General features: G+C 38.0%; 4 protein-coding genes and 1 non-coding gene across 10 annotated transcripts; 3 read left to right on the top strand and 2 right to left on the bottom strand.

Annotated features, from left to right (window-relative positions):
* Positions 1 to 29,052: 29,052 nt before the first annotated feature.
* LOC122708367 lies at positions 29,053 to 29,161 on the top strand. The gene has a single exon (XR_006345151.1). It is a non-coding gene; the product is annotated as a U6 spliceosomal RNA (small nuclear RNA).
* An 18,359-nt stretch (positions 29,162 to 47,520) lies between these two features.
* On the top strand, positions 47,521 to 87,736 carry RNF2 (ring finger protein 2). 2 transcript variants are annotated; one of them, XM_043923365.1, is made up of 7 exons: positions 47,521 to 47,646; positions 75,902 to 75,990; positions 78,630 to 78,790; positions 79,441 to 79,656; positions 81,851 to 82,123; positions 82,943 to 83,114; positions 83,389 to 87,736. In XM_043923365.1, exons 2-7 carry the CDS (start codon positions 75,904 to 75,906, stop codon positions 83,488 to 83,490), a joined length of 1,011 nt encoding a protein of 336 aa, XP_043779300.1. In that variant the 5' UTR covers positions 47,521 to 47,646; positions 75,902 to 75,903; the 3' UTR covers positions 83,491 to 87,736. The 2 variants fall into 2 exon arrangements, with proteins under 2 accessions (XP_043779300.1, XP_043779301.1); XM_043923366.1 differs by lacking the exon at positions 47,521 to 47,646 and adding an exon at positions 48,012 to 48,119.
* A 2,810-nt stretch (positions 87,737 to 90,546) lies between these two features.
* On the bottom strand, positions 90,547 to 125,330 carry TRMT1L (tRNA methyltransferase 1 like). Of its 2 annotated transcripts, none has more exons than XM_043923363.1 (15): positions 125,221 to 125,330; positions 120,031 to 120,141; positions 118,225 to 118,338; positions 114,991 to 115,055; positions 113,275 to 113,404; positions 111,749 to 111,872; positions 111,184 to 111,263; positions 106,624 to 106,873; positions 106,010 to 106,222; positions 104,465 to 104,655; positions 97,329 to 97,407; positions 95,224 to 95,390; positions 94,528 to 94,587; positions 91,847 to 91,973; positions 90,547 to 91,740 (listed from the first exon to the last, which is right to left on the bottom strand). In XM_043923363.1, the coding sequence occupies exons 1-15, from the start codon at positions 125,222 to 125,224 to the stop codon at positions 91,488 to 91,490; spliced, it is 1,968 nt and encodes a 655-aa protein (XP_043779298.1). In that variant the 5' UTR covers positions 125,225 to 125,330; the 3' UTR covers positions 90,547 to 91,487. The 2 variants fall into 2 exon arrangements, with proteins under 2 accessions (XP_043779298.1, XP_043779296.1); XM_043923361.1 differs by lacking the exon at positions 125,221 to 125,330 and adding an exon at positions 124,437 to 125,029.
* Positions 125,106 to 220,273, top strand: SWT1 (SWT1 RNA endoribonuclease homolog). Of its 4 annotated transcripts, XM_043923359.1 has the most exons (20): positions 125,106 to 125,262; positions 129,024 to 129,110; positions 131,161 to 131,244; positions 137,165 to 137,223; positions 139,482 to 140,220; positions 144,148 to 144,207; positions 145,563 to 145,701; positions 146,617 to 146,718; positions 147,117 to 147,305; positions 155,840 to 155,933; positions 164,301 to 164,446; positions 166,122 to 166,285; positions 167,473 to 167,611; positions 174,258 to 174,406; positions 178,040 to 178,227; positions 183,904 to 184,035; positions 209,076 to 209,142; positions 213,815 to 213,879; positions 215,484 to 215,538; positions 219,312 to 220,273. In XM_043923359.1, the coding sequence occupies exons 2-20, from the start codon at positions 129,033 to 129,035 to the stop codon at positions 219,345 to 219,347; spliced, it is 2,685 nt and encodes an 894-aa protein (XP_043779294.1). In that variant the 5' UTR covers positions 125,106 to 125,262; positions 129,024 to 129,032; the 3' UTR covers positions 219,348 to 220,273. The 4 variants fall into 4 exon arrangements, with proteins under 4 accessions (XP_043779294.1, XP_043779292.1, XP_043779295.1 ...); XM_043923357.1 differs by lacking the exon at positions 215,484 to 215,538; XM_043923358.1 differs by lacking the exon at positions 215,484 to 215,538 and having other exon boundaries at positions 125,211 to 125,985.
* A 4,688-nt stretch (positions 220,274 to 224,961) lies between these two features.
* Positions 224,962 to 245,612, bottom strand: LOC122707645 (influenza virus NS1A binding protein). The gene is made up of 15 exons (XM_043923364.1): positions 245,472 to 245,612; positions 238,657 to 238,878; positions 237,573 to 237,701; positions 237,184 to 237,353; positions 236,983 to 237,058; positions 235,460 to 235,633; positions 234,977 to 235,102; positions 233,485 to 233,592; positions 229,271 to 229,400; positions 228,809 to 229,033; positions 228,237 to 228,358; positions 228,012 to 228,138; positions 227,785 to 227,916; positions 227,493 to 227,666; positions 224,962 to 226,386 (listed from the first exon to the last, which is right to left on the bottom strand). Exons 3-15 carry the CDS (start codon positions 237,681 to 237,683, stop codon positions 226,133 to 226,135), a joined length of 1,929 nt encoding a protein of 642 aa, XP_043779299.1. The 5' UTR covers positions 237,684 to 237,701; positions 238,657 to 238,878; positions 245,472 to 245,612; the 3' UTR covers positions 224,962 to 226,132.
* Between the last annotated feature and the right edge of the window lie 42,746 nt (positions 245,613 to 288,358).

The following is a 288,358-nucleotide window of genomic DNA, read 5'->3' on the forward strand; positions in this document are numbered from 1 at the left end:
AGAGGCAGGACAAAAAGGTAGCAAGTTAAATGTGGCTTTCAGAAATTTTTCTGTTGAGTGGGGAAGAGAAATAGAATGGTGATTGGTGGGGGATGGAGGACAGAGAGAGAGATATTAGACTGCTAGAGGAAACGGTGCAGTAGAAAGAATTTGATGATAAATGAGAGCAATGGGATAACTGAAGATACACAACTGTGTGAAACAATTGGCCTTTGCCCTTGACTGGAGCAAGGATGCTTTTTCCACTATAACTCAAGGGAAACACAGATGCTGAGGTTCAGATGCCAGTGGGCTGCAGGATTTGGTAAGGAGTTGAAGCAGTTCTTGGCCAGTTCTATCAGAGTTGTATTCAATTTTCTCAAATCCCATTCTGGAGTGTAACCCCATAGCCTCCAATAGAAGATAATGTCATATTTCTTGTATTGGACACAATAGCTGAAACTGTTGATAGAGGTGATTCCTACTTCAGTTAATTTGCAGCATGAAAAATATTCTGCAAATCTGTTATGTTCAGTGGTACAAAAATGTCTTTTATCTAATTAAATGGAATTCTTGTAGCACTCAGCTTGGCTTGAGGACAATGTAGAAGAGACAAAGCCCTCAATTTTTTGTTTGAATAAAGGAGGAAGGTCAGTCAACACATGGAAAATGTGAAGGGAATCTGGGTCCTAGAAATCACATTGAACCACTGAAATCATCAATTCCGGAACAGCCCTACCTCAGATTTCTTGTTGTGTGAGCTGGTAAGTGTACTGACTGTTGCAGATGTTTTTTTAGTATTTTATTGGAGCAGCAGGTAGCCATCTGGAAAAAATAAAATAAAGCTCAAACTTAATGCAAAATCAATTTCAGATAAATGAAAATGTAATTTTAAAAGTACTGGACAAAGCATCAGACAGAGGAGCCTGGCCGGCTACAGTCCATAGGGTTGCAAAGAGTCAGACACAACTTAGTGACTAAACATGCATGAGCTCACATGGGACAGTTATGCCATAGAAAACTAGGCAAAGGTTAAAAGAGAAACAGAAAGCAATTTATGTTTAAAAAAAAAAAGGGAAAGATCTCTAGGATACATTTTTAAGGGGGAAAAGAAAGATATTAATGGACCAGCAGCTCTATGCCAATAAAATGGACAACTTGGATGAAATGGACAAATTCTTAGAAAAATATAACTTTCCAAAACTGAACCAGGAAGAAATAGAAGATCTTAACAGACCCATCACAAGCAAGGAAATCGAAACTGTCATCAAAAATCTTCCAGCAAACAAAAGCCCAGGACCAGATGGCTTCACAGCTGAATTCTACCAAAAATTTAGAGAAGAGCTAACACCTATCTTACTCAAACTCTTCCAGAAAATTGCAGATGAAGGTAAGCTTCCAAACTCATTCTATGAGGCCACCATCACCCTAATTCCAAAACCAGACAAAGATGCCACAAAAAAAGAAAACTACAGGCCAATATCACTGATGAACATAGATGCAAAAATCCTTAACAAAATTCTAGCAAACAGAATCCAACAACATATTAAAAAAATCATACACCATGACCAAGTGGGCTTTATCCCAGGAATGCAAGGATTCTTCAATATCCGCAAATCAATCAATGTAATACACCACATTAACAAATTGAAAGATAAAAACCATATGATTATCTCAATAGATGCAGAGAAAGCCTTTGACAAAATTCAACACTCATTTATGATTAAAACTCTCCAAAAAGCAGGAATAGAAGGAACATACCTCAACATAATAAAAGCTATATATGACAAACCCACAGCAAGCATCACCCTCAATGGTGAAAAATTGAAGGCATTTCCCCTGAAATCAGGAACAAGACAAGGGTGCCCACTCTCACCACTACTATTCAACATAGTGTTGGAAGTTCTGGCCACAGCAATCAGAGCAGAAAAAGAAGTAAAAGGAATCCAGATAGGAAAAGAAGAAGTAAAACTCTCACTGTTTGCAGATGACATGATCCTCTATATAGAAAACCCTAAAGACTCTACCAGAAAATTACTAGAGCTAATCAATGAATATAGTAAAGTTGCAGGATATAAAATTAACACACAGAAATCCCTTGCATTCCTATATACTAACAATGAAAAAACAGAAAGAGAAATTAAGGAAACAATACCATTCACCATTGCAACAAAAAGAATAAAATACTTAGGAGTATATCTACCTAAAGAAACAAAGGACCTATACATAGAAAACTATAAAACACTGATGAAAGAAATCAAAGAGGACACAAACAGATGGAGAAACATACCGTGTTCATGGATTGGAAGAATCAATATTGTCAAAATGGCTATTCTACCCAAAGCAGTCTATAGATTCAATGCAATCCCTATCAAGCTACCAACGGTATTTTTCACAGAACTAGACCAAAGAATTTCACAATTTGTATGGAAATACAAAAAACCCCGAAGAGCCAAAATAATCTTGAGAAAGAAGAATGGAACTGGAGGAATCAACCTGCCTGACTTCAGACTCTACTACAAAGCCACAGTCATCAAGACAGTGTGGTACTGGCACAAAGACAGAAATATAGATCAATGGAACAGAATAGAAAGCCCAGAGATAAATCCACGAACCTATAGACACCTTATCTTTGACAAAGGAGGCAAGGATATACAATGGAAAAAAGACAACCTCTTTAACAAGTGGTGCTGGGAAAACTGGTCAACCACTTGTAAAAGAATGAAACAAGAACACTTTCTAACACCATACACAAAAATAAACTCAAAATGGATTAAAGATCTAAATGTAAGACCAGAAACTATAAAACTCCTAGAGGAGAACATAGGCAAAACACTCTCCGACATAAAGAGACAGCAAGATCCTCTATGACCCACCTCCCAGAATATTGGAAATAAAAGCAAAACTAAACAAATGGGACCTAATGAAACTTAAAAGCTTTTGCACTACAAAGGAAACTATAAGTAAGGTGAAAAGACAGCCCTCAGATTGGGAGAAAATAATAGCAAATGAAGAAACAGACAAAGGATTAATCTCAAAAATATACAAGCAACTCCTGCAGCTCAATTCCAGAAAAATAAATGACCCAATCAAAAAATGGGCCAAAGAACTAAACAGACATTTCTCCAAAGAAGACATACAGATGGCTAACAAACACATGAAAAGATGCTCAACATCACTCATTATTAGAGAAATGCAAATCAAAACCACAATGAGGTACCATTACACGCCAGTCAGGATGGCTGCTATCCAAAAGTCTACAAGCAATAAATGCTGGAGAGGGTGTGGAGAAAAGGGAACCCTCTTACACTGTTGGTGGGAATGCAAACTAGTACAGCCGCTATGGAAAACAGTGTGGAGATTTCTTAAAAAACTGGAAATAGAACTGCCATATGACCCAGCAATCCCACTTCTGGGCATACACACTGAGGAAACCAGATCTGAAAGAGACACGTGCACCCCAATGTTCATCGCAGCACTGTTTATAATAGCCAGGACATGGAAGCAACCTAGATGCCCATCAGCAGATGAATGGATAAGGAAGCTGTGGTACATATACACCATGGATTATTACTCAGCCATTAAAAAGAATTCATTTGAACCAGTCCTAATGAGATGGATGAAACTGGAGCCCCTTATACAGAGTGAAGTAAGCCAGAAAGATAAAGAACATTACAGCATACTAACACATATATATGGAATTTAGAAAGGTGATAACGATAACCCTATATGCAAAACAGAAAAAGAGACACAGAAATACAGAACAGACTTTTGAACTTTGTGGGAGAATGTGAGGGTGGGATATTTCAAAAGAACAGCATGTATACTATCTATGGTGAAACAGATCACCAGCCCAGGTGGGATGCATGAGACAAGTGCTCAGGCCTGGTGCACTGGGAAGACCCAGAGGAATCGGGTGGAGAGGGAGGTGGGAGGGGGGATCGGGATTGGGAATACATGTAAATCCATGGCTGATTCATATCAATGTATGACAAAACCCACTGGAAAAAAAAATAATAATAATAAAAAAAATTTTAAAAAAAAAGAAAGATATTAATGGGTCACATAGTAGCCTACCATTTATGTAAAAAGAGAGAAAAACTAATATATACATGAAAGCTTATTGGTTGTGTTTCAGGGCAGGGGGAGTAGGTAGCTGGCACATGAGATCTGGAGAGAGTTTTTTTTTTACCACATATCCTTTTATGCCTGTAAAATTTTGAACCACGTAAGAACAGACTACTTTTTTAATAAAATAAAATATGACTCTATATACACTCATAGTAATGTCTCAGCATTTTAGGACTTTTTTTTTTTTAACTTCCTATAAGATAGGTAGTTCAGAGAGTTCTGAAGTCAGGCTTTCTGGGTTCAAACTCTGATTCCACCAGGGACCTTAAGTAATCTACTTAACTTCTCTCTGCCTTAGCTTTCCCGTTTTCCAAGATGGGGATCATAAAGTCATTTGAGAACTGAAGGACAGAATGCTTGCACAGCTTAGCACAATGCTGGACCCAGAGAAAGGCCACACCAAAGGGTAATGAGCATCATTTCTAATTTGCTGTGAATATCAAAGCAGCAGAAATTTTAAAGCAAAAGCTATTCTCCTAAGTCTTAATTTTGTTATTCTGTGATATGTAAGTAATTTAAACTGGTCCATTTAACAAATGGAACATGATGGATGGATAATAAAAATGCCAACACTAATAGCTGGCAAATATTTTGTCATTAAGACATTTTTTCATCATCTATTGTTCTCTTTTTCTCTCTTTCAGTATGTTGTGTTTTAAGCTTACAAAATGCTTCCTGACAACATCATTATCCTTTCCACAATAAATATGAAACTATCGGTAGAACCCTGAACCTACCTCTTTCCATTCTGTCTTTTGTATGTCAGCAGTTCTGGTCACCCTGTCATCTCCTGTGAGCCCCTGAAGAACAAAGACCACAGTAAGTGATCACTGTCATATCCCCGGTACCTGCCATGATGCCTGGAGCATGAGGGCATTCAGTAAAGAGCTGCTGGATGAATGGACAAATGAATGAATGCATACTTGCGTTTGTGAGAGAAAATGGAGGGAAAATAATCCTCTTTCTACTTCTGCAGCCTTGCACAGTCAAAGGAAAGAGAATGAGATGCTAAGGTTCATGGAAAGTTCAGCAACAAAGAAAGAGGTTTCGTCTTCTTATCCAGTTCATGAGCTCAATGAGTTCATGTTGCTTAGAGGTTCTCTCTGGTTGCAGTTCTGAAAACTATTGTAGGACAAGTGAAGAAAACATTTATGGGATACCTACTGTGTATGAGGCACTGTATTAGACACTTCAATACATTGTTTAAACCTCTCAACAATAATAAGAGGTAAATGTTATTCCTACTTTGTAGATAAGGAAGGGATTATCTTCTAAAGGAGGTATACAAACTATTCAATCATAGAAATTAGCCAATCCTAGAACATTCCATCTATAGCTCAATAGACTGAACTCTGCTTATCTAATTTCAAAATTAACTACAGTATCTTTCTCAAGCAAATGTTCTAACTTGGAAGCCAAACTGTAGGGTAAGATAAAAATAATACAGCAATACCTCTATACATATTTCTGATCACTTTTAAAATAAAAATATATAGCTCTAAGATAGCTGCTCAAAAGGTACTTGTAACAAAGTAGTCTGGAATTCTACTAGGTCTTAGCTTGGTAGATTTCTCTTTGACTTACTATCCAGACATTTTGTGGGGGAAATTAAGAGACACAATGAATGATTATACTATTGCTTTTGTCGTCCTATGCTGATGAATATAACCACTGGGGTAGCTGATGATTAAATTTTAAGTGTCAATTTGGCTAGGCTATGGTATCCAGCTGTTTGGTCAAATGGTCTAAATATTGCTGTGGAGGTATTCTGTAAATGTAATTAACATCTCTAATCAGTGCATGCATGCGTGTAAGTTGCTTCACTCGTGTCCAACTCTTTGTGACTCTCTGGACTGTAGCCCACCAGGCTTCCCTGTCCATGGGATTCTCCAGGCAAGAATACTGGAGTGGGTTGCATGCCCTCCTCCAGCAGAGCTTCCCCACCCAGGGGTAAAGTAAAGGACATTACCCTCAATGAAGTGGATGGGCCTCATTCAACTAACTAAAAGCCTTAACAGCAGAAATTAAGGATTTCTGGAAAGAAAGGAATTCTGAGTCAAGACTAACAGAAATCTTTTCAGGGTTACCAAGCTGCTGGCCTACCCTATGAGTTTTAGACATACCAGTCCCCACAAGCAATTCCTTAAAATTAAATCTCTTTATATGTATTTATATGTATGTAAAATAATTTGGGAGAAGAGCATTCATAATACTAAGCTGTTAGAATCAAAACATTCAAAAATGTGTTTATTTGCTTTTTTAGCAGCACCATGAGGCTTGCGGGATCTTAGTTCCCAACCAGAATTGAACCCTGGCCACGTAGTAAAAGCACCAAGTCCTAACTACTGGACAGCCAGGGAATTCCTAAATACTTTGTGTTTAATCAGAAGTTACACTGATATCTTTTAAGCTTTGGGAGTGAAATGTTAATATGGGGGCTGTGGCACTGGGAATTATAATAAGAAATATATATTTGGTCTTCATCCCCATTTCTGGTACAGAGTTCCTAAAACCCCTGAAATTTCATAAGTGTAAGAATGATAAAAATTGTCTTTTTTATGTTAATGAGTGACTTTTTGGAAAGCCCTAGGTTAATGAAGGAGAAGAGGGTGTGAGGCAAGGGGGTTGGTTGCAGGGAAAGCCAACCACAAGAGGAAAGGGGCTGGAGGTTGAACCAGTTGCCATTGGCCAACGATTTAATCAGTCATGCCTGATGTATAAAGTTTATGTGTAATGAAGTTTCCATGAAAACCCAAATAGACCAGGTTCAGAGAGTTTGCAGGGGCTGGAAGACTGGTGCTCCGACAGGGCATGGAAGATTTGTGCCCTTACCACATGCCTGCCTTCTGGATACTCCTGATTGGTATCCTTTTATCATGTTCCAATGATCTAGTAAGTAAATTGTTTCTGTGAGACACTCTTGCAAACTAATTCAACCCAAGAAGAGAGTAGAGGGAACTTTTGATTTTCATCCAGTTGGTCAGAAGTACAGGTAACAACCTAGACTTGAGATGGGCATCTAAACTAGGGGGTGGGGATGGACAGTCTTGTCAGACTGAGCCCCTAACCTGCAGAATCTGATTCTATCTCCAGGTAGATCAATTAAGTTCAGTTCAGTTCAGTTGCTCAGTCTTGTTCAACAATTTGAGACCCCATGGACTCACTGGGGGTCCATGGCTCCCTGTCCATCACCAACTCCTGGCGTTTACTCAAACCCATGTCCATAGAGTCAGTGATGCCATCCAGCCATCTCATCCTCTATTTTCCCCTTCTCCTCCTGCCTTCAATCTTTCCCAGTATCAGGGTCTTTTCCAATGAGTCAGTTCTTTGCATCAGGTGGCCAAAGTATTGGAGTTTCAGCTTCAACATCAGTCCTTCCAATGAATATTCAGGACTGATTTCCTTTAGGATTGGCTGGTTTGATCTCCTTGCAGTCCGATGGACTCTCAAAAGTCTTCAACACCACAGTTCAAAATCATCAGGTAGATAGTGTCAGAATTAAGTTGAACTGGAACTTCCCTGGTGTCCCAGTGGTTAAGACTGTGCTCCCAATGCAGGGGCATGGGTTTGATCCTTGGTGGGAGTACGAAGGTCCTGCATGATGTAGCCAAAAAAAGAAAGATAGCGTTAAGTTGAATTATAGGACACGCTGCTGGTGTCCTGCTCCCATTGAGATTGGGTCCCAGAGCACTCTTCAGGGACAATCAGAAATAACAGGCAGTGCTCCAACTATCTGGCACAAATATTTGGGAATTTTGGTCCTATATATCCTGACTCCTTTTGCTTCAATTACTTATTTCTCTTGGATTCACTCCTGTTGTCTTTCCAGTCTCAGCGCCTCTAAATGAAGCTGCCCTGCTCACACAAACCTTATGTAAATATACATATGGGTTCAGTTCAGTTCAGTTCAGTCGCTCATTCGTGTCCGACTCTTTGCGACCCCCTGGACCACAGCACGCCAGGCCTCCCTGTCCATCACCAACTCCCAGAGTTTACCCAAACTCATGTCCATTGAGTTGGTGATGCCATCCAACCATCTCATCCTCTGTCATCCCCTTTTCCTCCTGCACTCAATCTTTCCCAGCATCAGGTTCCAATGAGTCAAGTCAGCTCTTCACATCAGGTGGCCAAAGTATTGGAGTTTCAACTTCAACATCAGTCTTTTCAATGCATACTCAGGACTGATCTCCTTTAGGATGGACCCCCTTGCAGTCCAACAGACTCTCAAGAGTCTTCTCCAACCACAGTTCAAAAGCATCAATTCGGTGCTCAGCTTTCTTCATATTCCAACTTTCACATCCATACATGACTACTGGAAAAACATATGGATTAGTTCTAATATATATTTACAAGTTGTGTTTCTCTGGAGAACCGTGACCGATATAGAAGCTATGCTATTTGCAACAGATCAAAAATAAACTAGTATTAAGAAGACTGAAATAATGAAGAGTCTGAGTCTCTTACTGGATAACATTAATTCAGAAACGTTAATTCCAAATCTGCTTTGAAGTCTTACAGTCTCTAATTATAGTACAAAAAGACCCATCATTTTTAAAAAGTAAAATTAATTGCAGGTCATTATAATTTTTAAAACACATGTGATTTATTTAAACACTCTGAAGCGCTACTTTTAGGGATCCCATAGGATTTTTCTTTCACTCCTTAGGTTTTATCCAGGTTGTATTACAATATCCATCTTTAGATGTGCCCCTAACCTTTTAAACTTTACTAAGCTTAAAATCACTAAAATATGAAATAAGAACTATCAGGAAAGTATCTGGAGCAGCCACACACAGACACACACACAAAAAAATTGGAGGAAAATACCACAATGCTCTGAGCAATTAGGGGACAGTCACTTAGCAACATTGAACAGAAAAGAGAGAATAAAGCGCAAAGCAAACTGACTTTTCTGAAAAGTGTTTGAATCTGAAGTGTTAGAAACATGCCTATGGGACTTCCCTGGCAGTCCAGTGGTTGGGCCTTCATCTTTTGGTGTGGGGAATGTAGGTTCAATCCCCGGTTGGGGAGCTGTGGTCCTGTGTGCCTCAAAGCCAAGGAGTCAAGGCATGGGGTGAAGTGATGTTATGGCAAATCCAGTGGATGCTTTAAGAATGGTTCATATTGAAAGAATTTTTTTTTTAACAAAAGCTTATTGAAAAGTAAAAGAAAAAATGTCTAATTTTCTCAAGTTTATATAGGGAGACACTGTAGGTCTTTAAGGAGCACCTACCATGGACCAGGGTCCTGGCTGGGAGTTGGACACAGCACCCCCCTCGACAAAGATTAGAGTCTAGTGGAGGACACTGTCAGACATGTAAACAAACAATTGCCATGAATTGCAACATGCTTTGTAAAATGATTTCATTTACGCTGATTTGGGAGAAAACTTTCCCTAGGCAGGAGGGACGGAAGGATGACTGCGCTAAAGAAAGGGAGATTGCAAAGAGGAGGTAAGAGACAGCCTTCCAAAAAGGTGAACTTTCACCCGGGTCTTGGGGTAGACAGGGCAGGTCATTTGAGGGTGAAGAGAAAAAAAGATCAAATCTCTCCAGTCAGGAGATTTCCAAAGGCACAGAATTCAAGTTAGGGCCAGACTAGCAGCCTAACTTTGCTGTAGGGTATGTGCTGGGGCATTGCACAAGGTAAAGAAAGAAAGATAGGACTTAATGAGAGACTGGAAATGGGGGAAAGGGGAAAACACCTGAACGTTTGGTTTGGGAAACATGGCTGTAGAAAACAGAAGGCTAAAGACAGACAGAAGGATAAACTGCTTTGGGAGGAAGGAGATGAGCTGAGTAGGGGAATGATGAGATTGAAGAGCTATTGGAATATCCAGGCGGAAATTTTCGGTAATCACCAGGTCTGCCACGTCGAAGAGAGATTAGGCTAAAAATATAGGTTTAGTCCTCATTAGCAAACTAAATGAGATTCCCCAGAGGAAGAGGGCAGGACGATGAAAGGAGAGAGAGAACCAAGAACCAAAACTGCTGAATCCTAATGTTTAAGAGGCAGATGAAAAGGAAACAACCCTGGAGGATGCTGGAAAAGGTCAAGGAGCTATTATTGTGCTGTTTTGTTTTAATGTGGTAAATTATATATGACATGAAACACATCATTTTAACCACTGTTAAGTGCACAATTTAGTGGCATTAATTACATCTACCACACTGCACAAACCATTACAACTATTTCTGAAATTTTTCATTACTCCAAACAGAAACCCTATAACCTTTATGCAATAATTCTCCATTGCCCCTAACCCAAGCCCCTAGCAAGTTCTAAACGACTTTCTGTCTCTATGAATTTAACTGCTCTATGTACCACATACAAGTGGAATTATACAATATTGTCCCTTTGTGTCTGGTTTATTTCACTTAGCATTGTGTCTTCAAATTTCATTCATGCTTCATTCCTTTTTATATATTTTGAGTTTATATGCACACTTATGTCCGATTCTTTAGCCCACCAGGCTCCTCTGTCCATGGGATTTTCCATGCAAGAATACTGGAGTGGGTTGCCATTTCCTTCTCCAGGGGGTATTCCCGATCCAGGAATCAAACCCGAGTCTCCTGTGTCTCCTGCATCAGAGGAGCAGATTCTTTACCCACTGAGCCATTTTATATGTTGTGCCTTTTTAAAAACCAGGAAATAGAAGCAGAGAGAATAGTCATTAAGGGTATACTAGGATTATTATTAAGGCTCACCCACGGGGGCTTGCCAGAGGGAGAAAGATAGGAGATAAATCAGCTGAGAGGCCAGAACTGAAAGTCAAGTGCAAAAACCGTGATGAACTACGAACTCTGTGGTAGAGCAGACAGCCATCTGGGAGTTGGAGGTTGCTGGGGAAATCTTTATCCGAGAACCAGGAGCAGAGTGTATCTGGACTGATGCATGAACCCAACACAATATTCCCCTCTTCCGACGGGAAGGCCTGGTGGGAATTAGTTCTGTCTGAACAGTTCCACAGGCCCTGGGTGGAGGGGGTGAGGGGTGGGGTAGGGGCTGTGACTCACAGTTACTCTCTGAAGAAAAGTAAAGTATGTGAGTCAGAGAAGCACATCAAAAAAACAGGTAATCAAGCAAAGTTAGAGAGAGGAGCTGAAAAGGGCAGCTCAAGCCAGTTGAAAGAGGAATATGCAGATGGAATGAGTGACATACTAAGAAGCTAACATCAGAGGCTAAGTTCTATTAACAGAAGCTTTGTATGAGTAGGGCAGCTTCATTGAAAAGTGCTAAGACTGGAAAGACACAATGAGAGTGAATTCAAAAGAAATAAATAATTGGAGAAAAAAGAATCAGAGTGTACAGAGCCATATTCTCCAAATATCTATGCCAGATAATTGGGGCAACTGTGTATCACTCCTGGTTGCCCCCCCCCGTTAATATTTCTGCCCCCAAAGCTTAAAAGATAACAGTGCAATTTATAACCCTCCAAAAAAGTTATCCTGAATGCTTTTAATTCTTATAGATGAACATTATACATATTTCATTACTCATATTATTACATTATTGGTTGAGAAGTTAAATTTCTTCTTATATAACATTTATCTCAAATAACCTAACTTTGTCACATAGCAAATGAGATCACTGGGCTTCTGAATCCACAAATTTACCAATTTTGCTGGAAAATGAAGCCAAAGAATTATAGTAGACTATAGAAGGACTGACCCAGACTTGCCTGTGAGTGTCCGGGAATCTCCAGCGGAGGCGTGGGTCGGTGGTGGCCTGCTGCAGGGCTGGGGGCACTGAGTATAGCAGTACATGCATGGGATCTTTTGAAGGAGATCCATTATCCGCATTACCTCCACCATAGTTTGGCCTCAGGTAAATAGCAGGGAGGGAACACAGTTCCACCCATCAACAGAAAATTGAATTAAAAATTTACTGAACATGGCCCCACCCATCAGAACAAGACCCAGTTTCCCCCTCAGTCAGTGTCTCTCATCAGGAAGCTTCCATAAGACTGTTATCCTCCATCAGAGGGCACAGACTGAAAACCACGATCACAGAAAACTAACCAATCTGATCACATGGACCACAACCTTGTCTAACTCAATCAAACTATGAGCCATGCCATGTAGGGCCACCCAAGACAGATGGGTCATGGTGGAGAGGTCTGACAGAATGTGGTCCACTGGAGAAGGGAATGGCAAATCACTTCAGTATTCTTGCCTTGGGAACCCCATGAACAGTATGAAAAGGCAAAAAGACAGGACACTGAAAGATGAACTCCCCAGGTCAGTAGTTGCCCAATATGCTACTGGAGATCAGTGGAGAAATAACTCCAGAAAGAATGGAGAGATGGAGCTAAAGCAAAAACAACACCCAGTTGTGTATGTGACTGGTAATGAAAGCAAGGTCTGATGCTATAAAGAGCAATATTGCATAGGTACCTGGAATATTAGGTCCATGAATCAAGGCAAATTGAAAGTGGTCAAACAGGAGATGGCAAGAGTGAACATTGATATTTTAGGAATCAGTGAACTGAAAAGGACTAGAATGGGTGAATTTAACTCAGATAACCATTATATCTACTACTGTGGGCAAGAATCCCTTAGAAGAAATTGAGTAGCCATTGTAGTACACAAGAGTCTGAAATGCAGTACTTGGATGCAATCTCAAAAATGACAGAATGATCTCTGTTCATTTCCAAGGCAAACCATTCAATATCACGGGAATCTGTTTATGCCCTGACCAGTAATGCTGAAGAAGCTGAAGTTGAATGGTTCTATGAAGACCTACAAGACCTTCTAGAACTAACACTCAAAAAAGATGTCCTCTTCATTATAGGGGACTGGAATGCAAAAGTAGGAAGTCAAGAAACACCTGGAATAACAGGCAAATTTGGCCTTGGAGTACAGCATGAAGCAGGGCAAAAGCTAATAGACTTTTCCCAAGAGGATGTACTGATCATAGAAATCACCCTCTTCCAACAACACAAGAGAAGACCCTACACATGGACATCACCAGATGATCAACACCAAAATTAGACTGATTATATTCTTTGCAGTCAAAAGTGGAGATGCTCTATACAGTCAGCAAAAACAAGACCAGGAGCTGACTGTGGCTCAGATCATGAACTCCTTATTGCCAAATTCAGACTTAAATTGAAGAAAGTAGGGAAAACCACTAGAACATTCAGGTGTGACCTAAATCCAATCCCTTATGACTATACAGTGAAAGTGAGAAATATATTTAAGGGATTAGATCTGATAGACAGAGTGCCTGAAGAACTATGGATGGAGGTTCGTGACATTGTACAGGAGGCAGGGATCAAGACCATCCCCAAGAAAAAGAAATGCAAAGAGGAAAAATGGTTGTCTGAAAAGGCCTCACAAATAGCTGAGAAAAGAAGGGAAGCTAAAGGCAAAGGAGAAAAGGAAATGTATACTCATTTGAATGCAGAATTCCAAAGAATATCAAGGAGAGATAAGAAAGCATTCCCCTGTGATCAGTGCAAAGAAATAGAAGAAAACAATAGAATGGGAAAGACTAGAGATCTCTTCAAGAAATTTAGAGATACCAAGGGAACATTTCATGCAAAGATGGGCTCAATAAAGGACAGAAATGTTAGGAACCTAACAGAAGCAGAAGATATTAAAAAGAGGTAGCAAGAAGATCTTGACTACCCAGATAATCACGATGGTGTGATCACTCACCTAGAGCCAGACATCCTGGAATATGAAGTCAAGTGGGCCTTAGGAAACATCACTATGAACAAAGTTAGTGGAGGTGATGGAATTCCAGTTGAGCTATTTCAAATCTTAAAAGATGATGCTGTGAATGTGCTGCACTCAATATGCCAGCAAACTTGGAAATCTCAGCAGTGGCCACAGGACTGGAAAAGGTCAGTTTCATTCCAATCCCAAAGAAAGGCAATGACAAAGAATGCTCAAACTACCGCACAATTGCACTCATCTCACCCGCTAGCAAAGTAATGCTCAAAATTCTCCAAGTCAGGCTTCAACAATATGTGAATCATGAACTTCCAGATGTTCAAGCTGGGTTTAGAAAAGGCAGAGGAACCAGAGAGCAGAATTGCCAACATCTTTTGGATCATCGAAAAAGCAAGAGAGTTCCAGAAAAACATCTATTTTTGCTTTATTGACTATGCCAAAGCCTTTGACTGTGTGGATCACAACAAACTCCAGAAAATTCTTAAGGAGATGGGAATACCAGACCACCTGACCTGCCTCTTGAGAAACCTGTATACAGGTCAGGAAGCAACAGTTAGAACTGGACATGGAACAGCAGACTGGTTCCAAATCGGGAAAGGAGTACGTCAAGGCTGTATATTGTCGCCCTGATTATTTAACTTATATGCAGAGTATGTCATGTGAAATTCTGGGCTGGATGAAGCACAAGCTGGAATCAAGATTGCCAGGAGAAATATCAACAACCTCAGATATGCAGATGATACCACCCTTATGGCAGAAAGTGAAGAAGAACTAAAGAGCCTTTTGATGAAAATGAAAGAGAAGAGTTAAAAAGTTGGCTTAAAACAACATTCATAAAACTAAGATGATGGCATCTGGTCCCATCACTTCATGGCAAATAGATGAGGATACAGTGGAAACAGAGAGAGACTTTATTTTTGGGGGGGCTCCAAAATCACTGCAGATGGTGACGGCAGCCATGAAATTAAAAGATGTTTACTCCTTGGAAGAAAAGTTATGACCAACCTAGACAGCTTATTAAGAAGCAGAGACATTACTTTGCCAACCAAGGTCCGTCCAGTCAAGGCTATGGTTTTTCTAGTAGTCATGTTTGTATGTGACAGTTGGGCTATAAAGAAAGCTGAGTGCTGAAGAATTGATGCTTTTGAACTGTGGTGTTGGAGAAGACTCTTGAGAGACCCTTGGATGGCAAGGAGATACAACCCATCAATCTTAAAAGGAAATCAGTCCTGAATATTCACTGGAGGGACTAATGCTGAAGCTGAAACTCCAATACTTTGGCCAGCTGATGCGAAGAACTGACTCATTGGAAAAGACCCTGATGCTGGGAAAGATTGAAGGTAGGAGGAGAAGGTAACGACAGAGGATGAGATGGTTGGATGGCATCACCGACCCAATGGACATGAGTTTGAGTAAACTCCGGGAGTTGGTGATGGACAGGGAGGCCTGGCATGCTGCAGTCCGTAGGGTCCAAAGAGTTGGACACGACTGAACAGATGAACTGAACAAATGGAAGATCTGAATAACGTTAACAAACAAAATATAATCAACGTGCACAGAACACTGGACCCAACAACCATCGACTACATGTTATTGGGTTAGCCAAAAAGTGTGTTCGGGTTTTTCCATATGATGTTATGGGGAAAAACCTGAACACACTTTTAGGCTAACCCAATATTTTTGTAAGACACGAGAAACATTTACAAATATTCTCCATATACTGGGCCATAAAGCAAGTCATCATAAATTTCAAAAGACTGAAATATTATATGGCTATGCTAGAAATCAATAATTTAAAAATGATAACTAGCAATTAAGAAATATACTTCTAAATAACTCATGGGTCAAAAAAGAAATAGATATGGACATTTTTAAATGCCATGAATCAAAACTTAGAGGATACTTCTAAGTTTCCAAAAGAAAATTTACAGATTTAATTGCAAAAATTATAAAATTTAAATTGCTGAAAATGTATGAGCTAAGCAGATTTCTCAAGATGTTGGAAAAAATTACAGCAACATAAACCAAACAAGGAGAAGGGAAAAAATAACAAAGTTAATAATATGGAAAAAAAATAAGGAAATACAAAATAAAATTTAATAGTATCAACAAAGCCAGATATTTGTTTGAAAAAAATTAAAAATTGATACACATCTATTGATATGGGTTAAGAAAGAACAAATAAGCATATCGGATGGAAAAGCAGACACAATTATGGTTACTACAGACATTAGAAAGTTAATAAAATTATTTTACCAGAGCAAGGCAACAGATAATTCAGAAACTCACTTAGGTATAACATATATCCTGGCAAATGGGAAAATCCAAGTTCAGGCAATATAAGTGTACTCTTGGGACTTCCCTGGTGGTCCAAAGGTTAAGACTCTGCACTTCCAATGCAAGGATCCCACTTGCCACGACTAAAAGAACCCACAAGCTACAACGAAGACAGAAGATTCCACATGCCACAACTAAGACCCAGTGCAGCCAAATAAGTAAATAAGTAACTCAGGCTCTGGAACTAATACTTTTCTACCTTTACATTTCCTCAAAGTTAAAGAAGTAGCTTAAAGACATAATTTGTGCATTTGTCTATATTTTCTCTTTAAATAGCATCATACAGCAAAAATTGTATAAAAAACTCTTCTAAAGGATATAAATTTTGTGAGATAAAGGCCACTTGTGAATTTTAAATAATAAATATTAATAAGATAATATTATGAAGACCTTTATGCCAAAAATTTGAAAGTTTAGAAGACATGGGCAAATTCATATAATGTTGCAGAGAATTAAGGCAAAATTTAATTGTGTAAGCATACTAATTTAAGAGGATTCTTTCTCCTAATAACTCTTCAAATATGCTGAAGTGTTAACTATGAAGTTTAATCATTCTGTCATCCCCTTCTCCTCCTGCCTTCAATCTTTCCCAGCATCCAGGTCTTCTCCAATGAGTGGGCTCTTTTTTTTTACTTTTTTTTGTTTTCCATTTTTACAATGTTGTGATTTCTGCCATAGAGCATTTACTTTTTAAAAGGACTTGCAATTATAAATTCTTTCCCTGTCTCTTTGTAATTTGTCTTCTACACTCAAGAATGTGTTTTTCACAGACCTGGGAGCCATCTCTCTGAAATGTAGTCATCAGAAAAGATACAAACCCTATCTCTCAGTCTCTGGAGGGTAGGAGCCCAAGTTCAAAAAGCATCACTTAGCCAACAGATGACTTATCTTGGCAAGCCATCCTCTTGCCTTCCTCAGCCTCTCTCCTCCTGGCTTCTCTGGACATCATTCCTTTCCCATACTAAGCAGTATTGTACCTCTTTTGTTCTTATGTCTCCTCCTGACTCTCACGTTTTACCCTAAGCAGTTGATTGAAGGATTTCTTAAAGTAAGACAATTCCCTCCGTAAGATAAATTCAATTGCCACTTATAAAGAGAATTTTTTACCTGATACAGCTCATATAAATCTCCATATATATCTATTTGCATATCATTCTTGAATCCCTTATCACCATGCTTATAAAAGATGATTACCAGCAAGCAAATAAATATTCTCTGCCTTATCAAAGAGCAAAATCATCAACAGATAGGGGAGAGATTTCTCTAAATTAAGGACACTTACTATGGCAATTAAAAAGTCCATTACTTCACACATCAAAAAGCACTTAAATGGCGATTTATTTTGCTGCACAAAATATGTAAAAATAAAAATCATATAGCTATTTAACAGATTATGAGGCTATTAAAATACATTAAAGGGTTTAGTGGTAAACCGTGTCCACCCAAAGCACAAAATTCCCTGCCCATATCTAAATGTCAACCTTGAAACAATTAATTTCCTCAAAATTCTCTAAAAGTTATTTTTTATTCTACTGCCTTCACCTTTAGTCTCCGTTTTCTTTTTTCTTCTCAGGAGACTAGCTTGTATTACTATTAGCTGAAAACCACAAACTACAGATTGTTTACTTCACACCTAATAGTATCCTCAGTGAGAATGACAACTTGTTGTAAGTAAGCAAATTATGATGAGTCTGGAATGATGAGTCCATCTATCAGGAACATGCTGGATGATAAAGTAGGTAACACTTATTAGCTATGTATTATGTCTAGTCATTTTAGATGCATATTTTCCTTTAATTCTTATGCTCTGGTGGCAGGTGAATATAAGCATCCCTATTTTATAATTTAGGAAATGACACTGAAGGAGGTTAAGCAACTGCCCCCTCAACCTCAAATTAAATAGCTAGGAAGTGACAGAACTTGTTATAAATTCAATATTTTTTTCTAACTCAAAACTAACTATGCCCTTAATATAATAAAATTTTGTCATGTGCTACTAGTTTTCACATTCTACACACATTTGTTCTATGGGTATTTTTATCCAAAATTAGAAATTCAGGTAGCTCTCTCGTAGATTCTGTGCCTCAGTGTGTTGAACAGATACAGTTAAGGTAGCATTGCACTATGTACCAAAAAACTGCCACTAGTTTCAAGTAATTTTAATACATCCAAGAAGCGTTTAAATTGCTTTTCACCTAATAAACTTACTTCTTTATTATGAGCTATACATATTTTCTAGACATTATTTACTAAATCCTGGCAGGTTTTTATTTCTCCGAAACCATAAATAAATACACAAAATATTTTTTAAAATTTTATTTATTAACAATTATTACTAAGAAAAATCACTTTTTGGGAAGTATAGTGGATTTGCAATTTTTTGCTGAATTGCTTTGCCGTATACCTAAAACACTGTTTACCAGAGGCAGGGGGTGGGGGGGAGGGGAGATTGGCAGAAGGTGGTCAAAGGGTAAAAACTCCTGTTCATAAGATAAATAAGTACTAGGGATGTGATGTACAACATGACCATGACAACTATCGCAGCACTGCTGTATGTTATGAAGGAACATTGTCAAGAGAGTAATTCTATGAATTCTCGTCACAAGGAGAAACTCTTTTTCCTTTTCATTTTTTCCCGTCTTTCTTTCCTTTTTATTGTATCTGTATGAGAAGATGAATGTTAGCTGACTCTGTTGTGGTTATTATCTCATTATATGTATAAACAGAACTATCCTGCTGAATGCCTTAGACTTATACAGTGATGTATGTCAATGATTTCTCAATAAAACTGGGGAAAAAAGAATTTTAAATATGTAAGAGAGTCAGTTTACATTAAAAACTTCCATGTACAGTCTCATCAAAAAGAATAAAATACCTAGGAATAAATCTAACTGAAAAGGTAAAAAACCTGTATTCTAAAACCTATAAGACACTCAGGAAGGAAATGTAAGATGAAGCAAATAGATGGAAAGAATATTTCCATGCTTTTGGATTAAAAGAACTAATATTGTTAAAAAGACCATATTACCTAAAGAAATCTATAGGTTCAATGCAAAATCTATCAAAACACCAATGAAGCTTTTCACAGAACTAGAACAAATAATTCTAAAATTTGTATGGAAACACAAAAGACCTGAATAGCCAAAACAAACAAGAAAGGAGAACAAAGCTGGAGGTATCATGCTTCTTTATAACAAGCTATAGTACAAAGCTAGTCACCAAAACAGTATGATATTGTCACAAAAACAGACACATAGATCAGTGGAACAGGTAGAGAGCCCAGAAATATACCCACATTTATATGGGCAATTTATAACAAAGGGGGCAAGAATATAGAGTATGGAAAAGACAGTCTCTTCAATAAATAGTGTTGGGAAAACTTGACAGCTATATGCAAAAGAATCAAAGTGGACTACTCTCTCACACCATGCACAGAAATAAATTCAAATGGATTAAAGACTTAAATGTAAGAACTTAAATCATAAAACTCCTAAAATAAAAAATAGTACAATCTCTGATATTGGTCTTAATATCTTAATAATATTTGGGGGGAAAATATTTGGGGGGATATGTCTCCTTAGGCAAGAAAAACAAAAGCAAAAATAAACAAATGGGATTACATCAAACTAAAAGGCTTTTGCACAGCAAAAAGAAACTGTCAACAAAATGGAAAGGCCATCTACTGAATGGGAGAAGATATTTGCAAATAATATATCTGATATGGGATTAATTTCCAAAATATACAAAGAATCATACAACTCAACATCAGGAAAACAAACAGCCCCATTAAAAGGAGGCAGAGCTATATGGGAAAAGAATATTAAGAACAGTGGATATATGTATATATATAATTGATTCACTTTGCTCTACAGCTATAACTAACACAATATCATAAATCAACTCTGATAAATTTTTTTAAATAAATGAAAGTGATATATCATTGCTTTAAAAAAAGCAAGCAGAAGATGTGAATAGACATTTTTCCAAAAGAAGACACACAAACGGCCAACAGGCACATGAAAAAATGCTCCACATCACTAACCATCAGAAAGATGCAGATCAAAACCATGGTGAGATGCTCCCTCTCATGTGCCAGAATGGCTATTATCAAAGAGTAATAAATAAATTAAAAGTGTTGGCAAGAAGGGGAACAAAGGGGAACCCTGGTGCATTGTTGGTGTGCCTGTAATTGGTGCAGCCACTGTGGAAAACAATACAGTTTCCTCAAAAAATTAAAAATAGAACTACCATAAAATCCAACAGTTCTGCTCCTAGGTTTTTATCCAAAGAAAATGAAAACACTAATTCAAAAAGATATCTGCATCCTTATATTATTACAGCCTTATTTACCACAGCCAAGATGTGGAAGCAACCCAAGTGCCCATAGTAGATGAATGGATAAAGAAGACGTGGTAATATACACATACAGTGGAATACTATGGATGCCTGCATGCTCAGTTGCTTCAGTTGTGTGTGAGTGACTTTGCGACCCCATCGTCTGTAGCCAGTCAGGCTCCTCTATCCATGGGATTCTCCAGGCAAGAATACTGGCCTGGGTTGCCATGCGCTTCTCCACGGAATCTCCCCTACTCAGGAACAGAACTCGCGTCTCCCGCGTCTCATGCATTGCAGGCAGATTCTTTACCCACTGAGCCACCTGGGAAGCCTATGATGGAATATTATTCAACCATAAATAAAATAATGAAATGTTGCCATTTGAGACAACATGGATGGACCTAGGGGCTTCCTTGGTAGCTCAGCTGGTAAAGATTCTGCCTGCAACGCAGGAGGCCCCAGTTCGATTCCTGGGTTGGGAAGAATCCCTGGAGAAGAGATAGGCTACCCACTCCAGTATTCTTGGGCTTCCCTGGTGGCTCAGATGGTAAAGAATCTGCCTGCAGTGCAGGAAACCTGGGTTCGATCTCCTGGCTTCAGGGTCGCAAAGTGTCGGACACAGCTGAGGCAACTTAGCACTGCACGCATTGAAGTTTAAAAAGGAATTTATTTATTCACTGATGGCACATTAGCAGTAGGAAAGGCAGTATAATATGCTGGTTAGAGGGTAGGTTTTCAGATCGGTCATACTAAGATTTGATGGTGACTCAAGCAGATACTTGCTGTGTGAATTTTATATCTTCGAGCCTCATGTTTTTCATCTGTTAAGTGGTGATAAAGTGGGTTTACCTGGTGGCTCAGACAGTAAAGAATCTGCCCACAATGCAGGAAACCTGGGTTCGGTCCCTGGGTTGGGAAGATTCACTGGAGGAAGACATGGTAACCCACTCCAGTATTCTTGCCTGGAGAATGCCCATGGACAGAGGAGCCTGGTGGGCTACAGTCCATGGGGTCACAAAGAGCTGGACATGACCGAGGGACTAAGCGCAGCACATGTAGATATAAAAAATAAATGAAAGACTGTATGCTTCTAAACAGCACATTATCTAACACTTGAGAAATATTTTTTCTGTCCATTACAAATGATATTTAAAGTGTTATTTCAGAATATGGCAAAATGCTTACAACATAATTTTAAAATTTGAACTATGTGCAGAATATGATTGCAGTTGTACTGTAACCTAAATATTGCCATAATCTACTGATATGCTATATTAATGTGCAACTTTTTTTCTCACCAGCCCCTCTCTAGGCAAGACCTCAGCTCTGTCTCACCAGTCTTTCTCGGGATTTCTCAGAAGCTTCAGGGTATATCACATGTACATTACATTCCCACAACATACAGGCTACTTTCGGTGTAATCTATTCCAAAGCAACTGGGCTGGAATTTCTTCAGCTTCCAAGGCCAGTTTAGTAATTAAATGTGATCTGAAATTCTCTGCACTTCCTGGCTTTGGTACCTGAACCTAAACTGAAATATTATTTAACTGTCCATGAAGAATTAATGCTGCCTGACTTCTACTAACTTTTCTAGTAATTATTCTCTCCTTTCGTATTTTTTTGTCATTTGCACCTCTAAATCAATCTTATTATATGCTGTCCTATCTTTATTTCTAAAATATTTTAGTGAAAGATTCTTTAAATTCTAGAGTGTTTTCCAATCTTCAAAAGTTTCATACATATGATTTCATTTAATACCATAATAACCCTTTTTAAAAAAGTCCTCCAGTCCCATATTGACCTCCTCTTTCTCTTTCCCCTGCTTCCCTCTCCCCGCTGGTTATCACTAGTTTGCTCTCTATATCTCTGAGTCTTATGTTGACCTATCTGAAAATTGTCTTTCTTTCATAGGTATAGTTTTGCCCTTTATCGAGCTGACTTTTTTTTTTACTGATAGTAATTTAACCTCCTAGATTATAAATTCCTTATAAGAAGAGACTAGAATTTCTTTTTCTTTAGCATCCCCCCATAATACCCACTATAATATCCACTATAATTCTACCTTAGACATAAAGTATGAACTTAGAAAATTTTAATTAATGCAGTCCCAAAGATACACTAGGGAATAAATTATGTAATAGGCAACTATAACTCAGCATGAAATCCCTCTGTGCTAAGAGAGTGGACCTTTACTTGTTAACTTCTCCCAACACTCCTCATATCACCACAGTTCAACCCAACCTAAAACAGTGGAGAGGTAGCAAATCTCTGTCCTGGGCTCTTCTGACCTGGCAAATTCCTCCCCGACTCGGGCTGCCGAGACATGAGCTGAATGTGAGACTTGTTTCCATAAGGAACAAGGCAGGTGGAAGCACTGGCATTCCAGTATGCTACCCTGTATTCTTGATCAATTTCAAGTGTATCCTTTTTTCTGCTTCTTCGTTGGTTACAGGTGAAAATGAAAATAATCTCAACCCAGTCTTCATTCAAACCAAACTTTAAACCCGAATCAGCCTGTGTGGTCTGACCTGCCTCTTCAGGTACAATTGTAAATCCTTTACATACATTATCTCAGCTAATCCTCACAAAACAGGGTGATGTGGCAAAGACAGTGCTCACCAATGATTCCATAGCCTTTGCATTTCCCATCCTCCCTTGCAGATAGTTTAGGGCCATGTGACTAGTTCTGGCCAATGCACTAAGTAGAAAAAGCATATGTCTCTTTAGGGCCAAGGAAGTTAAAAGCCAATATGCCTCCTCCATTCCTCTTCTGCTATAAAATCCTTGGATTGAAAGCTGTTAGTCACAAGAGGGAGGGCTGCCACATCCATACTGGAATCAATGAGAGCAAAAAATATAATTTAATTGTGTAAAATCACTTAGATTTAAAAACTTGTAGCTGCAGCATAGTTTTTCCTGTCCTGACTAACATAGATGACATTCAGAGTATTTAATAACTAATTAAATATTAGTACAGAATGGGCCCTGACTATCAGAATGAATATAATGACCAATCAGAACAGACATTGGCTATACACAGCTGGTATGGCTACATGAGTCCATACCAGATGAACAGCCCAGAAAATAACTCTACAAACTTATTCCAATTTCATAGTTGCTTAAATTGATAAAGTTCAAAGAAGGTCAAGTGGCCTGCCCAAAATCAATGACTTCTATCCAGGCCATCTTCATACAAAGTCTGTCTTCTTTCTGTTTCAACATTCTGCTTCCGACTTGTTGAATGATGTGTAAATTACTTCAGCAACTCATGAAAAGTGGTTTTTGATGCTGCAATAGAACCGTCCAAATAGTTTGTTTATCTAAACCGTAGTGTTCATGTGCTCAGTTGTCCAACTCTTTGCAACACTATGGACTATAGCCTCTATACTCCTCTGTCCATGGGACTTTCTAAGCAAGAATACTGGAATGGGTTGCCATTTTCTCCTCCAGGGGATCTTCCTGACCCAGGGATCAAAACCACATCTTCTGGGTCTCATGCATTGGCAGGATTCTTTACCACCTGGGAAGCCCAATAGTATATGCTTATTATTTCAAGTTTTCTTTAACTTGAACACCTTCTAGCCTCTGTGTAAAGTGTCAGCATTATATTTTGCCTTTCTTTTAAATTTTCCTTCTGTCATTATTCATAATTAATCCTGAAACTGTAGTATTTAAGTCGATACATCCAACTTTATGATATACATTTAAAAGGCAAGAGAAAATTAAATTGGATGAAATGCTAGCTTTTGGCATAGTTCTTTTGCTCCTGCTGCTCGTTCTTCATTTAAATTCATAAGTCTCTTTTCTCCATGACAGGATAATCATCTCCACAGCAACTAACTATAATACCACAAAGGAAGATGCCTGTGAGTGAGAACTGATCAGCAGGAGCTGAGCAACACTTAGGCAACAGAGATTCTATTTTCACACAAATATCTCTAATTATAATAAGCTAAGGAGGAACTATATCATTCCCTCCATCCCCCCCAAACACAAGCTGAGCTGTTGCTACATAGTTTCCCACAAAAAGATGGTACTTTCAACAACAGAGAACTTTAATAAGAGCATATGCCAATGAAGAGATGATATCATCCATTATTGTGAGGTAAACGTGTATCTAAACCGAAAAGCAGGTACTGGTTAAATTAAAATCACATTACAGCATGATTCAAGAGTCAAAATTAAATCAGGGTCTGTTTCACAGATTGTTAATAATATTCAAACAACAAGCCAAAACCTACTTAAAGGTGAAAGAAAAGGTACAGAAATGGTTACTGACCAAGTAATAATAATTACCAGAGCTTCTCTTTCTAAAGAGGAAATTTGGAATGGGACTGGTGGTGGTCAGGAGATTGTAGGGGTGTAATCACAGCAATGATAACATGTGTTACATTTGAAATGTGTCTGAATACTTGACAACACAATTTCAAGACAGCAGTTTGGCTGACAGGTAGAATTCTCTAGGGAATCCAAAACCATACTACATACTCATGATGGACTTCTCTGGTGGTCCAGTGGATGAAACTATGTGCTTCCACTGCAGTGGGCTTTTCTGGTCGGGATCTATGACCCCACATGCCAAGACCCCACATATCAAGTAGCGCGGGTCAAAAAAAAAAACCACCTACTGGTGATAGAACCACGAAAACGATGGTTGATCGCTAGATGCTGCCTGTTACCCACCATTTTTACTTTGGTTTGATAGAATTTTAAGTCAAATCAATCATCTACAATCTTACAAGTGACGTGCATTGTTTGAAGAGTATCAATCTCTTCTCTCCCACTAGATGATAAGCATCTTGAGGGCTGGCGCCATATCATATGATTATGTTATTTCCTATAATGCTTAAGACAATCCACGATAAAGAGGTTCTGTCTCAATATAATACTGAAATGGCAAGGTCCTCATCTGTGTTACAGCAAGAAAAGTATAGGCTTAGGTCTATCACAGATGATTAATGTAGAACCATTTTCTGAACCCTTTCTTGCAGTGATGGGTAGTCTTCTATCTGCCCATTTTCTTCCAACCTAGTAAGTAGACAGAAAACAGAACTAAATCAGAAAGGAAACTAGAAAAAGAAATAGAGATTGGAAAGTCCTGGTCAGACACGGAGAGTTAGAGTTGCTGAAGATCCCAGCAGACAGAGAATATGTCTTCAGACACTTTTTTCTTTTAAGCAAGCAATCTATTTTGCAACCTTAGTTGTTACTGTGACCTGGTAAGAATCTCCTTCCTGCCTAATTAAATTCTATACTGTTTTTTTGTTTTCCTTTTGGCCTCCCTTTAGACAAACCCTTCAAACTTAAGAAAAAGTTTAACCAATATAGATTGTCATCTTCTTTTTTTGGAAACTGTTTCCCTTGCTTTCAGGAGGCTACATGCATGTGTGCTAAGTTGCTTCAGTCCTGTCCGACCCTTTGCTAGCCTGTGGACCGTAGCCCACCAGGTTTCTCTGTCCATGGGACTCTCCAGGCAAGAATACTGGAATGCGTTGCCATGCCCTTCTCCAGGGGATCTTCCCAAACAGGGATCGAACCCACAGTCTCCTAGATTTTCCTTCATCTACCTTCACCTCCTCTTTTGCTCTTGGATCCGTTCACTCTTCCTTCCTCTCTGCACTGCATGAAAGTGACCAAGCTTCAGCTTACAGAGCAGACCCCTCTGGCTCTCACCATATCCATTCTTCATTGGAACCTTTAGCAACTTTAACTCTCAGCTCTTGACCAGGGCTATCTATCTGTACCTCTATTGCCAATTTCCATTTTGAGCTCAGATCTGTGTTTTTTACCTACTCCTGGAAATTTGCACCTAGATTTCTTGCCTTTAATTCACACTCAACTCATCTGAGATAAAATTCTTTATCTTTTTCACAGATTAGTAACCCCTCTGACCTTCACTTTTTGATACTAATATTCCTCCAGGCTGAAGACGTGAAAAATGGTAGCCTTATAAAAAAAAGAGAATTGGTGATTTTAAGGAGAAAATCAACATATCTAGAGTAGAATCTTCTGGGGGAACAAAACTAAATACTAGGGCTCCCAAGGGGTGCTATGGGTAAAGAACCGGCCTGCCAATGCAGAAAGCAGAAGAGATACGCATTTGATCCCTAGTTTGGGAAAATCCCCTGGAGTAGGAAATGGCTACCCACTCCAGTATTCTTGCTTGGAAAATTCCATAGACAGTGGAGTCTGGCAGGCTACAGTCCATGGGGCCACAAGAGTCGTACATGACTGAGTGCTCACACACAGAACTTAAGGGTTACATTCCCAATTCAAGTCAAATTTATGGCTATGCGTCTTGCTCAGTTTAATTGCTATGGAAGAGGGTTGCCCCAGACCAAGTTCAAACTTTACAACTCCATCTGTTGAGGAAAGACAAGCTTCCTGGTGGATTAAATATTTCCCCATTTCCCCACTAGTTCTTTTTTTTTTTTTTAAGCTGTTTTAATAAAACAGAGCTCAACAGATTTTCTTTTCAGAAGCATCCAAGTGAATCCAATGACTTCAGGACCACAGCTCTTCCTGAACTTTGAAGATTCAGTTGTACTCAAGCATCCTAGAGAATTTTTGGACTCCTTTCTCTCACTCTCATGTTCAGTTTGACACTAACACAGGTTTTCTTTCTTTAATAACTCTCTCAAATGTCTGTATTCTTTTCCACTCCCTTTATTACCACCAGGTCCAGGTTCTTATTACCTTACTCCTAAAGTACTTCTTGTCGCTCTTTGCTATCTCCTTGCCTTTCTCTCTCCAGTGATCATGTTCTGTGATCAGAAAGCACCTTGGAGTAAGCTAGTCCAAAGTCCATATAATCACTCTTGAATCACTTCTTCAGAATCTCTTAGTGCTCCTCTAATCTAGGATAATTAACCCATCTCAAGCACAATGATGAAGTTGAGTACCATATCACTTCTTGTTTTTCAAAACCTTCCAATGGGTTTCCAAAGTAAAAATTGAACTCTGGAGCTAATATTCAAGTAAGATTCACAGGCTATAATAATCATCTATCTCTTCAGCCTCCCATCTCACCATACAGCCTCTCCACCACTCATAGTAAACACTTAAGAGTTCCTTGGGCTTCCACTGTGGCTCAGCTGGTAAAAAATCTGCCTGCAATGTGGGAGACCTGAGTTCAATCCTTGGGTTGGGAAGATGCCCTGTAGAAGGGAATGGCTAACCCACTTCAGTATTCTGGCCTGGAGAATTCCATAGACTGTATATTCCATGGGGTTGCAAAGAGTCGGACACGACTGAATGGCTTTCACTTTCACAGAGTTCCTCAAATACACTGTGTAGTTGAACTGGGCTTATTTCGGCTTATCCTAGAGTGTGTCATCTTCTGCTAACTAAAATCCTGCTTCTTCTTCAAGATCTAAGACTCAAACACTCCTTGTTTGAAACTGTCTTCTCCTCTCTTCTCCCACAGCATTTCATGTGTATTAAAGAGAATGGCTTTACCAATAGCTGTGAATATGTTTCTCTTTCAGAAAACTGTGAGCTCCTTGAGTACATGTATTATGGAATATTTTTGTTTTCTTGAGGAGTTCTCGAGAAATGGAAAATTCCCTATTCTCACTTTCTGCTTTTCAGACAGTTTGGTTGGTCTTAAATGTGACAAAGTGTTTTTACATAATTATTGATGAAACATTCAACCTCTCATTCTGTACTAGCAGTACAGGGGCTGCAAGATTGAATTCTTGGCACAAATAATACACTGGGGCTAATGACTAGAGCAATAGCAGGATAACTGCTTTCCTAACATAGAATTCCAGCGGGGTAAACTGTAACTTCTAGGGCTTAGTGGTGGCAATATTTTCCTCATTAGACCTGCTCATGGAATGTGGTTTTGGGCATTCTTCCTAAAAGTTTAGCCTTGAGTCTAATGTTCCAACCATTCCAACCATTCTGTGAACTACCTCATACCTTTTCATAAAACTCCTTTTCCACTCAGTCAGCCAAAGTCAGCTTCTGTTGCTTGCAACCAGGAACTCTGACCAATAAAGACATTTTCCTTCATTCCCCATAGACCAACTAAGTCAGAATCTCAATATTTAAAAGACGTTACTGAAGGGTCAGGAATATCATGAGGAAAATAACTGTACTAAAAGTAACCTATCACAGGCTACTAGAAAACTGATGCTTTCAGGGGCTGCAAGCCCAGCCTGTGCTCACAGAGAAATTTCATAGGTCTCTGTGGTTCATTCCTGGCATGGCTACAGGTGCTAGCTTTATCCCCACCACAGCCAATTATTCTCAGGCACAGTACACAGTGCCCAAGGCCCACAATGCTTTTATGGACCCATTAAAATGTTTTGTTTCAGTGTTTTTTTTAATTGAATTTTAAAATTGGATATAATTATAATAAAAATATAATAATAAATTCAGCCTGGATTACACAACACAGTCATAAAATGTGTGTGTGTGTGTGTGTGTGTGTAAAACAGTATAGTGAAATAAAAAATAGACCCACACATATATGTTTAATTGAATATTAACTATGGTGCCAAGTCAATTCAATGGGATAGGAAAGTTTGTTAAACAAATAGTGTTGCAACACTTGGAAAAAATGTATGGAAAAAAAAGAAATCTTGAGCACTCATTTCAGCATCTTGTATACTGAAATTAAAATGATACAGAGAAGACTAGCACAGCCTTTGCACAAGGATAATGTGCAAATTCAAGAAACAGTCCATATTTTTAAGACAGTTGCTTTTAAGTATTCCTACCACTCACACAAAAACAGTATGTGATAGATGTTGATTAGCTTGATAGTGTTAATTTATTAACAATGTGTACATACATATACCAAATTCTTTAATTAGAACAATCTAATGAAATAATGGACAAAAACCTAAACTGACAACTACCTCATCCAAGAAGATATACACATGGCAAATAAGGATATGAAAAATATGATCAATATTATACATCATTCAGTTCAGTTCAGTTGCTCAGTCACATCCAACTCTTTGTGACTCCATGGACTGCAGCATACCAGGCCTCCCTGTCCATCACCAACTTCTGGAGTATACATCATTAGCCGACTACAAATTAAAATAAGAGATATCGCCTCACACCCATTAAATGGCCCAAAAAACCACCACAACTTTGTAAAGCAATTATCTTCCAATTAAAAAAAAAATAAAAGAATGGCCCAAACACAACACACTAACAGCAACCAAAGGCTGGTGAGCATGTGGAGCGACAGAAACTCATTCATTGTTGGTGGGAATACAAAATGACGCAGACTTTGGAAGACAGTTTGGCAGTTTCTCATGAAACTAAACATATCTTCTCAGATGGCTCAGGACTAAAGAATCTGCCTGCCAATGCTGGAGACACAAAACATGTGGGTTCAAACCCTGGGTCAGGAAGATCCTGAAGGGGGAAATGGCAACCCACTCCAGTATTCTTGCCTGGAAAATTCCATGGACTTGGAGCCTGATGGGCTGCAGCCTATAGTGTTGCAAAGAGCTGGATAAGACTGGACATGCAAGTACCCACCAAACATATTTTTATTGTGTGATCCAACAATTGCACTCCTTGGTGTTCACCCAAATGTGTTGAAAAGTTCTGTATATGGATGTATATGGATATTTATAGAAGCTTTATTCATAATTGCCAAAACTTGAAAGCAACCAAGATGTCCTTTGGTAGAAGAATGGATAAACTGTGCAGTATTAGTCAGCACTAAAAATATGAGCTATCAAGCCATGAAAAGACACAGAGGAATCTTAAATGCATATTACTAAGTGAAAGTAGCCAATCTGAAAAGGCTACATATACTAAATGATTCCAACTATATGACATTCTGGAAAAGCCAAAACTACAAGAACAGTAGAAAGATCAGTGGCTGTCGGGGTTCAGGGGAGAGAGGGATGAATAGGCAGAACACAGAGGAGTTTTAGGGCTTTGAAACTACTCTGTAAGACATTATAGCGGTGGCTGCATGTCTAAACCCACTGAATGTACAACATCAAGAGAAAACCCTAATGTAAACCATGGACTTGGGGTGCAGAATGTTGATAAGGAGGGAGGGTGTGCGTGTGTGGCAACATGAGGTATAATTCTCTGTATTTTCTGCTCAGTTTTGCTTCTAATCTAAACTGTTCTAAAAAATAAAGTCTATTAAAAATTCAAGCCATAAACTGAGAGATAAAATTCTTATATCCAATAAAGAAATTATACCATTATATGTAAAGGCCTCCTACAAACAAAAAATAAAAGGATTTTAAAACCTAATTTAAAATGGGCAAATGACTTGAACAGACATTTCACAAAAGTAGGCAATAAGCTTGTGAAAAGATACCTAATATCATTAATCATCAGGGAAATATTAATTAAAATTACATTGAAATTTTACATCACACCCACTAAAACAGCTAAAACTAAAGACTGACAACACCAACTGTTGGCAAGTGTGTGGTAGAAGTGTCTATGCTACTCACAGGAGTATAAAGTGATACAGCTTCTTTGGAAAACTGTTTGGGATCTTATAAGATTGTACACTTACCTAATGACCCAGCAATTCCAACCTTAGTTTACCCAAGAGAAGGATATTATTAATTCACAAAAACCTGACCAAGAGTGTTAAGAGTAGCTTTATTCCAAAAACTGAAAGCATATACAAATGTCCATCAACAGGATTATGAAGTTTTGAAAAAATATTGTATATTGGTATACAGGAGTATTATTCAGTAATAAAATGGAAATGAACTGCTAACAACAACATGGATAAATCTCTAAAACACTGCACAGAGTAAAAGAATCAGTGAAGTGAAATGAAAGTCGCTTAGTCGTGTCCGACTTTTGCAACCCCATGGACTGAATTCTCCGGGCCAGATTACTGGAGTGGGTAGCCATTCTCTTCTCCAGGGGATCGTCCCAATCCAGGGATCGAACCCAGATGTCCCGAATTGCAGGCGGATTCTTTATCAGCTGAGCCACCAGGGACGCCCCAAAAGAATACATATTGTACAATTCTTTAGTTTTAGTGGGTGTGAGGTGTAATTCCATTTCTGTGACTTTAAGAGCAGACAAACTAACCCACGGTGATAGAAAGGAGAATGCTGCTGCTGCTAAGTCTCTTCAGTTGTGTCCGACTCTGTGCGACCCCATAGACGGCAGCCCACCAGGCTCCTCCGTCCACAGGATTCTCTAGGCAAGAATACTGGAGTGAGCTGCCATTTCCTTCTCCAAGAAGTGAGGTTATGATTGCTTATTTGGGAAGGGAAATTGACTGAAGGAGGACATAAAGGAACTTTCTAGGGGCAATGAAATTGTCTTATAACTTGATTTGAGTATTGGTTAAGCTCCCTCATAAGTCAGATGGTAAAGAATCTGTATGCAATGCAGGAGACCTGGGTTCGATTCCTGGGTCGGGAAGATCCCCTGGAGAAAGAAATGGCAACCCACTCCAATACTCTTGCCTGGAGAGTCCCGTGGGCAGCAGAGTCTGGCGGGCTACAGTCCATAGGGTTGCAAGAGTTGGACATGTTCAGTTCAATGCAGTCACTCAGTCGTGTCCGACTCTTTGTGACCCCATGAACTGCAGCACACCAGGCCTCCCTGTCCATCACCAACTCCCGGAGTTTACTCAAACTCATGTCCATTGAGTTGGTGATGCCATCCAACCATCTCATCCTTTGTCGTCCCCTTCTCCTCCCGCCTTCAATCTTTCCCAGCATCAGGGTCTTTCCAAATGAGTCAGCTCTTCGTGGCCAAAGTATTGGAGTTTCAGCTTCAACACCAGTCTCTCCAATGAACGCCCAGGACTGATCTCCTTTAGGATGGACTGGTTGAATCTCCTTGCAGTCCAAGGGACTCTCAACAGTCTTCTCCAACACCACAGTTCAAAAGCATCAATTCTTCTGTGCTCAGCTTTCTTTATAGACTTAGCAACTAGACCACTACCTCCACCTGCATGAGTATATACATTTGTTAAAACTCATCCAGTTGTACACTTAACGGATATTGCATTTCATTGCCTGTCACGTTTACCTCCTTAAGAAAGAAACGTGACCTTAAGCTTGTTAAGCAAGACATATCATATACACATCTTTTTCATTTTCTTTCCCCTTGAAGAGTGTACAGAACACAGTGAGGGCTCAGTACACATGTGAGGAAAGTTAAATGAAGAAATTGTTTTAAAAGTTTATAGCCATGCAATTAGACATTCAAGTAGCTTCTTCTAGGCATGTGTCTGGTTTCCTACCATAACTCTTTACAGAGAGAGGGACCTTCCTTCTCTGCTTTTCTTCAGCTCTCAATGAGCACTCTAACTTTGAGCAAATTAACTCTCGGTGGTGGTCTATATACATGTATGAGTGCATGTGCGGATGTCTTCACAGTAAGATCAATTGTCTTGAGTTTTTCTCCTGTGATAGAAACTAAATTCTAAATTGATTAATTGCTTTTAAAACTTTTATCTGATCACCTAAACGAATAGTAAAAATAAACTGATAACTCAATAACAAGTATTTTTGAGACAAGCACCTTTGCTTAACTAATGATTTTCAAGATAATTTCCCCTCAAACTAGAGCAATGACTACAAAATTATTTTCTATGAAGTATTTTTTTGTTCTGAGACTGTTTCCAAACTCAAACACTTATTATGAGAAATCTTTCCTTCATTAATAATTTTAAAGTTTTGAAAAATACAAAGATTGTATAACTGTTTAAATATGTTACGCTAATGTAGAAAATAATCTTTTTTCCTTAGATACAGATCCTTAAAATGAAATTACTTTCAGTACTTAAATGTGACTTGAAAGAATAGACTTTTTTTATAACTTCAGTTAAAAAAAGCAGATGTCAGATAAAGATGAGTTATTGAATTCTAGCTATTGAAATGTGATATCTGAAATTCAAGATGGAAAAAGAGACAATGGGGATCAGTAAATATTCATATTTACATACCAGAGCTCTATTTTTCAAGGATGTTTTGCTTTAGATTAAGTAAAAGTTACTCAGAAAATCTTAGATCTTTGAAATATTTTTCAAATATAATTGCATTTCAATGAAAATAACTGCATTTCAAAAGCCAGAAGTTTCAACAACTTCCAGATTAAGAAGTGAAGTCCCAGTTAATTTGAAAAGATGATTGGAGAGCTTTTATTCTATTATATGACTAGCATAAAAGGAAACTTATGAATCACCTATAAGTTTTGATTCTTTACTTTTAAGCTGAGGTCACATTCCTCTCCCCTGTCTGTCATGGGATGGCCTCCTCCAAGAAGTACACATCTGGTTTAAATTCCTGCCATATGTGATAAATCAATGCCTAACAGATAATAAATTTGGAAGATTGTATTCCCATAGGGCTTTGACTTCTATTCTCTTAGCCTTTGCAAGTCTGATGATTTTTCCATTCTTAGCTCATACAGAATGTGCTTTAGAACTAAGAACTTGTCTCCAAATGCAATCAGTGGAAAACTTGAAATGAGACATCATTGCTGCTGCTGTGTCTTTATGAGCTTTGAAAAACTGAACCCACCCTTTCACAACTTCCTATGCTCTAGTCCTTTTTATCCAATAACATTTAGTAATTCAGGATTACTACTAAAGAGTAATGGATATTCACTATTTGGATTATTCATGCATCCATTCTCTTATTTTAATACAAATATTTTTTTAAGGTATCCCCATTTTTATCACTTAAAGCAGGACTACCAATTGTGACAGGGCAGTTTAAAATAGTGGTTAAGGGCATGAATTTGCCCACCGTATTGCTTAAGATGACTTAGGCAAGTATTATAATGCTTTAAACTTCTTTTTTTTTTCTTTTTTGCCATGCTGTGTCATTTGCAGGATCTTAGTTCCTTGACCAAGGACTGAACCTGGGCCATGGCGGTGCAAGTCTGGAACCTAAGCCACCAGAGAACTTCTTAAATGTCTATTTTCTAATCCACAAAATGTAGTAATTATGGGAGGAACTTCTTCATAGGGTTGTTGTAAAGATTAACTGAGATGATGCTTATAAAATGCTTAGCACAGTGCATGCATGCTAAATCACCTCAGTTGTATCGGACTCTTTGTGACCCCATGGACTGTAGCTCCCCAGACTCCTCGACCATGGGATTCTCCAGGCAAGAATACTGGAGTGGGTTGCCATACCCTCTTCCAGGGGAATCTTCCAGACCCAGCTATCAAGCCTCTGACTCCTCATTGCAGGAGGATTCTTTAGTGCTGAGCCACCTTACTTAGCACAGTATCTATTATTATTATATGTTCAGTTGCATCCAACTCTTTGAAGCCCCATGGACTGTGGCCCGCTAGGCTCCTCTTTCCATAGAATTTTCCAGGCAAGAATATTGGAGTGGGTTGCCACTTTCTACTTCAGGAGATCTTCCCGACCCAGGGATTGAACTCGCATCTCTTGCCTTTCCTGTATTGGCAGGTGGGATTCTTTACCACTGGAGCCACCTGGGAAACCCTAGTGTGTCTGAGTGTGAAAGTCGCTCAGTTGTGTCTGACTCTTTGCGACCCCATGGACTATACAGTCCATGGAATCCTCCAGGCCAGAAGACTGTTGTGGGTAGCCTTTCCCTTCTCCAGGGGATCTTCCCAACCCAGGGATCAAACCCAGGTGTCCCGCATTACAGGCGAATTCTTTACCAGCTGAGCCACAAGGGAAGCCCTAGCATGGTATCTAACATGTACAAATTTCATGAGGTTTTTGTATATTAGCACAGTTGTGACTTTACCTACACGTCTTCTAATTTCTAGAACTAAAGCTAACATTGCCAAGAGTGGAGCCTTATGAGAGATGCTGTTCCATAGTGTGTAATTAATGATGACTGTCAGGGAAGAATTTTTCTGTGGCTTTCATCAGTCTCACCACGTTTGGTATGTGTCCATCTCCCCCACTAGATGCTGGGTTCTTTGACGATAGGATCTATGTCTCATGTCTCTTAGAATTACTGAGTCTGGTTAACTGTAGGCTATTGCTAAGGGAATGTATAAATGAACATGTGTGTACATATACTGGAAACATTCATTTTAAATTGAGTTATTTAGATGATTTTAAGTAACTAGAAAGAAGAATTTCTTTTAACTGAGCCTAGTAGAGCAATATAGACATTACAGCTACAAAAAAAAAAGGACAGTTAACAATCACATGTTTTTCTTTGTTTACAATTTCACAGATGAAGTCACAGTTCAGATGTTTTATATTTGGATGACCATTAGACATCCAAGTGGAGAGGCTGAAGTGGGGACGGGGTGGACATAAACTTGGAGAGGTTCCTTAATTTCTGGAAACTTACAGAAATTTATAAGTTTGGAGAAAACTGGGAGTTGTCAGTATGGGTAGTACTTAGAGTAACATGACTGAATAGGAATCACCCAGCGGGGAGAGACAAATTAACAGGAAACAAGGTCCTAAGACTAAAGCCTGGGACATTCCAAAACTTAGTTTGGGGCGATGATTAGAAGCCACAAGAAAGACTGATCTAGAGAGGGTCAGAACACAGAGAAAATCAATCGTCATATGCTCAGCTCTCATTGTCCCTGACTCTTTTCAACTCACTCTCTGATTCTTCTCATCTATCTCATGAGGTTTTTCCAATTTCAGTGCACTGTTTGGATCCACATGTCTAAATTTCCTAACCGCCCCTCTGCTTCTCATGACCCTTACTCTGTTTTGCATGTGTCTTCAGAGGCCCACTTTCAACTTGAGGACATGGGGTCAGGGTGTCCCCTTTGCAGCCTCAGTCTCATGTAAGTCATGTTGTACCCTGCCTTTATTCCTCACCTCGCTTGTCATCTTCTCCACTGAAAAAGACAAAGAGATAGCTATTTCTTGACGTTCTTGAATTCAGACCGTGTGATTCAACTTTCAGATAGGTGCCTTGCACCCCTTAAAACTTATCCTAAGCCCTCCTTTCCTGGACTTCTTCCTTCTTGAGTACTATACGCTTGCTCCAGTTCTGGGCATTCAGCCACTTTAGAGAAACAACCTGTAATTTCCAGTCTGTCTCTGAGTCCTTCTGTTTCTGTACAACCTCATCTCCATTTTACCCAACTTCAGTGGCTAGAATCTTTGCTATGACCTCTTGGGTCATCTGAGCCATAGTTGGAGGAAGGTCAAGTCTCCTGAACCCGCCCTAACATACTGCCCAAACTTTTAATATAGGGTGATCTTACAGAGCCTGAGGGAGAAGGAAACGGCAACCCACTCCAGTATTCTTGCCTGGAGAATCCTACAAACCAAGGAGTTTTGCGGGCTATGGTCCATGGGGTCACAAAGAGTCAGACATGACCGAAGCAATTTAGCACAGCACAAAGAGTTTGGGGGGAATTTTTCCCAGAATAGAGATGCACAGAATGGAAAATTGAAGTATTTGATTTTCAGCTTATAATCTGTAATTGCTTCCTGAAATCACATGCTAAATCAGTAGGAATTTCTTAAGGGGGCACTATGGAGTCTAATTAGCAAACAACACCTGATATTTACCCTAGAGACCGTGGGATATAATTTAGTAGGAGGAGAAGAGAATCCCAAGATAATCAGGTCCTAGAACTCTTTTAAAGAGTTGCTATTTGAGGGCTCTATAAGCATTGATTGGTCTCTGTTTAGCTTAAATTATTACCAGGAAGGGTTAGGCATGTTTAAGGAACTAGAGACTGAGGTGTAGTAACAAGCCGTTTGAAACCCTGAGTTTCGAGGCCACTGTACTACTAGATGGGGCTTCCCAGGTGGCAGAGAGATAAAGAATCTGTCTGCCAATGCAGGAGACGCAGGTTTGATCCCTGGGTGGGGAAGATCCCCTGGAGAAGGAAATGGCAACTCACTCCAGTTTTCTTGCTTGGGGAATCCATGGACAGAGGAGGCTAGTGGGCTACAGTCCATAGGGGTCGCAAAGAATCAGTCATGATTGAGATTGATACTACTAGATCTCTAGAAATAAAGTAAAGAATTTCCAAGTTCTGTTTTCCTGTTTGTTTGTCGATGATGCCTGGTCTAGAGCAATTATTTTCTTTACCTCATTGCATCCTGGTGGGTCAAATGGTAAAGAATCTGGCAGCAATGCAGGAGTGAGTGAGTGAGTGAGTGAGTGTTGCTCAGTCATGTCCAACTCTTTGCGATCCCATGGACTGTAGCCAGCCAGGTTCCTCTGTCCATGGGATTCTCCTAGGCAAGAATACTGGAGTGGGTTGCCATTTCCTTATTCTGGGAGAAGGAAATGCAGGATATCAGGGTTCAATCCCTGGGTTGGGAAGATCCCCTGGAGATAAAACAATGGCTGCACACTCCAGTATTCTTGCCTGGAGAATCCCATGGACAGAGGAGGCTGGAGGGTTACAGTCCACGGTGTCACAAAGAGTTGGACACAACTGAGTGACGGGCATGAGCACAATATATATATTCCAGTGTCAAGTGTGAATAATGACTGGTGCTGAACGATGAATAATGACATCTTGCCCTCCTGGTACTTTCACTCTGCAGTGTGGGAGAGGACATATGTGCACATGACTAATCTAGGCAAGTAAATGGGAGAAAGAGACACTAAATGTGGTTTGAGCACTACTCAGACTTCACAAACTTCCAATACTTTGGCCACCTGATGTGAAGAGCCAACTCATTGGAAAAGACCCTGATGCTGGGAAAGATTGAGGGCAGGAGAAGAGGATGACAGAGGATGAGATGGTTGGATGGCATCACTGACTCAATGGACTTGAATTTGAGCAAACTCTGGGAGATAGTGAAGGACAGGGAAGCCTGGTGTGCTGCAGTCTATGGAGTTGCAAAGAGTTGGACATGACTTAGCGACTGAATAGAACAGCAAACTTCATGTTCCAGTGGGAATTTAGGATTAAAATATAGCATTTTAAACTTTTACTCCTAGTATGAACTGTTACTGTGTTTTGACAAGACTTTAAAATCTACATCCTAATGCAGTTTGACTTGAAAGGCCACCAATAACAAGCTTTCCTGTTGGCCATAATTTTTCTTTGGGTTGTTGCAATAACGTCATATGACATTCCTACTCAAGATCATTCCTGGAGTATTCAGTTCCAAAGATAGAAAATTCACTGCTTCTCCATTCTTTTCCACTAAAGAGTTCTCCATGTTCTGTATCTATTGGCAGAGATGGCCTTTTCTCCATACTATGAATGACATGGTGTCTATAGGCTATATTTGTGACATCTTCCTGTAATGTCATTTGTATTCAGTATGTGTCAAGCCACATGCTAAAGGCTGTGATAAGAATATGGCCAAGTCTAATTAAAGAGACAAGTCAAGAAATGAATAGGCTGACATATAGCTAGGAACTAGATCATGTAAAAGAAAGGACAGCTATGTTGAGCTCAGGCCCAGAGTAGTCTTTCAAATTTTAGGAAATGGAGAGTTAAATCGGGGAAGCTAATGTGATAGAGTCCGAAAGTGAAACAGTGGTCCAGTGGTTAAGAATCGTCCTGCCTGTCTTCCCCTGTGGCTCAGATGGTAAAGAATCATCCTGCCGATGCGTGGGACACAGGTTCGGTCCCTGGTCCAGGAAGATCCCATATGCCACAGGACAACTAAGCCTGTGTGCCATAACAGTGAGAAGCCAAAAACCACAATGAGAAGCCCATGCACCACAACCAGAGAGTAGCCCCTGCCTGTCACACCTAGAGAAAGCCCGTGTGCAGCGGTGAAGACCCAGCACAGTCAAAGCTAAATAAATAAACCAAAACACAGTGTTGAGTGAAAAAGTAAAAAACAAAAGAGGACCTATAGGATAATACCATTAAAAAAAAAAAAGTGAAATGGGAGACTAAGGATGTGCAGGAGTCAAGAGGTCAAGGAATTAGAAACCTACTAACTTGGAACATCAATACTGTTCTAGAATAAAACATAATTAGATCAGAGGATGAATGAGTATTGGAGAGAGACAGAACCAGGTGAGTTAGGCTACTCATATGTTCTTTACAAGATACTATAACAAGAAGCTTCATTTGCAGCTACCTTTATTTTATCTTACCCTATATGTGGCAGAACTTAAAATTCTTAAGAAATCACAGTCAAAAAAAAAAAAAAAAAGAAATCACAGTCAAAAAAAAAAGAAATCACAGTCAATTCTGATCTTATAAGCATGACTTATGAAGTGTGTCTATTTAAAAATGATGAAACAATATACACAATTGAATATTAGCCATAAAAAAGATGAAATATTGCTATTTGCAACAACACGGATGGACCTGGAAGGTGTTATGCTTAGTGAAATAAGTCAGACAAAGAAAAACAAATACTGTGTATTTTCCTTTCAGTTCAGTTCAGTTCAATTGCTCAGTCGTGTCTGATTCTTTGTGACCCCATGAATCACAGCACGCCAGGCCTCCCTGTCCATCGCCAACTCCTGGAGTTTACTCAAACTCATGTCCATTGAGTCAGTGATGCCATCCAACCATCTCATCCTCTGTCGTCCCCTTCTCCTCCTGCCTTCAATCCTTCCCAGCTTCAGGGTCTTTTCAAATGAGTCAGTTCTTTGCATCAGGTGGCCAAAGTATTGGGTTTCAGCTTCAACATCAGTCCTTCCAATGAATATTCAGGACTGATCTCTTTTAGGATGGACTGGTTGGATCTCCTTGCAGTCTAAGGGACTCTCAAGAGTCTTCTCCAACATGACAGTTCAAAAGCATCAATTCTTCAGTGCTCAGCTTTCTTTATAGTCCAACTCTCACATCCATACATGACTACTGGAAAAATCATAGCCTTGACTAGATGAGCCTTTGTTGACAAAGTAATGTCTCTGCTTTTGAATATGCTGTCTAGGTTGGTCATAGCTTTTCTTCCAAGGAGTAAGCATCTTTTAATTTCAAGGCTGCAGTCACCATCTGCAGTGATTTTGGAGCCCAACAAAATAAAGTCTCTCACTGTTTCCACTGTTACCACATCTATTTGCCATGAAGTGATGGGACTGGATGCCATGATCTTAGTTTTCTGAATGTTGAATTTTAAGCCAATTTTTTCACTCTCCTCTTTCACTTTCATCAAGAGGCTCTTTAGTTCTTCTTCGCTTTCTGCCATAAGGAATGTGTCATCTGCATATCTGAGGTCATTGATATTTCTCCTGGCAATCTTGATTCCAGCTTGTGCTTCATCCAGCCCAGCTCATGATGTACTCTGCATATAAGTTAAATAATCAGGGTGACAATATACAGCCTTGACATACTCCTTTTCCTATTTGGAACCAGTCTGTTGTTCCACATCCAGTTCTAACTGTTGCTTCCTGACCTGCATACAGATTTCTCAAGAGGTAGGTCAGGTGGTCTAGTATTCCCATGTCTTTAAGAATTTTCCAGAGTTTGTTGTGGCCCACACAGTCAAAGGCTTTGCTATAGTCAATAAAGCAGAAGTAGATGTTTTTCTGGAACTCTCTTGCTTTCTCAATGATCCAGTGGATGTTGGCAATTTGATCTCTGGTTCCTCTGCGAACCTAATAAACAAAACAAGCTAACAAATATAATAAAATAGAAACAGATTCACAGATAGAGCAAACTAGGGGATTCCAGAGAGGTGGGGGTGGGGAATGGGCAGAACAAGTAAAAGAATTAAGAGGTACAAACTAGTAGTTATAAACATAACTAAGTCACAGAGATGCATTGTACAACACAGGGAATACAGTCAATATTTTATAATATTTATGGTATGCAGTCTATAAAAACATCAAAACACCATGTTGTACACCTGAAATGAAAATAATACTATAAGTTAATGATTCTTCAATACACTGTTTAAAAAACATAAAACAAAAATTTTTCTACAGACAAAAATCTTTAGAAAATATCTCTTCCTGGATGTAACGCATAAAACCTTGGTATTCTTGGTTGACCGGAATGGTTTTCATATTTACCTGAATTATAACCTACTTCAGTATCTTCTTTGATGCATATGTAAATGGTTTACTTTTGTGGAGTATAAAATGCTAATGATTCAGCAGATGGATACTGCAGAGTTTTCTACATCTTGATGTAGTCTAAAATAAAAAGACATTTTCTTTGTCTGCTTGGGATTTAGCAGTTCTTTTAAATTCTTTACTAAAAACATTTCCAAGAAATGTGTTAGATAAGAGGGGTCTTTACCCTCCACTCTCTCACCCCACAAAAACTATTCTTCTGTAGCTTGTTTTAAGTGGGAAAAATTAAAATGTCCACAAGGGCAGTTTGAGCAAGCTGTAACTTGATTTAAATATTTTGCACTTTTCATCTGTACCTCCCCCCTGGGCTCTTTCAGCCCTCTTTTCCAGAGAAATCTCCATTTTAGTTCTAAGTTTTAATCTTAATTATCTATTCCTTGTTAGTTTCCAGGATTATTCTTGGTGTTCCTAGATCAATGCCAAGGCACAGTTCTCACCACTTGCAGTAAACATTTTGAAAGGAAAAAAACCTACAAAGGTTGTTTGAATAGAATAAACTTACTTCATATTAGAAAACTAAAGCCAGTAATTATTAAATCACACTTTATTTATACATCAAGTTGGATATCACAATAATGCCCTCCATTATTAACTACAAAGAAACAGTTGGCTAGTCAGGCTGCATCAGAATGAAAACTTTTACTCATTCTTTTGACTTTTCAAACACATGCTAGTTCATTATTTTAATAAAATGCACTAACAGATGTTAGGCAGAATGTGGCCACATCTGGGACATATAAAATACCATTCCAAGTCTCCATAGGAGGGAAATAGCAATAGTATTTAGTTCTCCCCCAAAGCTTAACTAGCCCATCTCATTTAATCTGTTTAACTCTAAGCTGAACAGTTAAGAGTAGCACCAATTATTTTGATTGTCTTGGGAATATAAAAAGGAACAATGAACTAAAACACCAAGGGAAGTGTCACAAAAAGAAATGCACTATGTTGAAATACAAATAAAACTTCACTAAAGCTTGTGGCTAGAGCTATATTTTTTCAGCTGAAGAGGTAGTAAATCTCAAGTTGCCTGCTTCCTGAAGCCACCTTGAATTATAGGTCTCTTTAGGCCTTCCTACAACATTCCTACTTAATTTCACCCTTTCAAAGAAAGCACAACAAATCTAAAAGATGACAAATAAAGATGCTGGTAGATGTAGTTTGACAATTATGGTGGTGGTGGTGGTGGTTTAGTCACTAAACTCGTGTCTGACTCTTGTGACCCCATGGACTGTAGTCCACCAGGTTCCTGTGTCAGGGGTTTCTCAGCCAAGAATACTAGAGTGCGTTACCATTTCCTTCTCCAGGGGATGCAACCAACTCAGGGACTGAACAGGCATCTCGTGCATTGGCAGGCGAATTCTTCACTTCTAAGCCACCAGGGAATCCCTTGAAAATTATATTATGTATGTGCATGTGTATGTGTATGTGTGTGCGTCCTGGGTGTTCATTGGAAGGACTGATGCTGAAGCTGAAACTCCAGTACTTTGGCCACCTCATGCGAAGAGTTGACTCATTGGAAAAGACCCTGATGCTGGGAGGAATTGCGGGTAGGAGGAGAAGGGGACGACAGAGGATGAGATGGCTGGATGGCATCACTGACTCAATGGACATGGGTTTGGGTAGACTCTGAGAGTTGGTGATGGACAGGGAGGCCTGGCGTGCTGTGATTCATGGGGTTGCAAAGAGTCAGACACGACTCAGCGACTGAACTGAACTGAACTGAATGTGTGTGCCCTCAGTTGCTCAGTTGTGTCTGAGTCTTTGTGGCCCCATGGACTGTTGCCGGGAGAAGGAAATGGAACCCACTCTAGTATTCTTGCCAGGAGAATCCCATGGATGGAGGAGCCTGGTAGGCTATAGTCCATGGGGTCGTGAAGAGTTGGACATGACTGAGCAACTTACACTTTCATGCACTGGAAAAGGAAATGGCAACACTCCAGTATTCTTGCCTGGCGAATCCCAGCGACAGGGGAGCCTGGTGGGCTGCCGTCTATGGGGTTGCACAGAGTTGGACACGACTGAAGTGACTTAGCAGCAGCAGCAGCAGTAGGACTGTTGCTGCCAGGCTCCTCTGTCATGGGATTCTTCAGGTAAGAATACTGGAGTGGGTTGCCATGCCCTCCTCCAGGGGATCTTCCTGACCCAGGGATCCAACCAGCATCTCTTGGATCTCCTGCACTGGCAGGCAGATTCAGGTTTTGCTTTTGTTTTTTTATAGTGATTAAATCCCAATATATTCCAGTCCTTCAACCTCCCTTTCAGTTCTGGTTTGTTTTCTTATGTAACTTTTCTAAGAAAACAAAAACAAAAAACCCTTATGGTTTCCTGTCAACAGGTCTGGTTCATATACTATTATATATAGCATTGTCTTTAGCTTCTTTAAAATGAACCATACTGATGATTAAACACTAGGAATAAACACTAGTGTTGAGAGCATGTCATGGAGGTGTTTGTCTCAACCTGCTTACCCATTAGAAAGAAGAAAAATGCTGGAGCTGTGTATGCACACAAAGAGGGAAGGCATAGGTGGCATCATGGAGTGCAGCTTGGACTTGGAGTCAGATGCCCAGCTGGGAGTCTCAGCTCTGCTGCTTATGAGCTCAATGTTTGGGAGAGTTAGTTCATCACAGAAGAGACATTTTCATCTTGGAGGAATTCTTGGAGAATCGTTCTGAAGAGTCAGTGAAATGATGACTGTAAAAGTGCAATCAAGCACATATTTTTAAAAAAACATCTATTCATCTGGATGCATTAGGTCTTTGTTATACCATGTGGGATCTCTGTTGCATTCAGACCCTAGTTGTGGCACCTGGGCTCAGTATCACAGCTCAGGGGCTCAGTTGCTCTGCGGCATGTGGAATCTTAGTTCCCTGACCAGGGATTGAACCCACGTCTCCTGCAATGCAAGGTGTATTCTTAAACACTGGACCGCCAGGGAAGTCCCTAAAGCTTCTTATTAACAAAATGCTGATGGACTGCACTCTTCCACCCAAGTACTAACCAGGCCCGACCCTGCTTAGCTTCCGAGATCAGATGAGATCGGGCACGTTCAGGGTGGTATGGCCATAGACTGGACTGCACTCTTCATCTCAGATAAGGAGGTAACAATTCGATATCTGGAGCACAGCTGAAAAGAAGTCCATGGGGTGGATATAGAATAGGCAGGTGTGAATCTCCATTTAAGACAAACTGTCTAAGTAGAGAAAGCCTCTAGGGGACTAAATGCAATTCTGATAAAAATATCTGCTCTTATGCAGTAAAGTGAGACATACCAAGATCATATGAACTATTCTACTTCATATACACGCTGGGATCAAAGATTCCCAGTCTTTCACTCTCTTAATGCCTATTTATTCAGCATTTACTATATGCCAAACATCGTGCTAGGTATACACTTTTTTCCATGTAAATAAGATTTCTGCTCCCAAGGAACTTGTATCCTAGTTATATTAATATCTTTATTTCAAGCACTTGGCAAAGTGTCAGCACATAGTAGATGCTCACCAAAAGTTGACCAAGCTGAACTAATCTCATTTGTAGTATCACCATAACAGAAAACCAGGAAAGAGGTGATTTTTGTGATCAGAGATGTCTACCCAATTCACCATGTGATTAAAAGGGTAGGTACTACTTTTGAAGTTTTGAGGGAAAAGAAACTTTCTAATTAGAGGTCATCTAGTCATCCACCTAAAATACTTGTATTATACAGTATTAATTTAGTCTCTTCCTGGTTAAAACATAATTACTACTTTAACAAGACGGTAGAGTGTTAACAGAAAATGTTTTAGAGGGTGGTGACCCTCATGTCAGGTCAAAAAACAGCAAAAAGAATGTAGGCTGGATATGTCAAATCACTATTGATAGACTGACTATGGACTTGACATTGATTTAATGTACAATACAATTTAAAAAGGGGGAAGAAAGATGAAAAGTGCATTCTGTTTATGTGATAGTCAACTTTTAAAAAGTACAGTGAGGTTTTTTGTTTTGTTTTTTTGAAAACATACCTTTCTTGAAGGCATTCAAGATAGCCAGTGTTATGAAATAAAACTTGAGAGCTTTTTCATAATATCTAGAAACTAACTGGTGGGTTCAGGGTGACTGACATTAGTATTGTTCATCAATATCACCACCTCTCCTGAACTCGGTTCAGTGTTCTGGGTGAGCCCTCTGCCAATCTGGTTCCTAGAGTGACTGGAATAGAATAAGTCCGTTTCACAAGAAGCATGAACAGGCAATAAACTTTTGGTGTGCTAGGCACGAAGATTTGGGAGATGATATGTCTGCTACTGTACCGTAACATAGCCTTTCCTGATGAATGTAGTCAGGGGACATCCATAACACTCTCAGTCCAAGTTTTTGAGAAAGAGATAAAATAGATAATACCAGCTCCATTAATGTGTCAGCAGTGTCTTTCAAATTAAGGATGCTAGCCTGAGGTCTAGCTTATTAATCGCATTTAATCCAGATATCCCATAACTTTTTCATTTTTCTACTAACTCTCTTGTCAATCTTTTAAAAGTACTATTTTAGCTTTTATCCATAAAATTCCTGTTTTTTTTTACAAATAGTTTTTTCTCAAAATCATAACCTCATATGCATTTTCACTAGAGTAAAACGTTCTGAATTATGAACAGCATTAATGCGATGACACATGCAGTTGTGAACAAAGAAGGGAGACACTTCTGCAACTGAATTCTCTGTAGAAAGTGAACCCTTACAGGAAGGGAGAAGCAGGAGCATTCCTGATTTTCTTTTCTTTTTTTTTTGTTCCACATTGGAAAAACAGCTTAACCTTGAAGGGCTTATAGCGTCTGAGAATTGTCATTTCTTATTTAAAGCCTTAGATAGTAAGGGAAAGTTTTAAGTCCCTGGTTTTGCTCTTGCTGATCTTAATGGATTGTTAGGTAGGGCAAATGATGTGTTGTCTTAAATATTTTAACGCCTGTCTTCTTTCTACCTATCCAAAGCTATCCCTCACAGTCCTACTCAACTCTGAGCTCCTCAGGAAATCTCCGCTAACACACCAGCTAGAATCGAGCCTTTTCTCTCCCAAAATCTTACGTAACTTCATATCATTTACTTGGCATTGCTTGTAGAGTTTAGAGAGTTCAAAAGATAGAAAGGATCTAAGAATCATTCAACACACTCCTCTCATTCTGCAAATGAGGAAAGTAAAGTCCAGGACAATTATGTACTTTAGTTAAGTCACACAGTTAGAGGCACATTGGAGGCTATAAACCTAGTTTGCCCAATTCTCAGTGCGTTCCCTTTGTGTCCCAAATGCCTTCCGTTTGCTACCTGAAATTGTTGGTTATTTTTCAAGAGAACAGATCATCTCACCAATAGTACATCTTGTGATCAGGAACTCTTTCAGTTACTTCAGCTTGTAGCTTAATGTATTCACATTTCATATACTTGGTGGTAGACTGTGTTTTAGGTAACGACTACATCTATTACATCTACCACTTATTCTCAAACTCAGAAGCTAATACTGGGAGGGGCGGAGGAAGGATTGCAACAGCCGCAAGGTAAGTAAACCGATGAGAACCAGGAGTACGCTTACAGACGTCCAAGAATATACGCTTAGCACTGAAGGTCGTTTTCCTTGGAACTGGGTCTTGCTGGTTCACTCCGCAAGGACGGAAAGTGTGTGTGAGCGTTGCCGTGGGGTGGGGGGAGGCCGAGTGCCGAAGTTCAGGTGAACTTCTAGAGGTGAAAGCCTGACGAGGCGTCTACCGGGTGGATGGGTGGCAGTCGCGGGCGAGAGCAGGAGTCCGACCGCGAACCCCAGCAGCGGGCCAGGGAGGCGCGGTGAGGGGCGCACGCAGGGGCAGGAGAGCTCAGCAGACAGAACGGCGAGGACGAGGTGGCGCCGCCGTCATCCGGGCGTTGCCCGGGGGCCGCGTCGCCCCGCGGAGGGCGCCGGGGGGCGGAGCCGGGCGGCCCGGGGCGGGGCGGCGGCTCGGGCCCTCCCGGCAGCACGCGGCGGCGCCCCCTCCCCTCGCGCCGCGGGCCTCCCCGCGCCGTGCACGTCCCCGTCCCGCGCCTCCGCCCCCTCGCCCGCCCGCCCGCCCGCTCGCTCCTTCCCGCCCTCCCCGCCGCGCCGGCCAAGCCGGCTTCCCCTCGGTCTCTCATGAATATTGAGCGGCCCCTGTTGTATTTCCCGAGCTCCATTGCGGAAGCCGAGGCTCGCCATATTGTGCGGCGGCGCCGGCGGCTTGTGCCCGAGTCTCGCTCCGGACGCGGCCCGCGGAGCCCCGGGGTGGGGCAGGAGCCGGTGAGGCGAGGGACGCGCGAGGAGGAGAGGGGGCGCGGGCGCGGCGGGCTCGGCCGTGCGTCAGCTCGGCGGGGCTGCGGGCCGCTGACGGCCGCGCCGGGGCTGGAGCTGAGGGGGGGCGGGTGTGTGTATCCGCGGGGGTGTGAGCGGAGATGGCGCCGCCGCCCCCGGCCGCTCTCGGGGCGGGGACGGCGGGGGAAGGCGGCTTCTCATTGTTCCCGTTTCTTCGAGGGTCTTGGCGGGGGTGGGAGTCCGGCTTAAGGAGGACCCCCCGTGGGCGAAGCTCGGGGATTCCTTCCTTCGTGCGAGCCGCTCGCGCTGCGCGGAGGCCGGGGCTGCGCTGCGGCGCCCCGTCGCCTCCCCGAGCCGGGGGGCCCCCCAGCCTCTCCGCGGCCCCTCTCCGGAGACGAACCGCGTGGAATGCAGGGTTTTCCCCCTCGGGCTTCCCCCCTCGCGCCCCGGGGGTGTGTGTGGTGTGTGTGTCCGCGCTGTGAGGGTGGGGTAGGGGCGCTTTGTGCGCCTAGTCCGCTCTCCCCCCCGGGGTGCTGGAGTCGGGGTTGGCTTGTCGAGGCGCTCCTTGGCGTCGGGGTTCCCTGTAGGCGGCGGGGAGACCCCTCCTGGTGAAAACATTCCTGGAGTGCCGCTTGCCCGCTAGGAGTATCTGTTGCTGCGCTCTCAAACCCGCGGGGGTGCCCCGGAGGAGTCGTGGGGGGAGGGGGCGTCTGGGTTTGTTCCTGATGGAAGCTTCGCATTTTTGAACCCCGTCGCGTACGCCGAGGGCTTTGGCCCCGAGTCCCGCCGGGGAGCCCTCGTTCGGGTTGTCAGGATCGTTTCCCTCCTAGGGAAGTCGTCTCCCTGCGCCCAGAGCCACTGTTAGTGAAAAAAATTGATCTAAAACTTTGAGGTTCCTTCCGATTATTTTGGGGGGACCCGAAGACCAGTTACAGGCTTATCTCCTTGAAAGCTTTTTTGGGTTTCTGCTGCCTGACTCTCCGAAGTTTTAGAGAATGTATGCCTTTAACATGGTTAAATGGTTTGGGAATGTCAGGTTCCTCGGAGGTGTGTAAAGATTGGTTTGCTGTGAACAGGGTAGGTTTGCATTCGGCCTTCTCGTAATATGCTTTCTTTTAAAAATTAAAAAAAAAAATTGAGACATGATTTCAGTGTTTTAGACTGAGAATTATGTTGAAAACTAATTATGTGTGATTTGCATTGCATAATCTACTTTTGGTAGTTCCACGATGATCAGCTAGAATACTTAGTGTAATTGGCAGACTCTACTTTCCTCACTTGCAAAAGAGTGTAGTTTTTGAATATTTTAATAACTCAGGTTGGTAGTAGAACTTGTGTTTTTAAAGTGGCTATTTCATCCTTCGATTTATCAAGAATTTAAATGGCAGCAATATGACTCTTAGTTATTCCCTTTTCCCCCTAAAATTTCTACTTGTCACCATCAACAGGTATTTTAAAAAAATCTTATTTGTACGTTTAACGTAATTTTAAATAAAACAATGGGTATGTAAGACTTCATTTTCCAAGGCTAGCACAGCAAATATGGCCCCTTACTTTTTTCTAAGGATTGGTGATATTTCTTTCAGGTACCTTTGTGGAATACACATTTGAGGTTAATCATAGTAGGTGTGAGAGTGAAATGGAGAATTTATGGACAACTGCCAGAGTAGGCTAGTGGGCTTGAGTATTAGAAAAATATGCTGATGGTTCTCAAATGTGCTGCATAGAAAAATTTTAAATTAGAACCATTAACATAATGTAGACAATGCAGACATTCAACAGACTGAGAATTTTGAGTTTTTCCTCTGCCTGTGTGGAACTCTCAAGACTGCTAGCTCCCAGGTTTGTGAGGAGAGAAATACGGAGCAGATCAGCAAACGTCTTTGGAATTTCATTTGTCTATTACTGACCTTCAGCATGTGGTGTCAGGTCTATCTCTTTAATTTGATTTATTCGTGGTTTGTGTTTATATTATGCAGTCTTTGGAGTAAAGGTGATATATGTCTAATGAATAATATATAACCAGATGTTTCAGTGACAGTTTCATTTCTATACATTAGCACAGAAGCATAATTCCTTCCAGCGAGAGAAGTGAGCTAACATTAAAAAGCACTTTATTAAAATCATGGCTGCGTTTCTGGTATGACTTAAAGCATTCAGAATTTTGTATCCACTTGCTTGTTAAATCTGGGGAAACTAGACAGTGCATCACAGTTTACAGTTTTTAAAAAAGGAAAAACACTGTAAGATTATATAGACTGCCGGTGGACAGATCTACACTTGATTTTTAATTAGTGTTGTTTGTTATACATGTTGTGGAAGACAGACATTGTTGTCAGACACTAGTTATTTAATTTCCTGTTTTTTTTCCATCTCTGAAAGCTTACATCAATAAGTTATTATAGTAACGTATTGAATGATTATTTGCTTTGAAATGAGTAGAGCCTGATATAATTTGAGTACAGAGGTACACTAAAATTTACCGTCTGTTCTCTGTAGGTTGAGATATCCTGTCTGTTCCCCTGTCAGATTTTTCATTTTTTCTACCTAATGGTTCAAACAGATCCTCTGGTGTCCCTTGTTAGGCGTAGAGCTTGGTTGATTTTACATAGATACACTGACTGTGGTAACAAAACTTTTGGCAGTTACGTAGCAACTAGTGTTATGTCCATAGGCAGGAGCTAGGTGATGAGTCCCCGATTTTATAGGTCCTAAGGGGGCGGGTGGCCCACTCTCCATTTTTATGCTGTGTGGAGGAATTCCGGTGGAGATTTCAAGTTTAAATTTTTTTTCATTTCTCTTTTGTCTTATGGTTATTAGGCAGCCGAAGTGGACTAATATATCTGGGCCTAGTGATACTTTTTTTGGATGCTCAGGGGCTATGTAAATACATTACCAAGAATTCTGAGAAAGATTCTTATGCTTGAATTTGCCTTTTCTCTACTATCTGCCATTTTGTCGTAATTTTAAAAATTCAGTTTATTAAGTACAATAATGAAAAGTTATCTTTGAAATTAACCTCAGATTAAATTGTCTAGTGAGGACATCTTATTAAATGAAGTAACAAACCATATAAAACTATCAAAGCATTTTGGTCATTTGTTTTCAACAGTTGTATTGATTTGGGGCTCTCCTGCAGGAGGTATTTCTTTCTGTGTCTCTGCTGTAAGCATGGAGTTGTATTTTATGAAGTTTGCTTCTAAAGTCATTATAAATCACATATAATAAAAAATTATACTTGAAATCTCTCAGGATGGGAAGAACATACCAGTAAGTTCAGTTCAGCTTTAGTGTTAGAACAGATTGCTGTTTCTTTTGTTGAACACTAGATGAAGTAGTCAGCCTGCACTATGGGCCATGTTGAACACAGCAAAAAAAAAAAAAAACAAATTTAAGAATCACATTCAGCATGTTGTCATGCTCATACTAGGAGAGGCTTGTGGGAACTGAGACCACTGAGGAGTCGCAGATCAGCTGTACTCTCATTTTTTTCCAGGATGCTTGTGCTCTACTGAGAGAACAGTAGTTTAAATTGCAAAAGTTAAGTGATATTTGTGTTGCAGTGTAACACACAAATTTAAAGGGTTTGGCATTATTCTTTCTAAAATATATTTTATGTGTAGGAATAATTTCAAAGTTCCTTTACTTTCCCCTTTAATAAAGCAGCAAGATATCTCAGAGGAGAGCAGTTAGAAGAACAGGGTATTAGTGTCCAATAGATAAAATAGAAAGTTCAATAGGAATTTGAACAGAAGGCATTTAATACAGGGAGATGGTTAGATGAATATAAGAGCAGAAAGAGAACATTATAATAATCAGTCAGAGAGCTCAGAGAAGAGATTCTGTTGGCCTAGTTCTGAACTTTTGAGGTCAGCCTTGTTGAGCTGCTGATTAGGCTAGTTCTGGGGAATACCGAAAGAAGCTGGAGGCTGGAACCAACTGTTGCTGCCAGTGACTAGAAGGAGGTCCCCTCAGCCCTTTTACTGCTTTCTTACCTCCATTGGCAAAGCCTAACACTGACCTCCCCTGGCAGAAGAGTTGGTGAAATACAGTTGCATAGTCTCAGCCCAGCACCACAGAGCAGTCTAGAGTGGTGATTTTGGAGTTGAGAGACAAGGAGTAAATGACCTGGACAAGTAATATAGAGTAAAATAATTTAGATAGAGAATCCTGTCCTTACCTCGCCTGTTTAAAAAACATTTATTGATTATCTTCTGTGTGCCAGATCCTCTGCTAGGGATTAGAAATATAAAAGTGAGTTGAATAAGGTCTCTGTCCTTGAGGAATTTACAATCTAAGCGGGCATGACAAACTACTGTACAGAGTGTTAAATGCAATAATACGTAAATGGTGCTTTGGGAATCCAAAGGACAAGCAACCTACTTTCCTCTTTTCCCAGCTAAACCTAATGACTACTGTTTTTGTTTGGTGTCTTGATCAAACCCAAGTTCATTCTGTTTGATGTCCTATGAAAGCAAATTCTCTGAGACACCTTAATTTTATCATGCAGTTATTGTCTTTAGTTAAGTATTTCTCTTTGCTTTATTTTTTTAGATTATAAAGACCGTCACACCTAGAAGATGTTTGAGAAATAGTTATTTTTGCAGTGGATAATGGGGATTAGAGTATTGCTCATCACCTTTGTAGGCATTGTTTCCTCCTTCCAAGGTCATGAGCAAATAGTTTGCCTATAGTGTTATGATTTTATAGGTGTGAGAATTGAAAGCTTAAAATAATTGGTTCATATAAGCTGTGTACTACCAGTAACTGAACTAGAAATAGGACTTTGGATTTTGGATGTGTTATATTCCAGAGCCAGCCATTTTGGTAGGGATTTCGTTTGATGGCTATTAAATAAAATCCTCTTCTACTTCTCTTACTATTTTATAGCCTAATATATGTTCTAAAATTTCCATTATTTCGGGATGGCGGGAGGAAGAAAAGACAAGCCCCTCATTTTATTTCCTAAAAATAAAAGCATCGTGCAGTTTCTTTTTACATTATTCTTTTTAGTTGTCCACTGTTTTCTTTTTTCTACTCCTCGTGTTGATTATGCTGCCTCTGCTAGCTGTTGTAAAACGTGCAGATTTGCATATTTCATTTTGACTTGTTTTTAGAAGTATTCTACTTGTTTCCCCCACCATACACAGGCTATGTTGATTTAACTTAAAACCAACTGATTTTTTACTTATAAAAAGATGTATGCCTCTATGCCAGTAATTGCATTAAACCCTCACTATTTATACTATTTACTATATAGAGTCTAATTCAGCCTGGGACCGCTGTCTTGGAAGCCAGCCAAATGTTTTATGGAAGGCTTTCCTGTATTACAGAGGGGTAGTGTTGTGCATGGAAGAAGGCGCTTCAGAATTGAAAGCAAGAGACTTGGTTTCTAGGCCTGGTTCCACTACTAGCAAGCTTCTTGGCCTGTCTATTTTCTTTTCTATAAAAAAAAAATAATAAAAAAGCTGCAACCCCATTGAACTTGGAGGTTATTTGTAAAGATATAAGAGGTAGTGTAGGTAAAAAGGGGTAAACAGCAAAGAGCGTCGTAAATATAAGAGGATGTATGTAAAGAAAGAGAGATTGATCTGTGGCATGGATCTTGAAAGAGAGAGAGAGTGATCTGTGACATGGATCTTGGAAATAGTTGTGTGTCTACTTTCAAGTTTTTGAGTCTCCATGTTTATTTTTATTTTTTATTTTTTGAGTCTCCATATTTAAAAGAACGTTGTTAGAGTGAAAATATGGGGTGTAGGAGGAGTTGTGGATGTCCTGTAACATTACTTTCCCCAAGTCTGGTCAATTGTGTGGTATTCTCAATCTCCTCAAGTAGCTGTCTGTCAAGGTCAATGTGCTCCATTAATTTCTTTTCACCAGGACTAAATATCTTATGAGACGATACCTGAAATTTATACACCTAGGACCAAAACTACCACTCCACAGATTGTTTAAATGACAGGGGCCTGAGGGAATAGAAGAAATAGATGCTATTACTATTTTTACTGGAAACTACCTATTTTTGTTTTATTTATGTTGTTTTATAATATCATTTAGAGAAAAATCTCTGTACTTTTAAAAATACATTTAGCAGGATTAGAAATTATATCTGTTGTTTAGTTTTAAGGAACTTATCCTCTTATCCTTGATCTTCAAAGTTTTAATTGACATTTGTGAAGAAAACATGCCTTGGTGAATTAGTGGAAAGTTTTTTTTTTTTAATAGCTTTTTTATTTTTTGTGAGGTACTGTCCTCTAGGAATATTTCCTCTTCTAAATTGTAAAGTAACGGTAACATGTTGAAGATTCTAGGATATTGATAGTTGAGTATTGTCTATTAAGACTAGATTTCTCCGTTACTAGTGATGCTTTTGAACTGTGGTGTTGGAGAAGACTCTTGAGAGTCCCTTGGACTGCAAGGAGATCCAACCAGTCCATCCTAAAGGAGATCAGTCCTGCGTGTTCATTGGAGGGACTGATGCTGAAGCTGAAACTCCAGTACTTTGGCCACCTCACGCGAAGAGTTGACTCATTTGAAAAGACCCTGATGCTGGGAGGGATTGGGGGCAGGAGGAGAAGGGGACGACAGAGGAGGAGATGGCTGGATGGCATCACCGACTCGATGGGCATGAGTTTGAGTAATCTCCGGGAGTTGGTGATGGAAAGGGAGGCCTGGCGTGTTGCGATTCATGGGGTTGCAAAGAGTCGGACACGACCGAGCGACTGAACTAACTGACTGACTGAATTTTGTAATCGATTATGTTTGTCTTCAGATGTGGGTCTCATTTACTAATTTGAGTTAACCAGTCATAATTTATCATGGTTTAAAAAACAGTGAAGTCGCTCATTCGTGTCTGACTTTTTGCGATCCCATGACTGTAGCCCACCAGGCCCCTCTGTCCATGGGATTTTTCAGGCAAGAGTACTGGAGTGGGTTGCCATTTCCTTCTCCAGGTGATCTTCCTAACCCAGGGATTGAACCTGGGTCGCCTGCATTGCAAGCAGACGCTTTACCATCTGAGACACCATGGAAACCATAGTTTAGTCTCCTGAAATATTTTTTCCCCAGAAGTCTCTATAACTTTTGAAAAACTAATGTTACAGTTTTGTATAATTTAAGTAACATGATTATTAATGTCAATTAATTTTATTCTGAAACCTTTGAAGTTTCGCAGAGTTCATAAGCTGTCATTCACTTCTTAAATGGATTGTTTTTAGTTTTAATTCCTATGTGCAATATGTTGCTCAGTCCTTTTAAAAGTAATTAAGAGCTAAGAATGGGGAAAAATCGATGTTATTAAGTTGTCTTTTTAACCAGTATAATAATTTTCATTTGTCAGTTTATTTAAAAAATTTTTTAATATTGGAAAATTTAAGAACTGGAAAAATCATGTTTTCAGTATTCAATTTTAATTGCTGTTAAATTTCGATGTATTTCCCTTTGGAAATAAATTTTATCTTTGGGCTTTTTAAAACTTTTTTAACTGTTTTAACTGTTGTTTTTTATATAAGTCTAAATTTATGTGTATTTTAAAGTCTGACTTTAGATATAACTAACATTTTCTAATCCATAATCAACTTGGTAACATTTTTGATGATTGATATTTCAAGTGGATGTACCGTGGTGTATTTATCCATTTCCTTGTGGTTGGATTCTAAGGTTCCTTTTAGCTTTGTACTGATGTTGATGGTAGGGAAGTACACCCTTCATTGTGGCAGCCAGATGGAAGTATTTAACAAGTGGCACGTGTTGTCTCCATAGTTTATGTTTGTAAGAACAAACCTGTTTTTAAAAAAAAAAAAAATTGTAGTTGATTAAGGGCTTTCCTGGTAGTGCAGTGGTAAAGAATTTGCCTGCCAGTGCAGGAGACCCAGGAGACACAGGTTTGATCCCTGGGTCAGGAAGATCCCCTGGAGTAGGAAATTCGAACCCGCTCCAGCATACTTGCTTGAAAAATCCCATGGACAGAGGAGCCTGGCCGCTGTAGTCCGTGGGTCCGCCAAACAGCGGACACGACTGAGCGACTGCGGACAGCGCCCAGCAGCGCGTGGTCGACTCGCAGTGTCCTGTTGTCTTCTGCTGCACAGCGCGGCGTTTCAGTCATGGGCATGCACACATTCGTACCATGCGGCTTGTCACGGGATAGTGAATAGAGTTCCCTGTGCTATGCAGTAGGACCTCCTTGTTTATCCATGCTGTGTATACTAGTTTGCATGTGCTAATCCCAAGTTCCTAGTCGTCCCCTCCCTTATACCGCCCCCCCCTTGGCAACCACAGGTCTCTTCGTCACATCTGTTTCTGTATTATCGATAGGTGCATTTGTGTTGTATTGCAGATTACAGATATAAGGGATATTATATGGATCCGTCCTTCTCTTTCTGACTTGACTTCATTTAGTACGAGTCTCTGGGTCTGTCTGTTGCTGCACGTGGCGTTACTGAAGTCCTTTTTGGGGTTGAGTTGTATTCACCTGTATACATGACCGCATCTTCTTTATCCGTCCATCTGTCAGAGACACTTGGTTTGCTTCTGTGTCTTGGCTGTTGTAAGCAATGCTGCTGTGAATTTAGGGGTGCATGTATCTTTTCAAATTATAGTTTTGTCTGGATATGTGCCCAGGATGGGATTGCTGGATCATATGGCAACTCAATTTTAAGTCTTTTGAGGAACTGCCATACTGTTCTCCATAATGGCTGCACCAGCTTGCATTCTCACCAAGAGTGTAGGAACGTTCCCTTTGCTCTACATCCTCTTCAACATTTGTTGTTTACTTTGATCATGGCCATTCTGGCTGGAGTAAGACAGTGCCTTATATAGTTTGATTTGCGTTTCTTCTAATAATTAGTGATGTTGACTATCTTTTTATATGGTTGTTGGCCGTCTGTATGTCTTCTTTGGAGAAATGTCTATTTCAGTAATTTGCCTGTTTTTCAATTGGGTTGTTTGGTTTTTGTTTTTTTGTTGTTGTGGTTGAGCTGGATGAGCTATTTGTATGTTTTGGTAAGTATCAGTCACATCATTTGGAAATACTTTCTGCCATTCCATAGATTGTCTTTTCATTTTGTTTATGGTTTCTTTTGTGGTGCAAAAGCGTGTAAGTTTGATTAGGTCCTGTTTGTCTATTTTTGCTTAGAATAAATGCATCATTGTTGGCAACAGCTTATTGTGTAGTACAGCTGAAGAGAGCTGAGAAAAAGAGAAGGTAACCTGTTTCTTTGTTTCAGATTTGAAACTCTTAGACAGTGTGGGGCAAGTGTTCTTGGCCTCCAGTCCAGATATCTCTTAAGGATCGTGAATACTCTGAGATTTTGTATGTGTGTTCTTTTGTATTTTTTATCTTTGTATTTTCTCCCCCAAGATAAGAATTCCTAGCTTTCATCAGATTCTCAAGGGGCGTGTAGACTCAGAAAAATTAAGCAAGGGCCATGGACTTACAGGATTTTGTTTAAAAAGTAGAGGTAGAGGGAAAGCTATTTTTAAAAAGTGCCCCAAAACAGTGTTGTATCAAATTAATGTTAGTTTTGCTTTCCACTTATTGTTTAATATAGAATAAATTTTCCTTAGGAGACAATGAGTTTTGCTGCTTTAGTTATTTAATTATTCTTTATTATAGTATTCTTATGGTTTTCTCTTCTTAATATTGGTTATTTGAAGAACCCACATAAAGATTTTTGAAGGCTAATTGCTAATAAGTAGCTTTACCCTAGTAGACATATATGTATTTATACTTTTATACCTTTTTAATATATACACATTTTAATATATTTTTAGTTGCTAATAAGGAACTCTGCCCTAATGCACATTGAAAATAAGTATGTATTTCCTAAAACATGCTCATTTTATAGATAAAGAGATTAAAAGCTGTATATTGACTTGCTCAAAGTCATGTAGATTTCTAGTACATTTGAGCTATGCCAAATTTTTGCTTCTTTCATGAATCTAGAGATTATGCTAATCTTTAGATGTATTAGAGCTGTAACACATCTTTCTGTCCTTAAAGTTTCTGGTTTCTTTTTTCTTCTAAGACTCCAGCCTTTGAAACTGCAGGCTCTGCTTTTTACCAGTTTTAAACTTTTTTTTGATGCAAGTTGCAGAAACCAGGAGATAAGGGCAGAAGAGAAATCAGTTTACATTTTGAAATTGAATCAGGAACCCACAATGAGAATTGAGGTTTCCTAAATCCCAGTCTGGCTGCTACTGTTTTCCATAGTAGTTGCTTTTCTGCAGGAGAAGATCTACCCTGTGTGCCAAAGCAACACCAGAAACACATTCTTTACTCCTCTGATCTATTGTTTTAAAACTGTTCAAACCAGTGCCTGTTGTATTTTGGTCATAATAGTAGTAGGAGTTGGAAAATGGAGGGAAACCCTCTCCACAGGCTCCTGACAACTCCATGCTGCCTTCTACAATGTTAGCGTTTACGTAGCTGTAATTATAGCACAGGTCTTCCCTGATGGCGCAGTAGTAAAGAACCTGCCTGCCAATACCGGAGATGCAGGAGACCTGGGTTCCATCCTTGGATTGGGAAGGTCCCCTGGAGAAGGAAATGGCAACCCACTCCAGTATTGTTGCCTGGAAAATTCCATGGACAGAGAAGCCTGGCGGGCTACAGTCTGTGGGGTTGCAGAAAAGTCAGACAGTACTGATTGACCAAACAACAACAAATTGTAGCACAACTACAAGTTAGTGGTCTCTTTCATCTCTTTGCTTTATAAGTATTACTAATCATTGCATATAGTATGACTAATTGTTATTTTTAATGATTGAAGAAATTTCCCATTGTTGATGATGCAGCAGATGTGTCTGTGCTGATGGCAGTTTTACTGTTGTAGTAGGAATAATAATTGGTGTGATAGTTAAGGGCATGGCCTTCTTTGTCAAGCAGACCTGAGTTTTGAGTCTTTACTCTGACACTGTGAACTTTAAGCTAGTTGCTTGCTTATTTAGTTATTTGTATTTCAGCTTGACTTATTAAATGAGGGCAATTAATAGTACATGTTTCATTGGGTTGTTAGGATAATCATATAAAGTGATAAATGTTACCTGTTATTATTAATAGTGTTATTTCCTAGGACTGGGATGACTGGGTGAAAGAATATGAATGTTTTGTGTCTCTGGAAATGAATTGCCTAGCTGTTTTCTGAAAGGGTTATTCCAGTTGCTGTTGGGAGAATGTGGAGGCATCGGCCTTCAGCTTTCTCTCTTATTTTTCCCAATGTGATTTTTTATTTTCTGTGTCAGTCCCTTTCTACAGCTTATTTTTTCAATGAAGTATGCCCTTGTGAGAAATGTAGACCCTGTTGGTCTATTTTCTGTGATGTAGGGACTGTTGCTCTTATCTCGTGTGTTTTCACTTGCTGAAGTGTGTTCAGCAGCATCTCTGCTCCTTCTGGCAGGAATCTGCACTTGATGGGCATTTCTCCTCCCAAGAAAGGGAGGTGTACCACTTTTCAGAAGTTGTTAAACATCTCTTCTGGCTTGTGGGGTTTTGGACCAAAAGTCATTAGTTGTTAGAAGTCTCTTTTTAGCTTTGGCATTATTGATAAACATATGTAAATTGTAAATGTTCAAGCTTTGCTTCATGCTTTCCTTGTGTTCACATCTCCTTCTCAAGAGATAGAAGTACTGATCTGTTTCTGCCATTAAATCTGCAGATTTTTATTGGGAGCCAACCATGTATGCTGATGACATAGAGCAATAGTCCACAGTCAGTAGTAAGCTCTTTACACACATCAATAATGTTGCCCTGTTTACAGTTTCCTGGAATCTAGGTAGGGATGTGAAATGAAGTTAGTAGCTCCTCTTGCTCAATTTAAGAACTCAGAATTTTTCTGCTCTGCTCAGGAAATTAACAGTGTACATTTTGTCTCTTAATCTTGAAGCATGGGGAGGATGAAAATTAATCCTTCTCTAAGAATGTGGTTAGTTTGTGGTAGAGTTGGTGCATGTTCGGGGCTGAGAACATAGATTGTGCCCAAGTTTGAGAGCTTAGTAAATCAGTAGTTTGGCAGTAGTTCACTAGATTCAAAAAATTGGATGAAGCAGCTGACTGGGAACCCCTTAGGCAAGCAGAGGTCGATATAATTTTAGAAGGGTTACAAAATCTAGACCGGCAGATGAGAACCAGGAGCTGAAGTGCAGGTGCAGGCAATGTCTTGTCAGAGGGCCAGACAACTAAGAATTCAGGAAATCAACAAATTGGAAGGTTCTGACCAAACGGAGCAAGGAAGAAAAAAAAATAATACAAGGGAAAAGGCAAAGAAACCCCTCCAGATGTACAGCTTCTGGCACAAGGATACCAGTTCAGAGAAAAATCTATAGCTCATTGTTTAAAACATGTGTGCAAGCGTGCCATTTGGATGTGGAGAAGTATCCATGAGGAAGTGCAGAAAGCCTTGTATGGGACCTGGAATGCTAGATCTGTGTGAACTTTAATACACAATACACCTCTTTTTGATTAGCTTTGAAAAAAAGATCGGAGGAAATGACCGGTGTTGGTTGGTGAAGTTTTCAAGTTGAAAGAAGTTGCTGGAAGTAGAATACCTTCTTAGCCCAAGAGGACGGACTTGGTTGCTCAGTCGAGTCTGACTCCTTGCGACCCTTTGGACTGCAGCCTGCCAAGCTTCTCTGTCCATGGGATTTCCTAGGCGAGAACACTGGATGGATTGCCATTTCCTCCTCCAGGGGATCTTCCTGACTCAGAGATCGAACCTGCATCTCCTGTGTCTCCTGCATAGGCAGGCAGATTCTTTACTGCTGAGCCATTGGGGAAATGACACTGAGGAAAGCCTTTTGATCTATAAAATATTAGAGCTAAGGGGGCTCTTGGTATTACTTAATATAAATTCTTAAATTTACAAGTAAGGAAACTGGATCCTCAGTTAAAATGACTAGCCTTGGTTTACCCCAAAATTGAAAGCAGACCTTCTTTACTATTTGTGTATATTTGTAGAAAATTTGTGGCTACTCTGGTTTCAGTAACCAATCTTCCTATTATGAAATTGTCTCCACCTAGTGGCAACAAGTATATTGCAAGAAGGAGTCCAACCACAGGACAACCGCTGGGGGCCTTTATCCCTCAGGGCTTGTGAGGGAGTCAGCCTGGTGACAGTTGGGTTGCTTTGGAGAGGGGAAGGGGAGAGACGCAACCGTTACTCTGAAGTGAAAGCTTCTGACACTTTTTACATCGTCAGCAGTAAATATAATGCCTGACTCAGGTATAAAGAGTTTACAGATTCCCATAAGGTTATGGAAAATGAAAGTAATGTTGACTATGTAAAAAGTGTGTTAAGCTTTTACTTCAGAGTTTTTCATGTACAACCACATACATATTACATAAGGATATATGTTGTGTGTGTGTGTATATACACACACACACATATATATATTTTTTTCCCTTTTCCTATCTTTGTTGTAAGTTAAAAGCATGATAACTTCCATCAGTGGAGAAGAGATGGACTAAACAGTAAATGATATTGGGACAATTAGGGGTGGGTGGAGGGGAAAAGGTCCCAACCTTTGTAAAATGTGAAATTATGGAAGTAGAATTAAGTATGGGTGTATGGTTGATGTTGTTTATAATCTTAGAGTATGGATTAGCTTTCCAAAGAAGCCATAGAGGGAAAGATGAATACATTAAAGATATATAAAAAATAAAATCTGTGGCTTAAAGAAGCCGAAGGCAAAAGGCAACAAACTGGGGGAAATATTTAACAGTCATGACAGGTAAAAGGTTGATTTCCTTAGCAGAAAAGATTCTTACAGATTACCTTTTAAAAAACTAATAGAAATGAATATGAATAAGTAATTGACAGGTCCCCCAAAATGGCCAATAAAGCTATGAAAATGTACTCAGTTTCAGTCATGGTTGAAGCTTGCAAATGAAAACAACAATGAAATATTATTTTCCACCTATCAAACTGGGCAGGCTTTTTAACAAAGTTGCTGATTCTTAATTGGTAGAAGGGTACAGTGGTCTAGCAATTTAGCAGTGTTTGTCTGAATAAAAAAAGTTACCTGCCGTTTGAGCCAGTAATTTTGCCTTTAGGAATTTGCCTAGGCAACTTCTTACTGTCAAATATAAAGTCAACAAAACATATATTTAATGAATGGTGAACCATATCTTCATGGGGGGCAGTTTCAGGAACTTGTACCGTTTGGAAATCCCAGAAGTTTCCTTGGATCGCTTAATACTAATCTTTAGGTAGAACAGTGGGCTCTCCACCCTGGCTGTGCCTAAAAACCTTCTGGTTGTCTTTCTACCATACCAAGAGCCCCATAGATGATAATTCATTTAATCTGAAATGGAACCTTGGTATCAGAATTGTGTTAAAGCTCTCTTTGGTTCCTGTATGCACCAAATTTGAGAACTACATCTCTAGATTAAGATTATTTTTCCTGTGAGTGCATCACTTTTCTTCTGGTAGAAGATAAGACTATTGGACAGGTTAACTGAAATTCATATTTTTTTCACTTTGTCCCACTCTCCCTTTGGCCTCCTCTTGATAATTTGGGTTCAGGTGGTATATTAGTTTCCTATTGCTGTGATGATAAGTTACCACAATATGGTGGCTCAAAAAATAACACAACTTTGTCATTTTACAGTTCTGACAGTCAGAAGTTCACAGTGGGTCTTGTGGAATCAAGGTGTTGGCAGGGCTCTGTTCCTTCTGGAGGCTCTAGGGGAGAACTCATATTCCTGTTCTTCTTTAGCTTCTAGAAGCTGCTACACCTGCAGCCCTTGGGCTCACAAATTCTTCCTCCGTTGTCAAGCCAGCAGTATAGCATCTTCAGATTTCTTCCTTTGGTTTATATCTCTGCCTCCATCACATTGCCGTCTCTTTTTTTAAGGACCCTTCGGATTCTTGTTTAGTTGCTCAGTTGTGTCTCACTTTTTTATGACCCCATGGACTGTAGCCCACCAGGCTCTTCTGTCCATGGGATTTCCCAGGCAAGAATACTGGAGTGGGTTGCCGTTTCCTTCTCCAGGGGATCTTCCTGACTTAGGGATCGAATCTGTGTCTCTTGCATTGGCAGGTGGACTCTTTACTGCTGAGTCCCCTGGGAAGCCCACCCCTGTGATTAGTTCAGTTCAGTTGCTGAGTCATGTCCGATTCTTTGTGACCCCATGGACTGCAGCATGCCAGGCTTCCCTGTCCATCACCAACTCCTGGAACTTACTCAGACTCCTGTCCATGGAGTCAGTGATGCCATCCAACCATCTGATCTGTCGTCCCCTTCTCCTGCCTTCAGTCTTTCCTAGCATCAGCATCTTTTCCAATGAATTGGCTGTTTGCATCAGGTGGCCAGAATATTGGAGCTTCAGCATCAGTCCTTCCAATGAATATTCAGGGTTGAATATTTAGAATTAACTCCTTGGTCTCCTTGCTGTTCATGGGACTCCCAGGTGTCTTCTCCAGCATTGCAGCTCGAAACATCTCAGATGGATACACAAAGTGACGGAATGAGAACAAGGCTGCTGCTCATATAACTGGTGTTGGCTGATAATAACCCTTAGTAGATGCATTCTGAAGTCTTGGGGAAAGACTGACTGGGGCAATTTGAAAGTATCTGTAGGGGCTGGGGGACTGAAGAAGTAATGTTGCTGCTGCTGCTAAGTCACTTCAGTCGTGTCCGACTCTGTGTGACCCCATAGACGGCAGCCCACCAGGCTCCCCCATCCCTGGGATTCTCCAGGCAAGAACACTGGAGTGGGTTGCCATTTCCTTCTCCAGCGCATGAAAGTGAAAAGTGAAAGTGAAGTCGCCCAGTCATGTCCAACTCTTAGTGACCCCATGGACTGCAGCCTACCAGGCTCCTCCGTCCATGGGGTTTTCCAGGCAAGAGTACTGGAGTGGGATGCCATTGCCCTCTCCGAGGAGTAATGTTAGAAGAGGTGAAATAGTAATGACAAGTATTGTATAAGAGGGCACAGATTACGCTAAATTATCTAGATCTGCATTTTAAATGCTTTAAAAATATCTTAAAGCATTTATTTTTCCTGTGACAATAACTTAATTTTATATAGAGACCAAAAAATGTTAAGTCTGTTACCAACAGTACTCAGAAACTTAATTAAGACTGGATAATGAAGGTTTGGTAAATCACCGTTGAAAGGTTCCTGCTGTATGTTCCATAGTGTGAAAAGATATAATCCAAATAGGAATTGATTATTTTTTCTTTATAAATAAAGCTGTTGGGTTACTGAAAGTAATTTAGCTTTCTATTCCAGATGTTGAATCCAAAAACAACTTTTCCAATAAAGAACACTTTCTTTGCATTTTTAGAAGCTTACAGAAATCAGTCTCTGTCTTACAGCTGTAGCTTTAGATTAAACTGCTGTGAGTGGTTTTTATGAGGTGATGCTTACTGCAGGCAGTGTTATGATGGCAGTTGGATTGCTTACTCAGAATTTATTATTGCTCCGTAGTTTGCCTAGTCTTGAATACATTTCTAAACTCTTTTAACACCTGTATCCTGTGAGCAAGCAGTGTTTTAATTAAGGAACAAATTGTTTGCTTGTTTGCATGTTGTATAATGAAATGCATGAGGAAAAGAAAATTGCTAAAGATTGGGAGAGTTAATTTTGATGTGACCTTTATTTACTTTATGTTCGAAGATAGCAATAACCATGGAAGAAAAAGATAAGTTTCTTAATATAGGGGGAAAAAAAGAGTTTCATAGTTTTGTTTCATAGTGGTAGGGATCTCAAGCAAATGAAGAAAGATGCTTTCTAGGAAAATGGGATAATCTAAGTACTTTAAAAGTGATTGTGTTTTCTGATATATGGCTCACAGTTTTTTAAAAAACCTTAACTCATATACAGAATAAAGACGTAAATGTTGGCTGTGAGGGGTTGATTATATAGTTAACTTTTACCTTTGGCAGTCTTGGTAGGCTAAAAAATGGACCCCTGTTCTCCGCCTCCCATCCCCCCCCAAAGATATCCACATCCAAACCCCTGAAATCTGTGATGTTACTTTTTTAGAGGGGAGGAGTCTTTGTAGATGTTGTTAAGTTAAAGATTTTGATACCAGGAGATTACCCTGGGTTGTCTGGGTGGGTTCTAAATGTTAATTACATGTGTCTTTCTAAGGGAGCGACAGAAAGAGTTTACATTTAGAAGAGGAGGCAGTATGACCACAGAGGCAAAGATTGAAATGATGTGGCCACAGGTCAAGAAACGCCAACAGTTACTCCAAGCTAGAAGAGGCAAGGAACAGAATGTTTCATAAAATCTCTGGAAGAGGCGCAGCCTGCCAACACCTTGATTTTGGCCCTGTGATACCAGTTTAGGATTTGTGGCCTCCAGGACTGAGAGAGAGAAATTTCTGTTGTTGTAAACCACCAAATATGTGATAATTTGTTACAGCAGTCACAGGAAACTAATACATCAATCATTCTTCAGCGTATAAATGGACTCCCTATACATATAAATATAAAGTATATGGAGTATAAATAACTCCATATACTTTAACTCTTCATCCTTTTGGGGGGGTGGGTATAGTTACAGCTCAAACTCCTTAGACTAGTTCTATTTCAGATACTCTGAAAAGACCAGGCGATTTATATGATTAAAGCAACTGATAAGCATTTTTAGGCACAGGACTCTGAGGTTTAGCTCAGAATATGTTATATTTGAAGCTCCTTTTGGGGAGAAGAGTTTTTATTCATTCTGGAATCTCCCTGGTGGCTGTTCTATAACTCCACTTTGGTAAGAATACACTTTAGACTCTTAAAATTTTACAACACAATGTCAGCCCCTTTGCCTGTGCATCTGCTATTTAATAGGAATTTTTCTTTCACCCAGACTACAGAAATGTGCACTTGAGACTCTTATTGAGAATGGAGTTAGGAGTTTTTATGACCCAGCTTGTGCCAGGGCATCTTTGAGACTTGAGACTGGTTTACTGGGAGTCTGCCCAAGCTTAAGGATTGTGTAGGTTCTCTACACTTTAGCCCTATATCATTAATGATCAGACAGCAGTGTACCTGGCCTGTAGTATCTTCACCTTCTCAAAGGTTATATATGTGTTTGGGGAAAGAGAAGGATAATTTAGGAAACATGGATTTGAATGTCTGTATATGTTATTCAAAGCTGTGGTTTAAGATGCTGTTTTTTTAATGCCATCTAGTGCCCCCTTTTATAAAAAAATCCACAAGTTTCTAGTGGGATTTGAGCCAAAAATGTTTCTAATAACTCCCTTTTTTCCGTTAAGCTTCCAGAAACTACTCTTAGTATCCATCTACATACAGGTTACTGGCAATAGACAACGACACATCTGCCCTTTTCGGTAACTTTTGTTTGTTATAGAAAAGGCCTTAAATTCTTGAGAGCAAATAAGCCTGTCAGTTTGATTAAAATAATTTTTTTTTAAATCACACAAGGCATACGCTGAAGCATTCTTATATTCCTTTGTTGTTGTTGTTCAGTTGCTAAGTTGTGTCCGACTCTTTGTGACCCTGTGGACTGCAGAACGCCAGGCTCCCCTGTCCTTCACTGTCTTCCGGAGTTTGCTCAAAATTCATGTCCATTGAATCAGTGATGCTATCTAATCATCTCATCCTCTGCCATCACCTTCTTGTTTGCCTTCTAGCTTTCCCAGCATCCAGGTCTTTTCCAATAAGATAGCTCTTTGCATCAGGTGGCCAAAGTATTGGAGCTTCAGCATCAGTCCTTCCAATGAATATTCAAGGTTGATTGATTTCTTTTGGGATTGACTGGTTTGATCTCCTCGCAGTCCGAAGGGACTCAGTAGTCTTCTCTGGCACCACAGTTCAAAAGCATCAGTTCTTTGGTGCTCAGCCTTTTTTATGGCCCAGCTCTCATATTTGTACCTGACTACTAGAAAAACCATAGCTTTGACTCTGTGTACCTTTGTCAGCAAAGTGACATCTCTGCTTCTTAATACACTGTCTAGGTTAGTCATAGCTTTCCTTCCAAGGAGCGTCTTTTAATTTCGTGGCTGCAGTCACCATCCACAGTGATTTTGGAGCCCAAGAAAATAAAATCTATCACTGCTTCTGCTTTTTCCCTTTCTATTTGCCATGACGTGATGGGAATGAGAACCCCATGAAAATGTCTTTTCGAAAATAATAAAATTATTATTTTTAAAAGGGAGTTATGTAAAATTTTTGATTTTTTAATGTTAGTGTCTAAATCATTTTTTACCCTTGTACTTCACCTATTGGGAGCCTAAGAAATAATAGTTCCTATTTATTGAAACAAAGAAAATTATATCTTTTCAGTTTTATGGCTTATCATTTATAAAATGCCACACATTTTATATGACCATCTCATTCAGCTTTACCAATGACCCTGAAAAGATTTGTCACTTTGCAGATTAAAAGATAAAGCCCTGAGTGTTTGCGCATGGATCCATAGCCAGTAACTGCCAGCGTTAGGATGGAAACTCAAACTGATCCAGTTCCAAAGAACACTGTGCTTTCTAGGTGTCTCATTTATTTTACTATAACAAGGATATCCCTAAAATATGAAGTTCGCTGACTTTATGCTTGAGGAATTTTTGGTTTAGTGGATTTGTCTTTCCTTCTAGGGAAGCCAGAGAATGATCTTGGGAGCAAATATATAGCCTCGTCAAGGAATTTGAGGGTTTTGGAGGTCTCAGAGTTGAATGGAACCTGCATTAGTATTGTCCTCCATTTTTTTCATATGAAACCTGCTCTTTGCCACATTTAACGTCTATAGGGGCTTCCCAGGTGGCTTAGTGGTAAAGAATCCACCTGCATTGCAGGGGATGCAGGGACTGTGGGTAGAGTCCCTGGGTCAGGAAGATCCTCTGAGGGAGAAAAATGGCAACCCACTCCAGTACTTCTCGCCTAGGAAATCCCATGCACAGCGAACCTGGCAGGCTACAGTCCATGGGCCATGAAAGAGTCGGAAATGACTCAGCGACTGAACAACAGTAACAGTGTCTATATGGTTTTTTAATACTCCCCTCAACCAATTTGAGGGTTATAGATTGGGGTGGAATAAAAAGACACTTTGGGGAGCCTTTATATTACTTTGTTTGCCAGGAACTACTAAGTGAATATTTATGTGCAGCCATGTTATGTGTGTTTGTGTGTATTTAGTTGCTCAAGTCATGTCTGACTTTTTGCAACCCCATGGACTGTAGCCTGCCAGGCTCCTCTGTCCATGGGATTTCCCAGGCAAGAATATTGGAGTGGCTTGCTGTTTCCTCCTCCAGGGGATCTTCCTGACCCAGGGATCGAACCCGCATCTCCTGCATTGCAGGTGGATTCTTTACTATGGAGCTACCAGGGAAACCCAACGATGTTATAATTAGCGTCTCAATTCCCTAGATGAATCTCTGAAAGATGAATCCATAATGTAATTGAATTAGTACACAAGTACACATTTTCCAGTAATACAGACACATAACTTAAGTATAATATATTTTTAATGGAAAAAACTTAAAGTAATTTTAATTTCTAAGTTGGGGATTAATGTACTTTTGTCCTGAAGATTAATTTTTGTATTCATTAAAAAAAATTGTCACTTTTCCTAAAGCGTGAATTGCAGGACATGTTTTAGCAACCAAATTCTTTGTGTTAGAATGATAAAAATTTAATAGCCAGATTGTTCCATCCCCGAAACCATGCCACTGCACACTTCCAGTGATTTGAGAATTCCTGTTTCTGTACACCCTTTCTAACAGTATTATCAGTCATCTTAATTTTTGTCAGCATCACAGCCAAAAAATAGAGCATATATAGATAACATTGTCTTGATTTGCAGTTTAGTGATTCGTAGTGAAGTTAAGCATGATTTAATTTTGCTGGCCACTAGTAATTATCGTTAATTACCCATTCATCATTTTGCCTATGTTGAGTTGTCTTTTAAATTGACTTAGGGCAGGATCTGTTATGTATTATGGATTTTGACCTTTGTTGCAAATATTTTCTCTTTGTCAGTTGGCTTATCTTTTGAATTTTCTTATGTCTGTCTTTTCTGGTCTGCTAATTCTAGTATCCCTGCCATGTCTGGTTCTGATGTTTTGTTTCTCAGATTATGTTTTTGTCATTTGGTATGCCTTGTAATTTTTTCTATTGCCAACATGTACTGGGTAAAAGCAACTGTTGCACAAAGGCTTTTAGTAGTGTGGTGGTGAGGTGTTGGGGAAAAGTGACATTTCTGTACTCTTATAATTGGTCTCAGAATGTATTCCTCTGGACTGTGAACTTCACTAGTGGCTGTTAGTTTTTTTTTTTTGTTTGTTTTTTTTAACCCCTTTTAGGTGGGACAGGATGACTAGAATGGACTGGAGTTGGTTATTTCCCTTCCCCATGTCACTTAGGTTCTGATAATATCCCAACAGGTTAGGTTCTGGTTACCTAGTTTTTTCTGAGGGCAGGCTTTGTTAAGAAATAGAGTGCTCTGGCATATTTTAAAATGGTTTTCTTTCCCTCTCTGCTGGAAGCATGAAGGGATTTTTCTCTGATAATTGCTGTGGGAATCTGTTTGGGGTTCTGGAGGTAAATGTGACAGTATTTTGTGGGCTCCCCTCCCTGTGACTGGGTCCTCCTGGAGTTTTAACTCTCATACTTGTCCACGCTCAGCATACTCCAAGACTTTTTCAAGTACAGTTTCCTACCTGACACTGGTTCCTCCTACAATTGAGGTGTTGAGATTCCCAATATTCTGTCTCTCCAGTTTTGGGACAGTCGGTATCCTTCTGTCCTCCCCTCACTTATGGATCCTGGAAGAGTAGTTGATTTTTCAGTCTGTTCACCTTTACATGCAGAACTAGAAATGAAAGTCTTAACCTTTTTTCTTATTTTTTTTTTGAAAAGAGAAAGATAAGCTAGTAAACCTCTTTCTGTAGAATGCATAGCAGTTTCCTTTTTTTCCCCCTTTTCTACCCTTTTCTTTATGGGTAGTCACTTGATGCAAAAAGGCATTTAGTAGTGGCCTCTGAGAAAAACTACTTTTAGTAGTAGTGTTGAGAAAAACTCAACATGCAAAAAAACTAAGATCACGGCATCTGGTCCCATCAGTTCATGGCAAATAGATGGGGAAACAATGGAAACAGTGACAGACTTTATTTGCTTGGGTGCCAAAATCGCTGCAGATGGTGGCTGCAGCCATGAAATTAAAGACGCTTGCTCCTTGGAAGAAAAGCTATGACCAACCTAGACAGCATATTAAAAAGCAGAGATGTTACTGACAAAGGTCCATCTAGTCAAAGCAATGGTTTTTCCAGTAGTTGTGTATGGATGTGAGAGTTGGACTGTACAGAAAGCTGAGCACTAAAGAATTGATGCTTTTGAACTTTGGTGTTGGAGAAGACTCTTGAGAGGCCCTTGGACTACAAGGAGATCCAACCAGTCCATCCTAAAGGAAATCAGTCCTATATATTAATTGGAAGGACTGATGCTGAAGTTGAAACTCCCAATACTTGGGCCACCTGATGTGAAGAACTGACTCATTTGAAAGATCCCGATGCTGGGAAAGATTGAAGGCAGGAGGAGAAGGGGACGACAGAGAAATAGATGGTTGGATGGCATCACCGACCTGATGGATGTGAGTTTGAGCAAGCTCCAGGACTTGGTGAAGGACAGGGAAGCCTGGTGTGCTTCAGTCCATGGGGTCACAAAGAGTTGGACATGACTGAGCGACTGAACTGAACTGAATCACTTGTTGAGTGGTGATGGTCAGTTGTTCAGTCGCTGAAGTCATGTCCAGCTCTTTGCGACCCCGTGGACTGCAGCACACCAGGTTCCCTGTCCTCCATCTGCCAGAGTTTGCTCAGATTCATGTGCGTGGAGCTGGTGATGCCATCCAGTTACCTTGAGGTGGTTGTATTGAAAAAGCTTTTGAAACCGCATTGAGGGTCCACAGAAGGACTTTGTGATCTGCCATATGTGACAGTGTGGAAAGTCAGCATGAAAGCCAGGTATTTATGGTCCTTCCAAGAACATTTTGAATATACTATTGATATTTTCCCTTTGGTTATTGAAGCTATGAACTCTCAGCATATAACTGTGACCAGATCTTTTCTCAGGATTTGTTTTGTCTCTGTCACTGCTCCTAAAATTACTTCGTCTGAACTGTAATGCTAATAATTGCTTCACAACTTGGTGTGTCTGCTTTGTGCAAGAAACATTTCTGTTTTGTTGGGTATCCCTTTTCTTATTCAGAAGTGTCATTTGGGTGGGGTTGGCCCATGGGTAGACTTAGATCTTCTATTTTGTGGCAGGGATCTTCAGGCAGTAGTCAGCTCCTATTGACTGCAAAGAATCTACTTTGTCCGACACCTCATTTCCCTCCTTCACTGGCTTCAGCTGTACTTCCCAGCCTTTCAGATTGTAGTTATTATCTAGGCCATGCATTCTTACTCCTTTTCTCTTTCTTTGATCTATGTATATGTCAGTAGTATGAATATCTAGACGACTCCCAAATACGAGTCATCAAAGTCACAATTCACTCTCACCTGAAAAACAGAAGCTAAATGTGTTTCATGTTCCTGACTTGGGCAAGAATTAGCTGCAGACAGAAATGCAGCTTGTCACTAAATCAAAGAAGGGGAAAGTTTGTATATGATTTGGGGGAAGGGTAGAATTGAGGTTAAATTTAAGTGAAAAATTATATATTGACTTAAAAGCAAAGAGGAACTAGTCCTGGGGAGCTTATCTGTTGGTAACTGCCAGAAGTGGAAATCTGAGCTTCCTGAGTACATGTAGTTCGTGTGCTTTAGGCCAAAGTAGAATTTATAGCTCCCTCTGTGTATGTGGATTGTCACATATACAGAAAATGGAAGTTTTCATCTCAGATCCCCTTTTGACCCTCCTTGGACAGATCACAGGAGATGTTACTAAATATTGTTGATATCTTCACTGCTGACATGTTCTTAAAAATTGAGACACACCCTCTGTGTTCTCGTAGACTTCTAACTTTACTGAGGCTTTCAGTGGCGAAGTCAAAGATCTCTCTTGGTAAATGTCACACTGCACTTGAAAATATGTGGGTTATTTTCAAATATCTTTCGATACTGATTTCTAACATAATTCCACAATGATAAGAGAACAGATTCTATTTCAGTATCTTTAGACCATTAAATTTTTGCACTTTGTTTTATGTTAGTGGATATCTTCTAATGTCTCCTGGTTTATTGTCTGGGAACTTGAATAGAACTTGTATCCCACTGTTGTGTGAAAACTGTAGAAATCTTAATTATGTTGAATTGGTTCTCATAGTGATTTTCAGGTCTACTATTATCCTTCTACTTCTCGATATATTCATTCTGTTAATTTTGAGAGTTTGATATTGAAACTCCAACTAAAAAATCTAAATCTACTTAAAAAATAATTTAATATATAGTGGAACTATATTTAACCTTGTTCTGGATTTTCCAAATCTCCTGTAATTGTGTTATCATACTTTCATAATTTAAAAAGAAAAAAGAAAAAAAACGAGGTAGTGGTTTTGGTAGTCAGCAAGATTGTATCCTTTTCTTTTTCTTTCTTTCTTTTTTTTTTTTGTAACACCTGCTGTGTTATCTGATGGCATTCATGCGGTAGCATTTAAGACTAGGTACCAGGGAACTTATGATTGATTGTAATACAGATTCAAACAGAAAGACTGGAAAATTTTCAGAGGTCATATTGGTCCTGGTTTTCCAAATGATACTGCGATGTTTTGGAACTGTGGCTAGCTTGTGGTTTACTTCCTAAATCTTAGTTGCCACAGGTATACAAATATCCAAATCAGATAAAATTTGGCTATTTTCAGTGGAACTGATATCTCTAGAAACAAGGCTTTAGGAGAATATTTTATTTGACAGTTTCTATTAGTTTGCTGGCGGAGCGTTTTACAGACAGATGAAAGGAGTGTTCTGTTTATAGTTGACCCCAGGGTAACAGTGTTGGGACATGGGTTAGGATTTAGAGTTCTGAGAAATTCCTCCTGTCTTAGTAGTTTTAGTTCTCTGATGGATGCATTTTGTTATTATAGAGTTTATGGTAGAAAAGTGGCACGTGTGTTTACAGGGAAGCTGTATTTAAAGGTAGTTTACTTTGAGTTGAGTGAATTCCAGAGTCATCTTCAGAGCTGCATCCTTGGTAGGTTTGAGGCCATTGTTCTTTACATACACACATCCCACCCGACCCCACCCCACATATACCCTTTATTTGCTAATATGGAGCAGTGCCTCTTCCACTTATTTTTTCTGATTGCTGTATCTATCAGTATCTTTACAAATAGGTCCTTGAAACTTAAGAGGCTAAAGGATCTTTGTTTTTTTTTTTTATCTGAAGTATCATATGTTTGTTTTAGTTTGTACTTTGTCAGTTTTCTAAAGGTCTCACATTTTCAACTGCTGTGTTGGAAATTATCCAAAGTTGCAAATTTCCGTTCCTTTTTTTTTTTTTTTTCAATCCTGTATTTTAGATGTCAGCCTGTTAAGAAAAAGAAGGGCAGGTTCCTTTTACATTGTCTGCTGGGCCTGTCCCACAATACAGGTTGTACACTTTGATGCCCGTTTCTTATGTTTCCTATTTATTGTTCCATTCCTTGCTCACAACCTTGAATTTTAGTCTGACTTGAAAGGCATCAGAAAAGGCTTGTGTATCACTCATGTTTTCTTGCTTTTTCTAGTCCCTTGCATTCCCTAGTCTCCAGTGGAATGTTTTGTACTTTCTTTTTTTCTGTTTTTCCAGCCAGTTTTCAACACTTTATTCATTCGAGAGGCTACAAGTAAATGGAGTCATTAATATAAGCCTGGGATTCCTGGACACAGTGTCTTAACAGAATGAAATCCAATTGCAGCCCTTAGTCTCTCTGCCTTATAGTTTTGGAAAGTTTTTTATTATGACTGTTAACCCTAGACTGTACCTTCCTTTAGTTTCCATTGGTTTATCTACCATTGTAGCAGTCTTAAGTGGGTATGGGTCATTGGTTCTTTTCCTGGGAAAGACCTTGAGGAAAAGGTAGTTCATTTGGAATTTCAGGGGAGACAGTAAAGGGGAACAGAGAATATAAAAGGTGGTGATGCCAAAACATAATGTTGGGTGTATAAGGAGGGCAGGTTTCAGATAATCTGCTTTTTTTCTTTGCTAGAGTCTTTAAAGACATGCTGCTTTGAAGTCCAAGTTTAATTTTAAGGCTTCAGCATACCAGTCAGAAAGACTGGCCATCGTGTATTTGGTACTTTTTCTCCTCTTCTCTAGAGCTTGTTTTGGTTGCGTTGATGACATGCTGCATACAGTAGGATCAAGCAGTGCTCATAAAGTGGTGGCTTCTTGTTGTTTAGTTGCTAAGTTGTGTCCCACTCTTGTGCGACCCCGTGGACTGTAGCCCACCAGGCCTCTCTATCCATGGGACTTCCCAGGCAAGAATACCGGAGTGGGCCGCTGTTTTTCTCCAGAGGATCTTCCCAACTCAGGGAACAAACCTGTGTCTCTTGCGTTGACAAGCGGATTCTTTACCACTGAGCCGCCTGGGAAGCCCATAAAGTGGTGGCTAGAAACCATGATTTAGTCCCTAAAGTACAGAAATGTTAACCTTAGTCCCTGAGTACAGAAATGAAGAACGGCCTCCTCCATTAAACAAAGTGATGTCTCTTTTAGATATCTCCTTGTGAACGTTTTTAGAGAGACTTATGGCAAAGTTTGTTGCTCCAGAGAGCAGACACTGGTCTCTTGGGTCTCTTGTATCCGTTGGCTGCTAAAGTTTAACTACATAGCAGTTAGTAGAGCCTGTGCCATCATTTGATCCTCTGAAGATTGAATGATACAGAAAAGAGTATTTCATCAAGGAGAAGTTTCTTTCACAAAATTCTTTCAATTTATGATTCTCAGAGAATGGAGTTAAAGCATTCAGGGAGATACTCAAAGAACCACAGGATACTAATCATAGAATTAACAAACTCAGCTAGTCTAGTGCCTGTGCAGCTCGGCTATAATAGCTGAGAAAAGTTGCTCAGATTCCAGATTACTGTAGGGGACACTGATCAGGGATCATACAGGGCTGAATGACAATTTTAGTTCAAGGACAAAAGGCTTAAGGAATGTTTGCTTGTTTGGGAGTCCACTAGTTCCAATAAGCAAAATGAACAAGTCTTTAGGGTAGACTCAGTGGACAGCCTCAAAATTATAAACAAAATGCATGATTCACTCAAATTTGAAAAATTTGAACATTTCACATTTTTACTTGGACAAAGGCAAAACTTCATGTGGAAATGTAGCTTTCTGTCCACGAGACAATGTGAATTGAATTTTAGAGGGGACTAGAATTTAGGTTAAAGTTCAGTGAAGTGCTTTTACTTATAAAAGCAAAGTTGAGTTAATTGCTCATTAGGTGGAGTCGAGCAGATATTTTTAAATGGTATCTGGTAAAAGTGGGAAATTCAGCATCCTGGATACAGATAGATCATGTCCTTCGTTGTTTATGTGCCAGTGTAGAGAATATATGACGTACTGTGATGATGCAAATTGTGTCTTTAGGCAAGTGTGATATTTTTCCTTCTCACTGTCTACTGGACCACTTTCCCTCCCTTAGTGCTCCGTTAAATAACTAGAACTCAAGGAGACCTTGAGATTGTATCAGATGGTGAGCAGTAGGAGGAACTAGGACATTCAGCCAGAAGTAAAGAAAAATCAGGTGGGATATGATAACAGTGTCCAAATATTTGCAAGACTGTTGTGTAGCAAAATGGTTCGACTTAATCAGCTTGCCTCCAGAGGGCAAGCTGTAGCGGGGATGGGTAGCAGTTTTGGACTCACCATTAGGAGGAGCTTTCTGAATTAGAAGCTGACTTTAGTAGATGGGAGTCTCCGTGAGTGGAGCTGTGAAAGTAGAGGCAGGATGACCGGTGGCTTAAAGTGCTCAGAAGGTGGATTCTGTGTCTCTGGGAAAAATTGAACCTGGTGACCATGCTGAGAAGTCTGACATTTTCCTGACTTAGTTCTGAGTTCCATGACCACTAGTTTCAGAAAGACACGTGTTATTTTGGGTGAAGAGGATTTTCTATACGTTAGTAATAGTGAAGCATTCTCTGTATGTGGACTGTTAGGTGTTCAGAGATCAGTGATAGCCTCTTGCTGTCAAGTAGCTTGTATTTATAAATGGAAATATTCTCGATCTTTTCTTCATTTCCATTCTTGAACTAGTGTGTACTTTTTTTAAATTATAATTCTCAGGATTTACAGTGTCTAAAAATTAGTTTTGAGATTTACTTCCCTTTCAGATACTAAAGTGTTTTTCTCTCGTCTTTATTCCTAGCAATGTCTCAGGCTGTGCAGACAAATGGAACTCAACCATTAAGCAAAACATGGGAACTCAGTTTATATGAACTACAACGAACACCTCAGGTAATGTAGACCAAGATAATTTAGGGAAAGTATGAGACATATGTAAATTGGAATATATTTTTAGAAAATGAAAATTTGAAAGAACATAACTGTAATAATACATTTATATACAAAATAGTCCTAATTTTTGGGTATGTTGGTTGACCATTCATTGAAGAGATAATTTGAGGTCCTAAACTAGGGACTAGTGTAAAGTGGTGAATAAAACAGATGTGGGATCATCTCAGGGAGTTTAGGCATCAAGCAGGTAAATTACACATATGAGAAGTTGTATATAGGAAAGTTGCTCGATGCTGTAGTAATAACAGGGTAACTAGGGAAGACTATTTTGAGAAGGTGAAGATGGGAAAGACTGGGAGAGGAACAAGGTTGAAGGAGATAAACATCCTTAAAACTGAAGTCTGAAAGTTTGAAATGCCTGTAAGACAAGCAGAAATGCTACCTAGGTGTTTGGGCTAAATATAAAGTTTTACGACATGTCTGTGCATTTTGACCACAGGAATGCCAGATTGCCTAGAGAGAGATGAGCAGAAGGCTCAGAACTTCATCCAGAGGAGCTTCAGCATTTAGAAATTAAGTAATGGGAAAGGAGACTGAGAAGGAACAGCCAGAGAAATGGGAGGAAAAATGGGAGATGAGGAGAGGAGATAAAAAAAGAGGACAGAGTGTTTCAAGGAGGATGCAGCTACTGTGTTCACTACTACTGAGAGGATGAGTAAGATGAGGATTACAAAGTGAACACTCGAGTTGACAGTATATAGTTGGTAACCCTTGAGAAGAATAGATTCACTTGAGTAGGCTGTGCTGTGTTAAAGAGGGAGGAGGGGAGGTGAAGATGAATAGGTAATGTTTTAGAAAAGTTTGGCTGTGCAGAGGAGCCGAAATGAGTGAAAACTTGAGGGGAGCGTAGAATAAGGAAGTTTTGAATTTCGTTAATGAGAAGTGGAGCTACTCTCAGCCCAGCTCCCTCTGCACACAGCTCTAAGGTTCACGTTTCCCTGCCACAACCCTGTTAATCCAGGTTGATGTAGTGAGGAGGGAGAGATTGCTGAAGTCTGAGAGCAGACAGAATAACTGAAAGGGGAGTATGCTTGAGAAGGTTGCGTACATTTGATAGGAAGTGGTGTACTTTCTCCTTGTGATAAGAACGAGGAAGATGCTTTATAAAGATCAGGTAGAGAGAAAATGAGAGCTCCCTTTTAATGAATTTGAGGTAAGGTAATCTGTTTAACATTTACATGATAGTAGGTCTGCAGATAGAAGAAAAGGTGTGAAAAACAGTGTAGTGAAAAGAAAAGTGAGTTTTTACTGATACCAGTCTGGTTATGTGATTCCTCCCCTTTTCCCCTCTGCAGTGCTACACAGATAAGGTGCAGACATGCAAACCTGGATGGATGGTTTATCCAGGCTTGGGATTTTGCTAGGCAAGTTTTCAAGAGGCCAAGGGGGACAGGCTTGATTACTAGCTGGGTCATCATCATACCCTGTGTGATTCATAAAATGGAGGTTATAATTCCTAAGTCAAAAGTTTGTGTACATATTAAACTAAGTAAAATACAGAAAGTGCTTTATATAGAAAGGTTGAAATATGAGAGAGACTTGATAAGGGACAAGTATCTACAGTTTCATTGTCTTTTCTTGTGGAGTCATCAATCTTTGACCCTAGAGAAAACACAAACGTGATGGAGAGCCAGTGGAAATAGGAAGTGTCAGTAACCCAGTTGGAAGCCCTTATTTCTACCTGCATCTTCCTTTTCAGTGGCCACTAACTAGACCTCTTTCCTCAATCCATAGGAGCCTGTATCCGTGCCTTCGTTCTCAGTACTGCCTTGTGGGAAGGGTCAGTAGTGGTAGTGATGGAGAAAGTAGGAGTCACTAATCTGTGCCTTTGGAAGATGTGGCCTGAATTCTACATTGGAACTCCAAATGCGTTTCTCACTGACAACAATTTTAGTCATGACAATTAGAGATACTAATACTTTTTACTTGAGACAGATGTGCTATAGTTTAAATCAGTTTGTAGGTTAGCCTGAGAACCTGACCACTTGGTAGAAAACTGCTCTGTGGATCAAGATTTTTTAAGGTTCAAAAAGTGATTTTAAAACAAAATCCTGTTAAACTGTGCATACAGAATATTTAAATTCACATTTTAAAATCTTTTAATGGATGGCATGAAATATATAGTTTATTATCAAAATGTTGCACTTTTGCAGATGGAAGAACTTTTAGGGTTCCTGTAGCCTTAACTTCCTCATTTTGCAGGTAAGAAGACAGTGTTAAAAGTTTTAGAGTTGCAGAGCTAGTTGTTGAACTAGAACCTAAGCCATCTGACTCCATATTCAGTGCTGTTTTAAAATTATACCAGACTAATTTACCATTAGTTGTCTTTTAAATATATGATATGCTATCTTTACAATTATGATAACAGATTTATATAATACTTTGGTGCTGGGGCTTAGGGAAGTTGAAGGAGATTACAGATAAAACAAGATTGGTTGTGAATTGACAGTGATGGCGACTGGATGATGGCTACACAGGTGTTCATTTTTGTCTCTTCTGTATTCTTGTAGATTTGAACTTGTCCATAACTTAAAAAAAAAAATTAGGTAGCGTGTAATTTTAAAGTGATGTCTTTACAGGAGGCAATAACAGATGGCTTAGAAATTGTGGTTTCACCTCGAAGCCTACACAGTGAATTAATGTGCCCAATTTGTTTGGATATGTTGAAGAACACCATGACTACAAAAGAGTGCTTACATCGTTTTTGTGCAGACTGCATTATCACAGCCCTCAGAAGTGGGTATGTTAAAATGAATGATACCTAGGTATTTAAATTATGTGAGGACAGTATTCTAGTGCTCTGTGGGTTTTAAGAAATACATATTCATTTGAGAATTGGAAATTTATCTAAAGTCTAGGTTGTAATTGTTGGAGAATCTTTGTTTTGAAACAGTTGGTTTTATATAATTTTAGAAGCTTTTCAAAATGAGTTTTTATTTTGAGGAAACTACAAAGCTTGAAACCATGGTTTTTCCACTTCTTACGTATGTAAAATAATATGATGATGAAAGCTATTTTAATAAAATAATTGATAACATGAATATATATTAGTGGATAGTTTTTCCTTGTATGGCATGGATATCAGAAAGGGGAACTTAAAATTAGGAAAGATTAGATTTTCATTTCTAAAATGGTTATATATAAATTATCATAGGGAAGTATTTAGATTTTTCTCTATTGGCAAGTAGTAGAGAGTATCTCAGGTTTCAGAGATCGTGCTTATAGCCACTAGAAAGATATTCATGAAAAGTCAGGTTAATCAGTTTAAATTTCTGTGACTTAGTAAAGGTATTGGGAAAAGGATGATAATAATCTGGAAGCTGACTATTTTTGTCTTCAGCCCAAAGATACTGGCGTAACTTACATTTTCTTTTCCCTCTCTTTATTTAGCAATAAAGAATGCCCTACCTGTCGGAAAAAGCTAGTTTCCAAAAGATCACTGAGACCAGACCCAAACTTTGATGCACTCATCAGCAAAATTTATCCAAGTCGTGATGAGTATGAAGCTCATCAAGAAAGAGTATTAGCCAGGATCAACAAGCACAATAATCAGCAAGCACTCAGTCACAGCATTGAGGAAGGACTGAAGATACAGGCTATGAACAGGTACGTGGGCAAGAAGGCCAGATGGGGTGGCCATTTTTCTGAATATTTTATTACATACTGAATTTACTTAACACCTTCCATTTTGAAAGAGATAAAATGCAGTAACCAACAGTAGTTCTGTGTAATTAGTTTTTCATGCAGGTATAATATATGTCTCCTGGGATAATAGGGGATTCCTTCTAAAGTGATAGAATCTTCAAAACAAAACCAAACCTCACCTCTCATATACCCACTTCTCTCTCCACTCACCACTGTACTTCTCTTCTTCTCTTCTTAAGAGTTGTCTGTGCTCACCAGCTCCAGTTTCTTCCCATTTTGAACACCCCCAGTCAGGCTTTACCCCCACCCCTCATATCACCCTTGTCAAAGTTACCATTGACCTCCATGTGGAAAAATCTAGTCGCTGATTCTGAGATCTCGTCTTACTTAATATTTTACACAGTTAATTTCTCTTTGATTGGTTTTCTTTCCCTGGCTTTCAAGAGATCATATTCTCCTGGTTCCCTTTGTATGTCGTTAGCTGTTTCTCTTCTGCAAACTTAACATGTTCAGTACTAAATTGTCAGTTTTTGCCTCCTACTTCTCGTCTTTCTTGCTATTTCAGTTGATGGAAATATCATCATCACACTTGCTTTAGCCAAAAATTTTGGAGTTACTGTTAATCTCTCTCTTTTTTTCCCAGTCTGTATACCAGTCTGTGAGTAAATATATTTTTAGCTTTTCCAATAATATATCCAAGTTGGTATAAGCAGCGACTGTCTTTCGTTTGAAGTATTGAAGTAGCCTCCTGATTGGTCTTTCTACTTTCCATGCTTACCACCACACCATCTGTTCTCAGCACAACAGCCAGAATGATAAGGTGAAAGTCAGGTCCAAGTTCTCCTTTGCTTTGAGACCTCTAATAGCTTCTCTTCACATTCAAGCTAAAAGACCTTAATGGTAGCTTCCAAAGCCCTGTATAATCTGAGCACTTTCCTCACCTCCATTCTTTTTTCTGCTCTGACATCTCCTTATATGTTTAGGCCTCAGGGAGAGTCAGGACTTTCCAAAGCCACATCCCAGTCTAGTGGTTTTCACCTTGGCTGAACATCAGAATCACTTGGGAAGTTTTTGAATCCTAGAGCCTCAAAGTTATCACTCCAGGCTAAGTAAATAAAAATCTTTGATCGGGGAACAGGCATTCATATTTAAAGGTTCTAGAAGTGATTCTGAAATGCAGACTTTCAGTCTTCTACCCGGAGAAAGAATCCCCTTTGTGAAATCCTTTATAGATAGACTTTTGATTTTGCTTGAACATTTCTAGTGGTGAGAGTATGTGATAGAAGCTTCGTTCAGTTGCTAGCAATATTAAAGCTTCTTCGGTGTTTTTCAGACTTCAGCAAGATTGTTTCTGCCTTGACACCTTTATACTTACTGTTCTGTCTTTCAGGAACCTCTTCTAGATAATCTGCATGGCACACACTGTTTCTTCAGCTGTCTGCCAAGTTCCCATCTTCCACCCCAATTATAAAATGATGGTATTAACTGCCTTGACGGTTGTTTTAATGAATAAATAAGATGTGTACACAAAGCACCTTGCCCAGTTAACCGGTTTGTAGTATTTGAGCTTGTTAGAGAGATGCTTCTGTATTCATGCTCTATATTTATATATCTCATCTTTTGCATTGAAATAATTTTGCATTGTATTAGCCGGCTTTGGGTGAGGTCAGCAGGCAGAGAGTGCTTAACATATCTGAATTATACCTTTCTTTCAATTTAAAATCTCATAAGAAAAGTATCCAAATGTAAATAAGTATTTGCCAGTAGTCCCTATAATCAAAAAAGAAAAATTTTCAATGAATGTAAGTATTTGTTAAATTTGTTCACATGTTTGCCTGTGTGTGTTTCCCTAAACTTGCCAGGGACATGTGGGAAATAGATGGCCGTTATTCAACTTGGAGCAAATTCAGTTACTAAGATGTTTTTAGAATTTAGGTCTTTTTTTTTTTGGTCCACACAAGTGGCTTCAAGATCTCAATTCCCCGACCAAGGATTGAACCCACGCCACAGCAATAAAAGTCTGGAACCCTAACCTCTAGGCTACCAGGGAACTTAGAATTTAATAACTTCAATAAATGTACTTCAAACTTGATGCATTTAGAGTCTACATGTAAATTCCATGCAACCTGTTTTGTGTTATTTTCCTCTTAACTAGATTACAGCGAGGTAAGAAACAACAGATTGAAAACGGTAGCGGAGCAGAAGACAATGGAGACAGTTCTCACTGCAGTAACGCATCCACGCACAGCAATCAGGAAGCAGGACCTAGTAACAAACGGACCAAAACATCTGATGATTCCGGGCTTGAGCTTGATAATAATAATGCAACAGTGGCAATTGACCCAGTAATGGATGGCGCTAGTGAAATTGAATTAGTATTCAGGCCTCATCCCACACTTATGGAAAAAGATGATAGTGCACAGACAAGGTAAATGTGGGTTAGTTTCAGATTATCTGAATTTAGAATGTTTCCTTTGGAATTAAAAAGCAATTTCAGGGAAGAACTAAGGGTGATACTTGTCATCCCATTGTTTGCCAGAGTCAGTTGGATATTTTAGCTGCCTGCATTGTTGTTTTCTTTATTCCTGATTGTGCTTGCCATCTGCAGTTGCATATCTGAAAGGAATGACCCTCCTCGGTAGAGGAGGAGAAAGGTCATTTAAATTTCTTAATAATGCTCTAAAATTTTCTGCTGGCCAGGATGTCTGCTTTATCATATCTCTCCAGAGAGCACACTACCTGCCATTAAGCGCAGATACACATCAGGTTGAGTGAGTGAGTGAATGATATACCATGCTTTAAAAAAACCCTGAAAATTAGCACTTAATGCGCATTCTGAAAAACCTAAAATTAATTAATTCTTAGACAAGAAGAAATTTGCTTATATGCTTAGTAGTATTCTTGCTGCTGTAGATTCAGAACTGATCGTTGGGGTTGAGTGGTATGTTCTTTCTTTCCTCTCAGTGCAGTATGTATTTCTATTTGATTTTTGTTATTTTATGTCATATATTATGGATGGTAAGGTAGGTAGCGCTTTCATGGCCTGGTGGATGTGACCTTGACCTTTTCTCTCTTCCTGTACCTTTCAATAAGAAATTTTTAGATAATAGAGGAATAAATTTGATATTATTTTGTCAATAATTGGGACATTTGCATTTTGTATGGCTTTTGGGAAATGTGTTTTATAATTTACATATATTTTTATCATTAATCTACAAATAAAGGTTTTAATGATTTGTTTTTCCAGATACATAAAGACTTCAGGTAATGCCACTGTTGATCACTTATCCAAGTACCTGGCTGTGAGGCTAGCTTTAGAAGAACTTCGAAGCAAAGGAGAATCAAACCAGATGAACCTTGATACGGCCAGTGAGAAGCAGTATACCATTTACATAGCAACAGCCAGTGGCCAGTTCACTGTAAGTTTTTAAAACAATACGCTGTTGATATTGGGGGCACGTTGAACATCTGAGGGTGGCAAGTTGTGGGGTGGAGCCTAATAAAATGGTGCATACACTGAAGAGAAATTGCAGCAGAGTAGTTAACTTGATATATCTGTTTTTCTTTCATGAATGGTATAAGTGACAAGAAGTTCATCCTAAGTTTTTTTTTTTTAAGATGGACTTTAATGTAGTTCCATCTGACTATACTGTGCTTTGAGTAGTTTTCATAATTGTTTCTTTTTTGTTTTAGGTGTTAAATGGCTCTTTTTCTTTGGAATTGGTCAGTGAGAAATACTGGAAGGTGAACAAACCCATGGAACTTTATTATGCACCCACAAAGGAGCACAAATGAGATTTTACTAAAACCAGTTCTGAGAATGAACTTTTTTATAGCCTATTTCTTTAATATTAAAGATGTACCGTCATTACTTTTATGGACAGAACATTGGATATGTTATTCAGTTTTCTTTCTGAGCCAGATTCGTTTACACTATTAGAATCTTTTCCCCTTAATTTAAGATCTCCTTTTTGGAAGGAACTGCAATTATTCAGTACTTTTTCTTTCCTTTAAAAAGTATATCTAAATTGTATGTTTTCACAAAGTGTGGTTCCGTTTGGAGCATCTTGGAACTTTTGACCCAGGAATTTTTCATAGTTCTGTATTCTTGAGTGAAGATTCAGTTGGCCATCTTTCTCCCTCCCTTCAAAAGTTTTTTAGGCCTACAGAATGTTAAATAATACGTATTCTGACTTTTTTTCCTGGAGTCTTGTATATTTATAGTTTTCTATATAAGCTGTAGTATCTTCATGAAGACCAAGGCTCAAATTTACTGTGCTTAAAAAACAATTCTCATAGGATTATTATTTTCATGGTATTTTCTTCCATAATATCTCATTTTTAAAGAAAAGTTCTTTATGAACTTAGTGTCCCATTGTCATGCAATGTTATTTTCTTCCATTTTTGTCCCTCTAAATTTGGAATTTCTGATCCTGGGAAAGAGAACCAAACAAGATCTCAAGTTCTGTGAGAACTTGGTTCATTCACAGATTTCACTGAAAAAAGAAAAATTAAATTGTTCTTATGTAGTCTTCAAGTGTGTATTTTAAAGTCTTTTTCTTTGTATTTTATTGTCACCTCATTTCCTTTATTATGTGTATGTTTTTTCCTATTAAAATGCCAGAGACATGGAGATATTTTGCACTTTAGCCTTGATGAAAAGTACAAGATATGTTCAAAGCTTCCCTAATTCTTTTCTTATTGGTAGCTGCATAAGTTTCAAAAATAACATGGCACATAGAACTAACAATAGGGAAAATTTGCTTCTGTTTGGAAAGTGTGTTTAGCATTTTGGGTTGCCATATCAGTTTATAAATTTGGTGCTCTGCTAATTACACTGTATCTAGAGAAGCAAGCTAATGGAGCTTGAACCCTGCCTTGATGTGTAGTGAAAGATAATTCTGTAGAAGAATGTCAGCCAGAATGTTAAAGTCATTCTATTCTTCTTAATTTAGTTTTATAATGAAGGACAGTGTGTGGTGTTTGGACCCAAAAGGCTTTATGATTACAGGTCAGAAGTAAGATTGACTTGTGTTGTTATTTTTTGTCTCTGTCCTGATTTCAGGTATGTTTCCAAGTTTATATTATCACAGTATTTATGAAAACATGTTTGCATTGGGAAATTAACCATAAAAGGTTTTTACCAGGGGAAAGTTACCCTCCAGTACCATTGTAACTGAAAGCCTGTCTAGTCATTGTAAATATTTACCTGTCATTTTTGACAGACTGGGGCCAGCTTGATGTTTTAAATATTCACCCCAATATGAAAACTTAACGGCTTGTTCAATTTTTTACCATTTTATTGAAAATATTTAAAATCTGTTTTTACAATTTTTTTCTTTTTGGGTAATCTGTGCCATGAAGTTTGAAAACCACCAAATATCAAGGAAAATTTTGTATTCAGTTCCTTTTCTGGTGTAATGTTAAATTGTATAGATTATTAATGCATGTCCGCTGAATATAACCCTGGTTTTGTGATATAACTGCTTAGATTTTATTGGTGACATTAGATTAGTGGTTGCATTAAACAACTAAATTTCCATTGTGATTATTAATTGACATTTGTCTTTAAGCAAAAAGTTATTTGTGAATATAAGCTTTGTGCTTAGAGAATGTATGTGTTTTTATCCATCAGTATGGGAGGACATAAATTCTTTGCATCATTAGTGAATTTACTGGATGTGTAATCCTTTGCAAAATATAATTACAGGTATTTGATAGAGCACTGAGTGTATAGTGTTGTGTGTGTGTGTGTGTGTGTATATGTTTGTGTGTGTTGGAGGGTGGGTACTGTTAAACATAGTATTAACTATGAGTGTTTCATCAAGTATTATCCAAGTAACTTCTATAATCACCTTCTCAACTGAGGAATGAAAGATTCACTCAATAGGGCCTTTGGCTAATACATTATCATTTTAAAATTTATGATTATGGTAAAATATATATAACCTAATTTATCAGTTTAACCATACAATTGAATGACATTAAGATACATTCACAGTGTTGTTTAACCATCACCACTATTTCTGGAACTATCATCCCAATCAGAAATTGTACCTGATAAGTGATACATTCCAGATAAACTCTATTTTTCTTTGAATTTGACTATTTTAGGCACGTATATATGTGGAATCATGCTTCGTCCTTTGTGTGTTAATGTCTCTTAGCATAATGGTTTTAAGGTCCATCCAAGTTGTAGCATATATCAGAATTCCATTCCTTTTTATGGCTGAACAATATTCCACTGTATCCATTCATCTGTTGATGGGTACTTAGATTGATGGAAACTTTTTGCTATTGTAAATAATACTGCTGTGACCATTTTTGTACAAGTATCTGTTTTGAGTTCTTTAAATTCTTTTGGATATACACTTAGGAGTGAAGTTGCTGAATCACATGTTAATTCTATATTTAATTTTTTGAGGAACTTCAGACTTTTCCACAATGGCTGCACCATTTTACAATCCCATCAGTAATACAGGATTCCACTCTCTCCACTTCTTCACTAACACTTATTGTTTTTGTTTTCAGTAGCTGTACTTATGGGTATACAGTGTTATTTCATTGTGATTTTGAGTTGCATTTCCCTAATGGCTTGTGATGCTAAGCATACTTTCATGTGCTTACTGGCCATTTGTATATCTTCTGTGGAGAAATACCCATTTAAGTCTTTTGACCATTTTTAATTGGATTGTTTGTGTGTGTTATAGAAGTTCTTAATATATTCTGGATATTAATCTGTCATCTGATATATGATTTAATCATATATTTCTCCCATTCTATGGGCTGGCTTTTCACTCTTTCAGAAGTGTCCTGTGATATACAAAAGTTTTTAATTTTGATAAGTTCCAATTTTTCTATTTGTTGCCTGTGCTTCTGGTGTCATGTCCAAGAATGCATTTCCAAATCTAATATTATAAAGATTTTCCTCCAAGAGTTTAGGTCTTTTTTTCCAACTTGAGTTTTGTATATGGCAAAAGATAAGAAATCAGCTTTGTTTGCATTTGGATATGAAGTTTCCCCAGCACCATTTGTTGAAAAGATTGCCCTTTCTCCACTGAATTGTCTTGGCAGCCTAATTTTCAGTTAATGAAAATCAATTGACCATATATATATCATGGTTTATTTATGGGCTTGTATTCCATTGGTCTGTATGACTTTTCTTTTGCCAGTACCACTCTGTTTTGATTATTATACCTTTGTAATTAGTTTTACATTATCATTTTAAATCTTCTGAACACTGGGAAGGACAATATTTCACTTGTACCTTTGAGAAAATTGAGTCTTAGGACTCTTAACTTGGAGAACTAAACATGAAATAATTGAAATGCCAAATGAGGAAAGATCTCTTTTAAATTCCCATCACATTTCTACTTAGAAATATTTGGTTTACTAAGTCTTAGAAACATAATAGAAAGGAAAAGTAATTAAGTGTTCCATTGTTGTAACTATAAAAATGGCTTCTTTGACAACTTTTCTGAATTAATGGAGTAAGGAAGGACCTCTGAAAATCTGTTATTCCATAAAAACAATGAAAGTTCCATAAAAACACTAAAAGTTGTCAAAATCAACTTTGTCAGAACTCTAAAAAAATAACTAAAAGCTTCCAGTTGTCTAAAAAGCATTTATTTGACAGAAACTGTAACAACATGGTTTGTAACATTTTAAATTTCCCTGACCATCTTTCCTCAGTTCCAGGTCAGCCTTGAAAAGGAGCAGCCTCGCAACCGTGCCCGCTGTTAAAACCAGCAGCCTAGTAGCCACTGGAGGGAACTTGAAGCTCCACAGAAAGCCCACGCAGCCTAGTAGCCACTGGAGGGAACTTGAAGCTCCACAGAAAGCCCACTCTAGAGAACTGTCACTATTTGACCTGTCCGGTAGCTCACTGAAAAGCTGTGTTCTTGAGTTTTGTCTTTATTTGACCTCACTCTACTCACTCTGTGCAAACATCTCTATCTTTAGTCTGTTTACCATAGAAGCTGCTTGAGGCTGTGATAACAGCTGAGGCTAAACAGATGCTGACCAAAAAAACAAAACAAAAATGTCATGTCTGTAGAGGGCTTTGAAAAGTTCCAGCATATTCCTGGGAATCTAGAAGGCTGCATGTATAAGATGTATGCATACCCAAAAGAAAAATGAAGGCATTAATCTAACCTGTGACAGAACTTGAGGCTCTGTAAGTAGGAAGTGAAAGCTAAGGCAGAGTTGTAAACTGCATGTTGAAGTGTTGAAGGCATAGCCCAACAGTTTCAAAGAGCACTTCTTCAAGATTAGGAGTTAACTGTTTAAAGGCATTAAAGGACATTTCTGTCCAATCATTAGCTAACCTCTAAGCTAACAAAATGGAGAAGGAAATGGCAACCACTCCAGTTTTCTTGCCTGGAGAATTTCATGAACAGAGGAGCCTGGCAAAAAGGACGCTCTTTGTCCTTGGGGTCGCAAAGAGTTGGACACGACTGAGCAAATATCACTCACATTTAAGCTAGCAAAACAGAATATGATGGTCACACACAGCAAAAAAATTGCAGACTTTACAGAATCAGTCCAAGAAGTTCTAACACAGCTACACCTGAGGAGGGGAAGGGATTCTGTGTTCAGAGTTGGCATGTTATATTATTTTAAATGTTTAGTTCTCAACAAAAATTTACAAGACTTGCAAAGAAAGTGTCTGGGACAAAGCCCAGGTGTTGAACTTATTAAGCAAAAATTTTGTTAGCCTTTAAAAGCTTGTTTGGAGAACTAGAAGAAACCATGTCTTAAAAGCTAGATTTGAGAATAATCTTTCTCCAAATAGAGAATAACAATAAAGAGAAATTATGATAAAAGAAGCAAATAGAAATCCTGGATTGGAAAACTATAACAGGTGAAATAAATTCAGTAGAGTCCCTCAAAAGCAGATTTGAACTGCTAGAAATATTCAACAAATTTGAACGAGAGGTTATCACTTGAGAGTAGCCTAATCAGAAAAAAAGAAATAGAAACACAGTATTGTAAATCAGCTATATTGCAATATGAAATAAAACTTAAAGGAATGAAGGGGAAAAACTGCAGAGATGTGTGGGACACTATCAAGTGTAATAGCATAATGGGGGTCCTAGAAGGAGAGAAGAGGTTACAGTATATTTGGAGAAATAATTGCCTCAAACTTCAGGATTTTCCAAAAAAGAATATGCACATCTGAGAAGCCTAACTAGTGCTAAATAAGACAGGCTTTGAGAAACAGCAAGAGAAAAGTGGTCACATGTGAGGAATCTTTAATAAGATTAACAGCTTGCTTCTCATAGGAAGTCATGGAGGCCCAGAGGCTCTGCAAGAAAAACTCAACCTAGAATTCTATATGCAGCAAAATTACTCCTCAAAAATGAAAGAAATTAAGATGCACAGAGCAAATTTGTCAGTAGCAGACCTGCCTACCTTATAGGAAATACTGAAGACTCCTTCATGCAGAAATGAAAGGACGTTAGATAGTAAGTTGAATCCACACAAAAATTAGCACTGGTAAAGTTAACTACGTAATGAAACATAAAGGGTGGTAGGGACTTTTCGATTGTCCAGTGGCTAAGACTCCACGTTCCCAATGCAGGGGGCTCAGGTTTGATCACTGCTCAGGGTTGATTTCCTTTTAAGATTGACTGGTTTGAGCTCCTTGCTGTCCAAGGGATTCTCAAGAGCCTTCTCCAGCACCGCAGTTTGAAAGCATTAATTCTTCCATCTCTGCCTGCCTTATGGTCCAGCCCTCACATCTGTACATGACTGCTGGAAAGACCGCATAGCCTTGACTACACGGATCTTTGTCGGCAAAGTGATGCCTTTGTTTTGTAACACACTGTCTAGGTTTGTCCTAGCTTTTCTGCCAAGAAGCAATCATCTCTAATTTCATGGTTTCAGTTACCATCTGCAATGATTTTAGAGCCTAAGAGGAAATCTGTCACTGCTTTCACCTTTTCCCTTCTATTTGCCATGAAGTGATAGGACTGAATGCCATGATCTTAGTTTTTTTAAATATTGAGTATTAAGCCAGCTTTTTCACTCTCCTCCTTCACCCTTATCAAGAGGTTCTTTAGTTCCTCTTTGCTTTCTGACATTACAGTGATATATCATCACCCTTCAGGGATCACTGCCTTGTCATGGTGAAATTACAGCTATTGATGTTTATATTTACAAAGATCTTAAAAACCTAATCTTCCATCTTGAGAATCTGTTGACATTAATTACTGATAGGTATGTACTTACTGCCACTTTATTACTTGTTTTTGTCTTACTTTGTGGTTCTTCCCTGTCCCTTTTCTTGTTTCTTCCATTGTGGTTTGATGATTCTCCTTTGTGGTGTACTTGTGGTCTGTCCTTGTTGTTGTGTTACCTGTTGTGTTTTGTGGTTACCGTGGGGTTCCACGGTTCTGTATTGATTTGTTTTAAATGGATAGTCCTTTAGGTTCAAACACATTCTAAAGCACCTATGTTTTTACTACCTTTTCCTCTACTTGGTATTTCTTGTTATATTTTACATCTTCATGTTTATTCTTTTAGAAAGTGAAAGTCACTCAGACATTAATTCGAGACAAGAAAAAGCATCCTTCTGGGATTATGCTGTAATAACGAGTTTTTCTTTTATTCTAAATTAATACTCTATGGTGATGCAACCCCAACTCCCTAAATTTCTGTGTATGTCATGGGAGCGGTTTTTTTTTACATGATATATTTAAACCTTTCAGTCATTTGTCTTCCTCCATTTCCCAAGCTTAATGCTTGTAAAAAAGTTACTTTTTCTAAGAAACACTTAGATAAATGTGTATTAAATTCTTGAGACAGAAATCTAAATTTTTGGTATACCTTTTCATACAAACTCTTAGATGAAGCAAGAACCATATTTATTAATGGAAACAAGATTTTTTTTTCCAACTAATTTTCGTAGTCATGTTAGCCTGGGCTACTTGTACAAAAAATTAGCACATACACAAATCAAAAAAACAAGCAAAACAACAACCAAAAAAACCCACCCCAAAAAGCAAGAAAATCCTCACTTCATAAATTCATAAGGTGACAAGTTTTACTCCTGAGAGGTAGCATAACCAAGCGAATGAATATTGTACGTGCATTAACTGAGGCACTTGAGATCACCCAGTTTGTTTAATTCATAACAAAATCTCTCCTCAGAATTTCGTGCTTGTAAACAGTTAGAACAGTAGTCTCAATTTAACAAAATCTTACTCTAAAGTGTAATCATTCGGACTTTAAACTTAGAAGAAAATGTATGTCTGTCTCCGGTAAGTATTTAGTTGGAGAGATAAGATTTCCTGAAATTGGGAATATATTTTAGCTTGTATTTGTGAAATAATACATTAGTAATCAGAAAGGGCACTATTCCTCCTGTTTAGGGTCACTTTAATAAAAGGATTCTGGATTCATCTTACACAATACAAACAGAAAAGATAAACATCATGAATCACTTTAAATAGAGCTGAGATTAAGTAATGTGTTATTTTCATAACATATAAAATTCCAAACACTCTGCATGTAAAAATTTTCTGAGTTATTAAACAGTAGGGTGATCTCAGTCACAAATCTGGCTTCATATGAAATGTTTTCATTAAAATTTAAGTTTTCTTTAAAATAAGAAAAACTTGGAAAGCATAGCTCCCAAACCAGCTAAATTAGAAACTGCTAGTTTTTTGAATGAAAAGAGCACTGTTTTGTATTTTTACACAACTGAATTAAAATAGAAAAAGCACTACAGTTGTTATAGAGAACTATAGGGCCACCAACACAGATATCTGAGTAACCTTCCTTTACATTTACCATCTTCTGCAACCACCTGCTTCTGCTTTGTCCTTCACTGACATTTCAACCCTGTCAGCTACTGTATCTTCGGATGCTGGTTGGACATGGCCCTCTGACTGTCCTCCAGTGTAAGTGGGGGTGCTGTACTTTAAAAGGATGGATTTAAACTGCATTAGAGGTGCATCTGTACGAACTCCCATTGGGTCAAAATGAGTTCGGCTTACTCGAAAGCCTGCTTGAGAAAGATAGCACAAAAACTTTTTTAACCTGCAACAAGGAAAGGCAAAAAAAAAAAAAAAATGAGGTTCTTGTTTTAAATCATAATGTCATTAAAATATTAAATACATACACTTTGTCATTCACTGTCTCTTACTTTGGCATATTCATTCCTTTAATGCTGTGTCTGTGGATGTTGTAATAAAAGGGAGGATGTTCAGTATTGACATCAGTTTTTTGCCTCTTGACTAAATTTGCAGTTGTTTCATTACTTTTTCTCTTTCCTGAAACGTACAGATATAAACACAGAAAGTTAGCATTCTCTTAAAAATTACAAGCCAAATACTAACATACTGTCTTCAAGTCTAAATCCTTTGACACAACACTTCGACCTATCCAATCTTAATTCTTACAATAACATAGCTCTTATTGTAATATTTATATTTTCACTATCCTTTATTCATGTAATTTTACTGTTTAACTGTTTGCTGAATCAGAACTTTTCTACCTTCTTCAGTTTTAAGCCTCAACCCTACCTCCATCTTCTGTAGAAAGCCATTTTTGAAATCTGGACCAGTCGTTCCACAGATTTCACTGCTTTCAATACAACACTACTCAGAGTCTGATTAAGTTCTGTCATTATATGTTTTCTTGTTTCATGTATTTAGGTCTTTAATAATGTGTATAAATCCTTTCTCCCCAAATCATATTGTAAGTTCCTGGAGAACAAGGTCCTTTATTTCTGTACTTGTATTCTATACTATTTCTATACTTGGGTTCACAAGAATTGACCCTTGTGAACAATGCGGGTTTGAATTGTGTGGGTCTACTTCAACATGGATATTTTTCAACAGGAAGAAACTATAGTAACACATGGTTCACAGTTAGTTGAATCTGTGGATTGACTTTAAGTTACACATGGATTAATCCCGGGGCTGTTCAAGGGGCAACTGTGTTTGATATACAGTAGGTCTTCAATGAACACAAAACAAAGTCAGTCTCAGGGGCTTGGATACAGGAATTATGAGTACACTGTGTGATCTCTGCCTGCTTCTTACCACAGTACTTAGCCTTTACATTTTCAGTGAAAGGAAGCTAGCAAGTAAGTTTCTAGCAGTGTATCCGTCCAAAAGTTAGCTGAATCTGTGGATTGACTTTAAGTTACACATGGATTAATCCCGGGGCTGTTCAAGGGGCAACTGTGTTTGATATACAGTAGGTCTTCAATGAACACAAAACAAAGTCAGTCTCAGGGGCTTGGATACAGGAATTATGAGTACACTGTGTGATCTCTGCCTGCTTCTTACCACAGTACTTAGCCTTTACATTTTCAGTGAAAGGAAGCTAGCAAGTAAGTTTCTAGCAGTATATGCGTCCAAAAATCACAAAAAGAAGACAACTAAGATATCCAAGTTACCATATGGAGATTTTTTTCTGAATGTTCAACTCTTTATTTCTACATGGATGTTATTATGGCCAAATTTAAAATTTTCATGAACATTCACTTAAGCAAAAGTATTCAGAAGACAAATTTGATGCATGAAAATGAATGATAAACTGCATTCAAAGATAAATATTGTTGAAGTATTGACTCATGGCTCCCCCATTAAATCAGATACTTAAAACCTAATTATACTGTCACATTAAATCTAAAAAGGCATATGTACCCCAAGAGTTAGGAAAGGCTGAGACTAAAAATCCAGTACCTTCTAATTGCTATCATCAGCAGTACATAGATTTCTTTTGCCTGATATTTTCTATCATGTAAGATTTTATATGTTCTACTAGTTTAGGACAATCATAATTTTAGAGCTATAAAAGAACCCATAGAGATTAGTCTAATTCCCATAATTTATACATGAGAAAGGCTCAGAGATTTTAAATATCTTCAAAACTTAGTTTTTACCTTATTCTAAAAAGGTTTTATGACAAGTCAAAGGTGGGGGCCTGGCTGAGGTTATGTAACAAAAGGACACAAACATGTAAATCCATGGCTGATTCATGTCAATGTATGGCAAAAATCACTACAATATTGTAAAGTAATTAGCCTCCAACTAATAAAAATAAATGAAAATAAAAGTAGAATGATACTCTTAAATTTAATGTATTTTACAGTATACTGGAATGCCTTTCTCTTCCCTCCAACAGAGAAATTAAGGAGAATAAATCATTTTTAAGTGATTTGAATCCTAACAAATTAACTGAAGATGCTAAATGAATATGACTGTTGGGAACAGTATGTAGTTATTAACCATAAGCTATTAGCAGGAGTTGAAATTTTCTTCTCTTTGAAGATCAACACTAAAATGTTGAGCAACTAATACAAAATTACAGCTTGTAACTATAGTCCTTGGTTCTTTCAATCTCAACATTGTTTTTGCCCATATACAAAAACAGATTTAGAATCTAAATGTTGCCTTCTAAAGACCTTAGACATTAAGCATCGCCATTACAAATCTTAACATTCTTTGATATGAATTTACAATGCCTAATACAAGTATATTTTAAAGTATGTATACATCTCAAATTATAAGAAAAGCTATGTAATAAAATTCTTATGGCCAGAGTATAGGGTCTTCTGGTAAAGAAATTTCTTTTAACATCTTGTATAGCTCTTGCAAGGGGATCACCATATACCACAGATGCGAAGAAAGTACATGTTAATAGAAGTTTTGAACTATGCAAATGCCAAATAAGGTTTACTGTAATTTGGTTGCTGGTATAATAAGATGAAAATGAATTTTGAAGTAGGCTACCAAAGCAATCTCTTCTCTTCCAATTATCCTTCTGCTATATGCTCTTTTACACGGATGCATTTATACACACACACACACATACCTTGTGCACTGTAATTATCTGTTGTATCATCTGTAGTTTTAATAAATACACCACATTCTTCTAAAATTAGAACAAATGGAAACAAAATATTTTATAGGATGATATTAAGCAACAATTTGAAGTTTACATCAAAGCTTACTAAATCTATGCACTGCTTTTATGACTATATGAGATTCTGTGACCAACACAGGTTCCAGGAATTCATTTTTTGACCCTCTAAGACACCTAACAGGCCCATCCTTCTATCAGTAGCCAGGTAAAACTACAAAAGCCTGTTTATACTAAAGAGAAAACAAAGGAAAAATACTTAACTTTGCTGAGTGGTAAGTGTAAACCTAGCTTCCATGTCTCAATGGATATTACAAAATTTGGCCACACTGTTCTCAGAATAACCTACAGTTTCTCTTTCCAGAAAGCAGATACAGGGCAGTAAAATCAGAACAGACTTTTAGTTCTTTCAATCTACTAAAGTTTAAAAAATACATCTATAAAACAAAATCATTCCTTTCAGGCCCCTAATATAAACTTGAAGACAATGCAATTAAAAAAAGCTAACTGGATTACTGATGAGACTCATTAGAGAATTTACTTAAAGCATACTACTTAAAGTGCTTTTAATTAAAACATCAAATATAAAGATGGAGTATTTTTGATAAACAATTTGTAACATAGTAAATTAGTGTTCAGTTAGGTCACCTTGCTTGTTGAGATTTGAAGGTGCATGAACTGAAAACTGACTTTGAGGAGTACACTCTGACTCAAAGATTAATGTCTTTATTAGGGTCTGAATGTCATCTAAACCATGGTGAAAAGATTCAGATAGCATTCTTTTGAGGAATCCAGTATTGAAAAGGGAACTTGACCTGAAAAAAGAATACAGAATTAGATTCAAGAAGTGTTTTCTTTAATAAGTCTTCATAATTAAACAACCACCAAGATAATTTGCCCATTTTATCATGTCAGTTCTCTAAGCTAGTGGGATTAGTAAAGGAAATTTTATTCACAGTAGGTCAACTTATTGAGCCCTCACAAGGTGTACAGTCCTGTCGTACAGAGGTGTAAAATATAGTGAAGTATAAAATTCACTGTTTACCCTATGAAAGCCTATAAATGTAGACAGAATCTAGAATGGGACACAATAATGCAGAAGTTTTCACAATGCATATTCCTATCAGTAACAGTAATCCTTAGTTCCAGGGCATATATGGTGGGGCAGGGTGACATCCATAAGAATTACATGTGCTGGTGGTGATGTAGTTAAAAAGTGGCCCAGGGCTTAGTCTGATATGTTTCCCATTTAATTTGAGAATCACAAGTATAATGGACAGAATATGAATTCCAGGTCAGACAAACCTTTCCACCACTTATTAGCTATGTAATCTTGAGTAACTACTATTTTGAGTCTCACATTCCTTATCATAACATGGAAAATAAAACATCTCACAGACTTATGGGAATTAAATGAGATAATACACCTACAATCCCTAGTACAAGGTATATCCTCAAGGAACAGTAGCTGTTATTACTAGGGTTAGCAAATATATATGAAAGGATATGTGATTTTAAGTGTCAAAAGAGTGACCAATGTAAGATTTACTAAAAGACAATTCAAAGATTATTTTGGATTTAAGCACTAAGGAGTGACACTTCAAAAAGGATGCAGAATTTCAACTAGAGGAAGGGAAAGGAGAAGAGACTCTGGATGAGCTTAAAGACATGAACAATGGCTTTAAGTGAGAAAACCTTAAGTTCTTTGTTTAGAACTCAGTCTTGAAGGTCAAAAAAAAAAATGAGTTCTGGCTCTCTGTGTGCGACTAACTAAATCCTGAGGGATCAGTTTCATCCAACACTTAAATACACTGTGCCATCATTTTCTCATCTGGTAAAATAAGGGAGGAGGTGGGCTAGGAGATCTTTCTGGATCTAGCTGTTACTCTTAACTGTTACTCTTAACTTTCCCAGTTCCAAGAGTGAGTAGGGTCAACATACTGCTGGTGATTGAGAGTACTAGAAGGTAAGGCTGGCCAGGTCATTCTTAATCTAAAAGTATTTACCTGAAGATAAAATAATGGGCATCAGCACAAATATGTTTACTATTAAGTTAATTTTTAGACTTAGTAATGACTAAACCTTGGCCTTATAAAGTAACGAGGCTGAAGTTTGCAATGATTCTTATTACAATGCTATTAGCAATCTCAAATTTCTCCAAGAATCTCTAGTAACAAACAGCTTATGGGAAGGATTGAGAGTAAAAGCAATTCAACTTTCAAACATGAAAAACACAATAACTAGTTACCAAGGATGCAAAAAGCACACACAACATTAAATATTTGCAGCTGTGTCACATATAAACAGCTTTACCTAATACAAAAGCAGACATTTACTTTAACATGCCATTCTTCCTTAAAATTAATTCCTCAAAGAACTTTTACATTAGTTGACTGGTCTATAAAAAGTTATAGTGATCATTTCAAGATCATACCCTAGGTTCTATAATTATCAGCTGAAAAAAGCCTCATCCTTACTATGCAGGAATGAATTATTTAGTTTGCAGATTAGTTTGGCTTCTCTTTGATCTGACTGCATCTTAGCTCTGTCACAAACTTGGAAGAATAATGGTATAGAAAAATGTGCAAAGAAAACACCTCAGGTTCATTGGGGAAAAGAATTGTATTTATTTGCCTATATTTTTTAAAAGATTGAACCTAAATTTCTTTGTCTTCTACCACAGTAATCAAAAGTCAGCAATCAGATCAACACATGCATAAACTCTGAATACATTACTGTGCTTAGGCACATACCATAGAGGTCCAAGTTCGATTGCTGTCTTTCCAGGCATGCTTCCATGACAATTACAGGGTAGCTGTCTATATGGGTTTTCTGTGAAAAGGTAATAAAAAGAAATCAAAGGAGAAATGACAATGTAAACAGTAGTAACTGTTATATAAACAATAATTTGCAGCTACAATATACTGAGGATCTACTATGTGCCAGGTATTGTGCATTCATATGCATTAAAAAAATTTAATCCTTAAAACTCTCTGAAGCAGGTATTAAGATCTCAGTTATGTAGATCAGATGATTAAAGCTTAAGAAAGATACAGAAATCCATGTCAAAATTAGAGGCATAGTTTTTAGTCACTATACTACCTGAAATAATTTCAGCAGGAGAAAGCCTTATAAATTTCACAAGCTATCCATATTTTAAAATCAACTGATTGGGGTATAATTTACATACAGTAAAATGTATACATTTTATGTGAAAAGGTTGATGAGCTTTAACAAATGTACATACCCATATAACCAACATTCATCAAAATAAAGACATTTCCCATAAGTTAATTCTTCTGTAATTGGGATGAGAAAATGAATTACTCTATTCCCTAGGCTTGATGCATATTCAGTCCCAGACATGTAGGCTAGAAGAAACTAATTCTGTTTAAAGAGCAGTGAGGGCTCTGATGTAATCATAAGGTGACTGGGGAGGTACAAGACTATTCTCAGTTTCCAAAATGGCACGATATTCTACCATGGACTTTCCTGTTCACTTAAGACTCAGAATAGTCATTTTAAATCAGATTCTCTCCAACTGAGTTCCCCCAGGTCATTTCTGGGTTGATCATTCATTTTCTTGGAACGGCCTGATCTGATCAATGGGTCCTAGATATATCCAGAACTCAGGATTATGGTAGTAGGGGCATGGGCCTAGAGCCTCTTGCTATCTGATATCACTCTGTGATTCAATGCAATTAAGTGGCATAATTCACAGCTGTATCTATACTTAACGGCCTCCTTCTTTGTTTGCTCCTAGGTCTACCTTTCAGCCTTAAAAGAAGGTGTGGTTATCATTGACCTTAGCTTTGTTGAGAATGATGCTCCGCAAATGTTATACAAACATATTCAAGACATCTTCCCTGAAACCATTAAATAATTAAATTATATGTACTACAGGCAGAATTACCCAAAGTAGGGTGATTTATATTTATGGTTCTGTCAGTTGTACCAACTTACCACAGGCAGCACACAAATATTTTTCAGTTTATTTCCTGATGTATTTTGCAAAATGATCCCATCATATAAACCTATGTCTCTTTTGAAGACCCTTGCCTAGGATTTCTTAGTGCCTGATGAGCATCAGCATCTCCAGGGATCAGGGTTATCATTTCAAGTTACAGAGTAGAAAAAAATGATGGTGTGAAGAAAGAAAGAACTACTATTTCTATGTCATTGGTAAATAAGCCACGAAGGTAATTCCAGATGAGGAATTCAAACTATTTAGAGACTTTAAATGAAATGGACTGAACACATACTTTAATCTCTTCTGTTTCTTAAAGCATTATTAAGATGAGAACAAAGGAATAAAATTCAAACCCCAAAGATAAATAAAATGTGAGAAGAGACAGCAAGATGATGAGAAATGTCAGTAAAATTTTAGAAATGGGAAGCAGATACACAAGGAGGTAATGGATTTAGCAGGTCAGAGAAAGCTAAAGCCCGAGCCTGAAATGGATAGACAGGCTACCAATAAACAGCAAGCCCACTGGCATTGTGGGACCTGAAAAGGCTTGAGAATTCAAAGTACTGACTGTCTCTGAAGATGGAAATAGGGTGGTAATGCAAAACAAAAAAACACAAAAAAAGAGACTTCATTTTAAAATTTTAAGACTTGTAGATCTTCTCTAAGATCAACAGTTAGGCTTCTGTGTCTTCTCCATCCAAAAGAGGAAGTTAATCTTGGGTCAGGCTGAACCACAGAGGATCTGGTTCTGCCAGGGGCACTAGTCACAGTTAAGAGTGAGGAGATATATGAAAAGAAAGGGACTAAGTAAAAGTCTGCACAAATGCCAAGACCTTCCAGTCTCCTTCCCCAACATGGTTCCTAGAAAGTTGATAAAAGACTGCAAGATTCCTCTGCAGAAGTACTTACCAATCCAGGAGAAGAGACACATACAGAGTGAGTGACTATCTTTTGGGAGTTCTTATAGTAAAAAAGCAGGCTGCCTTCTCAATACAGTAAAACCTATCAGTTTATAAGCCCTGCCCCAAGAACTTCAACATAACTGTCAGCATGGAAAACTACTAGACATTTGAGATATACTATGACAAGAACAGAATTGCAAACCAGAAACAGTTAGGAAAGAATAACTAAAACAACAAAATAATAGCAACAATATAAAAATAAGCAAAATGAAAAACCTATCCTCCCCTAAATATACCCAACTATATCAATAGTATAACAGAGGTAAGATTAGATTTCACATCTCTGAGACAAGAATAGGATACTATTAAAAGGGGAACAATAAAAATATGAAATAACTCTTGGAAATGAACAAAGTATGACAAATTTAAGCAGGAAAGTTGGAAAATGAAACTCAAGGAAATTTATAAAGAACTGCTAAAGAAATAGAGATGTAAAAAAATTAGAGGATTAATCAAGAAGATCCATCATATAACTAAAATTGAGTTCTGGGAAGAGAGAAATAATTTGAGAGAAAAAATTATCAAAGAGAAAATAGAAAAAATTTATCAGAACTGAAGAACTCAAGTTTAAGGGCTCACAGACTGCAGCACAATGAATTAAAAACGATGAATTCATAAACATCCTGAAGTTATTTTAGAATAGTGGGTTAAGAAGAGATATTTTAAGAGCACTCAGAGGAAAAAACATAAAGGACTATTCATAAGAACAGCAGCAGACTTGTCAATATTGAAGGCTAAAAGACAAAGGAATAACATCTTAAACATTCTGAAGAAGAACAACTTCTAACCTAGACTTCTATACTTGCCCATGCAATCCTTCTAAGGAAATCCTTCTAAGGGAAAAAGTGTAGCTTCAAAAGGAGAAAGTAAAGAAGGAAAGGTGAAAAATACGTAAGATTTAAGATATAGGAAGTACATCACAAGGAGAAAGCCAAAGAAAATTTCCATTATGAGTCTAAAAAGACCTAGGGCAACAGCTTTTCAAACCACCCAAACTAGAGGAGGAGGACTATCTCCAGCAGAATTAAATGAAACCCAAAGGTTATTTGTTTTTAACCAAAATCACAGGAGCACTGAAACTGTATTATGGATTGTGAAAAGTATATACACACCCAAAAGGTGACAAATATATAGTAACAATTAACTTGGTAATTGAACAGTAAAAAAGTTATTACAGCAGTGTAACTGGTTCATCTCTGTGGAGCAGCCTTCTAAGAAAGGCAGCAATGATCCCTGTATCCTGGTATTCATGCCCTTCTATAATCTCCACCTCTTGCACTCGAGATCACTGGATCTGGAGACTCATTTCTAGTGACTAGAATACAGCAATATTCTCTTTTTCTCTCTCCCTTTCTCTCTCTGGTTCTTTCCAATGAAGTGAGCTGCTATTCTGTGAGGAGGACTACTTGACAAGGAGCTGAGAACACCTCTTAGCAGCCAACAAGCGCTCAGGTCTGCAGTCTAACAACCTACATCCAGGTCATAACCATGTGAATGAGCTTGTGAACAGGTCCTTCCCCCAGTCAGGCCTTGATGATCGCAGCCCTAGCCAACACCTTGACGGCAGCCTTGTGAGCGACCCTTAGCTAGTGGACCCAGCTGAGCTATGCCCAGATTCTTGACTCAAGAGAAACTGAGAAAATAAACGCTGTTTTAAGCCACTAAGTTTTGAGGTAATTTGTTACACACAGATAGATAACTAATACAACTTGTAAACAATGTTTTTATATTTATAAAAATATGAACACTGAATATTGATTAAGCCAACACTGGAGAGAAGTACATGCATGTGACTGAGCTGGTCTGAGATGCTGAATAGTCGTCTTCATGAAAGGAAGTTATAGGCAATATAGCTTAGAAATAGGGAAGATACCAAACATTAAAGACTTTAAACATTAGCAGAAAGAGCTGTGAGATTTTTATTAATAGCTGGTTACTTTAGGGAGTGGAGCATATATCATTACTTTATTAACAAAATGCAGAACTATTTGACTTTTTAAATTATATACTACAAATTGATAAACATAAAAAATTCTAAGTGATCTGACTTTTTGGAAAGAAACACTCATTTATACTCTGTAAGTCCTATATGATTACAAACAATGCAGAAAACAATTCATATTGCTTAATAGTAATTTATTAAGTCAAAAATCCTTTAAAATGTTTGATTAAAGAAACACTCTAGTGACAAATTCCATATAATACCAGTTATATGTGGAATCTAAAATATGGCACGAATGAACCTATCTACAAAACAGAAACAGACTCACAGATATCGAGACTTGTGGCAGGAGAGGGATGAATTGGAAGTTTGGGTTAGTAGATGTAAACTATTACATTTAGAATGGACAGAAAACAAGGTCCTACTGTTTAGCACAAGGACCTATATCAAGCCTCCTGGGACAAACCACAATGGAAAAGAATATGAAGAAAAGTGTATATACATGTATAACTGAGCCACTTTGCTGTACAACAGAAATTAACAGTGTAAATCAAATATTCTTCAATTTTAAAACAATTTAAAAAACCCACTGTAGTAACAGTCCAAAATTATAAAGCAACATGAAGGACTCCTAAAGGAGAAGGAAAGATGTTAAGTTTTTACAGATTCAGGATCAAATTTGAGCAGAGTGTATCTGAGTTCAGTTACTCACGGATATTGTAAAACACTCATGGTGAGATATGAAAGGATAAAAATCTCCATGTAAGAAAGAACTGGTTCATAATTTTAAAGGTAGGAATACCATCAGTAACACTGGGGTTCAAGGTGAAAAGAAACACTGAGTTTTTTTTTTTAATTGAGGTGAAACTCACATTAGTGATATCCTTTTAAACACTGATGATAAGATGTGTATTATTTCTTACATAAAAAAAATTAAATTAGGAAAAAATAGATAAGAAACCACTGTACCATTTATCTAGGAGGACCAAAACTTTCACAAGTTTCATCAAAGATATTTATGAAATTCATATTTTAAAAAGCCAGAGTGGATTCTATAACCTTTCTGACTCTGTTGCATTTAAACCAAGGTTAGGATGGTGGACTGGGCATTTAGAGTTGGCTTCTCTTATTCTAAATCTTTAGAAATGACAGAAAAATATATTTTTGTGAATAATTCCTAAATATTGCTAGAAAATAAGAAGATACGTCATCATATGTTCCAATCATTCAGTACTTGCTGAAAGCTTATAAGCTGAGAGAGTACTACTGGAAAAAAACCACACTGGAGGGAATAGATATTAAAGGCAGAAATAGCCTAGGGGCTATATGAACCTAAAAAGCAAAGATGAATGCTACTGGAGTAGCTCTAGGACAACTGTTAAAGGGATTGGTTAGAAAACTGTACTTGAAACAGCTGATTACACAACTCCTTTAATCCATGATTAGCAGGTTACAGAAGATATCTGTATCCAGTTTGAAGTGATAAAGGTTTAGGTTGGAGAAGAAAATAGTGCCCCAAATTTGATTAAAAACAAAAAACAAAAAACAGTTACCTCTGGCCCTAAGAAGCTCTGAATTCCAAAGAGGATAAACACAAAGAGACCCACTCAGACATATTATAACCAAACTGCTGAAAGCTGCAAAAAGAATCCTGAAAACACTAAGTATCAAGTACAAGGGAAAAACAATACAACTAATGGCTAACTTTTAACCAGAAATAATAGAAGCCAGAAGGCACTGTAATGATACAGGCAAAGTGCTGACTGGGTAATAAATGATAGGCATCTCAGCTTCATGCACAAATCAGAAAGCACCAGAGAGAACCCAAACAAAGGGTGATGACAGGATGCCCCATCCTACCATCAATCTACACTGTAGCAGAAGCGCCTGGACAGAGGAAAAGCATAGTGGGCTCTTAGGAAGCTTCAAAACCACATCTCCTCCTCAATGCAATGTGGTCAAGATAAACTACCAACTGGTTTATTTATTTATCTTTCATTAAGCAAAAAAAGGATCCAATAACGGAACACTCTGAAAATAGAGCTCTGAGAAGTGACTGCCTTAACAGATATTAAACAACACTAAAAGGAGTAGAAGTGAATGAATGCATGAACATCCAACCACTGGAACAGAACAGAAAATCTAAAAACAAATTCAAATCCAGGTGGGTTTTTAGTATAAGATAGATATGGTATTCTCAAATAAGTGCACAAGAGGTGACCTAGTCAACAAAACATAACCTTCTCTGAATAATTTAGGATTGGAAAGCTTTTTCCAACTACAGACAAAATGCAGAATCTATTAAGCGTCTGATTAACTTTACAACAGAAACAATGAAAATGTCTGCATGAAAGAATAAAAAAAGATGCAAACACAAGTGACAAAATGAGAAAAAATATCTGTAACTATCGTATCATACCACGAAGGTTAAATTCTACTATATAAAGAGTTTTTAAAAATCCGCATTTCAAAAATGCTAAGAAGCTAACAGAAAACAACGGGCAATTGTTTCTATGTCCCAGAAAAGCAAAACAGAAACAGCCTGATGAGGGCACATGCCACATCTTTTTCCCTTGATTCCCCAGGCCTGGCATATAGTAGAGGCTCAATAAATATTTACTGGATGAGTTTTATAACTGATGGTTTTTATATTCAGTCAGAAACATGACCATTATTTTTATAAAATTAATGATTTGAAACATCCTAAAGAAAGAAGTAATCGGACTTAATGTTCCTAAAATTAGTGACAGTGGAAACTAAGTTATTTCTAGACATTTCAACAGAAGGCATGGCTAGAGAGCATAAATTATAATGAGTAAATGACTTTAATGAACTCACACGAATGTCTTGTCTGTTGATGAAAGGAAATCCAGTATAGGAAATAAAGTTAGCACTGTAATCTTTAAAATCAAAGGACAACAATATGTATAAATTAGGGATGTGATAAAGGCTTATTCATTGGAGGCTTACACATAAATTCAACACAATATTCAGTCAAAAGAAACTTGCATTTACCTTCTACCATATTACCATCTTTCTGAAAAATTCTCTCTTCACACCACTGACAATGGATTAGGTATTGAATCTTCTTGGCTGTTTCATCTGCAGAAGTTGGCCCCCTCAAAACTCTCACAACAACCAACACAAAATGTTCCAAAGCCACTGCAAACAGTACTTCTATGCCTTTGTTACATCGGGCTGCAGCTCTGGAAAAAAATGTTTATGTTATTTTGGGAGCTTATCATTTTCCTTTGTTTGGCGTTATATTGACCATATCAACTTGGACAGTCATACACTACGGAAGGGTTATGGGAAAATAAGAAAAATTTAACTCTTAGTAGCAGTGGTTTTAAAAGATATAAAAAAAGTGGCTATAAAAGATATTTACTATAACTTTTACACAAACTGAAACACAAGAAATTATAGGATGCTTGGCAGGCTTTTAGTAATTACACATTTTCCTTTATGATATCTTCTCAATATTCTTTGGCTTCTAATGTCACCTTTGTTTCTTGTCATCACAACCATCTTTCTTTCTTTTTACCTACTTTTTTATTTAATAAAAGCTTGTTCCAAACAATGCATGCTTACTGAGTACTAAATATGCAGGGAAGTATGCTAGCTGCTGAAGAGCTAGTAAAAAATGAATAAGCAAAGTCCCTGCCATTACTACATTTATATACTTTTGTATTAAATTCTACTTGATACACCATTTATGTACTCAGTTTTCCCTCTACAGTTGTACACTAACTTAGTCTGTATGTACTGCTTTGAATTTGCTATTACATTATAAACATTTTAAAGTATGTACAGTAGTAGGTCCTTGGCATGTACCAAGTGAACATCAGAGGTTTTAGTTATTTAGGAATAATCCTAAAGGTCTATGAAGTCTAATAATCTGTATTTTTGCTGAGGTAAGAATTTTCAATCTAAATGCTGTGAAACTGGTGCTGGGGTTAAATGACAGAGTTAGCTGTAATGATCTGTAATCTTAAAATTCATTGAGATTATATTATTACTATTCCTCTAGCATAACTTTATGCATAAAATGGGTGCTCAAAAGTCTTCCTTTCTTCAATTGTTTAGAAAGTCTGATGAGAAACAGAACTTTTTGTTTTACAAGTGAGATCATTTCACAGAATCAAATTTATAAGCCATCATTTCTTTCAAACTACATAAAGAAGATAAGATGAAATAGACATTAAATAATGATAATTTCTAAACCTAAGATCAATTTTTGCTTTCCTTTTTTGTGGTGCTATCACCCTATATCTACTCTATGTTTGTTGAAACAAAATGATTTGAAATTAACTTTCATTTTTTCTTTCTACTTTATTTAAATAACATTTTAAAGTGGAGAGTAAACGTTTTTAGACACAAGCTTTTAAATAAAATTCTAACATACAATGTAAGATTTCAAAAGAAAATCAAGATCACATATACAAAACACAGAATCTGTATTTTGTGCATATTTTGAAGAATGAACTGAGCACTCTTGCAGTATTCTTTCTTTCTATCATACACTCAGACATACAAAGGACACCGCTGGCCATTTGGTACCTTGCCACTGCAGCTACAACAATTCTTGCAGCTAGCTCCTTGTAATATTCAGTTCGGACAATATTACAGCCGTAGTGACGCCGGGCAACGTGTTGTGCCTTGGCATATAAAGAACTGATATCTGTAGAAGTCACTGATACTATGCCAAGGTTTCTTATATTTCTGAATGCAGAATCAAGATAGTTCACAGATGTTCCAAAAGGATCTAGGTGTCTAAAATCAGAAACAATATGGACATATTTAAAATCATACTAGTATCCAAAATCATACCATTGCCATATTTCTAATGATAAAGTTCCATGGATTCAAAAGTACTTCATAAATCTATTTTAAAAACATAATTATGTTTTTAAAGTAAGCAATGAAAGGATCATATGATATCTCAGACACATGAGAGTAAAACATGCTTAGAGAAAAGCTGTCATCCCCAGGCATTTTACTTCAAATGCTATAAAATGCTCTTAGGCATTCCTTAAGCCAATGCCAAAATATTGTATTAATTTAAATAAATAAATAATAACAAACTATCTTAATTTTTAACGGCCCCCTCTCTACCCCGCCTCCCTTAAAATCCAAATCAGTTTAGAAAGTGACAGAAAAAATTTTTCACTTACATGAAATCAAAAGATCTCAAATGCATTAGTACATTGGCATCCATTTTGGTCACCTTAATATTACCAAGGTTTTCCTCTCCTTCTTCCAGAATATCGTCCCTTTCTTCCTTTTCCTTACTGTCTACAACCACTTTCAATTTGTTTAAATGGCAGTTCTCCTGAATCAACGTCACAGAGTTTTCATTCAAATCATTAATTGTAACCTTGACTGCATTTCCGAGATGTTTTGCCCACTGTAATCCCATTATCCCTTAGGAGAAATTGGGAGAAAAATGGGTTTTTAAATTACGAAGAGTAAAAACAGTATAATAAAAATAAAGAATATAATTTTGTAAATAACAGAAATAAATGTTTCAAAATCTTAGTATTTTCAAAAGTAATTCTTATTCTACTTTCTCACCAAAATGCCTCTTAAGAAGATTTACCACAAGAAAATGTATCCTGCAGATTTCCATTAATAGTTATTAAAAAAACTGTTCTATAATCCATGTTAAAATAAAATACCCATGTATGTTCTTTTTGGGGGGTTTAATAGGATTTTTTTTCCTTTCTTCTTACAATGGAATACTTTTTTTTCAAACAAAATCTTACAGAGAAATCCAATATACAATATGAGTAACAGTGGGGTTACTCTACTTGAAAGGAAGATGGGAAGCTGGAATTCATCCTGCTGAAGCTTTAATACACCAAAATATGAAAACAACGTTCCTGGACCAATGCTTTTCAAATACTGCACGACAGCATCACTGTGAGTGAAAAACAACTTTATATGTGCAAGCAAATGATCAACAGGAATCGAAACCAAGAGGGCCCTCTCACAGGTTTTCTATCCCTATTGGATTTGAGTCATAAGGGACATTCACTGCAAAATGGGAGATGGTGACACAAGCCTAGCCAATACAGAGTAGAAAACCCCCGATTTACTGAAGTATTGACCACCTCCATACATATGCCTCATTAATGTAAAAAATTAACATCTATTATGTGCCATTGTCTTTACATTTATTTTCCTATTCTTAAGATAAGCTTGTGAAATAAGTTATAATATTTACATTTTAGAGATGGGGAAACAAGAAAAATGACTGCTATGAGTTTTATTTAAGTTTACAAAGGCACATTAAAAAGGAGGGATGAAAAGATCTTCCTAAACAATAATTTTAATGTTTCAGGTAAAAAAAGAGGATTAGTTCATTGCAGTATTATTTATAAGAGCCAAGACACGGGCACAAACGAAGTACACATCAATGGATGAATGAATAAAGAACATGGGGTATATATACACCCAACAGAATACCATTCAGCCATAAACAGAAGGCAGTCTTGCCACTTCAGACAACACAGATGGACCTTGGAAGTATTGCACTAAGTGAAATAAGTCAGAGAAAGACAAATACTGTATGATTTAAATTACACATGGAATCTAAAAAAAAACAACCCAAATCACAGAAATGGAGATCATATTTGAGGCTGCCAGAGGAGACTAGAGGCATGGGAGAATTGAGTGAATGTAGTCAAAGGGGACAAACTTGCCGTTATAACAGAAATATGTTCTGGGGATAAAATGTACTGCAGGGAAATTATTGTTAATAATACTATTTATTTGAAACTGACTAAGTGAGCAGATCTCATCAAAAAGGGGAAAATATCTATAACTATGTGAAGAGATGGATTTAAATTTTGATCATTTCACAATACATGCATATAGCTAATCATTATGTTGTATACCTAAAACATATGCAATGTTATACATGTTGATTATATCTCAACAAAACTAGAGGGGGAAAAAAAGAAAATAAAATGACTCCACTGTTATGAAATATATATAGTATCCAGTGTAGGTATGCTGCTGCCTGTTAAGTCACTTCAGTCATGTCTGACTCCATGAGACCCTATGGACTGTAGCCCACCAGGCTCCTCTGTCCACAGGATTTTCCAGGCAAGAATACTGGAGTGGGTTCAAAGCTCTCCTCCAAGGGATCTTCCTAACCCAGGAATTGAACCTGCATCTCTTATATCTCTTGCACTGGCAGGTGGGTTCTTTACCACTAAAACCACCTGGGATAGACATTTAATAAATGTTACTGAATGTAAAACACAAGGGTGGGGGAAGATTGTGTGAGGGAAAATGGTGGGAAATAAATCTGGAAAAGTAGATTGTGATCAGATTATAGAGGATATTAAATTGCAATCTGAGAAGCTGAATGCTAGGCAATTAAGATGCATGACTTTTCTGACTGAAGAGTAACATTATCAATTCAGTGTTTCAGAGGAAAGGCTGTTTGGCAACAGCATGCAAAACAGATTAGACAGATGTAACTGCTAAAAATCACTCTATTGGTGGATATGGAATGAAAAACAGTATGAGTCACAATATAAATGAAAAATTAGAACAGATCCATAGTGGATTGTGTGGAGATAGTGGTGGGAAAAGGAGTAATAAAAAAATGATTCATATTTAAAATCTGACCGACTCAAGAGGATGTGATCACCTTAAAATCGCTACTTCATCACTTTTACCATTTCTACACTGACACATTACTAATGATGATGATAGTAGTAGTCGTAATAATACAATAATGACGATACTGAATACTTTTATTACATTTGCTATATACCAGACACTGTTCTAATTTCTTTACATGTATTAATTTCCTTAATCTTTACATTATTTTAAGGTAGGTACCTTCTTTTGGATAGATAAGCAAATTAAAGCATAATTTCCTGTGGTTAGACAGCTGGCACATTATAAAGCTGGGGTTTGAATGCAGTCAGTCTGACTCCACCGTCCATGCTTCCAACCACTACTTCTCTCTGAGGTGAGGAACTTAAGCAGAGCTAAGTCACACTTTCATCCTACTGGTACAAACTTCCCAAGAATACACTCCTATAACTTTTAAAAAGAAAAACTTGGATAGGGTACAAGTGGCTTTTTAGAAATTTTCTACATTTTCCAATCTTTTCTATATTGTTATGTCCTTTTGGGAAAAATGTTCTCAGTCTTTAAAATTTCACCATAATATCTCATTGCCTAATATGTAGGCAATGTTTACTGCATCTCACACACACACACACACCAACCAAACACCAAGTGCTTACTGACTGCTGCGAACAAGTATTCTTGCAAAAAAAAAAAAAAATCCTGTCTGAATTTGACCAAACCTGAACATCCAACTACCAATTTACAGAAATAGAGGAATATGTTATATGAACCACGATGATACAAACAGCAAAAATCTACTGTGGGAAACTCTACAGGACAAATGACCTCTTATATCAACAAATAATTATCACACACACACACAAAATGATGAGAAGGAATATAGATTAAAAAGAGACTTGAGACCTATCAAACAACTGAAATATATAGTCTTTGGATTCTGACTTAAATTTTTTAAAAATTATGAAATAATTAAGTCTATCAAAACATTTGATGACATTAAAGAATTATTTTTAATTTTTTAGGTGTGATATGGTATATGGGTTTTAATTTTGAAAAGTCCTTATCTTTTACAGGCTTCCCTCATAGCTCAGTTGGTAAACAATCTGACTGCAATGCAGGAGACCCCAGTTTGATTCCTGGGTTAGGAAGATCTGCTGGAGAAGGGATAGGTTACCCATTCCAGTATTCTTGGGTTTCCCTTGTGGCTCAGCTGGTAAAGAATCTGCCCGCAATGTGGGAGACCTGGGTTCTACCCCTGGGTTGGGAAGATCCCCTGGAAAAGAGAATGGCTACCCACTCTAGTATTCTGGCCTGGAGAATCCCATGGACTCAGTCCATGGGCTCACAAAGAGTTGGACACAACTGAGTGACTTTCACTTCACTATCTTACAGATCCCATGGAAATATTTACAGATGAAATGACGTATCTGTTATTTATAGATATGCTTCAAAATAAAGGGGATAGAGTACAGGGCAATGAATTATGAGGGAAAGTGCACAGGAATACAGATATAAGACTGAGTGATGGATATAAAGGAATTCACTTATTATACACTCTAGTTTTGTATATATTTGAAAATTTTCCACAATAAAAAATTTGCCTTTCTTTTTTTATATAAAAATACTTTGCTTGATGTGATATCCATATACATTTCCTAAGAAAATATATTGTACAGCAAGTCCAGCAACTATGTACAAACTTCCAATTATAAGATAAATAAGTACTAGGGATGAAATGTACAACATGATGATTAAATATAGGTAACACTTGTATAGAGGAAAGTAGAGGATAAATTCTAAGAGTTCTCATCACAAGGAGAAACTTTTTTTTCTTCTTATGTATCTATATGAGATGATGGATGTTAGCTGAACCTATTGTATATGTAAACCAAACCATCATGCTCTACATCTTAATTAAACTTGTACACCCATATAGTAATGTATGCCAATTCTTTCTCAATAAAACTGGGGAAAAAAAAAAATCTCTTCAGGTTCACATGATAAAAACAAACCCTTAGTTCTCAAAATGGCTAAACAACAACAAGGAAAACATAAAGGGAAAGAAAAGATACTGTACAGATTTGATAAAGTGAGGTTCCAAAAAAAGCGTTATCACTTACCAGTTGCTCCAAAGGCATCTAGACATTCCAAAGGTTTTCGCTCCTTAGCCAGAGCAGCCAGTGTACAGAATATCAGCTGCCTAGAAGGATAATAATCTGAAATAATTTTACTGTACCATGGTTTCATCATCGAGGATTTTATTTTAAGAACAGTGAGAAAGTGTTCCTATTTACTGTGCAAACTACTTTGAAAAGAGACCTAATAACATACTCCTTACTTAAGAGTACAAGAACTAAAAACCTGTGAAATTAAACTATTAGTCAAATTGGGTTCTCTTAACAAGTATTTACTTTGAACAATGATTTTATAAATAAAACTTGCCACAGGCCCATCAGTCTGTTCCTTTAATTTTATATAAAGTTAGACCTACTTTACTTCAAGAAAAAAATTGGTTTGGCAGAAAAATAAAACAATTATTCTGAGAAAATGCTAAAATAAATGATTTTCATTCTATATCTACTTTTAAATTTCAATATACTAGAACAAAAAGATTAAGAGAAGGTACATTTGTAATGAATTGAAGCACTTGAGGCATTCCATAACCCTTTTTTAAATTTATCTTACCGATTCAGTTTCATTTTGGGATTAAAATAAGAATCTGTTTTCTGAGGTACAGAATAGTTAGGACAAACTTGTACATCTGTGTCTGCCTCTTTCAAAATTTCTTTAGGTGGTTTAGCAGCAGAAGCTAAAATTAAAAAAAAAAAAAAAAAAAGATTTCCAGTGAAATAGAAAATAATTATAAATATCAAGAACAACATAAAAAATAACCTTCCTTTATAAGAGTTTCATGATAATGAAATGAGTAGATGTCAAAAAAATCACCCAAAATTGATCTAATAGCACTGTCTATGGAAAAGAGCAGCATTCCGCATTAAGTATTTGGTGAATTAAAGTTTATCAGCTTAAAATTTTAACTGTCTAGCACATCAATGTATCTGTATACCTAATTAAGGACAATTACCCTAAGATTGCGCCAAATCCTAAAATAACCTTTATTCATCAAACACTACATTGTGTTTATAGAGGCTGGTTACTAAACACATATTTTATTATGGTTTCAATGTTAGAAAATTAACCTGTGTGGTTACGTTCCATTAGCTAGCATGGATGACTAAGAGTCACTCTATTTCCTGAACATGCTTGACTTCAGAATATTTTTGTGATTTTAAATCACAAATAATATGCCAACAGCTATAAGCTAATATACAAAACCAATTATTCTACTTTCAATATACAATATAATCATTCTCCTATAAACTCAAATGAAATATTGATATATTTGTATGAATATATTTTAATTATTTAAGAGAAGAGATATAATAATATGTGGAGGGGAATAATTGAGATTATTTATGTTTGGATTTCTTGATCAAATTATAATCAGAATGTTAACTAAATGAGAACCATATTTCTCTTTCTACAATGCCACATAAAAGTAATCTTTCCTACTGTTATGTTACATCTCTTTCTATAGTCACCCAGGTGTCAAGTCACATATCTCACAAGATTAGCCTTTCTCAAACCAGGTTCTGTGAGAAAATTAAGCCCTTCAAATAATTATTTCACTACTTTTTTCAATACTTAAAAGAATGGTCCAGAGTACCATTCTAGATGTATTCATTACATATAATGGATGCCTTAGGGCAGAAGGGCTTAATTCTTGAGAGGGAACTGCCTCAGTATAACAAGCTACTAATAACTTGGTATCACTCAGGACTATAAATAGTCTTTATGTATCACTCTACCTCCTTTTTCCAGTGTTTTTCAACAACAAGCATAACACACTTACTGGTACAGAAGCCATCAGTAATAAAATCCTATTATCTTTCATTAAGATATCTATATTTACTGGGCATTAGCTGCTTTTTTCTACTCATGTATCAAATACATCTGTTAAATTGAGAACAGTTTATACTGTTTATACTCTTGGGAGTCTCACAGAAAGAAAACAACACCGGATGGATTAGCAGTTAACTAAATGATTTGGTTAACTCACAGTATTCTATCTGTCTGATGTCTAAAAATAATAATTAGACCACTGTTTAAGGATTTACTTATTAACATGTTAATGAGATTGCTCAACTTACCAGCAATATACCTGGATTTAGTCTCTCCTTTGTTCATATGGCGCCTGACATGTCCTAGCATATCTGTCCTTCTGGTGATTGTTGCTGAACAAATGATACAATGATAATGGGCGCCCATTTTACTGGATATCTATCAAACAGAGTATTTAATTTAAATACATAAAAAAGTTACTAAGACAATGAAATAAAAGTCTATTTAAGGTTGTGAATTTAAGTATGTTAGAAGATAGGATTCATTTTGCCATGTGACTCTGAAAGTATCTTTATTTCCTTACCTATATTACATCTGCTTTTTAATGTTACTTTACAACAGGTCACAAGTTTAATTTTTTAGTTTTTTCCCACTCATTCTAATCAACAATAACTGTATTCTTACCTTCTATTAGCAACACTTGTAAGTGGTATGATACTAGCAGCAGTGTGTTGGCAGACGTTTAACTGTCTCTCCAGCAAAATAAGTCCCTCATTTGCAGTGTCTGCAGGTCTGTGATCTAAACACTCTACCACGGCCAATGTCAAGCTCCAACTGTGACATTTCAAGCTACCCATGTGACATCACTGAGTGTGAATTAGGGAAGAGATGTGCAGTATCACAGCAGAGAACACTGCCGCTATGCAGATACAGTATATACATATATAAATGACACCAAGAGCACAGAGGTAGTAAAATAACTGGGAAGCAGTGAGTCGTGAGTATTCATTACTTTTGTTTTTAATATAATTTATTTACTTGTAAGTTCACATATTTTAATTTTTGATGATGGCCACGTTTAACAACCGGCTCTCCAGATTTCTGGAAATCTGAGCTAGTGCTAGCACACTCCTAAGTGTTAGAGACATAATAAAAAGTCTGTTTTTCCAAGTAAAACGTTCTCACTTTTTAGTTCCTTATGTAGTTAAGCACAAGAAGACTTCCAATAGCTCTTTCCTGCTTCTGATGCCTTCTTCCTCTTAACTCGCAATCACAGGGCAAGGACAGAACAGTCAAGAACATTCCACAATTTACGGCATTGTGGTTATCATACTCAAAATAGCTTAGATAGGGTTAATGGACCAAGCATTATCCTGACAAAGTAACTTAAGAAATGTTTTTCTCCCCCAATACTTTACTTTTTTTGTGTGGCCTGAAAGGAAAATTTACTAATAATGATTTATTAAGCTAATACGCGTTCAGGATAGTGTCACCATAAAATATTTTATAATTTGAATTCCCCAAAGGTTAAATGTATCCTAATACAAACACATGTACTTTTTAAAGTTATTGAGATTTCAGAAGTGTCTTCATTCTGTCCTTTGACAAATTAAGAGGAAGACCATAGGGAGGATGAGTATGAATCAACACTTATTAAGACACTTACTAAACCACAGAAATTAAAAGCTCTTATTCCATGACCAAAATTTATTTTGAAAGAAAAGAAGTGCTTTCTACTTAAATTCTCCATTTCAAAATTAGTATGTGGGTTAATTTTCCTTTTGAACATATGATAGCAGGTGATCTGACTGAAATTAAAAACTATAAAATGAAAAGTTCAACACAGCAACAATTTTCATACATTCTTATTTTTCCTACTACGGTAATCTGAAAACCCTTGAAAACAAAATCTTAAAAGTAAATCTCATTGCTGAATATACACATTTTAGTCTTAAAGCAAGTAAAAATCGTACCTCCTTTAGAGATAGCTAAATCTAAAAATAACAAATCTAACATGTGATTACCTGTTCTCCAATAATGTTTGGTTTCACTGGTCGACAAGGTAAGTGACAGATGCACATCCGGTAACCTAGAATGAAGAATTGCTGCTTGTCTTATCACTGCTCATCAAAAACTCAATTATTATTAAAATTACTACCAAATTTTATAAAAATAATGGGGATTATTCTTATATTTGTAATGTCATAATTTATCTGAACGAGACCGCCTTGGTTTTATACACTTGTTATATATGACACGGTATAAAAACATACACAAGAGATCTAGGTTCAGAATCTGGTTCTTCCAAAAACATCTGTTATCTTGGATTAGTTATGTAGCTTCTTTGGGACTCAGTTTTATCGTCTACTTTTTGCCATCTTGACTTTTTCTCAGGTTCATCTTTTTGCCTTATGCTGCGTTTACTATTACACAGCCTCTTCATCAATGATACGGCACTTAGTTCTCTTCGCATCCTTCCTATTTAATCTTTACAGATCCTCTTCCCTCTCTCATACTCTAAAATGGTAGATTTTCTGTATGATGGATCTGCTACATAAATTTTTCTCACTTCCTGACTAACTTGAATGCCTTTCATGATTGCAACTATCTCCCCTATGAGAAGGAATCCCAAATTATCAACTCTATTATCAACTCATTCCTGAGGGCCAGATCTCTACTTCCAATTGCCTACTCAAGACATGTGACTGGTTATTTCAAAACCTATTGTCAAGGACTTCCCTGCTGATGCAAAGGATAAGAATCTGCCTGCCAATGCAAGGGAAATGGGTTCAATCCCTGGTCCAGTAAGATTTCACATGCTGTGGAGCAACTAAGTCTGTGCACCACAATTTCTTAGCCTGAGCTCTAGAGCCCAGGTGCCCCAACTCCTGAAACCCATATGCTTCTAGACCCTGGGCTCCACAACAAGAGAAGCCATGGAACGGCAACAAGAAGCCCACACTTTGCAACAAAGAGTAGCCTGGAGCACAGCAATGAAGACCCAGTATAACCAAAAAATATTAAAAAACAAAACAAAACCTATTGTCAAGGACTAAACTTTTCACTTGACACTTGGACCAGCTTTCTTTTTTCACTTTTTTAATGAATAATAAAGCCTTCCAGTTGCTCCTAACTCAAAAACTGTAAACCTATCTCTAACTTCCTTCTTCTCATACTTGTAGTTCAGTTCACTTTACATCCAATCATTTTTCTTAGCTATATATGTTAAAGTGTCTCAGGACTCAGACCTTGGACCATTTCCTTTTCTACCTATATGTACTTTTAAGGTCATTCCATCCAGACTTTCAGCTTTAAATACCATCTATATTCTGACAACTCCCAAATATGTATCTCTAGCCCAAACCTTTCCAGGTTTATGTGCCCTCCAGGCTACCTCCACTAGATGCATCTCAACATCTCTATGGCTAAATCTGCAGACTTGTTCTTCTTTCCCACATCTAAAGCGGTCTTCTCCAGCTAGGTAAAGCATTCTTATTTTGTCCTTTATCTCATTTCTATTCCTTCAGCAGATCTTATTCAAAATATTTGCCAACTACTTTGAAGCTTGTTCACAAAGACAAAAACGATCATATTCCCCATCTACCAGATCACCATCACATGAAAGAATGCAACAACCTAAAGAACATGACAGTAAAGAAATACCATGAACCATCAAACAGAAGAGAATAACTTGGAGGAGAGACCAAAGATTGAACAATGGCTTAAATAAAGAAATTACTTAATTACCTTTGTAATTAAAATGAGATCTTTTTTGTTAAGAAGTCAATATGGTTTACTATACATTCTTATAAATAATTAAACATAAGATAGTATGGCTTCTGAATTAGTCTCTAATTCACTTTTTCTCTAAGTAATTAGTGATAACCTTTTATCAATACTATAACACTAAGAAAATAGTTCTGGTCTAGTTCTGGCTTCTTTTTGGGGTATCTTATAATGACTGTTTCATTCAGTCTGGTTGAAACTCCAGATAACCACATTTCACAGTAAGTATACTTGCATAATCATATACAAATTTAAGTATATACATGTTTAGGGTTTTTTTTGGGGGAGGGGAGTATTTTCGTTTTTATCATATATATTGCTATTTCCATAGTTTACCATGAAAATCCTTCCAAGCAAGCCGGTATAGATCTAAAACACTCTTCTCAATGGCCGCATAATATTTCATGGTCTGTACCATAATTTATTCAATCATCTTTGATTTTATTTCCAAGATTTTGTTTCTAAGCACATGCTGCAATGAACATTCTTGTACATCTTTGTCTATTGCTTCCTTTACTCTTAGCAGAGGGAGTGCCTGGTGGAAAAATATTTTAAATTTTTTAAATGTTGCCAAATTTCTTTCTAAAAAAAGGCTGTAATATATCATCCATTGGAGAAGGAAATGGCAACCCACTCCAGTATTCTTGCCTGGGAAATCCCATGGACCGAGGAGCCTGGTGGGCTACAGTCCATGGGGTTGCAAAGAGTCGGACATGACTGAGTAACTAAACACATATAATCCATAATTCACTACCTCAGAATCTAACAATAAATCACTCTCCCTAGGCAGTCTTATAACTTGGTAAAATTGTGTTTTTTTGTCCTTTAACTTCATTCATTTCTTCACTTGAATCCTCTTGTTAAACTACTCCCTCAAATTGTGCCATTTCTGTCACTGTTGTAACTGTTTTTTCCCTCATTTCCATTTATCCAGAGTAGAGAAAGGCTCTGATTTTGATTTTGAATATTTATCTTTTATCTCACCATTATTCCAAAAACTCTCATTAACTCTGTTTAAGTCAGCAGCAGGGAAAAAAAGAGATGTTATCTTCTCTTTTCCAGTATTCATACCAGTTATTTTCTTGTTTAATTACATTTATTATACCTTCAAAACTATTACTGGAGTTAATCATAGTTAATAAAAACTGTAGTTGCTCTAATAAAAAAAGGAAAAGTAAAACTTATGAAAACATGGTTCAGTAAGTAATGTGGACCTTCAGGACCAAGCCAAGTACCCAGCACAGAACAGATGCTTAATAATTGTTTTTCAAACTAAACTACAGGTGTCATAAATATCTACTGCCTAGAGAACTATGTGGTCTTTTATTAATAAATACATTAAAAGAGGGGCATTAAATCCTTCATAATTTTAAACTGAAGATACTTGATTATGTTGTCAGTAAAATTCCAAAACTAGTACCAAATCCTGAATTTCATTTACATCACTTTTTAGTAAACACAAAAATACAAACCTTCAAATTCCACGGAGACTTTCCAGTGTAAATTCTGAAGGTGACGATGAAGCTTATGACTATTACAAGCTCTGAATTTCTCCTTGGGGCACAGTGGACAAGCCTGTTTGTTTCCTGTTAATGAAAAAAGAACCAATAAAGCAGAGAATATACCAGCTATTCATGCTTAAATTTGGCTACAAAAGAAGTTAACAGGGGACACTTTCTCACCCTTGCCTCTCAAAACACATACATACATGCATACACACACATACACACACACCCCTTAGATAACATCTTTCTTAACATTTATTAAAGTGAAGTCATTCTTGCCTCAGCAGGTACTTAACAGTAATTGTTTTAGGACATGGTCGGTGACTGATTTTTACCCCAAAACTCTCCTCTTTGTGTAGAGCTGATATCTCTGTTGCTACTGGGTATGGAGAGGATGAGGAAATGATAAACTACATGACATCCCCCCAGGCAAAATGCCTTCCAGAAAGAATGTCATTCTGCACTTTGGGCAGGGGAAAAGGCAGTTGTCACACTTGCAGAGGGATAGGAGCTAGACAGACAAAAGTATCAGCTCTGGTATTCTACTCTAGCAGCAACAAAAACGGTTAACATGTGGAATTAGAAAAATGAAAAGAAGGAAGGGGTAGATTGGATGTGATATTGTTGCTATTCTGAGACTGGAGTCAGGATTACAACCTCTGTATCCTATTACAGTGGCTTTGGGTTTCCCTGGTGGCTTAGACGGTGAAGAACCACCTGCAATGTGGGAGATGTGGGTTTGATCCTTGGGTCGGGAAGATTCCCTGGAGGAGGGCCTGGCAACCCATTCCAGTATTCTAGCCTAGAGAATCCCATGGACAGAGGAGCCTGGCAGGCTCCAGTCCATGGGATCACAAAAAGTCGTACATGACTGACTAAGCACACAGCACACATCCTATTACTGAATTTGTTAATTCTTCCTTCTTTATTAACATATTCTTAAAAAGATTATGGATCATCAAAATAGAAGTTTCATTTAATTAGAAATGTAATGTATCTAATAAAAACTTTAATAGTACTAAAAAAAAAAATCTCAAATCCAGGTTTAAATCAATAAAATATACAGAAATAGTAACTCAATTTTTAAAAAAAAATTTTGACTGTGCCAGGGTGTTTTTGTTTTGATCATCCTGTGTGGCATGTGGGATCTTAGTTCCCTGACCAGGAATCCAACCCATGCCCCCCTGCATTAGAAACATGAAGTGTTAGCCACTGGACCACCAGGGAAGTCCCAATAACTCAATTTTTAATCCAGCAAATATCTTTCACATATAGCACACTGCAAGTATAAGCACAATTTTTAAAATATAGTCTCTACTTCAAAAAACCATGAGGAGATCTTGAGGATGGAATCCAAGCACTAAGGATGGTAAAGCAGAATGACAGGAGCTCAGGGCACTAACAACATCGTGAAACTGTACCAGCTCTACTTTGCCAGTCTTGAGATTTCTTTCTTATGAGAGAATAAAAGCCTCCATACGATTTTTTGGATTTCTGTTACTCATAGTAAAATGTTAATTCCTATCAAAGCCCTTATATATCCATGAGACTGTAATTTCCTTGAGGGGCTGTGAAATAACTTATCTCACAGTGCCCTTACATATAGAAGGGTACCATTTCCTAAGTTAAAAAACATTATCTTACTTCTGCCCTAGTTTGGTGGAAATAAACAAGTTCATGCTTACCAAAATTTTCATGAGTAGAAAGGTGACAAATCATTAGAAACTGACCAAAAAAACCAAAAAACCAGAAACCCTCCAAAGACAGAAATACCTGCATCAAGATTATCTGAGTTCAGTGAATTGGCAGAGTCACAATCCCCTTCAGTTACGAAAGCTAACTTCTCTAAATCAGCAAGCTGCCTTTGAATTGAGATGTGTCTCTCTGAAAGTAAAGTTTAAGAGTTAGAAAATTATGCTTTAACAATACGTATTCCATCTTCAGTTTCATTTTATCACATCACACAGAATTTTACACTTTCATTTCCTATAGCACAGTGCCTTAGTACCTAGGCAGAAAACTCAGTTTATAAAATGACAAGTGTGTCTCAGAAGTCAAAGAGTTGCCACTGTATAACCTCACAGCTTTCAAATTTTATCTTATTATTCAATATGGTGTTACAGAAAATGTTTCTAGTCTGTATAAAACACTGAAGCCAGGTTTCCTGTTTTCAAACAATTTTCAATCGGGTGAGAGATAAACACGTTAACTACTAACGGTAATACAAGACAAGATGAATGAACACTTAGGGGTAAAGGTAAATATGATGTGGGTATACAGAGGAAGGAATAACTCATTCCAACAAGTGCCTCTAAGAAGCCTTCACTGAAGCGGCGTTTGATCAAGACTTAAGATATAAACAGATTTTCAGTAAGTAGAGATTTGGTGTCTGGCCTTATAAACTGAAATAACCTTATAACTGAAATAAACAGGCATGTGGTGTAAAAACATACAGCCACTTCTCTACCACTCCTGGCTGGAAAGTAGTATGTTTGGGGGATAGGGCTGGTGGAAAGACAATGAAGCCAAAAATGTAGTACAGATCATGGGAGGCATAAGTTGTATATAAGTTAGTTTGGACTATACTCTTTAGGTAATGTTAAGTCTTTTCAGGTTTTTGAGTAAATAAATGATATGATTTAAATGCATTTCAGAATCTCTAGTTGTAGTACCAACGATCAATAATTTAGGTGAGAAATTAGTAATGGAAAGGTACTAGAAAAAGAAGGTAAAAAAAAGCAGCAGAGGACTTGGGATGTGAAAGGGTGAAGATTAAAGAAAAATTGAGATTTTGATACAAGCACTATTAACCAATAAAAAGGAAGCAGAAAACAGTTTTGGCAGAAAGGAAGAGGAAAGAGAATGGGAATTTAGTTTTTTACACAGTGTGTTTGATTACTACTGGAATTAGGTACTCAAATCCAGTAGGCAGTTGAATCGTGGTGGAAGGTCAGGAGGGATTCTGAATAGATGTAACTCATAAATACGCATGTTAGGTGAAACTAAGAGCATCAGTAAGAAAGCCTAGGGGGAAATGTTTTGAAACCGAGGATAAAAAAGCCAAAACTCAGTCCCAATAACACATTTTCGGGTTATTCAAATATTACACTATTCTTCAAATTACGTATTTGTAAATTTTGGAATAAATGAATAAATCATTCCAAAATATATTTAACATATTCTTGATTAGTAGTATGTGGGATGCATTCCCCAATGCTGCTTAACCCACTACTGATTAACAAAAATGGATACAATTTTGAAGTGAGGTATGGAGGGATGAATATATGTATAGGAGACGTTGAGGAAAAGGAATCAAGAGGGTAGCTTCAAAAAGAAAAAATGGTATGGAGAATCAAGATAATGCAGAAGCCAGGAGAGAAGGGACTGTAAAAGAGCAGTGCCTAACAGTAAATATCACAAATAGTTGTAGAGATCAAAAGACTACTGGATTTAGTATTTAGTAAGTTTCTAGTGACCTTTAAGAAGGTTCAATGAGGTGTTTTTAGAGTACAAACCGAACTGGAAAGAGAAATGAAGTCCAGAAAATCAGCATAGATTATTTTCAAGAAGTCTGCTAGTATTAAAAAAAAAAAGAGAGATGGGATTTTAACTTGCTTCTTTCTTTTTAAGGATAGAGACACCTGAACATTGTAGCCCTATGGAAAGAAATGTTAACAAAGTAGAATTCTGAATATATAAGACTCAAGAGATGGTAACTGATAGGAAAAGATCTTCAGTGAGTTAGGAGTCAATGGGATAAACCACAGGACTCTTTAATATTACATAATTGGATTACATAATTTCTCCACGCTGCTGTCTTCCTGCCTATTCCTCTCCAAGCTTCACTCCCAGTTGCTTTCCCTTCTATACAATTTACATTCTTGTTTGTCTCATCTACAAATAAGCAGTAAGAAGTCAAGGGCTACATCTTTATTCATCTCTGTAATGGCTAAATGCCTAGTGCAGTAACTTGCACACAGCAGGCACTAGTTTTAAATTAAATTAAAAAAAAATCACTAGTCTCTTTGGGTGCAGTAGCACACGGAGTCAAAATTTTGGAATTCAATTCAGCCCTTATCAGACATTCCTGTTAAAATTTGTTAAAATATATTTTTACCTAATTCCAAAATGAGAAACACAAACAGCAACAAATGCTATTGGTTAATTTCTTATATCAGGTATTGTTCAAATGACTTACAACGAGACAGTTTCTATAAACAGATAAACTGTTTTCCCATTTGATCAAAAATCTTTAATTACTGGGTCAGACAGTAAGATTCAGGCAATGATGAGTCTGTATGTACAAACCAACCTATTTAATTTGAAATCATTGGCTTCCATACTTCAAAGGTCTGTGTGTGTGAAACAAAATACATGGTACTACTAACGATGTGTTTATTGCAATCATTCTAACTACTAATAGTACAGAGTAAGTAAAAGGGGCCCGGTAAGATAGAAAGCTGAAAATCCTGTAGTCCACTACTGAAGAAAACTCTAAAGATCTGTCCAACAGATTCATGAAAATGCCTATGTACATCTCTAAAGTCACTTTCTGGTTCAAGACAGTAGATATCAATCTGTACTTAAAATCACTCAATCTTTTTGTAACACACTAGTAATCTAGAAGTCAACAGGCAAACCTCTTATTAAATCAGATGATTCCAAGATGCTAGGCGGTTCTTTTAAAACTTCTTTTTCTTCCTCAATTTTCAATTCTACTTCAGATATGCCATCTTCATCTTGCCTATATGAGACTGATTTCAAAGGGCTAACTAGACCATCTAAAAATAATTTTTAAAATGTGATTAATACGTTTCTAATGCATTTCCAATTTCTTAATCACTATTTGTTCCAGAAATGCATTTTCAGGTTTTTCAAACATCACACATTCTTCAAATTAAATACTCATAAATTTTGGAATATATGAATAAATCTTCCCAAACTATGTTTAATGTATTCATGATGGCAGGGAGGTGGAGAAAGCATACATCCCCTAAAGCTGCTCAATCACATCCGATTAACATAAAAAGACCACATCTAGAGGTGAGTTAAGGAGGATACCTTACTCTGGAGTGTACCTGTTCTTCCCCCATTGCAGTTGCAGAAGAAACAACTGGCCTTATTTAGCACTTACTAGCTTTGATCTCCTGTGATGAGGAGAGGCCTACAAGAGGCATTCTGACCTTTGTCTTTTCTGTGACCCACCCTACTATTTATTATAGCAATCTGTATGTTGTTTAAAAATTACAGAAGTAATTCTATTATATTATAACTATCCAAATGTTTTTTAAACATTAACCTCAAAACTGGCTTAGAAGTAGGAAAGACAACATATTAAGATTTTTTGTTGTTGTTGTTATGATTCAGAAAAAGCATAAAGGTCAATTTGGGGACAAAATTTCTAAAGAAAAGTTTCTCAGAGCTTACGCTTAAAAATGTTCAGACTATTCTTAATAAAGTGTTACTTATCAATCTTTTAAATTCCTTTATGGTCCAATAAACCATCACTTATAAAACATGCAAGCACAGTTAATACAGGCTATTAATTTTCGACAGCCGACTTGGAGAAACGTACAAAACTCGATGGGTATTTACGTCTGAGGGAAAACATCTATAATTTAGTCACTATCTCAAAACTACTCGTCAGCCTCAAATTCTTTTTGGAGGCAAGCTGCTAAAGAAAAAATGAGAAAAACCCCATCTCGTGTCTATTTCTAGACATAAAACCTAACTGACAGCAACGGTTTCTAAATCTTGGCAGTTAGCATCTACTACAGTAAACTCGGTTACTCTATCATATTTTAAAGGGCACAGGGAAATATGGCAGACGGGGCTGAGAGGGAAACTACCAAATGAGGTGTAACTTCTAATTTCTGTAACAGAAAAAGCCCCCCTTTAACGAAGACGTTCACGATCCCATTATTTCCTTCCACCTGCAGCACCACTGGCCTCCACAGATCCTTCCCTGTGAGATCCCCGAGGTTTGTGGAGATGCCGTCCCCCCACCCTGTACCCGTTTTTACCGCTATACGGGTCCCTCATTCCTCCCCCCATCTCGCTAAAACTGCCTTCTCCCCCTTAAAAACCATCCCAGTGAAGAAGGGCCTCCCCTACTCCCCAGCAAGGAGCATTTTCTTGCTTCTCCTGCGGCAGAAAGATCTGGGCCTCCCTGCACTTACTGCTTTCAGCCTCATCAGGGGCAGAGGCTAGGGACGGGGACAGGGCCGGAGCCTGGGCCAGGGCAGGGGCTGGGACTGGAGCCGAGGCCGGAGTCGGAGCCGAGGCAGGGGCCGGGGTCGAGGCCGAGACCGGAGCCGAATCCGGGGCCGGAGCTGGGACCCGAGCCGAGTCCGGGGTCGGGGTCGGGACCGGGACCTGGGCCACCTCCACCTTCTCCTGGGGCAGCAGCTCCTCCTCCGCCATATTCTCCATAGTTACCGCCTCCTTGCCAGGCCCGCCCGGGGACCAGCAGGGGCTCACGGCGGAGTGAGAGAACTGGCGTGTAAGCCCAGAGGGCCGGATCCGAGAAGTGGGGAAGCAAATGGGGAGGGCGAGATGCGTGCAACAGACAAAAGATGAAGAATCAGTGACCAAATCCAGTCAGCAGAAAAATTAAAAGCCACAGGCAGCGATTCGCGGCCCCGTCCGCTTCCTTTTCCCCGAGGCGTTACGACGCCAGCCCCGACTGCGCAGGAGCATGCTGGGGCACGGCGTCCAATGAGGTCAGAGAGTTCCGTTTCCACGGCGCGTCTCCGTTCTAGCCGTCAACCACCGAACCCAACCAAAACTACAACACCCAGCGTGCACTGCGCCGCCCAGGGCGGAGCGGGGCAGGGGGTGGTCCCAAGGCCTCGGAGGAAGTAAAGGCAAAGCTAAACAAACGCTCCAGAGCTTTCGAGCGCTAGCTGCCATCGGAGCGCAGGACTACATTTCCCAGCGGGCATCGCGCTCGGGGTCCCTTACCCATGGTTTGGGTGTCCCAAATCGCAACCGGCGCGGGCTCTGGTAAGTAACGTAGGGAAGCCGAGGGGTTAGTTGACGTTTTGGTGGATACTCTCCCTGCCTCACTCCGGGACCGAAAGAGGGCAGCCGGCGGGACGGACGGAGGATTCGGGGCCTCTCGAGCCTGGGCGGGGCGACTCTGTGGGCGGACCCGGGGTTTAGCCTGCTCTGTGAAGGGTGTGGTTCTGGCCGGCTCTGCCTTCCGGGCTGCCTCTCGCCCCGGGTTGGGTGCGGTGTATTTCTACCTGAGTCCGCGGTTTCTGGGCCGCCTGTCAGTCAGCTGGACCTCGAGATGGGGGTCTGCTCTTCGTTTCGCGCCTTCACCCACACCATGATCTGAACACTCTTTTCCTTTTAATTTAGTTTTAACCTACGTATTCCCCATAGCAGCGCCGCGCTGTGGCTGTAAGATTCCTGTGGATGGTGAATTGCGGGGGCCCAGGAGTCGGGAGAAGACTATGCTTATATTTAGGCTTTTAATATCCAAAGCTCCTGAATGTGTGGCGCTTCAGGGCACTTGACTGATGCGATTCAGGTTCCTCAAGGCGTCTGTTAAGTTTGCAGGCCTCCGTACTTCCCGTTATTCTCCGAGCCTGCTTGAGTTTAAGCGCGCTCCTTCAAGCCCACTGCGGGAGGCAAGAGGAATAAAACCTTGTTTTCTGACTGCTCTGCCTACACTGGTCCGAATGTTACAGGAAGGGAGAGCGAATCTTCTTTTAGTCTCAGGTATTCGCACTTTACGTTCGGTTTTCCTAGTTAATAAAGGCGATACTTAATGGTTTTCTTCTTGGTCTGTTTATTTTGTTTGTTTTCAGTACCCAGGGGAGAGCGAGTGTGAATTTTTTAGCACTTCGAAACTCAAAACAGAAATGTGGTCCTCCCTCCCAGTACTTAGAAAGTATATGTGGAGGGGTTTTCCCCTCCTCTCCTCCCCAGTTAAACAATTTATCCCATGGACGTTTTTGTGAATTGTGATTCTAAAGCCCTCTTAGTGGCCCCATCCACAACTTCTAACTAGTATTCCTGGATGTATATACTGCCTCACTGGTCTTAACAGTTAATTAAAAATGGGATAATAACATTATAGTTTGCAGGCATGAGTAGTGGATATTTATGCATCATCTAGGAACCAGTGATGTTTTAATTTGTGAAAGAATGGTTGGTTAATTGAAAGCTTGATTTAGGGTGTCAATTTCATTTATACTAGCTGAAAACCAGAAGATGAAAAGGGTTAGATTTTTAGTCTGTGTATTCTGTGGAAATTTTAATCAGAATTCCCAAGCACAGTCCCTGCTCTTGAGCCATCCTAAAGAAGGCATCTTCAAAGTTTGAAAAATTATATTGAGTATATTACTCATCTATTGCTGCGTAAGTTGTTCAAAACTTTATGGCTTAAGACAACCAATACACTTCTTACCCCACAGTGGATATGGGTCAGGAATTCAGAAATGGCTTTCTGGGTGTATCTGTCTTTGGGTGTCTCATAACATTGCAGTGAGATATTTGCAAGAGATGCTGCCTAGTGGATACTTCATTAAGGCTGCAGGATCAGCTTCAAGGGTGGCCCACTCACATGCCTATAAGTCCATTCATTTTTGGCAAAAGGTTTCAGCTCTTCCTTGGTGGGCTTTTCCTAGGGTTACTTGAATGTCTTCGTGATATGATGGCTGGCTTTTTCTAAGGTGAACAATTCAAGACAGAGAAAGGCGGAAGCCGCACTGTGTTATTTGACCTAGCCACATATTATATAAATATATCCTGTTGGTTACACAGGTCATCTCTACTTACTGTGAAAGGGAACTTCATAAGAGATGGTGGCAGCAGAGATCAGGAGCCAATTGGGAAGCAGGCCAGCACAGGAAATCTCCACTCATTTAGTTTATATTTTGATTTCCATAAAATTGATATGAATGGTACACTAATATAAAACATTTGTCACAGTACATATATAGGTGTTTTTCTTTTGATAGTCTACTCTCTGCAGTGTTTTTTTTTTTTTTTTTCTGATTGTCTTAGGGATAATAGATTCAAATTGGTTTTGTGTCTGTGTGTGTTCAAAGCACAACATGAAAGGGTTTAAATTGTAAAAGGTAAAATAACCAGCCCATTGCCTCTAAGCAATTTATTTCATGAAAGTTATTGTTTTTCCTTATACCTTTCTCCCCATGGAATGGGATCCTTGGAACAAGAAAGAAAAATGAAGATTATTCCTGTAATCTGGAAGCTTAACTGTGAATTTAATTGTTGCCATGAATTATCTTAAAAGGCAAAATTTCTGGGTAATTTAGAATCTGCCCTTAGAAGTATATGTTGACTGTTTTATTAATTTTTATTTATTATTATTAGATTTCTGGTCTCAGTATTTTCCTTCTTCCGTATTCTTCAAAACATTCTACAAGTTTGATTTAGTGTAATTGATCATTCTTTTATAGAACTTCACTTACTGTGATCATGTTTGACCAAGAGTACTTGTAATTGCTTGGTTTCTAGTCTTTGTTATGTTCTTAGCATCAATACTTAGCACTCTGTGTGTGTGTGGTGTGTGTGTGTTAGTTGTTCAGTCGTGTCTGACTCTTTGTGACCCCATGGACTGTAGCCTGCCAGACTCCTCTTTCCATGGGATTATCAGGCAAGAATACTAGAGTGAGTTGCCATTCCCTCTCCAGGGGATCCTCCTGACCCAGGGATCGAACTCTGGTCTCCTGCATCGCAGGCTCATTCTTTACCATCTCTGTGTCACATGGAAGTGCTATACATATCACTAGCAGCAATAAACTCTCCTTTGGACTTTGCTTGTGGACGGACCCCTTTATATCTTCTTGCCCCAGGAAATCTGGTGATGTTCCCAATCTCTGGCCTCTGTGTTCCAGTACAGGCTGATTATATATACTATCTTTGAAGTGCTTATGACCACTGGGGATGACTGTGTGTAGTTTTCTTTCTTTCTTTTTCTTTTTGTCAGTAACAGCAGTACAGACTTGATCCAGACCCGGGCTAGAAAAGGGAGACTGGGATCAGAAATGGACAGAGGGACTGCAATGAGCAAGAGTTGGAAGTGACTCAGAATGAACAATCACTATTCTGGGAAAGAAAAATTCACCTACTCATTTACTCAGAAGGCATTTATGAACACCTCCTAAATTTTCAATACAGTGTGCTCTTCAAGAAGCTCAGTGTCTAGCAGAAAGACAGTTGCTGAAGCCAGTATTTTTTTAGACTCTACTGTGTACTATCTTGTACAAGGTGCTTTTACATCCATAGTTTCATTTGAGTGTTTAAGAAACCCTCTCGGATGAGTTATCTCTATTTTACACATAGTGGAGCTAGGACTCAGAAAATGTGTATGTTTTGCAGAGCGTCTCACTCAGTGAGATGTGGAGGGTGTGTTAAGAAAAGGAAGACTTAATCACTAATTGGTTTTGAGGTGTGGGTGGGGCAAAGTATAATAGTCCTGCAGGCAATTGAAAATGGGAATGTGATGCTAGAAAGGGAAGTTTGCCTTAAAGGCATACTTTTGAGAGTCTTTCTTAAAAGGTCACCATCCCCAGACTGATGGAAGGGAACAGATCATGAGGCAGAATATAAGTAAAATGGAACAATGAGATAATCCTATCATGTTGAGAATGGGTAAAATACAAAAATTATTTTATAAAACTCCAATCTTTAAGAAACTGAAAAAGTATGATTTCTAATGTTTTTGTTGTAGCAATGGTTAAAAAAAAAAAGAACCCACACACATAATGTGTTTTTGATGTTTATTTTAGCTTTGCAAAATGTCCACCAAAGAATCTTGTGGAAAAAAGGAGAAGTCTCGGAGAAAAGGCACCACCCCATCATCCAATATTGATGAAGTAAGAATTTTGACTTATTGACCTAAAGATACCCTGTTTTGCAGTTTTATTTTTGTATGATGAAAAAAATACTCCTCAGTTTTAAAACAAATTATGTAAATATTTTGTTCTTCTGACGGAGAAAGAGTCAGAAGGGACTTTACTTACATTTGTTTTTCTTTACTTACGTTATTTTATTTATTCCTCTCAACTCTATGAGGTAGGTACTATTATTATCCCAATTATACAAATGAAGAAACTGAGGCTTGGCAGTATCCTTTTTGGCTTTTTCTCCTCTTAAACTATACTCTTGTAAGTGCCCAGCCTCAGTTTTCTTAATGTGGTAAATTGCAGTTACATTCTTTAAGTTGCTTGGACCAAAACCCTGGTCATCATGCTCTGCCTGCATCCCATCTATCAGCAAATTCTGTCAGCTGAGTGTGACTGCCACTCCCACTGCTATCACCATGATCCAGGCAAACAGCTTGCTTCCTACCTTTGCCTTCTTGTGTTCTCAACATAACAGGCAGAGTGATCCTATTAAAATGTTAAATCATGTCACTCTTCTGCTCAATATTTTCTTGTGATTTTCCATTTTAGAGAAAAAGCTAATGTCCTTGCTGGGACAGGAAACACATTACTGTCACCATCTCATCTCCATCTCATTCTCCCTTTGCTTTCTCCACTCCTTGGCTTCCTTATTGTTGCTCCAGTAAGCCAGGCACATTCCTGCTTTGTGCTTGCTGTTACTCCCTTTAACTTGAAAACTTTCCCTAGATACTCACAGGGTTTGTTCCTTCGTTTCATTAGGTCTCCACTCATGTCAAATTACCAGTGGGGACCCATTTTGACTACTTTGTTTAAAATTGCAACAGCCTCACCCTTGCCTCCCAGCCCTTCCTGACCCCTTTCTCTGCTCTATTATTATTATTTTTTTAATAGCATCCATCATCTGACACACTAAGTATATTACGTACTTATTTGTAAGTTAAACCTGCAGTAGGTGTAACCTCTATGACAGCAGGGACTTGTATTGTTTTTTCATTAACCTGTTTTCACTGTCTAGAAAAATGTCTTTGATACACAGTAGGTACTTGAAGTACATTTGTCCTGGGTCTGTTGAATTCAGGATCCACTGAAAAAATAAGTGGGTATATGGTTTTGCTTTGTAGAAGACTAAGTATCACTATGGCAGTACCACTTCCCAGTGGCCTTATGTGAGCTGTCTGTAACTTTCTGCTATATTACCTCTATCCCAAGTGAAAGTGAAAAAGTGAAAGTATTAGTCACTTAGTCACGTCTGACTCTTGCAGCTCCATGGACTATAGCCCGCCAGCCTCCTCTGTCTGTGTAATTCTCCAGGCAAGAATACTGGAGTTGGTAGCCATTCCCTTCTTCAAGGGATCTTCCTGACTCAGGAATTGAACCCAGGTCTCCTGCATTGCAAGCAGATTCTTTAACGTGTGAGCTACCAGAGAAGCCCACTTCTATCCCATCTCATTCCTAGAGCACTTAGATCTTCTGATTTCTAGTTAAGTCTCCTTTCCTCTTACCAATGTTTGTATGCCTTTAAACATTGTTCCGGACTTGCCCGGTGGTACGGTGGATAAGAACCCAACTGCCAGTGGAGGGGACACGGTTCCGATCCCTGGTTCGGGAAGATTCAACATGCCAAAGAGCAACTAAGCCTGTAAGCTGCAGCTACTGATCCCACTTGCTCCAGAGCCTGAGAGCCGTAACTGCTGCCTGTGCACCACAGCTGCTGGGCCTGGGTGTTGCAGCTACTGAAGCCCTCACACCTAGAGCCTGTTCTCTGCAACAGGAGAAGCCACTGCATGAGAAGGCTCTACCGCAACTAGAGAATATCCCTGCTCTCCGCAACTAGAGAAAGCCTATGCGCAGCAACAAAGACCCAATGCAGCTAAATAAGTAAATAAACAGTGTTCTCCTCTGAAACTTCTTATTAATGCAGAAGCAATCTTGATTTATAAAAACATTGATAAAAGAATGCTGTCTTACACTGTACTTTATTTTGTGCTTTTCTTTCCTTTTTTCCAAATGACATTCTTAGGATAAGAGAGAGAAAAAACCATCAGTAAGTTCTACTAGTTCAACTTGCTCTATAAGATCAGTGTCGTCAGAGAAGAGAAAACTGGTGAGTATTTAGATACTGTAACTAACTCTAAAAATGATATTAAAGTTTTAATGTACAATTAAAAGCTTTATGAGATAAACTCCCCTACTACTTTTCCATTAATTTTTTCTTGATATTATACTTACTTTTTGATAGCCGATAGATGGAAAACCAACTTTTTCCTGCTACTCACCAAAAAGCATTTATCAAATTCTTTCTTTGTGCATGGGATTAGATCCTATTGTGGGATTAAACAACATGAATATAAATTTAGACAATTTTTAAGTCTTTTCCTGTATATGGTTAAATTTGTCTCTACAATTTCATTTTGAAGTCACCAGGGCAGAGATAGTGTTTGCATTTTCAGATTCAGAAATTGAGATCCAGAAAGTTAAGTGACTTGTGAAAGGACACAAAATTGTTTGCAGCAGCAAAGTGAAGTCCAGATTTTTTTCCACTGTCTGCCAAATAATATGAAACAGTGACAGCAGACTAAACACATCAGCCTGGTACATGGATGGTTGCGAGGTGCTCACCATGTTCAAGTGAAGAGTTAGGAGTATATGAAGATTGCTGCACAGTTGTTGTAGGTAACAAGAGAAAATAGTTGTGAAAGTTCCATGAAAGCAGATTTTGGTTTTTAAGAGTTTGTTTTCACATAATGGAACTGCTGTTGCAATTCTCGCTGTATTAACCTTCTTAAAACACTGATTTCACCATATTTCTCCTCTGTTGAAAAATCTTCACTTACTTTTTTAGTTTATCATTTGGGTTTCCCTGGTGACTCAGCTGGTAAGAATCTGCCTGCAATGCGGGAGACCAGAGTTTGATCCCTGGTTTGGGAAGATCCCCTGGAAAAAGGAACACCTACCCACTCCAGTATTCTGGCTTGGAGAATTCCATGGACTGTATAGCCCATGGGGTCACGAAGAGTCAAGACCCTTTTAAATTTGGTCATACCTTAAGTATCCAGTTTTCATTTTTCTTTTTCCTCAAAACAGCCCTTCTAGGTAGGCTGGTTTATTTTCTCTCTGCTGAATTTACACCAGTCATCTCCAGCTTCTTAGACTGCCTAAGCATTTTTAGTGAAGAATGCCTTTTTCTTTTACCCATTCATCTTTATTCAATATATGCTCAATCTTTAGCATATTTTTGGCCTACTTTTTTTCCTTGGTATATCCAACTTTTGGGTTTTGATCCTTTAAACTCTTTTACAACTTACTGTTTATTGTTCTGCTTTATTTTATTGTTTATTCTATATATCCTTCTACTTCTTCCTACTTTAGCCTTTTGCTTTACTCTGGGTTCTTTAGGACAGAGACTGCTTTACTCTGAGTTCTTCAGGACAGGGACTATCCTCTTTCTCTGTTATTTTTATTGTGTCTAGCCCTCTGCCCCTAGAGAGAGAGGGTGGTAGAATAGAAAGAGAAATCTGGTTTCAGATCATGGCTCTGCGACTAACTTGCTCTGTAATGTTGAGGATATTTTGCTCTATTTGAGCCTTGGGTGCTTTGTCTGTAAAATGAGATACTAATAATATCTGTCTCACGAGATTATTGCGAGGATTAAGAAAATTATTGTGTCAACCTGATACCGACCAGAGTTCTTGGCCTGCCCATAGTCAATAGAAAGTGATCAGATGCCAGATAAGAAGTTCAGGTAAGATTTCATTGGGGTGCCTGCTGCAATGGGGAGAGTGAGATCAAGGAACAGTTTCCTTTGCTTTCTCACTCACTGAGGTGGGAGCTGCCTTGTTTCTTTTTTAAATATATTTTTTAAAAATTGGAGTAAAATTGCTTTACAATGTTGTATTAGTTTCTGCTGTATAACAACATGAATCAGGTATATGTATACATATATCCCCTCCGTCTTTAGCCTCCCTCCCACCCCACCCCCAATCCCACCCCTCTAGGTCATCACAGAGCATCCATGGAGTTGAGTTCCCTGTACTATATAGCAGCCTCCCACTAGATATCTGTTTTATATATGGCTCAGTTCAATTCAGTTCAGTCACTCAGTCGTGTCCGACTCTTTGCGACCCCATGAATCGCAGCACACCAGGCCTCCCTGTCCGTCACTAACTTCCGGAGTTTACTTAGACTCATATCTATTGAGTTGGTGATGCCATCCAACCATTTCATCCTCTCTCATCCCCTTCTCCCCCTGCCTTCAATCTTTCCCAGTATTTTCAAGTGAGTCAGCTCTTCACATCAGGTGGCCAAAGTATTGGAGTTTTAGCTTCAATGTCAGTCCTTCCAATGAACATTCAGGACTGATCTCCTTTAGGATGGACTGGTTGGATCTCCTTGCAGTCCAAGGGACTCTCAAGAGTCTTCTCCAATACCACAGTTCAAAAGCAGCAATTCTTCGGTGCTCAGCCTTCTTCACAGTCCAACTCTCACATCCATACATGACCACTGGAAAAACCATAGCCTTGATTAAACGGACGTTTGTTGGCAAAGTAATGTCTCTGCTTTTTAATATGCTGTCTAGGTTGGTCATAACTTTTCTTCCAAGGAGTAAGTGTCTTTTTACTGCATGGCTGCAGTCACCATCTGCAGTGATTTTGGAGCCCAAAAAAATAAAGTCAGCCACTGTTTCCACTGTTTCCCCATCTATTCACCATGAAGTGATGCGACCAGATGCCGTGATCTTAGTTTTCTGAATGCTGAGCTTTAAGCCAACTTTCTCACTCTCCTCTTTCACTTTCATCAAGAGGCTCTTTAGTTCTTCTTCACTTTCTGCCATTACATATGGTAGTGTGTATATACATCAGTGTTACTCTCTCAGTGTGCCCCACCCTGTCCTTCCCCACTGTGTCCTTAAGTCCGTGCTCTGCGTCTGCATCTCTATTCCTGCCCTGCAGATAGGTTCATCAGTACCATTTTTCTAGATTCCATATATATGCATTGGTGTACGATATTTGTTTTTCTCTTTCTGATTTACTTTACCATGTTTGACAGACTCTAGGTTCATCCATATCACTGCATATGACTCAATCTAATTCCATTCTATGGCTGAGTAATATTCCATTGTGTATATGTACCACGTCTTCTTTATCTGTTCCTCTGTTGATGGACGTCTGGGTTGCTTCTGTGTCCTGGCTGTTGTAAATGGTGCTGTGCTGTGCTTAGGTGCTCAGTCCTATGTGACTCTTTGCGACCTCATAGACTGTAGCCCACCAGGCTCCTCTGTTCATGGGGATTCTCCAGGCAAGAATGCTGGAGTGGGTAGCAGTTGTTTTGGGTTTGCTTTTGTGGGTCGTCTTCTCTTTTGTTTCCTGCCTAGGGAATTGCCTTTAGCATCTTTTGTAGGCTGGCTTTGTTTAGTCCCTAAGTTGAGTCCGACTCTTGTGACCCCATGGATTGTAGCCTGCCAGGCTCCACTCTCTGTGGTATTTCCCAGGCAAGAATACTGGAGTAGGTTGCCATTTCCTTCTCCAGGGGATCTTCCTGACCCAGGGATTGAACCTGCATCTCTTGCATTGGCAGGCAGATTCTTTACCATTGAGCCAAGGACACTAACTTAATCAGAAGGCTAAAATCCTTGAGTAAGTAAGGCTGGCTTAGTGGTGCTGAATTCTCTTAGCTTTTGCTTGTCTATGAAGCTTTTAATTTCTCCATCGAATCTGAATGAGATCCTTGCTGGCTGTAATCTTGGTTGTAGATTTTTTTTTTTTCATCACTGTAACAGTATCCTGCCACTTCGACCTGGCCTGGAGAGTTTCTGCTGAAAAATCAACTGAGAGCCTTATGGGAATTCCCTTGTATGTCATTTTTTTTCTGTTTTTAGTATTTTTTTTCCATTTTGTTTTTAATATTTTTTTTCTTTGTGTTTGATCTTTGTGTTTGATTTTGTGGTTAATATGTGTCTTGGTGTGTTTCTCTTAGGGTTTATCCTGCATGGGTCTCTTTATACTTCCCAGACTTGGGTAGCTATCTCCTTTCCCATGTTAGGAAAGTTTCTGACTATAGTCTCTTCGAATATTTTCTCAGACCATTTCTTTTCCCTTCTTCTTCTAGGACTCAGTATTTCGAATGTTAGTGTATTTAGTGTTGTTGCAGAGTTCTCTGGGTCTGTCTTTAATTTTTTTCATTCTTTTTTTTTTTTTTTTTAATCCTGTTCCTTGGCCGTTATTTCCACATTCTGTCTTCCATTTCACTTTTTCATTCTTCTGCCTTAGTTATTCTGCTATTGATTCCTTCTAGTGTATTTTTCATTTCAGCTATTGTGTTCATCTCTGTTTGCTTGTTCTTTAGTTCTTCTTAGTCTTTGTTAAACATTTTTTATATTTTCTTGACCAGTGCCTCCATTCTATTTCTGAGTTTTTGGATCATTTTTACTATCATAAGTTTTTTTTTCAGGTAAGTTGTCTATTTCCTCTTCATTTGTTTGGTCTTGTAGGTTTTTATTGTGCTTCTTTGTTTGTAACTTGGGTCACATATTTTTGGTGGGTGGGACTGCGCTTCTGTCTTCCTAGTTGTTTGACCTGAGATTTGGGCTTCCCTGGTGGTTCAGAGGTAAAGAATCTGCCAACAATGGAAGAGACCCAGGTTTGATCCCTGGGTTGGGAAGATCCCTGAAGAAGGGAATGGCTACCCACTCCAGTATTCTTGTCTGGAGAATCCCATGGAGCCTGGTGGGCTACAGTCCATGGAGTCACAAAGAGTTGGACATGACTGAGCGACTTTCACTTCACTTCCAGCACTGGAGTTTGCAGGCAGTTAGGTAGAGCTACGTCTTGGTGTTGAAATGTGGACTTCCAAGAGACTTTACTCAAATTAATATTCCCTGGAGTCTGAGGTTCTCTGTTAGTTTGGTGGTTCAGACTCAGCCCTCCTACCATAGGAGCTCAGGCCCGTCCTCTGGCCCATGAACCAAGATCCTACAAGCCACACAGAGTAAGAACAACAACAAAAAGTGAAATTTTAAAAACTAAAACATATATTAGAAAAAAATAAAAATAGAAGTGAAACAACCACTAGAAGGTAAAACAGAACTGCAATAGGAAAAAAAAAAGAGAAGAGAACAAAAGCTGGAAAAAGTCTTGGCTGTTGGCGGGCAGGGCTTAGGTGGGGGTGGGCCCTATGCTCAGGGCCCATGCTGCAGATAAAGGTCCTGGATGGGGGTGGGGTGCAGATTGCCTAAGCTTAGCCTGGCCTGGAGGGGCTCTGGAATGCCTCTGGCCCCAGAGTACAGAGGATCAGGCCCCTGGCCTCAGCAAGCTCCCCAGGGTTGAGTAGGTTCCAGGTGTGTTCACCTGATCTTCTGACCTCCGAAGGTCTCTCCCCGTCCCCGCTGATCCCCTTGAGGTAAGTGTGCCTCTCAAGGCCTGGGAACCCCTCCTCTCCCCCAGCTTCTCCTCAAGGGCACCGGTCCCGTCCAGCCTCTCCTTCTTCCCCCTCGCTCCCCACTGTGTTCCACCCCATTGCTCGGGGGTTCCTCCTGTCTGCCTGGGTGTCATGGTCCCCACCAGCAGCTGGTAAGTGCACTGTTTGTGGCACCTTCCCTCTCTGCCATCTTGGCTCTAGCTTGTTATATGGGGTGAAGTTAGGGGTGTGCACAGGCTTAGGGCTGGAAGGGTGAGGTGTTTTGCCCACCCTCTGGTGGTGGTGACTGCAGGGGGCATGCTCAGTACCCTGCTTTTTGCTCCTGGCTCTTCATGAGTAGCAGTTTTTTGGTCTTTTTGTATCTGTTGTCCATAATTTGCCCCAACTGAGCATGCACACAGTTACTTTTAGTCTCATATATAGTTTCTTTGTATTTTGTTGCTGGAGGAGAGGTGTGTACAGGTCCAAGCGTTGCAGCAGTTACAGTACAGGGTCCCAGGTCCCAGGCTGTCTCTAATGTATTCACTAACATATAGGTGTGGAAAAATACTGTCTCCCAACATCTTTCCTCAGTTCACAATTTATATTTCCTAATGCCTTTTTTCTTTCAGAAGTCAGATCCTGCAGATATTCTGTGCTGTAATATGAAAAGAAAACAAGAACTGAAAAGGTAAATTTTCCCTTTTTCTTGGTATATTTTTTAGCTTTGAATTGTGAGACTGAATATTTAGATTTGCAGAATCCTTTATTTTGTTTAATACTGTTTTGTAGGCACATATTTATAGCTAAATCACAGATATGATTTTCTTAATATTTGTATAAATTTAAGAAAAAGTTGAGTGAAATAAAAAACCTTATCAGAGTTCTATACTTTGTAAATAGTACTTTCAACTAAAATGTTAATTTGCATCTCAAATAATTTGATTTTGACACACCCTTACAAGATACATAACTTCATTACATATAGTAATAGAAGAGGTTATGAGGTTGATTTAATAATTTTGGATAAATTATTTTGCATATTACCCATGAAGAGAATATGTAGCTTATTGAATTGATATGGCTCTAAAACCATGTTAATTTAACAGATTGTGGCTTGGGAAAATAGTAGGAATAATTAAAGGTATTATAATGCTGAGTTTCCATTAGTTAATGACCATATGGACCATGGTGCATAGATTGTTATGGAATATGCCACACAGGACTGTTGTGAAGAACAAATAGGAATTTTAAAATGCTCAGAAAACTGGAGGGTCCTATTAAAATTTTCTTTCGTTTGTTGTTTTCCTGATTTTTCTTTACTACAGTTAATATCTTATATGATATGCTAATAAGTGCCAAACAGGGCCCTACTAAAGTTTTATCTTATTGCTATTTATTAACAGGTAAATAATGATAGGCAATCTTTTTGTAGAAAGAGCAAAGAAAATAAAACCAGGTGAAGACTCAGGTGAAACTCCTATGGAAACTCTGAGATGTTTATAGTTTGCTCTTGCCATAATTAATTCTTTGAGAAGTCACTTATTTCCAGTCTCTGTCTCCTGCTGGATGGTAAATTAGTGAGGGGTAAGACTATATTTGATGTGTCCTCCACTGCCTCCCAGTGTCCGGCAGAATGACAGGCACTTAAAAGGCATTCAGGAGTTTCCTGATATAAATTAATAGGTTGTGGCTCATCAAAATTTTCCCCCTTTCTTTCTGACTACAGAGTAATATCTAGTTTTGTTGTGCAAGAAAATGTTATCACCTCTAGCTATTGTTGCTGCTAGCATTCTAGCACTTTTTTTCTGACTTGTTTACTATAATTATTTAAACCGTTGGGATGATCTTATGTATACAGATTTATGCCATGCTTGTTTTCTGCTTAATAGTATACCAGTATATTTTGTATGTCTTTGAAAATTTTGCATAAACATCCTTCGAAATGACTATGATAGTGTATTGTATTCGGTAGAATGACATGTTTCTTATTCATTTCCAAAATTTTAGCATTTACCTTGTACCTGACTTTTTGCTCTTATAGATAATCCTGAATTGAATATCTTATTATTTTCAGTCTATTTTTAGCTTTTTTCTCCTTAGATTTCTAAAGTGGGAATTGCTAAGAAGTTAAAAGATAAGAACATTTTTAGAATTCTTAATTATATTATCAAATTCCTTTGTGGAACTGTTATATCATTTTGCATTTCCACTGGCAACATATGAGAGGGTCCATTTAACAACCTCTTGCCAGTATTTAGTGTTATTTAACAATCTTGACTAATTTGATAGAAGAAAATGGTACATCGCAATTAGCACGTCTGTGACTACTAGGGAAGTCAAACATTTCTCCCAAAAATGTCTATTAACTGTTCCCTTTTTCTAAATTCTTTGGTTTTCTGTTCATGTCTTATTCTAGAGCCTTAGTACTTTTTGATGAGATTTTTATTTACTGAAGCTAATAAGCTGTCACATTTGTAGCATATGCCATTTCCCAGTTCTTTTAATTTTATTATTTTTTAATATACTACTGTAGTCATTTATATTTACTGTTTTCCTTTGTGATATTTTTCCCATTGCTGTTAAGTTTAGGAAGTTCTTTATTAAGAAATCTGATAAATATTCCCTTTTTCTTCTATGGTTTTTAAGTATTTAATATGAAGTATAGCAGAAAGAATAATTATTTTGCACTTGAATGTTTAATCTGTTTGGGGTTATATCATCTGATGTTATATAAATCTGTAAATTTTTTTTTCCAAATAACAAATCAGTTATTCCAACACCATTTATTGAGTAATCCTTTCCACTTTATTAATACTGTAGTTATTTCTTACTTTTAATGAAGTTCATATCAGGCCAGTTCTTTCATTTCCTAACTAAAATGATATAGTGCAATATTATGTGTTATGTTTAATTGTAATGTACCTAATTTTCTGTGCTGCTTTACAGACCGAATATAGAAACTGACCCTCCAAGAAAGAGACCAAAAATTGGTTCTTCATCCCAAGGACTTGTTACACTCCAGGAAACATCATATTCAAATAATAATCAGATTATTTCACAGAGTTCTTCTTCAAATGGAATTAAAAAAGATATAAGTAAATGTGTAGATTTTCAAGTTAAAGATACTAAATTGGCAAATGTTAAGAGTAAGCTGGACCATGGAATTGAAAACTTTAGCTGTCCTAAGGTGGCCAGAGATGAGAAACCAAAATCTGAGGGCCAGGCAAGTGAAGAAAAAGGGCCTCATTTACTTGCTCAGAGGGAGAAGATGAAGGAATTCAAGAAAGAGAGGGACAATAAATTTAGAGACAGTTCTGAAAAATGTGCTTCGGAGAAATGCAAGAAAATCCAACTTTCTCAGGATTGTAATTCCAACAAGATAATTAAGGAACCCCTTGAATCTAGAAGGAGAAGGATTAACTTCAAAATCCCAGTAAAATCCCGCAATACCCTCCAGAATCTTGTACAAGAAAATGTGTTCACTTTAGGTTCTAACAAGTTAAAGACTAAACAGGAGAAAAAAGAATGCCCAGAAGGCTCCCAGTTTTCATTAAAGTTTACAAGACACAGAAGTGAATATTTATTTTCAGATTCCACAAATAAGCAGACCGTCCATGAGTGGGAAGGAGAATATCATGAGCATCAAGAAATTAATGATTTAAGTTCTGGTGAAAACCTAACCCAGGTAAGATAGTGCAAAATGAATACAGACCTTAGTAAAGAGTTTAAACATAGTTAGGTTCGAGTTGTTTCTGTTATAGATAATGATCGTAAAAGGCAGATTCTGTTTAGCAGGAAGATATGTTGGTTCTTTTATTTTACTTTGTAAATTCCAACTTCCTTAAGAAACTATCCTGGCAACTATCAGGGACCCAAAATAGAAGGGATTGTGTAAAAATACAGAAGCAGCAGTTATAGATAGTCCTATCAGAAAAGTACTATGACAGTTTTCTCTAACTCCAGGTACGACAATTCCGGGGCTAATATTCCAAATAGCTGTTCCTCTAATAAATTATTCTTTTGAGTGCCCTGTATGCCAGGTACCACAATCACAGTCATCGTTTTCAAAGACTTTCTTATATGAGGAGGTACAGAAACAGCCACCTCAAGTCTGACAAATACTTAATCACCTTATATGGGAACACATAGCGTGGGATTAACATGGCCTTGGATGGATTAATTCAGTAAGATTTACTGGAGGGGATAACATGTAAACTGAGAACTAAAGATTGAATAGGAGTTATTCAGGTGAAGACAAGGTAGAGTGAGATGGGAGAAGCAGGAATGTTCCAGACAGAGGGAACTATGTGTACAGAGATCTTGGCTAGAAAGCTTGGCACATCTATTTTTGCTTCTAAATTATGTAGTAAATCAGCATTTGTGGACTAATTTGAAAACCTAATTGCAATAGCCTTGTTTCTATCTCAAATAAAATTATCTTTAGGAGAACTTTTAGAACTTTGGAACTTTAGAAGCTCTGAAATTTAGAGACTGCTTATAAACAGCAGTGGTGGAGCTTACCTCTTTTTAGGAATCAAGACTATACAGTGTTGTATAAGATACTTCCTTTGAAAAATGGAGGGATTGTAACTAGGGGGGCCAGAAGAGCTTGAGAAAGAGTACTCTTTTTTTTTTTTTTAAGAGTACTCTTTTTCACTGAACTTGAAGGGGTCCAAAGAAGGAAAGAATTGAGTTTGTTCTTTTTATTGCTTTCTTAAAGGAAAGCTTCACTTTTCTTCTTGTGCTGTATAACCAGTTCTCTAGAATGCAAGAAAAGAATCTGAGTTTTCCAGTTTGTTCACTGAACATCTTTGTATCATGGTTTGGTATTCCCCTGGTGCTATATCTCTAAGGAACAGTATGAGATGTATCTTACACACTTTTTTGCTCTCTGTTTAGAATTATTACAAAAACCAAACGAGGTACGTAGCATGTAGTTGTAGGGGAAGCAGTTTTTGCATGATTACTTTTCAATTATTGGAATTAAAACTCTTTATATTCCTTTGATAGCAGTTTTGTCTGACTGAAAGTCATTTAGACGCAGGAGCAGCAAGTAAATATTGTTCTTATCTTGAATATGTTATTAGCATTATTAGTGACAGTAGCTAATCATCTTAATATTATATTTGTTTTCCTCATAAATTCCTCAATGGATAATTGTCTTCCTAAAATAGTGAGTTTACAAAGAAGTAATTGTATTTTTTTGTATTCAGTGATCCTGTTATGCTTTCCTAGGAGAAAGTGACTTCTTTTTTCCCTAGGCTTACAGTTCTTTGTTATAGACTCTTTTCAATTTGCATTCTCCCCTCACCATTGTGAACTAAGATTCTAGAGATTTACTGTTTATAGGCCACTTATAAATGGTATCCAACTTAATTCTTACCAGTCTCTGGGGTAGAAATTCATCAGTTTATCTAAACGTTAATTAAAGGTACCTATTATTTTTTAGGCATTTAGAGTTTGAATAAGACACTTTTACCTTCAAGAAGTTCCCAGAGAGGTAGATTAGTAAACAAATACAATTGCAGATGCAGTGAAGAAAATATTAGCGCCCTGGGAATTTGGCTGGTGTTAGTATAAATTTGGAAGTGAGTTAAGGAAGGGCTCATTAAGAGATTCTTAAGAGATTCTCTTAAGCTTGGAGATTCTTAAGCTTGGTGTTGAAAAATGTGTAGAGCAAAGAATAGAAGTGTTGTCCTGCCAGGGGAAATGATCAGTTGTGTAGTGGCCCAGAGTTGTGAGATTGCATGGCACAGGCATACGTGAACATTTACGTTGTTCAGTTTGACTTGAGATGTGTTGAGAATCTATGTGAGAGGAAGTTGGAGAGGAAGCCAGGGTCTAGGCAATGGATTCCTTTATCTCTCCTGGGAAAGACTGTTTTTTTATCTTGTAGATAGGACAGAGCCACTAAGAATAATCAGGCTTTTAGTTTGGAATCACTCCAGCAAATAAAGCCATTGTTGTTACTCTCTTTTATCATCTCCAGGGAAGCTTTATCCCAATCCATGGACTTAATAAAACATAGAAGGGGGAAGGCAAAGTTAAATGCCCTCTAAGACTTTCTTTTATAATAAGGATTTGAAGTTGATAGAAGGTTTTTTGAAATCACTGAAAGTGACTTATAGTCAAAGAGAGTGAAGGGTAGTAGTGACCTAAGTAAAAGAATGAAAAGACTTCGAATGTCAGAAGTTGCAGGAGGTTCTATAATAATCTCTAGCTTGGTTGGCACTCCTTAGCTGAAGAGAATCTAAAGTTCTAGTGAGATTTAAAGTCAGGTGGAGAAGGCATTATAGAACCCAGGGTCATGGGAGAGTATAGCTGTAACGGGCCTATGTGTGTGATGTGTGTGGTATTCTATTGTGTGAAGATTGATACTGGAAATTTAGGGTAGAAGCTCAATTCCCAACAAAGCAACATAGGATACACTTTTTTAAAGAGAGTCTGCAGTTTATATCCAGCTTCTTCTAAAATACATGTGTGTTTGGTGAATTCTTGGAGAATTCTTAGAAGATGATTTGGTTTAGTAGAGGCTTAGTTAAGTTCCTTGTCACCTGTATGTAGGATTGGGTAAATCTTAGCCACTCACCGAAAGTGCCAGTGAAAAACTGAAATTAGAGAAATCTTCAGTCTTTGCTGGAAGACAAAAAATAAAACACCCGTACATTTTCAGTCTTCTCCCTCAGCCATATAATAATCTTCTGAGTTTCTTTTGTTGTTTTGTCATGTCACTTTTAGAAATGGTTCATTTACTCATGGATGAAAATTTCCCACCACCAAGGCCCAGTATTCTTTTTATCTTTGCCGTGGTTATTTCTGTTTCTTAAGGTGGCATGTTTTGTTCTTAGAATATGAGTATTTTTAGGGAGGCATATATATGAATGAGTAAATCTTAAAGAATTTCTACTATATTTCATGACTTAATAGAATGAAGCTTTTCTATTCTAGGGACAGTTTTTCATTTGGGGGCAATATTGTCTCTTAGTGGGTTGGCAACTGATTTGATGGAGACCTTTTTTTTTTTTTTCCTGTTCATTGTTTTTCTTTTTATTGCATTTATGGAAGCATGCACCCCCAAACAGCATAGTTTACTGGAATGAAAACTGAAGTATAGATAATTTTCTCTTCAGCTCTATTTACATCAAATTCTGTCTCTGTTACAACACTGAAATTGCTTGGGCAAAGGGATGGAGGCGTTTTTGATTGTCGAGGATGGGAGGAGGGTAGGTATCTAGTGGGTAGAGGGAAGAGATACTTCTAAACATCCTACAATGCATAGAACAACCCCAAACGCTTTGTGTTTTTCTATTTAAAGAAGACTTTAAAACCATGTTGATTGCTTTTTATTTGTGACAGTCATTTATACTTTTGTGTCTTCTGAGTCAGTGCCCCTTGATAAAAGAAAGGTTTCTCAGCTCTGCTCTAAAGTTAGATTCTACTTTAATTTCTTTACATTATAATATATCAGGGAACTACTTACCTGAAGTGAGAAGAGTATTAACCCCCAAAACAAAGAATCATCTGATCCCGAATGTCAGTAGTGCCACAGCTGAAAAACCTTATTCTAGGTGTATGCTTCTTAACTAATTAATAAAATTACTTTTCATTTCAGACTTTTGAAGCACCATGTTCTTCAGTGTCACTTGAAAGTATTCAAGATACAGATCAAGAGGTTACTAATATATTTGTTTACTTTGAATATTTTTAATGAAATTAAGATGGGGGTTCCTATTTTAATAAAAAATAATGATTATAAAAACTTTTATAGTATGAAAATAACAGTGATATCTCTACTTAATTCAGTATGTAAATATTTATGAAGCCCTGAAAAATCCTTTGGAAAAGTATTTCCATTTACTCAATCACCTTTTGGCCTTTTTTTTTTTAATAAGCTCTAGTTTGTTTTGAATAAAAAGCGTGGAGCCTATGCTCACAATGTTAATTTTAATTTAATGTTATGTTTTTGCATACTTATGCCTCAGCTTACCAAAATACAGTATGATATTAATGTTTTTGCCTCATTTTTATAATTAGCAATAAGAGGAAAATATTCAATGAAAATGAAAACACATAATATTTATTTTTTACCTGTTGCTTCATTTCTCAGCTAGAATCTCCTGGTCAAACCTAATAGAAGTAGTGCATGTAATTTTATGTTCCCTACTTCTAAATTAAAATTAGATTCACAGAACACTTTGTATTTTTCTACTTAAAGGAGACTTTAAAACCATGTTGATTGCTTTTTATTTGTGACAGTCAGCTATATTTTTATGTCTTCTGGGTCAGTGCCCCTTGATAGAAGAAAGATTTCTCACCTCTGCTCTAAAATTAGATTATACTTTAATTTCTTTACATTATAATACATGAGGGAACTACTTCCCTGAAATGAAAAAAGTATAAAGATCTGGATTTCAGTTTTTGATAGTTAATTAACAATCTTAGAAATCTTGGGAAGAGTGCTGATCATCCAGATATTTGGCTCCTAAAGTACTTTGAAGTGAGAGTGGAAATGAGAATTAACTTATTTTGGAAGTCTCTTATGTATTAGACCCTATGTGAGGTTTTTCATGTTATTTCACTTAATCCTTACAAAAAGTACTAAAAGGATATAGATATTTACCATTCCTATTGTGTAGATAAACTGAGACCCATGGTGTTTAAATAATTTGCCTAAGGTTGTAATAAGAATAAGAGAAGAGCCATTTTATTTATTTTTTATTTTTTTTAAAGACCTTAAAAAATTTTTTTTGACTATGGTTGATTTGCAGTGTTACATTAGTTTCAGGTGTACAGCAAAGTTGATTCAGTTATAGATACACATATATCTGTTCTGTTTCAAATTCTTTACTGTAAACCCTGTATGTGTTTATAAATCTGTGGTTTTTTACCATAGGCTTACATATTTTTGTAAAATTTTTACTTTCCACAGACTATCTCATATTAAGTGAATTAAGAATTAACTGCTTTCTTATTAATCTGCAGAGAAAATAATTCAAAATATTTTTTTGTGGGTCTTTTGCAATTTAGATGCAGATAGTAGAAGAGCTTCATGCTGCTCGTGTGGGAAAAAGTGTGGATTTACCTGTGGTTCCACCTTCAGGAGAGTTAATGAGTATGGAAATTGACATGGTAGAAGATGATACACGTTCCTCTGCTGGTATACCCTGTATGTATATGACTGTGTTTGTGACCCCTATGTTTTCTCTGTTTAGTTTTTATAATATTTAGGTTGAAAGTGTTAAAATGCGCTCATTTGAAATAATAAAATATGGTATATTTCTTTCAGCTGTAGGAATCAGGTCTACGATTTGTGTTATCATTTGCGTTATATATCTCACATTATTAGGCAGTTAGAAATATTTTCCTTCTTTTTTTTTCCTAAAGGCAGTAATCAGAATTATGAGTAGTCTGTTATTCTTGCTCTTAATCATAACTTTTACCGGTTTCAAGTTTGTAAAGCCCTGATCAGAAACAGTGCAATTTTCTCAAAGGTATTCCTGAATTTCTTATTTATATAATAAAACTGTAATTATTCTTACTCCTGAGAGGAGAAAATGACAGATGTCCTCCAGAGTATGCTACTATACAGTTTTGAATTGCATTTATAAAAATAGTAACCCTGCTACATTATATTCATGTTGCATTTTCCAAATTTATTGTTTATCTGTGAATCAACTCACCTGTTCCTATTATGACCCTAAGAAGAAATAATACTAGTATTACTAGTTTTCTTTCTTTTATACATAGTTATCTTTTCAGTGTTATTTCACAATGTATTAAAATTAGCTTATGATTCCTAACTGGATAACCACCAGTGATAAGAGTACAGGGTTTGACAACATAATTACTGCTGTCATAAGTTAGTTTATGATTTAAAAATCCACCCATAAGTAATATGCAGCATTCTACTGGTGGATAATTAAACACTGACTACTGTTCTTTCTCTTAAGAACTGGAGTAAATGCATTTTTGTTGTTTAAAGGATTGCCTTAAGAATGCTATCAGAGTTCTGTGATAACAAAGTTTTAGTTATTGTACAAGTGTGTTACAAATGTGAATTCTCACTGTTTTTTTTCCCTAGCAAATACTGCTTCAGACAAAAAGCTTCTAATTGTTATTGACACAAATATTCTAATGAATCATCTCAAATTTGTTAGACTTTTGATGACAACAGAAATCCCAGGTATTTATAAAACAAACTGATTCTGATTTTCTTATTTGAGTTAATACTTTATATTAATAGTAATGTGAGTTTTTTACTCCCTGTAAACTTACTTTCATTTGGATATGTTGTTAAGCGCAAGCGTACACAGCACAATCAGCTTAAGTAAAAAGGGGGGGAAAGAGCCTTTACTGGTTAATCTAGCTTCTAAACTTACTCTTCTTTGATCTCTGGTAGTATTAATATTTATTTTTGTAATGTTCTCTTGACACTTGTATCTGTTTTTAGTTCCTGTTTTTATGTATTATCTCTTCATTTAGATTATGAATGTCTTTAAAACTTTTAATTCTCCTACAGCAGTTCGATTTAGTAGCTTAATATATATTTGTTGACTTATAAGAAATCTTTTTATTTTTTAGGCTTTGACAGACTTGTGTTAATAATTCCCTGGGTGGTTGTACAAGAGCTGGATCGTATGAAGGCAGGAAAATTACTGAAACATGCCCAGCACAAAGCTGTACCTGCAGTTCATTTCATCAATGACAGTCTCAGAAATCAAGACAGAAAGCTGTGGGGTCAGTCAATACAACTTGCATCTCAAAAACTTTGTAAGTGTTGTCCTCTCAGGGTGTTTCCTGATTAAGATTTGTTTAGATGCTGACTCATTGTTGCAGGGAAATGGTGCAAAACTTAATACTATAAGTATTGCATTATGAAATGGTAGGACACAGTGATGCTTTGGAGTGTTCCATTAGGCTTGTTTTGGAGGTCTTTGATAATTTGTTTTCTGTTTCTCCTACACCTTATTAGGAAGGTCTGTGATTTCACAGATAGTGACTATATAGTTCTGTATGCCTAGTTGTCTGTATTACTGTACTTGGGTTGTTTTTTTAAATACCTTGCTGAGTGATGAGGCCCGTAAGTGATCTGTGTTACTAATCATCTGCGTGCTTAGCTGCTTCAGTCGTGTCTGACTCCGTGCGAGCCTGTGAACTGTAGCCTGCCCTGGGATTCTCCAGGCAAGAATACTGGAGTCAGTTGCCATGCCCTCCTCCAGGGGATCTTCCCAACCCAGGAATTGAACCTGTGTCTCCTGCCTTGCTGGAGAAGGCAATGGCACCCCACTCCAGTACTCTTGCCTGGAAAATCCCATGGATGGAGGAGCCTGGTGGGCTGCAGTCCATGGGGTCGCACAGAGTCAGACACGACTGAAGCGACTTAGCAGCAGCAGCTCCTCCTGCCTTGCAGGTGGATTCGTTTAACTGCTGAGCTACCAGGGAAGCTGCTAATCACCACTACATGCAGTTAATATAATACAGAGATAGGTGTTGTTTCCTCTTGTTTGTCAGAACCTATAATAAGGAGGTCGGAGAAGGCAATGGCATCCCACTCCAGTACTCTTGCCTGGAAAATCCCATGGACGGAGGAGCCTGGTAGGCTGCAGTCCACGGGGTCACTAAGAGTTGGACACGACTGAGCAACTTCACTTTCACTTTTCACTTTCATACATTGGAGAAGGAAGTGGCAACCCACTCTGGTGTTCTAGGAAGTGGCAACCCACTCTGGTGTTCTTGCCTGGAGAATCCTAGGGACGGGGGAGCCCGATGGGCTGCCGTCTCTGGGGTTGCACAGAGTCGGACACAACTGAAGTGACTTAGCAGCATAATAAGGAGGTATTTTTATAATAGAGATCTATAGATTTTCTCCTGATTTTTAGCATATTGGTTTTTCTGGGGTTTTTTTAGACGTTTAAAAATTAGTCTTAGAACCAAAGTGTGTATGTCATGTTTTGTATAACTATTTGGTAAAAAATCTTCATAAAGCAACTCAGTTGCCTCTGCAGAGTTTATATTTACATGTAGAGGATATATTTCATTCTTTTAAAATTTGTTTATTCCCAACTCAGAATTATTTGTATATGTAGATTTGTATTATTTTAAATATCATGAATTTATGTTGTTTGCTGTATCCATATTCACCATAAGATATGAAAGAATTTATCCTAAGATAAGTCTAATTATGATACTAAACCTGAGAAGGCTTTTGGCACAGCTGCTTAGTCTTAAATCTTTGAAGAAAAAGGGCCTCTACCATTAATTCCCTTATTTATTCCCTTTACAAATAATTATTAGCTTAGTATATTCCAGTACAATGCTTATGCATTTTGAGTAGGAACATCATGTGAAGTTTAAGAGCTTTTAAAGAAAACTACTTTAAAAAAAATCACTTATTAGAGTTAAGAAAATACTAAAATGTTTTAATGCATTATATTAAATTGAATGTTTTGGTTTTTGTTTTTTTTTTACTTTCTATTATGAAAACTTTCAAATACAGAAGTAGGTAGAATAAGACAATGAATCCCTGTGTGCTTTTCGCTCATTTTCAATGATTCTCAACATTTTGGTGAGAATTTCTTTCAGTCTCTCATTTCCTTTTCACCTTCTCTCCCAACTCCTGAAACTCCTGTAGTACTTTGGTATATAATGCTAACAGATAGGACTTTTTAAAAAAACAACCACACAATTAACAAAACCTCTGTCTAAGCCATCATTTCAGTAAACCTCCAATCCTTAAGAAGAGGTGAGAATTTTTTTTACTCATAATTTTGTTCCTTCTTAGTTGATAAAAATTATATTTTAGTGTATAATTGTACAGATGATGATAGTAATAGACAACACTGGTATGGCCGTTATTCTCCAGACCCTTTTCTAAGTGCTTTACAGCTAGCATCTCATTCAAAACTTATAGTACTTGTGGAAGACCTATTCTGCTGATGAGGAAATTGAGACATAGAGATGTTAAGAACTTGTCCTAGATGGAATATCTGTTCCTTCAACAGATTGACTTTGAGACTTATTTTAGAAGAACTAATAGATATTTTGGCCACATTTATTATTTATAGATACTTGATATGTGTCTTTTGACTTTTCAGTTTTTATGTGCTTTTTTTGATGCTTTTACTTCTTCAGTCTATGCTTTTAGGATTATTAAGGAGGATAAATCATAGTAGTGGTCTCAAACTTCTGTGCTGCTTCAGTTTCTGGGCCTTGCTGGAAAGCCATACTTCCCTTTAATGCTTCAGTTTTATATTATTTGGTCTTAATTTTGCTAAATTGTGCTTTTAGTTACAAGGTTATAGATTAGTCTTTTATATATATATATATATATATATATATATATGTAATTTGTGTAATTGTGTAATTGTCATTGTCAGATAAATCCTTTATATATCATTGTTATCTGTCAAACTGATTGTTTGAAACATTGTTTATATAAAATCTAGTGCACTTAATATATTTATTCTGTTGATAATGATTTTATGATCTCCTTTAGAAATATCCCTAGTCATTTTTATTATAGTAAAATTATATTTTACATTCTAATGATAAATTGAAAATTATAAAAAATTTAATTCAGGACTTTTGAATAAAATTAAAATACTTGTTTGGAGAAAAGCAGGAACAAAACAGTCTTTAATTATGCTTTATATCTGTTGAGCACATTTGCCACTAACTCTAAAAATTGCTTATGTAGATGTATTATTTTGTTTTATGTAATCATTGACTATTATAACTGTATTTTTTTTTAGACAGGCATTTTCCATTAAAAAAAGAAAAATGCCACAAATTGAATAAAAATAGTCTTTATTAATAAATAGACTTAGTTGAACATAATTTTAGTGTTGTTCTTACTCTTTTCAAAATTGTACTTATTTGATGCAGTATGCATTATGATGAGAATAGGATTTGAAATCTGATTGACCTGAACTTTTTGAGCTGACCTGGAGAAAGTTAAAGGTGAGGAAACTGAATAAATAAAACGGGGGGAAATGACCTCCGACTGAAAATATGGTTCTGAAGATTGGTTGAGCTAATTGTATTAAAGTGCTTAATGGTTTAATGTTTGAAATAGGTGATAATTCTTTTGTGTCCTCTTATGTGAGAAAGTTATACAGATGGATTAGAAAAACTAAATTTCCCTAAATGGATAAAGATTATTAATAGGTAATTCACAAAAGAAGAAATAACATTTAGTCAGCCTTTTTTGTTCAAGGTAAATATTTTCCCATTTGCCGTTTTAAATATTGTTAACTTCTTATGTGTAAAAATTTTTAGTTTATATTTTTTGCATTTTCCTTTTTTATTTTTATTGCTCCTAAGTTTAGAAAGATACTTCTTCCCAGCACTTGATAGGAACACAGCACTCAGTGCATAGGGAATATGAATTAGTAACTTTTCAGGAGAGCAATTTATCAGTGTGTATTACGAAGCCTGGAGAGATGATTTGTCTTTCTTGCAATTATTCTAAAGAAATAATCAGAGTTACAGTGATTTATATAATTAATGTTCGTCACAGCATGATTTATACAGCAAAAAATTGGAAACAGTCTGACAGTTGGAGATGTTACATATAATGCTATAGCCAAATGAGAGAATACTAATTTTGAAAAATGTTAATGATGTGATATTAAACAGAATAGTATAAAAGAATATAAACTACAATCCTAAATTTCTTAGATTAATTCAGGCAAGAAAGACAAATATCATGTGTCACTTATATATGGAATCTAAAAAGTAATACCAAAAAAACCACCCAGAAATTTGTCTCACAATTCTGAAGACTGGAAGTCTAAAATCAGGATGTCAGCAGGATTATCTCCTTCTGACATCTATGAGAGAAACATCTGTTCCAGACTGCCTTCTTGGCTTGTAAATGTCCATCTTCTCCTTATGTCTCTTCATATCCTCTTCTCCCTCCCCATATCCTGTTCCAAATTTCCCCTTTTTAGTTAGAATATCAGTCTTTTTGGGTTAGTCCAGTTCAGTCGCTCAGTCATGTCCAACTCTTTGTGACCCCATGAACCTCAGCACGCCAGGCCTCCTTGTCCATCACCAACTCCTGGAATCCACCCAAACCCATGTCCATTGAGTCGGTGATGCCATCCAACCATCTCATCTTCTGTCATCCCCTTCTCCTCCTGCCCTCAATCTTTCCCAGCATCAGGGTCTTTTCAAAGGAGTCACTCTTCGTGGCCAAAGTATTGAAGTTTCAGCTTCAACATCAGTCCTACCAATGAACACCCAGGACTGATCTCCTTTAGGATGGACTGGTTGGATCTTCTTGTAGTCCACGGGACTCTTTAAAAAAGGGTCTTCTTCAACACCACAGTTCAAAAGCATCAATTCTTCGGCGCTCAGCTTTCTTTATAGTCCAAATCTCACATCCATACACGACCACTGGAAAAACCATAGCCTTGACTAGATGGACCTTTGTTGACAGCTTAATGTCTCTGCTTTTTAATATGCTATCTAGGTTGGTCATAACTTTCCTTCCAAGGAGTAAGCGTCTTTTAATTTCATGGCTGCAATCACTATGTGCAGTGATTTTGGAGCCCAGAAAAATAAAGTCAGCCACTGTTTCCACTGTATCCCCATTTATTTGCCATGAAGTGATGGGACCGGATGCCATGATATTAGTTTTCTGAATGTTGAGCCTTAAGCCAACTTTTTCACTCTCCTGTTTCACTTTCATCAAGAGGCTTTTTAGTTCCTCTTCACTCTCTGCCAAAAGGGTGGTGTCATCTGCATATCTGAGGTTATTGACATTTCTCCCGGCAATCTTGATTCCAGCTTGTGCTTCCTCCAGCCCAGTGTTTCTCATGATGTACTCTTCGTATAAGTTAAATAAGCAGTGTGACAATATACAGTCCTGACGTACTCCTTTTCCTATTTAGAACCAGTCTGTTGTTCCATGTCCAGTTCTAACTGTTGCTTCCTGACCTGCCTACAGGTTTCTCAAGAGGCAGGTCAGGTGGTCTGGTATTCCCATCTCTTGAAGAATTTCCCTCAGTTTATTGTGATCCACACAGCCAAAGGCTTTGGCATAGTCAATAAAGCAGAAATAGATGTTTTTCTGGAACTCTCTGGCTTTTTCAATGATCCATCGGATGTTGGCAGTTTGATCTCTGGTTCTTCTGCCTTTTCTAAAACCAGCTTGAACATCTGGAAGTTCACGGTTCTCGTATTGCTGAAGCCTGGCTTGGAGAATTTTAAGCATCACTTTACTAGTGTGTGAGATGAGTGCAATTGTGTGTTAGTTTGAGCATTCTTTGGCATTGTCTTTCTTTGGGATTGAAATGAAAACTGATCTGTTCCAGTCCTGTGGCCACTGCTGAGTTTTCCAAATTTGCTGGCATATTGAGTGCAGAACTTTCTTAGCATCATCTTTCAGGATTTGAAATAGCTCACCTGGAATTCCATCACCTCCACTAGCTTTTTTGTCATGATGCTTCTTCCTAAGGCCCACTCGACTTGACATTCCAGGATGTCTGGCTCTAGGTGAGCGATCACACCATCATGATTATCTGGGTCATGAAGATCTTTTTTGTACAGTTCTTCTGTGTATTCTTGCCACCTCTTCTTAATATCTTCTGCTTCTGTTAGGTCCCTACCATTTCTGTCCTTTTTTGTGCCCATCTTTGCATGAAATGTTCCCTTGGTATCTCTAATTTTCTTGAAGCAATCTCTAGTCTTTCCCACCCTCTTGTTTTCCTCTATTTCTTTGCATTGATCGCTGACAGTAATGAACTCATTTTATCTTGCAAAAAACCAAAAATAGGATTTCAAAGAATATAGATTACAATCCCAAGTTCCTTAGATTGTGCATATATACTTAGAGATGTATTGAGCTGATGAAATTATGACATATTTTAGTTTTCTTTATATTTTTGGAATTTTTCAGATTTTCTATAATTATTTTATTTTTATAATTAGGTAAAAATAACACCTGCTACACCAGACATTTGTTCCATCATTTTTATATTTTCTTTTATTACATTTTTGTTGAATCATTTACTTGCAAGATTTTTGTACTAGACACTGTTCTAACTGTCGAGGCTGCAGCAGTGAATGAGGCATACAAAGCCTGCTGTTGAGAAGCTTTAATTCTATTAATATGCTAAATATCATATTAACTATAATTTATACAGTAGTTATTTTGGTGTCAAATGTGAATAGAGGTCATTGCTGTTGAGATGCAGTTAAGCTGAGTCTTTAGTAATCAACATATTACTTAAGCACTTGATATCACCATATATTGGGCCAAGTGTTTTATATAAATTTTCTCATTTAATCTTCCTTCTTATGCAATTTGCCCATTATTTCATGTCCAGTAAATGAGAAAGCAAGAATTCAAACCCACATCATCTGTTTCCAGAGTCTTTGTTCATTTTTTAACAGTTCCTGAGCAAGTGCTCAAAAATATTTGTTGATAAAAATATTTCATGAATATTCTTATAAGTTTAGGTATACCTTCTGGGCCTGTGTATTCTAGAAAAAAGTGACAGAACAAGTAATCATGAACTTTGATACCTTTAGAACAATCTACTTACTGTATGCTCTAAACCTCCTTTGGTTGGTCAAATTGAGTTCCTAAAGTTAACCATTGATTTTGAGCTGCCCATTTTGCATTATTGTGGTATTTACTTTGTAAGCTAAAAGCAGGAAAATTGGCTGCTGTAAAATATGTCTGTCTGGCTTACTGGTTGTCTGGTTAAAGAACTGAATCATATGTCTCTCAGGTTCATGCTATGAGATCAGTTGAGTTTTGTCTAGACTTCGCCATGAGATTGTGAGACCCCAAAGAACTTGTCTTTTGACAAGCATAGGGACCTGGTGCTGCTTAGACCTTAGAAAAATGTTTATTGCATGCTTGAATGAGTTTTCTAATTTGAAAGTTTAGAAGACTCAGTGATATAGGCCAAAAGTTGAGGGGAGAAAAAGGTTATAATCTGGGGGAAAAGTTAAGGCTCACTGGCCAGCATATCTTGACTTTTAGTGTGTAAGAGACTTGCCAAGGTCTTAAATCAATCTTTGGATCCAGGCTTCAAAGATTCTTATCCATAAATGGGTCTGGGGTGTAGTCCTTATTCTATATTATTAATAACTACCCCAGGGAATTCTGAGGCAGGTAGTGTAAGGACTTCTAAAAATGCTCTCTTTGGTCCTCGTTCTACATATTACATTCTTTTCACACACACACATACACACACACGATTTATTACATGCTTTAAGACTTGGAGAATACCAGAGGACACTATATCAGCTACATACTAACATTTGTTAGAAATTACTTTTTGTATTCTCTGCCTAGCGCCCATGTTGTCTTCTTCTGTACATCTCTCTCTCTAATTGTTATTGCTTCAGTTCAGTTTAGTTCAGTCGCTCAGTTGTGTCCGAGTCTTTGCGACCCCATGAATCGCAGCACGCCAGGCCTCCCTGTCCATCACCAACTCCCAGAGATTACTCAAACTCATGCCCATCGAGTCGGTGATGCCATCCAGCCATCTCATCCTCTGTCGTCCCCTTCTCCTCCTGCCCCCAGTCCCTCCCAACATCAGGGTCTTTTCCAATGAGTCAACTCTTCGCAAGAGGTGGCCAAAGTATTGGAGTTTCAGCTTCAGCATCAGTCCGTCCAGTGAACACCCAGGACTGATCTCCTTCAGGATGGACTGGTTGGATCTCCTTGCAGTCCAAGGGACTCTCAAGAGTCTTCTCCAACACTACAGTTCAAAAGCATCAATTTTTCGGCACTCAGCTTTCTTCACAGTCCAACTCTCACATGACCACTGGAAAAACCATAGCCTTGACCAGACAGACCTTTGTTGGTTATTGCTTAGAGGTTAAGAAAAAGCAGACACATGAAAGTGGTTCTGTTGCTGGTAGAACAATTGCTCATTATTTTGCTGACCTCTTTTAAGTTAATATGAAACAAAATATAATCATATAATTTGCTTATAATCTCTTAAGTGACTGAACTGAGACTAGAATTCATAGCTTTTGGTTTCTAGTATGGCATTTTAACCTACTGATCACATTTCTTTCCTTTGGGTTTATTAATAGGCATATTCTCTTCTGTTTTAGTAAACTATCAATTTAATAAACTGTTAATTAAACCCATAAACATATGAATTCTAGATCCAGAATTTTCAGATCATTGTTTTTGTTGTGTTTCATCTTCCTCTTCTTATTTAAAAAGTTTTCTTTGTTTTAGATGATTCAATTTGTAAATATGGCCTAAATTGTTTATACAGTTCCCAGATTTTAAGTGTGCTTATTGCTTGTTGCTTTTGCTAAATTCACAGATGGATTGAGTGATGAGAACAATGATGATCGTGTATTAAAATGCTGTCTTCAGTACCAAGAACTATTCCCTTGTTCTCTTGTTATTTTGTGCACGTGAGTTTCATAATCATTTTACTCGTTTTTTAAAAATAGCAGTTTCTATTAAAGAATTTTAAAAAATCATACTGTAATGACCATACCAGGGATCAAAAACATACATAATATTCTAAATCTCCCAGTAAATGTATTCAGTTATATTTCACATTCTTATAATGTGCAGATTGTAGAGGGATGAGATTTGAATCTCATGAAGTTTCATTTCAACTTAAGTTATATGATATTCAGAAAACTTTTGAAAAAGCAAGGGAGAGTCAATTTAATATCCCAATAAAATAGTTAGAAATGAAAATCTACATTTTGGTCATGAGGCAAGAGGGTTAATTAATTAATTTGTTGGGAAAGGCTAATGTATGTTGCAGTTATATCCTGAGTGCCTGTAACAGAGTTAGAGTTGGAATTCTGGGTCTACCACTTACCAGCTTTGTGAACTTGGAAAGTTGCTTAATGTTTCCTTCTGTGTGAAGCATAGGGAGAATAGTAATACCTGCATTTATGAGGATATTGTAAGTATTTAATCAGAAAAAGTATGCATGTATGACTTGGAAGAGTGCCTCATACATAAAATTATCTCAGTAAGAGTTTTTCCTCCTTCTCTTGTCTTCATTCCATTCCTCCATTCCCAACTAATATATTCATAAGTTAGTTCTAGGGTAAAAGTAGCATAATGTTAAGCCAAATTGTATTTATCATGTATGAGAAAAGGCTCTATAGGAACTGATAAGAGCAATTTTAATTTGTAGCATTAGTCTGAATTGTATTCACTTCAGAATGGAGTTTTTATAGTTTCATGATCATGGCTAAATTCTCTGAAATGGAGTGATTATGGAAATGAATAGTTCTTAGATTTTTCTTGTAAGAGGGTTGCCAATTATCATTTTAGCTGTGTTCAAAGATAAAATTATTTTTTTTATTTTAAAAGAAACAGATTTCTATCTCTACTTTCAAATTATTTATTAATCTAGCACATAATATATCATCCTGGAGTTTGTTGAAAGCTGAAATAGATTTAGTAATATGTTAATCATTTTGTATTTGAGATAAGATAAATTGAGAGAGAATTGTTATTTTTTTAGTTCCACTTAGAATGAAAATTAAATTGGTGAGATTTAATCCTCCATTATTTCTGCAGTCACTGTTTTGGAATAAACAGATGTAACAGTTTTTAATGAAATGAAAGTTTGTGGTCAAACTTTACTTTTACCTCTGGCGTTGTCATGTTCCAGACAAGCCTTTTTTTGTTGTTTATGTTAAGTGTGATAAGCATACTTACTGTGTAAATCAAACATACTTAATGTGAGGATACATTTTTACTACTTTAAGGGATGATGAGATGATAGTTAACATTAATATTAATAATGGCAGTGATAGGAGAAACCTTCTATAAATCATACATACTATATCTCATTCTAAGTGCTTTACTCACATTTTTAATCTTAAGTATGGGCCAGCAACCTCCAGTTAGTATTTCCAGCCCACATCTCTCTTCTAAACTCTAGACTAATATATTTATCTATTTATTTGGTACCTGTTTGGATGTCTCATAGACATCTGAAACCTGCCGTCTCCAAAAATGAACTCATAATCTTTCCTTCTAAACTGTTCTCCTTTTGAATAAAAAAGGCCATCTTCTACCCATTTTGCTAAAGCCAGAAACCTCAGAGACATTTTTTATTTCTGCCTTTCCTTCATAATCGCTAGTCAGGCAAAAACAGGTCTTGTGTGGTCTTCTTTTCTTTACCTACTCTGCCACCTTCCTATGTCAAGTGATATTATTTTTCCTCTTCCTTTTCTTCTCTAAGACCCATTATGCTCTCTACTTCCATATTCTCCTTCATTTATTTTTCAGAAAAAATAATGCATTTTTAATTTTTAAAAAGTTTTGTTATGAAGAATTTCAACAACTTTCAAAGTGAAGAAGAATTAATAAACTCCTAAGTACCCAGCTACAATAATTATCAAGTTTCTACAGTTCTGTTACCTTATATTTCCATCTACTCCCTGTCCTACGATATGGTAATTTTTATACAGTTCTTTTTATATTGAGGGAAACTGTATAATGTTAAAATGCCCAAATCTTAACTATACAGTGTGACAATGGATACCCTGGTTGTAGCCCCACGTCCCTCTTGATACATAGAACACTTCCATTATCCCAGAAAATGTGCTTTTGCCTGTTTTGTGCCCTTTTTCTAGTTTCTTAAGGTGGAAGCTAAGATAATTTATTTGAGACTTCTGTAAATTTCCCTTTAAGCACTGTCTTAGCTGCATTTCACAAATTTTGATACATTATTTTTTAAAAATTCAATTTAATATGCTTTATAATTTGAATTCCTGGTGGTCTGGTCTAGTGGTTAAGACTCAGTGCTTTCCCTGTTGGGGCTGGGGTTTGATCCCTGGTAGGGGAGCTAATCCTGCAAGCCATGTGGTGCAGCCAAAAAATAAATTAAAGAAAATAATGTTTTATAATTTCCCCCATGACCCATTTCCTTTTGACCCACAGGCTTTTTAGATATTTGGTGCACTTAGCTCCAAATATTTGGAAATTTTCCAGTTATTTTCTTGTTATTGATTATACTTTAATTCTGTTATATGACTGGAGAACATAATTTATATGATTTCTGTTCCTTTAGATTTGTTAAACTTGGTTTTATGCCCATGAATAAAGTCTAAACTTGGTGAATGTTTTATGGTCTCTTAAGAAGAATTTATTCTGCTCTTGTGGGTCGAGTATTCTATAAATTTCATATAGGTCAAGTTTGTTGATAGTGTTGTTTAGTGTTGGGGTCCTTTAATGGACCGGAACCTTGTGGTGCGGAGTCGACGATAAGAAAATGAAAGAGAGAAAGAGAGAGAGAGAAAGAGAGAGAGAGAGACAAAAAAGACCCGGGGACCTAAGCTCTGATGGAGCAAAGGTGCTTTAATGATTTTTCTATGAGTATATATAGGCTGCAGTACAAGAGACTTCTTTCGGGAATGATAGAGATCAGAAAACCAAATGTACAGCAAACGTTACCAAGGAAACATGGGCTAAAAGTAGTCACAAGGTCAGAAGACAATCTCTATCTCAAGAAAGGGGAAGGAGACTAAGCTGTTTTGTCCTAAGGAGAATGTTTACTAAAGGAGACTCATGCTTGCCTCACACAATGACCTCAGTCCCTGGGAGCAGCGTGCTGTTCCGCTTGAAGAGGGACAAAGGACTCATGAGAGACAGCACGTAGGAATCCTCCCGTCAAACATTCCCTGACAGTTTAGGTCTTCTATAACCTTAGTATTAATAATTATCTGTCTGCTTATTTTATAATTACTGAGAAAGGAGTCTTAAATTTCCCAACTCTAATTTATTGATTTGTTTGCTTCTCATTTCCATTCTGTTTGTTTTACTTCATGAATTATGAAGCTCTGTTGTCAGAGGCATGCACATTTAGGATAGTCTTGGAGAACTGACACCTTTCTCATTATCTAATCGCAGTCTTTGTTCCTGATAATATTCCTGATTCTGAAGTTTCCTTTGTTTAATATTAATATTACTATTCCAGTGTTGTTTGCTTTGTATTTATAATAAATATCTTTTTCATCCATTTACTTTTAACATATCTATATCTTTATATTAAAGTATTTTATAGATAGCATATAATTGATGCTTTTCTTTTTTCCATTCTGACAATTTCTGTCTAACTGATGAGTTTCTACTATTTACATTTAATTGGCTGGATCAGAATCTACCATTTTGCTAATTATTTTTTATTTGTTCAGCTATTCTTTTCTTCCTTTTCCTGTTTTTCCCCCCTTGGATTAACTGTGGTGCCATTTTATCTCCATTATTGACTTTGTACCTTTTTGAAAAAAAACTTTATAATGGTTGCCTTAGTGTTTATAATATACATCTTTACTTGATCAAAGTCTGTCTTTAAATAACACTATATTGCTTCATGTGTAGTATAAGTATTTTAATATGCTTTGAATTTCTCCCCCCATCCATTTTGCTATCATTATTACATATTTTACTTTTACAGAAACAATAGCACAGTACTTTATAATAGTTTTGCTTCACCCATTTGCCTTTTAAAGGAATTAAAAATAAGAAAGTGAATGATTTTATCTTGCATTCCATTTTTAGCATTCTTTATTTCTTTTTTTGAATCCAAGTTTCTGTCTTGTGCCAGATTTCTGGTCATATTCCTTTTGCCTAAACAACTTCGACATGTGTAAGTATGTTGGCCGTGAATTTTCTTGTTTTGTTTGTCTGATAGTGTGTTTATTTCTCATTTATTTCTGAAGGATATTTTTACTGGATATGCAATTCTGGGTTGATTTGTTTTTTCTGTTTCTTTGAGTATTTTAAAGGTATCACTCCATTTTCTTCTAACTTGTTTGATTTCTGGTGAGAAGTATGCTATAAATATTTTCTTCCTCTGTGTGTAATGTTCTTTTGGTCTTTTTTTTCCCCTCTCATTGCTTTCAAGATTTTTTGTCTTTATTTAGCAGTTTGTTTTTAGAAGTCTTTAGCAGATGTACCCACTCCAGTGTTCTTGCCTGGAGACTCCCAGGGACGGGGGAGCCTGGTGGGCTGCCGTCTGTGGGGTTGCACAGAGTCGGACACGACTGAGCGACTTAGCAGCAGCAGCAGATGTACCACGTGTTTGTGTGTATGTTTGTGATCCAAGCATGCATGCTCAGTTACTCAGACATGTCCAACCCTTCGTGACACCGTGGATTGTAGCCTGCCTGGTTCCTCTGTCCATGGGATTTTCCAGGCAAGAATACTGGAGTGAGTTGCCATTTCCTCCTCCAGGGTATCTTCCCAACCCAGGGATTGAACCTGTGTCTCCTGCATTGACAGGTGGATTCTTTACCACTGAGCCACCTGGGAAACCTGTATGCTTGTGGTAGAGGAGAGGAAATTATCCTGCTTGATGTTCTCTGAGCTTCTTGGATCTATGGTTTGGTGTTCATTTTTTAGTTTTGAAAAATTCTCAGTCATTATTTCTTTAAATATTTAATATGTCTTCTGCCCCATTCCCTCTTTTCTCCTTCTGGTAATACATTGTAGTAGTCAGCCTCCAAGATGATTCCAGTGATTCCTTGCCTCTTGGTATCTTTTTGTTTTTGTTTCCATGGCTGTGCTGTTCCACTTGCAGGATCTTCGTTACCAATCAGAAATCAAACCCAGGCCCTCTGCAGTGGAAGTGCAGAGTCTTAACCACTGGACCACCAGGGGATTCCTGTGCCTCTTAGTATTAATTCCCTTGTGTAGTCCTCTCCTACATTGTACCAGGGTTGGTCGTCAGTATGACAGATAGCATGCATCAGAAGTGATGGTATGTCACTTCTAAGATTAGTTTATGAAAGACTGGCAGTTCCTTTTTGGGCACACTCTTGTTTCTTTCTCTTGGATCACTTGTTCTGGGGAAGCAAACTCCATGCTCTGAATAGCTCTATGGAGATGCCCACCTGGTGAGAAACTGAAGCCTCAAGCCAAAAGCCAGTGAAGGGCTAAGCCCTACCAATAGCTACATGAATGAGCGCCAATTAAATCATGAGGTGACTGTAACACTGGGGACTGGTATGCTTCAACTTTGTGAGATACCCTGAGCCAGAACCATTCAGTCGAGCTGCTCACAGATCCCTCACTTTTAGGAACTGTGTGAGATAATAAATGTTTTTTTCACACTGCTAAGTTTTGGGGATAAACTGTTACACACCCAATAGACAACTAATACATGCCTATATATTTGACTATTTGATATTGTCCAACAGCTCTTATATATATATATTTTAACATTTTCTTCTCTTTTGTTTGTTTGGATAATTTCTTTTGACCTGTGTTAATGTTTGGTCTTTCCTCACCTGTGTTGAGTCTACTGAGGAACTTGTTGAAGGCATTTTTAATTTCTGTCTGGTTTTACATGCTATTCACCTTTTCTGTTGAGCTTTCCAGGTGGCGCTAGTGGTAAAGAACCCGCTTGCCAAAGCAGGAGCTGTAAGAGATGTGGGTTGGATCCCTGGGTGGGGAAGATCCCTTGAAGGAGGGCTTGGCAACCTGCTCCAGTATTCTTGCCTGGAGAGTCCCATGGACAGAGGAACTGGTGGGCTACAATGCCTAAGGTGACAAAGAGTCAGACACAACTGAAGAGACTTAGCACACATGCACCTTTTTGATTAGAACCTTTGACACATTAATCAAAATTCTTTAAAATTTCCTGTCAGATAGCTTCAACGTCTGTGTCATATCTGAGTCTGGTTCTATTGATTGCTTTGTCTCTTGGAAGTATATTGCTCTTTTTCTGGGTTGAATTGATATCCAGATTTTAAGGCTCAACTCTGTGATTTCCTCCCTTCCTCAGTTTCCCCTTAACTGTCTATATGTTTTGGCCTGTGCTACCTAACATTGCCTTCTGACATTTCAAGCCACAAAGGCTCTGACTTTCTGTCCTAAAGCATTGATGAGTTGGGGAATGCCCTCAGGCAAAAAGAAAAGTGTGCTCTTAACCTTTGCAGTGTCTGTGTCTTGAGTGTAGATTCCCCTCCACCTTCTACCTTCATTTTATTGCTCTTTAGTGCCTTCAAATAGGTTTTGCCTTTTTTGTTGTTTTTGGTCTAGATTTTCTAATTCTCTCTATGGGAAATTAATCTGATCAAGCTACTCTGCCATTAACAGAAGCTGGAAGCCTACTAGTCTCAAGAACAACAGTTTGGTAAACACAGATCTGATGTCATTTCTGCATTGAAGCCCTTAAATCTCTTTCCATTTATTAATGTCCTTGACTTTTTCTGTAGCTACGTAAACTGGTCTTATCCTATATCTAATCATCCTGGCTTCTTTCAGCATATGGCAAATTCACATCATTTATCTTCAGTCATCAGTTCAATCACTCAGTTGTGTCCAACTCTTTGTGACCCCATGAACCACAGCATGCCAGGCCTCCCTGTCCATCCCCAACTCCTGGAGTCCACCCAAACCCATGTCCATTGAGTGGGTGATGCCTTCCCACCATCTCATCCTCTGTCATCCCCTTCTCCTCCTGCTCTCAATCTTTCCCAGCATTAGGGTCTTTTCAAATGAGTCAGCTCTTCACATCAGGTGGCCCAAGTATTGGAGTTTCAGCTTCAACATCAGTCCTTCCAATGAATACCCAGGACTGATCTCCTTTAGGATGGACTGGCTGAATTTCCTTGCAGTCCAAGGGACTCTCAAGAGTCTTCTCCAACACCACAGTTCAAAAGCATCAATTCTTTGGCACTCAGCTTTCTTTACAGTCCAACTCTCACATCCATACATGACCACTGGAAAAACCATAGCCTTGACTAGACGGACCTTTGTTGACAAAGTAATGTCTCTGCTTTTTAATATGCTTTCTAGGTTGGTCATAACTTTCCTTCCAAGGAGTAAGCGTCTTTTAATTTCATGGCTGCAATCACCATCTGCAATGATTTTGGAGCCCAGAAAAATAAAATCAGCCACTGTTTCCACTGTTTCCCCATCTATTTGCCATGAAGTGATGGGACCAGATGCAGTGATCTTAGTTTTCTGAATGTTGAGCTTTAAGCCAACTTTTTCACTCTCTTCTTTCATTTTCATCAAGAGGCTCTTTAGTTCTTCTTCACTTTTTGCCAAAAGGGTGGTGTCATCTGCATATCTGAGGTTATTGACATTTCTCCCAGCAATCTTGATTCCAGCTTGTGCTTCCTTCAGCCCAGCATTTCTCATGATGTTCTCTGCATGTAAGTTAAATAAGCAGGGTGACAATATACAGCCCTGATGTACTCCTTTTCCTATTTGGAACCAGTCTGTTGTTTCATGTCCAGTTCTAGCTGTTGCTTCCTGACCTGCATACAGATTTCTCAAGAGGCAGTTCATTTGCCTTAGGCCCAGTCTAAATAAATTTGTAATTGCCTACCCTGTGTAAATCGTTTATTTTATTATGGCTCTTAATGTTTATTTTTCTTGGAATGATCATATTCTTGTGTTCAAATCCACCTCCCACTTACCGGGTGTAACTTTGGATAAGTTACTTAACCTTTTTATACTTCAGTTTCTTATGTGTGAAATGGGGATAAAAATTAGTACCACTCCTACCTAAGAAGTTTGTTGTGAGAATTAAATGGATTGATATATATAAAGTGCTTAGCTTAGTTCCTGATACCAGGAAAACATTCTATATATAACAATAATAATTATTCTCAAAATCTAAGGTGATATGACTCTGGTGTATGATAATCTATCTTCTGCATTAAAAAATTATCCTTTGTTAATATATGTACTGAGAATCACCAGCCTCTGATTAGATTCCATGTGATTTTAGTTGCCATGCGATTTGTCTCATAAAAAATAAAATATTTTTTCCTCCTAATCCAACCTAGGGATGATAGAAATTTAAGAAACAAAGGCCTAATAAGTGGTGTGAAGTCACTCAGTAAAGAAGAATTGAGTGCAGAGTTTTTAAACTTATCTCTGAACACAGATGTATGTCATCAGCCTTGTATATCTAAACAACAATTGAAAGCAGGTAGTATTCTTACTACAAATAATTAGAAGTATATCTTATTTTGTGTACTAAGAATATTGACAGCAGTTGGAATTGATAGTAAATTTTTATTTTGTACATTTAAAGAAACATTGTTTGGAGTATTTGCTGGCACATAAATGGTAGAAATGAATGAATATTATGATGGTGATCCAAGAAAAAAGCATACATTATTGCCTTCTATATATACTTGTACAAATTAATTCAAATTTTTTTCTGTACACTCATATACATTTTTATATATTTGTAATCACCATGTGCATCCTATTTTTTCCTTCACAGAGGATACTTTTTAAATTAATAGTAGCTATAAGAGATATCCATTTGAGGTAGCGAAAATAGTTTATTCTTAAAATTAGTTTCATATTCATAACTTTCTATTAATACAGTAAAACAGTAATAGACTTGAAGGGCTCTAGTAGTAATGTTTTTAAATTTAAACTAATATACACATTATTTAAAAGCATATCTCACCATTTCCTTCTGAGGGAAAAATAATTATTGAAGTCTTTAATAGCATATGCATATGTTTCATATATTCATATTTGAATATATGCTACTTATTTGGTGCTTATTTCACTGTTTTGGTAATAAAATTTCCTTTGTCATAATATTCTAAATGGCCTTTAGAGGCAGTTACAGAATATTCTATTTTATAGCTTTTCAAGGGAAATATGCTTTTGATTTGCTTATTGTATTACTGACATTTAAAATTTTTACTTCATATTCATAGGGATAATCCCCTTAATATTTTCAATTTTGCCATAAAGAAATTGCAGTTGTTTGCAGGTGTCAAAATGGTAATTATAATGAAATAATATAAATAAAAATAATCAAAACTAATATTAGAAAGTAAAGATATATAGGTAGTTAAGTCAGAGATTCTAGTCTTTTCAAGACAATTTATAGATGTGAATTATGTTTATGATTTTTGGAAGTAAACACATTTTGAGCCGTAGTTCTTGGTTTTCTATTATAAATATTAATAGATGCAAAGAATTATTTTAATTTTTCATTTTTTTCAATAATGAAAGGTTAAAATATACACATTTCTCTTTTATATTTTGTCCTACCTCCTTTCAAAGACAATGGGCTGCTTTTCTGGGCGCCTGATGTCCTCTGCTAGCGATCAGAAGTTGTTTTGTGGAGTTTGCTCAGCGTTCAAATGTTCTTTTGATGAATTTGTGGGGGAGTAAGTGGTCTCCCGGTCCTTTTCTTCTGCCATCTTAGCTCCTCCTCCCACATTTCTCAAATTTCTTTTTTTCTTTCAAATTTCTATTTTAGTAAAAACATTTCATTGCCTTTTGTCGAAAAGATAAAGCATTTACTAATGTAATATGTATTGCCTCTAAAAACAGCTATACTAAATATTTCTAAATACTCTTTATTTATTTATTTTTGGCCATGCCACGTGGCTTGCAGGAGTTCCCTGACCAGGGATTGAACCAGGGCCAGGGCAAGTGAAAGCCTGGATCCTAACCAGTAGTCCACCAGTGAGCTCCCCAAAATCTTGTTTTAAAAATATTCATTTGTTCTCTAGATTCAAATGCTAACTATATCCATTAAATGTTTATTATTTATGGCCAAATACTAATTATATATGTAAAATAGTTACTATTAATGTTCTAAGTAAAGCTTGTAACTATTTGTTTTGAAGAAACAACACCTTTGGAGGAGAGCCATGAGGAAGAATCTACAAACTCTGGACTACCCGTTCTACTTGAAAGCATTGTATCTGATCTCGAAAGATCTCTTGGAACAGCTTTATCTTCAATATTAGAAACAGAAATGAAAATTGCTTTTGGAAACCTTTGGATGGAGGTGATTATTTGAACACGTCATTAAAAATTTCTTTTTTATTGCTTAAGATTTATTGCCTTATTTTAAGAAATACTATTTCTATAAAATATATGTTTCATTGTAATAATCGATATCACATTAATTTTTTCTTGAAGTTTTTGGAATAACTTTAAAAACTAACTGATGGATATTTCCTAAAGATTAGAACTATTTTTTTCATTCATTTTTTCAGTGAACAAATATTTATTGGGTGTCTACCATTTGTTAGACACATTTCCTCCATGGAGCTTAAATTGAAAGAAAATGTCTCGTTTTTAGTTTATTTGAGTCAAAATGTCTAGTATAGGGAGTTATCTTAGCAATATCTACTCAGAAAAGGAAGTGTATATTGTGGCTTATGTGATGTAAGTTTAAGAATCAGAGTATAAATTTGGTATTAGTAGAATATTTTGAATTTTCTTTAGATTCACATCTTTTCTGTAATAAATAAATATCACATTTGGGAATAATGGCCTTCTTATTTAATGTTTGTCTGCTATTCATATTTATCATTAGGAGAAAGTTTATTCCCTATCAATTATGTCTATCCCAGATATTCAGTGAGATTCTAATATTTGTCAGTGTGGCTTGATTATACTATCAAGTGTTAAACCAAGATGTTGAAGAATGATCAGATTCTAGGAAGGCGGATGTAAATTAGATTTCATAATAGAGTCTAATAAAGTGATTGCATATGAATGATTGAAGAAAGGATGTACTGACATCTTGTAGTACTTAATGATGAGTTTTCTTTATAAACATGTCTTTTATAGGAGTGTAGCAAGTGTCACTTATAGTTGAAAATTCTTTTCTGTATAGATGTTTTTCTCTAGTTTTAGGAAATTATATTGACTTTGTTGTAGAAATGACCATGTGGAAAGGTAGATGACAACTTTTGCTGACTAGAACTGTAGTTTTTCTGATTAAAACTATTCTTTCTTTTGACACACATAGCTTCTAAAACTGTAAGTATTACTACTAATGTGAATTTTATAAAAGCAATTTTGGTGGAATAGGCATTTTAAGATTGTGACTGGCTTTTAGTAGAACATCTTTTAGTTTAAGAAGAATTCAATTATGTTTTGCCTAGAAATCTATGTAGGAATTCCTAAATAGGTACTTTTAAATAACAGAATAATAAATATATCAATAATGCTATTTTTCTCTAGATGCTTTACTTGAAACCTCCATGGACTCTAATACATTTATTACAGTGTTTTAGAAAACATTGGTTGGCTGTATTTGGATTAGTTATGGAAAAGAACTTGCTCTTAACCATTGAGAGTCTATATGAAAATCTCCGTAAAGGTATGAATCTTTCATTTTTCCTTTGAAGTGTTGTATTAAAGTCAGAATAATAGCTATATCCCATGTGTAGATGAATTAATAAAAAATTTTTCAATTATTTCTCAACCATTTACACTTTTAATTTCTTAAGGAAATTTATGGCAGCTAGATGAATGGATGGAGTTCATAGAGATTGTGACTGTTCATTGTATCATTTTTGATGTTCAAATAGTTTATCAAGATTTCTACTTAAAATACATGGTTAAGGAATAGGAATCCTTTGGCTTTGGTGCATAATGAATTTTAGAACCACAAGAGACTAGAATCAACCACTTAGTTGGTAGTTCTTAAACTGTATCACACAGAACCTTTTTGAAGTGCTTCTGGAGTTGCCAGAGATTAGGGGTGGAAAGGTTGATGGGGAGCCTGATAATAGTGTGCCTTTGACCTTCAACCCCAACTTTAGCCATTCAGTTTTCTTTTATTTATTTATGTAGAGAGATTCCATGTGTGATTAAAAAAGAAAAAGTGTTTCTGCTAAGAAGCAAAAGATGTGAAAAGCACTGATCTAATAGCGGGCTACAGTTTCAGTTCATCTTAGTCACTCAGTTGTGTCCGACTCTTTGCGACCCCATGGACTGCAGCACACCAGGCCTCCCTGTCCGTCACCAACTCCCAGAGTTCATCCAAACCCATGCCCGTTGAGACGGTGATGCCATCCAACTATCGCATCCTCTGTCGTCCCGTTCTCCACCTGCCCTCAATCTTTCCCAGCGTCAGGGTCTTTTCAAATGAGTCAGCTCTTTGCATCAGGTGGCCAAAGTATTGGAGTTTTAGCTTCAACATCAGTTCTTCCAATGAACACCCAGGACTGATCTCCTTTAGGATGGACTGGTTGGATCTCCTTGCAGTCCAAGGGACTCTGAAGAGTCTTCTCCAACACCACAGTTCGAAAGCAGCAATTCTTTGACACTCACCTTTCTTTACAGTCCAACTCTCACATCCATACATGACCACTGGAAAAACCATAGCCTTGACTAGATGGACCTTTGTTGGCAAAGTAATGTCTCTGCTTTTTAATATGCTGTCTAGGTTGGTCATAACTTTCCTTCCAAGGAGTAAGCGTCTTTTAATTTCATGGCTGCAATCACCATCTGCAGTGATTTTGGAGCCTAAAAAAATAAAGTCAGCCACTGTTGCCACTGTTTCCCCATCTATTTGCCATGAAGTGATGGGACCAGATGCCATGATCTTTGTTTTCTGAATGTTGAGCTTTAAGCCAACTTTTTCACTCTCTTCTTTCATTTTCATCAAGAGGCTCTTTAGTTCTTCACTTTCTGCCAAAAGGGTGGTGTCATCTGCATATCTGAGGTTATTGACATTTCTCCCAGCAATCTTGATTCCAGCTTGTGCTTCCTCCAGCCCAGCGTTTCTCATGATGTACTCTGCATATAAGTTAAATAAGCAGGGTGAAAATACACAGCCTTGATGTACTCCTTCCCGATTTGGAACCAGTCTGTTGTTTCGTGTCCAGTTCTAGCTGTTGCTTCCTGACCTGCATACAGACTTCTCAAGAGGCAGGTCAGGTGGTCTGGTATTCCCATCTCTTGAAGAATTTTTCACAGTTTATTGTGATCCACACAGGCAAAGGCTTTGGCATAGTCAATAAAGCAGAAATAGATGTTTTTCTGGAACTCTCTGGCTTTTTCAATAATGTAGCAGATGTCGGCAATTTGATCTCTGGTTCTTCTGCCTTTTCTAAAACCAGCTTGAACACCTGGAAGTTCACGGTTCATGTATTGCTGAAGCCTGGCTTGGAGAATTTTGAGCATTACTTTGCTTGCATGTTTATGGGCTACACTTTATGGGATCTCAAAAGAGTCAGACATGACTTAGCGACTAAATAAATATTATTAAAGTCTGTGTTTTATCATTAAGGAAACTAGCTTTGAGAGAGTAAGTGATTTGTCCAGAGTGAACAGCTCCATTTCTTTCTTTTTTTTTTTTTTTTAAAACATGATTTTAAACATTCATATCTTATTCATTTCTAAATGTCAAGAGTTATTGGTAGACTTGAAAACACTTTAAAAACAAGTCCTTGGCCACCTCCAAATTATTCTTGGTGACCTTAACATCCCTCTGGCCATAGTCTTGGGATAGAGGGCATATAAAAAGTCACCATCATTTCTTTTGCTGTACCTTTGAAAAGGGAAGTATAAACCATTATTACGATGTTCAGTTAGTTCTTGACTTTTCTCAAACTCCTCATGAAGTGATCTATGTTATGTATTAGTTATATCCTGTCTACTTTTTAAAAATAACAGTATATGTGGGCCTTTAAATGACCACCTCAGTACAAGAGCCAGGTAGTGAAGAAGAATAAAAGACATAGTTTTACTCTAAAACATGTGCAAACAATTATTGCAGCACTTGAACACAGATTTTAGCACTAAGCTTCCTAGCAGCTAAGATAAAACAAAAGCATTCTATGATGGATATACCATTTCTCTTTTCCCCTGAAGTGTAAACTCTGAAAATGTTTTATATCTTTATAAATTTCCCCAGGAAACTTAAAAGTTCATAATCAATACTTTATGACATATATGTAGTAGATGTTGCATGAATATTTATTTTTTAAAGTTAACTGATTTTTAAAATAAAGATACACATTCCAGGCATTGACCTTTAACTAGAAAATATTTATTAGGGGTATTATTATTAAGGAATGACATATTAGACATGTCTTCAAAGCATTTTAAAAGATACAGAAACAGTGTTCATATCTTTTACTAGGGACATAATTTTGTTGCTTCTGTCAAAAGAAGTCCATAAACCATGTGTGATCTTAAATAAGACTTGGTTTCAAAAATGGGACATCTAGTTGCCATCTTCCATTTGTCTGTTTTCCAGGGCTGGGCATTTTTTTTGTGCTTATATGGAACTTAGAGGTAGTAGTCAGTAGTTCTATTTTTCTCTAATAACAAGAGAAGTGAAGAGAGATGACCATTCCTTTCATTAAAAACTCATTTGGCGAATACTCTCCAACATGAATCACAGCAGGATCCTCTATGACCTACCTCCCAGAATATTGGAAATAAAAGCAAAAATAAACAAATGGGACCTAATGAAACTTAAAAGCTTTTGCACAACAAAGGAAACTATAAGCAAGGTGAAAAGACAGCCCTCAGATTGGGAGAAAATAATAGCAAATGAAGAAACAGACAAAGGATTAATCTCAAAAATATACAAGCAACTCCTGAAGCTCAATTCCAGAAAAATAAATGACCCAATCAAAAAATGGGCCAAAGAACTAAACAGACATTTCTCCAAAGAAGACATACAGATGGCTAACAAACACATGAAAAGATGCTCAACATCACTCATTATCAGAGAAATGCAAATCAAAACCACAATGAGGTACCATTACACGCCAGTCAGGATGGCTGCTATCCAAAAGTCTACAAGCAATAAATGCTGGAGAGGGTGTGGAGAAAAGGGAACCCTCTTACACTGTTGGTGGGAATGCAAACTAGTACAGCCGCTATGGAGAACAGTGTGGAGATTTCTTTAAAAACTGGAAATAGAACTGCCATATGACCCAGCAATCCCACTTCTGGGCATACACACTGAGGAAACCAGATCTGAAAGAGACACGTGCACCCCAATGTTCATCGCAGCACTGTTTATAATAGCCAGGACATGGAAGCAACCTAGATGCCCATCAGCAGATGAATGGATAAGGAAGCTGTGGTACATACACACCATGGAATATTACTCAGCCATTAAAAAGAATTCATTTGAACCAGTCCTAATGAGATGGATGAAACTGGAGCCCATTATACAGAGTGAAGTAAGCCAGAAAGATAAAGAACATTACAGCATACTAACACATATATATGGAATTTAGAAAGATGGTAATGATAACCCTATATGCAAAACAGAAAAAGAGACACAGATGTACAGAACAGACTTTTGGACTCTGTGGGAGAAGGCAGGGGTGGGATATTTCGAGAGAACAGCATGTATATTATCTAGGGTGAAACAGATCACCAGCCCAGGTGGGATGCATGAGACAAGTGCTCGGGCCTGGTGCACTGGGAAGACCCAGAGGAATCGGGTGGAGAGGGAGGTGGGAGGGGGGATCGGGATTGGGAATACATGTAACTCCATGGCTGATTCATGTCAATGTATGACAAAACCCACTACAATATTGTAAAGTAATTAGCCTCCAACTAATAAAAATAAATGAAAAAAAAAAAAACTCATTTGGAGGATTATTGTGTAATCATAATTTATTGGTCTTTGATCTAGAAGAATCTGATGCCTAATGTTTACTGGCTTGTGAATGATATGTAATAGAATTATAAAAATGCCTTCTGCTCTAAAATAATTTTGAATTAGAAAAAATTACAGATAATTTTGTTTATAATCTTTTAATAGTATCCACAGCTGTTGAATTATACATGTGTTTAACTTACTGTACCAAGCATGTCACTTTAGATCAATTCATAGAAAATTATGTAGAAAATGAGTAGAAGCTTTTTCTGCCTTCATTTTCCATATTAATTTTCGCCTAAATAATTATTAACCTTATATAAACATTAAATTATTTCAGCCTTGTAGATTTTTTTATGCTTTGTCTAAGTACTGAATTGATCATTGACATTATACTTTTGCCTTAATCTTTAGTAAAGAATTCTTTTAAGATGAAATAAAATGATTAATTCAAGGATTTCAGCCCTATCAAATAATACTACCCTGGAGAAACACCATTAAAAGAAGTTGTGTCCAACTGCCTCCTCTGAGGAGATTTACCTCCTTTCTGTCCTCTGTAGCATCTCTTATCTCTAATTTTCCCACAGGAATTTGAACTAGTCTTTGATTTTAAAAATAACTGAAAGTGTCTTGCAAGGAGATGCACTGTTTGCTTGATAAAAGGGTAGCCAGAATCTTGGCTGTAACCGTCACAGTAGATCAGAATTTCAGAATATTGAGTAATTAATTATGAAAATCCACTTTTTATTTTCATTTAAACTTTCAGGATTTCACAAGCAAATATTTGTTATGTAAGTTATACAGAAAAACTATTTTTTTAACTCATAGTGCCAGTGTTTCAGAATAAAATATAATTTCTGAAGCTGTGAACCTAAAAGAAAACAAAGCAAACACATTGCACTGTGGTTATTTTAAATGCCTTTGAAAACTGTTATGCAGTATTCTATCTTAATAATAGAGATAATTTTTTCTGTTCTGAATTTTGGTAACGTTAGAAAGTTGTTTAACTTCATTGTTCGTAACTTTGAATCTTTGAATTATTGTCACCACTTCTAATTGGTTTGAAAATTTAATGTAAGCAAGTTTAGTTCCTTGAGACAAAAATGTTACATCTTTAAATTATTACCTGTAGATTAACTCACTTTGCTAATTTAAGGGGGGAAAATTCTATTAGCTTCTTTTGCCCATAGCTCACTGTTAAGTAGTTTATTTTTCACTGAAATTGGATTGTGTCCAGAGAGAACACATTTTCAATAAATCTGGTATTATATTTCATGTGATGGAATTTGAAGATAAGTCACTACATGATTACTGAGTTGATTATGAAAGGTACTGCATATAATTTAAGTGCTTACCACCAAAATGTGGACACTGTGATGTCTCAAGAGTAATCTGTATACAAACAACCTCAGTTTTGAAAATCTGTAGTTTAACTCAGATTTGTTTGGTGATTATCTCTTCTGAAGAGTATAACATTCTTTCATTTTGCTTTTAATTTTTAAAAATTGAAGTATAATTGGAGTGTAGTTGATTTACAATGTCGTGTTAGTTTCTCGTATACAGCATAATGATTCAGATACATATATATGCATATTCTTTACATTGTGGTTTATTGAAGGGTATTGAATATAGTTCCCTATGCTATACAGTGAGGTGAAGTGAAGTTGCTCAGTTGTGTCCGACTCTTTGCGACCCCATGGCCTACCAGGATCCTCAGTCCATGGGATTTTCCAGGCAAGAGTTCTGGGGTGGGTTGCCATTTCCTGCTATACAGCAGGACCTTGTTATCTGTCTATTTTGTGTATAGTAACTTGTGCATTTCACTTTTACTTCGAAGTTGACCTTTTTGAGGGAAATTTTGGAATCTGAATATAGTCTCAGTATCCACAGGGAATTGGTTCCAGGACCCCTGAGGATAGCAGAATTCTCCATGCTCAAGTCGCTTGTATAAAATGTCTTAGTATTTGTATATAACTTACGCATATCCCCCTATATACTTTGAATCATCTCTAGATTACTTGTGATACCTAATACAATGTAAATGCTGTGTAAATAGGTGCCAGTGCACAGCAAATTCATGTTTTGCTTTTTGGAACATTATAGAACATTTTTCCCCCAAATACTTTTGATCTATAGTTGATAGAAACTGTACATGTGAAAATTAACGGATATGGAAGGCCAGCTTCACAGAATGCCAGAACCAACTCCAAGAACTTTGTCTAAAACTAAGTCTCATTATGGCTTTTTACACCAGAGAGGTAAATTAGGAGCCTGTAGATGTAAATGTATACTCTCCTTAGATTTCTTAATTATTAGATTGATTTTCCGAAAGCATTTTTGTGTTGTATACTCACTCTTACATATTTTTTCCTTCTTAATTTTCTGTTACCAGCTAATAAAGCAGTGGACTTTACAACACTGAAACTCCTGCTTCAGGATTCTAAAAGTTTGCTACATGCTTTTAGTACAAGGTCAAATTATGATGGTATTCTTCCACAGGCCTTTGCTCAAGTGAACAAACTACTCCAAACATTTACAGAGGTAAGATACCTTTAGAATGCATTTAGAGTAATCATATATGTTATAAGAATGTATTTATCAGACAACAGTAGGTAGGAAATTTAACATACTCTAACATACTAAAAGCATTAAGTAAATATTAAGTGAATTGAATGGAGACTGAACAATCCTTATTACAAGTTATAAAACACGCATACTCCTATGGGAGCAGCGTCACAGCAGTTGTTGGGATTTCATATTGTTTCATTTATGAATAGAAGAGAACTATGCATTGTTGCTTGACTACTCATTTTTCAGTGCTCCTGACCAGTGGATCACAGCATGCATTAAAATACTTCAGAAATTTTTTTAAGCATGCAGATGCCATGCCCCTTACTGAGTAAAATTTCTGTCAGTGGTGCCCAGAAGTATTTTTGTTCTTGGTTCATGTTTTATTTTGAAATAATTTCAAACTTACAAAAAAATTACAAGAGTAACATAAAGAATTCTCATATGTGTCCTTTACCCCCATTTCCCAATGTTAACCTTTTATCACATTTGCTTTTATTATTTTCTGTCTTCTACCTACCAGTCTACTTATCTATCCAGAATTTTTTTTCTGAATTATTTAATAAGAGTATTTTGCAGATATTATCCCCTTTTACCCCTAAATATTTCCATATATATATATTTCCTAATGAATAAGGGTATCTTATATAACTAGTGTAATTATCAGGAAATTAATATTGACATAATCCAATTATCTAACCTACAGACCGTATTCAAACTTTACCAGTTGACCTACCAATTTTTTAACAGGTCTCCTCATGTGATTCTTATGCAATCTGCCTAGCACTGATAACTTTTTGCCCCTTTAAAATAACTATGTGAATTTTGTCCCTAGTAATACTATATTTCTAGAGTCTTCTGATTTCAAATCTGGAAAATTCAGGTCATTTTATATGCCTGAAACAGTTCAAAAAACTCAGCATCACAATTACATCGTTAGAGATCAATGATACTTTCATCTAATGTATATATATATATGTGTGTATGTGTGTGTCGTATCTTTTTTTCCTTTGAGTTATTGAATTGGCCAGGTTTTCCTCTGTGGTTTTTTTCTGGTAACATAGGCCCTGGTACCTATGAAGTAATGAAAGGATTAGATGATACTAAACTTAGTCATAATCACTGAGGAAAGAATTTAATTTGCTTAAGACTAAAAGAAGCATCTTTTTTGATAAACTAAGAGGAAATATATGTTATTTCTTGAGGAAAGGATTGATTTAAGGGGTGAATAAATTTTTGGTTTAAGATGATCAAAACATTGGTACTTATTCTTTTAAATGGCAAGTGTGACTTTTAGAATCTTCAGTAGGGAGGAATAGACCTGGGAATTTAGGAGTTGCAGCTTGAGTATTATAATTGAATTGTGTAGGGAAGAGCACATTATCCTTTCCCTCACAGAACTGAGCCCTAAAACCCCATCTTTAGTGAAACAACCATGGTGAACAAAATGGAAAGTTTAGGATACTTACAATCTTAGCAGCCTTTGAATTAAAATTATTGAGAATTAGAAAATTAGGAATGACTGAGATAAAAATGATATCAAGATTCTTTTATCAGTTGGAAACCTAGCCATGGGAGTTTTCTTCCATGAAAAGTTTGATATTAAAATCTAGTGTTGTTTGTCGCATAATTGTATGCCTGTTATATATAGCCCACTTGTAAACATATTGGCTTGTTATTTAGTAAGTTATTTATTCTTGGATCCTGATTTTCTAGTTGTCACATTAGCAAGAGATTCAAGGAGACAAGGGACAAAAAATCTAGTATTCTCTTTAGTGCTTTTCCCTCAACATTAAGCATTAGTCTGATTGTTTGAAACAACTTGTGTTATTTCCACAATTAGAGCTTTCAAGTATTGCTTTATTTTCGTGTTTGAAACAATTCATTGTCTAAGTCAGCCAAGAACATTGTGATTTAGCTTGGGCTTTTAAAATGCACTTTCAATATTTTGTAGAGTGCATCTGATTTATGACCTGGATACTTAGTTATGTGTCACTAACTTGAACAACGAAAAGAAAGAGATTACCTCCAGGAATAGAATATCTAAGTATAGTAACTGTTAAAAAAAAAAAAAATCCCCCTTATCTTAATTTACTAAGTGTAGAAAGTCAGGAAAAGAGGAATATTCATTATTCATTTGATTCTGAGAAACCAAAATGGAAAGTTAAGTAATGTCATTTTCCAGATTTTTATATAAATGGGGTAGAGGAAAGGATATATATTTTTTCTCTTATGAAACTTTTAACATCATAAAAAAAAGACGACCTTCAAGAATGATAGAATATTTAAAATAAGTGTTTTTAATAAACTTTAGACTTATGTACCTCAGACTTCCCATCCTGACTAGTTGTGTTTTTAATTTCTGGTTATTTAACCTCTCAGAGCCTGAAGCCCTTCTTTTATAAGAAAGAGTATAATAATCTCTGCCTTAGAACTGTCATGAGAATTAAATTAATATTTGTAGAGTCTAGCACATAGTAAGTGCTATGTAAGTGTTTGATAAAGCAGCCTATTTGTATGTTGCATACACTTCTGTCTGAGAGCTGAGAAAAAGCATTATGTGATGATTAAACACATTTATTTCAAAACAAAATTTATACATTCATGTGTATTTATTAAGTTCATAATTAATGTAAACAGGCTGTTTTCTTCCTTCCTGAAAAGAAATAAAAGGGTAATATTTACCTTTATGAGTTGGAGAGAGAGTATAACCACATTCATAGACTACTAAAGTTCAGATTCTGTTCATGCCTCTTACCAGCTGTGTAACCCTGCATAACTTATTTATCCTTTCTTTGCCTCAATAAAATGTAGATAATCATAGTATCTCCTTCATAGAGTAATTGTGAGGATTAAATGAGCTAAATAGATATAAAATTCTTAGGAAATTCCTATACATAAGAAATGCTCAGTAACTATCAACTGTTGTTACAGTTTCGGAAATTTCCTTTTTTTTAAATTTGATAAGCATGAAGCTAATGTTTGAAATCATGCTTTTATCAACAAAGGAGACCTAGAGAAATGGAGTAATTTTATTTAAGTTCACAAAGATGTTATAGACAAGCCAAGTCAACAAACTCAATAAACTCATAGTTAAAAACTTTTTTCCTTTCTAGCATATGCATTTTTCACCTAAGTTAATATTTTCCCCCAGGGTGATTTTTTTTTTAAGAAAATATCACTTGAATCAATGGTATTGCTTTTTCACACTGTTTAGAAATATGCTCAGATCTGTTCTTAAATACTTTTAATTGGTCGTGCTATTTACTGCACCATCTCCTTCCATCAACTACCAAACTTCTCAAAAGAGCAGTATATAACCATTGTTCCCATTTCTTTGCTCACTTATTTCTTAATCCCTTATAAGTAGAATTCTACTTCTATACTCTGTAATAAATAAACTGGAAATACTGTTTCATATAAATGGAAAAGAAAAAAAAATTCAACTCTGATTCTATTCTGGTAATATTCTGTACATAATCAAGGACAAAGAATAAATAGCACTTCCAAGAAAGGCAGAACATTTGTAATCTACAATTGGCATTCTTTCTTTCTCACTTACTAGTGAAGGACTAGCTGCATGTTATGTAATTCTTATTTTCCCAGGTCAAGGCAAAACTTAAGCAAAATTCTTCACAAAATACACCAGGTAAAAGCCAGGAAGATAATTCTCTGATGAAATCTGATAACCAAGAAATCACCGTTTTATCCGGTTCTTATCCTCCCCAAACCAGCAGGCATCAAGAAATCTGGTCTATCCTAGAGAATGTTTGGATTACACTGTATCAAAACAGGTACTAAATTAAGAATTTTCGAGTTTCAGGCTTTTCCATTATTGCTGCTGCTGCTGCTGAGTCACTTCAGTCGTGTCCGACTCCATGTGACCCCCATAGACGTCAGCCCACCAGGCTCCCCCATCTCTGGGATTCTCCAGGCAAGAACACTGGAGTGGGTTGCCATTTCCTTCTCCAATGAGTGAAAGTGAAAAGTGAAAGTGAAGTCGCTCAGTCTTGTCCGACTCTTAGCGACCCCATGGATTGCAGCCTACCAGGCTCCTCCATCCATGGGATTTTCCAGGCAAGAGTACTGGAGTGGGGTGCCATTGCCTTCTCCGTCCAATATTGCTAGTGTTCATTAAATAGTGTTTGGGTTGTGAATTTTTTTTTTTTTTTACTACAAAGTGTCTTAGTTTTTTTGAAATTTTGTTTGTTTGGTAATTCACTTTTGGTTGGGCTGGGTCTTTGTTGCTATTCGGGCTTTTCTGTAGTTGCGACGAGCAGGGCTTACTCTAGTTGCGATGAATAGGCTTCTCATTGCTTCTTTTTTTGCAGAGCACAGGATGTAGGGTGCGTGGGCTTCCCTAGTGTGACTTCTAGGCTCTGGAGCACAGGCTCAATAGTTGTTGTACATGGGCTTAGTTGCTGTGCGGCATGTGGAATTCTCCTGGATCAAGGATGGAACCTGTGTCTCCTGCATTGGGAAGTGGGTTCTTTACTACTGAGTCACCAGGGAAGCCCTGGTTTGTGACTTTAACAATATAGTTTGTACTAGATTATCTTATGAGGGCCTTTTGTCAAATTACTTTAGAGGTAGTGCTGCTTAAAAAGGGGCTCAGGATTATCTGGATAGGGTAAAAAATATATGTGGTTAGGTTCTCTTGTTAGAAATTCTAATTCAGTAGCACAGGGCTTCCTTGGTGGCTCAGCTGGTAAAGAATCCACCTGCGGTGTGTGAGACCTGGGTCAGTCCCTGGGTTGGAAAGATCCCCTGGAGAAGGGAACAGTTACCCACCCCAGTATTCTGGTCTGGAGAATTCCATGGACAGAGGAGCCTGGCAGGCTATAGTCCATGGGTCACAAAGAGTCAGACAAGACTAAGCAACTTTCACTTCACTTCAGGACTGAAGCTGAACTAGTGCTTCTGTCTAGGTGATTCAGATGTGAAACTGATGAGAATCATTGCTAAATATGTTAGATCGTTTGCCAACATGTCAAAACCAATGAATAGTCACCAGGAGTGGCTAAAGAAATTAGCAGGATCCAAAGGCTTCTGAGAAATAAGATGCAAAATAATGTAAAGAAAACATCAGTCTGGATTAGGAAAAATGCATGTAAAAATTTTTTTAAAGGTAAATACTTAAGTGGATTAATACTTTTGTTACTTTCATACACATAAAGTATTCTGGTCTTAGTAAAATGAAAAGATAGAGACCATTTGTGAGTAGGTCTTTAAATAGGTTGCTCGAGTAACTTAAAAAATAATCGAAAACAATTGATTTAAAGTAGGTCAACACTCCCTACCATAACTTTCCTCAAGCCCATAGTCTTTATGTAACTAGTATGTCGGTCATACTGTATGCCTTGTAATGTGATCTCAGGTTGAGAACCCGTTTTGTTATTTTGGATTAAGAGCCTCTCTCCATTCTAGTTGTTTACAAGAGCAGTAAAGTGATCTTAGCATTCCATTTAAACATCTGTTCTCATTCAATTATAGATTTAGGACTGATTTTTAGTCCTTGACTATAATTAAAAATTTTTTGAGACAAATTATAGTCTTTTATACTAAAGAAATAACTATATCTGACATGTGAGGTTAAAAAAAAGCAATATTTAAAATTTTGTAATCTCATATAAAGCAAAGATTTTGTTTGTCCAGTCTTAATGTATTTTTAATGTTGTGGCTTAAATGTTCTTGTTAGCAGAATATTGTATATACAGAACAGAGATAATCACTTTGAAACCTAAATAGTTTAATACAATATTTCAGTTCAGTTCAGTTGAGTCGTTCAGTCATGTCTGACTCTGCGACCCCATGGACTATATAGTACACGAGACTTCCCTGTCCATCACCAACTCCCAAAGCCTGCTCAGACTCATGTCTGTCGGGTCGGTGATGCCATCCAACCATCTCATCTGTGTCGTCCCCTTCTCCTCCTGCCTTCGATCTTTCCCAGCATCAGGGTCATTTCCAATGACTTAGTCCTTCGCATCAGGTGGCCAAAATGCTGGAGTTTCAGCTTTAGCATCAGTCTTTCCAATGAATGTGCAAGACTGATTTCATTTAGGATTAACTCGTTGGATCTCCTTGCAGTCCAAGGGACTCTCAAAAGAGTCTTCTCCAACACCACAGTTCAAAAACATCAATTCTTCGGCGCTCAGCTTTTTTTATGGTCCAACTCTCACATCCGTACAAAACTATTGAAAAAACCATAGCTTTAACTAGATGGACCTTTGAGGGCAAAGTAATGTCTCTGCTTTTTAATATGCTGTATAGGGTGGTCATAGCCTTTCTTCCAAGGAGCAAGCGTCTTTTAATTTCATGGCTGCAGTCACCATCTGCGGTGGTTTTGGAGCCCCAAGAAAATAAAAATCTGTCACTATTTCTGTTGTTTCCCCATCTATTTGCCATGAAGTGATGGGACCAGATGCCATGATCTTAGTTTTCTGAATGTTGAGTTTTAAGCCAACTTTTTCACTCTCCTCTTTCACTTTCATCCAGAGGCTCTTTAGTTCTTCTTCGCTTTCTACCACAAGGGTGGTGTCATCTGCATATCTGAGGTTATTGATATTTCTTCTGGCAATCTTGATTCCATCTTGTGCTTCATTCAGCCCAGCCTTTCGCTTGATATACTCTGCTGCTGCTAAGTCACTTCAGTCGTGTCCAACTCTGTGCGACCCCATAGATGGCGGCCCACCAGGCTCTGCCATCCCTGGGATTCTCCAGGCAAGAACATTAATTAGCAGGGTGACAGTATGCATCCTTGATGTACACCTTTCCCGATTTGGAACCAGTCTGTTGTTCCATGTCCAGTTCTAACTGTTGCTTCTTGACCTGCATACAGATTTCTTAGGAGGCAGATCAGGTGGTCTGGTATTCATCTCTTTAAGAATTTTCCACAGTTTGTTGTGATCTACACAGTCAAAGGTTTTGGTGTAGTCAATAAAGCAAAAGTAGATGTTTTTCTGGAACTCTCTTGCTTTTTCAATGATCTAGTGGATGTTAGCAATTTGATCCTTTTCTAAATCCAACTTGAACATCTGGAAGTTCTCGGTTCACATACTGTTGAAGCCTGGCTTGGGGAATTTTGAGCATTATTTTTCTTGCATGTGAGATGAGTGCAATTGTGCAGTAGTTTGAACATTCTTTGGCATTGCCTTTCTCTGGGATTGGAATGAAAACTGACCTTTCCCAGTCCCGTGACCACTGCTGAGTTTCCCAAATTTGCTGGCATATTGAGCACACACTTTGACAGCATCGTCTTTTAGGACTTGAAATAGCTCAGATGGAATTCCATCACCTCCACTAGCTTTGTTCGTCGTGATGCTCCCTAAGGCCCACTTGGCTTGCGCTGCAGGATGTCTGGCTCTAGGTGAGTGATCACACCATCGTGGTTATGTGTGTGTCACCAAGATCTTTTCTGTATAGTTCTGTGTAGTCTTGCCACCTTGTCTTAATATCTTTTGCTTCTGTTGGGTCCCTACCATTTCTGCCCTTTATTGTGACCATCTTTGCATGAAATGTTCCCTTGGTATCTCTAATTTTCTTGAAGAGATCTCTAGTCTTTTCCATTCTATTGTTTTCCTCTATCTCTCTGCATTGATCACTGAGGAAGGTTTTCTTTTCTCTCCATGCTATTATTTGCAACTCTGTATTCAAATAGGCATATTTTTCCTTTTCCCCTTTGCCTTTGACTAAGTGAAAGAATATTAAAGCAAAAACAATATTTAAGATATTTTAATCTTTCTTACACTTAGAAAACATTTGACTACTTTATGTACTTTAGAACTGACCTATAATATATATACATTTGTGTTGGATGCTACAGAGCTCTTCTTAATTTCTGGATAATATGCTTTATGTTATAGTCCTTCAGTAAGTGAAAAATGCTTATTAATTACTTTATCATTGTACAGTTTTCAAAGCTTACTTCATTGTTTCCTGTGCCTGATTGTGTACCAGAGTCACTGTAGAACTTCTCAACATATTCATGTTTGAGCCTTTCACATAGAGATGTTTATTTGAAAATCTGGTAGACCCCATGCATTATTTTTCATATAAATACTCTGAGTACTTATGGTGGTGGCGTTTAGTCGCTAAGTCGTGTCTGACTCTTTGCAACCCTTTGCACTATAGCCCGCCAGGCTCTTCTGTCCATGGGATTTCCCAGGCAAGAATATTGGAGTGGGTTGCCATTTCCTCCTCCAGGGGATCTTTCTGCCCCAGGGATCAAACCCTTGTCTCCTGCTTGGCAGGCAGATTCTTTACCACTAAGCCACCTGGGAAGCCCTAGAGCCCTTATGCACAACCTGAAGAGGCTGGGATTAGCAGCTGTAAGCTTTTATATAAGGAAAGGATAAACAACATGGTCCTACTATGTAGTACAGTGAACTATTATTTAGTATCTTATGATAAACCATAATGGAGAAGAATATTTAAAAAATTGTGTACATATATATGTATAACTGGATCACTTTGCTATACAGCAGAAATGAACACAGCATTCTGAATTAACTATACTTCAATAAAAATACTGAAAAATAAAGTGACGGAAATTTATTCGGTCACAGTCTGAAGACTAGAAAGTCTGAAATCCAGGTGTCTGCAGAGTTGGTTCTTTGAGGAGGTTCTGAGGGAGAATCTATCCCATGACTGTCTCCAGCTTCTAGTAGCTGCCAGCAGTATTTGCAGACATATCACTCCAGTCCAGTCTGTGCGTTTGTCTTCACATAGGGAAGTGTCTACCCTAATCCAGTATGACCTCATTTTAACTTAACTTACATATGCAAAACTCCTATTTTACATAAGGTCACACTCTGAGGTTGTGGGTGAACATGAGTTTTGGGGTGGGGGAGGCAGTGTTCCACCCATACAGCATATGCTTTGCATTTTTATATGGCTGTTTTTATGTTATATGAGTACATTTTGTTTACCTTAATTTTTCTGTTTCATAGATGGCATAAGCATCATCTTAATAGTTATTTGATATTTCATCAGGTAGCTAATTTACTACTTAACACTTTTTAAAAATATTACTGTACATTGAGGTAGTTATTAATTGTGCCTGTTTCTAAAATTGGAATTATCAGAGCAAAGTGTATGAACATTTGTAACATCCAGTTTCAGCAAACTCTAAATCTGATGTGTGATTTTTTTTTCTTCATCCTTGTATATGGGAGTACGGTCTGTACTTACGTACTGACTTTTGAATATGGATTGATAGCATGACTTCCCTTCTATCTCTTATGGTCTCACACAGTTTTTACCATATTACTTTCTCTTTGACCTATATAGTTGTTGACCCCTATTCTTTGCATGAATGGTAGTCTGGACATTTCTTTTATTTCTCATTTAAACAGATTAGCATTATGAGCGATAAGTTATAAACATTATTTTATACATTAGAAGTCGAAATACTTGAATTACAGTAAATATGAGTGTGTACCTATGAGCATTTTTTCTTTCTATTTTAGCATGGATGTGTTTCAAAGGTTGGATTCAAATTCAACTCTGACGTCTTCAAAAATAGCATCATTTGAAGAAGCATTTGTATATCTTCAAAAGTTAATGGCAGCTGTTAAAGATATTCTGGAAGGAATTCAGAGGTAAATACTACTTAATTTTAAGATTTCATTTATTTCTTACTTTACTCTTTCTTTTAGGGTTATCAGCTTTTTCAGAGTTGCTGGGAGTCTTCCAGCAAGTTTCATAAACTAATAGCTTTTAGATTGAACTCTTCTCTCCCTGTTGGAAAGAATGCCTACTTCAGTTGATCATCTGGACCACAAAAATGTATCTACTTTTTTCCTTTCTAGAAAAAAGTTGGCTAGATTGTAGGCTTCATAAGGAACTTTTCTTTACTGCATAACTGTAGCTCCAAGAACAGTGCTTGACACATAATGTTCAGTTCAGTTTCTCAGTCATGTCTGACTTTTTGCAACCCCACGGACTGCAGCTCACCAGGCTTTCTTGTCCATCACCAACTCCCGGAGCTTGCTGAAATTCATGTCCATCGAGTTGGTGATGCCATCCAACCATCTCATCCTCTGTTGTCCCCTTCTCCTCCTGCCTTCGTTCTTTCCCAGGATCAGGGTCTTTTCTAATGAGTCAGTTCTTCGCATCAGGTGGCCAAAGTATTGAAGTTTCAGCTCCAGCATCAGTCCTTCCAATGAATACTCAGGACTGATTTCCTTTAGGATGGACTGGTTGGATCTCCCTGCAGTTCAAGGGACTCTTAAGAGTCTTCACCAGTACATAATGGGAACTCAATAATGACGTGTTGAATCTGTGTGAGTGCTCAGTCGCTCAGTTGTGTTGACTCTTTGCAACCCCTTGTACTGTAGCCCACCAGGCTCCTCTGTCCGTGGAATTTTCCAGGCAAAGAATACTGACATGGTTTGCCATTTCCTCCTCCAGAATAAAAAGTAGTATATGTTAAGGTAATTATCACTGCCCTTTAAAAGAAAAAACATGCTAATATTTGTTAATATGGTTGATTTCATCCAATACTGTCTTATAGTACCTCAAACTGAGAAAGTTTGAGGAGCAACTTAGTCTTTCGGTGCTTTGAGATTTAATTCATATGTGATTACTAAATATTTATGAAGTATATGGAAAACATAGTTCTGGAAAGGTATAGAATTAACCATGCCATCTTTGTAGTGTGAAGTCAGATGTTTTCTTTAATGACATTAAAGGAGAATACTTGCAGTAATTTTTTTTAATATACCAAAATTGCTTGACCTGAATTAGACATACAGCTTGCTCTCAGAAGAATGCTGTTCTTTACCAATTAAAAAAACAAAACCAAAAGCTGATGCGATTTTATGAAGTCAGAGTTTTAAAAACTTGGATTTTTAAAACAATAGCAATTTTTGATTTTGCTTATTTCTTTTTAAGAGTTTTTGGAAACATCATCTAATTAATGCACAAAGCATTTGTACCTCTTTTTGGATCACTTGGCTAATATAATTCTTAGAATGAAAGGTTACCAAAGCTTTTTGCTACTCTTAAGTTACTAATCACTGAAGAGGGGACAGAACCCAAGTTAAATATCATCTCTAAGTGCACATAGGTTTTTTTTTTTTTATTTAAGGCAATATTACATAAAAGTAGCTCTATGAAGAAGAAATAGTTCTGATTTTAGCTGTGTAAAAGATGTTGCACATGCTACACTGCATAAAAGCCATGCTTGACACATTACCTTTTCTGTAGAAAGTAGAGATATTAATCTGAATTCAATTACTCAACAAATGTTTATTGAGCACCACCTATGCTTGGCATCATGTTAGGCTCTGGGGAATCAAAGATAAATGAGAAGCAATCTCTGACTTCAATGAACTTGCAGAAATAGTGCTAACAGTCACATTAAAACAGATAATTACAATAGAGAGTTACTAATGTTTTAATAGGAACACAGGCAGTGGAGGGAGGGAGGGTTTGGCAAAAGATGAGACTGGATGGAGGTTAGAGGGAAATGTCTTTTCAGCTTCATAAAGCAGTTTCCACTGTATCCTGTGGGCTGGTGTTTCACACATGCAGAGCTGTTCTGTGCCATGACAGACAAAAAGCTATGGAAATTCTGTGTACTATATTACCCACTGCGGAAATCGCTGTACATCCTCCGGTAGGTTTTATGGACTTTGCTGTAGAGAACCCTTCTTAATTTTAGAAGCTTTAAACATATTGTGCTCTGGACCCCACCCCAGAGATTTTGATGGGATTGGTCTGAGGATGTGCCTGGCTATCACAATTTTAAAAATTTCTCCAAGTGATTCTAATGTGTAGGCAGGTGTTGAGGACCACTAGCCAATGTGCTTAACCACTTGTCAGAGTATAGGCACAGAACCAGCCTCATCATAGCCACCTGGAACTTGTTAAAAATGCAGATTCTCAAACCCTGCCCTGCCCTACTGAGTTGAAAACTCTGGGGGTAGGGCCTAGTGGTCTGTGTCCTGATTCTGTGCACACTAAAGGTTGAGCACCAACGGGCCTAAGTGGGCCAATTGGCCTAAGTGGCCAATTATAATCACTTGGGAGCTTAAAAAAAGAAAAAAAAGGCCAGGCACTAACCCTAAACCTATTCCGTCTGAATTGCTGGGAGTGGGACCTGGGTGTAAGCATTTTTGTTTACTCCTGTGGTGATTCTCATGTGGAGTCATGTTTGAGAAGGTGTAGCGTGTACTGCTTTCAAAAACCGTATCTAAAGAAATAAACACTAGAATTTTAAAGCTGGTGGAGTTTTGTTACTCTTTAAGTGTACATACCTCCAGGAATAAGGAAGTATTAGTTGCTCTGCTGGTTTTCAGCATGTGACCTGGAGTAAATTGTCTTGAGCCTCAGTCTCTGTCTATAAAAGAGGCATAGTGATGCCTTCCTAGAGCTTTTCATTAAGTTACTGTGCTTCAGAAATTGGGTATTGGTATAATAAAGCCAGTGATTCTCTGCTTATTAATGCAGAGTTCTAGATCCTGTCTCAGACTTACTGAAATCACTTCAGTATCTGTAGATATTTTGTAGAGAAGAAAAGTTGTATTTTTAACAAACTTTCCAAGAGATTTATATGCAGTTGGTACAGGAACACATTAAAGAAATTAATCCAACCTCCTGTAGTAAGTATATCAGAACTTTTTGAGCTACCAGTAGAGGGCATTATGAATAAAAAGTTTGCCGATTTAAGCATTCATTAATCAACAGAAGCTATTGAAATTGCAAGGTTTTTTTTTTAACTGTTCAGACAATGGACGTTTGAATCAAAACGTATTAAAAGTTAATAATTATATTGTTTTGTCAAGTGTTATGTGGTCTTAAAATCTTTTATTTTATTTAAAAATTTTTTTTTTATTTTTTCCATTTATTTTTATTAGTTGGAGGCTAATTACTTTACAATATTGTAGTGGTTTTTAAAGTAAGTTCAGTGTGAACATTGAAAAATACACTCAAATTTGTAATGACTGCAAATTCGTTAGCATTTTGTATGCTTGCTAAAATGAAATAGTTTCTTTTTTTTGAGATATATGTTCAGTGAATATATATAAGCCCTGTTTCTTTTTATTGTGCTGTGCTAATAAATCACTTCAGTTGTGTCCAACTCTTTGCAACCCTATATAGACTGTAGCCTGCCAGGCTTCTCTGTCCATGGGATTCTCCAGGCAGGAATACTGGACTGGGTTGCCATTTCCTACTCCAGGGGATCTTCTTGACCCAGAGATTGAACCCACGTCTCTTGTTAGAGCAGAATCATTTATGGTGTTATTTTAGGAACTGGTAATAAATAACCTATTAATCAAGTCCTTCAGTTAAAGAAGTAAGTGAAAATGTGTTTGTTGAACTGAGTTTGTAGCTGCCTTTGCTGATGTCATCTACCCTAGCTAAGCTACTATTTCTTTTCTTAGAATAACTCATGCCTTCTTCACATGATGTATGTGAAAATCTTTTTAAACTGTAACATATTTATAAGTGTTAGTCTTTATTTTCTCTTTAAAGCTGAGATGTTTAATTTGAAATGTTTAACTGTATATTTTAATTTTGATAGAATTCTAAGCATCATTATGGTGAGTTAAGATTGAAAATATTGGTGTTAGCAGTTGTCCACACAGTTATATAGTTGGGTGCAGAATACCTAATTTGGTAAAAGTTGAAGGAATGGGGATATTGTTGATTTCTGCACTTTCTGCACACTTCTTTCTTGGATAGGAGAGTGAACTTAAACTTATTTGGTTTAGAAATTGCTTTTTTCTTATCTTTCCTTTTATTTGTATATAAGGTTAATTTGAGGACTTTTGTTAATATTTTCTTATATAAACACTAGTGAACCAGTCAGTATTCTTTCCATGTAGACAAAAGTTTTGTAAGATTTATTTTTTAGGTCAGTACTGTCTAGTCTCATTTTATACTTTAGTGAATTTATGTCTAGATTGGTCAAGTCATTCTCAAGATAACAAAAACCTTTTGCTTAGGATATGAAAATTATAAAGCTTCACCTGGAGTGAAAAATTAGAGAGTCATATGGCAAATACTAGAACTAAGAAAACTTCTACTTATACATTAATCAAAAAACATTACATGTCCTGTGCTTAAATTGACACCTCTACAAAGTTAACTAAACCAGTCATGTAATGCAAATCTGAGGCATACTATAAATGTGTGCAGCTTCAACCTGAGAGATAATACTCAAAATAACAATGAACGTGTGTTTTTGTGTCTATGAACTAGGTGGTGATCTGCCTAGTTTAGAAGCTGAGGAGAGGACAGGGGGAGAGTGAGGCTAGGAAATTGCAATCTGCCTGGATTTTTAATCATATAATCCACCTTATTTATAAAATAAGGTTGAAATTATTAAAAAGAAAAAAAAAACCAACTGTAGCATTTGAATTCAAAACTGTAACTAGACCATGCTCAAGTGTGTATATTCATTTATCACTTGGTTTAATATGTAAAATTCTGTATTTCTGTGTCAATTTCATGAACTCTTGATTTCTCGCTCATGTATCCATGGGTGAAGTGGTTGAAATAATGAATGTTTTCTCAGTCTCATATTTGGAATCTTATGGGAGAGAGTTATAAATAACTTGGCACTTTGTGCAGAGGAAGGAATTTTTTTCTGTGACGGGGTATCCAAAGTTTAATTAATTTTTATCTCTTAAGCTTAGATTTTTTTTTTCTAGCTGTCATATTTGGTTTTATGGTTTTTAAATATAGACTGAGTACCAAATGGTGCCTTGGACACAATCTTATCTTGTATGGGCATTCATTTGTGATCACAGAATATGATTTTGGAAAAAGAGACTTATGCTTGAATTTAGGAAAGGAAGATGATTAATTTTTATCATCTTCAAATGCTTAATAATCTTCAAAACCTTTGTAACATCCGTTACATTCCTGTGGCTTTGGTTTGAAATACTTTATAGAGCTGGTTTTCTAAAACAATTACAATTCAGTCACGAAGCTTGGGGTTGTGTGTGTTATTTACATATATATTTTCTTATTAAGTCTCAAAAGAAATAATTTTCCTATTACTCTCTTACTCCATTTTAACATAAGAACAAAATATACACTGATATAGCCATGCATAATTCCAGGGATAAAGAATCCTACAATTACAGCAGTTTTTTATATCCATCAGAGAAGGAAATGGCAACCCACTCCAGTATTCTTGCTTGGAGAATCCCGTGGACAGAGGAGCCTGGTGGGCTGCAGTTCATGGGGTTGCAAAGAGTTGGACACGACTGAGCGAGTAACACTTTATATCTATCAATCCTAATGATTTAGTCTTCAAAGAGTGTGGAGTTGTATTTGAGAGAAAATTTTATTAACTTAATGTTATCTGTTTTGATAGCCGACCTGAGATTTTAGAAAGGTTATTTAGAAAAGATCCTTCATTTGACACAAAGATAACATTCTTTAGGCTATTTCATAGGTTAATTGCTGAAACAAAAGTTTATTGAAAGACATGTGGAAAATAAAGACCTAAAAATTAGTGACTTTTCAGCATCTCAATTCATTGCTGTGGGTAAGATGTTCACTTCAGTCCAATTTAGTCAGTCAGTCGTGTCTAACTGTTTTTGACCCCATAGACTATAGTTCAGTTCAGTTCAGTCGCTCAGTTGTGTCCGACTCTTTTGATCCCATGGACTGCAGCATGCCAGGCCTCCTTGTCCGTCACCAACTTCCAGAGTTTACTCAAACTCATGTCTATTGAGTCAGTGATGCCATCCAACCATCTCATCCTCTGTTGTCCCCTTCTCCTCCCACCTACAATCTTTCCCAGCATCAGGGTCTTTTCAGATGAGTCAGATCTTTGCATCAGGTGGCCAAAGTATTGGAGTTTCAGCTTCAGCATCAGTCCATCCAATGAATATTCAGGACTGATTTCCTTTAGGTTTGCCTGGTTTGATCTCCTTGCAGTCCAAGGGACTCTCAAGAGTCTTCTCCAACACCACAGTTCAAAAGCATCAATTCTTTGGTGCTCAGCTCTCTTTGTAGTCCAATTCTCACATCCATACATGACTACTGGATAAACCATATATTTGACTAAATGGACCTTTGTTGGCAAAGTAATGTCTTTGCTTTTTAATATGATGTCTAGGTTGGTCATAGCTTTTCTTCCAAGGAGTAAGCCTCTTTTAATTTCATGGCTGCAGTCACCATCTGCGGTGATTTTGGAGCCCAGAAAAATAATGTCTGTCACGGTTTCCATTGTTTCCCCATCTATTTGCCATGAAGTGATGGGACTGCATACCATAATCTTTGTTTTTTGAATGTTGAGTTTTAAGCCAGCTTTTTCACTCTGCTCTTTCATTTTCATCAAAAGGCTCTTTAGTTCCTCTTTCCTTTCTGCCATAAGGGTGGTGTCATCTGCATTTCTGAGGTTATTGATGTTTCTCCTGGCAATCTCAGTTCCAGCTTGTGCTTCATCTAGCCCAGCATTTCGCATAATGTACGCTGCATATAAGTTAAATAAGCAAGGTGACAATATACAGCCTTGACATACTCCTTTCCCAATTTGGAACCATTCCATTGTTCCATGTTTGGTTCTGTTACTTCTTGACCTGCATACAGACTTCTCAGGAGGCAGGTAAGGTGGCCTGTTACTCCCATCTCTTGAAGAATTTTCAACAGTTTGTTGTGATCCACACTGTCAAAAGCTTTAGAGTCATCAGTGAAGCAGAAGTAGATGTTTTTCTGGAATTCTCTTGCTTTTTCTATGATCCAGCGGATGTTGGCAATTTAATGTCCAGTTCCTCTGCCTCTTCTAAATCCAGCTTGAACTTCTGGAAGTTCACAGTTCCGTATTGTTGAAGCCTGGCTTGGAGAATTTTAAGCATTACTTTACTAGCGTGTGAGATGAGTGCAATTGTGCAGTAGTTTGAGCATTCTTTGGCATTGCCTTTCTTTGGGATTGGAATGAAAACTGGCCTTTTCCAGTTCTGTGGCCACTGCTGAGTTTTCCAAATTTGCTGGCATATTGAGTGCAGCACTTTCATAGCATCAACTTTTAGGATTTGAAGTAGCTCAGCTGGAATTCCATCACCTCCATAGCTTGGTTTGTAGTGATGCTTTCTAAGGCCCACTTGACTTCACATTCCAGGATATCTGGCTCTAGGTGAGTGATCACACCATTGTGATTATCTGGGTCATGAAGATCTTTTTTGTATAGCTCTTCTGTGTATTCTTGGCACCTCTTCTTAATATCTTCTGTTTCTGTTAGGTCCATACCATTTCTGTCCTTTATTGAGCCCATCTTTGCATGAAATGTTCCCTTGGTATCACTCATTTTCTTGAAGAGATCTCTAGTCTTTCTCATTTTATTGTTTTCCTCTGTTTATTTGCATTGATCACTGAGGAAGGCTCTCTTATCTCTCCTTGCTATTCTTTGGAACTCTGTATTCAAATGGGTATATCTTTCCTTTTCTCCTTTGCCTTTTGCTTCTCTTTTCTCAGCTATTTGTAAGGCCTCCTCAGACAACCATTTTGCGATTTGGCATTTCGTTTTCTTGGGGGTGGTTTTGATCACTGCCTCCTGTACAATGTCACGAACCTCCATCCATAGTTCTTCAGGCACTCTGTCTATCAGATCTAATCCCTTGAATCTATTTGTCACTTCCACTGTATAATTGTAAGGGATTTGATTTAGGTCATACCTGAATGGTCTAGTGGTTTTCCCTCCTTTCTTCAATTTAAGTCTGAATTTGGCAATAAGGAGTTCATGATCTGAGCCACAGTCAGCTCCTGGTCTTGTTTTTGCTGACTGTGTAGAGCTTCTCCATCTTTGGCTGCAAAGAATATAATCAGTCTGAACTCGGTATTGAGCATCTGGTGATGTCCATATGTGGAGTCATCTCTTGTGTTGTTGGAAGAGGGTGTTTGCTATGACCAGTGCATTCCCTTGGCAAGATGATCAACTGTTGATAAAAAAAAATTTCCTTATGTAGAGTGGAGAGGTTTATCCATGTATAGGTCTGACCTACTTTTTTGAGGCTTGGCCTCTCTGTATGTGTGTGGTGCATTTAGGTGCTCAGTCGTGTCTGACTGCAACCCCATGGACTGTAGTCCTCCTGGCTCCTCTGTCCATGGGTTTTCCAGGCAAGAATACTGGAGTGGGTTGCCATTTCCTCCTCCAGAGGATCTACCCAACCCTGGGATCGAACCCACATTTCCTGCTTCTCCTGCATTGGCAAACGGATTACCACTGAGCTACCTAGCCTTAGATAATTAGACTTCACCTCCTCTCCCCTATTAGAGTTTCCACAACTCCCCAGATATCAATGCACCTCTTTATCAAATTTTTCATGTACCCCATGTCCTGTCCATCACCAAGTGTATCAGTCAGTATATGAGAAAATAATACATCTTTTATTTTAAAATGAAGGCTTTAGTTGCTTCACCCTCCATGCTATCCTTTTGCACTTAACTTTCATAATTTGTTTCATATTCAGCTCCCTAATTTTGAAACACTTTTAGGGCAGGGACTTTACTTACTTTCTTATGTTTGTTTGCTTTACTTTCCTATATTTGGATCTATACCTGTATCACACATGGTAGATAGTAAAAGACAAAAAAAGTGGGGGAGCTGTCAAATAACTGAGTGAGTATAGTCTGTCTGGTGGAGGGCAACTTTTTTAGGGCTAAATGGTTATGATAGTACTACATTATGACAGTAAATGAATAGATAATGTAGAGTTTCCAAAAACATACAGAAGAAGGAGTACAAGCTAAGAAAGGGGTAAAGAATAAGAAAATCAGGAGGAAGGAGAAAGACTGGACAAACATATTGAGATAAAAACGGTGTTTATGTCTAGAACAGATAATGGAACCTCCAATAATTTTCCCAGATTGCTTTTTGGGATCCCATGTTATCCTTAATTGTTTAATTCTGGTTTCTCTGTATCAACGGTCTAAATTAGGTTTAGTAGAAGGAAAGATGAGATCTAATGGGAGTGATTGAGACTTAAGGAATATAAGCATGCTCTTCCTATATAAGAAGACATGTCTTATATACAATAAAAAGAGTGAAAGCTTTTTGTGGTATCTCTATTATAGTTTGATAAACTTTAACATAACATATCAAATGTTGTATGTATTACATAGTAAAATTTATATTAAATTAGCTGACAAAGTATGTGGCATCCACATATCTGTTTAGTTCAGTCGCTTTACGACTCCGTGTACCGCAGCACACCAGGCCTTCCTGTCTATCACCAGCACTGGAGTTTACCCGAACTCATGTCCATTGAGTCAGTGATGCCATCCAACCATCTTATCCTCTGTCGTCCCCTTCTCCTCCCGCCTTCAGTCTTTCCCAACATCAGGGTCTCTTCAAGTGGGTCAGCTGTTTGCATCAGGTGGCCAAAGTATTGGAGTTTTAGCTTCAGCATCAGTCCTACCAATGAACACCCAGGATCAATTTCCCTTAGGATGGACTGGTTGGATCTTCTGGCAGTCCAAGGGACTCTCAAGAGTCTTCTCCAACACCACACAGTTCAAAAGCATCAATTGTTCTGTGCTCAGCCCTCTTTATAGTCCAACTCTCACATCCATACGTGACCACTGGAAAAACCATAGCCTTGACTAGATGGACCTTTGTTGACAAAGTAATGTCTCTGCTTTTTAACATGCTGTCTAGGTTGGTCATAACTTTCCTTCCAAGGAGTAAGCGTCTTTTAATTTCATGGGTGCAGTCACCATCTGCAGGGGTTTTGGAGCCCAGAAAAATAAAGTCTGACACTGTTTCCACAGTTTCCCCATCTATTTGCCATGAAGTGATGGGACCAGATGCCATGATCTTAGTTTTCTGAATGTTGAGCTTTAAGCCAGCTTTTTTACTCTCCTCTTTTAGTTTCATCAAGAGGCTCTTTAGTTCCTCTTTCCTTTCTGCCATAAGCATGGTGTCATCTGCATATCTGAGTTTATTGATATTTCTCCCGGCAATCTTGATTCCAGCCCAGCGTTTCTCATGATAGACTCTGCGTATAAGTTAAATAAGCTGGGTGACAATATACAGCCTTGACGTACTCCTTTTCCTATTTGGAACCAGTCTCTTGTTCCATGTCCATCCACATATCAGTCTGACTGAATTATCCAGCACCAGCAGATATTTATTTAACCTTTCTCTTTAATGCTATTGAAGGTAATAGATCATACATAACTTACGTTTTAAAATAACTAGATTTCATTTTAAATATCTGAAGCTCTTATGTGTGCTTCCTAGCATTTGTAATTCAAGAATAGGCAATAAGGACCTTTATTTTTATCCTAAATATCAGCGTTGTAATGCCAGTTATTCCTGTTACCCCTAAAGTGTTTCTCGGTGTTAATGTTCTTTTGTTTTAGTCCAGAAAATCCAGTTTTATTAAAAGTGATGGAGCTAAATATTTCTCATTATAAACTTTTGGATCACACCAGAATCAAATAGTCAGATATAAAGGAAGATGACTTCTTGGAGATAAGTAATTTGTTTATAGAGTTGTTTTTATTTAAAATCAATACTTTAACATTTTCCTTTTGTTTTGTAACTGGTTATTTCTATCTAATGACTTACTGATCTGATATTTACTTAAAATTCCCTGCTATCAAGTCATCTAAGAAGTGCTAAAACTACCAACCACTCCAGTTTTCAGAGAAGCAGATGGGATAAATTACTGACTAAATCAGTGGGATTAAACATAAGTAAAATAAATGAAACGGTGGGGTTTAGGGGGAATCAAAGGTACTCAGTAAGCGAGATCATAATAATTTTAGCTAAAGTAGTAAGTATATAGTGAATGTATGGATAAAGGCAGATGATCAGTTCTTATTCCTCCTTATAAAGTTGTACAAAAGGTTTAAAGTTGGAGTGTACCCTAGACTCTAGGATTAGTCTCATCTATTTTGAGAAATATCCTCTTGTCCCTCTAAAGAACTTTTAACACTGTAGTCGGCCAAACCATCTGCCCATTGTGAGAAGTGATGCAATCAGTAAAGCTGTTTCCAGTAATATAAGAGGTTGAGTCCAACTCAGGACCATTTTTTTACATAGAAGATAATAAATATTTACTATACATTGGAAACCCCTGAAATTATGTTACATTCTGATGGTCCAGTCCTTGTGAATAAGGCATAAATCTTCAAGAATCAACATATACTTACCTGTAATAATAATGTAACTGGAACTATAAGTTGTAAATTTTCCAGTTAATGTTTCTTTTTTGCTAACATTAAGCTAGTTTAGTTTTTGACAACCATGTAGCTATATATTTTCCCCAAGTTAATTGTTGAGCTAAAACAAGTAGAATCATCAAAAATAGGTTTTTTTATATTAAAGATTGTATTTTATGCATATTTTATTAAACTTTTGATAACTAGATGAAAAAGTGTGAGTACTTTTGTACAGCATTGGAGTTGTGCATGCATCCATGCTAAGTCAACTTCAGTCATGTCCTAGTCTTTGTGACCCCATGGACTGTAGCCTGCCAGGCTCCTCTGTCCGTGGGATTCTCCAGGCAAGAATACTGGAGTGGGTTGCCATGCCCTCCTTCAGAGAATCTTCCCAACTCAGAGATCGAACCCACGTCTCATATGTCTCCTGCATTGACAGGCGGGTTCTTTACCACTAGCACCGCCTGATAAGCCCCACATTGGAGTATAAGGTAGTATCTTCTGTAAAAGGATTTGTATTCATTTATCAGGGTGAGCCTATCCTAGAAAAAGTGAAATAGACATTTTAGGAGGTTACTAGATCTGAGTTAATACTAATTCCTAGAGAATTAAAATTGCACTGTTGCAGTTGTGCACTGTTGGAGAAATGATCAGGGAAATAGATCAACATTGATCAATAAACAGTGACTATTGGTTTGTTTGGAAACTTGGAAAATACAAAGTTGGAGAGTTAGTGACAGGGAAGTCTGGAGAAGAGGTGTGTAATGGGCACATAGAGGTGTAATGGGCATAGAGTATGAGAGTATGTGTGTCCCATGTGAATGCTCATCAAAGGCTACCCACTGCAGAGGAGACTCTCAGTAATCAAATGGGCAAGATAAGCTGTCCTGTGGATATCAATCAGCCTTTTCACCTACCCACTCAAGTATTTGGTCAGTGAGCTCATATGCAAAGGGACAGTGGCAACTTGGGCTCTCAGCCAACTTGAGCTCACATGTGGGACTTCTCATTAAGGCTGCTCTGGCTACTATCACTGTTGAGAGCCCACATTTCCAACAGAAGAGGCAAATGCTAAGCATCCTATAAGGCACTATTCCCTAAGGGATCATCAAACCACAGTGGCAGTGATTCAGATCCCTTCCATCATGAAGGCAGCAGTGATTTGTCTTCACTGGAATAGACACTTCTTTAAAATATGGAATTAACTTCTCTCACTGCAGTGTTTGGAGGAGGCAATGGCAACCCACTCCAGTACTCTTGTCTGGAAAATCCAATGGACGGAGGAGCCTGGTGGGCCGCGGTCCATGAGGTCGCTAAGAGTCAAACACGACTGAGCAATTTCACTTTCACTTTTCACTTTCAGGCATTGGAGAAGGAAATGGCAACCCACTCCAGTGTTCTTGCCTGGAGAATCCCAGGGACGGGGGAGCCTGGTGGGCTGCCGTCTATGGGGTCGCACAGAGTCAGACACGACTGAAGCGACTTAGCAGCAGCAGCAGCAGCACTGCAGTATTTCTACCCACGGCTCCATCTGTTGATTTAGGAATTTGTTGGCCACTGTCTTGATAGCCAGTACAACTATGAAACTAGTTTTGCAGCAAAAGAAGTACAGCTCTGGCTACATGGAATTCACTGACTTTATCATATACTAATTTAAGGAACTAGCTTGGTAAACACTGTAAGACTTATTTCACATACCAGCTGTAACCTATGAAGTTAGGGTGCTGTCCTAGCTAATGTATGAAACACAGAAAGGGACAAACAGCTATATATGGTGCCGTTTCTCCCTTAGAATATGTAGATCCAAGAATAAAGGGAAACAAGTGGTGCTGGTTTCTCCACTATTAAACTAAATAACTCTTCTGGTAACAAAGTACTGTTTCAGGCATGGCTCAGTAAGGAAAATAGGAGCCACTTTAGCCATTTCAAACAAAATTTAATATACACAGTTTAATTTCAGTGCTATTGGAAGGATTAGAAGAGCAAAGGAGAGAAAATGGGAATATCTGGCAAAGCAAAAAAGGATTTTTAATGTTTTGAAATTTCCTGTATCATGGTGTGCCTCTGTACTATAGGACCATCATACTACATGATTGCCATAGGTTTTGTTTGTTTTTTTTTTTTGGGCCATGCCTTGTGGCATGAGGGATCTCAGTTGCCCGGCCAGGGACTAAACCCATGCCCCCTGCAGTGGAAACATGGAGTTCTAAACACTGGACTGCCAGGGAAGTCCTATGATTACTATCCCTATTTTCAAAAACTCAACATTTCCTCCAGATGGCTTGGAAATAATTGTAAAAGATTACAGGAAATGAATGTGATCCTATAAAATAGTTTGTATGAAGTAGAAACATTCTTCAGTCCAGTGTGTTCCATTCAATTAAGGTATATTTGTTATGCTTCCTTTACATATATAGGCTCAGGGCCTAATGTGGAAGTAACCATCTGTCCTCAAAGCAAAGAAGGTCCAACTTACTTTCAGAACCTTTAATCAAGAATTAAATTTCTTTCATAAATGTGTAATTTTTAAAGAAGTTGCAGACATATTATTTTATTATAACCTAGGCCAATCCATTTTTCATACCCATGCATTTTCAACTTTCTACTGAAAAGTCACTTAAAATAGAATTCCATGTTCAGAAATTTAATTGCCAATTCTTCAACTTAGGTACTTCTGTACCTAGGCAGAATGACTCATGTAGGAAGGGCCCATTGTTTATACACCTATCCCTTGTGGATTTCTATGTTCCACCTCATGTCCTACATCTTACCTGGTCTCTGGGGTGGTCAGTTCCTGCTGTGATGATCATATCTGTCTATACCAACAGAGGTACTAATCTCTCTTCTCATGCTGAGCTATGGAAAATATTCTCTCTTGATTCAACTGAGATACCATTGGACTTTATAGGAGGAACCTTCACTCTAAAGCTAATGAACGTATGACTAAACAAAAAAAGTGGCAAAAGGAGTTCAAGAATTCCTTGTTTTAAACCAGTCAAAAGATTAGCTTAAAAGAAATTCCGTACTTTGCTGTTTATCTAGTTGATGGTTATTTCTCTTACCTCAGCCCTTATTTCTGGGTCCATTATTTCTAAATCCCAAAGCTTACTGGCTTACAGAATGACAGTCAATTACTTATTTTGTCTGATGGTTTTAGGGCTTGACTAGACACATGAGGGCAGTTCTTACTTGAGATCGCTTGTATGGTTGTGGTCAAATAGTGTTTGGAGTCATTTCTAAGGCTGTCTGATGCTGGCTGTCAGCTAGAACACGAACATGTAGCATCTCCATGTAGCCTCAGCTTCCTCCCAAATGGAAGGTTGGTTTCTAAGATCATCCCAAAATATCAGGTGGTTGCTATATTGCTTTTAATGACATTGCCTCAAATTATATGTCATCCTTGTTGTCACAGACCTGCCTAGATTGAGGGGGCGCCACCATAGACCCTACCTATTGATAGGAAGAGAAATGTCAATGTTAATATTATAAGAAGAAACATAAGGGATGAAGCAAAATTTTCAGCAGTTCTTTTACCAAAGATCTGTTAGTGGTAAATGCTCTCATTCTGACTGAAAGTGTTGTTTTGCTTTCATTATTGATTGCTATTTAACTGAGTGTAGGTTGTAAGTTGACAGTTATTTTCCCTAGGCACTTTGAAGATATAATTTCAATTATCTTATATCTTCTTGAAAATGGCTTGTCAGCTGTCAGCAGAAGGGTTTTCAAGAAGCTGTTGCCTTATCTACTCTTCTGTAAGATGAGCTCAAGAACTTGTTAGTCTGTTATAACAGTTTCTGTTATAACCTATGTGTTCAGCAAGGGTTTCACTATCATACCCACTTTATACATTGGAAAGTAGGATTACAGGGATAATGTCATTGCCTAAGGTCATATGGTTTATACTTAGCAGAATGACCTGTTGAAGTTGGTCTTGGTCTAGAGAACTCACTTCTGAATACCCTAAACTTTCTGACTGAAAAACTTAAAGTTAGTTATATTCAAGAGATATTTTTTTAGTTGGTTTCATAGAACTTTAGAAAATTTCTAAATTTAATTGAAAAGAACGTTGGGACTTCCCTGATGGTCCAGTGGTCAAAACTCAGTTCTCCCAAAGCACGGGGCCCCGGTTCAATCCCTGGGGAGGGAACCAAGATCATGTATGCCTCACAGGGTGGCCTAAAAAAGAATATTAAATGACCAACAAAAGTACAAAATATCTTTGCCATAGAAGTCAATTCACTTTTTTCCTCTGTTTTTCTAAATTTGCCTTTTTCTACCTTTTATTTTTCTGAGAGGAGAATGAGTCTGCTTGGTTGAAGTGAGTATCCCCAAAAGATTTCCATTGGTAGATGGTCTTGTCCCAAGAGACAGTTTTTAACAAATGAAACAACTGGGGTGATAAAAGCAGGAAAGAAAACTGTGTCTGAGGTGATACTGCCGACAGTCAACATCAAGTAATTTGGAAGAGTGAAGACCTGTCTTAATAAAAATTTGAATAAAAAGCTTGAATAAAAATTTCCGTCTTACGCACCAGACTAGGTCAAGATGAACTTCGCATCCATGTACTAACACATGGGGCTTCCCTGGTGCTCAGATGGTGAAGAATCTGCCTGCCCATGCAGGACATCAAGGAAACCTGGGTTCGATCCGTGGGGTCCCAAAGAGTTGGACATGACTGAGCGATACACACACACACACACACACACACAGACACACAGACACACACACCCTCCAACACATGGGGTCATTCATAGGGGAAAAAATAGGTAAACTGGTTGTTTTGATGCATTTAAAAATAAATGATTTGCTTAAATTTTTTACTTTGTAATGGATTGATTGTATATCTTAGAAATGCCTTAGAATTTACAAAGCATAGTTGGATTGGAAACAGTATTTTTAAGATTGAGAGGAGAAAGGAAAACAATGACTGTTTATTTTAGAGAATGAGTACACATGGTTAACCCAGGTTAATATGCAGGTCTGTAAAAGCAGACTGAAAGTGAATTACCAGAAAGACTGAAAAGTTCAAGAGACTTGGCAGCACAGATATCTGGGAATTCCCTGGTGGTTCAGCAGTATAGGGCTCAGCACTTGCACTGCCACAACCCAGTTTTGATCCCTGGTGGGGGAACTTAGATTCCTGGAGCCATTTGGTGCAGCCAAATTAAAAGAAAAAAGAAAAATCAAAGAAGAAAGGAGTTTCAAAAGAGAAGGAATCTTTAATGGTGTCATGTTATTACCAAGAGGCCAAAAAAAAAAAAAAAACCTGTCCATTAGATTGAGCAACGTAGAAGTCATTGGTGAATTTATTGGTGTTAATTTCATAAAAGATGTTAAATATCAGTTGACCAAGGGGGCTTTGAGATGAAGACTAGAAACAGCTGAAGGCATCATGTAACTATAGGAGATCACAAGGCCAAGGGAAGAGATTGTGTTTGAAATTGCCTTGAGAAGACAATGGGTCAAGTGAGTATAAATGTTAGATAATATCAGTATAAATGTTTCTTAGACAATATGTGAAAAAATAAAACCATTCATAATAAATAAACTCAGAGTTACAGCAAAACAAGTAATTTTGTAATAATAATACATGAAGTTATTCTTAACCCTTTCACTACAGTAAAATCTTAAATCTTCCAGTTTCTCAGAAAGGCCTTTTTGCTAAGGTTTCCCTTCTTAAAAGTGAAATCATACAGTTTTTGTCCTTTTGTGACAGGCTTGTTTCACTTAAGACAATGTATTCAAAGTTCATCCATGTTGGTCGCCTGTGTCAGAGTTTCCTTTTAAAGCTCAGTAAGTGTTAGTCACTCAGTTGTGTCTGACTCTGCAACCCCATGGACTGTAGCCTGCCAGGCTCCTCTGTCATGGAATTCTCCAGGCAAGAATAGTGGAGTGGATAGCCATTCCCTCCTCCAGGAGATCCTCCCAACACCCAGGGGTAGAACCCGGGTCTCCTGCGTTGCAGGCAGATTCTTTACTGTCTGAGCACCAGGGAAGTATATATACCATATTTTGTTTATTCATTGATTTTTTTTTAAAAATTTATTCATTTTCATTGGAGGTTGATTATTGTACAGTATTGTGATGGTTTTGCCATACATCAACATGAATCAGCCACAGGTATACATGTGTTCCTTCATCCTGAACCTCCCTCCCACCTCCCTCCCCCCATCCCTCTGGGTTGTCCCAGAGCACTGACTTTGGGTGCCCTGCTTCTTGCGTCAAACTTGACACTGGTCATCTGTTTTACATATGGTAATGCACGTGTTTGATGAACACTTAGGTTGCTTCTGCTCTTTGGTCCTTATGAGTATTACTGCTGTGAACATGGACATACAGATATCTCTGTGAGTCCCTGCTTTTAATTCTTTAGGAGGTATACCCAGAAATTGAATTGCTGGATTATGTGGTGATTCTGTTTTTAATTTTGTTGAGGAACCACATACTGTTTTCCATAGCAGTTACACCATTTTACATTCTCACCAGTGGTGCACTAGGCTTCCATTTTCTCCACATCCTCATCAATTCCTGTTATTTTCTGTTGTTTTTTTAAAACAGTCGTCCTAATGGGTTGAGGTGTTATCTTGTGATTTGGTTTGCCTTCTTTTCATAAAAAGTCTAATGCATTTTAAAAGCTCTTTCAATCTTGATTAGTTAAATGTATGTATTACAAGAGTTTTTTTACTCTTCAAATTTTTTCCTCAATTATTCTAAATAGAACATTTCTCTCATATTTTTATCTGTTATAAACAATTTCTTTATTATAGGGAGGTGTGCTTATAATAAGGCAGTAGTAAAATTGTGTCACAGCCCTGATTGCATATATTGAAATCTTCCAGCAGTAAATGGTGGAACCTCATTCTTATGTTTCTTTCACTCTTGGCTCTTATCTTGGCTCTACTCCTTCCTTTTGATCTAGAGAGATCTTATTTGCCATGTTACAATGGAAAGAGAAAGTACCTGGTAATGAGGTGGAATTAATCAGCTAGGAAATAACATTCATAAGATATTAGGAGTAACTATGATTGTTATACAGATGCTGCAGTATCTGGTCTTATAGTGGACATCATACTCTTCAAAGACTTAGTTATGAAGACCTAGTTAAGCCTGATAGGGGTCTCAGCACTAAGTCGAGGAATGAGCTAGTTTGTCATACTTCTGGCCCCTTGTAGTATGTTGTTAGTGCTAAGCCTAGAACTGGCCTCCAGCAGCACCATCTCAAGTAGTAAGATTACTTTTTAGCAGGAAATACAATGCCATGAAGCAAAGCAAATAAAGTAGTTATTTTGCAATAAACTACTCAGTGAATTCCACATCAGTCTCACATTCTGGGAAGTGGTCCATCTTGCTTCTAATCTTGAGATCTGTGGCTCCTCAAAGCTGAGCCAACAGTATTTAGGATGTCAACTGTGTTCATTTGCTAGGGCTGCCATAAGGAAATAGTACAGACTTGGGTAGCATAAACAACTGAATTTGCTTCCTTATAGTTTTGGAGGCTGAAGTCCAAGAACAAGCAATGCTGGCTGGGTTAGTGTCCTCAGAGGCCTCTTTCCTTGTCTTGCAAATGACTCTAAAGGAAAAACAGAACATAATTTATTTCGTTTAAATTTAAGTTGTTTAACTTTATTTATTTATTTTACCATTTTTAACTATATATGGTGTTCTTTTAAAATCTGAGACTGATGTATATCTCCCACTTACATAGCTGATTCCACTAAATTAACTATGGAAAACATGATTTTAATTTTGCTTGTAGTAAAGGACTCCAAAAAACATACTCTTTAAGATCCAAGACTTTTTTTCTCTGGTGAGTATGTCCTCATTGTTGATTCAATAAATTTTCACTCAGTTTATCAGTGATACTGCTTAAATTCATCAGCAGCAAAATTCAGTTTGCATGTTTCTGTATCAAAAGAAGAGGAATATGGCTGGAGCTAGAGATTATCACACTAAGTGAAATAAATCAGACAGATAAAGACAACTATTTTGAAGAAAAAGAACAGAGCTCAAGGGTCAGAATGATCTGAAGTTGAATTCTCGTTCGATCCATTTACTAACTCTGTCACATAGACAGGTTAATTAACCTTTTTGTATTTGTTTCCTAATCTAGAAAATGGAGTTTATAATAGTTGCTTTGTTAAATTGCAGAAATTAAAGGCAATAGCATTTGTTTCTTTTCTGGCACTGGTTAGATGCTCAGTAGTGTCCTCAATGATAATGTTGATTCACAGTAAAAAATAAGCCTTAAGTAGGTTCTTAGCTTTGGAGAACAATACAATGAGTTTCTAAATAATGCTGTAAACAAACATTTTTACTTTGTTTTAATTAACTTTTTTATTGTGGTAAAATACACATAGCATTACCATTTTTAAGTGTTCTTAAAAATGTATTAGGGCTTCCGTGGTGGCTCAGTGGTAAGCAATCTACTTGCAGTGCAGGAAATGAAGTTTTGATACCTGGGTGGGGAAGATCCCCTGGAAATGGAAATGGCAACCCACTCCAGTATTCTTTCTTGGGAAATCCCATGGACAGAGAAGCCTGGTGGGCTACAGTCCATGGGGTTGCAAAGAGTTAGATACAACTGAGTGCACATGTGCATAAAAATGTGTTAATGGAGTATTAAATATATTCATATTGTTGTGTAACCATCACCACATCCATAACCATAACTCTTTTCATCTTGTGTAACTAAAACTCTGTTTCCATTAAATATAATAACTTCTCATTTCTTCTTCCTCCCAGCCCTTGGCAGCACCTGATGCCTGTCTATAATTTTGATTGCTCTAGGTATATACACAAAAGAATTGAAAATAATGTCTTGTTATCAAGCAAAGGGCTTGCTGCCCAAATTTGCATATAAGCCAATACTGTGGCACCAGCTTTTGAGAAGAGAAAGGGCTTTATTGTGAGGTTTAACTGGCAAGGAAATGAGGAGGCGTGGCTCTCAATTCTGTCTCTTCATTCTGGGCTTTGGTCAAATGTTCATGAGTTAGAAGAAAAGGGTTGGTTTGCAGAAGCCCTGGAGGGGCAGGTATCCAGGGCAGGGCTTTAGAGCCTGTCCATTTGTGGTGAGGTTAGGTTCAGTGGCTTTAGAACCAGATCTTCCTGCCCCATGGACCCTACACTTCTGACAGGGTCTGGTCACATCTGGTCCTTTCGTTCCAGGGAGAGGGGAAGCTTTGGTTCTGGGTGTTACTTGAGGTCAAATTTTTCTCTTCTGAGCATGCTTTGGCTGCATGACTTGTGGTTTTGTTCCGTTTGTCTCTGAAAAACAACTCAGTATCTTGTTAGAAACAGGATAGGGCCAGTTTGGGCTGGTTCTGCAATTATAGTCTCAAAGAGATATTTACGTACCTATGTTCATAGCAGCATGAGCCACAGTAAGTAAAAAGTGAAAGTAATTCTTGTCCGTCAACAGATAAATAAATAAGCAAAATGAGGTATGTACATACAATGGAATATTATTTAGCCTTAAAAAGGAAGGAAATTCTGACAGATGCTACAATGTGGATGAACCCTGAGTGGCATGGATGAACAGTGAGCTGAGTAAAATAAGTCGTATAATTTAAGCTTATTTTTAATGTTCTTCAAACATGAAAAACTATTTAAAATATCATATTACTGTTAAACTGCCTTGCCAGCAGGGAACATAATTTATTCAGTTCTGTGGGATGTAAATTATGATTTATAAATATCCATGAATATGCTGTGTTTTCTTTTGAATTTTTAGAGTTAGATATTAAACTTGAATATTCTAGACTTATTTCCCCACTCCTGAGTCTGATGGTTTACTTTTTCTATCTAGGAGGAAAGTTTTATTTGAATTTTTAAAATCCTTATTTAAAAATTAGTCCATTTTAATACATTATTTGATTTTTAATTTTAGTCAGATTATTTTATTAACTTTTTAAAATTTTTGAGTGGCATACTCTTTTTTCTTTAACAAGATGGATAGATATTTATCTAATATTGGATGAGATGGAAATGAAGTTTGTTTCAGATTAACATGCTGCTTACTTAATGTTAATTGTTCATCGATAGAGAACTCAAAGTGCTTATGTGGTTAAGAGTTAGAACTTCTAGTGAATGTTGGTTCTGCTACTGACTTCCTTTGTGGCTTTGAGAAAGATCTAACAACTTCAAAGATTTAGTGTTGGAATGTACACAAAATAGTTTGCCAGAAGCATTTGATAAAAGGCAAATTAACCGGGTGGCGATTTTAAAAGACTATTTCATTTGATTTCATAAAATCACGTAATCCAAGAAGTTTTAAGGGTTATCCTTTTGTATTAGTGAATAAAAACATGGGGTCCAGAGTCAAACTAACAGAGATTTAGGTACCTACCACCACTGTGTAATCTTGGGCAAGTGTTTTACAACCCTAAACCTTGGTTTCTACATCTGAAAACTGGTTTTCATAGCAGGTAATATTTATTTACATGTGCCAGGATTTCTGCTAAACATTTTAATTTTAGACACATTATTTTATTTGCTTCATATAATCACCTTATTTAGTAAATGCTGTGTTCTCCTCATTTCACAGATGAGGAGCTGGGGTACAGAAAAGTAGGTAATGTGATTAACTTGGTTTGTAAATAATCTTTGAGCTGCAGATTAAATCCTGCGTCAGTCGGTACCCCAATTCTGATTCCAAAATTCTAAAGTAAAATTTCGTGATTATAACAACTTGAGGATAGGCAGCCATGTCTTCTAATTTTTTTATATCCCATAGCTCTTAGTATCATATACATTTGAGGGTATAGTATACATTTGATATGTATTTATTGATTGTTAGGAATTTCTCTTAAAAAAACATGTAGATATATTTATAAAAAAATAATGGCCACTTTCTCTAGGGGCTCATTCTTTCTATTATTCTTTTTAAATGTTGCCATTGAAGGGTAGTTTTAGGACTTTCATTCTAAGACTCTTTTGTCTTCATGCTGGTATTTTTTAAAAACAAACAAGAAAGCTATAGAGAAGGCTGACCTCTCAAGAATTTTTGTGTGGGGAATTACTTAAGGCATGAAAGTCCATAAACCATTTTTCTCCATTTCATTTTTTGTGTATTTTCAACAAACTGTACTTGCAGTTAGTAAAAGTTGGCAGTTTTTGTTTATACCAGGCCAAATTCCATTCTCATAAACTCAGAGTTCATTGGCCTTATTAAAGTCTAAAAGCCCTAATTGAGTATATTTTAGTAAAAATTATCTACTCAATTTGGGGCTCAGTTTACCTCAGAACATTTTTTAAGAGTAGCATTTAAGAGTAGTAGGTTTCATAACAAATCCTACAACATATATCCTTGTTTTTAAAAATAGCGTGTATGATTTTATTCTGATTATATCAATAATATATCTGTGAATGATGCTGACATCCTAGTTAACCCTTTCCTCGTTAGAAGGTAATTCTGTAATATTTTGTCAAATAGTCGAGTATTTAAGTTTGTACAATGTAGATCATTGTACATTTCAGTAAATTTATTTATAAAATCATTGAATTGTTAAAGTGAGTGAATTTTATGGTATGTAAACTGTACCTCAGTAAAACTGTTAAAAAATAAAACCATGCTAGGAGTTGACAGTTTTTTTCAGTTTTTTGCTAATTGGCAAACTCAGATGATGTAATTAATTTTCTTTATTTCATGCTGTGGCTATGCTTTGTTGCTATAGATAAATAACTGATTTACCAAAACTAATTTTTTTGTGAAATATTTCAGGACGGAGAAATGTTTACTTTATTTTCTGGCAAAGAGCATACTTTCTTTTGTAATATAAGCTTGAAATTTATAAGACTCTTTTATAAAACATCTTGTTTCATTTATTTTTTTAACCCTCTTTTATGGACAGTTTGGATTATTTCCAAAGTTATAAAAAAGAATGGGTGTAAATTATTCCACATTGCTGATTGTTTGTTTACACTAGGTTACAAAATTGGAACGGATTATTTTTTCCATTGCTTTTTAAAACATTGGTTTAACTTATCTATATAGCTTTGTTCTCATTTTAAAAAACAAAGTACTTATGGACCCTTTCCAATGTATTTATTGTCTGCTTTTTCTTTGTTTTGGGTTTTGATATTATTTATATTTTAAAATTACTTGTTGGGACAGTAACTTTTTCCATGAAACTTATTTTTAGGAAGACTTTTATATGTTCTTAAAGATATTTGGTATGTGTCTTCTCCAAAGGAGAATGATCCATTTAAAAATTTTACTATGTCCTGAAAAATTATTTTATGAAAGCTATCTTGCAAGTCTAATAAGGGCCAACTTTTTTAAAGATCTAATTAAGATGTTATAGAGATCAGTTAACTAATATTTGACAACATCAAGCATTGGCAAGGATGTGAGGACCTAGAGACATTGTTGTAATTAAAAGGCACTTGAAATTTAAGAATTAACTGGGGTGGCTTGATTTCTCATTAGTTAAATCATGCACTTATTCTGTGACTTGAAACTATTAGACATTAGATGATGATAATAGTTGTCATTGTACTGTTTTATGTATACCAATATATAGTGCTTGCTGTTTTATCAGACACTGTCATCAAGACTTTACTTATAGCAACTTGTTTAATTCTGTGATCCTATGAAGTAAAGACTACTACTTACCTTGTTTAACAGATAAGGAAAATAAGTCACACAGAACTCACTCAAAAACACAGATCCCCAGGTAGACATTGTTTTTAACCACTTTATCGTAATATGAGGACTGCTTTCCTTTTCTTTTTTCTTTTTTTCCTTTTTTTTTCCCTTTTCTTTTTTAAAAGAAAAGATTCATCTTGAAAGAATTAAAAAGTACTTAGTATAAAAAAATGAGAATACTTACTGCTAGAAGGATAAACATGTTCTTCCATTTCCTTCTTTATTTCTTCCTTGTTTCCATTTTGTTATGTTTTTATGTTATTTTTATGAGTAAGTGTTATTTCCAGTGACTGACAGAGTCTGATTACTGATGCTTTTTCAGAGACTTCTAGGCAGTTAGTTCAAACAGTGTTATTTGAATTTAGTCACATAATCTTTATTAGTACTTTCTAATGTGTATGATAGTTTATATCACTTGTCCATTTGCATTGGTTACACATTTTTGTGGGAAATCTTTATCTGCTGCTTAAAAAATAAGGAGTGTAAATATACTTCGCATTTCCATCTAACTTTTGAAAAATCTGTATCATTGTAACTCAAAATGTGAACTGTAATTTCATATAAGAATGCTAATAGTTGATTAATTAATGACATATTAATATAAGTAAATAAAAATATTTTAATAAATTGATATTCCATATCAACTGATAATTGATATTTGTTGAAGTAAGCACATGGTTTTATAACTTCAGTTGATAAATTAAACCCAAAAAAGGTTGTAAACATTGTAATAAGCTTATTATACATACTGAGAATAAAGTATCTCTCAGTATGAATATGTTTTGGGAGAAAAGTTCAGGGTATTGTTTTGTTTTTTTCTTAAATCAATTCATTCCCCCTCTTTGTTTTTATTTTATTTTTTAGGATTTTGGCCCCCAACAGTAATTATCAGGATATTGAGACCCTCTATAACTTCCTAATCAAGTATGAGGTAGGAGAAATATTTTTAAATGTTTATCATATTTCCATTACAATCAAGTTTTACTATAAACAAACAGAGGTGTTCTAAACTGGAATGCTATTTAATTGCTGTTTACTTTAAGTTCTTAAATGCCACCAAAATTTGCCAAGACATTCATTGTCTTTCATTCTCTTAAGTAAGCACATGTGGTAGAGACCTATACTAATACAACATGGAATTGTTTCCCATCAGGGACGCTGTTGGTATGCTGGATAGGTCATTTCTTCATTGTGTGGAACGTTGCAGGATGCTTCAACATCTCTGACCCTCAGATACTAATGCCAGTACTCTCTCAGTCATTGTGACAACCAGAAATACCCTCCCACCGCACCCAACTCTTACACCCAGAGGGCCTCTAGGGAGGAAGAGCCACCTCCGGTTGAGCACCACTGATTACTGCAAAGGAAAGCTATAATTTAGTTTTCTCCATAGCAGCAGCAGAGACCCTGGAATTAAAGCTCTGATCAGGCTCCAGTGTATTTTGTAAATTAATCTGCATGCTTTTCTTATCCTTGTTGATCCAAGGCAGGTATTCTGTTGATCTTCTTTTGTTTGTCTAAAGTTCTTTGCCCATGTGCCCATATATTCTTTCTTTTTGAGGGTGTGTGGTGTTTAAGTTTAAAATGCTCTAAATATAGGAATATGACATATATTCAGGTGTCCCTTTTCTTGTGAAGTTGAACATCTTTATATGTATTTCTTTGCTTTTATTCCTGATTAGCTCTTCAACTTTTTTTTTTTTTAATTTCAAAAAAAATTTTTGGTTTGGCTCTGCTGGATCTTTGTTGATGTGCAAGGGCTTTCTCTAGTTGTGGTGCACAGGCTTCTCATCGTGATGGCTTCGCTTATTACAGAGTGTGGGCTGTAGCGCACAGGCTCAGTAGTTGAGGCTCATGGGCTTAGTTGCTCCGAGGCATGTGGAATCTTCCTGGAGCAGGGATCAAACCTGTGTACCCTGCATTGGCAGGTGGATTCTTAACCACTGGGCCACCAGGGAAGACCTCTTTAACTTTTTTATGCCACATCTTATATTAAGAACCTAGTGTTGAAGAACACAGACTCTGAAATCAAACTAGTCATGTTCAGATGTTGGTTCTGCCTCCAGTTAGGTGTGTAATCTTAGAAGAGTTATCTTATTCTCCTTGTCTCAGTTGCCTCATCTGTAAAATGGGAGTAACATAAGTAGGTAAATTACAGCTATTCTTTAAATAAGACTAAATAACTTAATATGTGTAAAGTGCTCCAAACAGTAAGAGGCACAAAGTGAGTGTTCAGTAAGTGTTACTTTTCTTATTTAAGGAACAAATGGTGTTTATATGTACCTTTTAAAAGTTACCCTTAATATGTTCAGTTCAGTTCAGTTGCTCAGTTGTGTCCATCTCTGCAGCCCCATGGACTGCAGCAGGCTAGGCTTTGCCATCCGTCATCAACTCCCGGAGCTTAACTCAAACTCATGTCCATCAAGTCGGTGATGCCATCCAACCATCCCATCCTCTGTCGTCCCCTTCTCCTCCTGCCTTCAACCTTTTCTAGCATCAGGGTCTTTTCCAAGGAGTCAGTTCTTCACATCAGGTGGCCAAAGTATTGGAGTTTGAGTTTCCAGCATCAGTCCTTTCAATGAATATTCAGGACTGGTTTCCTTTAGGATTGACTGGTTGGATCTTCTTGCAGTCCAAGGGACTCTCAAGAGTCTTCTCCCACACCAAAGTTCTTAATGCTGTATAACCATGTTTATGTGATTATTAAGATAATTTCCTCTTTTGAGATGATTTGATGAAATAATTATTTCATCATACTTTCTGAATTTCAATCCAATAGAAATTTATTTGGAGAAACAGTGGGACAATTTTAAAATCCTATATCCTGGAAAAATCTGATGTATAGGTCTTTTGGGGGTTTAGTACTTTATATTGCTGAGAGCATTGGGAGAAAATACCCAATTTGTTATTTATAAGAATATGTGGATCTGAGTCCCAGATTTTTAAAGTTATTTCTATTAGCAGAACTTCATCCCCAAAAGCAATTATTACATTGGATGTATTTTTCTCATAAACAGTGATAGGGACAATCTAAATTTTTTAAGGTGTTTGGCTGTTATTATACTTACCTTTGCTTCCTGATCTTGATTTCTTAAGAATTAAGAATAATATGACCATTTCTCATATTTGGCACTCACTGTTAATAAGTTACAACTAAGAATTAATGATACCAATTCCATTTTACAATCATAATTCTTGATGTTTACTGACATGGGGTATCTTTTAGTTATTTGTTTTCTGGGAATTAAAATTGTGCACTTAAGCACAGAAATGATACTTAATAGTGTAATTTGAAACATCCTAATATGACTAATTTAAAATATCTTGTATCAAAACTAATGAAGATAGTGAAATGATATATTTCAGGCTAGAACCTGTGATGTATGTCATGAATCTGTGTTTTAGTTTTCCTTTATTAGTAGGTTCACTGCCTACTTTAGAAGTCATCTACTATAACCTGGAGTCACATCACCCCAGCCATGTTCTGGGATAAGGGTTTGAATAGATGTGGGTGATTGTTTTCAAAACTACAGATAAATCAGATAGTTTTTTTTTTTCCCCTAAAATCTGCTAATGGCTTCAAGAACTTCTTTGTATTTATATTATGTCAAGTTCAAAATCAGTTCTTTAGCTGATTTTTCTCAACAGTTGATAGAGAATAGAGTATTCCTTTTATCTTATGATCAAAGATCTGCAGTGTTGGCTGTTGACATTTGCTGGCCTAAGTCTGGATACATTTGTAGGTCCCAGCATGTTGGGGCAATAGTGAAAATATCAAAGGCCCTGGAGATCATCAGGGCAGAACATGTAGAAAAATAGGAATCAGACTGGTTGATAGGTTAACTCTAAGTGTATATCTTAAAACATTTTTAGATGATTATTTTAGTAAAAATTATAAAGTACCTAAAAGTTAATCATGATAAATCATACACCACTTTCTTAAATCATTAAATATAATAGTAAATATTATGTATAATTAAATAACATTGAACTGTATATAAACATAATCCTAATTTTCAGCAAAAATTGAGGATTATATATATTTCAAATTTATATTTAAAAACTGTATGTTTAAAAAAAAACAACTGTATGTTTAGTGAATGGAACATTTTCTATACAGATATGTTGAATTTGTTATGAAAATACTGAAAGAAGCTCGTGGAACTTGCAAATAAGCAATGCCCTAAACTCTCCAGGAGACTTTCATGATATAAATCTTTAAAGTAGTGTTAATTAAGTCAATATAGGAACATTTTTCCTCATCAAAAATGTATATGCTAATAATAGCATAAGTATTTTTAAAAGTAAAGTGAATAGATGATAGTTTCATTTAGTTTCCCTTCATTAATTCAGAATTTCTAAAAAGTTAGACAGTATGTTATTTCTTCAGTAATCCGGGGCTAAGGGCTAAGTCGCTTCAGTTGTGTGTCTGATTCTGCGACCCTATGAACTGTAGCCCCCCACCAGGCTCCTCTGTCCATGGGATTTTCCAGGCAAGAACACTGGAGTGCGTAGCCATTTCCTTCTCCAGGGATTGAACACCTGTCTCTTACGTCTCCTGCATTGGCAGGCGGGTTCTTTACCACTGGTGCCACCTGGGAAGCCCCCCTTGAGTAATCTTATTAAAAGAAATTCCTTCTACAGATTTCCAGATTCTTCCTTGCAGCATAAGTAAAATATTGCCTAAATCAGTGGTAAGTTTCAAGAAGTACAGGATACCTTCACTGTGTTCTCCACATGTGCCACAAAAAGTTTTTGTATGATGAAGGACTTTTATTTTTATAGTATTATAAATTGTGAATTATAATAGATATTTATAAACTTAAACATTTGTTTAAATACGTAGACATTGATAGTCGGAAAAACACATTTCTTTAGAAAGTGTCTATAAATCATCCATTTCCCAAAACAGAGTTTTCCACACAGTTTATTACCTTATTGTTTAAAGTTATTCAGTAATAACTTTCAGAAGGGTCAACCATAGTATTCAAATGTTGTTAGAGTTGACTACTTAACTTTTTCTTTCAGCTTGAATTATTTCTTTTTTTTTTTTTTTTGAATTATTTCTAATGTTAATGAAATAAACAAGATGTGGCTGATTCTGCTTACAACAGTCTACCTGTATGACCCAAATCTACTTTAGTCCTTTAGGTATAGGTATTAAATGTTAACAATTTATTTACTTTTCCCAGAAAATAAATATTGAATAAGTATATTAGGACTAGGCTAATTGATGCATAAAATCTGCTGATAACCAGTAATAGTAGAATTTGATGTTGCATGTATTATACACATTTTTTTCCTGTCTGTTTGATTCCTAAAGTGATCATCTGCTTTGTTGGGAGTCCCACAAATCCCAGGACCATCTCACTTCTTCTGGTTCTGTTAATTAAGTTGTAACAATAGGACTAATATTTTTACACATAGTTCAGTGTTAAGTGTTATGTTCACTGAACTTCTAATTGTCATTATTTAGTCCTTTTTATGCAAAAGCTAAAAACTTGACATTCTCCTCCTTCAGAATATGGACCATTCTAATTGTGCTCTCACCTTTCATTTGACTTAATATGTATTTTTAATAGCTATATCTTGATTCTTTTCAGGTAAATAAAAATGTCAAATTTACTGCCCAGGAACTTTATGATTGCGTTTCACAGGCTGAGTATCGGTAAGTCATATATGTATGTATAGTCATATATATGTGTATGTAGATATATTAGTATAGCACTGCTTGGTGGTGGTGAATGGTTCTTTTTATGTCTTCACTATACTATGATCTTTTTTTTAGCCTTTATAAATGTGAAATAGTTCATACATATAAAAAAATTATGTATATATGTATGCACATAGCAAATTTAATTTTTAAAGTAAATTCTCAAGTTTAGGGACGTCAAGGCTTCTTTATATTTTTCAAAAATATTGAAGACTCAGCCCTAAGAGCTTTTGCTTATGTGGGTTTTATCTATCTATAGAAATTAGAATTGAGAAATTTGTAATATTTATTCATTTAAATAAGCTGTGTACAGTTTTCTCTGTTCATCTGGCATTTTCCACTAATGAAATCGTATATAAGAAAATAGGAAATTTTTGTTGTGCTCAAATTGTTCTTTAATGTATCAGTGCTGTTACAATAAACTGTGTTCAAAACAAGAGCTATAGCAGAACTGACTGTATTCTCACTGCTGTGTAATATGCTATGGTATCACTTACCAGTTTATTTGCCATTTATAATTTACAGATATATTTGTGTAGCTACAGAATTGTATGAGTGGACACAATGACAAAGTTAACTATCAAGGTGGTTCTACTGGTAAAACTCTAGATTGATAAATATGTTTGATGATATCAAGACCCTAGAACTGATAGTCATACAAAAATGTATGGCAGCATAACTATGAAAATACACTCATTCACTAGATTAAAGTAAGTTTTCTAAGAAAATCTGAAGCCAGTTAGGCATGCATCATCTGTTATAGCTGAGAATGAAAATGATTTTTTACCCTAATCTTCAGACTACCAATTAATCAGTTTTGTTCTTATTTATGGGCTTCCGTGGTGGCTCAGTGGTAAAGAATCCATCAGCCATTGTAGGAGACATGGGTTTGATCCCCAGGTCGGGAAAATCCCCTGGAGAAGGAAATGGCAGACTACTGCCTGGAGAATTCCATGGACAGAGGAGCCTGGTGGGCTACAGTCCATGGGATCACAAAAGAGTCAGACATGACTCAGCAGCTAAACAACAATCGACAACTCTTAGTTATAGATCATTACAGATAATATGCATTTAAAGGTTTGTATACTTGAGATTTGGATCAAAAATATAATGTCTTCCAGTCTTGGCGATATTTTTGAAGGTGTATAAAGCTCCATATATAACTTGGAGGGCAGAGTCCCTTGCAGGGTGGTTCCATTAAAATGTCTAAGATTATTTTGACTTCAGCTTACTATTTAAATGTGAAGTTTTTTTTTGGTATATTTTGTTTTGGAGAGGTGAAGGATACAAATGTCAAACTTAAATGTTCAAAGTTAAACTAGTAGTACCTATTTTTCTCTTTGTTTTCTTTGCACTTACGATACCAAGAATTTGAGCTATGATATTAATTAATAAGCTCCCTCTTATATCTGAAAGGATGATTTTAAAGAGAAATCCAATATGTCTAATATCTTGAATGCATTGGAAAATGGCAGTTGCTGTTCAATGGACTTTTAAAGTTAATAGCTTTTAGATTTGTTACTCTGTTGTTTTTTTGAAATTATTTGCTATATTTTCAGTGAATGGTACCGCCCATATGAACCTCTGGTATACTCCACAGCTCACAGTTTTCAAGTAAGTTGCCGGAAGACAGAGGTTCTTTTTGTTTAAGTAATTCATACTAGACACAGAGCCAAATGCAATAGATAAGAGGTAGCAAGCTTCCCTGTGACTCAGAAGTGAAAACGGAAGAATGATTTAATTTAACTTCACTATATTAAGAAAAACAATTACTTAGATTGTCTGACTTTGCTAATCTTTGTTTTTGATTTGTGACGTGTTATTTGTGAAGGAAGAGGCTGTTGATGTGTCTAACGGCAAATGTATTGCAATAGGGAAGAAATTAAGTAGCTCAAGAAGAAAACTATTTTATAGGTTCTGATAAGGCAGGTAATTAAAGTTTCATATTGAAAGTGGCTTGGACCAGAATTTGAATTCCATGACACAGCAGAACCTTGGTGTTTCTGTGTGTACATCAGTTAGTGTTTTCTCTCTTCTGTAGTTTGTAGATTCTTTGGCCTAGCTTTTGCTCTTGCCAGTGGGGTCTGAGTACTACTTACCCTGAGCAGATGAGGAGTTTGCTCAGAAAATCCAGGATGGTAAATTAATAAGATTATCAAATAAATTACTAAATAAATATCTTGTGTGGTATCCTCTATTGATACATATATGAAAAATGAGTTAGGAATAGTGTTTAATTCACTTTGCTTGACCTATAAATTCTTGACAGAATGTTCTGGCATGTTCACAAGACAAGTCTCTAAGGTCATTTTTCCTTTGTGAAATGCACATTGGTTTGTGACATCAGCTCCTTCAAGTACCTGGTATATCCAAATAATATGCCGCCTACGGCACGAGTTATCAGGAACAAATTTGTTTTCCTTATGGCAAGAGCTTTCCGGAATTACTGCTTTCTGAACTCCAGGGATCAGCTCTGTGGTAGTATCATCCTAGAGCTCTGGTTCTCTGAAGTGTGGTTCCTGGAGCTGAGTGTTAGCACCATCTGGGAACTTGCAAGAAATGCGAACTCTAAGACTCTAGCCCAGACCTTCTGAATCAAAAACTGTTCATATTCTGTTGTTACATGCACTACATTGTATTCCATTTTCCCCTTACTTGAGATGCACATTGCAAGTGCTCCGAAACATTAAGACAGCTGTAAAGCACATGGCCATTGCACTCTTTTTCTTGTACTTAGAAAGGATTTTGGAAAAAATACTGGAAGTAGGGCACTTCAATTCACTACTGCCATGCCACTTTGACAAAATTAGCTATGGAAATGAATCAGATAACTGCTGCAGTTATTTTTTTATTGATGTGATCAAATTTCTGCTTATTTTGACCCATCTGAGATTTGGTCAGAGTTAGTTTCAGACTCATAATAGGATGATTTAGAAAATCAGTGGCAGTTCTATAGAAATTTCATGAACAATACAGAATTGCAGAACTAGAAGCAGTCTCCAGTCTTTAGCTTTGTTCCAGAAGGGATTAGGAGTTGGGATTGTTTAGTTTGGCAAAGAAATAGGACCACCTGTAAGGGACATAAAGTATCTGTGCTATTGGAGGAAACAGGGATAGCAACTTCTTGTTTTGTTTTAATTTAGGCAAACAGCTTGTAGATTTTTTTCTAAGCCCAATGTAAAGAAAGAACTTTCTAGCAATTAAGAAATATCAGAATAGGCAATAGGCTTTCTCTCAGTTGTAAATGTCTAATCTGCGAGAGGTAAAAGCTAAGGTGAGATAAGTCATTGGAGATGCTACAGAACAGTAGGCAAAGGTGTTAAGGTAAGCAGTATCTAATATTCTGCTATTCTGCTTCTAATCCATTGGGGAAAGGAACTCAAAAATTCCTATCATCATAGTCTGGTATTGGCCAAACACACATGATAGTGTGTTTGGTCGATACTAGAAAAACATCTGATACTTTCCTCAGCAGCAATGACAACTTGATGCAGGAAGCAAAATCTGTAGGTGATAATCCATTGTCAGAATGCTGACTCACACAAATAAAGAAACTAAATGCCACTAGGATGAAAAGAGGGCATACCTCTTGAGAGGAGGAAAAAAGAGAAAGAAGAAAAAAGAAAAGACACCGAAATACATTAAAAGTCTAGTTACTAAAAGAGTTTTTTTCCACATGTAGAATAAGTAACCAAGAACAGAAATAGGGACCTACCCTTTTTGTTTATTTCATTTTTAAGTTTATAGGAAAACATTTTACATATCTCCTATTTTGAATTTCTTAGAGTCTTCTGAAAATCATTTTCTGAGTAGTTGTAAAGAACTGGCAAGAACATAACACTGATTTTAAGCACTCCAAATATAGGAAATAGGTCTAGAGTAACAGAGTCAAAAGCCTCACCGCATGTTTTCAGGAAGTGAGGCCTCTCCAAAAATATAGTGTATTTACTTTGCTGCCACTGTTAGCTCTCATCCTATTCCTTCAGTTCTGATTCACTTCTTTTCCCTTTGTGCCCTGCATGGGTGGGGATCCATGGGTGGGGGAGGAGGGGTAGTGTGCAAAGGTAGCTAGGAGTCCTTCTCAATACCCTGGAGGTGGCTCAGAGCAATCTCAGAAACCAAAGAAGTAATAGCAGTGTACATGCTGCTTAGTTGCTCAGTTGTGTCTGACTCTTTGTGGCCATTTGGACAGACTCCTCTGTCCATGGGATTTTTCAGGCAAGAATGCTGGAGTGGATTGCCATTTCCTCCTCCAGGGGATCTTCCCAACCCAGGGATCGAACCTGCATCTCCTCAGTCTTATGCATTCAGGCAGATTGTTTACCCACTGAGCCACTGGGGGCTTCCCAATAACCGTGTAACTTTCATAATAAAATAACTGCTGTTTTCTGATGCAGTGCTGGATACTGGGTATCCTTCATGAATTTATGCAGACGGCTTCTCAGATTTAAATGGGTTTCCAGGGGATTTGGACTCTAGACACCATGTATAATGGGTTGGTACTCTAACTGATGACTTAGTGATCCCACAGTTAATAGGCCTCCTGTCAGCTTTTGAGATTCAGCTAAGCTTAATCTTAGATACAGTTGTGAGTAGTTGGGGCAAATATCAGGCATTTACTACCTCCTTCCTCACTTGTGGTTTAGAGTAGTTAACTAGTATTCATTTGTTAATGGCTAAGTTATCAGTTCTCTTTTAAGAGTCAAGCTGTCAAAAAAAAAAAAGTCAAAGCTGTCAACTTCCTGTCCAGCGTCTGTTCCTGTCTGGAGTTGTGTCCTCTTAGAATCCACTAGTCTTGGGACCTTTAACTCCCAAACCAAATAAAACAAAAATATGTGATCTACTCCACAGTGTTCTTATTGGCAGCAGGTCTTCCTTGGAAACTTTTATTCATGAATTCAGTAATATCCCCAAGATCGTCTCCATGATGACTGTCTAAGAATTGCATTACTAAGTTGTTTATCCTCCCATGTTGCTTGGTTCATTGGAAGGACTGATGCTGAACCTGAAACTCCAATACTTTGGCCACCTGATGCGAAGAACTGACTCATTTGAAAGGACCCTGATGGTGGGAAAGATTGAAGGTGGGAGGAGAAGGGGACCACAGAGGATGAGATGGTTGAATAGCATCACCAACTCAATGGACATCAATTTGGGTGGACCTCGGGAGTTGGTGATGGACAGGGAGGCCTGGTGTGCTGTAGTCCATGTGGTCGCAAAGTGTCGGACACGACTGAGCAGCTGAGCTGAAGAAACCACTCTAGGCGTTGTTACTCTCAAATATCAAATAATATATTCTAAATCCCAGTGTTCTCTTTTTGTAGTGAGATTTTTTCATTTATCTGGCTGACTGTCTTGTAGTCACATAACGTTTCTTTCTCCCCTAGGGAAAAGTTAAGCATTGGATGCCGCCAACTGATTGAGATGGAATATACCATGCAGCAGTGCAATGCCTCTGTCTATATGGAGGCCAGAAACAGGGGATGGTGTGAAGACATGGTCAACGATAGGACCTGAGTGCCAATCTGTAACAGAAGGAACTGTATTTGTCTTCAGGAACAACAGAGTACTTTTCAACCTTTTGTGCCAAACCCGAGAGACTTGCAAGAAATCTCATAGGTATAAAAAGATGATTGCCTAGTACTGACAATCTCATTGAGCTTCTATTGCATCCATTGTGGAATAAATCGTGTACTCAACACTTCAGAAGTTGACCTTACCTGCCTACCTCTACTCTTGATACTGAGCCAACATGACTAAGGAAAGGAGAGCCATCTTTTTGGACATCTTAGGGCAAGAGCCACTGTGGCATCTGAGGAAGGCCAGGGACACAGCATTAGCATCTCCCTCAACCCCAAATATGGGTTCATGACCAGAGACTTTCAAACCTCAAGAAAGAATTAGGACCTGACCATGCTCATCATATTCCACAAGAGAAATCTTACCCTGGGCTGTTTTCTGATCAGATTGTCTTCCATGTAGACCTGGTGAAGTAATCACATCCCTTTCACTTCCCCCAAGGTAAGGGAAGTAGAGTTTTTACCTCAGCTCAACTCTGCAGTAGCCTCTTCTCTTCAGTGAGTTTCTAATGGGAAGAGCGGAGAGACCCCTCTCCCCAGTTTCCTCTGAAATGTGAAGCAGCATGGATTTATGGGATCAGGTGGTAGTGGCTGATGTTTGCCCCTAGCTAAACCAAGTGTTTAATTGACTTATTTCATTATACCATAAACTGGAAATCCTTGTTTACTAAAGTATATTATGTTGTTGTTAATACATTTGAGTAAATATGATTTAGTATTCTATTACAAATGTTAATTTATTTTTTTAAGCAATAAATTATTTTTAGTGATTTTGCTTTTCATCTTACTTCCAAATTTTGTTTCTGAACTATATAGAGGTATGACTATAAAAGTGACCCTCTGATAAGAGAATTAGGCGGAGTGCTCACTATCTGGAAGAAGGATCTGATGAGCTTTGTTTGCATAGAAAGCCACACCTCCTCCCAGGTGCTCAAAGTGCCCTCAGGGAAATGAGCCCTTGTAGAAGGAGACGCTTCCAAGGCATCTCTGCTGTCTGCCTCTGCTATTCCTTCCCCAGAAGCCAAGAAAGCATCCCCTCCCCTTAACAAAAGAGCTCTCATCAGATTTTTCTTCCTTAACTACTTCTAGTTATTATTGCGTTTTGCTCTGTTTGGGGTTGTTTGTTTTTGGTCTCTTTTTGGTGGTGCCTCGAAGTTTGCATGATCTTAGTTCCCCAACAAGGACTAAACCCAGGGTCATGACAATGAAAGCAGAGACCTAACCGTGGACTCCGTGGAACTCCCTGCTCTGCTTCATTACCTCCTTTTTCCCTTTTATCTTTTTAATATGTTATACTTTTTAGGAAATTTCTTTTCACTCTGGTCGTGACTTATTTCACCCTATATATGTGGATTTTAATTTTATCCTAGTCTTTGTGTCTTTCACTTTCTGCATTGTCAGTTTTCAACCTTTTATTTAAATATTTATTATAATATGTAAAAGTGTTTTCTTCTTTCTAGTCTTATTTTCATCTTTGGCAACATTCTTTAAAATTTTTTTAGTGTTTGTTTCTTTGAAATGTCAGATCTTTTTTCTTTTTTGTTGCCTTTTCCTGATTTTAAACTTTCTGCTTTTTTCCCCTGCTAGTCCATTGCAGGAGTTGAGGGCTTCCTTTCCTCCTGTCCCCTACTTTTTTTCTGGATCTCCTCTCTGGATTGGAGTAATTTAGTGGACATAAGGGTCATTTAAGCACTCCCTTGCACAGAACATAAATTTGTTTTGATGGGAGATTATCAGATCTTTAGAAGAACTTCAGGTTTTAAAATCTCCATTCAGTATGGATAGCTATTGTATTTTGTTTGGGCAGAAGCTTTATATGCATGCTGTGAACCAGAGGGGACTGATGAGGAAAGTCCCATGATGGGGAAGAGCTCTCTGTGTAATACCTTGCCTTAGTGAGGAGCTGTGATAACTTTCTGAGACACAACACCCAAGGAGTATTCCAGTAGAGTTGGAACCGTTTTACACCAGCGTTTCCTAGCTTATTTCCATAAGATCGTCTGTTTCCTTCTAGGAAGGATCTGGTTTGAATCCTCTTGTTTGCAGCCGCCATAGCTCTTCCAGCATTCTGAGCCAAAGAAAAGCTGTGGCTCAAGAACATTGTGTCCTACTGGGTCCTCTTGTTAGGACCTGCAGTGGGCAATTGGAACTGCACAGGGTGGAACTTCTCAGATGAGTTCATTTCACCTTTCTAGCATTGTCTTTGCCTGTCATATGAAAGACAGGGGACACAAGACCAACCTGAAACTTTATTTCCTTGATCTTTTGGCCATCATCTTAAAAATAGAAGTCCTTTCACCCTTCCAAGGTTGACCCACTATTATTTAGTGTCTTGGTCTCCCTTAAGAGCCTAGTTCTTAACAGTTCATATTCCTGATGTGACATCTCAAGTTCACCTACCTTTTGGAGCCTTTTAGCTCCTACTGACTCATCCCATGAATTAGAATGAATTTACCTTTTTCTTCTAAGAGGGAACATATCTCACTACTGAATAATGAAATGCATCTTCCACTGAGGGATGCTGACACCCGTACTCCTTTTCTGATTCAGATTGGATCAGATTGGACAACCCATTCTCCATCCAGTTTTAGGCTATTTTGCCAAAAAAACAAAAAACCCCACTCCAGGGAAAACAAGCAGCTGCATGAGCGTGAGCAGTATCTATAGCTGTGAACCAAGAAAGGAAGGTGGTAAGACATTCAGATCTCAGGTACCACCAAGGTGGTAACTACGATCCAAATTGAGTCTCCTAGCCTGTGCAACTCGATCACAGACTAATGGTTGTTAATTTGGTACATAACCCTTGCATGGCCACAGAGAATGAATGGTTCCCTGATGAGATTTCTAGTCAGGTAAAATACTGACATGTCCTAGCCTTTTTTAAAAAAGCCTTTTCCTTTAAAGGTTTGGTTAAGCTAGAAAGATAGCACCTTTCCAAGTGTACAATTTTTAGTTTTGTCAGACACCATCACAGAGTCAGCAGTGTTCACCTGTTACGAGTTTCAACCACTCCTTAAAATTCCCTGGTGCCTTTCTGTAGCCAACTCCCATCCCCACCTCATGAAGCTACTGATGTCTCCTGTCCATGTAGTTCTTTTCCGGAATACTCTGTAAATGGAGGCTTTTCACTTAGCATGAGGCTTCTGAGGATCCGTTCGTGTTTTATCTTGTTTTTATTTCTTAGTATTTCATTGTATGGATGTACCCTTCTATCCATTCACCAACTGGTAGGATATTTGAGTTTCCAGATTTTGGTGATCATGAATAAAACTATTATATTCATATACAGGTTTCTCTAAGAACATGTTTTCATTTCACTTGGATAAATACTTAGGAATAAGGCTACTGTCTCATAGAATATTTAATTTTATAAGAAACTGTCAAACTTTCCAAAACTTTTCCATTTTGCTTTTTACATTTTCCTAATGATCAATGATAGTAAGCACATTTTCATGTTATTATTAGATTCTGTTTATCAGTGTCTTTTTCCAAACCTTTTGCAGGATGTTTCAGTTCATCTCTTAAATTTCTGATTCATTAAAATTTGGTATTCTGTGTGTATCTTTTTCCAAGCTAAAATTATATTAGTCCTATTATTCTCTCTGAGCAAATCTTTTGCCATCTATTCAAACATATGCCTTTTTTAGATTCTTGTATTCCTATAAGATATCAACCCTAGACATACCCAGCTTAATAACTGAACTTTGCTTCTCACTCTTATCCAAACCCCCAGTAGAGAACTGAGCTTCTAACAGAGGAGCCTAAACATTTTGTTAGCTATTGTGCTAGTAAAAGCAGCCATGACATGCACTTGAGCACATCCCTCTCTGTATATACTCTACTTACTGTTCAGTTATCATTATTATTTGTCTTTAAGACTCTTGAGAAACTTCTGGTCTTTTATGAAGAAAACTGGTACTTCACAGTTATTTAACCTGCAGATGATTTATTCGGTGGGTCTCCTGCTAACAGGCCCAAATTTGTGGCTTGGCCTTACTAAGTATATGAGATTGATATAGTGATATTTCCTTGTTTTTCTTTTCACCCAGCTGATTTACCCTATATATAAGTCTCACCCAGTGAGAGACTCTTCAAAATCTTTTTTTGAAACAAAGGAAGACACAAAAAATATTATGAAGACTGTTTTCTGTGACTCACAGTCTTCTCTAACAGCAACTGTGGAGATGCAATAATATCCTATAGAGACTTTCTCCTTTGCCTAACCCCTTAAATTTTATAGGGTTTTTATAGATTATAGGGTATACTTGTCATTCAGTCACTAGTCATGTCTCTTTGTGACCCCATGGACTGCAGCATGCCAGGCCTCCCTGTCCCTCACTAGCAAGGATTCTAGTACTAATCATATTCCCAAATTCTCTTCCCTAAAATATGATTATGTAAGGAATTCTACATGTTGTAAATGGTAAAATATGTAAGACTCTATACTTAGAGGCCAAATATCAAAGCCCTATCCTTGAAAATCACAATAAAAGAAAATTCATACTGAGTATAATCAATTGTTTTGTTATTTCAAACAGGTATTTTATAGTTTTTCCTATTGTTTTAGGAATTGGGTATGTTTCATGCATTATTACAATTGATTTTAAGAATGGTTATTGATCAATATCATTTCTAAACTACTCCAAAACCCACACTGGTAAAAAACAAAAACAAATTCTTTAATTTATGCTGAAGCTATGCCATTTTCTCCTTCCCTTAAAAAAAAAAATTACCTTTTAAGTGCAGATAAACAGGAAAAATTGGTCAATGAGTACTTTTTTTTTCTTTACGGAAACTTCCTATATTCAAAATATATTTAACATAATTTTAGCTACCAATGGCATCAATGGTAATATGATAAAACTTTGACCAAAGTATTCCCACATATTATTTGCATTAAGCATGTTACCTAGGAATTGAGAAGTGATTTCAAGGATTTCATAGTGACCCCTCCAGTAAAATTTTATTTCCTTGTGCTAAAGAAATAAACCATACACAGAACCATTGTAAAAAGTCATATTAGATTCAAATCTGCCCACCTAGTTTTGGTCCAGAATGAAAGTAGTGATTGTCAGGAACTACAGAGCCACCAGGCAAACTGAATTCCTTTCTTGGTGATTCTTTGTGGAACAGATGAGTGAAATATGATGTCAAAGCACCAGAACACTTGAGGGAAAAAACCTAATTTTCTTCTTAACCCAACTTAGACACTGGATAAGTCATGTCCCAGTTGCCTCATGAGATTCCCATGTGCCTCTTTGCTTTCTCAGAGAGAAGCAAAACACAAACCAAAAAAACCCCCAAATAACAGTCCTTATTTCAGATGTAAGATATCAGGTAAGTATTTTCCCACAAATATCTTAAGCTCATTGTTACTGGGGAAAAAAATAAAAAAAAAAAATCCTCCCCCCAAAACTTTTAGTAATGAAAAAGAACACAAACAACTTTTGGATAGTAATCCCATGGTGCAAGGATTTCCTGCAAAGTACCTTTAATATGTTTGCATCAACAGCAAGCATTAGGATGTTCTAATTTTGGCACCATAAGTTATATGTGTAGCATTACACAATACCAAGTCACCACTTCACCAGTTATTTATCCATATGAATAGAAAAACTGAACAAAAACATAGTTCTGATAAGGCTGCATTCATAAACCCAATACAGTTTAAGGTAATTTTTTTTCCTTGATTGTAGGACTGCTATTTTAGGATTGTTTTGTTAATGATAAAAAATAGGAATTATTTAGAAGATAAAATACTTCACTGTTCTTTACTGTTATATATGAGTATTTTGCTATATAAAATACACCCCCAAGAAGTCAAAGTATTTAAAAACAGTGTATCAAATAAAAATCACAGCCATGTTACTGTTCAGCAACTCCATTCAAATAAACATTGGTATTGCATTCTCGAAAAAAAAAACCTGTAGCTAAGGCAAAAGTTCTGAAGTTTGTATTCTGGGAGTATAAAACACCTCACTACATACTTTTAAGATTGCCACTCTGCTTCAGTAATTTGAACCTGCAAAATGTTAACTTCAACAGGTAAAGAAAGTACTCTGCTGAGAATACAAAAAGTTATAAAAAGGCAATCATAAAAGATTAAACCTTGGTAGGCATGTAAGCTTCCTTTTAATAAAAACAAAAATAGTCATTGTCATCTAGTTAAATAAGTCTCTTTGTTGTAGAGTGTTCCAGTTACTGAAAAAGGGCCTTTTAAAAACAACCCAACTGCCTGTATCTTACCCTACCCCTCTTGCCCCATAATACACATTTGAGGAGAAAGAGTCATTTAATGTGCAAACTGGCAAAACAAATGTGGAGGAGAGGGGACTTCTTGAAATGACGTGCCCAATCAATTCTTGGTTTATTCTTTTACAATATCAACTTCCAAAAAGTAACCAAAGTAGTCCTAAAAATACACAAAACAGACCTTCATCTTTGCATTCCTTTCCCAATAAACACAAAAAGTATGTACAGCATGTTTAATAATATGCAATATGCAAAAGCTTTGTGTTGCTGTTAGCAACATCTTTACTTACCCACCCACCCTCCTTATTCACAAAGTGTACCTCTACTAAACACAATTACATCACTAAGCCTGTTAGTTTGAAAGGGTCTTCAATTTGTTAAAACTGGAAAATCTTGGTATAGGGGCTCCACTCATTTGACTCAAGGTTATAGACTTCCACCGTATTCAGAAATTCATTGCCATCGAATCCTCCCACTGCATAAATTGTGTTCCCTACAGTTGTAATCCCAGCATTGCTCCGTGGTGAAGTCATGTTTCCCATCATCTTCCATTCATTTCTAGTTGGATCATACATCTCCACACAACTGATGGCATGAGAACCATCAAAGCCACCACCTACAAACAGTTTTCCTAAGAGAGAAGACACAAGGTTAATCTGGAGAGGCTAAGAAAGAAACCCTTAAATCTGTCTTTTGCTAAAATTAGTGGTTCTCAATAGAAAAGTCCGTTCATTTCTAACTAAATGTGGCAAGCATTCCCTAGAAGCTGGGAATACAATGGAATAAAATTGATAAAAACCCATTTGCACATGTAAGTCAGGCAATTTAAAGGAAGTGCAATTCTCACAACAGTTCTATGTGGTTGTTTCTATTACTGTCATTTCACAGATGAAGAAATGAGGAACCAAGAAGGTGGACAACTTGCTTAGAGTGCACAAGAATGAAGATTATAGGAAAGGAGGTTTCAATAACTGAACATTTTCTAGACCTTTCCAACTACATAAAATGGTTTTGGTATAGAAATTTCTTCTTGGAAACAGACAATGAATATAATTATTTTCAAATATACAAAGGCAGTTAATTGTTAAATTACTTTCAAATAAAATGTTAGCATTAAATATTCCCTGTAGCTTAGGGGAAAAAACTTTATTAGGGATTCTCAAAATCATCATTTTCTCATCTGATTGTCACTTAGCCTACCTGCGTCCATGTACTTATGAAAGAATGACAAGGCTCCCAGTAGGCCCAAGGCTGCAGGCCAGTGGGCTACTTACTGGTGTGCCTACACACTTAGGCTCTTACCAGTAGAGCCACAAGCTTTGTTCCAAAATAAATATTATGTAAATCAATAAAATGGATGTGAAAAGAAAGCTGTCTATATAAAATGATCTGGAAAGACTTGTTTTGCTTTCAATTAGACATGGAGTAAACTAGATGACTTGTATCTCCTTTGTTTTACAAACTCTTGCTCTAAAGAAACAAACTCAACTCCAAGATGATCCATCAGGAGTATGATTTATGGAAGAAGGTGAATATATTTATGCTATATACCCAGTACAGAGTCTCTGATTATTAGAAACTTCTAAAAGACAAACCAACCCTCACTGCGTCAGAAAAGATGGCTGCTTCTAAACTCTTGACTGCAACAGTATATAGTTATTACTGACATTCTCTTGGAATTTTAAAACAAACTCTTGCCACTACCCATTCCTCAACTCTCCAAATCCCAACACTCACCGTCAAGAACAGCCACTCCGGCTCCTCGCCTAGCCACGTTCATGGATGCAATTAAAGTCCAGGTGTTGTTTTCAGGGTTGTAACGCTCTACTGTGTTCAGACAATTCCAAGACTCTGCTCCTCCAATTATGTACAAATAACCACCAAGCTCACAGACTGCAGACTGGTGTCTACCTATAAGATCAAGTCAAACCAAAATTATTACTGTATCTCCCAAAACTATAAGTGTGCACTGCACATACCGCTGACTCAGAGGTCCTAAAAAAAATACTTAAGAAGAAAATCAACTTACGAATGTTAAGAGGTGCACAGCTCGTCCATGACTTTGTTATAGGATCAAATACATCACAATTTTTCAGTCCTTTTTGACCATATGGATCTGATCCACCAACGATGTATAATTTCCCGTTCAGAGCACACACTCCTAGGTGAGTATAAAATAAGGTTAAAAATTGATAACTTAATCATCATACTTAAGTACGGTTTAAGTATTTGATTATCTCAGCAGAAAAGTATTACCTGCATTACAACGGTTAGTTCTCAATTCTGGAACAGGAGTCCAGTCATCTATATTTGGATCGTACATCTCTCCACAACTCAGGTCATCTGAGTGACCATTTGATCCACCTACCACATAGAGCTGGCCCTAAGCCAAAAGCAAGACATTAGCATTTCTGCCACTGTGTGAAGTTAGCAGAAAATGCTAAATGTGGGCTGCTTCTTCCTGCAAAATAATATACTTACCATGAGTACGGCCATTTGAAATCGTGCTCTTGGTGTCCTCATGGGAGCAAGAAAGGACCAATGATCTGTGTGTGGATCATAGCATTCAACTGTTCGAAGACATTCCTCTCGGTTATAGCCACCTGGTATAAGAACCACAAACAGTTATGTTTAAAATATTACACTGGCCCAGGGTTTCTGGTCTAGAATGTTTTAAGTAATCTGTACGAAATAAGAAAAAGAATTTTTCATCCACAAACTTAATAAGGCCCCATTTTAACTAAGTGCTTGTTATAGCTGAATGACAAAATTAGTCTAAGTAAACTGCTTTGTCTTGGCTTGAAAATTAGGAGACAATTACTTACTTTATAATTTTTAAGGAATTAGAGACAGACATTAACTTGAAGACGAGGCACTACAACAGTACTGACTGTTTCTGTCATCTTAGAATGTGGTAAAGTGGAATGCCACAGAAGAAGGCATATTAAAGCCTGTCTTCTGAAATCTGCACGTCACAAGCAAGCATAAACATTTGCTTAAGAGATTTAGCCAGTTAAAGCTTTTGGCTAAGTCACTCATCCTTCTGTTCTTACCTGCAGCTATGAGTTTGCCATTCATCTCTGCTGTCCCCAGACCAGATCGTGCATACTGCATAGGAGACATGGGCTTCTCTATGAGCTCATCTGGGTGCATCTCAAAACTTAAACTTTTAATGAGTTTTGGAGTACTTGTTGGTGAGCTCTGTGGGCTGTTTCGCCCATGAAGGAAAATGACACAGAAAATACCGTCCAGCACAGCCAGGCACAAGTAAGTGTTATCTGTAAGCACAAGAGTTCTGTGTTTTTAAAGATGCAATTTTTACTACTTTCGGTTGCTGTGGTGATCCAGCATTGGACTCCAGACTCCACACAGGGATGACCTGTTACTCTTTTCCAAATTTAGTTGCTTCTGAGTTTTTTCCTCAATCAACTTAAAAGGATAATATGGTTCTAACTTAAAACTCCTTCTTAAAAAGAAATAAACCAAAGGCAATCTGACAAGTGTAATACACTTACTTGAAGTCTTCTCCGAGGCAACGATTTTCCACTCATGCTTAGGGCTTTGTATTGTAGCATTTGGAGAAGACAGACATCCAATGGAACTGCTACTTATCTGCTTATGGCCATTCTCACGTGGTGGCTTTTTCTGCAAAATCAAAAGGCAGCTACAGAAACCTAGCCAAAGACCATACCTGGTGTACCTTTGCTCCTGAGCTATTCCACAACACTGAGAAAACACTTAGTACCCTTCACTTACGCATGACATTTACAGCACACCTAGACTGAACACAAACCAACACTTTCTGACTGACACGCGTCACTGGCATTCTTCCACCTCCACTTAATAAGGAAACAACTATACCTACCCTGGTCAAGAAAAAGCTCAAGTTCAACAATTAAAAAACACTGCAGATCAAGTAGCAAAATACTCAAGGGAAGAACAAAAGGAACCTCCTCCCTCATAATCCACATAAGCTCACATAGTCTAGAATCTCCTGAAATAAGTTATAAATCTAAAACAGCAAGAATTAACTGAGAGAATACATTTTACTCACTATCTCCATGAAACTGCCAAACTTAACTAAATCATATGTACTGGTATCATCCTTCATACAATGTTAGCAAAAAGTGAGCAGACATATCCATCCAATCTCTGAAAGTGATTTTATAGGAAAAAAGTGGCAACTACAAGAAACATTTACAACTACATTTCTTTAGGATTGCCCTAAAGGTATTATAGAGTGGTTTTCTAGACAAGTAAAAGTGTGAGTCGTTCAGTTGTATCCGACTCTTTGTGACCCCATGGACTGTCAGGCTTCTCTGTCCATGGAATTCTCCAGGCAAGAATACTGGAGTGGGTTGCCATTCCCTTCTCCAGGGGATCTTCGGACCCAGGGTTTGAACCCAGGTCTCTCACATCACAGGCGGATTCTTTACCATCTGAGCTACCTGGGAAGCCCAGACAAGTAAAACTACATCAAAACAGAAAAATAAAAAATGTACTCAGAAATTAATACAGCAGTAACAGTAACAGAACCAAACATTCACAAAGGAACACACAGGAACATAAAAGGGAGAAATGGGCAAAGCTGCAAATTTCCAAATGACTATGATTACACTGTGCCCTCGTGTACAAGTTCCCTTTGACAGTTTTCTTTCAATTTCTTGAGCCCTAAATACTCGTAAGGAATATGATCACAAGGCATCAGAAGAGTCAACACTACCCTGGCAGGAAGTGCCTGCTGAATGAACAGGTACCACCTTCAATACCTCGCCAAGTTTGCTCATCTATTTTGGTCCCCAGGGCCAGAGCCACAAGGGTAGGTAGGATCTCTAAAGGAAATTTCTCTTTAGAGTGGAAGAAGGACATGTGACAATAGAGAAAAAGATTCTGGTAGCTACTTGAAGCTGGGAAAAAACTATCAAGTTTGGTGTGGGCAATTCAGCAAATGTGGTTGCAGTATAAGAAGCTATTTTGAGAGAAGACAGAGAATGTATCATGGTAATGGTTTTTATCAAATTCCATTTACACATTATATACCTAGGTATTATTGGGTACTTTATTCACATCATCTCTTTTAATTCAGGAAGGGCAATACACTTATCCATCTTATAGACAAAAATACTGAAAATCAGAGAAGATATACAATGCCTAAGGCAATAAAACAATAAAAATAAAAATTAGGAATTCTGAGTATAAAGCCACTCTTTTATACTATGATAGTCTGTTTGTATTCTCTGCTAATAGCAATTACAAGGGACATAAAACCCTATCCCAATCTGTGGGGAAAAGGAAGCCAAAGTAACACAAGCTGATGATGGCTTTTACTGCAGTTAAGAAAACTGTTCTAATGTACGGCTTTGAGAGAAAAATCAACGTGAAAGGAAAAAGCATGGTAACAAGGATGACTACTTAGTGTTATGTAACTACAAGCCTTATACAGAAATGCTGATTAACTCTTTTATATTTCTTCCAGAACATTTTGAAACCTAATTCTTTCCTCTCCTTTATCTTCAAACTTTCCCATATCAACTCTTCCCATTCAACACATCCTCTGGCCTACACTTTGCCTCTGAACTCCCCTCCCCAAGGGGTGGTCCCTGGCGGCTTTTTCAGCCACCATCACTTCTCAAGCTATAAGGGTTTCCTAACCTCAGTAACTTTTGGGAAATTACAACCACTAAAGGTTACAGAGTGGCTTCCTAAAACCAGTGTAGATGAGAAACCCCTGACCTTTTTACATCCCCTCTGAGTATGATTTAACAAAGTCAACAATTCAGTCCTTCTGACTTTTTTCTCCTATGTTAGCTAGCTTGAACAACACTCTGAGGCTAATGGCTGCTTCTCGACCTCACTTCCTATTTCTGAAGCCTAGTGTCTCCTCTTCCTTCTGACCTCATTCTCTCTATTCATGGCACTTCCTTTGAATAAGTCACACTTGTCAGGAGCCTGCTCACCCTCAAATTCTTTCTTTTCCTTGATTTTCCCAAATAGTCACTAAGGACCTTTGCAACTAGAAACATCTCGTCTACCCTTTTCCCTTCTCCTCAAATCAAGCCCTCATCATTTTTTTTTAACCTGAACTACTACTACTGCTTCTAATAGTCTATAGAGTGGTCTCACAAGCTTTCCTCTATCCTCTGTACCTCGTCATAATAGAAGGATTTGATGCTTTTAGTAAGTAAAAAACAACCCCCCCTCCCCAAACCAGCTGGAATTCCACAACCCAGAGTATGCCACCTAACAGTTCACTGTTGGTCTAAAATATGACTAATGAACTTATAGGTCTTGGCAGTATGGAAACAACCATAATTTGACCAGTCCCCCTGCTGCTGGACTGTTGCCCAGTTTTTCACTATTATTAAAGTTGTGAAATGTTTGTTTAGATCACTCTACTCCCTTGCCTAAAATTCTTTGAAAGCCCCCCACTACTTGTAGAATAAAGTATGAAGCCCCAATCAGACTATATTTACCTACTTTTCCAGTTGTGAGACCTGCAACTCCAAGAGACTCTCCTTGTCCAGGTATCCGCTGCTACCTGACACACTTCTATCTGCCATGCACACTCTCCTATATCCTCAGACTGCTCAAATATTGCCTCCACTGTGAAATTTCCCTGGTTTTTCCTCTCTTGGTTCCACCCTCCCTGAATGTCTTTGGTCGGTAACGCTTGTAAGTCTGTTCTATTTTACCTCCTCCTGTAAGCTCCTGGAAGCAGAAAACTGTCTCTTACACATTTGGAGGCCCTCTTATGTAACATCATGGCCTTCTACTTAGTAAGCACTCAACCACTGCCTGATGAAAGAGTACTTAAAAAAAAACAACAACGTTAACCTACAATGTTTGGAGACAAGGGGAAAGATAGCCTCAATGTTCAGAATGCACAAATTTACACCCAAAAACTTCTGTGAAAATAAAAATGTTCAGCCAATACTGACACAGAGCACCTAATAATATCACCATATAGGTTGTTTTCTGAGTTTACCATTTACCTTTTAATTACTAAAGGGAGACATCCTTTAATTTGGGTCAACTCAGTCTACTTTACAGTTCATCCCTCACAAATACAATGCTGAGCTAAAGGCCAAACAAAAACCATACATACTGTATAGCCATTTACATAAGCTTCAAACATGGGCAAACTAAGGTACTGTGTCAGAAGTTCAGATGATGGCTGCCCTTGGGGCAGTGTAGGGCAGTGACTGGGAGGGGGGCAAGAGGAAGGCTTACAGAATGCTTGAAATCTCTTCTTCACCCAAGAAGAAGTTTTTAAGCCAAGGCATTCACCACGTGACACTTATGATCTGTACACTTTTCTCTATGTTATTTACCCATAAACGAAAAAAGTTTATACCTGGATTTATAAAACTTAGGTTTAACAATCATTCCTCTGACAACTATCCTTTATAGTCCAACCAAAAAACCAAAGAATTTCTATGTTGCTTCATCTTATTGGCCCCTTTTCTTACTATTTGCAAATCCTATTTGATTGAGACAAAAAAAAAAAATTTAAATGGGGTTTCCTAGTTTGCTGTGTTAATTTCTTTTTATGTGGCAAAAGTAGTGGTAATGCTAAGAAAGATAGGCTGGTTTTTCTCCCACAAATGTTTCTGTCCAGTTATAACAATGAAGTTCTTTCACTTTCCTTTATTAAAGGAAAATTTCAGTATACTATAAAATGCTCTAATCAAACTTTAACCTGAGGTTACCTCAGATGTGCATTGTGTACCTGCACAAACTGAATGTGGTCATCATCACTGCCAAACACCTCAGCCTGTCCATCTAGTAGGTTCCCATCAAGCAGCTTGTGATCAGCTGAGTAGTACAAGGTTTGAACCTGCAAAACAGCAACAGAACACCCATGTGGCTACTGTCTCCATGGCTACTCCACTAGTATGCAGATCACACCAACGCCTCACGGTAACCTCCAGTGTGCTTCTTGAATTCTTGACATCTTACTCTGGCAGGATCCCCAAAGTAAAGAAAACATGTCATGGTGGTAAAAATTAAAAAAAAAAAAAAAGATACAGAATCTTCTAATACTGGCTGAAGAGTCCTTGGCTTGGCTGGCTTGAAAGATGGTTGGCTTGAAAGAAATCTTCCATTTTTTTCATAGCTTCCATGATACAGCATTAAGAAAAAAAAAGGGACCAGTACAATATATATATATATACTCTTAAAGAATGTACATATTTACAATAATATACTGAATATGGTTTACACCTTCGAAGACAAGTGGTCTAATATGTATAAACATATTTCTGTCCTGCAGGCAATGTCAAAAAAAAAAGAGATAAAAAAAAAAACAAATGCAAAAGTTCAAACAACCTGCACAGCTACCTCCCTTAACAGATGCAAACACATGGCTAATGCATCTGATTTTCAAGTGGGAAACCAGATAGAATTTAAAGATCACCTCTTCGCCTTTTTAGAGTATAATGATAACTGGGTTTCTAAAGGCCTAACCGGTTTGGTAATAAGCCTTTCGTGTATCTGAAAGGCTTAAGTGGAGGGATAAACTCAAGGTCAACTCCATTGTTTCACCTGCATGTTTAATTCCATCATTTCTCCGTCGATTTTTCCTTGTATATTTTTTAAAAAGTAGCCCAAGTTAAGCGAGTGACTCTGTATGAACAACACCATTGAAAGACACAAAGCTTTAAAGATAAGAATCCTGTAAAGGAGTAAACACCATTAAATCATCATCGTTCTCTGCCCACAGCGGATTTTTCTTAGGAGAACTGGGGCAGGACTGCTGCTTCTTTACGTGTCAATACACTTGAGGATTCTTCTTGTTTCTTCAGTCTTGGGTATCCTAGTTTTGTTAATAAACCTATGGGGAGATAAATCAATGGGGAGGAACAACCATTAGAAGCTTTTACCTACTTGTCAATTTTAAAGCAAAAACCTGTGAAGAAAAATTCAGAATCTACAGAAAATTTCAGTACCACCTCCCATGTCTAAAGCAAATTACATGCTACTTTAAAGAAAGTTAACAGCACATAATAAGCAAAGAAACAAAAAAAGAAAAGCAGAAGACCAAACTGAACAGTTCATTCAGCTCACCTGGACACCCCCCCTGTTTCTCAGCTTAGGGGTACCTATAGCAAAATTTAAATTCTTTAGGGTCATTGTTATAAAATAAAAGTGAAAGGGAATCCTTCATGTTATAGCAAAATCATTTTTAATAACTGTTGAGTCCCATTTACTTTAAAACTAACCTCTTCCATCAGCTCTTCCAGACTGTCTCCATTCTCCCAGATGCTACGCTGCACCCAGTTGATTACCTTTGTGTACAGTTTGCCATTACTGGGCAAGCAAACATTATCTTCAAGCATTACCTCCAGCTAGAGTGGGGGAAAAAACAAAGACACATGGATCAGTGTTGAGCCTCTTAATTCTCTATTGCATAACAAAGCTGTCATAGATGCCCAATTACATTTATTCTACATGCTTCATACATGTACATGCTCCGTACATTTATTCTAATTTATAAGGAAACCAGTAGCCAAAAAAGAAAAGTAAACAAACTAGTAGGGAGGAAACCATTACACTGATAAAAATAACGTTACTTCAATGGACCGTCATTTTGATAATCATTACTCACTTGCTTGAAACATGAACAAAGATTATGTTCTTGGAACTAAATAGTATATATCTCTTTATAGATTTACCTTTACATCTTTAATCTTTATAGATTTTACCTTTAGCCGTGGAAGTTTAAGAAACTCTTCCTCTTCTGAAATTTGTAACAAATGTTCCTGAATGTAAGCATCAACCTTATTCAACAAACGTGAGTCTCCCATACAACTCGCAAAATTTCGGTAAGAGATGCAGCTGGTAACATCCATTCTAGATAGTAAATAATCACCACAAACCTTTGGGGAAAAATACACAAGTGTCAACATTTACACACACTTTATTTAACAAATATTTAATATTCCATGTAAGTACTATGCGACAATATAAAAATTAATCAAAAAAATTCACTGCCTTAATAGAACAAGTTAAACTGTAGGAAGAATGAGGTGAAGTGAAAGTCAGTCAGTCATGTCTGACTCTTAGCAACCCCATGAACTGTAGCCTGCCAGGATTCTCTGTCCATGGAATTCTTCAGACCAGAAAACTGGAGTGGGTAGCTGTTCCCTTCTCCAAGAGATCTTCCCAACCCAGGGATCGAACCCAGGTCTCCCACATTGCAGGCGTATTTTCTACCGTCTGAGCTACCAGGGATACATGCATACAAATAATAACATCAAAGAAGAACATACAAATACATAAGTTGTTTAAAATGCAACAAATTGAAATGCTATGAAAATGTACATGAAATGTTCAGATAAGTATCTCCCACTAGAATGACAGACAAGGCTTCATAAAGGCAATTATCTGAACTGGCCTCTAGAGGGGAGATGATGTTGAATGCAGATAGGTACTAGGCAAGATGCTGCAACAATTTAGTTTGGCAAGAACTAAAGATAAGAAAATCAGGAAATATTTTGGAGGAATAGCAATTAAATTAAGGAGAGCCTGGAATGCTAACCTGAAGGACACGTGCTATAAGCACAGAAGGGTTTTTAAGCAGAGTGACATGAGGGGAACAGGAAAACTTCTTCCTAAGGGGCCAAATGGTAAGCAGCTTAGGCTTGTGGGCCATACTTTCTCACAACTGCTCAACTCTGTCACTGCAGGTAGAAAGTAGCCATAGACCACCTGCACATGAGAGCAACGGTACAATAAAACTTTATGAAACCAGGCAGCTGGCCTAAGGCTTGCAGTTTACTGACCCCCCTACATTACAGGATTAAAAGCTTTTTTTCTTCTATAAATTATTAATGTCACTTCTTGATGGCATTAAATTCTAGAAAGAAAACTTCTAACGAAGAACAGAAATGTAGAAGAATCAAGAATTAAGGGTATGAGTTATATGATTAACTGAGAACAATCAAGACTGTTTTAATTCACGTTATCAGAGACTGACATGGATACCCCACCAGAGAAGGCTATTGAAAGAGCAAGACTGTAGCTTGAATTATGTAAGAGGAAGTGTGACCGTTACTATAGCTAAACTGTTAAAATTATATACTTACTCACATCTCTAGGGAGGAAAAGGGGACATTTTCAAGTTCGTGAGACCAACAGATATCTTATGACAAATTATACAAATTAATTATATAAAGGAAGACCCCCTAGTAACATTACTCCTTGTATATTACTTCTATTACTCTACCTGCTTTACACGGTCCATTTTCAGCTTTTTTGCTGCAGAATAAACATCTTTGACTAATTCCTTATCAGCTTTCAACCTATTGGGAAAAAAAGGTTCTGTATCATGTACCATACCATGGCCTTAAAACACAGATTCTTAAATAAATTTAGAGGGACTTGGAATTTCATTTCCTAGTTATATGATGTACTTCAGAGAACTTACTGAGCAGTGTAGGCATAATTCAACAAGACTTCAACAGCTTCCGGATTGAGATCATCAAACTTAACATGAGAAACTCGGTGAGGATCACTGTCACTATTAAAGATTTCAAATAAATAGGGGCTGCAGCAGGCCAGGACTGCTCTGTGTGCTAGCATCTCATGGCCACAGACCTGCAACATCAGGCATCACAATTAGAAGCACTGTGGACTACGCATTTCTCGAGCTAATCACTACATCGTATCCTCCATCTTATGTTTCTAGGTAAATCATTGTCTCTTAAATTTATTTCATTAAATGCCTCTTATGAGAAAGAAAATAAGCCAGTCCAGGACACACGGTTCTCAGTATGAAAGATCAGATGTGCAAGCTCCCAGTCACGTTCTGAATACCTGAAGCCGAACATCACAGAACTGCCCACTCTTCCTCAGGGCATTCAGTTTGGCAACAGAAGATTCAATGAAATTTTCATCTTCAAACATCAAATATCCATTGGGAATCATTTTTCCTTTTAAATTTGGCTAAAGGGCAGAAATAAAGCCAAGTTATTTTTACTTATAAATGGTGATTTTTATAACATTTTGAAAAGTAATACAGTATCTTTAATTTTCAATCTCCATCTTATCAACAATACATAAAAATTTTATCACACAAGAACATTGCTAAAACAACACTGGCACTGAATGTCCAAGCCTTTGTACCCCTATACTTTGGTCCTAAGTCTTTTTAGGAATTTGTACAGTAGTGGTATGATATCCTAGAAATTTTGGCCAGGTTTCTATCAGTACACACACTGAAGGGGAAGAAAATGGAAACCCAGCCCTCCCCAAATCCACACAACAGCCAACTGAAGAGTCTGGAAGGATGTGAGGTGGTCACTACATACAGATTCTTTGGATTGGGGCTATAGTCACTCCTCTACTCACAAACGAGAAAAACTGATGTAAGACTAACTTAATTGTGTTCCTTTTGCTCTACTCAATATTCTATGATAACCTATAGGAGAAAAGAATCTAAAAAAGAAAATACATGCCTATGTATAACCGACTCACGTTGCTGTGCACCTGAGACTAACACAACACTGTAAACTGACTACACGCCAGTAAGAATAGTTCAAAAAATTCTGTTCCCTTTGCAAGCTTCAATTATTCTAAACTGCTTGTCCCATAACAATACATGTTAGAAATGTATGTTCTTTAAAAAATTTTCCATTTCACTTTTTCCTGTGAACAAACGGACTAACGGCTACACAAAATACATCATTGAAAAGTGGTAAAAGAAGGTTTTGGTTTGAAGTAAGTGATTTATTTAAATTCAAAACAGTTTACAGAAAAGAAAACAACAGGAAAAAAATTTTTTTCTACAAATAATATTGACTTCTCCACCTTTTAAAAAAATCATGAAAGGATGCTGGTGTACTTGGCACAGTCTTTAGGGAAAAAGAATGTGTGCACTGACCACTGAATATTCACTTACCTGCTACACTGGTGAGAACTGTATTTCTGGGACGCTTTAAATAATCCAAGGACAAAGGAAACTCAGCACTTCGGCGAGGTATGAAGACAGGTGGTTGAAGTGAAGGCAGAGGAGTCTTAAGCTCTAATGGTGATTCCAAAACTATCAGGCTTGAAAATGATGTAATCAAGTCCTTTAAAGCTATAGACACGAATTTCTTCTGTGATAATCATGCATCATAATCTGTAATAATGAAAATTTTTGGATATTCAGAATGACCAAAGAATGTCATTGATCTAGGTAGATCATGCTAAGTCCTGATCTTAAAGACATTTCAAGGTAAATGGCACAATACAGAAAATAATACAAATGTAACTATACATAAATATTTTCATTTAACTTGCAACCACTCAGATGATTGAAAAAAAAAAAAAAACCTCTCCCCAGAAGGCAGGCGCTAGTAACTTATCATTTAAGTGAGATATACGAGAACAAATGTAAATATTGGTTTATTCTAATATTCGTTACTGTGAGATTCTAATTAATACACAAACATGTGATCTGTCTGCTTTTACCAGCCAGCAGCAACCTTCAGTATTTCCAAATATGTATACAATGTTACAGTCAAACCAGATACACTGTTTCCCAAATATGATCTGCATACTTCCTCATCTCTGTACCTTTGTTCAAGTTTTGTTTTCTTGGAACCCCTTAACACAGCCTCTGCAGATGACATCTTACCTTCATAGAGTCCCCACCAAATCCCTCCAGCTGAGAATGTAGTTTCTCTTCATCCTCCACATACTGCACCCTCTCTGAAAGTGTGTTTGTGTGATCTTCCAGCTGGTCTATTCTGGGTTGTGTACCTGCTTATCTTCCATGATTCAAGGTCCCTTGAAAGCAGAGCCTATGTCTTGTTTATCTTTGTATCCTTCCCACCGCCCCCACCCCAAAACAAGTAGCCTAGAAACCTGAATATAAAGATAAGTAATTTGTTGAAACAAACTAAATAAACAAAAAGGAAAATATTAATGTCTGTGCTTTATATGATCATTTTTTCCTCATATATAGTAATAAACTACCAACAGAAAGTTATAGTTCAAATCAAATCTTCAAGGAAATCACATTCAGTCCTCCTACCTTCTCTTTCCCCCTTATTTTCACATCATTAACTAAAGTGTCAAAGTCAGCTGGTTCTTATTTTTTAATTACCTGAACTGTTATTAAACCAGTGTCTAATTCTACAAATCAGAACTAAATAAGAAATTATTTGAAAGATGTGCATACTTTTAAAAATGGAAATCTTAAAATTACTTGGATACATCAATCAAGCCCACAACTCTAACGATTATGTTAACATGAATGGTCTCTTACCCCAGAACCCACTTAAAGACTAATCCAGTTCTATTTCAACAAATTACCATATTAAGTTCAACAGCTGCACAACCTGAATCCTGTATGCCTCCACTGGTTTCTCCATAGCTTAGGTTTTATATCAAAGAAACCTGAGTATTCGGACTCCAGTTGGGACTGTTGTCAATGCTTATACCTGCAATGAAACTATTTCATACCATGGTGTAATACTGATTTCCTCTGCTGTTCACTTGCATCTAGATTAGTTAATTCAGCTCTTCTTAATTCTGTGTACAGAGAACACACTATCTAAAAGAAACCTTAAATATTTTCAGCCAAGACCTAGCCCGTTAGGAAAATCTACGCAAGGGTGAAAGGGAGGAACCTTTCTATGCAAGTTATGTTAGAAATGATTTAAGTGTATGCCCTCTGAGAAACAAAACACAAATGGAGATTTTAAATATTTTAAGCCTTGACCGGTTTTATTCAGTATTTCTTTGTAAACTAGCCTTGATTTAATCAAGAATTTAAAAAAATGGCATCTATACACAAACATATCTTGCTTTACTGCACTTCACTGTACTGTATTTTGGGCTTCCTTGTAGCTCAGATGGTGAAGAATCTGCCTATAATGCAGGAGACCGGGGTTCGATTCCTGGGTTGGGAAGATCTTCTGGAGGCAGGCATGGCAACCCACTTCAGTATTCTTGCCTGGAGAATCCCATGGACAGAAAAGCCTGGTGGGCTACAGTGCATGGGGTTGCAAAGAGTCAGACACAACTGAGTGACTTAAACCACCAAAGTACTGTACTTGACAAACACTGCTTCCCCCCACCCTGCCCCCAAATTGAAGGTCTGTGGCAACCCTGCATTGTCAGATGATGGTCAGCATTTTTCAGCAATGACGTATTTTTAAATTAAGGTATATAAGTTGTTTTTAAAGATAATGCTTTGGACACTTAACAGACTCAAGTATCATGTACACATAACTTTTATATGCACTGAGAAACCAAAAAATTCAGATGACTACTACTTTATCACAGTGCTGTGGAATCACACTCGCAGGATCTCTGAGGGTATATTTGATAATGTCAAAGTTCTACCTAAAATTTATCTTGGAAAACAACAACAAAAACCCAGATGGTTAAAAATCACTTTAGTCCTTTGGGAGAAAATAGCTCAGTTGGTAAAGAATCCGCCTGCAACGCAGGAGATCCGGTTCAATTCCTGGGTTGGGAAGATCCCCTGGAGAAAGGAAAGGCTACCCACTCCAGTATTCTGGCCTAGAGAGTTCCATGGCCAAGTCTCTAGGGTCGCAAAGAGTCGGACACGACTGAGCAACTTTCACTTCACTGGAGAAAATCTGGAGCAACTCTTGCCATACACATTTGTACAATGTTATTAGTTTTGCAACAGAGTGCTACTACATTACTGTGTATTTAGTCGCTCAGTTGTGTCCGACTCTTTGCAACCCCATGGACTGTAGCCCGCCAGGTTCTTCTGTCCAGAGGGTTTTCCAGGCAAGAATACTGGAGTAGGTTGCTATTCCCTCCTCCGGGAGATCTTTCCAACCCAGGGATCAAACCCAGGTCTCCCACATTGCATGCGGGTTCTTTACCATCTGAACCACCAGGGTAGTACTAGGTGATTTTCTAGTAAAGCAAGGTCTTAATATGAACTTCATCTCTTTGACGTCTGCTGATTAGTACAACCCTACTTGATTTCAAAAGCTAACTCAAGTTCACTTGACATTTAAATTAATGCAACAAACTTACTTTGCCCTCACTTACTGTGTGCCCCTTCTCTCACCCACCCCCAAACTGGAGGAGGTCACATCAACTTCTACCCGCAAAACCATGTCTTTCAAAGTTCACATTCATTCTCACTGAAGTCAGCATGGGCAAATTAAGTTTTAAGCCTTTCCAAAAATTAATAGATCTTCATCTGGTCTATGAAACTCGATGGAATAAATATGTGGGGAGAATTTTTTATATATTTGAAAAGCCAAGGCAAAAGTCCCAACATCCCAGGCTTGTAGCAAAGTATAAAATTTAGAATTTTATTTGATATTTAAAAAATACATTTGACAAATCCACTTTTAAAATGAAAACTGAAGTCAAGTACAATATATTCTGGTAAATACACTTCAGTTTCTTAATTTGGTCAGTGCAAGGAAAGAGAGACAGACAACTCATAAATAAATAAACTGCTTTAGTAAAACCCAGGAGTTCACCTGTTACCACAGCTCCCCCAAAGATTAGCTTAACCCAAATACAATTCAGTAAGTCTTATCAAAGAGATGTTTAAAAAAAAAAAAAAAAAGCCATAGATCTCCCTCAAAATTCTTGGGCTTTCAATAAGAGTAAGATAAAATGTTATCATCAAACTTTTAAAGCATCCTAAAAAAACCTCAAGGCAAATTACAAGCATTATTTAAGCTTCAAGGCAATCTTTTGAGGGTAGCCAACTTAGAAAATAGCAAGTAACTCCATTTTTAATGAACAGACTTTCGAATACAAAGAAAATCTACAAATCTTTTTAAAACTAGAAGTTATAGATTCCCAATATCTGAAATGATCCATCTATATACACCAAAACTCACCAAACTCACTCACCCACTCCATGCCATTAACCTCATTGTTCTGCAGTTCTTACATCCCACACACACTTATAGCTCCAAACAGATGGCAAACACAATTTGGAATGCGATGCTCATAACACAACAAAGTTAACTCCATTCCCCAGCCTCGCACACTCCACAGACCAATCAGAAAGACAGACAAACTAAGCAGTGAAAACAGTTCACACAAAAGGGGGAAAAGGTACTAAAGCACACATATTCCAGAAACTGCAACAATTTGTTTCAACAGACTGCGGTTTGCAGGATGTATATGGTAAATAGTAGGAGAGGAAGTAAGAGATCAACATTAAGATGATTTAAACAGAGCAGAATTTTTAGCACAGAGGCACAAGACACTAGCAGAAACGTGGAGGTGGTCTAGAGGAATGGGTAAAACATGGGAAATTATTATATCCTTGCTTATCCTAACTAAGGCAACAATGATATTTTATAGAAGATATCTGGCATCATTATAAAAATCAATATCAAAATTAGAACTCAAAAAGCAAAATAGTTATTTTTAGTTTACTGCATGCTTAAAGTTGGGAAGGAAAAGAGGAAATTTGCTTTGGGATATTTATATGGCTGATGTACCTGTTGGGCATCCAGGTTGCTGTCAAAAGTGTTAAGGATAGTGAGGTGTAGGTTTCGAAATCATTTACAAGGTGGTAATTAAAATTTCTACTTGAAGGTGGCAGAGGATGAGATGGTTCGATAGTGTCACTGACTCAACGGACATGAGTCTGAGCAAACTCCAGGAGATAGTGAAGGATGGGGAAGCCTGGCGTGCTGCAGTCCGTGGGGTCGGAGTCAGACAAGACTTAGCGACTCAAGAGCAACAACAAATTAAAGTTCACCAGTGAATATAAGAATGTATTTTCTGTGGTTCTGACAGAAAACAGCAATCACTCCCTTATTCGTTAATTTTTCCATTTACACTCCCAAGCACAAGGGATGGGGATTCCCAACCTTCTTGTAGATTTGAGTATACAACCATAACATTGAAAAGTCAATGAAGTGGTTTTTAGGGGTACTTCGTCTAACGTCAACGATTAAGACAGTTCCCCAACAGAAAAACATTTTACAATACAAAACCAAAACACTTATTTGCAAAACATATTCAACTGCCACCTAAAACATTCTTCAAGCAAGAAAAACAAAACCCCACTCCAAAGTAAGTAGCAAAAAGACACTAATTTAAAACCAAAGCCTGGAACGCTGTTTTGAGGGCAAGAGGTGGAAAAACAGAACTACAAGTTAAGATAAATTAAGAAATTAATATGTATTAATGACAGATTTCAAATATTAGGAAAATCATTCTGGGTCTCTTTTAGGTCAGTGATGCTAGTTCAGTTTTCTCTCTCACTACAAATTACAGACATCTGACAAGTAGCCTGCCAGCTGGTATTGAATTATGGTATTCTCAACCCTATTCTAAATAGTGTACGCCTCACCTTCTGATACACAAATAACGACTGCTCCTTCCGCACCTTTCAGAAGTTTCAGCATGATTATGCCTGAAGCTATTCATCAATATTTTCTTTTCCTTAACCACCAGTGCTAGAATAATTGAAAGAAAATATTGTCTCAGTTTAGTCCCTGCTACCCTTAAACTGTTTAGAGTAGTACCACGCTCACAGAGTTGTTATTTACTAGTGGACAGAAGGTCACCACACACGTAGTCCTCAAAGAACAGCTTGATGCCAGGATGTTCCAGCCCTCCATCACTGACAACAGATACTGGGTAACAAAATAAATCCTTTAATAGGCCTCCGATTTCTACTTACTAGTTTTTGAAACGGCAGCGGCCTCAAACAATAGATCTACTTTGTATTGGGGGAAAAGTAAAATTTCTCAAGTATTTGTGGTTCAAGTTTCCCTAGGGCTAACCCTCAATCTGATCCTACTGCCTGATACCTTCTTACCATCATGAGCTTACAACCAGAGTCGCTACGCAAAACGCGCAGAACGACGGAAAAAGAACAAACCTCTCTGAGCTGATTTTTTTGGGGGGGGCGGGGGGGGGGCGGTGCGGCGGGGATGGGAAACAAAGCGGCGAGGGCCCCAGAGTGACTGTCTGGAGATCCCTGCAGTCCCAGGCCTTCATCCCCGCGCGGCCGGGCCGGAGCACACTCCGAAGGCCGAGAGGCAAGGCGCCCAGCTTCTGCACACCCCCGCCCGGGATTGGCCCGGCCCGCAGTCATTCAGCGCCGACACGTCAGGGCAGCAGCTCCCTCCCTCCTCCCGCCCCCTTCTCCCCGCGCTTGGCAAGAAAAGCGGGCAACGTGGAGCGGGAACAAAGGACCCCGCGGCCCACGGCGATCGGGAGCGCGGTGCCACCCTACCCCAGACCCGGGAGCACAGACGGGGCCCTGGGCCGGCTCCCCGCCCACAGTCGCCGGGTCCTGCGAGGGCGCACGGGAGAGAACCCAGACCCCGGGCAGACACCCCCACACACACTAGGCGGGGTTCCTGACAACACAAACGGAGATTCCCGCGCCCTTCTTCCGGAAGGTCTTGACCCAGGCCCCCTGAGGACCTCCTCAACCCAAAACTTCTCGTCCCTCTAGCCCTGCTTCCTCGGCCGCAGCGCTCTCCGAGGCGGCCCGTCACCCGCCTTTGGCCGCTGACGCGACCGGGCAACCACGGCAGCGCCGGGAGCGCGGGGTCCGCGCGGCGCCGGCTCCTCGTCCACAGAAAGCAGCGGCTGCGGCGTCTTGCCGAGTCCAGCCCGCCTGGGGCCCCGAACCGCTCCCCGCCTCCCACCCTAAAACCCCAGCCGCCCGCTCCATCCGCCAGCTCGGAGTCTGGCTGCACGCTGCCCTTCCTCCCCCGCCTCGTCAGTGGGACCAGCACAGATTACCTGGTTCATCTCTGAAGAGATGAAAAAACTCATCTCTGGAGCTTCAACGGGGAGCAGGAGGAAGCGGGCGGGAATCGGCCCAACCGAAAGCGCCTCGAGGCCGCGAAGCGGGGAGCGACCGAGCGAGGAGGGGACGAGCGCACAGCCCCGCCGAGTCTATGAGGCGGGAGCGCACCGGGAATTCGCCGAGACCCGCTTGCTTGCTCGCTGGCTCGCTGGCACAGCCGCGCTCGAACCGCAAGCGGCAAAACTGCACAGCGGCCCCGAGCGACCGCCCTCCACGCGCGTCCCGGAGACACTGCCGCCGCGGCGGCCCGCGCGCGCCGCACCCCCTCGCACGTCACCACGTGCGCCGCCCTAGCCTCGGTCTCCGCAGCCGCCAACGCCTCCCCGACGCTTCCGGCTGGAGAGCCGGCAAATGACCGGCGAGCGCAGCAATATCGCCCTCGCGGCCCCGCCCACCGCTGGCTCCGCCCGCGCCGCCCCGCCCTTCTCCCCAGCCCTGTGCGGTTCCGTCCTGCGCAGCTCAACTAGGTCAGCGCAAGGTGATCCCTGAGAGAGGGGGGTGCTGCGGCCGCGCCGCCTCCCTTATCGCGCCGTCGGCCCTCCGTTCCCTCACGCACGCACCCTCTTTTCGCCCTTTCGGACTGTACGGGAACTGGCTCCCTCCAGCCGTCCTCACCTGTTCTGCTGTCCCCGGAGGCACAATACTTGACAGATCAGACGTAGGAGATTAGGTTTTTTCGGCGTCAAATGTCCCTGTAGGCAACCGCCCTAGACCGGAGCTGGCCGCAATGGACCTAAGAGTCTGCCGTCACCTTTGTCGGTGGTGGTGTGCGGGTAGAGAGCGTAGTGATTGTGAGGAACAACAGAGGCTCGCTGACAAAGAGGGGCGAGAGGATTCAGTCACTTTTGAGAAAACCGTTGGAGAGGTCAGAGAAGACATAGTATTGTATCAGCGTTGCTGTGAAAATCTGTTTACATCTGCTTTTCGTCCCCGAGATCTTTTTTTGTCTGAGTACAGCTCTCCTCTCAGAGACACTGAGTCAGTTCTTTGCTGGACTTGCCCTCTTGGAGAAAGAGAATAACCTTGAGAACAGATAGCAACCTTAATTTCCACCGCCCCGTCTTGCCCCCAGAAGGCGAACCTGTTAAGGGGAAGGGAGACGCTTGACAGCAACTTCATGTGACTCTCAAGGGCACACTGGAAAGTTTCCTAGATTGAAGGTGAGGGGATTTTGTGAGGTAAACATGTTTAAGAGTTTGGCAAAGGCTTCCAGGTTAACGTCGTGTTAGCTTATCCTGATTTGGCGAGGGCGCTTAAGCCATCTAGGCCTCGCCTTGTTTGTATCTGATCCCTGAGCTTAATTAGAGGATATTTCTAGGAGCTCTTCGTCATCAGTCATCACTTCCTACTACTCTTTATCATTAACTATTTCATGTACAATTATGGGAGCAAAAAAATGTGGGGGCTCTTCATCTGCAATAGAAGCTTTACAACTTTTACTCTAAAATATTGAAGCAAGGAGACTTTTGTTTCCAATTCAGTTGTGGGTGGAAACGAGGACCTAAAATATCTATTAGTATGGTTCTTATATGTTTCTAGAGGAGAAAAAGACTGACATTTGCCACTGGGCTCTTGTTTTTGTCTTCAGATAATACTTGACAGCAGTGTTCACTTTTATCGCGAATGAAACAGAGTACATACCTTTTACATTCTTTTAATACCACAGACTTCATCCTTCCCGAGAGTATGAACTGCCCACATCAGGTAGGCACATGACTCTGTGGCCTGCTGTACACACGGTCCATCTTGCTGTACTCTGAACAGTGCCTTTGTGACCTGAAACAGTCAACACTTTCTTGAAGCTACAGTGTGATCAGTCAATGTGTTTTTGCCTCATGTGGAATTTCACGTTTGTGTAGTACCTTCTGTGTGAATAATGACATAATTTATGCATTCCATTTGTCCTCCAGGCAACTCCAGATTTTAAACCTATCTATCCAATTACTGTATAATCCAGATGAAAATTTAACAGTGGAACCCCTTGGGCAATTTCAGCCTGGTAAAGTAACCAATTATAAGATTTCACTCAATATTTTAATTACACAAGATATATTTTAACAGTGTTTAATACAAAGGAAAACTATTGACTTCTATTTTATGTCATGCACTGAGAATGAAAAATTAGGAATTGGTGCCTACCTGCAATCTTTCTATTTTCCTCTCTGATCCTGCTTTAAATGTTATGGTTGTGTTTTGTTCCTTATGTATTAGTTTGCTAGGGCTTCTATAACAAAGTACCACAAGCTGAATGCTTAAGCAACAGAAATGTATTGTCTCACAGTCTGTACTTCTAAAGTCACAGTATTTGTAGGGTCCTGGTTCCTCTGTAGGCACCTGAGAAGGATCTGTTCCAAGCCCTTCTCCTGGCTTCTGGTAATTCCTTGATTTGTGGCAAAAGAGCTCCAGTCTTTGCATGACCTTTCCCCCATGTGCCTGTCTCTGTGTCCAAATGTCCTCTTTTTATAAGGATTAAGGCCCACCCTAACCCAGTATGGCCTCATCTTAACTAAGTCACCATTTCCCAATAAGATCATACTTTGAGATAGTGAGGTTTAGGACTTTAACACAAATTTTGGAGGGGACATAATTCAACTCATACCACTCCAGTTCAGCGTTTCTCCAGATTTGGTCCACACGCACCACATTTATCAAAATAACCTGGATGTTTTATTAGAAATACAGGTTCCCAAGCTTTACCCTAAACAAGTGATTCTCAAAGGCCTGGAGTGATTTGTTTTTTTTGCCCCCAGGGGACATTTGGCAGTGTCTGGAAACGGGACTGGAGAGAGGTGTTGCTGATATCTAACAGACTCAGAATGCTGCTCAACACCCTGCAATGCACAGGCCAATCCACCGCAACAAGAAAATGATCCCACTCCAAATGTTAATAAAGCCTGGGCTTCCCAAGTGGCACAGTGGTAAAGAATCCGCCTGCCAATGCAGGAGACACAAAAGTGCAGGTTCAGTCTCTGGGTCAGGAAGATCCTCTGGAGGAGGAAATGACAACCCACTCCAGTATTATTGCCTGGAAAATTACATAGACAGAGGAGCCTGGTGGGTTACAGTCCCTGGGGCCACAGAGATTTGGCCACCACTTATCACCACCAAGAAGCTATATCCTAGAACTGCTAAACCAGACTTTCTGGGATAGAGGCCTGGAAGTCAACATTTGACAAGCATCTCAACTACTTTTACCCACACTAAAGTTGGAGAAGCACTTCAGATACAAAATCCTTTTCTTGGAATATATACATACTCCATTTTGTTCCAGATATTAGTTACCTCTCTTATTTATTAGTCATGCTAATTATAAGATGTTAATATAACTAAATATGACAACTTAGCAATTGCCTAAATTTTTGAGTCTTATAACATTCATTTTAGATTGGAAAGCTGTTTCTATTTTAAAATTTCTGTTCCACATTACATTATTTTGGATCAGCCATCTACATTTTCTAGATGCCCTTTGTCTAATCAAAATTGTTTTGAACAGAAAACTATTGCTAGTTTCTGGCTTGGCAAAGCAATGCTTTGTCCTCTCTAGTCCACTGGTTTCTCCTGTAGCCAGAGTGACTGACTTGTCACTTTCATGTATTTCTCTCATCCCTTGAAGTAATGCTGCTCTTCTCTCAAATTCTTTCTCTTCTTTACTTTTGGCATTTGAAAATATTTTTAGGGTGTATTAGTGGTGTCTTAAGAGCAGAAACAAGAAAATGGTAGTGTCATAAAAGTCACCAGAAGCACAAGGGAAAATCTTAAAACTTCCATTAAAAGAGGTCATTGGAAATTATTATGTATTTCAGTGTATAACAAATTGAGAACTTGCCTCTCTAAAAAATTGTTTTAAGTATTCCATTTTAGAGAATGCTTAGTTGCTCAGTCATGTCCGTTCTTTGAGAACCTTTGGACTGTAGCCTACCAGGCTCCTCTGTCCATGGGATTTTTCAGGCAAGAAATATACATGTGTGTGTGTGTGTGTAAATATATATATAATCCAGAGATTATAAAATCAAAATATTTTGGCTCTGCATTATCCTTATTGACCATTATATTATCCAAGCTGTTTTATTAATGACCTTTTGCTAGTTTTCTGAAGTCATCACTGTTAAAATTTTGAGAACAACTCTAGCCTCCTGTTCCAACGACCAGAATCCCTAAATAGTTTTTTTCTCTTTCAACAGTTTCTTAGGAATTAAAACTTTTCATGTCATTCAAACATATTTTCTGTGACATTATATGACCTTTAAGCCTGCTTACCTCTTTGGACTGTGTGGCCAACAATCATATGTTTAACTCTTGAATTACAAAGTGCAACCTTCCCTGGTGGCTCAGACGGTAAAGGGTCTGCCTACAATGTGGGAGACCCAGATTTGATCCCTGGGTCAGGAAGATCCCCTGGAGAAGGAAATGGCAACCCACTCCAGTACTCTTGTCTGGAAAATCCCATGGATGGAGGAACCTGGTAGGCTACAGTGCATGGGGTTGCAAAGAGTCAGACACAACTGAGCGATTTCACAAGCTTTCTGAAAGTCTTCATCCAAAAAGCCTTAAATGAAAAATCAATGAAATTGCTGAAAATAAACAAGGTATAGAGTAAGCAGCCTTTATACTAAGCTGAGTTTTTAATACAAATGTTGAAATCAAATGTATAAATGAAAGAGTGGTAACATATAGCAAAATCTGTACAGTTTGATCCAGAAGATCTTTTGTTGTGTTTGCATCCAAAACTTGACACCTGGTGGCTGAAAGTCACACAACACAGTTCAGCTGGACTAGCCAGCCAACTGTTGCCAGTGTAAACTGATCACTTAACACATGAAGTTAAGAGGCTTCTACAAAAAAAAAAAAAGCCAGGAAGGACAGAGCAGTGAGGATATAACATCAGTTTTCCTTTTTTCTATCATGTTTTCTACGTCTGGAGACCAGAGTGAAGTACAATGAGAAAATGATGGAATTTTACAAAATTCTTGTGAACTAGGCTTTCTAAATTACTGAAGAGTCATAAAGTTGTTATCTAAAAAATTCCTCCCCCAAGAGTAATTCCTCATAGCCATCCTTCAAAATTGGCACCCTAGCAAACAGAATGAACAGATAAAGTGAAGTGTTCTTTTTCCCAATCATCTCTAATGTCCTGCTAGAGAGGAAAATGTGAGGGAAAAGAGATGATGGCAACATAATCTACCAATGGCCTTAAAGGTCACCATGCCTGATACTGAGTGAAGTAAATCAGAGTATTCTTGCCTGGAGAATTCCATGGACAGAGCAGCCTGGTGGGCTACAGTCCATGGCATCAGAGAGTGGGACATGACTGAGTGACTGACACACAAATCAGAGAAGCAGAAACATTGTTAATACAATGTTATATGCAGACTCTAAAAAGACATGATACAAATGAACTTATTTACAAAATAGAAACAGACTTACAAACTAAGAGAAGGAATTTATGGTTGCCAGAGTGGGGAAGGATGGAGGGAAGGGGTAGTTAGGGAGTTTGGGATGGATGTGTACACACTGCTATATTTAAAATGGATAACCAACAAGGACTTACTGTATAGCACAGGGAACTCTGCTCAATGTTATGTGGCAGCCTGGATGGGAGGGGAGTTTTGGGGAGAATGGATACATGTATATGTTGGCCCAGTTGCTGCTGCTACCTGAAACTATAGCAACATTGTTAATTAGCTATGAAGTGAAGTGAAAGTCAGCTCAGTCCTGTTTGACTCTTTGCAACCCCATTGATTGTAGCCTGCCAGGCTCCTCTGTCCATGGGATTTTCCAAGCAAGAATACTGGAGTGGGTTACCATTCCTTTCTCCAGGGGATCTTCCTGACCCAGGGATGGAACCCAGATCTCTGGCATTGCTGGCAGATTCTTTACCATCTTGAGCCACCAGGGAAGCCCAATACCCCAATATAAAATAAAAAGTTTAAAAAGAAAAGGTCACCCTGCCTCTGAGATACACTTTCTCTTCAAAGTTTCTCTGTCAGTAGCTTAGTCCCAACAATCCTTCAAGACCCAATCAGCACTTTGTCACTTCCAAGAAGTGGCCTAGGTCCAAAATCTTGGCTTGGTTGCTTAACTATTTAAGGAAAATCTCTTGTCTTCTTGGTGGCTCTGTTCTCTAATCTTCAAAATGGGAACTAATACTTGCCTTACAGAATTTTCTATACTTAGTACTTGGTGGGTGATGAGTAAATCTTTATTTCTTTATTTGAAGGCCTCCTCCAATTACTCCAACGTACATGACTTGTGTCCCATTTCTCTGAACCCTGGCACATTTATAAAATTCACTTTTCTCTTAATCTACCTTCAGTACTTTGGTGCTTGTAGGGCTGAGAGGTGAGTGGTTTGAAGCATATCAGCAACCCAGACCATAGGCATCTCTTAATTTTCTAGAAAGTGTGGAGCAAAAATATTAGGATTAATTTTGTTATAGCAAAAAATAATTTTATATAAAAAAATCTGAGCAACATCTATATACTGACACTTAAGGTGGTTCTTCCTCTTCCCTCGGATACCTTGAAGCATTGGATGAATGAATGTCTAAACCACAGGTGCCTCTCGTGCTTCTTTCTGTCAGACTGATGTTTCCATAGTGAACATAAGTGGTAGAGGAAGCTGGAGAGATGGAGGACTGGGGGAATAAGAAAGGAAGTGGTTATGGAGGCATATCACAAGCCAGAGAGGGTAAAGGCACGTCGCATGACAGACGAGGACGGTGGATCTTCTTGGCTAATTTCCTTTCTCCTTCTTAAAGAGGTCTCCAGTGTGCAGAAGGGAATGTAGGATTCTCAACTCCTTTCACTTAGAAAAGTCTGTGAACAAACATCCTGAATACTGCTTTGTCGGTGTCTTCCATGTGCAAGTGTCCTTATGCAGCTGTTTCTCAGATTTTTTTCTGTAAAATTATCCTTCACCATAACAAAATGAATCCTAAGTTTTTGTTCTGCATTTCCTAGAAAACTAGGACAAGCCTAGAATTTGAAATGATGGGGGTCAAGGTTCTTCCCTTTATGTATCTATGCCATGAAACAAGATCTGGCCTTAGCAAATCTCATTGCTCATGTTGCTTTTCAGCCACATTGAACCCCTCCTTTCCTTGATACACCATGCCTTTTGGATGTACTCTGGCACTGACTGAAGTACCCTTTTGTTGTTGTTTAGTCTCTAAGTCATGTCCAACTCTGTGACCGTAAGGACTGTGGCCTGCCAGACTCTTATGTCCATGGGGTTTCCCAGGCGAGAATATTGGAGTGTGTTGCCATTTCCTACTCCAGGGTATCTTCCAGACCCAGGGATCGTTAATTTCTACTCATTCTCCAAACTTTGGTATAGAACTGAAGAACTCACTTCTTCTAGGCAGCTTTCCTGGATGGGCCTGGGCTGGGCCGCTGTCCCTCCTATGAGCTCACATAGTGCCCTGGGACATCTCCCCTCTTTGTAGCATTAATTGCATGAGTAATGACAGAGGATGAGCTGGTTGGATGGCATCACTGACTCAATGGACATGAGTTTGAGCAAGCTCGGTGAGATGGTGAGGGACAGGGAAGCCTGGCGTGCTGCAGTCCGTAGGGTCTCAAAGAGCTGGACAGGACTAAGTGACTGAACAACAACGCAAGTATACTCGTCTGCATCCCCTCTGCACGTTGCACCCTGGGAGGACAGATGCCGTCCTGTTCATCCTCACATCCTCACTACCTGGCCTGAGGCCAAGCACATAGAGATCCTCACAACACATCACTGCAACAAGCGAAGGAGGGAATGATATGCATTACTGTCATTGCCTTGAGCTTTAAAAATGTGAAGATGTACAAGACAAGAAGTTGGTTTTTGCCTGAGTTTTTGTAGTGTGTTGATAAATTCTTTTAGCTTTAAAATTCTAACCTAAAGTAATATGTAATCTTCACAAAACTTGTAGTCTAGAAAGTACCATGTGGGTAATTCTCTTTTGTGTGTGCATGCTAAGTCTTTTCAGTCATATCTGATTCTTTGCGACCTTGTGGACCACAGCCCGCCAGGCTCCTCTGTTCATGGGATTCTCTGGGCAAGGATACTGGAGTGAGTTGCCATGCCATCCTCCGGGGGATCTTCCTGACCCAAGAATCAAACCCATGTCTCCTGTGTCTCCTGCATTGCAGGAGGATTCTTTACTGCTGAGCCACCTGGTAAACTCACTTCTCTGTCACTTTTCTGAAAAATCTATCAGCAGAGCCATTGCAAGCCTTTGGTGTGACTTTATTTACCTACTTGTTATGGCCTGCATGTCAACAGCAAGTCAAACACACAAATTCTTAACAGATTGAATTATTTCATTTTCCAGGAGGTAACGTATCCACAATTTTGACATCAGTCAAGGGAGGGCCTCATTATTCTAATGTTGCACTTACAGAAAGCCTCTCCTATACTGTAGAGCCTATTTCTGGGTTTCTTAAGCTCATCCATTGCATCACAAGCTTCTTGCTTGTTTGTTTGGGTTTTCAGTGCCACATATGGTTCCAGGCACGTAGCTGATGCTTGAGGGAATTCTGGAATAGCAGTTTTGAGTGTTTTAGGGACATACAGTCACTTCTCATTTTACTTACTTCTCACAGCAGTCTCAGGAAGATTGTGTGAAGTCATGTTACTTGAATGGTGGTGCCAGGAGTTTAATCCAGGAGAGTCTGATCTGAGACCACCCCTGTTTCTACCACCACATGCTGCCTTTCAGTACATGTTTACTAAATCAGTTTAGTACTAATTTCCATAGGAGACAAATAAATAGTTGATGCATCTAGGAGAAGGTTGAACAGAGGATATTGATAGGTTATATAACTAAACTTTTATCTTTTAGTGTCAGTGAAATTAACCATTAAGGATAATCAGAAGCACAATATAACCAGTATGTAGAGCTGTGAACACACCACTTTGGCAGGCAGATCTAAGAAATAGAAGAACTCTTCTTGATAAACAATATCAACTTAACTTCATGAACAGGTCTCTAAGAGAAACAAGGTGAGGCAGAGATGGCTGGTTGCCTATGCTGTCCATACATTTTCCTTTTCCTCCTTAGGAACACAATACTAAAGGTCACAGTTCCTAGACTCCCTAGCAGCTAGATATGGGGTAAGCTTGAAATACTATGTGAGAACTTCATAAAAGTGTTCTTCAAAGGAAAAAAGAGTACCCTTTGCCTTTCCTTTTCCTGCTGATTAGGATGCAGATGTGATGAGTTGAGGTCAAGTAGCCATTTTGGATCATGAGGTGATGGGCTAAGGATGACCAGAACAGTGTGCCAGAGGAAGTCTAGGGTATGATGACCTGTGAGCTGTCATCTTGATCTGGCCTGCCAAACTCTAGATCTCCTCCATGTGAAAGAATAACAACCTTTCATTTTGTTTAAGCCAAAAATGGAAGTGGAAAAAGCCAGTTTAGTGATTTCTGTCATTTGCACAAGTGTCCCTCCTCCTGTTTGTCATTCTGTTTCTGTCCAGTTTTACTTCATTTTACAATACTGCAGCTGTTTATATTTCCTAGAACCTGCACTGCACGTTTGAAACTAGCAAGCAGCAAACATCATTTCTATGTCATAGACTGGTTATTGGTACTATCTAACAAGTTCACACTAAGTCCTTTGTAGGCGATTCTGATTAAAGGTCAGGAGACCACATGTAAGCTCTACAAATAACCTCAAGTTTTGAATTATACAATTTAGAAGGTTAGGCCCCACCTCAGCTTTCTCTTATATGACCATTGATCTAATACCATATCATTTTTATTTTCCCAAATGGTATTTTATCCCACTTGATGGTTCGCTGCAGATGTCTACTGAATTTATGCATAATAACATATAAAACATTCTGCTGTATACAATGAGTTCACAGATGAATCATAAAGGTTTTGTTCTTTTAAGAAAGTAATCAGTTGATTGAGTGGAGATAAACTCTGTGGGGGTACAAATAGGGAATGGATTTATTTTCTCTAAGCTTCAAACATTTCCCTGGTGGTCCAGTGGCTAAGACTTTGTGCTCCCAGGGGGAGCCTGGGTTTGATCCTTGGCCGGGGAACTAAAATCCACAAGCTGCAACTAAGACTCAGTGCAGCTAAATAAAGAAAGAAAGAACCTTCAAACATGGATTTTCTCATTACAAATAATGTCAGATAGTTCCTATAGTTTTTTAGTCACTTGGGGTATTTAAAGCTTACTTTCAGGTATTAAAAGACAGATACAGTTCAGTCTAACTTAAAACCTTACATCTAATTCTCTAACCCAGTTGCATCTAATATCACATGTAATTCACAGTTTCCCATGGCCTACCCCACCCCCAGCCCAGACCTGATCCAAGGCTCAGGCATCCACAGTGGGCATAAGCAGTGAGGTGTGATCTTTTTATCACTCTGCCTTTGCTCTCTACCCACTAAGTACAGAGTAATCACAGCCCATTCTAACCTCTGTCCTTGTTTCCTGCCATGTGCCCTCTTCAGGCCCATTGGCCTTCTTTCCATCCCTATTAAACATATTTCTGCCAAGGACCTCTGAGTTTCCTGTTTCTCTGCTTCACTCTTCCCCCAGCCATCTGCATGGCTTGCTCCACGACTCTCAGGCCTTTGCTCAATTGTCTGCTTATCAGTGAGGTGAGACTTCTCTATCTCAAGTGACACTCACCCACACCCATCACTTCCCTACTCTGCTTTGCATTCTCATCTCACCATCTGATAAATCCCACTTCCACTGGGAAGTGAAGTGCCTGTGTCCTCTCCCGAAGACACCTCCCGTCTTTATGAGGCAGGGCAGGAGGTGGAGTACCTGTCTCTGAGTATGAGAAGAGGAGGGAGAAAAGCCAGAACACTCTCTCCTCCTTTGGATTTCTGTTCTCCTTGACTTTCTTCAACCAACTTTCACAATTTGGTCTTGTTGTTTAGAAGCTGGAAGTGAGAGTTCCCTAGATACTGGATTGATCTGTCTTTTTTTACTAAGTCTGCATGGATGTGGCAGGTACTCTAGAAGGCAGGGGCAGTTGTTTCGTTATTCTCAGCTTTGGGGCTTCAGCTCAAGTACAGAGATGAAAAGTAAAACTTCATTCAATGTGCTATTAACTAAGAACCTTCTCACAATCTGGTGTGTAGTGATTGTCACGAAGAGAACATTTGAATTTGAGGTAACCATTGTGATATGAGTAGATGGCTCCATGGATTCAGGATGTCTGATTTTTTGGAAATAGGAACCTAGGTGTTTGCACATTTCCAAAGCAATTAAACCTGGTTATACAGTGAGATTGCCCCTGGATCCAGCCCTGCCTGGACTTTTTTTATGAGTCAATTATTTTCCTTTTTTTCCTCTTAAGCCAGGTGACTTGGCTTTTCATCACCTGCTACCCAGCAGTCCTGGTTGTCACCATGCCATTTTTTGACATAAACTGCTGCCTGTGTGTTGTCATCAGAGTTGCTACACTCCTGGCATATTTTCTCAAGTTGCACTTTTCCTTTTCCCAGGGACTACTGATAATTGAAAGGATTTATTAAGGTCCCACTCTGGGATTCTTCTGGCCACTGAGCACAATAGAAGAAATATTGTTAATAACTATTTTGACAAATCCAGTAGTAATGTTTGGATGCATAGTTGTGTTTGCGATTCTGAATGCTATTGCTCTACATATGGCTGAAGAAAATATTTTCTTATTGATTTTCCATGATAATCCAACATATAGGCTCATATTCTTTGTAATTATCATTTGCATTAGTTAGTCTTTAGGTGAAGTATCCAAACACCTTTAAGTTATTAATCTTTTGTATTCAAGTGTTATATGAGGGCTTCCCTGGTGGCTCAATGGTAAAGAATCCACCTGTAATGCAGGAGATGTAGGTTCTATCCCTGGGTCAGGAAGATCCCCTAGAGAGGGAAATGGCAACCCACTCCAGTATTCTTGCCTGCGAAATACCATGGGAAGAGAAGCTACAGTCCATGGAGTCACAAAAAAGTTGGACACAACTTAGTATCTAAACAACAACGAGTTATACCTAACTCCAAAGGTACTAAAATCCATTAAGGAACCTAAAGTCCTTTAGCATTCATTCATTCTCCCTAGTGCCAGAGACATATTCCTCTAATAAAGAGACTTATAAAGTAATATATAACACAGTCAATGTGGTTTATATATTTGAGAAGTTTTAGCGGTGTTACTGTTGGGAGAATTAATTTTCTGAAAGAAATCTGAAATTATAAATAATTTCAGATTTTAGCCATAATTCAGAGTGTGATAAAATCAGGGTGTGATTTTATACACTCACCAAAGTTCTAACTTTAATTTCCTGTTCTTGGTATGAAAATAGAATGTTTATGAGAAGAAATACCAAAAATTGAGAGGGGATTTGAAATCAAATTCATCATAGATTCACCCAAAAGAAAGACTTTGAGCTCCAGATAACATAAACTACTATACAGGGTTTGGTTATGCTTCCTTCTGATAGGGATGTGGAGACAATAGAGAGATTCCTAAAAAAAAAAAAAAAAGGAAAAGACTAGGGCATAGGATTGGTAAAATAAGACCCAGTACCTTTTTACTGTAAAAGAAAAGCTGGTCTCAAATTCTTATGTCTGCTTGTTTATAAGTTAATTCATTAAACAAATGTTTATTACAAGTTTACTATATACCAGGTGCTATGGTGAGTTTTCATCCTGCAAGTTAGGAGACAGATAATGAAATAGATGACGATAGTCACTGTGATGATGGTGAGGGAGTGAGGGAGGTTCACAGTGCTGTGGGCCTCTGGAATAAGAGCAGGTGAGGCTGTGAAGGCAGTGATCAGAGAAACCTCATGAGGTGTAGTTTGACCTGAGACTTGAAGCATAAGTATGAGTTTTCCTGGTGAATAGGGAAGGGTGTTTTAGAAAACACAAGCAAACTAAAAAGTGTGTCTGAGGATTCCCAGGTAGGTTATGATGGGGAAGGGAGTAAGATGCTAGAGGCCTGAACAATGAAACAAAGGTGGGCAGAGAAGCAGGTGTCTTCCTTGTTATTCTTTAGGGTTTGGAATCTTCTTAAAGGTGCTGGGGAGTGGCCAAAGGATGTTAATCTAGGGAGGAATATTACCATGTTTGCATTTAAAAAGGCTTTGTGGAGGGTTTTCCTAAGGAGAAAGCTAATGAGTTCCCCATACCTATGAGAGAGAGAATAAAAGGGGAAAAGCTGAGATGAAAGGATTGAATCCTCACAAGAAAGAGTTTGATCAGAGAACTTGACCCTGTAAATGATTAGACAGAGGTTGAGAAGACCTGAAGATGTTTTGTAAAGCATGGTCATCTTTCACATTTTATTTTTTAGTTTTAAATTTTTTTATTTATTTATATTTGGCCACACTGTGCAGCATGTGGGATCTTAGTTCCCTAACCAGGGTGGGAATCCATGTCCCTGGCAGTGGAAGCATAGAGTCTTAACCACTGGACCGCCAGGGAATTCTCTACATTTTAAAATGTGTCTGGTTGAATCAAGAGGTTAGATATGCTGAGATTTCCTAAAGTATGTTCTTTAGAAGAGTTGTTGATAGATGTTTCATGAAGAGAAAACAAAATTTTAGTGCTTTCCGAAAGTTTGGCTTGGGCACACCGGAGAGGCCTATCTATTTACTGTGGGACTTTCACAGCCTTTAACATGCTACCATGCATTCAGGGTTTCCAAACTTTATTGATCACAGGACCCCTATGATCTTCTGTTCCAAAGAGCACACTTGGTAAAATACTGAACCAGATATATTTGATTCTGTTACTAAGATTTTCCCCTTAGGTTCTGAAATCCTAAAAAGTATTCAAGACCTGGCATTACTTTTCCAGAGTGTTTATCCATTACAAATGAGTGATCTTACATTGTCAAGCAAGTCTGTCAAAATTGAATAATAATTAGTCAATGACTACTTTTTAGATTCCTTATTTTTATGATATAATTGGATAAAATAGGAACATAACTAGAATCCTAAGGGCCAACTTAGACATTTCAGGAAACCAAAAATATACTCATTTCAAATAATTAAAGGAAAATAGGGGATAAGTTGTCCCTTACCCCTCTATATGAAGATATATATTCTCTGACAATTTAAAACTCAGAAAGGGAGTTACAATTCTAATGTGCAGTTTAAACAAAGAGAGATGGAATTTTGGAGTCATCTACAGAACGATGGTCTTCCCTAGTGGCTCAGTGGTAGAAAAATCCACCTGCAATGCAGGAGACACAAGTTCGCTCCCTGAGTCGAGAAGATTCTCTGGAGAAGGAAATGGCAACCCACTCCAGTTTTCTTGCCTGGGAGGAGCCTCGTGGGCTGTAGTCCGTGGAATTGCAAAGGAATTGGACATGACTTAGTGACTAAATAATGACAACAGAACATTTCCATTGGGACTGTGACATTAGGTAGGCAGGCGTAAGATTAGGGATATTCAAAAATACCTCTGAAAAATAGATATTCTAGTGATTTAACCTAACCCTTGAATTGCAAATAGACTTTAATTTAGATGTCAATTCCAGTTAGTTGCAGTGTTGTTTGAAGTATTAGTTTCTGAAGAGTTGAGAGTCTCCATGTAGTTGAGCAAACATAGTGACTGACGAGCAGTATATGCCTTGTGTGGGGAAAGAGAGAGTGAAGCTCCCCATCCTTGCAGTTGCCATTCCCCTTTGAAGTCATGCTTGGAGGTATGTTAAGTCATTAAGGGTTCTGGCAAGGTGGATTGGGTAAGAAACAACTATTTGAGATATTTAGGTTATTTAAAAGTGATTTAGAAGATATTGTCAGGTCACTCAGAATGTACGTGACCCTAGAGGTCTGAAAGAAGCTGGCGTCCAAGAGAACCATATTACGTTGATTAAGTTTAGAAAACTGAACTTTGCAGAAATGCAGTACAACAATGGACCGCCATAGAAAGGAGTCCTTGACAAGGAAGTTCAAATCTATTTCAGCACATAAAGTGTAAGGATTCAAATTTAGTATAGCCTCAATATGAGAATTTCTGTTGGAGCCTACATGATTAGTCTTTTCTGTGAGTACGTTGAGTTCATATTCATTATTATCTTTTGCCAAGCAGAACTGTAAATCCTTCACGAAATTCTCAATATAAAGAACTTTCCTTTAGCAAATGAGGCCTCTGCTACCCATAGGGATCCCAGAGTCCCTGCAATGGACAACACTGTCAAAGGGAAGGATACTTCCCTGGGAATAGAGAAGGAAAACAGTAGTACGTCCTTGTTGATTGTGCAGTCCCGACAAATCCTGGCCCAGTCTCCCATGGTGGGGGGCCCTCGGCCTGTTGGCGGACAAGCTGCTGCCCAAGTAGAGTGACGCACCTGGTGAGTCAGGGCCAACTGGAACTTCACACCCGGCTTCCTGCCCAAATCCCTGCCAGTTCTGTTTCTTAGCCAAATGACATCAAGAACAACTTGAGGAAACTATAAAGAAAGTTATGCCCTTTTGAGACAGTTTATTTCCAGTAGTGTCTAGCCTGTGGCTAAAATTCTGGACTTGAAATTAGGAAAACGGAGTACAGATTAGACAAAGTCAGAAATGGAAACTTCTCTGTGCCTTTCCCATCTTGAACAGGCACTGCTTCAGAACTTTGACAATTCAGCTTCCCTGGGTCTCAGTGTCCTCATATTTTCAGTTGGGATAAGAGGAAGACTGGAGGTGGAGACAGTGAAGAAAGGAATTTTCATATTTCATAAATTCTAGATAACTTATCTAAAGAATTCCCTGCTTTCTCCAGACAGCAGCCAATGCCATCATGAGATCAGCAGTGAGATGATCCCACAAAGTGATGGAATAGAGGGAACTCCCTCCACTCTACCCCTCCCAGCTGCTATAGGAAATCGCCAAGGTTTGTCAAACAAGTGATTTGAAATTTCTGTGATCTTTCTGGCTACCTTATGGTTTCAGATATTGCCAGTGCCTGTGGCTCTTGAGATGGGCATCATCATGAGTTGCTACCTCACTCCTCACTGTATCATAGTCCACTTTACAGCAGTGCCCACAAGAGGTCTGGATCATGTGGTCCCAGATGACTGTTTACTGGTGCTACTGCAGGTGAGCTTTCCCTAGGAATGGACAGAAGTTTCTGAGAATCAGGCTGGAAATAATCCAACTGCATTCAAAATCACCTTTTCCTTCAGAAGACTTGTGTATAGGGTTGTGTATAGACTGGCATAGGCTTCCCAGGTGGCTCAGTGGTAAAGAATCCTCCTGCCAATGACTTGTGTTCGATCCCTGGGTTGGGAAGATTCCCTGGAGAAAGGAATGGCAACCCACTCCAGTATTATTGCCTGGAAGATTCCATGGACAGAGGAGCTGGATGGGCTACAGTCCATGGGGTCGCAAAGAGTTGGACACAACTGAGTGATTGAGCATGCGTATGCACATAGATTGGCATAGCACTTCTTTTGTGGTGGTTCTTGTTCAGTCGCTAAGTCATGTCCGACTCTAGAAAACTCAGCAGTAGCCACAGGACTGCAAAAGATCAATTTTCATTCCAATCCCAAAGAAAGGCAATGCCAAAAATGTTCAAACTACTGTTCAAAATCAGGCTACTTTGGTCAGATACTGTTCAACAAAATATCTGACCAAAGTAGCCTGACTTTTTTTGTCAGGAGAAGGTTGACTTCATTTTTATTTTTTATTGCAATGAAAGGGGCACTAATGGTAAAGAACCTGCTTGCTGATACAGGAAGCAAGAGATGTGGGTTCGATCCCTGGGTCAGGAAGATCCGCTGGAGGAGGAAATGGCAAGCCACTCCAGTACGCTTGCCTGGAAAATCCCATGGGGTTGCAAAGAGTCGGACATGACTGAAGCAACTTAGCACATTGTAATTAAGTGTGGTTAAATGCATGTCTATGCAATGTGACTCCTTAATTCAAGTTGAGGTTAAGTTGAGAGAGAAGGTTTGGAGCCTTCTGGTGTCTTTCTTCCCTTTGTTCTGTCTCTCCAGAAATCTGTGGACCACAGGTGTTTACCCTTGGAGCAGACGCATAAAGGTTATATGCCCAGTGAGGCTTTGCTTTCAATTTCTTTTGTAAAGTGGTTGAAGGGTCTCTGGTTGGGAAAGAGAATGTGGGAAAACAACCGACAACCAAGGGCCGTGCCACCGCCGTGTTCTCCTCAGTAAACCAGGGTTATGAGAGGACATGTGGGAGTTCAGGATTTGAACATTGATTCTGTTCACACAATCCCTGTCTAGGAACCTCTCTAAAGTCTTTGTGCATATACAGATACACACACAACAATTAAGTTATGGGCACCCTGGTTGAAGACCACTGCCTTAACCCCCCATATTCACCCCAACTGGAAAGTCTGGTTGCTCTTCTAAACTTAGGACTGCAAGTTTGTTGACTGTTTGCAATGTACCAGTCAACTTAGCTACCAAAGTTTATCTTCCTGAAAACCTTGCCAGGGATAATTAATTGTGCTATCCAAAGTCATGTAGCAAAAGACTCAGGAACCAGATTGAGGTTCTCTTAGTGCTTCCTTCCTCCCCCAACTGCCCTGAAGTCATTCTTATTAAAGAAGACTTGGTCAGCTGAGTATTTCAATTAAGGGACGGATTAAAAAGGAAACCTCTGTAGACTATTTCTGATCAAAGTCCTCATATTCCACCAGCCCCCAGGTAATGTCTGGTCACCTGGTTTTGCCTTCAGCAAGAATCCTGTTTAGCCAGAACCCATTGTATTTGCTCTTAGTACCTTTTCCATTCACCAGTCCTCCCCTGCCACCCACCCCCTCATGCCCACTCTGCTCCTTGGCTTTTCCTTGTGATTCGAGCCCATCTCTCTTCCCTACTAAAAAAAAAAAAAATTTTAAACTTAATATTTTTAGTAGTAGCCCTCCTTGAATAAAGTCTTCTTTACAGTCTTTAAAGAGGGTCAAGAATATCTTTTTCTTTAACACTTCAGTAGGGCTTTAGATAACCTTTTGAAGCAGTTTGATTTACTTAGAGAATTCTACATAATATGGGCTTCCCCGATGGTTCAGCTGGTAAAGAGCCCTCCCGCCAGTGCAGAAGACACAAGAGACATGAGTTTGATCCCTGGGTCAGGAAGATCTCCTGGAGAAGAAAATGTATTAATTAGATATTATAATTCATAAAAAAATGACTTGTTACTTCATAGAACAGGTTTCTAATGTCTTTTTGAAATTTACCAAGTATTAATGTGAAAGATTCAACAGTTTAGTTTTTATTGAAAAAAAAGATAAACTATCTCCAAATTACTCCTAAATATTATAAAAATCATTTCCCTTTAAAAATAACTGGCTAAAAATCCAGAAAAATCTGCCCCCCCCCCCCACAGACTTTAAAATTTTTATTTTGTATTGGGGTATAGTCAATTAACAATGTTGTGGTAGCTTTAGGTGAACAGGGAAGGGACTCAGCCACACATATATGTGTATTCATTCTCCACTAAACCTCCCTCCCATCCAGGCTGCCACGTAATATTGAGCAGAGTTCCATGTACTATACAGTAGGTCCTTGTTGGTTATCCATTTTAAATATAGCACTGTGTACATGTCCATCCCAAACTCCCTAACTATCCCTTCCCCTACCCCACAGCAACCATAAGTTCGTTTTCCAAGTCTGTGAGCCTTTTCTGTTTTGTAAGTTCATTTGTATCATTGCTTTTGAGATTCCACATATAAGGGATGTCACACGATATTCCTCCTCTGCCGTCTTCACTCAGTACCACACCATCTAGGTCCATCCACATTGCTTCAAATGGTGTTATTTCATCCTTTTTAATGGCTGAGTAATAGTCTGTTGTATATATGTACCACATCTTCTTTTCCATCTGCCTGTCAATGGGCGTTTAGATTGCTTCTGTGTCTCGGCTATTATAAACAGTGCTGCAGTGAATGTTGGGGTGCATGTATCCTTTTGGATCATGTTTCAGAAAAACCTTTCATTTTAGACTCTCCCTACCTTTTGCTTTTCTTTTCTCTTTAATCGATTATTTTATTTGTTTAACTTGGGCGGTAAGAAATCAGTTTTTACTTTGAAATTAAAGACACTCATTTTTGTCTTTGAATTTTTTAACAATATGGTTATGTAGAAGTATAGCTTATATTTGATGTCTTAGGCTAACTTGACAATTTATAGTTTTTTGTTAATTAAAAATGGTTAGTTTCACTGCCTCTATCCTGTTGGATATAAAAGCAACAGTATCTAATTATAGTCTAATTTCCCCCTTTTAAAATTCTTGTTTATTTTTTTTCCAACCAAAAATTGAGATATAACTCACATAGGCATAACCATTTTAAAGTGTACAATTCAGTAGCTTTTAGCATACTAACTTTCTTTTAAGAGAGTCACCACTTTTTTTCTTTTTAATTTTTTTGGCCACACTGAGCAGCACATTGGATCTTTGTTCCCGGATCAGGGATCAAACCCACATCCCCTGCGCTGGAAGCACAGAAGTCTTAACTGCTGGACCACCAGGGAAGTCCAAGGGTCACCTGTTTAAAGCACAGACTTCTACCCTGGTTCTTCCAGTTTACATATGAATGGCTTTTCTGTTCTTGAAGCACAGAGCCCAGCATGGTGCCGGGTAATTTACTGGGCCTCAACAGACATTTGTTGAGTGAATAAAAGAACTGAAATGTCTGCCTTTGGTTACTGAGCTACTCTTGAGCAAGCTTAGAAATGAAAAGCATTGAAAGATTTCAACATCCCCTTGAACATAATGATTCGCTGCTATCGATTCTTCATCTTGACTCCTTTTTGTGAACCCCACTGGCAAACAGAGTACAGACAAAGGTTACTACCCTCACTAAAGTTAATGGAAATCTGGGTGTTGAAAATGTCCATGGTAAAATGGTGGCTGTCACTGATGTTTCTTTAGTCATATTTCTGTTACACATCTCTTTACAGGTTTAAGAAAATTTCTTTGCCATTGTAGATGTATCTGATCATGGAACTTGGGCCTGCAAAAACACTAAGCAGCTTTCAGTGTGGAGTCTGCCAACCCACTTTTTTTTTTTTCTTTTGGCTGTGCTGTGTCTTAGTTGTGGCACGCGGGATCTAGTTCCCTGACCAGAGATTGAACCTGGGCCCCCTGCAATAGGAGCAGGGAGTCTTAGCCACTGGACCAGCGGGGAAGTCCCTGCCAATCCACTTTGAGAATGTGTATGTGTGTATGCGACTGCTTGCTCCTTCCTCTCCCGGGAGCCCTCTGGAGCCTGTGGACAATGGGGTCTTCAGTGTTTGCTGAAGAGAGATCAAAGCCATGGAATTCAGTTTATAGTGTATAATGGATGAGGCAGACAGGTGCCCTGAAAGAAGAAAATATTTTGTATTTTGAAATAGTTTCGATATGTTGGATTTATTTTTATTTTGTTTTCATTGGTTTATTTTTAAAAGCCAAATCATGAGTCTATATGGAAAATGTGTGTGGTTTAAAAAACACTTCCTGAAAGAAAGTTATATCAGCAATAGGGACTTTCAGTTTTCATTTTCATGTCAAGTTCAACACAGTAAACATGTTCTATTGAAGCGAAGATGCACATAGAACTTTCTTCCCACAGGTAAGTCCCTTTAGGACAGCCTGGCTCAGTGGTAAAGAATCTGCCTGGGAGATGTGGGTTCAATCCTTAGGTTGGGAAGATCCCCTGGAGAAGGAAATGGCAACCCACTCGAGTATTACTGCCTGGAGAGCCCATGAACTGAGGAGCCTGGCTGACTACAGGACATGGGGTTGCTAAGAGTTGGACACTGAGCAACTGAGCGCATACACAGCGCAGCTGGGTGTTAGCTCTTAGCTCCCTCTCCAGGGTCAGTGTTCTATGAGAGACTGCAGTCCCCAGCTGAGTCACCCCAGAGGGTGGGGCCCTCATGAATCAGAGCACGCAGGTACATATCCTGACCCTGAGGGAGGAATACCTCTATAGGAAATTATTAAAGCTTCTAATTAATTCAAATTAATTGATTTAATTTTACAGTTTAAAAATTGCAGCTATAATCCACCTGCCAATGCAGGAGACGCAGGAGACCCAGATTTGATTTCTGGATCCAGAAGAGCCCCTGGAGGAGGAAATGGCAACCCACTCCAGTATTCCTGCCTGGGAAATCCCATAGACAGAGGAACCTGGCAGTCCATGGGGTCGAAAAAGAGTTGGACACAACTTAGTGACTGAGCACACACACTGATCAAGCAAAGAATCCCTGTGAAGCACTGATTTTAGGGTGACCTCACCTCTTGCCTCTTGGATTGTCGTCGTTGTATCCTAACTGGTGTTTCGACCTCTGTTCTCAGGGTGCTTGAATACAAATTAGAATTGCCAGATAAAACACAGAGTGCCAAGTTAAAAGTGAATTCCAGACAAATGGAAGGAATTTTTAGTCTAGGTTCATCCCCAAATATTTGGTATATTTTGCCTCCAAATATTACATGGGATGACTGTAACATATGATAGAATGACATCATGAAATCTTTTAAAAATTCTATTAGTACTGGCTGTAGCATATGATGGAATGATTTTAAATGAAATCTTTTAAAAATTCTTTCCATCTGTCGGTGCTGACTGCTTCAAATCTCAACACCCAGCCTCATCATGTGCTCTTATCTGCTTTATATTAATTCATTTTGCTTATTTACTTTCCTTATTATCTATGTCTCCCCACTAGGAGGTAAGACTTTTGGTAATAGGGAATTTTTTCACAGCTAAATTCCCAGCATCTACAGTAGTGCTTGGTTTGTAGTATGTGCTCAATGAATTTATTTGCTGACTAAATGAATATATCAATACATACATCTTGTATGAAAAAAGTTAAAGTGTTTGTCACTCAGTTGTGTCTGGCTCTTTGTGACCCCATGAACTGTAGCCCAGCAGGCCCCTCTGTCCATGGGGATTCTCCAGGCAAGAATACTAGAAAGGATTTCCATTCCTTTCTCCAGGGGAGTTTCCCAACCCAGGGATCCAACCCCAGGTGTCCTACATTGTAGGAAGATTCTTTACTGACTGAGCCACCAGGAGATCCCATACATCCTGTATATCCACAATCAGACCCCATTGTCTTCTTATAGGAGAAGAAGTTCTGTTCATTAGTGTACCAACCCTATTACCTGGAGCATAGTAGAGATTCAAAAAGTGATTTTTTGGATTAAATTCGTATAAGTTGGGAGTGATAGCAATGGAGAAGGAATAGTGTGTGTTGCTTTAAAGTTGATTTTGTTTGTATTCATCAAGTTTATAACCCTGACATTACCACTCCACGAGAAAAACAACCGGTCTTTGTATTCACTTGTTTGTTGGAACAAACGTTAGGCTTACATTGTTTGCAAACACTAAAAAATTGGAGGGGCCTGTTATGTCAGAGAAGGCAATGGCAACCCACTCCAGTACTCTTGCCTGGAAAATTCTATGGATGGAGGAGCCTGGTGGGCTGCAGTTCATGGGGTCATGAAGAGTCGGACACAACTGAGTGACTTCACTTTCACTTTTCACTTTCATGCATTGGAGAAGGAAATGGCAACCCACTCCAGTGTTCTTGCCTGGAGAATCCCAGGGATCGGGGAGCCTGGTGGGCTGCCATCTATGGGGTCACACAGAGTTGGACACAACTGACGCCACTTAGCAGCAGCAGCAGCAGTTATGTGGGAGCATTGTGGGAAAAGAATTTTGTTGGTAGTGACTTTGCTGCACCCAGTCCCCCTTTTTGCTTTCATCATAATCAGATAGAATGTTGGTCCACAGTTCCTTATTGAAAACTTTTAGGACCAGCTGTATTCAAGATTCAGATTTTCCATCCCAGGTTTTATTAATAAAAGGTGGAATGTGCTTCCTTATTGATATTCAGCAGACTCAGGCAGACTTGACCAACCATGTCAACACTTCTGCAGAGAGATGTCTGGATAGTCACGCGGGGTAGGATACAGACGATGAACAGCCCACAGGTTCTGTTCAGGTTTCTCTACAAAAATGACTTTGATGCCAAAAGCGTGGGAAAAGTTGGTGTTCATAGCTTTTGAGTTGTTTTTCTGCCTTGTAGGTGTTATTGTTGCTGGGTGGTAACCCTCATGCTTATATGACCCCGAAGACTGCTGGCTTCAGGAAAGTTCCTCTTCCTGTTCTGAGTTCCAACCCCAGTGATAGAACAAATGATACATGCTTCTAATTGAATGGTAATTCAGTGTTACCCAATAAACCAATCATTTAATTTTGAATGATTTAATCTATATTGTTGTTATTGTTTAGTCGCTAAGCTGTGTCTGACTCTCTTGCAACTCCGTGGGCTGTAGTCTGCTGGGCTCCTCTGTCCATGGAATTTTCCAGGCAAGAATACTGGAGTGGGTTGCCATTTCCTCCTCTGGGGGATCTTCCTGATCCAGGGATCAAATCTGTGTCTTCTGCATGGGCAGATTAGCCACCACGGAAGACAATTTAATCTTTAAATACAAATAATTCAAGCAAATAGATGCAATAAAGAAAATGTCCTTTTATATTCAATATCCTAGAAACATGGCTAAAAGAACATGGTTACATCATCAGTTGTGCAGAAATCAGGGTTTTCATTTAATTGCTTCTAATTTGAAATCCTTAAGGCAGAAATTCTCAAAGTTTAGTGTTTAGACTCTATAGCAGAAGTCGGCAAATTTTTTCCATAAAGGGTCAGATAGTAGTAGATACTTTCGACTTTGTGCGCTCCGTATCTTCTCTGTATGTGAGTGTGTTATTTTCCACACCTCCTCTGCCCCACCAACTCCATTTTCTGCCCAGAGAAAACTGCCTGACCCTGCAATTGTCAACATGTTAGGAGAAAACTGTCAAAGAAAAATCCTGTTGCCATTTGAATTTATAAACTGTTTTGTAGGAGTTACCCTTGATCACACAACCACTTTTCTCACTCTCATGGCTGGTAACCAAATCATTTGTTACTGGTGAGAAAACAGCTTCTCAACGTAAAGGCACTCCTTGAAAGAGGTTCATCTCCGGAAGGAGATGGCCTGCATGAAGACCATGAGGGCAGCGAGGGGCTGGGTGATGTCAAGCCTGCCTCGTGAGTTCCAGATGACCTTCTCTAGGACACTATTTAGGTGTCCTCTGTTGGATCCATAGCATCTAACTAAACAAACAAAATGCTGATTTTTTTTTTCACTGATTAAAAGTTAATTGCTAGCCTGGGATATTTGTGTTAAAGGGCAATTTTAAAAGTAAAAAATATTTCCGTTAAAAAAATTAAATGTTACTCAGCAATAATAGCTAACATTGTACCATCTGCTGTTTTAAAGCACTTTACATCAGTTCTTTGGGGTAATCCTCACCACAACCCTGTAAAACGCACAGTATTAGAAAACTAAGTCTTAGAGGAAATGACTTGACCAAGGTCGCCTAGACAGAGTCAGAACTGAGCTTCTAACCCAGATCTACAGAGTCAGCCTTATACTCTTGAGGTATGGCCTCAGAAATATATATAAAATTTTTTTCAAAGAAGAGCAAAGGCCTGCTGCTTATGCATTGATGTCTTTTTTCTTTTTATGTTAATTTTAATTGGAGTATAATTGCTTTACAGTGTTTTGTTAGTTTCTACTGTACAGCAAAAGCCTTGATGTCTTTTGTAGATCATTTTATGAGAAATATTTAAGAATTGGTTTTGCATGTAGTGCAATTGATGACATTCTTTTTGTCTAAGGAATGATGGATGACATGACTTTTTCTTTTTTTTAGGGACACTGGCTCTTTCTTTATAGCATAATCTTCTAGCAGATTGTTGCTGACTTTTCTCACATGTGGTTTTTAAAAAATTAACCTGAATTTTGTCACAAAGGTGTTATTTCTAAGAGAAAGTTAAAACCCTTCTGATCATTTTCCCCATCTTAAGCCTTTAAGACAGTTGTAAGAAGGTTTGAAGCTTCCCTAATGTGCATGAAAAGCAGTAAAGAAATAGAAAACAGTTGTTAATTTAGTACCTATGGTATGACTAGTAGTCTTTCTCAGCCCCAGGTGGCACTAGTGATAAAAAACCCACCTGCCAATGTAAGAGAGGTAAGAGACCCGGGTTTGATCTTTGGGTTGGGAAGATCCCCTGGAGGAGGGCATGGCAGCACACTCCAGTATTCTTGCCTGGAGAATCCCTTGGACAGAGGTGGTTGGGGGGGCGGCCATAGTCCATGGAGTAGCAAAGAGTCAGCCATAACTGAAGCGACTTAGCAAAGGCTTTACATTTCTTGTTTTCTAGGTTTTCCGTATCTAAAGTAGAGAAGTGACATTAGTCCTAATTATTTTAAGCTCATTGAAATCTTTTGAGAGTCTGTATTTTATCATTAGTGCATGGGCTAAAGCCTATTTTTCTCATTCTAGAACTGAAGACTGGCTGACCCTAGAATAGAAAAGTAGTAAACATCCCTGTGGAGACATTCCCCTGGGAGAGTAGGTAAGAGGCTACATCATAAAGGTAATACAGTAATAAATACCCTGTTGGAGAAAGTGATGAAAGAGAAAGAAAGATCAGCTCTGTTCCTTTTGCTTTTGTGCCTAATACAGTGGATTCCAGGTATCAAACCCAGCAGAAGGTATTCTCTAGCCAGACCTCCTTTTGCAGAGACAGATGGCTTAAGTTTTGCTGCTGATTTCTACTTCTTGATTTATCAGTTCTGGGTAATATGTACTGACTTCTTGCTGTAAAGGATGAGAAGAATTCTTATAGAAACTTCTATCTAAATTAATGTGTTTTGTCTCGTGATATTTGTAACCTCTAGTATTATATTCAGTTTTAGTGGTTGCCTTTATTGACTAGACAATATAGTTGACTTCTGTTTTCATACTGGCTTTTAGATGTACCTATTGACTGCTTTCCTAGGAAAGGTGAGGAAATTAGCACAGGTATTCATTTTCTACTTTTTCCCTCCCAATTTTCCTTAGTTACATTTTTATTTTTTTTATGGCTGTGGTTTACATTAATAAAATATTTCATTGTCTGCTAGCATGTCTGTCACCTCCTGATTACCCTCAGGATAAAGTCCAAATTCTCTCAAATAAAATCTTTACTCACCTGGCCCATCCTATCTCCTCATCAGAGTACAAGAGTTCTCACCATCCTCAAGGCACCATAGCTTTTTATATCTTTGGGACTTTGCACATGTTATTGACTCTAACTTGGGAATTCCAACTGCTTTTCTTTCTGACAAATTTCTACTCATGCTTCAAGACCCAGCTCCCATGGACCCTTTCTTAGAAGCCTTCCTGCTTCCCACTTTCTGGAGTGGTCGATCCTATGGGTCCCTATAGCTCTCTTCAAGCCCCTTTTCTGCACTTTGATATTAATCTGTGATTTTGGGTTCATGCATCTGCTTTCTCTTCTTGAATATGAACATTAGATTTGTGTATTCCATTTCTATGTCTCTGGCACCCAGGGTGGTTTTCTCACACAGAATGAATTAATACACAGAAAAGAAAAAGGTTTAACCCTAAAACAAATACATTTGGGATATTTCTGCTTTCCTAAATCAGTTTTATTCAGCAAAGTGGTCCTTTCCTGATCTGGTTTGTATTTTTCCTTATTTGAAAATCTTATCTACCTCCCTGGAGTGGGAATAATTGAAGGAGAAAATAATTTCTGCCTGTATTGCTGATAAATACTGATCTTTGGTTACACTGAGTTCAAAAGTGAGCAAGGACAAGAGGAACACGCACCAGAACATGGCTTTTCATCAGCATAAACCATTTTAGACATTTGAATGACAGGACAAAGGGAGGGTAATATTACTTTGAAAGAGTGTTTGTTATCAAGGGCTGTAAATAAAAATTATCTTTCATTCTTACTTTTTTCTTATATTAATACTAAGTCAAGTGAAAAAAATCATTAAATATACATGTGAGAAGAGAATCAATTCACAGAAGTGTTATTTATTAATAACAATTCCTTAGAAACTACTACAACTGCATGATCTATTTTGAGTAAACACAGCATGTGGCCACAGGTTCAGTTGAATTGGCACAGTTTTAGTTCTCTGTTGACTAGAATCAGCTCACTGATTCTCATATACTTGTTAGATTTTTATTATGCTCTTAACTCCTACTGACATAAAATCAATTAAAGCCAATGGTGAAAAGATGCTAATGAATTGAGCACCTAGATGTACTTATAATTCTGTATGTCCAGAAACAATATGATTTTTTTTTTAGAGGAAGGTATTTATTTAAGCAATACATGAACATACACCAGTGAAAATAAAACTTGTAAAAGGAAGACTAGTGAAGTGTGAAGACCTGGAGCTTTACTGCCTGAGTTCAAACTCTGGCTCTCTCTTGCTTTCTGTATGCATAACTTTGAGCAAGTTACACAACTTCTCTGAGAGTCTTCTCTTATCTGCCAAATGGAAAATGCTAATGTGAGTTAACACATATGACCTTCAAACAGTCTAGCACTTCTTAAATGCACAGCAACTACTAGTAATTTTTATTTTTGTTATAAAGAATACAGAGGAAAAAGCAAACAGTCATTTCTCTATGGTGGTCACTACTAACCACTTGGGGTGTGTCCTCTCAGGGCATTAAATGTGTAGTTACAACCAAGAAAATAGTATTGCACGAGGCGTGTGAGTGCTATGTTAGCAATGACTCGGTTCAACAAAACCCAGTATGTACTTCACCGAGAGTTTTTCTAAGGAAATTTGCTGCAGAAGCCTAGTTTCTTTCTATATTACTTGCTGATTTTTCAGTAATGAGGCAGATGCTAGAAGGTAATACAAGGTGATATAGTTCACGGATCAAATGTATTTGGAATTCACGCACTGTCATTATGAATTCATTATTCATGACAAGCATTCTGGGCAAACAGACAAACTGTGGGTCTGGGTCTCTCTTTAACTTCATATATATGTATATAATATGTTAAAAATTGGTCTTCTGTGATGTCTGTTTCTGCTCATTGAGAGGAAAGGTGTTGCTTAGCAACCAGCTGTTTCTGCTTGACTGATGTGTAAAATGGAAAGCTGTGCAAATCAGAAGGCAAATAACTGTGTCTATTAGGAGTGAAGAGTTACTGGTTTTAGCAACTAAGTTGGCTCCCAACTTAGTTTATATTTCTTTGTGTGGAAAAGATGAAATATGAGATAGAAGCTATATCCTGGTATTTACTAATTATTTTTAGAGAGCACATTATTTTATAAGATATAAATTAGTATATATGAAAAAGGAATATTTGAAGACTATTAAAAATTACCTACATTTTGAAGTATATGGTTAAAATTTCAGAAAGATAATATTTATATCAGAACAAAATGGGAGAAAACTAGAACCCATACACTGAATTCTCAAGCTATAGCCAACAAAAATTATGTTAATACCCCATGAAACTTTGAAACATGATTTCGCCTGTATTTTCTTCATTCATTTAGGTTTTAAACAAAAATTATTCACTAGGAAAAGAGAGGTTAGGTCTTGTGGTGGTAAGATGTTTTGTGGCAAGGAGAGTACCTTGGCTGCTGCTAACAAAATCTGACCCTGGCCAAGTGAAACTAAAGAGTATTTATTGAAGCAAAGTGGTGGTGCTGGTTGTGCTCAGAACTGATGTGGTATTGGAGAGCAGGACTTGAAAACAGGTTGGTCACTCCAGAAAACTTCCTGTGATCAGAGCCATTGCTGTCTCCTTGTGTCTCTCAAGTTTCAAAAGCCCGGGGGTAGGGCTGGGGGGGGCGGGGGGTGGTGAGCAGCTGCCTGGTTGACTCCACTCGCCTACTCCTTGGCTAAGAGGACTGGGTGGGATGGGGACAGGGAAGGGTCTGGTCTTCTCAACTTCCTTGGAGGTATACATCTGGATTTATGCGATGGATCACTGCTCAGTGGGTTTTTCCCCCAAAGGAAATCTGGGTACTGTTGGGAAGAAAGAAATGGACACTAAAGATGTATATGTGGGTGGATACACACCTACCCACCCACACCCACATGCACACACAGGTATATTTAGTATAAGACTTACAGTGAGTCTCTTGAATCTTAACTAAACTCATCTGTGACAAACTGTTTCTTTCTTTTCATGTTCCTTACCTCTAAAGTGGATATAGAAATATAATACTTTATGTATTTACTAGGTAAGATAAAATTTATTGTTTAGCTGGCGGTATCTAGATCATTTTTCAGAGGTACTATGTAAAAGTACAGTTATAATTTATAAAAACTGAGTGTTTATATATATTTATCTGCAATTTATATTGAGTTAAATTTTATAATTTAAGTGCTTTATTCATCCTTTTTTCATCTTTATAAAATCTCTGAACATCAAGGAAGAAATCTATATAATAATAAAGTCTACATAATCACGAAGGTTAAAAAAGATATAAAATTAAACCAAGGTCATTGAGTCTAACTTTTTTATACAGTGTGGAAACAAGTCAAAAAGGCAAGAAGCCAAGTCACTCTTTTTACAAAACTGGGTTTTTGACCTAAAGAAAAAGTTCATTAGATAGTGAGAGTTCATACATATTTCTGTGGTAGCATATTTTGGGTCTCATTTATTTGACTGTCAACACATTGTTTGTCCTTTAACCTAAAAAGTTCCTGTTACCACTTGGACTATTTTGGTAATGATCAGTGAAAATAAATGACCAAGTTCCCCAAATCTTCACTCTGTGTTAGGCTACTAGGTCAGCTCCTGAAACAAAGGTCAAAATAACAGTCACAAACAAGATAGAAGTTTCTTTCTCACAGAAGAGTCAAATTTAAATAGACCACGGCTAATTAGGTAGTTTAAAATGGTGCAAGGGTTAACACTTTTTCTATCTAGTTGCTCCTCCAACCTCAACATGAAGTTTCCATCTGGTGGTCTAGTATTACTGCTCCCACAGCTACTACAAGTCTGCTTTCCAACCAGTGGAAAGTGGAGAAGGGGAGAGGGTAGGGCATTCATCCCTCCAGCTTACTTGTATTGTCCAGAACCTTGTCACATGACTACACTTAGCTGCAAGAAAAGTGGGCAGCATAGCTCTTAGTTGGGTGGCTAAGTTCTATTGTTACGGAAGGGTAAAGTGGAAGCTTTCTGCCATACCATCTCATGACAAACTCATTACTGCCTTGTGCTAAAACAGAAAACGTCTATATTAAAAAATAACAGTAGCAACCCAAATGTCTATCCAAAGAAATAAACCCTGGAGCAAATTAAGTAATACTGTAAAGTAATGAGTAAAATTCCTATAGTGTACATTCTCTACGTATAAATTAAATTGTTGTCTTTCAAATCATCGGTTAATATATATTGTACTACAGAAGTAATTAACCTACTGCACCCCAGAGTTCTGATATCCTCAGAAGGTAGGTGATTAAGGGCACCTTTAAGTGTAGTTCTGCTACTTTCAGACTCTTTGTATCATTGGCATGTTGCTGAAATCCTATACAAGTTTTCCAAATGATTCTCAGAGAACTATGTGAGTTCTTTCATTTCTTATAATGAAAGCCTTAAAAATATACATTCCTTTTGACTCAGAAATTTTACTTTTGGGAGTTCGTCCCAAAGAGAACAATGAGGGTGCAGAAAAAGATTCATCTATAAGAATATTTATTGCAAATTTTTTTGTTGTAGAGGAAATTAGAAATAACCTAAATGTCCTCAGAAAGGGACATATATCACATCCATACAAGAGAATAACAGGCTGCCTTTGGAAATGATAGATGCATAAATGTATTTAATGACATGGAAAGTTGCTCACACATATTGTTATATGAAATATACAGATTAGAACACAGTACACACAGTGGTATCCAAAGTTTATAAATTAAAACTATAAATCTTCTTTAAGAAGTCACGCCAAAATATGAAAAGTGATTACACATGTCTCTGGGTGGTGGTACTAGAGATCATTATTGTTTTATTCTTTTTGCTTCTTTGTAGTTTTGAAATTAGGAAAGAGAAGAACACTTATCATTTGTATAATCACAGGATTTTTGTTTTTGCTTTTAACATGGGAAGAAATGAAAAGCTGTGTTCTCTTAACTCCAAGCCAGATTGAGAATGGTGCGGGAAGACAGGTTCTCCCAGCCTGACCTCCAGGGAGACTTTTACTCTGGAGACAGTCCTTCCCTAAAGCCCCTATGAAAGTTTCATCTCCTGGGCAGCAGTCACATTTACCACAGACAGGGTCAGATTTTAGATGATCTTTGATACTAAGAGCATGGATTGTGCTCTATAAGTAATGAAAGAGCCTGTAGGTTTTTAAGGAGTGATAAGGATAATTTCTCTTGGTCTTTCATTCCTGGTCCCTGAGCACAAAATCCAGAGTTATCTTTGACACCACCCCTTCCATCCAATCTTTGGCCATATCCTGACAATTTACTTCCACAGATGTGCACTCTAGGGCATCATAAACATTTCCCTTTTCTTTATTATCTTATCCACCTGGTCATTCTTGTATTCATTCCACAGTGCTTTTCCAAGCATCTATTAATATAGAAAGTCTTGAGATGAATTGATGGAAGAAATACATCTTTATCCTTTAAAAGTGAAAGTGAAAGTCGCTCTATCATGTCTGACTTTTTGTGACCCCACAGACTATTCAGTCCATGGAATTCTCCAGGCCAGAATACTGGAGTGCGTAGCCATAATCTTCTCCAGAGGATCTTCCCAACCCAAAGATCAAACCTAGGTCTCCTGCACTGCAGGTGAATTCTTTACCAGCTGAGCCACCAGGGAAGCAAATGAATATTGAGACTAAATGTTGGTAGTCCATGAATAATGAGACATCTAACATGAAGTTGGAAATGAGAGTTTGGAAATCCAGAAAGAGGTCAGAGATATTTATAGAGAATTAAAAATTATGCATAGGATGGTTGAAATTTGGGGGCATGTGCTTAGGAAGAAGAATTAAGAGGATTAAACTGACATACCTTTGGGAGGGAGGAGCACAAAAGAGAGCTGGGAAAGCAAGCAGAGACCGATTATGAGGAGGGAACTTCTGCTCAAGCTTCATATGCTGGAGTTGGCTCCCCTCAGGTGATTCCACAACATCTTATTCACTCTCTATTGTCAAACTCCTCCATAGTGAACTTAAAATTAAGTGCTAATGGGGAAAATTTCAAACATATCCCCCCAAATGAAAATAATATAAAAAATGCGATGTACTGATCACCCTCTTTATCAGTCAGTGCTCAAAAAGTTAAGCAGAACTACTAGGACATGTGTGAACGTGAGTATGTGTGTCTAAATATACATATATGTGTGTATGCTTTTGCATATGCAATTGTGCCTTTGTGGAACCTGGTTTATCGGTGGCTGTAAGACTGTTACCCTTGAATTGATTGCTGGAATTTGAACTGCACAGAGCAGGCAATTGCAACGGAAAGATGAGTCCAAAGTGGGAGAGAGTAAGAACCTGTTGGAGTTGGAAACTTCAAGGACAGGCTGAAACTCATCTTGCCTCAGACCTTGGTTTGTCCAACAGAAGTCAGGGCCCTTCAACATAGAGCTAGGCACACACACCTTGCTGTGGAGTTGGAGAGGCTCAAGGAAGTTCTAGGAGTAGGTGGTACAGTTTTAGGCCATGCCAGGGTGCTGCAGCGATAGAGAAAGACAATATGCTTGGCTATAAAAGTGGCTGTAGCTTTACCTTCAGTCCCCAAATTCCAAACAAGAATGTCTCTTGTGGCCCACCCTAACCAGAAACATAGAGGAATGGAGTTCTGGGACATGTAGGCCAGCCTGGTCAAGTTATCACACTGCAAAGCCACTGTACCTAATTTCTTTTTTTTTTTTTTAAATTTTTTTATTAGTTGGAGGCTAATTACTTCACAACATTTCAGTGGGTCTTGTCATACATTGATATGAATCAGCCATAGATTTACACTTATTCCCCATCCCGATTCCCCCTCCCATCTCCCTCTCCACCCGATTCCTCTGGGTCTTCCCAGTGCACCAGGCCGGAGCACTTGTCTCATGCATCCCACCTGGGCTGGTGATCTGTTTCACCATAGATAGTATACATGCTGTTCTTTTGAAACATCCCACCCTCACCTTCTCCCACAGAGTTCAAAAGTCTGTTCTGTATTTCTGTGTCTCTTTTTCTGTTTTGCATATAGGGTTATCGTTACCATCTTTCTAAATTCCATATATATGTGTTAGTATGCTGTAATGTTCTTTATCTTTCTGGCTTACTTCACTCTGTATAAGGGGCTCCAGTTTCATCCATCTCATTAGGACTGGTTCAAATGAATTCTTTTTGACGGCTGAGTAAAATTCCATGGTGTATATGTACCACAGCTTCCTTATCCATTCATCTGCTGATGGGCATCTAGGTTGCTTCCATGTCCTGGCTATTATAAACAGTGCTGCGATGAACATTGGGGTGCATGTGTCTCTTTCAGATCTGGTTTCCTCAGTGTGTATGCCCAGAAGTGGGATTGCTGGGTCATATGGCAGTTCTATTTCCAGTTTTTAAAGAAATCTCCACACTGTTCTCCATAGCGGCTGTACTAGTTTGCATTCCCACCAACAGTGTAAGAGGGTTCCCTTTTCTCCACACCCTCTCCAGCATTTATTGCTTGTAGACTTTTGGATAGCAGCCATCCTGACTGGCGTGTAATGGTACCTCATTGTGGTTTTGATTTGCATTTCTCTGATAATGAGTGATGTTGAGCATCTTTTCATGTGTTTGTTAGCCATCTGTATGTCTTCTTTGGAGAAATGTCTGTTTAGTTCTCTGGCCCATTTTTTGATTGGGTCATTTATTTTTCTGGAATTGAGCTTCAGGAGTTGCTTGTATATTTTTGAGATTAATCCTTTGTCTGTTTCTTCATTTGCTATTATTTTCTCCCAATCTGACGGCTGTCTTTTCACCTTACTTATAGTTTCTTTTGTAGTGCAAAAGCTTTTAAGTTTCATTAGATCCCATTTGTTTAGTTTTGCTTTTATTTCCAATATTCTGGGAGGTGGGTCATAGAGGATCTTGCTGTGATTTATGTCGGAGAGTGTTTTGCCTGTGTTTTCCTCTAGGAGTTTTATAGTTTCTGGTCTTACATTTAGATCTTTAATCCATTTTGAGTTTATTTTTGTGTATGGTGTTAGAAAGTGTTCTAGTTTCATTCTTTTGCAAGTGGTTGACCAGTTTTCCCAGCACCACTTGTTAAAGAGGTTGTCTTTTTTCCATTGTATATCCTTGCCTCCTTTGTCAAAGATAAGGTGTCCATAGGTTCGTGGATTTATCTCTGGGCTTTCTATTCTGTTCCATTGGTCTATATTTCTGTCTTTGTGCCAGTACCACACTGTCTTGATGACTGTGGCTTTGTAGTAGAGTCTGAAGTCAGGCAGGTTGATTCCTCCAGTTCCATTCTTCTTTTTCAAGATTACTTTGGCTATTCGAGGTTTTTTGTATTTCCATACAAATTGTGAAATTCTTTGGTCTAGTTCTGTGAAAAATACCGTTGGTAGCTTGATAGGGATTGCATTGAATCTATAGATTGCTTTGGGTAGAATAGCCATTTTGACAATATTGATTCTTCCAATCCATGAACACGGTATGTTTCTCCATCTGTTTGTGTCCTCTTTGATTTCTTTCATCAGTGTTTTATAGTTTTCTATGTATAGGTCTTTTGTTTCTTTAGGTAGATATACTCCTAAGTATTTTATTCTTTTTGTTGCAATGGTGAATGGTATTGTTTCCTTAATTTCTCTTTCTGTTTTTTCATTGTTAGTATATAGGAATGCAAGGGATTTCTGTGTGTTAATTTTATATCCTGCAACTTTACTATATTCATTGATTAGTTCTAGTAATTTTCTGGTAGAGTCTTTAGGGTTTTCTATATAGAGGATCATGTCATCTGCAAACAGTGAGAGTTTCACTTCTTCTTTTCCTATCTGGATTCCTTTTACTTCTTTTTCTGCTCTGATTGCTGTGGCCAGAACTTCCAACACTATGTTGAACAGTAGTGGTGAGAGTGGGCACCCTTGTCTTGTTCCTGATTTCAGGGGAAATGCTTTCAATTTTTCACCATTGAGGGTGATGCTTGCTGTGGGTTTGTCATATATAGCTTTTATTATGTTGAGGTATGTTCCTTCTATTCCTGCTTTTTGGAGAGTTTTAATCATAAATGAGTGTTGAATTTTGTCAAAGGCTTTCTCTACATCTATTGAGATAATCATATGGTTTTTATCTTTCAATTTGTTAATGTGGTGTATTACATTGATTGATTTGCGGATATTGAAGAATCCTTGCATTCCTGGGATAAAGCCCACTTGGTCGTGGTGTATGATTTTTTTAATATGTTGTTGGATTCTGTTTGCTAGAATTTTGTTAAGGATTTTTGCATCTATGTTCATGAGTGATATTGGCCTGTAGTTTTCTTTTTTTGTGGCATCTTTGTCAGGTTTTGGAATTAGGGTGATGGTGGCCTCATAGAATGAGTTTGGAAGTTTACCTTCTTCTGCAATTTTCTGGAAGAGTTTGAGTAAGGTAGGTGTTAGCTCTTCTCTAAATTTTTGGTAGAATTCAGCTGTGAAGCCATCTGGTCCTGGGCTTTTGTTTGCTGGAAGATTTTTGATTACAGTTTCGATTTCCTTGCCTGTGATGGGTCTGTTAAGATCTTCTATTTCTTCCTGGTTCAGTTTTGGAAAGTTATACTTTTCTAAGAATTTGTCCATTTCATCCAAGTTGTCCATTTTATTGGCATAGAGCTGCTGGTAGTAGTCTCTTATGATCCTTTGTATTTCAGTGTTGTCTGTTGTGATCTCTCCATTTTCATTTCTAATTTTGTTAATTTGGTTTTTCTCTCTTTGTTTCTTAATGAGTCTTGCTAATGGTTTGTCAATTTTGTTTATTTTTTCAAAAAACCAGCTTTTAGCTTTGTTGATTTTTCCTATGGTCTCTTTAGTTTCTATTGCATTTATTTCTGCCTTAATTTTTAAGATTTCTTTCCTTCTGCTAACCCTGGGGTTCTTCATTTCTTCCTTCTCTAATTGCTTTAGGTGTAGAGTTAGGTTATTTATTTGGCTTTTTTCTTGTTTCTTGATGTAAGCCTGTAATGCTATGAACCTTCCCCTTAGCACTGCTTTTACAGTGTCCCATAGGTTTTGGGTTGTTGTGTTTTCATTTTCATTCATTTCTTTACATATTTTGATTTCTTTTTTGATTTCTTCTATGATTTGTTGGTTATTCAGAAGCGTGTTATTTAGCCTCCAGGTGTTTGAATTTTTAACAATTTTTTTTCTGTAATTGAGATCTAATCTTACTGCACTGTGGTCAGAAAAGATGACTGGAATGATTTCAATTTTTTTGAATTTTCCAAGACTAGATTTATGGCCCAGGATGTGATCTATTCTGGAGAAGGTTCTGTGTGCACTTGAGAAAAAGGTGAAGTTGCTTGTTTTGGGGTGAAATGTCCTATAGATATCAATTAGGTCTAGCTGGTCCATTGTGTCATTTAAAGTTTGTGTTTCCTTGTTAATTTTCTGTTTAGTTGATCTATCCATAGTTGTGAGTGGGGTATTAAAGTCTCCCACTATTATTGTGTTACTATTAATTTCCTCTTTCATACTCGTTAGTGTTTGCCGTACATATTGCGGTGCTCCTATGTTGGGTGCATATATATTTATAATTGTTATATCTTCTTCTTGGATTGATCTTTTGATCATTATGTAGTGTCCTTCTTTGTCTCTTTTCACAGCTTTTATTTGAAAGTCTATTTTATCTGATATGAGTATTGCGACTCCTGCTTTCTTTTGGTCTCCATTTGCATGAAATATTTTTTTCCAGCCCTTCACTTTTAGTCTGTATGTGTCTCTTGTTTTGAGGTGGGTCTCTTGTAGACAGCATATATGGGGGTCTTGTTTTTGTATCCATTCAGCCAATCTTTGTCTTTTGGTTGGGGCATTCAACCCTTTTACATTTAAGGTAATTATTGATAGGTGTGGTCCCGTTGCCATTTACTTTGTTGTTTTGGGTTCACGTTTATACAACCTTTCTGCATTTCCTGTCTAGAGAAGATCCTTTAGCATTTGTTGAAGAGCTGGTTTGGTGGTGCTGAATTCTCTCAGCTTTTGCTTATCTGTAAAGCTTTTGAGTTCTCCTTCATATCTGAATGAGATCCTTGCTGGATACAGTAATCTAGGTTGTAGGTTATTCTCTTTCATTACTTTCAGGACGTCCTGCCATTCCCTTCTGGCCTGGAGGGTTTCTATTGATAGGTCAGCTGTTATCATTATGGGAATCCCTTTGTGTGTTATTTGTTGTTTTTCCCTTGCTGCTTTTAATATTTGTTCTTTGTGTTTGATCTTTGTTAGTTTGATTAATATGTGTCTTGGGGTGTTTCGCCTTGGGTTTATCCTGTTTGGGACTCTCTGGGTTTCTTGGACTTGAGTGGCTATTTCCTTCCCCATTTTAGGGAAGTTTTCAGCTATTATCTCCTCGAGTATTTTCTCATGGCCTTTCTTTTTGTCTTCTTCTTCTGGAACTCCTATGATTCGAATGTTGGGGCGTTTCACAGTGTCCCAGATGTCCCTGAGGTTGTCCTCATTTCTTTTGATCCTTTTTTCTTTTTTCCTCTCTGCTTCATTTATTTCCACCATTTTATCTTCTACCTCACTTATCCTATCTTCTGCCTCCGTTATTCTACTCTTGGTTCCCTCCAAAGTGTTTTTGATCTCATTCATTGCATTGTTCATTTTTAATTGACTTTTTTATTTCTTCTAGGTCTTTATTAAACAATTCTTGTATCTTTTCAATCTTTGTCTCCAGGCTATTTATCTGTAACTCCATTTTGTTTTCAAGATTTTGGATCATTTTTATTATCATTATTCTAAATTCTTTTTCAGGTAGATTCCCTATCTCCTCCTCTTTTGTTTGACTTGGTGGGCATTTTTCATGTTCCTTTACCTGTTGGGTATTTCTTTGCCTTTTCATCTTGTTTAGATTGCTGTGTCTGGAGTGGACTTTCTGTATTCTGGAGGTCTGTGGTTCCTTTTTATTGTGGAGGATTTACCCAGTGGGTGGGGTTAGACGATTGGCTTGTCAAGGTTTCCCGGTTAGGGAAGCTTGCGTCAGTGTACTGGTGCGTGGAACTTGATTTCTTCTTTTTGGAGAGCAATGGAGTGCCCAGTAATGAGTTTTGAGATGGGTCTATGTGTTAGGTGTCACCTTGGGCAGCCTGTATGTTGACATTCGGGGCTATGTTCCTGTGTTGCTGGAGAATTTGCGTGGTATGTCTTGCTCTAAAACTTACTGGCTCTTGGGTGGTGGTTGGTTTCAGTGTAGGTATGGAGGCTTTTGGACGGTCACCTATTGCTTAAAGTTCCATGTAGTCAGGAGTTTTCTGGTGTTCTCAGGTTTTGGGCTTAAGTTTCCTGCCTCTGGATTTGTTTTATTCTTCCTGTAGTCTCAGGACTTCTCCAACTATACAGCACTGATAATAAAACTTCTAGGTTAATGGCGAAAAGATTCTCCCCTGTTGGGGACACCCAGAGAGGTTCAGAGTTACATGAACAGGAGAAAAGGGAGGAGGGAGATAGAGATGAGCAGGAGGAGAAAAAGGGGGACTCAAGAGGAGAGAGACAGATCTACGCAGCTGTCTGTTCCCAGAGTGTTCTCCGTATCTCAGACACCTACAAGGATTCACAGAATTGGATTGGGAAGAGAAGGGGAAAGGAGGAAATAGAGGTGTTCTGAGGTAGAAAACAGAGAGTCAAGATTGGGAGAGAATAATCTTCGGTTTAAAGATAGGGCTTCTCTTTTTTTTTTTTTTTTTTGGTAAGGTTATAGTGTAGTGAAAATGAAAATGAAGAGTAGTAGAGGAGTACTAGAGGACTTTAAAAGAAATAAGAGAAAAAGAAAAATAGAAAATAAAAGAGAAAACGGAAAGAAAAAAAAGAAGAAAAAAGAAAAAAAAGAAAAAGAAAAAAAAAAAAAAAAAAAAAAAAAAAAAAAAAACAGAAAAAAAAAAAGAAAGAAAAAAAAAAATTTTTTTTTCCCCTAATTAAAAAAATCGTAAAAATCTATGTAAATGAAAGTTAAGGAGTAATGGGGGAGTAATAGGGAATTTTAAAGGAAAATAAAAGAGAAAAAATAAAAAAGAAAAAATATAAAAAGAAAAAAAATTTTTTTTTTTTTTTCTTACTTAGAAAAAAAAAAGTAAAAATATATCTAGGAGTTTCTCTGGAGCTGCTGCGGTCAGTGTGGGTTCGGCTCAGTTTCAGATAGCTCCTCGTTCCAGCTTACACTTCTCGATTTCTACAGGGCCCATCCGGTGAAGTCGGTGTTTTCTACAGGGATTTTAATCTGTTGCACCAGTCCCTTCTGAAGCGGTTCCCTTTGTTTATTTGGCTTCTGTTTGCCGGTCTCTTCAGAGCCTCATTTCCGCCCTGACACAGGCCGGCGGAGGTGGACTCTTATTCAGGTAGCTAGTTCTGTCGCTCTGTGGGGAGGGTCTGGCGCTGCGGGGAGGGGCTGGCGCTGCGGGGCGGGGCTGACGCTGCGGGGAGGGGCTGGCCCTGCGGGGGCGGGCTGGCGCTGCCGGGAGGGGCTGACGCTGCTTTCTCCGTCTGCGCTGCTCAGGCTCCCGGCTGTTCTATATGGAGCGCGCCCCGCGCTGCGCTAGGTTCCAGCCCTCGGGTGTTACACAAAAGCGCGGAAGGAAAAGCTGCGCCTGCTCTCTGTGCCTTCCCCGTGAGAGCGGTCCAGGCAGCGAGGGGCTTGATGGGCGCGCTATCCCCAGGTGTGGCGCACTCACTCCCTTCCGCGGACCCAGTCTCAGTTTCCGCCGGCGCCAGTCGGGTGCGCGCGCCTTCCGCCCTCTGCGTCCCCAGCCCCAGTCCCTGCCTGCGCCGGTCGGGTGCCTGCGCCCTGTGTCTCGCCGCGACCTTCCCGTCCCCCCTGCCTCCTGCCTCCGGCGGGGCTGGGCGGGTCCGCAGCCTGCGACCTCTTCTTGGGACTTTCTCCGTCCCTTTGTTCTGCGAACGGCGGGCAGTGTGTTCCGGCCGGTTAATTTTCTCTCTTTTGGTCTCCCACAGTTCAAGTTGGCACCTCACAGAAGCTCCCTCCGATTGTCCTCAGGGCACTCAGGCCCGGACCCTAGCCCAAGCAAGGCCGCCTAAGACTCCCTTCCCGGGACGGGTCTCCGTCCTTAGCTCTTTTGTCTCACTTTTTATCTTTTATATTTTGTCCTACCTCCTTTCGAAGACAATGGTCTGCTTTTCTGGGCGCCTGATGACCTCAGCTAGCGATCAGAAGTTGTTTTGTGAGGTTTGCTCTGCATTCAGTTATTCTTTTGATGAATTTGTAGGAGAGAAAGTGGTCTCCCCGTCCTACTCCTCCGCCATCTTGGCTCCTCCCCCTAATTTCAACCATTTTTATCCCATGGCAAGTCTTGTTCCATCTATTCCTCCACCCACTTCCTGTCCCCTATGCATCTTTTTTTTTCTTTTGGAAAAAAAATCCTAGGCAGCATATAATTTTATCTTCTAACCATGCTGTACTTTAAAAGTTCAGATTTTTTGGTCTCACTGTATGAACCTCTTGAGGAAAGAATCCTTACCTTATTTAACTTGCACTTCATATATATATAGGTATCTTATAAATACTTACTGACTGAATGATTTATGATTTCTCTTGTGACTGAGTAGAAGACTAGAAAGAGCTGATATTTTAAGGCAGTCTTTGTCCTGAGGAACTCGGTTCAAGAGTTGCCATCTCCCTAATGTTTCCAAGTCTTTTCTCTCATGGCTCTAGGTAGAAATACCCACTCCTCCTTTGTCCCCATTGGTGTATTGTGTATATACTTCTACCACAGTACCACATTTTATTTTTAATGTGTACTGTGTACCACAGTACCACATTTTATTTTTAATGCAGTAACATGTCTTTCCCCTTCCATTAGCTTTTTAAAATGACAGAACTGGGCTATTTGACCTTTTCTGGGCTTTATCTTTTTAAACTATGAAAAGTGAAACTAATAATATTGGCCTCCCTCATCAAGATTCCTGTGAAAATTTCTCCTGAAGAGTTGAACTCTTCTCTTTTTATTTTTCTACTACTTTAGGTTCATAACAATGAGTTATATACAATTTTCCATTATACCCGGTATCTTCAAGGACAGTGCATGGTCTAATATACACAGGGGGTTAGAAATTCTCATCAGGACAGTGGAGGTTCCACTTTTCTTACAAGAGTTATTCAAGGATTACGTGTCCTATCATTCACATAGGTTGTTAGTCAGGACTCTTGACTACAAGAGACAGAATCTAACTTGAAGCAGAGTTGGCAAAAATGGCAACCATATTAACTCATATAGTGTAACTGTCAGGAAGGCAGGAACCACAGACTGCGGAAGTCTCTTACTTGGAAGAAATGTTCAAAGCGGTTTGGGGAGCTGCAAAGAACCTAGCTGGGAGCTATAGGCATGAGTTAAAATCATATGTTGGAGGCCCTTGAGTGCCAGGCTGAGGAATATGCACTAATATATTCTATACTTTCTCTTGCTGAAACCAATGGGAATGTCAAATGAGTCCATGGAAGAAAAATTTTGTTCTCTGTAAATATCTAACTACAGAGCTCTAATACAGAGAAGAAAGCACACAGACTCTATAAGAGAAAGAGGTGTCAGTTGCACTGTTTCTGTCAATGTATCCAATGTTAGAATGTGCCTAGTTTAGTTCAGTCACTCAGTCGTGTCCAACTCTTTGTGACCCCATGGACTGCAAAACGCCAGGCCTCCCTGTCCATCACCAACTCCCGGAGCTTGATCAAACTCATTCCTTCAAGTTGGTGATGCCATCCAACCATCTCATCCTCTGTCGTTCCCTTCTCTTCCTGCCCTCAATCTTTCCCAACATCAGGGTCTTTTCTAGTGAGTCAGTTCTTTGCATCAGGTGGCCAAAGTATTGGAGTTTCAGATTTAGCATCAGTCCTTCCAATGAATATTCAGGACTGATTTCCTTTAGGATGGACTGGTTGGATCTCCTTGTAGTTCAAGGGACTCGCAAGAGTCTTCTCTAACACCGCAGTTCAAAAATACCAGTTCTTCAGTGCTCAGCTTTCTTTATAGAATGTGCACAAAAGACATATAAAAAGTTGGCAACAAAAATGGGAAAATTAAATGTGAATATAATTTTTAAAGTATTGGATAACATAAGTTAGTGATTCTCAAAGTGTAAGCTTCAGACTGGTACCATCATCACCACCTGGGCATCTGTTAATAGTTCAAAAAACTGGACCCCACTCTTGAATCAGAAACTCTGGGAGTGGGTCCCAGTATTTTGTTTTAACAAACTTCCCTGGTGATTCTGATGACTGGTAAAGGTTGAGAACAACTCTGTGGTAGGCTGAAAATGACACCCAAAGATATTCATGTTCTTGTCTCTGGAACGGCTTCCCAGGTGGCTCTAGTGGTAAAGAATCCACCTGCCAATGCAGGAGATGCAAGAGATACCAGTTCGATCCCTGGGTCAGGAAGATCCCCTGGAGAAGAAAAAGGCAACCCACTCCTGTATTCTTGCCTGTAAAATCCCATAAGCAGAGGAGCCTAGTGTGCTACAGTCCATGAGGTCACAAAGAATCGGACACGACTGAGCACACAATACTATAATCCCTGGAAGCCAGAAGAGGAGAAGAAATCTGACCAGGGAGGCAGAGATCCAAATGATGCAGCCTTGAGCCAGGGAATGCTGACAACTACACAGAAGCTGGAGGAAGCAAAGAATGGATTCTCCCCCACAGCTTGTGGAAGGAGTACAGAGTGGCCTGGCCAATACCTTGAGTTCAGTTCAATGAAACTGATTTCAGATGTCTGTTCTCTAAGACTGTTGTTTTAATTAATAAAGTCTGTGGTAATTTGTTATAGCAGTCATAGGAAACTAATACACACTGAAATAAAGAAAGAAGACTTATAGGCTAAAGAAGCAAAAAATTCATTAGATTCTTA

The sequence above is a fragment of the Cervus elaphus genome, chromosome 14 (genome assembly GCF_910594005.1).
Source record: "Cervus elaphus chromosome 14, mCerEla1.1, whole genome shotgun sequence".
Lineage (NCBI taxonomy): Eukaryota > Metazoa > Chordata > Mammalia > Artiodactyla > Cervidae > Cervus > Cervus elaphus.

Coding starts and splice junctions, on each gene's coding strand:
- RNF2 (XM_043923365.1), top strand. CDS start 75,904: ATGTCTCAGGCTGTGCAGACAAATGGAACTCAACCATTAAGCAAAACA. Junction 75,991..78,629: donor AACTACAACGAACACCTCAG/GTAATGTAGACC, acceptor ATGTCTTTACAG/GAGGCAATAACAGATGGCTT. Junction 83,115..83,388: donor CAGCCAGTGGCCAGTTCACT/GTAAGTTTTTAA, acceptor TTTTTGTTTTAG/GTGTTAAATGGCTCTTTTTC.
- TRMT1L (XM_043923361.1), bottom strand. CDS start 124,689: ATGGAGAATATGGCGGAGGAGGAGCTGCTGCCCCAGGAGAAGGTGGAG. Junction 113,405..114,990: donor CAAACATTATTGGAGAACAG/GTAATCACATGT, acceptor TCTGTTTGATAG/ATATCCAGTAAAATGGGCGC. Junction 104,656..106,009: donor GTTGTAGCTGCAGTGGCAAG/GTACCAAATGGC, acceptor ATTTTTTTCCAG/AGCTGCAGCCCGATGTAACA.
- SWT1 (XM_043923357.1), top strand. CDS start 129,033: ATGTCCACCAAAGAATCTTGTGGAAAAAAGGAGAAGTCTCGGAGAAAA. Junction 140,221..144,147: donor CTGGTGAAAACCTAACCCAG/GTAAGATAGTGC, acceptor TTTTCATTTCAG/ACTTTTGAAGCACCATGTTC. Junction 166,286..167,472: donor TTGGAAACCTTTGGATGGAG/GTGATTATTTGA, acceptor ATTTTTCTCTAG/ATGCTTTACTTGAAACCTCC.
- LOC122707645 (XM_043923364.1), bottom strand. CDS start 237,683: ATGATTCCCAATGGATATTTGATGTTTGAAGATGAAAATTTCATTGAA. Junction 227,917..228,011: donor AACTAACCGTTGTAATGCAG/GTAATACTTTTC, acceptor ATACTCACCTAG/GAGTGTGTGCTCTGAACGGG. Junction 226,387..227,492: donor CGGAGTGGCTGTTCTTGACG/GTGAGTGTTGGG, acceptor CTTCTCTCTTAG/GAAAACTGTTTGTAGGTGGT.